Source organism: Syngnathus typhle, linkage group LG5, assembly GCF_033458585.1.
Source record: "Syngnathus typhle isolate RoL2023-S1 ecotype Sweden linkage group LG5, RoL_Styp_1.0, whole genome shotgun sequence".
Lineage (NCBI taxonomy): Eukaryota > Metazoa > Chordata > Actinopteri > Syngnathiformes > Syngnathidae > Syngnathus > Syngnathus typhle.
In genome coordinates, this window is record NC_083742.1 from 15,898,614 (window position 1) to 16,158,615 (window position 260,002).

General features: G+C 44.7%; 30 protein-coding genes and 3 long non-coding RNA genes across 68 annotated transcripts; 17 read left to right on the forward strand and 16 right to left on the reverse strand.

The window, feature by feature from the left end:
- Window positions 1-4,783: 4,783 nt before the first annotated feature.
- LOC133154193 (zinc finger and SCAN domain-containing protein 2-like) lies at window positions 4,784-7,940 on the reverse strand. 2 transcript variants are annotated; one of them, XM_061278697.1, is made up of 3 exons: window positions 7,687-7,940; window positions 5,814-6,062; window positions 4,784-5,641 (listed from the first exon to the last, which is right to left on the reverse strand). In XM_061278697.1, exons 1-3 carry the CDS (start codon window positions 7,856-7,858, stop codon window positions 5,019-5,021), a joined length of 1,044 nt encoding a protein of 347 aa, XP_061134681.1. In that variant the 5' UTR covers window positions 7,859-7,940; the 3' UTR covers window positions 4,784-5,018. The 2 variants fall into 2 exon arrangements, with proteins under 2 accessions (XP_061134681.1, XP_061134680.1); XM_061278696.1 differs by having other exon boundaries at window positions 4,784-5,644.
- Window positions 7,941-8,265: 325 nt separating this feature from the next.
- Window positions 8,266-11,018, reverse strand: LOC133154194 (gastrula zinc finger protein XlCGF8.2DB-like). Its single transcript, XM_061278699.1, has 2 exons — window positions 10,662-11,018; window positions 8,266-9,430 (listed from the first exon to the last, which is right to left on the reverse strand). The coding sequence occupies exons 1-2, from the start codon at window positions 10,780-10,782 to the stop codon at window positions 8,520-8,522; spliced, it is 1,032 nt and encodes a 343-aa protein (XP_061134683.1). The 5' UTR covers window positions 10,783-11,018; the 3' UTR covers window positions 8,266-8,519.
- A 391-nt stretch (window positions 11,019-11,409) lies between these two features.
- LOC133154191 (endothelial zinc finger protein induced by tumor necrosis factor alpha-like) lies at window positions 11,410-14,272 on the reverse strand. Of its 3 annotated transcripts, none has more exons than XM_061278694.1 (4): window positions 14,091-14,272; window positions 13,313-13,454; window positions 13,097-13,219; window positions 11,410-12,735 (listed from the first exon to the last, which is right to left on the reverse strand). In XM_061278694.1, exons 2-4 carry the CDS (start codon window positions 13,434-13,436, stop codon window positions 11,816-11,818), a joined length of 1,167 nt encoding a protein of 388 aa, XP_061134678.1. In that variant the 5' UTR covers window positions 13,437-13,454; window positions 14,091-14,272; the 3' UTR covers window positions 11,410-11,815. The 3 variants fall into 3 exon arrangements, with proteins under 3 accessions (XP_061134678.1, XP_061134677.1, XP_061134679.1); XM_061278693.1 differs by having other exon boundaries at window positions 13,945-14,272; XM_061278695.1 differs by lacking the exon at window positions 14,091-14,272 and adding an exon at window positions 13,639-13,930.
- A 3,711-nt stretch (window positions 14,273-17,983) lies between these two features.
- Window positions 17,984-30,271, forward strand: LOC133154032 (C-type mannose receptor 2-like). The gene is made up of 45 exons (XM_061278416.1): window positions 17,984-18,084; window positions 18,154-18,198; window positions 18,277-18,432; window positions 18,519-18,598; window positions 19,258-19,261; window positions 19,370-19,537; window positions 20,910-21,029; window positions 21,106-21,210; window positions 21,293-21,316; window positions 21,708-21,910; window positions 21,975-22,081; window positions 22,218-22,330; window positions 22,401-22,454; window positions 22,523-22,678; window positions 22,765-22,847; window positions 23,074-23,185; window positions 23,275-23,322; window positions 23,388-23,555; window positions 23,952-24,062; window positions 24,147-24,254; window positions 24,375-24,404; window positions 24,758-24,960; window positions 25,026-25,132; window positions 25,261-25,373; window positions 25,447-25,500; window positions 25,579-25,734; window positions 25,841-25,923; window positions 26,050-26,161; window positions 26,228-26,275; window positions 26,351-26,518; window positions 26,915-27,040; window positions 27,115-27,216; window positions 27,290-27,319; window positions 27,387-27,524; window positions 27,838-27,990; window positions 28,138-28,272; window positions 28,355-28,503; window positions 28,577-28,697; window positions 28,770-28,821; window positions 28,890-28,956; window positions 29,026-29,153; window positions 29,224-29,273; window positions 29,332-29,505; window positions 29,613-29,764; window positions 29,839-30,271. The coding sequence occupies exons 1-45, from the start codon at window positions 18,066-18,068 to the stop codon at window positions 29,944-29,946; spliced, it is 4,743 nt and encodes a 1,580-aa protein (XP_061134400.1). The 5' UTR covers window positions 17,984-18,065; the 3' UTR covers window positions 29,947-30,271.
- A 3,163-nt stretch (window positions 30,272-33,434) lies between these two features.
- On the forward strand, window positions 33,435-38,595 carry LOC133154171 (beta-1,4-mannosyl-glycoprotein 4-beta-N-acetylglucosaminyltransferase-like). Its single transcript, XM_061278673.1, has 5 exons — window positions 33,435-33,606; window positions 34,739-35,153; window positions 35,236-35,849; window positions 35,942-36,224; window positions 36,372-38,595. Exons 1-5 carry the CDS (start codon window positions 33,596-33,598, stop codon window positions 36,852-36,854), a joined length of 1,806 nt encoding a protein of 601 aa, XP_061134657.1. The 5' UTR covers window positions 33,435-33,595; the 3' UTR covers window positions 36,855-38,595.
- A 511-nt stretch (window positions 38,596-39,106) lies between these two features.
- zcchc8 (zinc finger, CCHC domain containing 8) lies at window positions 39,107-44,172 on the forward strand. Its single transcript, XM_061278828.1, has 14 exons — window positions 39,107-39,382; window positions 39,982-40,024; window positions 40,102-40,176; window positions 40,296-40,401; window positions 40,510-40,587; window positions 40,865-40,968; window positions 41,078-41,143; window positions 41,240-41,300; window positions 41,381-41,511; window positions 41,593-41,735; window positions 42,039-42,145; window positions 42,225-42,311; window positions 42,399-42,507; window positions 42,802-44,172. Exons 1-14 carry the CDS (start codon window positions 39,199-39,201, stop codon window positions 43,872-43,874), a joined length of 2,367 nt encoding a protein of 788 aa, XP_061134812.1. The 5' UTR covers window positions 39,107-39,198; the 3' UTR covers window positions 43,875-44,172.
- Window positions 44,173-44,804: 632 nt separating this feature from the next.
- On the forward strand, window positions 44,805-62,494 carry clip1a (CAP-GLY domain containing linker protein 1a). Of its 7 annotated transcripts, none has more exons than XM_061277935.1 (27): window positions 44,805-44,939; window positions 47,575-47,853; window positions 48,102-48,628; window positions 49,405-49,529; window positions 49,648-49,858; window positions 49,981-50,178; window positions 50,267-50,358; window positions 50,439-50,499; window positions 51,802-51,906; window positions 52,462-53,199; window positions 53,364-53,474; window positions 53,762-53,819; window positions 53,945-54,028; window positions 54,106-54,262; window positions 54,424-54,589; window positions 54,736-54,951; window positions 55,538-57,769; window positions 58,231-58,368; window positions 58,642-58,748; window positions 58,830-58,950; window positions 59,018-59,070; window positions 59,323-59,440; window positions 59,564-59,693; window positions 59,777-59,823; window positions 60,653-60,667; window positions 61,406-61,533; window positions 61,695-62,494. In XM_061277935.1, the coding sequence occupies exons 2-27, from the start codon at window positions 47,763-47,765 to the stop codon at window positions 61,942-61,944; spliced, it is 6,279 nt and encodes a 2,092-aa protein (XP_061133919.1). In that variant the 5' UTR covers window positions 44,805-44,939; window positions 47,575-47,762; the 3' UTR covers window positions 61,945-62,494. The 7 variants fall into 7 exon arrangements, with proteins under 7 accessions (XP_061133919.1, XP_061133920.1, XP_061133922.1 ...); XM_061277936.1 differs by having other exon boundaries at window positions 47,707-47,853; XM_061277937.1 differs by having other exon boundaries at window positions 44,816-44,939; window positions 47,671-47,853.
- Window positions 60,191-66,837, reverse strand: LOC133153800 (leucine-rich repeat-containing protein 43-like). Of its 6 annotated transcripts, none has more exons than XM_061277946.1 (13): window positions 66,574-66,837; window positions 65,925-66,137; window positions 65,739-65,849; window positions 65,363-65,502; window positions 65,138-65,208; window positions 64,970-65,029; window positions 64,746-64,882; window positions 64,533-64,677; window positions 64,127-64,266; window positions 63,284-63,352; window positions 62,863-63,057; window positions 62,721-62,799; window positions 60,191-62,643 (listed from the first exon to the last, which is right to left on the reverse strand). In XM_061277946.1, the coding sequence occupies exons 1-13, from the start codon at window positions 66,658-66,660 to the stop codon at window positions 62,513-62,515; spliced, it is 1,578 nt and encodes a 525-aa protein (XP_061133930.1). In that variant the 5' UTR covers window positions 66,661-66,837; the 3' UTR covers window positions 60,191-62,512. The 6 variants fall into 6 exon arrangements, with proteins under 6 accessions (XP_061133930.1, XP_061133929.1, XP_061133927.1 ...); XM_061277945.1 differs by having other exon boundaries at window positions 64,746-64,906; window positions 66,574-66,836; XM_061277943.1 differs by having other exon boundaries at window positions 64,970-65,208; window positions 66,574-66,836.
- Window positions 66,838-70,279: 3,442 nt separating this feature from the next.
- Window positions 70,280-79,153, reverse strand: mlxip (MLX interacting protein). 5 transcript variants are annotated; one of them, XM_061278495.1, is made up of 18 exons: window positions 78,588-79,153; window positions 77,983-78,089; window positions 77,755-77,840; window positions 77,592-77,681; window positions 77,472-77,513; window positions 76,714-76,924; window positions 76,516-76,599; window positions 76,087-76,181; window positions 75,573-75,705; window positions 75,231-75,482; window positions 75,092-75,159; window positions 74,907-75,018; window positions 74,739-74,845; window positions 74,200-74,304; window positions 74,006-74,133; window positions 73,534-73,657; window positions 72,749-72,878; window positions 70,280-72,050 (listed from the first exon to the last, which is right to left on the reverse strand). In XM_061278495.1, exons 1-18 carry the CDS (start codon window positions 78,920-78,922, stop codon window positions 71,923-71,925), a joined length of 2,337 nt encoding a protein of 778 aa, XP_061134479.1. In that variant the 5' UTR covers window positions 78,923-79,153; the 3' UTR covers window positions 70,280-71,922. The 5 variants fall into 5 exon arrangements, with proteins under 5 accessions (XP_061134479.1, XP_061134480.1, XP_061134478.1 ...); XM_061278496.1 differs by having other exon boundaries at window positions 75,573-75,681; window positions 78,588-79,152; XM_061278494.1 differs by having other exon boundaries at window positions 75,231-75,705; window positions 76,714-76,855.
- Window positions 79,154-80,623: 1,470 nt separating this feature from the next.
- Window positions 80,624-87,690, reverse strand: cfap251 (cilia and flagella associated protein 251). 3 transcript variants are annotated; one of them, XM_061278490.1, is made up of 21 exons: window positions 87,541-87,690; window positions 86,891-87,045; window positions 86,532-86,672; window positions 86,337-86,437; window positions 85,815-85,923; window positions 85,642-85,722; window positions 85,480-85,557; window positions 85,312-85,353; window positions 84,743-85,014; window positions 84,416-84,592; window positions 83,641-83,891; window positions 83,162-83,313; window positions 82,927-83,088; window positions 82,600-82,784; window positions 82,409-82,523; window positions 82,177-82,340; window positions 81,817-81,907; window positions 81,603-81,746; window positions 81,303-81,534; window positions 81,042-81,146; window positions 80,624-80,957 (listed from the first exon to the last, which is right to left on the reverse strand). In XM_061278490.1, the coding sequence occupies exons 2-21, from the start codon at window positions 87,038-87,040 to the stop codon at window positions 80,785-80,787; spliced, it is 2,925 nt and encodes a 974-aa protein (XP_061134474.1). In that variant the 5' UTR covers window positions 87,041-87,045; window positions 87,541-87,690; the 3' UTR covers window positions 80,624-80,784. The 3 variants fall into 3 exon arrangements, with proteins under 3 accessions (XP_061134474.1, XP_061134473.1, XP_061134475.1); XM_061278489.1 differs by having other exon boundaries at window positions 87,524-87,690; XM_061278491.1 differs by lacking the exon at window positions 87,541-87,690 and having other exon boundaries at window positions 86,532-86,617; window positions 86,891-87,029.
- On the forward strand, window positions 80,852-83,479 carry LOC133154088 (uncharacterized). The gene is made up of 2 exons (XR_009714426.1): window positions 80,852-80,986; window positions 81,343-83,479. It is a non-coding gene; the product is annotated as an uncharacterized LOC133154088 (long non-coding RNA).
- Window positions 87,691-88,044: 354 nt separating the features above from the next.
- Window positions 88,045-111,668, forward strand: kntc1 (kinetochore associated 1). Of its 6 annotated transcripts, XR_009714403.1 has the most exons (64): window positions 88,045-88,304; window positions 88,385-88,521; window positions 89,308-89,428; window positions 89,707-89,822; window positions 90,293-90,371; window positions 90,508-90,585; window positions 90,664-90,698; window positions 90,773-90,883; window positions 91,010-91,103; window positions 91,534-91,586; window positions 91,794-91,909; window positions 92,000-92,069; window positions 92,145-92,243; window positions 92,538-92,581; window positions 92,670-92,741; window positions 92,827-92,902; window positions 92,979-93,104; window positions 93,232-93,398; window positions 93,480-93,591; window positions 94,518-94,661; window positions 94,742-94,798; window positions 94,866-94,937; window positions 95,010-95,129; window positions 95,212-95,355; window positions 95,436-95,531; window positions 95,783-95,886; window positions 95,955-96,057; window positions 96,282-96,416; window positions 96,489-96,608; window positions 96,891-96,963; window positions 97,079-97,146; window positions 97,226-97,473; window positions 97,674-97,846; window positions 97,943-98,043; window positions 98,264-98,408; window positions 98,491-98,547; window positions 98,622-98,785; window positions 98,875-98,979; window positions 99,054-99,182; window positions 99,261-99,377; window positions 99,905-100,002; window positions 100,072-100,264; window positions 100,370-100,459; window positions 100,575-100,743; window positions 100,885-100,943; window positions 101,031-101,247; window positions 101,315-101,388; window positions 101,855-102,065; window positions 102,228-102,340; window positions 102,445-102,500; window positions 103,377-103,455; window positions 103,521-103,645; window positions 103,937-104,072; window positions 104,148-104,243; window positions 104,370-104,426; window positions 104,497-104,551; window positions 104,958-105,021; window positions 105,098-105,227; window positions 105,579-105,668; window positions 105,959-106,113; window positions 106,675-106,753; window positions 107,348-107,422; window positions 110,831-110,963; window positions 111,468-111,668. XR_009714403.1 is itself a non-coding variant. In XM_061278074.1 (62 exons), exons 2-61 carry the CDS (start codon window positions 88,393-88,395, stop codon window positions 106,742-106,744), a joined length of 6,510 nt encoding a protein of 2,169 aa, XP_061134058.1. In that variant the 5' UTR covers window positions 88,045-88,304; window positions 88,385-88,392; the 3' UTR covers window positions 106,745-106,753; window positions 107,348-107,550. The 6 variants fall into 6 exon arrangements, 3 of the variants coding, with proteins under 3 accessions (XP_061134058.1, XP_061134061.1, XP_061134059.1); XR_009714402.1 differs by having other exon boundaries at window positions 110,827-111,668; XR_009714401.1 differs by having other exon boundaries at window positions 110,831-111,668.
- On the reverse strand, window positions 107,417-108,806 carry LOC133153863 (hydroxycarboxylic acid receptor 2-like). The gene has a single exon (XM_061278079.1). It carries the CDS (start codon window positions 108,735-108,737, stop codon window positions 107,763-107,765), a length of 975 nt encoding a protein of 324 aa, XP_061134063.1. The 5' UTR covers window positions 108,738-108,806; the 3' UTR covers window positions 107,417-107,762.
- hip1rb (huntingtin interacting protein 1 related b) lies at window positions 111,526-124,774 on the forward strand. Its single transcript, XM_061278078.1, has 31 exons — window positions 111,526-111,791; window positions 116,166-116,229; window positions 116,316-116,458; window positions 116,534-116,590; window positions 116,858-116,938; window positions 117,016-117,092; window positions 117,194-117,255; window positions 117,806-117,946; window positions 118,027-118,084; window positions 118,395-118,470; window positions 118,702-118,907; window positions 119,187-119,259; window positions 119,608-119,791; window positions 119,868-119,956; window positions 120,299-120,415; window positions 120,487-120,588; window positions 120,697-120,891; window positions 121,021-121,168; window positions 121,254-121,340; window positions 121,419-121,526; window positions 121,610-121,746; window positions 121,821-121,931; window positions 122,148-122,206; window positions 122,361-122,391; window positions 122,471-122,533; window positions 122,598-122,698; window positions 122,781-122,886; window positions 122,974-123,097; window positions 123,187-123,248; window positions 123,605-123,838; window positions 124,016-124,774. The coding sequence occupies exons 1-31, from the start codon at window positions 111,711-111,713 to the stop codon at window positions 124,022-124,024; spliced, it is 3,186 nt and encodes a 1,061-aa protein (XP_061134062.1). The 5' UTR covers window positions 111,526-111,710; the 3' UTR covers window positions 124,025-124,774.
- Window positions 124,775-125,438: 664 nt separating this feature from the next.
- LOC133154076 (RILP-like protein 1) lies at window positions 125,439-128,384 on the forward strand. Its single transcript, XM_061278468.1, has 8 exons — window positions 125,439-125,906; window positions 126,073-126,226; window positions 126,515-126,633; window positions 126,836-127,102; window positions 127,198-127,329; window positions 127,420-127,553; window positions 127,730-127,843; window positions 127,926-128,384. The coding sequence occupies exons 1-8, from the start codon at window positions 125,619-125,621 to the stop codon at window positions 128,017-128,019; spliced, it is 1,302 nt and encodes a 433-aa protein (XP_061134452.1). The 5' UTR covers window positions 125,439-125,618; the 3' UTR covers window positions 128,020-128,384.
- A 149-nt stretch (window positions 128,385-128,533) lies between these two features.
- Window positions 128,534-131,982, forward strand: rilpl2 (Rab interacting lysosomal protein-like 2). The gene is made up of 5 exons (XM_061278471.1): window positions 128,534-128,887; window positions 129,104-129,543; window positions 129,881-130,032; window positions 130,184-130,300; window positions 130,826-131,982. Exons 2-5 carry the CDS (start codon window positions 129,250-129,252, stop codon window positions 130,845-130,847), a joined length of 585 nt encoding a protein of 194 aa, XP_061134455.1. The 5' UTR covers window positions 128,534-128,887; window positions 129,104-129,249; the 3' UTR covers window positions 130,848-131,982.
- kmt5ab (lysine methyltransferase 5Ab) lies at window positions 131,629-134,384 on the reverse strand. 2 transcript variants are annotated; one of them, XM_061278469.1, is made up of 8 exons: window positions 134,225-134,384; window positions 133,996-134,106; window positions 133,486-133,629; window positions 133,255-133,411; window positions 133,096-133,183; window positions 132,862-132,921; window positions 132,521-132,711; window positions 131,629-132,451 (listed from the first exon to the last, which is right to left on the reverse strand). In XM_061278469.1, the coding sequence occupies exons 1-8, from the start codon at window positions 134,232-134,234 to the stop codon at window positions 132,241-132,243; spliced, it is 972 nt and encodes a 323-aa protein (XP_061134453.1). In that variant the 5' UTR covers window positions 134,235-134,384; the 3' UTR covers window positions 131,629-132,240. The 2 variants fall into 2 exon arrangements, with proteins under 2 accessions (XP_061134453.1, XP_061134454.1); XM_061278470.1 differs by having other exon boundaries at window positions 133,486-133,633; window positions 133,996-134,099; window positions 134,225-134,383.
- A 431-nt stretch (window positions 134,385-134,815) lies between these two features.
- mtrfr (mitochondrial translation release factor in rescue) lies at window positions 134,816-135,701 on the reverse strand. The gene is made up of 2 exons (XM_061278472.1): window positions 135,299-135,701; window positions 134,816-135,199 (listed from the first exon to the last, which is right to left on the reverse strand). The coding sequence occupies exons 1-2, from the start codon at window positions 135,584-135,586 to the stop codon at window positions 134,969-134,971; spliced, it is 519 nt and encodes a 172-aa protein (XP_061134456.1). The 5' UTR covers window positions 135,587-135,701; the 3' UTR covers window positions 134,816-134,968.
- Window positions 135,702-136,828: 1,127 nt separating this feature from the next.
- LOC133154645 (membrane-associated phosphatidylinositol transfer protein 2-like) lies at window positions 136,829-162,355 on the forward strand. Of its 6 annotated transcripts, XM_061279511.1 has the most exons (25): window positions 136,830-137,426; window positions 145,319-145,530; window positions 148,360-148,574; window positions 148,716-148,837; window positions 149,411-149,644; window positions 149,764-150,090; window positions 151,121-151,216; window positions 152,343-152,447; window positions 152,530-152,582; window positions 153,255-153,499; window positions 153,704-153,893; window positions 154,039-154,158; window positions 154,220-154,437; window positions 154,504-154,679; window positions 154,764-154,934; window positions 156,172-156,336; window positions 156,708-156,962; window positions 157,235-157,383; window positions 157,458-157,574; window positions 157,635-157,751; window positions 157,816-157,964; window positions 158,461-158,610; window positions 158,688-158,868; window positions 158,956-159,084; window positions 159,309-162,355. In XM_061279511.1, the coding sequence occupies exons 2-25, from the start codon at window positions 145,453-145,455 to the stop codon at window positions 159,684-159,686; spliced, it is 4,140 nt and encodes a 1,379-aa protein (XP_061135495.1). In that variant the 5' UTR covers window positions 136,830-137,426; window positions 145,319-145,452; the 3' UTR covers window positions 159,687-162,355. The 6 variants fall into 6 exon arrangements, with proteins under 6 accessions (XP_061135492.1, XP_061135493.1, XP_061135494.1 ...); XM_061279508.1 differs by having other exon boundaries at window positions 136,829-137,426; window positions 154,220-154,679; XM_061279509.1 differs by having other exon boundaries at window positions 136,829-137,415; window positions 154,220-154,679.
- On the reverse strand, window positions 161,808-163,839 carry arl6ip4 (ADP-ribosylation factor-like 6 interacting protein 4). The gene is made up of 5 exons (XM_061279516.1): window positions 163,549-163,839; window positions 163,076-163,459; window positions 162,654-162,771; window positions 162,514-162,583; window positions 161,808-162,430 (listed from the first exon to the last, which is right to left on the reverse strand). Exons 1-5 carry the CDS (start codon window positions 163,694-163,696, stop codon window positions 162,374-162,376), a joined length of 777 nt encoding a protein of 258 aa, XP_061135500.1. The 5' UTR covers window positions 163,697-163,839; the 3' UTR covers window positions 161,808-162,373.
- Window positions 163,840-165,876: 2,037 nt separating this feature from the next.
- On the reverse strand, window positions 165,877-169,626 carry mthfd2 (methylenetetrahydrofolate dehydrogenase (NADP+ dependent) 2, methenyltetrahydrofolate cyclohydrolase). The gene is made up of 8 exons (XM_061279515.1): window positions 169,423-169,626; window positions 167,651-167,835; window positions 167,423-167,545; window positions 167,188-167,340; window positions 166,971-167,078; window positions 166,782-166,874; window positions 166,568-166,693; window positions 165,877-166,430 (listed from the first exon to the last, which is right to left on the reverse strand). The coding sequence occupies exons 1-8, from the start codon at window positions 169,500-169,502 to the stop codon at window positions 166,282-166,284; spliced, it is 1,017 nt and encodes a 338-aa protein (XP_061135499.1). The 5' UTR covers window positions 169,503-169,626; the 3' UTR covers window positions 165,877-166,281.
- A 1,010-nt stretch (window positions 169,627-170,636) lies between these two features.
- ubac1 (UBA domain containing 1) lies at window positions 170,637-175,462 on the reverse strand. The gene is made up of 10 exons (XM_061279514.1): window positions 174,973-175,462; window positions 174,360-174,480; window positions 174,215-174,288; window positions 173,972-174,079; window positions 173,588-173,690; window positions 173,401-173,509; window positions 172,885-173,212; window positions 172,723-172,809; window positions 172,345-172,483; window positions 170,637-172,172 (listed from the first exon to the last, which is right to left on the reverse strand). The coding sequence occupies exons 1-10, from the start codon at window positions 175,108-175,110 to the stop codon at window positions 172,057-172,059; spliced, it is 1,323 nt and encodes a 440-aa protein (XP_061135498.1). The 5' UTR covers window positions 175,111-175,462; the 3' UTR covers window positions 170,637-172,056.
- Window positions 175,463-176,066: 604 nt separating this feature from the next.
- On the reverse strand, window positions 176,067-214,861 carry LOC133154331 (neurogenic locus notch homolog protein 1-like). 3 transcript variants are annotated; one of them, XM_061278956.1, is made up of 34 exons: window positions 214,723-214,861; window positions 202,554-202,635; window positions 196,445-196,605; window positions 195,595-195,933; window positions 194,582-194,704; window positions 194,268-194,501; window positions 193,981-194,136; window positions 193,647-193,832; window positions 193,400-193,513; window positions 191,173-191,286; window positions 190,866-191,099; window positions 190,683-190,793; window positions 189,697-189,889; window positions 189,475-189,620; window positions 188,956-189,069; window positions 188,013-188,132; window positions 187,730-187,882; window positions 187,400-187,628; window positions 187,086-187,287; window positions 186,839-186,992; window positions 186,466-186,650; window positions 185,890-186,022; window positions 185,393-185,650; window positions 185,206-185,318; window positions 184,437-185,014; window positions 183,945-184,367; window positions 183,625-183,773; window positions 182,433-182,646; window positions 181,556-181,643; window positions 181,022-181,187; window positions 179,239-179,537; window positions 178,793-178,940; window positions 178,633-178,730; window positions 176,067-178,412 (listed from the first exon to the last, which is right to left on the reverse strand). In XM_061278956.1, exons 2-34 carry the CDS (start codon window positions 202,619-202,621, stop codon window positions 177,255-177,257), a joined length of 7,161 nt encoding a protein of 2,386 aa, XP_061134940.1. In that variant the 5' UTR covers window positions 202,622-202,635; window positions 214,723-214,861; the 3' UTR covers window positions 176,067-177,254. The 3 variants fall into 3 exon arrangements, with proteins under 3 accessions (XP_061134940.1, XP_061134939.1, XP_061134938.1); XM_061278955.1 differs by lacking the exon at window positions 214,723-214,861 and adding an exon at window positions 203,776-204,085 and having other exon boundaries at window positions 181,022-181,184; XM_061278954.1 differs by lacking the exon at window positions 214,723-214,861 and adding an exon at window positions 203,776-204,085.
- Window positions 212,942-216,952, forward strand: inpp5e (inositol polyphosphate-5-phosphatase E). Of its 2 annotated transcripts, none has more exons than XM_061278957.1 (9): window positions 212,942-213,931; window positions 214,195-214,318; window positions 214,464-214,561; window positions 214,641-214,885; window positions 215,051-215,158; window positions 215,541-215,702; window positions 215,855-215,970; window positions 216,036-216,172; window positions 216,325-216,952. In XM_061278957.1, the coding sequence occupies exons 1-9, from the start codon at window positions 213,231-213,233 to the stop codon at window positions 216,449-216,451; spliced, it is 1,818 nt and encodes a 605-aa protein (XP_061134941.1). In that variant the 5' UTR covers window positions 212,942-213,230; the 3' UTR covers window positions 216,452-216,952. The 2 variants fall into 2 exon arrangements, with proteins under 2 accessions (XP_061134941.1, XP_061134943.1); XM_061278959.1 differs by having other exon boundaries at window positions 216,041-216,172.
- Window positions 215,608-216,152, reverse strand: LOC133154337 (uncharacterized). Its single transcript, XR_009714455.1, has 3 exons — window positions 216,033-216,152; window positions 215,751-215,899; window positions 215,608-215,680 (listed from the first exon to the last, which is right to left on the reverse strand). It is a non-coding gene; the product is annotated as an uncharacterized LOC133154337 (long non-coding RNA).
- Window positions 216,953-217,212: 260 nt separating the features above from the next.
- pmpca (peptidase, mitochondrial processing subunit alpha) lies at window positions 217,213-220,896 on the reverse strand. Its single transcript, XM_061278961.1, has 13 exons — window positions 220,782-220,896; window positions 220,301-220,503; window positions 220,136-220,215; window positions 219,903-219,985; window positions 219,694-219,788; window positions 219,520-219,620; window positions 218,944-219,207; window positions 218,774-218,866; window positions 218,566-218,684; window positions 218,231-218,321; window positions 218,099-218,161; window positions 217,871-218,015; window positions 217,213-217,530 (listed from the first exon to the last, which is right to left on the reverse strand). The coding sequence occupies exons 1-13, from the start codon at window positions 220,826-220,828 to the stop codon at window positions 217,361-217,363; spliced, it is 1,554 nt and encodes a 517-aa protein (XP_061134945.1). The 5' UTR covers window positions 220,829-220,896; the 3' UTR covers window positions 217,213-217,360.
- A 2,981-nt stretch (window positions 220,897-223,877) lies between these two features.
- On the forward strand, window positions 223,878-224,519 carry LOC133154338 (uncharacterized). Its single transcript, XR_009714456.1, has 3 exons — window positions 223,878-224,021; window positions 224,094-224,247; window positions 224,372-224,519. It is a non-coding gene; the product is annotated as an uncharacterized LOC133154338 (long non-coding RNA).
- A 4,044-nt stretch (window positions 224,520-228,563) lies between these two features.
- On the forward strand, window positions 228,564-229,438 carry LOC133154336 (uncharacterized). Its single transcript, XM_061278964.1, has 2 exons — window positions 228,564-228,905; window positions 229,004-229,438. The coding sequence occupies exons 1-2, from the start codon at window positions 228,765-228,767 to the stop codon at window positions 229,436-229,438; spliced, it is 576 nt and encodes a 191-aa protein (XP_061134948.1). The 5' UTR covers window positions 228,564-228,764.
- Window positions 229,439-230,051: 613 nt separating this feature from the next.
- Window positions 230,052-234,316, reverse strand: ptgs1 (prostaglandin-endoperoxide synthase 1). Its single transcript, XM_061278960.1, has 10 exons — window positions 234,162-234,316; window positions 233,212-233,328; window positions 232,823-232,963; window positions 232,613-232,756; window positions 232,371-232,552; window positions 232,182-232,265; window positions 231,588-231,834; window positions 231,221-231,507; window positions 230,995-231,142; window positions 230,052-230,664 (listed from the first exon to the last, which is right to left on the reverse strand). The coding sequence occupies exons 1-10, from the start codon at window positions 234,241-234,243 to the stop codon at window positions 230,318-230,320; spliced, it is 1,779 nt and encodes a 592-aa protein (XP_061134944.1). The 5' UTR covers window positions 234,244-234,316; the 3' UTR covers window positions 230,052-230,317.
- Window positions 234,317-235,802: 1,486 nt separating this feature from the next.
- On the forward strand, window positions 235,803-237,838 carry lhx6b (LIM homeobox 6b; the record flags this gene model as incomplete). Its single annotated transcript, XM_061278417.1, has 7 exons — window positions 235,803-235,961; window positions 236,037-236,158; window positions 236,725-236,945; window positions 237,031-237,131; window positions 237,246-237,341; window positions 237,415-237,610; window positions 237,753-237,838. Coding segments are annotated over 7 exons (981 nt in total), but the record flags the coding sequence as incomplete, so codon positions are not given.
- Window positions 237,839-241,092: 3,254 nt separating this feature from the next.
- On the forward strand, window positions 241,093-244,604 carry krt1-c5 (keratin, type 1, gene c5). Of its 2 annotated transcripts, none has more exons than XM_061278962.1 (9): window positions 241,093-241,216; window positions 241,562-241,961; window positions 242,030-242,112; window positions 242,445-242,601; window positions 243,049-243,213; window positions 243,347-243,472; window positions 243,871-244,088; window positions 244,169-244,197; window positions 244,313-244,604. In XM_061278962.1, the coding sequence occupies exons 2-9, from the start codon at window positions 241,575-241,577 to the stop codon at window positions 244,426-244,428; spliced, it is 1,281 nt and encodes a 426-aa protein (XP_061134946.1). In that variant the 5' UTR covers window positions 241,093-241,216; window positions 241,562-241,574; the 3' UTR covers window positions 244,429-244,604. The 2 variants fall into 2 exon arrangements, with proteins under 2 accessions (XP_061134946.1, XP_061134947.1); XM_061278963.1 differs by having other exon boundaries at window positions 244,316-244,604.
- An 867-nt stretch (window positions 244,605-245,471) lies between these two features.
- On the forward strand, window positions 245,472-252,774 carry LOC133154034 (protein shortage in chiasmata 1 ortholog). Its single transcript, XM_061278418.1, is given in 25 exon segments — window positions 245,472-245,516; window positions 245,600-245,729; window positions 246,218-246,377; window positions 246,577-246,670; window positions 246,735-246,873; window positions 246,938-247,021; window positions 247,488-247,626; window positions 247,717-247,811; window positions 247,881-248,060; window positions 248,364-248,528; window positions 248,799-248,987; window positions 249,099-249,284; window positions 249,358-249,450; window positions 249,514-249,671; window positions 249,754-249,826; window positions 250,061-250,124; window positions 250,327-250,502; window positions 250,573-250,678; window positions 250,752-250,863; window positions 250,933-251,054; window positions 251,214-251,301; window positions 251,366-251,521; window positions 251,559-251,711; window positions 251,870-252,434; window positions 252,689-252,774. Coding segments are annotated over 25 exon segments (3,558 nt in total).
- A 1,992-nt stretch (window positions 252,775-254,766) lies between these two features.
- tal2 (T-cell acute lymphocytic leukemia 2) lies at window positions 254,767-256,316 on the forward strand. Its single transcript, XM_061279698.1, has 2 exons — window positions 254,767-254,837; window positions 255,591-256,316. Exon 2 carries the CDS (start codon window positions 255,620-255,622, stop codon window positions 255,968-255,970), a length of 351 nt encoding a protein of 116 aa, XP_061135682.1. The 5' UTR covers window positions 254,767-254,837; window positions 255,591-255,619; the 3' UTR covers window positions 255,971-256,316.
- Window positions 256,317-260,002: the final 3,686 nt, after the last annotated feature.

Sequence of the window (260,002 nt, forward strand, 5' to 3'; positions counted from 1 at the left end):
TTGCCTTGCGTAAGTCACTTCGGAGAAGGAGGCCGGCTTGTGTTACATAACACGACTAAAATAACAAAACATGATACGTGTCAGTCAAATGAGAAGAAACAAGTAAAGGGAAATGTACTTTCGGCAGTTTGCAAACACATTTGATTAAGGCTGCGTTAGTCGTGTGGTCGGTTAATAAGTGGAAAGGAATGTGCAGACTACATGAATTTGTTTTCTTCAAAGTATTGTGGAACAGGACGTCCAGAAAGGGAGGATATCTCAAGGCCGATGGGGAACGCGAAAAACAACTCGTCTTTGTGGTCCAGACACCTGCGCTGATGAGTGGAGTATTTGCCCAGTGCAGTTCCAGCTGCAACATTTGTATTTGTTTTAAGAAGTTTGTATCCTAATTTACTTGCATTTAAATGCTTATACACTTTATTGCTGCTGTTGCACAATTTTTGTTACAAATAAATAGTTCATTGCACTAATCTGCTTTATCTTGTTACATTTTGTCTTAGGAAAGAACTGTGTATTCATGCCTGATGCCATTGCGTTTAGTCTTTAATGTTCCACATGTAGAGGTCAAAAGTCAAAGTCAGCTTTATTGTCAATCTCTTCACATGTCAAGACGCACAAAGAAACCGAAATGACGTTTTCTCTATCCCACGGTGACGAGACATATTACACGATAGACATACAAGTAAACGACAATATAAAAACAAGAAGGCACAAACAATAAATAATAAGAATGATGAATAAATAATAAATAAACAGATGACACAATAAATAAGAGGAGCAAAATGGAGCCAGTGTGCACACAGCAGACAGTAAGCGTAGCGCAAAAGTACAGGACGCTACGCAGAAAGGGGAAGCGACTTCAGGATCCTAACAGCCTGGAGTATGAAGCTGTTGTTGAGTCTGGTGGTGTGGGAGGGCAGGCTCCTATACCTCTTCCCAGAGGGCAGAAGCTCAAACAAAGAGTGAGCGGGGCGACTCACATCACTCACAATCGTGGTCGCCACAATGGTGTTGAAGGCAGAACTGAAGTCCACAAACAGCAATCTCACATACGAGTCCCTTCTCTCCAGGAGGGTGAGTGCCGAGGGGAGGGCAGAGCAGATGGCATCCTCAGAGGACCGCTTGGCTCGGTACGCAAACTGGAAGGGGTCAATGGTGGGGGGGGAGAACGGAACGGATGTGCTCCATGACAAGCCGCTCAAAGCAAAGTATGTGGCTTGTTAAGTCAACCATAATATCGGATCGGTATCGGGTATCGACCGATACGCAAAGCCACGGCATCGGTATCGAAACTGAAAAAGTCGGATCGGTGCATCTCTAATCCTAACACAAGGCTTAGTTTCAGCATCTCAGGTCGGGTGGGCCGCCCAATTGACGAGTTGGTGTTTCTTTCCCCTCCGTTACGTGCCGCGACCGGGCCAGAGGAGCAAAACACTCTCACAAGCTGCCGGTTTGGTCTGTTGCATCACTTTCTCATGTCATTGATCAACTTGCTTGTCTCCCTTTGCTGTTGCTCATTTTAAAGGGGACATACGTCAAGGTGACCTTCATTCAAATAGTTCAATTGGATCGAGTCACTGCAGTTAAACGATTGAGAAAACTTTTGCGAGCTGCCTCTTTCTGACACACACACACACACACACGTTTTAAGCTCAGTCTGTTTTGATTCCAATATTATTGAACATGTTCAGTTTTATCCTAAACCTTCTAAAAGTTTATATTAAACTTGACCTGACCTTAACTGTTAACAAAATGCCAAATATCCAAACTATTAATAAACTACATTCAGTTATTTATTCATGTATTTATTTATTTTGCTCCACTCAACTCTGGCGGAGCTTGAAGGGAAAAAATAATGACCTCTTTCTGATGATTCACGAGATAGTTCAAGCGGACAGGCCGCCACAGGTACAGGAAATGAAACCATAGTAACTGGGGTCTTGTGTAATATGTGACGCACTTCCATTCAGCATCACCCCAGAAGCCCTCAGCCTTTCTTGCTTTGCCTTCATCGAGGCTTTCGCATTCCACATTATTATTTTTGGAAGAAGCGGAAATCGTCTCTTGGGCACTATTAGATTGTGTACCTAATGAAGTGTCCTGCTCAGATTCAAGCATTTTCATTCGCCATGTTTGAGCGTGCCAAACAAGGAATTTGACTTCGGTACACATGGGTTGGGTCACGGTGACAATGTTCCACCACAATACGTTGGCGAACAAGAATAACAGATTTGTTTCTTACTCTTAGTTTGTTAGGGACTGTCCCGCCTCTGTAAACAAACACAGTGCAGCCTAGCCTCTGCAGCATCTGAATAAAAGTGGTGTTAGAAGTCTGTTGGTGCCATAATCATAAAACAAGGAGCATTGCTGCTTTATTATGCCGGACATAAATGTGTTTAAGCTCAAATTGGATTATTTGGAAATGAGTTGAGATGATTTATTATGCGGCTTTTTTGCAAGCTCCTCTTTAAGTCAATTAATTGCAGTGTGCACAAGCAGGACCCCAACGTTTGAAATTGAAGAAAGAGTCAATGGACTCGGAAGAGCAAATCAGCTCACGCGGCTAAACGACCATCCGTCGGCCAATTTGTTCCAATCGTCAGTTTGTGGCGTACACATTTACCTCGCGTGGCAGCTTTTTTGTGGAGCTCGTGTGACAGGTCGCGGTGAACCCGGGCGGGCGAGCTGACATTTGTCACGACGACAAAGATAAGCCCGCAACTGCAAAATGAATGAACGCACAAATCTGATTTGGTTACGCGCGAGTGGCGGAATATACTACGATGCAAGTGCAGCACGTTTTCCTCGAGTGTTTACATTGGGGCAGAGGAGTTGGACCTCTGCACAAACATTGCTCGCCCTGTGCTCGTCCAAAAGCATTGCAACATGTTGGATAAGATCGAAAGTCAATATTGGAGTTTTTCTCATAAGCCGCAGAAGGGACAGAGTTAAATGAGAGCACGAAAACTCCACATGGCTTCTTCATAAGGCATCATGAAGCCATGTGGGGTTGCTGTCCTTCACCAAAAGAAATACATGTTCATTATGACTGTGTTTTATAATAGTTTAAAAGAGTTTTGTTTGATTTTTTTTCTTCCATCATTACGTTTCTTTTCTGCACTTTCTCTATTTTTGTTTTTATATTATGTGAATTTTCTGAGGTTTTCAACATTATTTTCTGATGGGTTTTTTGATCCCAATTTTTTTCATGGTATTGATTCAGTTTTGTCTAATTCTTTGTGAATCTATTTTTAAACAGTATTTCATGCATTAATGAGCAGGCATTTTATTTTCAAATGTTTCTGACTTTATGCTTTGTATCTTTTTTCTAATACGTATTAAATATATTCTAAAATTCTGATCATTTCATCCGTTTTTTACTATTATTTGTACATTGACATTTGTGTTTTAAGTCCCCATTTGATTCTATTGCATAGGCTTGGTTCAGAACGTGCAAGTGTACCTCTGTAAATAAACTTGACTTAATTGGTCTAATATTTCTACTGTTGAATATTTTTGAATAAGTTTCGACATATTTGTCATTTTGAATTTCCCCCACAATTCGTTTTTAATGTATTTTTCTGCTATCTGCATTTTTTAAATACAATACTTCATATTTGTAGAGCTATTTATTTGTGTTTTAGCATTGCTTTAGTTCTAACGTGTGTGTGTGTGTGTGTGTGTACAAAGACAGACTTACACACCAAACCAACCTGCGTACTAGTTGTAATTTTTCCAAATGTAATGTAATAACCTATATATACACTCATATTTTCATTAAAAGGTCATTCCGTTGTGGTCAACAACAATTTATGTGTAAAAAACAACAACAACAGTCAAAACAAAGTAAAACTACTCACCTTTCTATTGATGATGCGTGAAGGCAGTGAGTCAACTTTTTCTCCAACACTTCATGACCCAACAAGTGCAGAAAAAAGTTAATTGTAGTAATAATAAAATACAGCACATGTATATGGCCCTTTACTGGACACTCGGAGATGCTTAAAAGTGGATGGATACATTTATTTTATTCATGCACACAAACATGAGGTAGTGGTAAACTAGCCACAGCTGCTCTGGCAATTGGCTAGCGATGAATGCAGGTTGTCTGTACTATAGCGCCCCCTGCAGGGAAACTTTGAGTAGACTACATATACGTTCTAAAACAACTTTAAAGTTGCCGTCAGTGGGCGCAATTAATTGCCCCCTTACCAAATCTTTCAACATTTTTATTCTTTCTACGCTTGATATCGTTCTGCCCTTTTAAAGTTAAAAAATAAGTGGACGTCCTTTTTCTTCTTCGGCGGTGGTTCACCAGCGCTCGAGAAGCTGCAACGTCAGAGGGACGCCATCTTGAGACGGTATTGAGGACGGGCTCAACGGTAGGAACAGACGAAAAAAAAAAAAAACCTACAAAGTCAGACTCCAAATAATTACCTCTAACCCCACGAGACACAAATTTTATTCGTTCCTAAAATTAAATATTCCAATAGTACAATAAAACGTGAACCTAATTAATGTATATTAACATGTCACACCCCAGACATGATTTATCAAGTTTCTTCAAGTTTTTTTTTCTTCTCTATGACATCTGACTATACTACATACAAATATTATATGCTATAATACATTATCACAAAGAATCTTCTACTTCGAGTGTTTAAAATTAATTTAGTAGACAGTAGCCCCTGAAGTTAGGAGAATTGGTGAAGGAAAATAAATATTGATGTCGTCGTGGACCGCATTACCATCACATTGGCGTCAATGACATAAAACATTGAAGTGGTTCAAAAATATGTTTTAATATTTGATGGCTGTTGGAAGACAAACAAAGCAAACCATAAATAAAGCTGAACTTCTTTTGAATATTTTCATTTTTCCTATGATTTAAACAATCCTACAGGGTTAAAACTCAAATGTTTGTCCAATTGCTGGATCATAGCCTAAATGGGCAGGACGACGTTTACTCACCATTGCATCATTTTGTTCTCGAGCTCTTTTGACCTTAAACGGGACCATTAGAAGGCCTTGTGCGTTTTCATGTGCCACACCATGTTAGCCTCGACACAAAACCTCCGGCCGCAAAGCGGGCATGGAAAGTCTTTTCCTGTCGTGTGTATCCGCATGTGTGTCGCCATGGTGCCCTCTTGAGTGAAGGGCTTATCGCAAAAGGAACAACGCAAGGAGTCCTGTCTGTGCGAGTGGATGTGATGGCTTAAATTTGTCTTGCGGGAAAATCTTTTCGCACAAATGGGGCAAACCAAAGGTCCATCAACGGTGTGTGTCGCCGCATGCGCAATCAAAGCAACATTTGAACTAAACCTTTGACCGCAGACGCAGCAGCTCGCAGCGTTGTCTCCACCGTGTTCCCTCATGTGTGCCGCCAGGTGAATCTTTCGAAAGAATCTGTGACCGCAAACCGAGCAGCTTAACCGTTTCTTCCTGGTGCGGGTGCCGGCGTGCGACTGCACGCGTGCTGTCGGAGCGCCATGATCGAGCGGTAGCCGGTCGGGCGAATTGTCATCATCTTCGCACTTCACCAGGGGGGAGCTTAGCAGCAAGTTGCTGCTGCTGGAATCCTCCTCTTCCTCTTTAACGTGGGAAGGCTGGGGATGCTCCAATCGGGAGCTCCCCGCATATTCTTCTGTCAGGCACAAGAAACAAGAGTCACACTGTCCCAACCCTCAACGAGGAAGTCAGCTCAAATGTTTTTACAGTGTACAGTGAGGCACTAAAACTGCATGACACGTCTATGTGACCTAAATAATTTTGTTTTCGAAGTACTTGTTTGTCAGTTTGTCCCCTCATCTTACCTTCAGAGTCGGTACCGCTCCTTAAAAGTTCACCAATGTCGTCACTGTCGGACAACGGAGCGAACAGGCGGTCTCCTTTGGTCTCTGCCATCATACGTTGCGACTCAGTCGGCTCCTCTTCGCTTTTCATGGGGACATCTGCCTCCTGTTCTCTAACGTGGAGGGGCTGCGGATGCTCCAAACTGCTGGTGCCCCCCTGTAGCCGAGGGGAAAATTCTTGTCCTTGGTGACTGATCAGTAGCTGGATGTCTGCAGGGCACAAGCAACATAAACACAGCTGAGATCACGCGATTGTCTGTTTGGTCCGAGTAAGAGCAATCGAGCGTCTCTCCGTTCATTTTATGAACCGCTGTATCGTCACGAAGGTCGCGGATGCGCCGGAGCCTTTCCCGGAACTCTGGGCGTTAGGCGCGGTAGACCCAGAACTGGTCCGTTTGTTCTTTTTAATGACTTGTGGCAATCGTTTTTTCAAACAGTTCAAATATTTCGTCGGCGGCCGCAATTAGTCGCTGCCTTACGAAAGCTTGTAACATTCTTAATGATTTTTTTTGTTAGCTACTCGAATAGGCTTGTATTATTATTATTTTTATTTTTTTGCTTCGTCGAGAGTAAACGCACACTTGTGCCCTGTTCTTCTTCGGCGATGGATTTTTCTTCTTCGGTGGTGGACGCCACTACAGCCAGATTGCAGCAGGATTGAAGAATAAAACGTATTATTTCGATAAGACGTGTGTGTTGATACCTTCAGATTTGACGTGCAAGTTTTAAGAGCACACAAAAGTCCATCAGAACGTAAGTTCTGCTCCCCCTCAACCCAAAAGGCGCGTCCCGTGGCAGCAATCTTGCCTCAAGAGCGAAAAGAGGTGAAAAGTTGAGCGGTGGTCGTGTTTATTTTCAAAGCGAGACACACAATGCGTTGAACAACACAGCATTCATGTCGCGGAACAACCAAAAGGTCAAGGGGTATATACTGTGTGGGAAAGTCAATATTGTCTCTTACCGTCAAATCAGTTCGTCACATACACAATTATTTAACCCCACTTTGATTTGACGAGGTTTCATCACAAACAGCAAAATGTGATTTATGAAGAGATTAAAGTTATTAAAGTCCCAATGATCGTCACACACACATCTGGGTGTGGTGAAATTTGTTTTTTGAATTTGATGCCTCTGTCATTTAAACTGCTTGGACCATATACAGTGTGGTGTGTGTGCTTGATTTTTTTGCACACATTTTATGATACTTTTTTTGGCAAATGGTACCATTTACATGCAAAAAAAAATATTGTGGGATACTTGTTTGTGTCTCCGAACGTGCGCATTCAAATTAGTCTTAAATGCAAAGCTTGTACCGCAAAGTGAACATGAGAACAATTTCTCTCCGGTGTGCGTTGCTGTATGCCCAATCAAAGTCACTTTGAGGAGAAAGCCTTCGCCGCAAATCGAGCAACTGAAAGGTTTTTCTCCCATGTGCGACTTCGTGTGCACGTTCAAATTGCTCTTTTGGGAGAAGCTTCTCTCGCAAACGGAGCAACTGAAAGGTTTTTCTCCCGTGTGCAACTGCATGTGCACGTTTAAATTGCTCTTGTGGGAGAAGCTTCTCTCGCAAACGGAGCAACTGAAAGGTTTTTCCTCGGTGTGTCTCCTCATGTGCGTCACTACGGTGGCCTTATGCTATAATTTTTATCATTTAAAAAAATTGTTACACAAAGTATTGTTTTAAGGGAGCTGGAACGAAATAATGGCTTGTCAATGTGACAATGAAGGCCAACAGGTAGTTTTACTCGTAGACGAGCGTTTATGTCGATATAAAATGTTTTACGGACATTATGATTAGCCAAAGACAAATTGTTGCGTTAAAATTCCCACGTACCTGCGTCGGGTAGCACCACTACGTGTGCCTTGCGAACAGCCTCCAGTTCTCGTCGTTGTCGCTCATTCTCTTCTCTCTTTCGGCAAAGTTCTTCCTCGTACGATTTTTCGAATAGCATGAATATTTCGTCAGCGGCCGCAATTAGTCGCTCCCTCACCAAATCTTTCAACATTTTGATGCTTTTCTTTGACTGAGCTCCGTTTATTGTCGTTCCGTTTTGAGGTGAGGCACACTTCCGATAGGTTCTTCTTTGATGGTGGTTTGAACGCGGTCGATCATGAGCCGCGTGAGACGTGCGCCATCTCGTGGCGAACTTGCAGTACTTAACTCAAGAGAGCCGACGGAGAGCGCTGTTGCCGTGTTTATTGCAAATAAAATGAACAAAATAAACACAAAGTATCACTTATGGCGGTACGTATAAAGATAAATCCAAAATATTTTGCAGATTTTTCACTTTTTCTACACCCCAAAATTCAATTTTATTTTATGACTTCCACCATTTTTCTCAGGTATCATAAATGAGGACAGAGCCGTGAAACAAAATATTATTTGCCAATAATTCAAATAAATCACCAAATAGATACAACATGCAATTTATTTTTTTTACTTCCAGTTATTTATATGTGGAGCAATACACACCACATGAGAATAAATGAAAAAATAAAAAATAATAAAAAAAAGTGAATAAGAGTTGCAAAACAAAACAGCAAAATCAAAAGCATCAGCATCATATGAGATGAACAATAAACTACTGAGCAGATTTATATTTACAACAACTTTAACGGCGATTGAAAAAAGACATACAAAGTTGATTTGAAACACAACTTTCAATTTTAATTTAAAACATTCCGAGTGTCATTTAGACCCGTGTGTGATCTCATGTGTTTAATCATGTTCACCTTCCGCGTGAACCTCTGACCACAAACGGAGCAGCTAAAAGGTTTTTCTCCACTGTGCGTTCTCATGTGCAATACCATAATGGACTTCAGGTAGAATCTCTTGTCGCAAACCGAACAACTGAAGGACTTTTCCTCTTTGTGCGTACGCATGTGTATATTTAAGTTGCTTTTATAAGAAAAGGTTTTCCCGCACACCGAACAAGAGAATGACTTCTCGCCGGTGTGCGTCGTCATATGGGCAATCAAAGCTACTTTCTGAATAAAGCCTTCGCTGCAGACCGAACAACTGAAGGGCTTCTCTGCGTTGTGTGTCTGCATGTGCGCGTTTAGACTGCTCTGGTAAGAGTAACTCTTACCACACACAGAGCACGCAAACGATTTCTTCCCGGTGTGTGTGGCGACATGCGCAATCAGTGCCACCTTTCGGACAAATTTGGCGCTGCAAACAGAACAAGCAAAGTGTTTTTCACCCGTGTGCGTCCGCGTGTGACGCGTCAAACTGCACCTGTACGCATAGCTCTTGCCGCAGACCGAGCAGTTGAAGCGTCCTTTGCCCGTCCCGTTTTCAGAGAGTTTCTCGTCATCTGTATTGTCGGTATCTGCGATGTCGTCGCTACGGGACAGCGGGGAACTTCCGCAATGGTCCTCTCTCGGGCTATGGCCACGAAGCTGTGACAACTCAGGTAGGGCGTTTTCGCCATCTTCCGCCTTAACTACCACGACGGTCAGTGGGAACTCATCCTCTTCCTCTTTGACATTGATGGGCTGCGCATCGTTCTCGTCATTAACATGAGGGCGCTGCGGATCTTCTTCTTTGACTCGACAATTAACTCCATGTTGGGCATCTGTAGGACACAAGTTTTAAAAGAAACCAAAAAATGATGAATTAGAAAACATTCTGATAAGTGCAATAACAGGAAACATAAGAAGACCCCATACAAATTAAAATATTACTGTATGAAATATACAACATGGAAAGATAGAGATATATTATAACTAGGGGTGTAACGATACATCGATACACATCGATTAATCGATATAATGCTCTACGATTTATTGGTATCGATGCTAAAGGTAAACATCGATTTATATCGCCGTGTTTGACCTCGGACATTAGACGCGGCTTTATTTTGAAATCCAGTTCATTGTTGCTTGCTTCCTCTTTCCGGCGTTGTTGTGTTGTGAGCAGAGCACGCACGTGAAAGGGGAGGGGACAACTAGTCCGCGGCTCCTGGGCTGGTGCTATGGCTAGTGTCCAAAAAGACGAGGAAATTTGCTCCCCTTTAGGCTTCAAGTCATTCGTTTGGAAGCACTTTGGATTCCAAAGAAAAGATGGCTCAACGGCCAAGACACGTGCAGTTTGTAAATCCTGCCATGCGGTGATCAAATATTCAGGGAGCACAAATCTCGCCGCACATTTAAAGAAAAAACACGACATCAAAGTTCAGTGTTAAAGTAAGCAATTTGTATACTACAATACTCTTGTAATTTCCTAAATAAAGAGTTTGCAGTACCTTGTTGATTTTGCGTATGAATTGTTATAAATCAGGATATTGTTATATATTTTTTTCTAAAAAAAAAAAAATATCGATCGTAGAGCACTATATCGCGATATATCATGAATGAATCGCAGCAGGCTTTAAGATATCGGCAAATATCGTATCGTAGTTCTTTATATCGATATTATATCGTATCGTGACAAAACCCGCGATTTACACCCCTAATTATAACCTAATGATGTAAATAAATAACTTGGGGCAATGAACCACATGCTGCTTCACCAAGTGACAAGGTTTTTCACTTTTCACCTGGAGTGTGGCTTACGGCAATTTTCCGGAACAAATAAACATAGCGAAGAAACACATTTTCACTAGTTTTATTTCGAGTAACAGTAAATAAGTACCGCAACGGTTAGTTGTGAATTGCATTCCGCGCCTTTGCACTGTGCAATCTCTCTTTGAAAAGGTGTCCTCCACAGTAGTGAAAGGTTTGTTTATCTACCGGTGGAATAGGGAATTACAATACGACGCGCAAACGATGTATTGCGGTTGTAGAACGCTAGGAATGAAACATTACCATCGATGTGTAGCACAATTCGAGTCTTGGAAACAGGTTCCGGATGTCGTTGTTTCTCTTCGTTCTCCTTTCTTACTTGACAAAGTTCTTCCTTATCCGCTTCGTCCAACTCTTTCCACATTCTTTGAGCTTTTGCGTGCAAAATGGTTTGCTAGATGATACCAAAGCGCCGTTGTTCAGGAAGCTTTTTCAAATGACGTCACAGCGTTTCGCCACGCCTGTTGTTCTTAAACAGGGTTTTAATTGTTATTCTAACACTCTATTGCATTTATCTTAAATATGACTTGGAGATTGAGTGTGATAAATTAAGAAAGGTTTCTAAACGTTTGCCGCTATATAATGGCAGGAGGAGGTGGGGGGGGGGGGGCGCTGCTATTAGTCATACCGCGCAAGCGCACAACGGACTGCCATGTTGGAAATCTACGGCACGTCTTTGTGGACAGAACACGAGAAGCTAACGCGCAAATATGAAAACATACGCTGCAAATGAAACAAAGTGCTGTGTATAAACTCAAACATGAGAATAATATCATACAAATATTGGTGACGTAAAAATATGGATGATGTCCATACATACCCAAAAAATTGTATTAGTACAATTGAAGGGGGGGAAATCTTTTTTTGAAAAGGTAAAAAGCATTAAAAAAAGTGTCAGTTTAATTTATTTAATCCGCAGAATAAAATAGGATTAATAAAATGCAGTTCATTTAAAATGTTAGAGCTCCGTATTCACAAAATCTCACCACAATTTTCAGACAGTTTTTATACAATGTTTAATATGTAACATGGTGTAACACACAATACATTAACGGCAGTAAACATTTTTGTAAAACATGACCAGGGGCATTGATGACGACAGCAGAACAAATGATAAATCAGTTGTTAAGAAGCCAGATTCCAATTTGTCTGAATGAAAAACAAAAATATATATATATGTGACATTCACTCTTTGAGAACACAGTTAAGTCCATGAGTACTTAGATTGTGGAACAACACAAACGTGGGAACCGCGTAACTCCCATCAAGACGATGAATCAGCTGAGCGGTACGACGATGACGACAACGGGATTTGTTCTGCACAACAGAATAGTGTTTGTGGCTTTCAGACTCAAATTTAAATAATAAAAAGATGGGATCCGCTTTGGTTAAATCATTTAGCAGTGTCCCCACATGTGTGTGGTCAAACTGTTCTTGTGAGCGTAGCTTTTACCACAAACAGTACAACTAAAGGGTTTCTCCCCCGTGTGTGTTCTCATGTGTGTTACCAGATGTGGCTTTTGAGAGAAGGTTCGATCACACAGTGAGCAGCTAAAGGGTTTTTCTCCGGTGTGCGTTCTCATGTGCGAGTTCACATAATCCTTGGACGCAAATGTTTTCCCGCAAACGGAACAACTATAGGGTTTTTCTCCTGTGTGTATTCTCACGTGCGTTATCACGTGCGACTTATGCGAGAATGTCTTATTACAGAATGCGCAGCCAAAAGGTTTTTCTCCCGTGTGTGTTCGCATGTGTGTGCTCACATAATCTCTCGATGAGAAGGTTTTGGTACAAATTGAGCAACTGTAGGGTTTTTCTCCCGTGTGGGTCCTCATGTGCCTTATAATTTTTTCTTTAGCAACATTTTTACCACAAACTGAGCAGATAACATGTTTTTTACATGTTGGCGAAGTTTTCTTCCTGCTGCGAGTGGTTTCCTTCTCAGAGCATTTGGACATTTTGTCATCACCTTCCCAGTCTGCGTCGCTCCTTGATGGTTCTTCCATGTCATCGTCTGACACCGGCGCTAAATGGTCATCTGGTGGTGGTCCAGCATGATGCTTTCCACTTGGACTTGGATGATGGAGCTGTAACCACTTGGCTGGTTTGTCTAAATCGTCTTCGCTCGTCATAACAATGACGTTCAGTGGCAAAGCCTCCTCCTCCTTAACGCAAGGTGGCTGTGAAGCCTCCTCTCCCTCCTTAACAGATTGTGGCTCTGGATCTTCCTCCTTAATGTGAGAGGGCCGTTGACAGTCTTGCTCAAAAGTGGAGCTCTCCACCTGGTGCTGATGATGAAGTTGTTCCTGCTGGACGCCTACAGGAAACATTTAACTTGACTCATGGTATCGGTACTTGGTATCTACTAAAGAGTTGAGTAACCGTACTGGTATTGGTCTGAACAAAATCTGATGAAAAACATACTTGTTTTTTTCCACCCATTTTACTGAAATTGAATATTTCTCCCAATATCGGCTATCGGCTTCGATGACTACTAATAATTGGTATTGGCGCTGATAAAAACAAATGTATCACTCTCGAGTCAGAATGTAATATCGGCACATGCCTACGCACCTTTTTGACGCCTCTCTCAGCAGAACACGAGCGAACAGTGATCAATTTTGTTCCCTCTGAATTACACACAAGCATTTGCGCTTACTTTTCATTTTCTTACTTACTCGTACAATACAACTTGGTGACATCGGACTCCTCCTCTTCCTCCTTGATTTGCAAGGGCAGTGGATCCTCTGCTTCATGAGGGGGCATGGGTTCTTCTTGGCAACCACTCAGTTGTTGCATGTCTGGAGAACACAAGTGACATATGAGGAGTTCCAAAGAGGAAAGATCAGCCATTCCACAGTCTAGATATGCTTCCATCTTCTAGGCAATACTACCTGCTACTCTCTTATTCCCTCTCGACTTTGACGTGGTGGTGCTGTTGCAGACACTTGGTGGTGGAGGTGTGATGTGGACTGTAGCATAGGTTTGTGCTGGACACCCAGTCCAGATCACTTTCATTCCAAGGATGAGGTTTACCTGTAAATAAAAGGGGCTCGATTGACATTAGGTCATTTTTCTAGTTTCTTCATTTTGAAATGAAATGGTTTTGGGTTTGCGCTGGTCTAATCGGCTACGAGCAGGGCAAACTAATGAGAGCATCACAAAATGCTGTTGAAGAATACAACTAAGAGTGATCGTATTTCAACGGAGAATATTTCACCTATGACAACGTGATCAGAGCAAAGTCTGGGTTTGGTAGATTGGCCCTATTGATTGCAGCCAGCCACGGCCGTCTTCGTCTTTCATTTTTTTTTTTCTGGCGTCAAATCCTCGATTGGTGATTACTTTCGGGAAACCCCTTCCACCCGTTTCCCCCTTGAGCTCTCCTCGACGTATGTATTAGGCATGGCAGACGCCCTCCTTGCTTCGTCGAACAATAACAAATAAAGCGTTGTTGTGCAGCTTGACTTCCAAAATGGACGCGGGCAATGCATTCTGGGTGAACCTACTCTTAAGATATTTTTACCTGCAAATTTGGAAACAGTCGGGCTTTTGGTGGATTTTGATCTGCTGATCGCAGTCAGCCAATGTTGTCTTCGTTCGCTTTTCTACTGGGTGGCGAGTCCAATCAATCGAGCTCGCTTTACCTAGATTGAAGACTACAGAACTCACTTTGGGTCATTTGAGTGGAGGAGACTGCATTCATCTGTTGTAGTTGCCATTCGCTCTTCTTCCTTGTGCGGAAAGATTCTTTTTCTTTTTTTTTCTCTTTGACTTGTGAAGCAATTTCACCGCATCACCCTCGCTTTTTGCTTCTCGACCATTGAGACGCCAACTTCCGTATTCTTCTTCGGTGGTAGTTCAACGGCATCCCGGCACCTCCGCCATCTTGCGGTGATATCAATGAGTGCAGTGAAGGAAAAATAATGAAAAAGGAAACAATAATTCTGCAATTCGGAAACGTAATATATTTGAATGTTTAGTATAATGAGTATTTTATTGAAAGAAAATGTACTATTATTGTATCAATTCTAAATACGTCACAAACATAGACACTTTGCGAAGAATCAGTCTGCAGTAGAATGAAGAGATGATTTATGTTGCCCTTTACAGCTAAACAGAACATTTACAGTACTTCAAAAGATGAGGATAAAAAACTAATACCGTTTTTTTCCATGTATAATGCGCCCCCATGTATAATACGCACCCTATAAATGGCATGTTGATGCTAGAAAAAAGCCTGCACCCAAATTTTGACTCCTACTTAAGTCCGTAAACGTACAACTATTTCAGAAAAAAGATCATCTTTGGGAACAACCGGATGCTGCGAAACCTCTTCCCAGAGGTATGTTTTGTGCTTTTGCACTCAAGGCTTGCGAGGCACAATTGGAGACGCTTTCCCCTCATTTCTCTCAGATTCATTTGCTCATCGTTCATTTTCATTCAAAAGCACCTCGGCTAAATGTATTTTCTCACGTTCTCTGAAAATCAACACGAATTCTGAGAGGCGTGAATGGAAAAGCTTCTGTAGTCTTGTCTATCCTTGAACATAAATTGAGTGACACCTCATAGAATTCCAACTTTCACACTTGGAGTTAATTATTTTTATTTACAGTTAAACGAGTTGACAGCTTTTCGCTGTTGTTCACGTCCAGAACATTTACAAAGTTACCAAAAAATAAAGGAATCAAAGGGGATAGTGCTGTTTCCTTTTTTTTACTTTTGGTCATACGCGCACGCGCGCGCCACCCCCCACGTAGCTTGAGAGTGCTTTGAGACGACTACCTTTGAATGTGACGTGTTTGACGTAGGCGGCGTGTGGACGCGGCGTGGCTCTGGCTCGGAGTAGGGTGCATCAAACTTCCATTTTTCTCTTGACTAAAATCCACTGGCTATTTTCTCCCGACTGCATTCGTTGCGACCCTCAGTGAGAAGGGGGATTTGCTTCCAACATGTGGAAAGGAAAGTGTCAACTTATCCTGATTGCCATATATTGGACATGTGCTTCAGGTAAGCAATTTGTATCTTTAGTCCATTAAAACAACAGTAAAGAGCTGGAGAAACGATGGAATGTACTGTACTGTACTGTACTGTGAGTTAGCATGACTGCATCTGCTTATATTCTCACATTACGGTGCCTGAGATAAAAAGTAAATCATTGCAATGTCACAAATTTGGACGACAACAACTTTGATGAAGAATCCTCATTATTCGGACACTTTGATGTAGTTGCTGTGTACAACTTGGTTTGAGAGGAGCCCAATTGCTTATTGTCCCGGACCGGACCGGACCTTTCTTGTTAGCGAGATTTGCCTTTATCATCATTTTCATCATTCATGCGGGCTGCTGTAATGTCCGAACTTATGAGCAATTTGACTTTGAAATGACGAGCGAAAGCCGTTGAGTCAAGTGTCTTGGCTTTTTTTTTTTTTTACGGCGGCAAACGAGCCGCTTGTGAATTTTAAGTGCGCACTGGCTGTCAGTATGATGTATTGAAGTTGAGCATATAACTTCAAAATATTCAATCTAAAATTGAAAAGCGAATGTGTTGATATGTGGTGTCGCGTTACTGGGCGTTTCCTTCCATCTCTCTTTTCCGCGTTTTCTTTGATTTTCCTTCGCTCTGTATTTTTTTTTTTCCTCCTCAAACATGGGCGCACTTGGAATTCAGGAGCGGCTGATTTGTGACACTTAGATGAGTTGCACCGTTAGGGTTTAAGACAGAGAATGACAACAAGACACAAGAATATTAATAAATGATATATAATAATAAGAATGATAATCATGATAATAATAAAAGTAATACATTTATTATTAATAATAATGATAATAATAATAAATACGAATAATCGTTTCTGATACAATATATTATGCACATGTGTATATAGACAAGATATTTCTTGGTGCCCCTATTATAAGAATATTTTCATGATTTATATGAGCTAATTATAATGAATAATAATCAATCATTATTAGTCATTATTATTAATAGTTTCTTACAGTCCTTGATACAGTATGAGCAATCATTTCTTACAGCCCCTTTATACAATAAATATTTCTTAGCACCTCTGTTATAAAAAAAAAATCATGGTTGTTATGATCTAAATCGAGATCATAATCATTGTTATATTAATAATTATAGTGTAGTAATTATATTATTAATAATACACCTTCGTGTTTGGTCTGTTATCATCACACACAAAAAAGTCGCAACACAGTTGTGGAGTTCATAATATCGCTGTGCATCATCAAAATGTGTCGGCATCATGTTTTCAAAGATTGCAAAATTGAGTAGAACTTTTATGAGACTCTGATTTCAGTGCGTGTTCTAATTGCATTTGCCCCTCACAGTCCATGCTTATTAGGTTTGAGTGAGTGAGTCCGCAGTTTAAAAGCCCTTCTTCTCCATGAAACACTCAGTCAGGCCTGGCTTGCTTGGCTTTGTACTTTGATATAAGGAAGGACGGGCTCTTCATGAGCTAAGAAGGGGGGAGCGGTCCAACTGTTGCAACGTGTTCCATTCGATTGACTTGCGTTGTGCTTTAGCACCCTCCAGTGGTGAAATGTGTGATGACCTGATTTGAGCTTAGGTCATTGGTCATCGATCTGCCACACGTGCGTAACTGCTGGGTGGGGTAATTGCTGAGGGTGAAGGTGATGATGATGATGGCATCTTTTAAGTGGAACAACTTGCACCATTGGTGGGCTGACTACCTACTTTATGCCCCACTGTACATCTGAAGCTTAGTATCATCACTTTGGAGCAATTGTGTGCAATCCTTGGCAGGCGTAAGTGATGCTTTTATGCGAACAGTCAGCAGCTCCACTTTGCCGCATGGCGCTGGCTGGACCCAAAAATGAAGGACAGGCAAGTTTTTGGAAGGGGCGAAAGCGACAGTGGCCGTTGGCCCCTCCATCCCCCCACCCCACCCCTGACAGAATCCTCGTGCATTTGGTTGAGATACCCCCAATGAAGAGCACAGAGTAAAAATATGCATGTGCTCCATCAGTGTGCTCTGATCTGTCGGCCTGATGCCCAAATTGTGCCTTCAGCCAACAAGTGTCCTTCCGGGTGGATCGAGCGCGACTCCAGCTGCTACAAGAAGGAGATGACTCCCAACGGTTGGCTGGGGGCCCGGCACCACTGCGTCTGGCAGGGCGGCGACCTGCTCTTCATCACCTCCTCGGCCGAGGAGGACTTTGTGAAGCGCATCATGGGCAAGAACACCCCCTTCTGGCTGGGACTCTCCAACCAGGTGAGACGGAAGCAGTCGTGGACTCTGCAGCAACAACTGGAACTGTTTTTTATTTTTTCCCCCCAGAAATGCGACAACGTCTGGTGTGGCTTTGTAGCCGGAAGCCAGGAGCTGATCTGGTCTGATGGCAATGCAACGACACACACCAACTGGGCCTTAGACCAATTTAAAAGGTAAGAAGTCACATCTTCGCATGCTGTTGTCAGGGGGACACGCGTAAAGGTTCTGGAACCAATTTTTGAGAACGAGCACTCAGGGAAAAATAGGAAAATGTTCCTTTTTATAATCTACCGACAGCGCCGACGTCGCGTCTTGCGCCTACGTCAACCAAGGAGCTCGTGTTAAGCCTGGGAAGTGGAGGTCTGGCTCGTGCGCTTCCTCGTTGGCCTACATGTGCAAACGGCCGCTGAGTAAGTCTGCACGTCTGCGATCACGTTGCCGTTGAAAGGCGCAAACTGTCTTTTTTTTTTTTTTGGCAGGCTGCCCGGAGTGTTCCTCCAATACTGGTTCTGCTGTAATGAAGAGTGAGTTCCAGCACGCTTAATTGCGCTTTAACCATCTTGTCATGCTTTCCTCCTCAATGTTTTTCTTTGTGGCCTCAGCTTCCGACTGCGAGGATGGCAACTTCCTTTATGGCGATGGTTGCTATTTTTTTGACGCGACGCGCAGAACTTGGGAGGCTTCCGAGAAGTTTTGTGTCGCCCGGCGAGGCCACCTGACTAGCGTGCACTCTGAGCAAGAGGCCAGATTCGTTACTGGTGAGCACCAAGAAGAACCGCCACAGTCGTCATTTGGCTGAAGCTCTTCTTGCCCTGAAGCTCGTGTTCTCCTTCCTTTCATCAAGATCACGCAACATTGCATCCAACTTGGGTGGGAGAAAAGAAGAAGTACGGCAACTACGAGTGGACTGACGGAACAGCTTCTGTAAGTGGATTGCTGAAGGCCTTTGGAAAAGTCATGTTGCAGGCATCCGTCTTGTCTAGAGGCATGGGGCAGCCGCTTACAAAGTATTGGCGCTCTGATTTTAGAGAGGAGGCGGTTAAGATGATATATCCTGGACGGTGGCTCGGGTTTGTCTTTAGGTCTTCAGGGTTAGTTGCTTTGTGCACCTTTTGGGTTGCCAGGGCGGGCACAATGTTTTATTGCAATGTTCATACTACTTTGACTGACAGGGTTAGTTGCTTTGTGCATGTCTTTCCCAGACATTTATTTGGGTTGTCAGGGCGGGCACAATGTTTTATTGCAATGTTCATATTACTAAAGTGAACCCAACAACCAAAGTGAAACTTTAATGAGAGAAGGTACGAAAACGCTGCAAGTGAGGAAATGGGGCGGGAAGATGACCGACCACATTGAATGCAACACGCTGAAGTTCTGTCCAAAATCTCATCCGCAGGACTACGGAAAAATTGACGACTTCCTCGCTGGTGACTGTTCATATATGTCTTCCAACCAAATGCTGTACAGACGTTATTGCCTCGGCAGATACCCAGCGGTCTGCAAAACAGGTGCAAACGTCCCTCCCGAGCGCCCCTTTTGGATGCGTGATGCATTTGCTCATATTCGCTCCCCTTTTTCTGCAGCCAAGTGCGGAGGGCCTCCACAGCTGCCACCATTAGTCGGCCAGCCATTAGGTGTCCCGCACTGCCGCCGTCTTCCGCTGTCTTGCGCCGTCTTACGCCGTCTGTCTCGCAGGCTGGACTGACAAATGCGGCTGGTGGCTGGATGACGCCACCAACGACTTCTGCTACCTGATGATCCGCCAGCCCATCAAGACCTGGCAGGAGGCGAAAGCCGACTGCCAACGCCTCAACGGGAACCTGCTCAGCATCACCAACTATGATGAGCAGCGCTTTGTATATGGTAGGCGGCCATGAATTGAAATATTGGTGTTGTTCTTGTATGTTCATTTCGAACCCATTTAAAACTTGACGAGGAAAATAAAACACCACTTTAAAGTGCCATATCTTAGTCACTGAAACAAACAACCCAAAAACCCCAACAACAAAGAATGCTCGAGTAGGATGAAGCAGAGCTGTTTAGATTCCCACCCTAATCCGTTCAACCAATAATTCAACACCTAAATCAATAAAACAAAAGTAGATACACTTTCAGATTCCTTTTTGCCTGTGTGTAGTCAGTTTTGTCTTTTTTTTCCCCCCCTCATACATGTTAAGAAACCAGTTTTTTGACACTTTTTTTGGAATACTTTTATGTTTGCACGATTTTCATTTTCCAGACCATTCCACAATTTCACTCCACAGACATCCTCCATCCCCGCATTTACTTGAGCTATTTTCATGTCATAGACCAGATGAAACGCTTTTGCAATTTCACCACTCACTTTTCTTATCAGTTGAGGTTTTGCTTTCACTTCTCTTTCCAATCTCTACTACTACTTTTGTGCCAACTGCACCAAGAAATATTTAAGCCTTTCGCTCCATTTGCCCGAGTCTGTCTGGATCCTGTATTTTTCCTGCCGGCTGGTCCCACATTTATGAAAAAAAGAGATTGAATCCATTTACCCCCGCCTTCATCGTGTATTGATGGGTCACTTTCAATGTAATAAATATCTGTGTTTTTGTTTTTATCTCCGTTGCACTGTAATATTGCCCCCTTTGTATTATTTTTACTACAATCTAACATTTTATGATAACGTTCCTTCTTACGTGTCCTCATAATGCTGGTTAATTTATTCTTGTGTTTTTATGAATTGTTTACACAGCGTGTTCTTCTCCTCCTCGCAGGCCTTTTTTAATCCTTTAGTGACCCATGGGCTCTTTGCCTCTTTTTTGTAGTATTTGTTGACAGGACAGGTTTTATGGTATAATGTTTGAAAGAAAGGTAGAAATCCACGCTCCTTCCTCGTCAAGCACAGTCCAGTCCTGTTTCAACACTTGACTCTTCAATATTTGTATGTTTGTATTTCAACCGGTTGGTGTCCTTGGGTTTCCAGTAGTTAAAGAAAATAAATACAGGCAAACGGTCTCTACATAAAAGCCCACTTTTTTATGTTCTGCATATGGAAAGGTTTCTAGTCCCAAAGTGGTTTTGTCAGGAATGTGGTTTGTGTTTACCTTGGTGTTGTGTGTTTTGGCATGTTGTGGTGTTTTGATTAATGTATATATATATATTGAATTCCTTTTGAGCTGAGAAAGTCGATCACCCGGAGCTCAACGTATGACGCGTCCACCTCACTCGGCTCCTCTTGATGATGTCGTTCATTCCGGTACAGGTTACGTCAAGGGTCTGACGAATGCAGCCGCTCTGTGGTTGGGCGCCGACGTCTCCGTCGGTGCCAAAGGCAGCAAGTGGGCTGACGGATCCGCGATCGAATACGTCCACCCGACTTTAGGTTTGTCGGAGACGGTTGTCTGCTGCATTTTGGAGGAACGTAGGAGCACTGAGATCTTCTCTCCCGCCCCCCCCAGGTACCTTCAATGGTAATTGTCTTTCCTTCCTCACTGGCGACGGCACCTGGAAGTATGACTCGTGCAACAACGAGAGAGGTTACGTCTGCAAGCGAAGAGGAAATGGTGAGAGGCAACGCCCCACCGACTGTCGTCGCCTCTTGACGTCTGTCTGTGCCTTGATGTCTCTTTTCCTTTCCTCTTGCAGTAAAGGCTACGCCGGCTCCTGATTGTAAGTCGCCTTTGACTGCGTCGAAAACAATGATCCTGGAGTCACACCATGCCAACCAACAAATTGTGTGCTTTTTCATTTTTATGAAGTACTCAGCCACGTGTTGAATGTTTTTTTTTGCATCGTCTTAACTTGTACAGCGGCACTTTGTATGCGGCCGTGGTTGTTTCTCAAGCGTGAAGGTGTATTTTGCGGAATCCTTTTCAAAATGTAAACGTCTCTGATGCCATTGGGCTAAGCTAACCAAGTCAAGTCTTCCAATTTGCCTGAGAAAATGTAGATTTGGCCAACCGTGACCCGCAAATTGCCCTTTGCCCAAAATGGTGCACTGAAGGGCAAAAACAGGAGTGTGCTCTGATCTGTCCGCCTGATCCCCAAATTGTACCTTCAGCCAAGAAGTGTCTTTCCGGGTGGCTCGAGCACGACTCCAGCTGCTACAAGAAGGAGATGATTCCCAACGGTTGGCTGGGGGCCTGGCACCACTGCGTCTGGGTGGGCGGCAACCTGCTCTCCATCACCTCCTCGGCCGAGGAAGACTTTGTGAAGCGCACCATGGGCAAGGACACCCCCTTCTGGCTGGGACTCTCCAACCAGGTGAGACGGAAGCGGCAGTGGACTCTGCAGCGACAACTGGGACTGTTGTTCTTTTTCCCCCCAGAAATGCGGCAAGGTCTGGTGTCGCTTTGAAGACGGGAGCCAGAACCTGACCTGGTCCGATAACCAGACGACGACATACACCAACTGGGCCTCAAATCAAGTCGAAAGGTAAGATGTAACAACTTTGCATGCTGTTGTCAGCCGGAGGTTCTGGAGCCAATTTTGAAAACGGCCACTTGGGGAAAGGAGAAAAAAAAAAAAAAACACGGGAAAATAATTCCTTGACTTTTTTTTCTCTCGACAGTGCCGACGTTGCGTCCTGCGCCTACGTCAACCAAGGGGGAAGTGGTGAGCCCGGCAAGTGGAGGTCTGGCTCCTGTCATTCCTCGTTGGCCTACATGTGCAAACGGCCGCTGAGTAAGCCTACACGTCGGCGGTCACGTTGCCGTTGAAAGGCGCAAACGATTCTTTTTTTTTTTTTTTGCAGGCTGCCCGAAGGGACAGACGTGTTCCCCCAAAAGGGGTCCTGCTGTTGTGAAGAGTGAGTTGCAGCACACTTATTTGCACTTGACCATCTTGTCATGGTTATGTTTTTCTTTGTGGCCCCAGCCTCCGACTGCCAGGACAACAGCTTTCACTATGGCGATTATTGTTATCGTTATGAGAAGACGGACAAAAACTTTGACAATGCCGAGAAGTTCTGTCGTTCCCGGGAAGGCCACCTGGCTAGCGTCCACTCCGAGGAAGAGGCCCAATTTGTGTATGGTGAGCACCAAGAGGAACCGCCGCAGTCGTCATTTGACTGAAGCACTTCTTGCCCTGAAGCTCGTGTTCTCCTTCTTTTCCTCAAGATCACTCACGGACCTCACAATCTGTTTTCGTGGGACTCAAGAAGGAGGAGGACGACTACGAGTGGAGTGATGGAACAACTTATGTAAGTGAAATGCTTTTGAAAAAGTCATTTTTCAACAGTTGAGCTGGCAAAGTCCAAATTTGAATAGGATAAAAATAAAAGTGGACATAGGAGAAATGCTGCTCGAGGCTTCAAATTCTGGATTGTTTTGGAAGGGAAATGGGCAAAACTTGGGCGTGAGTGAGCGATTGCCGAGGAAGGGCGTTGGGAAGTCGAGCAGAGTCCAACATGCTCATGTCGTCCGCAGGACTACAACAACTGGAAAAATGACACCAAGGGGGACTGTGCATTCCTAAATTCTGTTGGGGAGTTGAGTGCCAGCTCCTGCACAACGGAGCGTCCGTTTGTCTGCAAAAGAGGTGCAAGGCGCTCCCGAGCGCTCCTTCTGCACATATCAAGCATTTGCTCATATTTGCAACCCCCCCCCCCCCCCCCCCTTCCCCTACAGACCAGCACGGAGGGCTTCCACAGCTGCCATCACTAGTCGGCCAACCGAGTAGGTGTCCCGCACTGCCGCCGTCTTACGCTGTCTTGCGCCATCTTACGCCGTCTGGCTCATAGGATGGACTGACACATGCGGCTGGTGGTTGAACGACCCAACCAACAACAACTGCTACCTGATGATCCGCCAGCCCACCAAGACCTGGCAGGATGCGCAAGCCAACTGCCAACGCCTCCACGGGAACCTGCTCAGCATCACCAACTATGAAGAGCAGCGCTTTGTACATGGTAGGCGGCCATTTGTTGGCGTCACGAATAAATGAACGGATGAATGAATGAATTAATCGAACAAATGAATGAATGGAGTCGTTCCAAAATGCACCTCATGGGCTCAATGAGCGGGTCCGTAAAGCGTATCTCTGGATGATCCACCTAAGAGCACCCCAATCCACTGACTCTTTCAAAACCGGACTTAAAACTCACCTCTTTACCTCGGAATTCCTGTTCTCATATCCTAGTTGTCGTCCAGTTGTTTTATACTTGTCCTTGCTTTGTTTTCTTGTTTTTACTTGCCATGTAGCACTTTGAGATTCCTCCGAATGGAAAGTGTGTTAGAAATATAATTTATTATTATTATTTTTTATTATTATTAGATCCTGTTCCACCTTTGCCTTGGGTCCACAGGTTATGCCATGTCTCTGCCCTCTCTGTGGTTGGGCGCCGATGTCTCCACCACGGAAGATGACGCCCAATGGGGTGACGGATCCCCGTTCACCTACATCCACTCGAGTGCCGGTCGGTCTGAAAGCATGTCTGATGCTTGTCGGCTGCACTTTGGTGGAACAGCGGAGCGCTGAGATCATCTCTCCCTCCCTCTAGGTGACGCCGAAGGTGGGAAGTGTCTTTCCTTAATCACTGACAGTGGCGACTGGAAGCACGACACGTGTGACGAGAAGAGAAGCTACGTCTGCAAGAAGAAGAAAAAAGGTAAGTTGTGATGCTCCGCTGGCCGTCATCGCGCATCGACGTCTGTCTGTGCCTTGACGTCCGTCTTTGCCCTGACGTCCGTCTATGCCCTGACGTCCGTCTTTGTCCTTCCTCTTGCAGGAGTGGCAGAACTTCCGCTGTCTTCTGACGGTAAGTAGCCTGACAAAATTGGTCACAAATTCTGTGCAATTTTCCTTATTTTATTAAGTGCGCAAATGTACTTGAATGTTTTTCGCGTTGACTTGCATGTAGCGATGTTTGTTTCACAAGCGTGCTTTAGAAAGGTGATATATTTTTTTAGGGATCATTTCAAATTGTAAACGTCTCTGATGCCATAGGGCTAACCTAACAAGTTGAGTACCGGATCTTCCAATTTGCCTGAGAACATGTGCAAGACAAGTTTTGGCCAACCGTGACTTGCAAATTTTCCTTTTCTCAAAATGGTGGACTGAGGAGCTAAAACAGGAGTTTGCTCTGATCTGTTCCCCAAATTGTGCCCTCAGCCAGCAGGTGTGATCCCGGGTGGCTCGAACACGACTCCAGCTGCTACAAGAAGGAGATGGAGCCCAACGGTTGGCTGGGGGCCTGGCACCACTGCGTCTGGCAGGGAGGCAACCTGCTCTCCATCACCACCTCGGCCGAGGAGGATTTTGTGAAGGACACCATGGGCAAGCACACCCGCTTCTGGCTGGGACTCTCCAACCAGGTGAGACGGAAACGGCAGTGGACTCTGCAGCAACAACTGGAACTGTTTTCTTTTTTCCCCCCCAGAAATGCGACGAGTTCTGGTGTCGCTTTGAAGGCGGGAGCCAGAATCTGACCTGGTCCGATGGCGAGACAACGACACACAGCAACTGGGCCTCAAATCAACTCGAAAGGTAAGACGTAACGACTTTGCATGCTGTTGTCAGGCGGAGACGCGTAAAGGTTCTGGAACCAATTTTGAGAAGGAGCACTCGAGGAAAAATAGGAAAATGTTCCTTTTTTTTTTTTAATCTACCGACAGCGCCAACGTTGCGTCCTGCGCCTACGTCAACCAAGGGGGAAGGGGTGAGCCCGGCATGTGGAGGTCTGGCTCCTGTGATTCCTCGTTGGCCTACATGTGCAAACGGCCGCTGAGTAAGCCTGCACGTCTGCGGTCACGTTGCCGTTGAAAGGCGCAAACGGTCTTTTTTTTTTTTTTTTTTTGCAGGCTGCCCGAAGGGACGGACGTGTTCCCCCAAAAGTGGTCTCGCTGTCGTGAAGAGTGAGTTGCAGCACGCTTATTTGCACTTTAACCACGTGGTCATGGTTTCCTCCTCAATGTTCTCCATTGTGGCCTCAGCTTCCACCTGCGACAATGGCAACCTACTGTATGGCGATCATTGCTACTTTTACTCGAAGCTGTACAAAGATTGGGAGGATGCCGAGAAGTTCTGTGTTGCCCAGAGTGGCCACCTGGCTAGCGTCCACTCATGGCAAGAGGCTCAATTCGTGTTTGGTGAGCGCTCAGACGAACCGCCGCAGTCGTCGGTCCCACAAAGCTGCCGTCATTTAGCTGAAGCTCTTCTTGCCCTGAAGCTCTTGTTGTCCTTCCTTTCCTCAAGATCACTCGCAAAGCGTTTGGTATTCTTGGCTGGGACTGAAGAAGAAAAGCAACAACTATGAGTATAGCGACGGAACAGCTTTTGTAAGTAAATTGCTGAAGGACTTTGGAAAAGTCATTCTGCGCAAGCTCGTTTGGGAAAGTGGAAATTTGAGCACAACAATTGCGCGTTGGGAAGCTGAGAGTCCAACACCCTCATGTCGTCCGCAGGACTACGCCAACTGGCAAGATAACACCACGGGTGACTGCGCATTCCCAAATTCTGTTGGGGAGATCGGCGGCAGCCCCTGCACAACAAAGCGGCCATTTGTCTGCAAAACAGGTGCAAAAATGTCCCTCCCGAGCGCTCCTTCATGTACTTGCTCATTCGCCCTCCTTTACCATGCAGCCAAGCGTGGAGGGCCTCGACAGCTGCCACCATTAGTCAGCCTACAGGGTAGGTGTCTCGCACTGCCGCCGTCTTCTACGCTGTCTTATGCTGTTTTGCCTTCCTGCGCCGTCTGTCTCGCAGGTTGGACTGACAAATGCGGCTGGTGGCTGGACAACCCATCGGAGGACTTCTGCTACCTGTTCAACTTTCAGCCCACCAAGACCTGGCAGGAGGCGCAAGCCGACTGCAAAGGCCGCCAAGGGAACCTGCTCAGCATCGCCGACTCGGAGGAGCAGGGCTTCGTACGCGGTAGGAGGCCATGAATTCAAATATATTGGGCATAAACAAGTGCATCAATTGTTATTGTCCAACATGAAGCAAACGAGAAATAGAAGCTAAAGTAAATCGAAAAAGGCGTCATGTCTTCGTACGCGGTCTTCATCCGCGGTAGGCTGGCCATGAATTTGCTAATTCTTTGATTAAAAACCTTTTTTTTCCTGCTGCACCTTCCTTTCCAACTCAAAACCTGATAAACCCGAGATATGGCCAGCGTTGCTTGGTTGTTTTTTTGTTTTTTGTTGTTTCACTCTTTGTTGCAGTATTGTTAGCGCTTTGTCACGGCTGTGCCGTACCCATCAAGTTGTAGTGCTGAGTAGAGTGAGTCGTTTTTGGAATCATCTTGCATGTTCTCCTTGGGATCCAAAGGTATCGCCAAGCTTCTGGGGATGAATGATGATGCCTCACTGTGGTTGGGCGCCGACGCCTCCATCAAGCGTGACGGCGACAAGTGGACTGACGGATCCCCCTTCTCTTACCTCCACTCGAGTGCAGGTCGGGCTGAAGCGGTTGTCAGCTGCATTTTGGCGGAACGGATGAGCGCTCAGATCTTGTCTCCCTCCCTCCAGGTGTCGCTGAAGGGGGGAAATGTCTTTCTTTGCTCACTGGCAGCGGCGACTGGAAGCGCGACAAGTGCGACGAGAAGAGAGGCTACGTCTGCAAGAAAAGAGGTAAGTGAGATGTGACGCCCCGCGGTGGACCGTCATCACGTGTCGACATCCACGTTCTGGTTCCCGCTTCTAGGAAAGACACATCAGCTCCCGCCACATGACGGTAAGTCGCCTTCAACGTCTCTGTAAAAAAAGACGGAAGAGAGAAGTCAACGGTTGTGCTCTCACAGGCTACAAGGAGGAACTTCACTGCCAAGACGATTGGAAATCCCTTGAATGTCCCGATGAAAGAGTCATCCGCGTACGGTCGGCTTTCCATGGACGGAAGCGTAGCGACGTCTGTCCGAGTGGCGGCAGCGGATCACGCGGTAAGAATCCTCCAGTGGCATCGTTGCTTTTGGCTCGCTGTCCTGGAGCCTTTTCTGTCACGAGGTTTTCACACGCCGTCAGCGTTGGCGGTAACTCGTTTGTAACATACTTTTTATTTTTTTTTCATATTTTTTTACCTTTTCTTTGAATGAAAATAGAAAACGAAAAAGAGCTAAGCCGGGCGCTTTTTTGATTCCCCTTTTCTAATAGTCATTAACCATTAAAATTCCCTATGTCCTGTAACAAGTTGAAGTCAGTATGTAAGTGTGCGAATAAAATGCGCGTGAAATGGTGGTGTGTTGTCACTTGCAGATGACTGCAGGGTGGAAGGGGCTCTCCGGTACTTCAGAGGATTGTGTGACAACTATCAGACTTGCCCCATTTACCCCATTTACCTTACGGATACGGACTCCTGCCCTGGTGTCTCCAAATACCTCCGCGTCGTCTACAGCTGCGAGAAGAAAGGTGGGCTTCGCATCCTGACACTTGTCGATGGATGATGTGCCAAGGAAAGATCCCCTGATAGAGCGTCGGCTCGGAACGGGTGACCAGACATGAGAATGAATGAGCGAGCGTTCCTTCCACATTGTCTTTTTTTTGGTCTTTCCTCAGTGTGTCTTAATAGTCTGGGCATCGCTGACGGGACAATCCCAGACCCTTCCTTTACAGCCTCTTCTTTTGTGATCAATGCCGAACCTCACAAAGCGCGTATGGGGGGCAGCGGTTGCTGGAAATCGTCCAGAATCCGTACGTAAAAAAAAAAAACAGCTCTCCGTCGTAGTTGCTGGTAGTTTGGTATCCTGAGCTATGGAACGCCTTCCGCCCTCAGTCGGCAGCTGGATCCAGGTGAACCTCGGTCAGAACTTGAAGGTGACAGGCATTGAGACCCAGAAGTGTGCATACCAAGGGCAAAGTTCTAGCGAATTTGTGATGCAGTTCAGTACTGACGGAGTGACTTGGTATCGCCACCCAGTACAGGTGAGCGGTCGTCGACTTGTTTCGTCGTCCAGGCTGTTGTCATTCATTGCAAACACGCGTGTTTTGTTTCCAGCCTACCTTGGGGATGTATATTCTAACCAGGCCCGTGTTCGCCCAGTACGTCCGCCTTCTGCCAATGTTTTTGGGCCTACGCTTTGACGTCTTAGGGTGCACGTCTGACGACACCCCTCGCAGTGAGTACGACGTTTGGAGTGCAGTGAAAAACTAGCAAGAAACGGGCTTTGATTTTCCCTTCTGACCCACAGACATCTTGTGCAACAGCACAGCCACCGACCTCAGCCTCGACGGTTCAATGACGTGAGTCAGACTTGGTATGACGTTTCTTGCCGAAAAGGCCTCCTCCACTCAACGAATGTCTTCCGCAGGGTCCGGTGCCCACTGGGCTGCGCCCAAGCTGACTACGCGGTCTATGGAACACGGATCTACGAACAAGTATGTTAATTACTGCAGGACCTGCCGGCGGAGTTCTTGTCCTTTGTTTGAGACGTTCTCTGAGTGCAGGACTCAAACATCTGTGCGGCTGCTATTCACTCGGCCATCATTGAGATTGGAGGAGATGTGACTTTGCTGAAGAGCCGGCCACAGAAAACCTACAAAGGCTCCACCTGTAACGGAATCGCTTCAACAGCGTGCGTGCTCCGCTTTCACTGGCGAGTCCACTCAAAGACGCCCGGCTCATTCTCACTTTACTGTCTGCAGATATGCTGACAAATTGGCTACGTCTCCGTCCTTCACTTTTGCTGACATGGGTGAGTAGAATGTCCAGAATAGAAAGCATTTCTTCACGTGACGCCATCTTGCACGCAGAGCCGAGATGCTCGGGGCCTGACTGGGAGGAGTTTGGGGACTTCTGCTACAAACATTTTGACACTAAGAAGACGTGGTATGGCGCTCGACACTCCTGCTGGGGTCTCGATGCCAATCTGGTGTCCTTTCGCTCTGAGGCTGAGTGGGATTGGCTGCAGGACCTCATGAAGCTTGGTGCGCGCGCGCTAAGCGTCGCTCGCGCTAAGCGTCGCTCGCATCTGCTCGATACCTGCCATATCTGGAAAGCGAATGAGAGCTCTGTTGCCGTTTGTCCTCTGCAGCCCCTGGAGACACGTGGACCGGACTGAATGACCAGGTCAATCGCGGCAGATTCGTGTGGTCGGACCGCCAGAAGGTGCCGACCTTCACCAACTGGGCTCCTCCGGGAAGACCTACCGGCCTGATGGAGAATTGCGTGGCCACCTTGAGCCAGGTAGGTGCAGAAAAGATTGACCCGCTCGCCGAAGACAAGTTTAGATTTAAAATCAATTTCATTTTGATTTTCAGTCTGGCAAATGGAAGAAGATGTCCTGCTTAGAATTTAACGGCTACGTGTGTAAGATGCCCACAGCGCGTTATCCGCTGGATTTGGAAAGTGCCAATGCAAGTTGCTAGTATTCATATGAATGCAATTGACCTTGCATGATCATTCTGCTTGGTTTACCATGCATTTTGATTGACTGATTGATTTAGCATGCATTATTATGATTGATTAACCATGCATGAATTATTTTTCTTAGATTTACAGTGTTATTATTCTGTTTAAGCATCTTCTTCTTAACATGTGATATTATGATTTACCATGCATTATTATTTTGTTCAGTTTACCATGCATTACTATGATTGATTAACCATGCATTAGTCTTTTTGTTAGATTTACCATGTGTTGTTATTCTGTTTAAGTTACCATGCATTCTTCTTCTTCTTCTTAACATGCGATATTGTGATTTACCATGCATTATTATGATTGATGAACCATGCAGTAGGCTTTTTGTTAGACTTACCATCCTGTTTAAGTTACCATGCATTCTTCTTCTTCTTGACTTAACATGTGATATTATGATTTACCATGCAATATTATTGTTTTGTTATATTCACCATGCATCATTATGATTGATTAACCACGTCTTTTTGTTAGATTTACCATGTTATTATTCTGTTTAAGTTACCATGCATTTATTATTATTTTGTTCAATTTACCATATTATTCTCTTAGATTTACCATTCATTTACTTGTTAAATTTACCATGCATTATTATTCCATCTCTTGTTTTACCATGTTTATTGGACCCAAAAAAATAATAAATTAATAAAGACAATTCGTGTCACCTGTTAACTCATTTAATAGTTTACTGATTTTTGGACAGGGGAATTTATACTCTGGTCAATTTGATCATAATTTATTACTCCCGAGGTACAAGTATTAGTCAGACCTCATGACGCCATTTGGGTGCATTTTGAATTGCTCTTAGTAACAATTTGAAAAAATGATTGTCAAAGTCTGCTTTATTGTCAATCTCTTCACATGTCAAGACATACAAAGAGATTGAAATTGTGTTTCCTACTGTCCCACGGTGTAGACAAGACATTAGACCCAATTGGTCCACAGACAAAGAAAACATTCAAGTAAACTATATAAAAAGTAAAAATAAGAAGGCACATACAATGAGTAAATAAGAGCAACTTGGTTGAAATGGTGCAATTGTGCATACAGCACACGGGCAGTACAATAGCGCAAAAGTACAAGTGGAGTAGTGCAAGGCAGCCATCACGGTCAATATCCTTGGTCTTGCTGACGTTCAGCGGGAGGTTGTTGTCCCTGCACCACGTGGTCAAAAGGTCGACCTTTAACCTGTATTGATTCTCGTCGTTGTATATTGCTTTGTAACAATATTTATATTGCTATGAACGTAATCAAATACATCCATTGTCCAAAGCGCTTATCCTCACGAGGGTCGTGGGTAGCCTCTCAGCATAAAAAAAAAAAAAAAAAAAAGAACGGAGACATCCTGTCAAATTTGGCGTGAATTTTAAAGGCCCAGCTGAATTTTTGCGGGATTCGAGGATTTGGTATACCTCCTCCCCCTAGAGGGCAGCAATACGCCATGATGCGTCTACACTGCTGGAAATCTGACGAAAGAAAGAAAGAAAGAAAGAAAGAAAGAAAGAAAGAAAGAAAGAAAGAGAAAGAAAGAAAGAAAGAAAGCATAGCATAGCATAGCATAGCATAGCATAGCATAGCATAGCATAGCATAGGATAATGTTGATCAATCTAGAGCAGGGGTGTCAAACTCATTTTTGCCGCGGGCCACATTGTAGTCATAGTTTCTTTATTACTGTCAACCTCAATACATTTATGAAGTCGTCATATGATAAAGGAGTGTAAGCTACAAAACAAACTGACAAATAACTCTTTTTCAAATCAGACTAATAAACTGTTCAAACGTTTTAAAAAGATGAGTTTTAAAGGTGAAGACAATTTGAAGCACATTTTGTCTTTGCGGGCCACATAAATTGATGTGGCGGGCCACATAAATTGATGTGGCGGGCCACATCTGGCCCCCGGGCCTTGAGTTTGACACTTGCGATCTAGAGTGATTAGCCGGGATTGTGGGTCCGTAGGCGAATGATGAGGCTAATCCGGGCTCGGAAGGCTCGCCACATGCAGAAGTCTGGTGGGTTGCTTTAACGTCGGCAGCCCACCGCCCGTGCCTGTCGTGACCCCACTGATCCTAGACGCACATCATTTTTCTTAGGGATTCCTGCGAGGCGTGATGTCATGGATAAGGTGAGTCAGGTGCACAGCCCATTGCCATACAAAAAAATGACTTAGGTGGGTCTGAGTGCGCTTTTCCTCAGGTTTCATCAACGTGTGCGTATGGGTCAGTCTGCCTGGGGGCAAGTGGTGGCTGGGAAGAAACTGAACTCTTTTTTTGTCTGTCTGTCTGTCACACACACACTCACCTCACCTTCATATTCCGGAATCAAAGTCACGGTGTCGCAACACAAGATAGGCCTCTACGCCATCAGCGGCTCCCCCAAAACTGGGCTTTGTAGGCGAGCCGACCCGCACTGTCACGTGTCTGCTGGTCGGACGGAACGACTTGGCCCCACCCTGGAGTAGCAGCCAACCATGGACTTGTCACATAAGTATTATTTGTCTGCTCCTTCTTGTTGACAACTCAGCCCCCTTTCTGGACCGGTTTAGTCGACCTCAAGATCATAATGAAAATAGTCAGGCTTACTGGTCGATCAGTGGATTTTCGTTTTCTCCTTTTGTTGCTTAATCCTGATCAATTGCTTCCCATTGTGACCTGCGGTAAAAATGAAAGGAAATGTCACGTTTGTTTTGAAAGTTTGCATTCTTTATTGAGTAGATTGTCAATGGAATTGCCAGTCGGTTGCATTTCACTCAATTCCAGCTTTCTCTGTATGGGTGCCAAATAAGTCACGCCCTTCTCAAATCTAGTCACTTTGCTACAAAGTAGGATGGGCTAGCCAATCTACACCAAGTGTTTACAAGCAATGCCGAAAGGAAAATGCACAGAGGAGTTGAAACAAAGATTGAATAAAAAGATACTTTTTATGATCATATTTATATGATAGATATCATGAATCAAAAGTATTCTACATATGTTTTGTGCTTTTGCACTCGAGGCTTGCAAGACTCAATTGGAGACGCTTTCCCCTCATTTCTCTCAGATTCATTTGCTCATCGTTCATTTTCATTCAAAAGCACGTCGGCTAAATGTATTTTCTCACGTTCTCTGAAAATCAACACGAATTCTCAGAGGCTTGAATGGAAAAGCTTCTGGAGTCTTGTCTATCCTTGAACATAAATTGAGTGACACTTCATAGAATTCCAACTTTCACACTTGGATTTAATTATTTATATTTACAGTTAAACGAGTTGACTGCTTTTCGCTGTTGTTCACGTCCAGAACATTTACAAAGTTACAAAAAAATAAAGGAATCAAAGGGGATAGTGCTGCTTCCTTTTTTTTTTACTTTTGGTCATATGCACACGCCCCCCTCCCCCCCCCCCCCCCCCCCCCCCCCCCCCCACGTAGCTTGAGAGTGCTTTCTGGCTCGGAGCAGGGTGCATCAAACTTCCATTTTTCTCTTGACTAAAATCCACTATTTTCAGTGACTTATCATTTCTTTTCTCCCGACTGCATTCGTTGCGACCCTCAGTGAGAGGGGGATTTTCCTCCAACCTGTGGAAAGGAAAGTGTCAACTTCTCCTGATTGCCATATATTTGACATGTGCTTCAGGTAAGCAATTTGTATCTTTAGTCCATTAAAACAACAGTAAAGAGCTGGAGAAACGATGGAATGTACTGTACTGTGAGTTAGCATGACTGCATCTGCTTATATTCTCTGATGAAGAATCCTCATTATTCGGACACTTTGATGTAGTTGCTGTGTACAACTTGGTTTGAGAGGAGCCCAATTGCTTATTGTCCCGGACCGGACCGGACCTTTCTTGTTACCGAGGTTTGCCTTTATCATCATTTTCATCATTCATGCGGGCTGCTGTAATGTCCGAACTTATGAGCAATTTGACTTTGAAATGACGAGCGAAAGCCGTTGAGTCAAGTGTCTTGGCTTTTTTTTTTTTTTTTTTTTTTACGGCGGCAAACGAGCCGCTTGTGAATTTTAAGTGCGCACTAGCTGTCTCAATGATGTATTGAAGTTGAGCATATAACTTCAAAATATTCAATCTAAAATTGAAAAGCGAATGTGTTGATATGTGGTGTCGCGTTACTGGGCGTTTCCTTCCATCTCTCTTTTCCGGGTTTTCTTTTGATTTTCCTTCGTTCTGTATTTTATTTTATTTTTTTCCTCCTCAAACATGGGCGCACTTGGAATTCAGGAGCGGCTGATTTGTGACACTTAGATGAGTTGCACCGTTAGGGTTTAAGACAGAGAATGACAACAAGACACAAGAATATTAATAAATGATATATAATAAAAAGAATGATAATAGTGATAATACTAGTTTAATAATAATACAAGTCATACATTTATTATTATTAATAATGATGATGATAATAACCGTTTTTTTCTTCCTAAAATATGGGCACACTTGGAATTCAGGAGCGGCTGATTGGACTTTGTGACACTTAGATGAGTTGCACCGTTAGGGTTTAAGACAGAGAATGTCAACAAGACACGAGAATAATAAATAATATATATAATAATAAGAATGATAATAGTGATAATACTAGTTCAATAATAATAAAAGTAGTATGTGTATTTCTTTCTTTTGTTTTCTTGTTGGACTAAAATGTTGACCCACGGTGCGGCGCTGGGTGGGTCTAGCGGGCAGGCAGGCTGGCTGGGCGCCTTTGACACTATTTTGGCCAATTTGAGTGACTGCTTGTTGTTGTTTTTCTTGGGTCAGGATGAAAATGCGGCGGCACAGGGTGTTCTTGCTGTGCACGGTGGGCCTGTGCGTCATCTCCTTCCTGCACTACTACAAGGCCCTCCACTATGTGTCCCTCCTCCGCGAGCTCTCGGCGCCGTATCCCAACATCAAGTCCATCGTGGTGCCCGGATTCTTCTGGCAGGAGAAGGGACCCGGAACAGGCATGCCGCTCAGCCCCGCTTCTCCCGAGGAGGCGCCCCCGCTGACGGTCCTCCGCCCGTCGCTCCCCAAAACCAGAGCTTCGGCCGAGGGGGACCGGGTCGCGGCCGAGGCGGAAGGGACCGGCGCGGTGGCCAGCGTGGGACTGGAGATGAGGATCGGGGAGGTGCCGGCGCCTCCTCACCCTTGGGAGAAACCGGACGAGAACCCGAGGGGGGACCTTCCGAGTCTGGTACGAGCAGCGGCAGCGAGGTTGCCGGGGAAACTGAGACGCAGCGGTATCACTTTCTTTTTTTTTTCTTTCCATCCGGCAGCAGCAGGAAAATGGCCTTCCCCTACGGCATCCCACCCACCTGAGCGGCGACCCGGCCCACCCGACGGCGTTCCTCAAAACCGGGCCGCCCTCGGACTCGTCGGAATCCATGGGCGACCTGCACACCCGCACTTACCGACTGCGAGACGACAAGACGCCGTACTTTGCCCGAACCCGAGCCGGGGCGCTCTGCTTCCGACAGGGCACTGAGGTGGTCGGACCCAAAGCGGGCGGCGCCGGCGGGGCGGCCGCCCTCCCCGGCGGGGCCGCCGGCACGGGCCATCGCAAACCTCTGCAGCTCCAGCAGCGGGCCTCGGCGCCGCCCAAGGCCAAGACCCGGGCCACGCGGGGCGGGCGGCGGCTGGTGAAGTGCGTGTGCCGGCCCGGCTGGCACGGCCCCTACTGCGGGGTGCCCACCATGGTGTACCACTCCAACCTGCCCACCAAGGAGCGTCTGACGCCCAGAGAGTTGCCCCGCCGCGTCATCAACGCCATCAACGTCAACCACGAGTTCGACCTGCTGCACGTTCGCTTTCACGAGCTGGCGCAGGCCGTCGACCTCTTCCTCGTGTGCGAGTCCAACTTCACCGCCTACGGCGAGAGAAGACCTCTCAGGTGAGTGCACCTCCTCGAGGAATTGCAAAATCAGTCGAGTTCCAGATTTGAGGTGACGACATCCAAACCTTTTGTTTGTTTTTGTGCGGCAGTTTTCTGCGTCTGCTCCTGAACGGCACCTTCGACTACGTGCGCCACAAGATCCTGTACGTGTTCCTGGACCATTTCCCCGAGGGCGGGCGACTGGACGGCTGGATCGCCGACAACTACCTGCGCACGTTCCTGACGCGCAACGGCATGTCGCGGGTGGAGGGCGGCCGGCCGGACGATGTCTTTGTCATCAACGACGCCGACGAGATCCCGGCTCGCGAGGGGCTCCTCTTCCTCAAGCTGTTTGACGGCTGGACCGAGCCCTTCGCCATCCACATGCGCAAGGTGAGCGCGGCGCTGGCCGCTTTGGCGCCGGCCGCTTTGGCGCCGGCCGCTTTGGCGCCGGCCGCTTGGCGCCGGCGGCCGCTTTGGCGCCAGCAGCCGCTTTGCAATGGGACCCGAGTCGAGCGCAATGTGGCTGTGTGTGCCCAGTTGCTGTACGGCTTCTTCTGGAAGCAGCTGGGCTCCCTGGAGGTGGTGTCGGGCTGCACCACGGGCATGCTGCACGCCGTCTACGAGGGCGACGGCATCAAGCTGCGCCGGCGCAAGTACTACACCATGGCGGCCTTCCGCAAGTATGAGAACGACACGGGCCACATCCTGGTCCAGTGGTCCCTGGGCAGCCCCTTCCACTTTGCCGGCTGGCACTGCTCCTGGTGCTTCCCCCCCGAGGGCATCCTCTTCAAGCTGGTGTCGGCCCAGAACGGCGACTTCCCGCGCTGGGGTGACTACGAGGACAAGCGCGACCTGGGCTACATCCGCCAGCTGATCCGGACCGGCGGCTGGTTCGACGGCTCCCTGCAGGATTACCCGCCCGTGGACCCCAAGGAGCACATGTACGCACCCAAGTACATGCTGGACCACTACCAGCGATACCGCTACCTCCTGGAGAACCCTTACGCCGAACGACGCTGACCCGAGCGGGACCGGTCTGGGAACCGGACCGGACTGGACGCGACCACTGGATTTACGCAAGCGCTCGTTTGCCCCTCCACTCTTTCTTGTCGTCACGTTTGGAGACTTCCTCTTCACACACACGCACACATGCATCTTCCTGCGTGTGCGTGAGCGAGATGGACTACTCGTGTGTGTGTCTGTGTGTTTGAACCAACGAGCCATCATCAGTCAAAGGAGGTTTTTGCTGTGATTTGATTGCGCCCACATGTGGATCGCAAGTGTGTGTGTGTATGGGGGAGTGTGTGTGTACTAATCCGTTGTGAGTTACCAGTGTGCGTGTGTGTGCGTGCGCTTTTGTATGTTAAAGGGAGGTTTTGCTGTGGTTTTGCCCCCCCAGCCCTTCATGAGAATTGCAGGTGTGTGTGTGTGCGTGTGTGTGTGTGTGTGTGTGTGTGCGTGTGCGTGTGTGTGTGTGTGTGCGCCAATCATAAGTGAGTGTTGAGCGTGTGTGCTCGCGGCAGGCCAAAAGAACGTTTGACTCCTCCTCGGAAACAAATCGTACGTCCCGAGAAGATGAGCGAGTGGCCACTTCCGTTTGCGTGTTTTGTTGATATCAAATAATGTACCGTTTTTTTCCTTGTATAATGGGCAAAATTTAACTAATTTATTGTCCTAAAATCTGGGGTGCGCATTATACATGGGTACAATTTTTTTTTTTTTTTTTTAAGAAAGTCATGGTACAACAAAACCAACAACAGGACTGACCGACACAGACGTGGAACAAAAAGAAGGTGACATTACCAAAGACAGGAACATAAACCAAACAGACATCATGACATCATCCGACGGTGAGCGAGGCGCAGGCAGGACTTAAATACAAAACACGTTACATTGATTGAGGTGACACAGGAAGAGAGGGGCGACGCGAACAGAAACTATGGCAACCTAGACACATAGCAAAACTGGGGACGAGACATGACAAATCTCCCTCGAAATAAAACTTGAAATCACCTTTCTTCTTGTTTGTTGTCAATCGCGCATCGCATTCAGCCATCCTGCCCAACACACTTAGTCAGTAAAATTCATAATTGACGACACATCGTTTGATGCGATGGTGCAATCCTTGATGGTGTGTTATTGTCAAATATTGTTTGTTTTTTAATCTCCATCGCGGACCGGATGTCATACGGAGGCCGCCATTACAGATGCGCAGAACGGTTGCGCAAGACACGTCAGCTATATAAAGAGCGAGAGTTCAGTTCTCCACCTATTAGTTTCAATTCACAGTTTAATTAGCAGTTTCAATCAGCAAATAACAAAATGCGTATTACAGGTAATATTTTATTTCACAACACTTTGCCTTGTTCCTTTCGTCTCTGCTGTTCACTTCAAACACGCTCCATACGACCGCAATGCTCTCGTATCAGACGCTTGCTCGATCACCTGCTTGTTTGCTGTCTGTCACAATATACCCTACACAAATCCGAAACATTTGTTGCGGCTCCGAGTCACGACGAGGGGCAAGTTTTGGTTTCCAAGGGTGTTTTTATTCCTCTTCAATGTCTCTCCCATACAGAGCCGCCTTTTTCACATGTCCGCACGCCACTTTCCTCTCTTTTCATCTGATCGCGGTGGTGCCTTTACGGGCAGTCGGAGAAATCAACGCCAACCAAAAAAGTTACATCCAGCCTAGTTAAGACCATACCAAAGACTATAAAAATGGGACCCATTGCCTCCCTGCGTGTGTGACGATCATTGGGACTTAAAAAAAAAAAAAAAATTTAAAAAAAATTAAAAGAAAATTGGGTGCGTATTATACATGGGTACAGGCTTTTTTCCAGCATCAACATGCCATTTTTAGGGTGCGTATTATACATGGGGGCGCATTATACACAGAAAAAAACGGTACATCCATTGTCCAAAGCGCTTATCCTCACGAGTGTCGTGGGTAGCCTCTCACCATAGAAAAAAAAAAAAAAAGAACGGAGACATCCTGTCAAATTTGGCGTGAATTTTAAAGGTAGAGCTGAATTTTTGCGTGATTTGAAGGTACATATATATTCGAGGATTTGGTATACCTCCTCCCCCTAGAGGGCAGCAATACGCCGTGATGAGTCTACACTGCTGGAAATCTGCAGAAAGAAAGAAAGAAAGAAAGAAAGAAAGAAAGAAAGAAAGAAAGAAAGAAAGAAAGAAAGAAAGAAAGAAAGAAAGAAAGAAAGAAAGAAAGAAAGAAAGAAAGAAACCAATACAAGCCACCGTTTAGGTCACCTGATAGGGCTGTGCCATATCTGACCAATCAACGCGAGCTATTTTTTACCAATGCTCTTCCTCTCCTTGACCCGGGTCTACAACGGAAAAAATGGCTGAAGTCTATTTTGGAGACGCGGAGTTGTTTGAACAACTGGATGACTTCACCCCGGCCCCCACACATATTCGTTTCCCGGAAGAGAACGACGCCGACACGGTAGAAGATGAAAAGACGCAGGGGCTCCGGAGTCTCCTGAACGAGCGCGACGACTCCATTGAAAAGTTAACGGAGGAGAATATCCTTGCGGTGTTCGCGCGCATAGCAATTTCCGATGCTAACTGCTAGTTAGCCGTCAGGAAAGGTTTCTTTATGCCCACCCCAACTCACTCCAACTCGGGATTTAACGCCCACCCATAACAAAAGCGATCGACAAAGAGACTACCCTCCTGTTCACAGTTGCTATGGTTGCAAGCAACAAACTTCGCCTTCGGTCGGTTCGTATTGTGAAGAGAACTTCACATAAACGCAGACGTGGTGCTGTTTACCTTGTCTTGATAAATCCTTATCATTCAAGACTTTAAAGAACAACTTGGATTAACAAATAAACAAAAAGTTTTGCTTCTTACATGTAGCAGTGGTTGTCACAAAACAGATGGTCCTAAACATGCATTAGGTAAGAATGTAATGTTAATTTGGAGTAACGCTCCAAAACTGACTTCGAATGACTATTATCACCCGACTATTGAGTACGGATTTGTATATTTACATATATATGTCGTAGTTGGCGTGCTCGATATAAGTCATGCTGCACAGTAATTACTTTAAACTAGATTGTGGGATATGTTACTTTTTCTTTTACCTTCGAAGTATTGTCATCCTTATCTTGTTCTTCACATAAATCGTTGAGGCGAAAGCTGAGGATCCTCATGCGGCCCAGGTGACAATATGACACGGCAGTGGTGGGGTTTCATTTCGAAGAGTTGTGCCTTACGTGTGTTTGCTGTTTGCCTTCAGGGGAATCACAATAGACGATGTCGACGTCGATGGCCCCATCGCGCAGATTATTTATTCCAACAATGCCCTATCCAAGTAAGTTTTAAAGCAACATAACGTTTTCAAAGTGGAGTTTGAAGATGGGGCTTCTAAAGTGGGATTTCATCCAGAAAGTCCTTTTTCCAGAAAAACTGACTAAGACTTTTCTTTCCTAGGCAGTGTCGTCAAGAAATCGAGGATAGCGTCTGTGGCGTCATACTGAAACACCATCAAGAGGAAAATCGCAATCGACGCTCAGCATCATCACACCTGAAGCCTCAGGTGTGTGTGTCTTGATATCATATATCATTTTATATATATATATATATATATATATATATATATAATTCTGCTTTCCGTCTGACTCCCAAAAACTTGTCCTCCGTGAAGCCATCGTCATTTGCCTTGGACGAAGACCCACAAAAGGTGACTTCCACCAGCGCGAGAACAACATCCGAAGCTTTTAATGTGAGTACGCACGCAGCCACTAACTTTGATTTCATGGGGCGACAAACGGACTCGACTAGTAAGCGACTTAAAACACCGCCACTCACCTCTCCCGCCTTTTTGAGCTGCAAGCAGTCATTGCCCATTTGACGAGCAATTTATTGAGAACACTGGGCAGAATTTACTTGTTTTTGTAGCACATTAGGTTTTTGAGATATTTTCTTTTCGCTATGTGGATTTTTCCATCATAGCAATGATGTATGTAATGTAAATTACATAAATGTTGTGTGTGAGACAGGTGGTGGGCAGCGTGTTGTACTTTGACAGCTTCAGTGTGGACAAATTGGGACAGCCGCTGTTTAACGACAACCCTCAGCAAACCGACGGATGGGAAGTTCCAACGTATCTTAAAGACACGGCTGAACCCAAGGCCTTTTGGAGCCTTAGAACGCTCACTCTGTTGTCGCTTGTGTCTCCTTTATGAATTGTCATTTCCTTAAGTGGCGCAAAGCTACCCGCAGGTCTTCAGCCAGGTTATTGGCACAGATGGACAAGAAATAGACGTGAAAGAAAAGAGGTGGTCTAGAAAAACCTGTTATTAAAAAAAAAAAAACTGCCATTGAGTTCACTAATTTACGAATGATTAAATTTTGATTATTTGTGTCTATGGCAGGTCGAAGTCTATGTGCTTTAACTGCGGCTCGAGTGTGCATCAAATGAGAGACTGCCCCAGGGTGAGTCAACGCATGTTCGGAAAACTTATTGCCTTTATAAAAAAGAAGCCGGTACAGTGGCCTCGCTTGTGTGTCGTCAGCCCAAAGACATGGCAGCCATCAACGAGAGAAGAAAAGAGTTCAACCAGAGCCAGGCCGGTCTCAGTAACCAGCGCTACCACGCAGACGAGGTGGAGGAGCGCTTCTCCAAATACAAGCCGGGCGTCTTGAGGCATGACATGCCCGTCGCACACGCTGGCGATTTAAGTAAAGCTCCATTTTTGTAAAATGATGTGTGTGTCGTTGTGTGCAGCGAGGAGCTTTTGTCCGCGCTGGGATTGGACGGCAACACCTTGCCGCCGCTCATCTATCGCATGAGGCAACTGGGCTACCCGCCAGGTTGGCTCAAGGAAGCCGAAATGGAGAACTCGGGTTTGACGCTCTATGATGGAAAGGGTAGGACTACTTGTTGTTTCTTCAATTCTTGTAATGGGCATTTATTAAAAAAACCTTTCCATGATATGTTCTGAAAGCAAGAATGAATTTGCATAATTTTTAATCCGAGATGTCAATATTCAAATATTTTCCCGCAATCTGAGGTAGGCTCCAGCAACCCACGTGACAATGAAAGCGGTGCAGATGAATGAGTTGGTCACGTTTGTTTATGTGGGCATTTATTTTATTTTTTATTTTTTTCTCCCTTCCCCTGAATATTTTTTTTTGTGAAAAACAATCTCTCGCTGTTGTTTTGATGTCTAGTGTCAAATGACACCTGTATGACCAGCACACAAAACATCACTTATGATGTTTCCAAACTGGTGGATTTCCCTGGATTCAATGTGCCCGCACCACATAAAGTCAAAGACGTGAGTTAACGACACAGTTACCTATGTAAAGGTCAGGGGCAAAAACAAAAAAGGTTTTGTCTTTTGTGCTTCCGTGCAGGAATTCATGCGCTACAGTTCAGTTCCCATGCAGAACAACCACTTGAAGCACAACTACGCCACTTACCTGTCCACCCACTTTGCTTCGGTAACACTAAACACTGGAAACATTGATTGTGTTTAACTTCGCCTACCTTCTATTTGTGTCATTATTGTGTAAATGACGTGTCAACAGCCAGACGGCCCGAGCAGGAAGAGGCCCCATGAGTCGGACTTGTCCCAACAACGCGGGAAGCGGCCCCGGTCCAGCCATGATAACAATTCTGACATGGATATTGAATCAGGTAAACCCAAAATCATATTCATGGTAAATTTGTGATAGCTGGTTAATGGGGTTACTGTAGGGAACACATATCTTATGTTTTTTGCAAAAATTTACAACAATCTGGTCAGCGTTTTATTGATTTATAATACCTGATCCTTCTTTCTCTTGCGTTTTCCCACATAATTATTTTTTCTTCATGGCAGAAATGGGCATCAATTATTTGCTAATTTTTGCAATATACAGCCTCTTTTACTTTCCTCCTGCAAATGGCGCAAGTTCATCGTAATAAGAGTTTGACATTCCTGCCCTGCAGATCCCGGAACCCCTTACCACACGCCCCGACACAGCAACTTGGGCTCCCCTTGCTTCAGCTCGCCACCGCCTCTTCCTCACGGCACACCGCCTGACACCCCGACGCCGCCGCCCTTGCCCAAAAGCACGCCGCCCCCAACGCCAACCAACGGCTCCCCAGCGGCGCAGGGGCCCCACTGGGTGGTGGTGGACCAGGCCACGGAGGGGACGGAGGATGAGCTCACCCTGGAGGAGCTGGAGGAACAGCAGAGGCTGATCTGGGCGGCGCTCCAAAATGCAGAAACGGCCACCAGTAGTGACCCAGAGACGCCGGCGATCGGAACCCCTGCGATGGGGTCTCCCAGCACGTCTACCCCAGTAAGAGGCAACTCGGAAATGGAAAAACTAGTAGAAGTGGGTGACTCTCAGGATGAGATTCAAATATTGCCTGGAGAAATTTGTCCTCAGAAAGGTAGCACACCTAGCGTGGCCGAAATCCAAGATGGCAGTACCCCAAGTCCTGCTGTGATCAAATTCTCAGACGATAACATCCCTCTTGGCCAATCTGTGAACAACAGCGCACAAAGTCCTTCTGCACTTAAATCCCAACAAGACCGTCCTCAAAAATCTCCAAATGAAAGTCCTGAAACTCTTTCTCCACTTAAATTACAAGAGGTTAGCCCCCACAGTCCCTGGAAATCCCATAAGGACAGTCCCCAAAGTCCTGTTCCCAGAAAATCCCAAGAGGACAGTCCCCAAAGTCCTGGTCCCAGCAAATCCCGAAAAGACAGTCCCCAAAGTCCTGTTCCCAGCAAATCCCAAAATGACAGTCCCCAAAGTCCTGGTCCAAGCAAATCCTTAGAAGACAGTCCCCAGAGCACCGATCCAGATTCCCAAGATGCAAACAGGCCCCCCAAGACCCTGACTCCCGAGGTGTCAGCCGTTCCCCACCGGAGCCGCTTCGCCGAGGGAATCGTGCCTTTCGAGGAGACCCCCGAATTCACAGAGGTGGCTGAAGCCACGGGGACGTACCTCCGCATCAGAGACTTGCTCAAGAGTTCGCCTCGCAATTTAGCCAAGAAAAAAACAGACTGAAAAAAGAGAAGACTCTTCTTGCTTGGATCATGTTTTTACTTGCGGGTTTTTTTTGTACAGCATCTCCAAGGCACAAAGGGAAATGCTGCAAAATATTTTTAATGGTTTTTATTTCATCATTAGTTTTATTTGTAAAAATGTTAATTTGTGACAAAGTGGATTGTGTCTTTTTTGGTAGCCCTATGCAACAGTTTGAAGTAAACATGTCAAACTTGCTGCACTGTCTATTCAAGCTAGAGTGTATTTATTTTTGTATTATTTTTCTAAAATGTTCATCCATTAAATTACAGGGCAGATATTAACGACCATTTTTACTCGCATTCACACCAGGAGTATAAATATAAAGTCTGCACCCTAGTTCAAAAGTAGCCCATGATAAATTGTCTCAAAGTTTACTAAAACAACTGAAAAACCGTTTCAAGAGTGGCGGTAAATAGAAACATTTTTGCGTGTATATTTAGAATAGAATCCCTTGATTGTCATTTTACAACTTTAATTGTACAACAAAATTGGAGAGCTTCTTCCTTTCCAGTGCACTAAGAATGAAGAAAATAATTCCAGAAAAACAAACATTACAAAAATTAAGAAGCATTAAGGCAGTATAAAGAATACAAGTATTAAATAAAATATATTAAAATATAAATATTTAAACTATGTTTAACAGACAAAAATAGCAATCTTTTTTGTACAAATGTGTGACACACAGCCATATACACCTATATGCATAATAATAAAATGACGAAATATAACAGATGTATTCATATATATATATTTTTTTGGTAAGAAGTTATACATAAAATGATGGATGTATAGAGCAAATCGGGTAACTACACTCGTGCGCGATCCACATTATACACTTGGTTCAAATACCCAATCCGCTGCATTGACCAAATCTGAGCACTACTACGGCAACTCTATTAGGACAAAATTCATTTTATCGGAAACCTCGCGCTTCCGCCGGTACAGTATTTGTGGCCAGAGTGAGAAGTCGAAGCAGCAGTAACCGATAAACTCTTCTCTTTCAACGGGGAAGACGTGGGTTCTATCCACGGCACGCCTAAACAAGTAAGTTCACGCACTGTCAAGTCATTTCAGTTGCCTTTTCAAGAAAAAAATGGGGCAGGGGTTAAAGCAATGCTGCTAAACGAGTGGTCGTCGGTTGAAGTTGTCCAGGTGAGTGACGACTTTACTTGAGGCGTCAGGTCGGCTAATGGCTAACGTGGCTCGGTCTTCCACTACCCGCTGTCACTCGGGCCTCGCCCGTTTGATATATGTACTAACTTACCATGGCGTATTGTCAAAAACGCTACGAGTTATACGGTGTTATCCGTGGGGTGGTTATTATTTGGTACTGGGAAAAGTTAGCCCTCCCACGGCCCCGGAGCTGCCATCGCGTAAGCGACATTGCGGATACTTTTCGCCGCCTTCGAATGACGTTCCCCTGTAGTATATCTTTCGCTGTGGTCGGTGGGAGGGTAGCTGGAGTGTTTTAAGATTTTTTAAAAATAATCTGTTAAATCATTTACGGCTAATTTTAGCCGTTAGCTCGACCAGATGTGCCACCTCAAAGATAGGCGGCGTCCGTTAGCTTCCTCGGTCAAGCTGTCAACGTCAGCGCACTACCTAACTTTCTCCCTCAGACATTTTTTTTCTCGTTTTATTGCATACGGGAAAGTACAATACATTTTTACACGAACTTCTTAATCGACACTTTTCACAGTTGCAGAGGAAGTTGGAAAATCTCCATGGTAATTAACCGGAATTTACCAAATTTACGATTGGCTCTGCAAAAATAGTGATGAAAGGGTTCCTATCACTTCTGCACTTGTGTCGTAATAGATGTTCCGATACCGTGACAGATACTTTAAGGTAAACCTGGCCCTGTAAATCCGTGCTCCCCTCACAAAAGAAAGCGTCAAATCCATTGTTGGATGTTAAAATGCTGTTACTCTCCAAGGTTCTGTGAAAAGGAGGGCCCCAAACATATAATGTGTGCACAAATTATTGTGATGGCCCTGAAGCATCAATTTGTCTGTGCTCCATGGTCTGGCTTCCCAACACCCCCTGCCACCTTCTCGCCGCAGATTAGCGTGTGGCTACAAGATTCAAGATTAACATGATTGCAGCGGGAAAGTCTCCAAGTGGATGATTTTACTCGAGTGGTCGCGCGTAATGCGACATGGCTTGGATGGGCCACATTCAAGATTCTTTCTGGGGTCCACCAGTGCTGGTTGATATATTGTGTGGCATTAAGTGCGGTGTTTTTTGGGGATTTTTTCCTGGCGGTCCCATGACCCCCGAGGCTGTTCTTTGCTAGGGGGTGTAAACTGGAACGCTCCGGTTAAACTGGGTCGATGATGATGGCCGCCTTTCATTCCGCGACTGACAAATATCTTGAGTGTGTCTATGTGGGAGGTTGGAGTTATGCGTGTGCGTGTGTGTCTGTGTTTGTGGGTGGGTGTTGTTGTTTTTTTGCCTAAGTTTCAAACGGAGTGAATTAATTAAGATGAGGTCCCTTTTTTTGTGACATTTCTGTCGTAAGCGTTTTCTAATTGGCAATAAAGGTTGGACAACATGGTACAACTTCAAGACAGATTGCTGTTGAGTTTCTGCGTGGTTGAAGCATGGTGGGAAAGTTTTGACGACTTGCCATAAAACACAAAGTTGATGAATCCACAAGGTCAGATGTTGAAGTTTTACTGAAATGAGATTTGGTAGGCATGTCTATCATAGATAAATTCTTGTCCCAACAAAGTCTCAAAGACACACCTGAAGAGACACAGGAAGTCTTCCATTTTGGTTTGAGCCAGCCATCTCAGATTTTAGCTTGCTATCTATTATGTTTTTAATGCAGACCCTGAAATTTGTTTCATTTAGCCACATAGAATTTGGTAGGTATGTCTGGCACGAATAGGCCTACAAAAAAAGTATCATCCCCGCTGAGGGATGAATAAAGTTTCATCATCATCTATCTAACACCTGTTTAGAGTTTTGCTGCCCAAATCCTTTTTAGGAAACAGCAAGTTGCTCAAAAAGTACTGAGAAAAATGTTCCATGACATTTGAGCAGGTTTATGGGGCACGTTGACAAAAGGTGACGACATTTAAAATCAAACATCGCTCCAATAGGCTTTCTGTGGTCTGCTAATCTGACAAATAGGATTATCTAACACTGCTGGTGGTATCGGATCTGCCCCCCCCCCAACCGCCGGCCATAATCCAGTTTTCATCTACCAGACAGACATTCCCATTTCATTTGGTAGAACAAAAAGCCCGAGTGGTCGCGTTTGCCAGTCGATCAAGGTCGCGGATGCCGCCAGAAGAGCTCGGCGGAGGCATGATCTGTGCCGGCGTATCATCTGGCCTTTTGGCGAGTATTTTTAGGCGTGTGACATGGCCTCTGCTGTGCTCACAGGAACAGAATGCCTCCCAAAACAAAGTGGCCTCAAATGACTCAAGGACATATTTACACTAGTGCAGGGGCGTCCAAACATTTTCATCTTCCATGCACACAGTGACCAAGGGGCGCAGAACGACATCATTATGATTAATTACAGTTTATAAAATTAGGAAATGACAATTTGTTTGAAATCTAACACCCAGTGAGTAGATTGTTACTGTAGTCTGTATATTGGTCCACTTCACAAGATTATTCTGATTTTGCCAATGTGCGAATCTTTTTTTTTTTCTTCTTCCCTCAGGGTGTTTTTTTTTCTTTTTCGCTCCAACCCCCTACTGCCTTTTCTGTTTTTGGAGTTGTATATATTATATATATATTTTTTACATCACCATCCAAGACCCTTTACCTGGTGGTTTACATGGTCTACGTTCAGACTGCGCCCGTTGACGGACTTTGGCCTTGGACGTCCACGACACCACACGAGGAAACATGAGCTCGGCCAAGGCCAGCGGTATCAAAGTGCCCAATAAGGTAGCTCGGGTACCAGGTACCGGCGCACCAAAGACCAACCCGGCCTCAGGTAAGACCGCATGCTTTGAACTAGTGACACCTGGTGGACACAAAATGAACACAATTGAAAGAGGAATAATAATCAAAGGATTGTATTGGTTTAACAATTCAGATCAGAAGTTTGCCTTTTTAGTGGCATTTGTATAAGTGGAATTTGTAAAGGCACTTTAGTATAGTGTATATATATATTATATATATTTTCTGCCACACTTCCTCAAGGTATGAGATGTATGTACTATTTGTCCTGCTTTTCAACAGGAAGTAAAACCGCCGTGGTCGGAAAATCTGCCTCCGGCGTGGACGACAACAACGATGACGGCGATAGCTTCCAGATAGGCGAGCGCGTCTGGGTGAATGGGACCAAGCCGGGCTACGTGCAGTTTTTGGGAGAGACCCAGTTCGCCCCGGGACAATGGGCGGGCATCGTGCTGGACGAGCCAATCGGAAAGAATGACGGCTCGGTGGCGGGCGTGTGCTACTTCCAGTGCGAGGCCCTGCGAGGGATCTTCACAAGACCGTCCAAGCTGTCGCGCACCGAGGGAGAGGGCGACGGCACCCAGACGGCACCACCCTCCCGCGCCGCCTCGCCCGCCCGGTCCGTAGCCAGCGTGGCCTCCCACGCGCCCGCTGTCAAGTCCGCAGCAGCCAAGAAGACCTCGTCCGCGATCCCAACGGCGCAGTCTTCCAACCTGGCTCGCACCAACAGCGAATCAGTCTCCAACCTGTCAGAGAGCGGCTCGGTCAAGAAAGGGGAACGGGAGCTCAAGATGGGTGACCGGGTGTTGGTAAACTTTGCCGCCTTTTGTTTTCTCTATAATAGCTTAAGCATGTCAGCATAGTCACTGTACAGCAGTGCTTTGAGATAAGAGTCTAATTTATTTCCGTGACCACACTTGTTAATCAAAATAATGAAGAATGCTAAGAAATGTGTTAAATTAGACATCGGTTCATTTCATAGATTAATCCGGCTCATTTAGCAATACAAAGGAAAAGGAAAATGTCACCTACCTTATTTGTCTAATGATGCAGCCAGCCAGTCTGTATGATTTAGAAAAACATTTCCGGGTTATCTGGTTGTTGCCGCCCCCCACCCCCCCCCCCCCCCCCTTCCTGAATTTTTGCTATAGAGTCAGGTACTTGGATGCCAAACACCTCCAACAGTGAGAGGGTTCACTGTAATCTGCTTTGCTCACTGAAATCCTAAATGACATAATTCCTGTAAAGCACCAGTAAGGCGTGCCAGTTTTGAGCAGATTGCGGTCAAACTGTCAGCTTTGGTGGGGGCCACGTTAGGACTCTTTGAGACCTTTGGCTACTCAAAACAGTCTACGGTTTTGAGGTTTACCACAGGCAAAACGAGATGTTGCACATTCCTGAAAAGAAAAGCGTTCAAGCGGACGTATAATGGAAAAGTCACTTTCTGATTATTACAAATATTGAGTCTGTCCATCAATTACGTATGAACACGGTAAATCTTTAGTTTGAACTTTATTTCTCAAGGTGCACGTTTTGATCTTTAAAGGTCTATAATGTCGTTTTTGGGTTTCCTTCCCTTCCTCAGGTCGGCGGTACCAAGGCAGGAGTGGTGCGCTTTATCGGCGACACGGATTTTGCGAAAGGCGAGTGGTGTGGTGTGGAGCTGGACGAGCCCTTGGGGAAGAATGACGGTGCAGTGGCGGGCACAAGGTATGAAATTTTATTAGCCATTATTATCTTTTTAATGGGAGGAATTTGATGACCTAGACAAATTCAGAGTTTCACACCATATTTTTTCAAAGGTTTCCTTTCCTGTCTGCTTCCGCAGGTACTTCCAGTGCCAGCCCAGGTACGGCCTATTTGCACCGGTGCACAAAGTCACGCGCATCGGGTTCCCCTCCACCACGCCGGCCAAGGCTACGGCTCGCAAGGCGGCCGTGGCGCCAGGCGGCCTGAAGCGCAGCCCCAGCGCCTCCTCCATCAGCACCATGAGCTCCGTGACCTCCTCGGTCAGCACCAAGGCCAGCCGCACTGGCCTGGTAAGATGCGCTGATGACTTAAGACAGATTAGCGTCGACTACAAATAAATGAGTGTGGGCCCTCAGCATCACGCGTCTTTTCATATCCGTTGCATTACGGTAGTTTGTTTTTGATCCCGCAGCTGACAGAAACGTCGTCACGGTACAACCGCAAGATCTCAGGCACCACGGCCCTGCAGGAGGCTCTAAAGGAGAAGCAGCAACACATTGAGCAGCTCATGGTGGAGCGGGACATGGAGAAGGCCGAGGTGGCCAAAGCCACCAGCCACGCCAGTGAGATGGAGCAGGAAATCTCGCTGCTCAGGGATGACCAAGAGCAGGTAACTCTGATGAAACGTGCATTTTGTGGGAAGGGCGGCATCAAATTTGACAGACAAAATGAACATTTTGTACCGTGTGGTTTGGAAGATGGAGGCTAAGATGGATCAGTTACGTGCCTTGGTGGAGGCGGCTGACAAAGACAAAGTCGAGCTGCTCAATCAACTCGAGGAGGAGCGGAGGTAGGGCCAACTCGTCAAATTTAGTCTACTGTTAACACTAATAAGTTTATAGTTAATTATTTATTTTTTCCTCCCAACAGAAAAGTGGAAGACCTTCAGTTCCGCGTTGAGGAGGCGTGCATTACGAAAGGTGACCTGGAGGTAATTTTGATTCTATTTCAATATGCACACGCATCACATTGAATGTGTTTGATGGATTTTTAAAAATGTAAAGTACATACACATTCAGACTGAGGCATGTTTAATGAGACCATTTGCATACGTTACTCACACGCACACATACATACACACATACATACATAGAGCGTACAACAATACTCGCAGGCTACTTTCCAAAATGTGTCTGCTTGTCGTGGTTTCAAAAGTCCAGATTGTCATGGGCTCCGGATAAGTCGGTGGTGGTGGTGGTGGTGGTGGTGGTGGTGGAACAGGAAGCACCACATCTGCATTCTCTCTTTATCTACAATGATGTGAGCAGAAACTAGCCACTCAAAGTATATTGATTGATGAGAGTCCTGTTTTTCCAAGTGCAGTGTTCCAGCTCTTGCTCAGGCTGTGTTGGATGGCAGGATTTCTCATCAACTTCCACTCCACTGCGGAAGGAACTCAAACTAGAGCATTAAAACCAGGGCGTCAGGGTTAGGATACGCCTTTTCCCCTTTTTATCCCCCTCCGTGTATGTGTGCTGTGCACTAACGGTTTATGAGTCACCCTCAGAATGTGCATGGGGCTTCACAACAACAAACCAAAAACCTTAAACAAAGAAAGTTTGTTGAGCGCCAGCTGGCGGCTAATGCTGGAACTTTTCTAATGCCTCCCGCTTAGTGATGTTATTGCCTCTTCTTTCCTCTTGTCTTCGTCCTTTTTTATCATTTAAAATTTCTCCCCGTGTTGGTCCAGTGCTCGGCATGGAACCACTGGAGATCCCTCCCGTCATCCCACTCCCCCCCACCCACCTATCAGCAATTCTGGTAGCGTCTCCAATCATTTGGACATTGCTGCTTGTATTTCTTTAATTTTAAAATGTGGCAATTTGACCTACAAAAATATACCAAATGCAGTTAGCTGAATTAAGGAACATCCAAAAACACTGCAGCACAACATCATACATGGGCACATCCCTCTCTTTCCACCAAGCACAGCTGCTTGGACCAGGTGTCCGTTTGCATGTCCCCATTATCCCCTCACCCCTCCCTAATTTCCCAACGTGCACATTGCATCTTTTCTGCATATTCCCAAGCTTTGTGCTCGTGGTGCAACCTAAGCGTTGTGCACTAACTGGTGGTGTCTCCTTCCTTATGCTCTAGTTATCACCCATGACTCCATCCAACTGTCCATTCTGGTCCCCTTCTTCCTCTTGTCTGTGTCGGGCTGGCATGTGATGGTGGCTCTGGTGTGTTCTCCTTCTTTCTTTTTCTACCCCCCGCCCTTGTGTACTAACAGACGCAGACCAGGCTGGAGCATGTCCACAGTAAGGAGCTTGAACAGAGTCTACACTTTGAAAAGACCAAAGCTGAGAAGCTTCAAAGAGAGTTAGAAGACACTAGGGTAATGGATGCCGTGTCGCGTTAGGATAGGGAGGGGGGGGGCGGATAATAAAAAATTAAAAAAAAAAAAACCACACACTTTAGCGAGATGATAGAGTTGATAGTGTTGCACCAGGCGGTATGTCTGGAGGTCCACCTGGAATTGGTTTGTGGTCTATTGTGGAAATACACATAAATGTGAGGGGTTTTCCCCCCCCCTCCAATTTCCTCCCTGAAAAAAAAAGTCCTCCAAGAAAGCAGGTGGATAATGTTTGTGTTGAAACAAAATCAAACATTTGCGTTACACTACTGTGCATAATAATTTGGAATGGTGCATTTGAACAAAAACTGTTACCATTGTGAGGTTTGTTTGAAAACATTCAAATTATTCCCCGACAGTTGATGACTTCAAAATGTTGCTGTGTGGGATTGATAAAAAAATCTGAGAAAAATATCATTTGCATAATCATTTAAAAAAAAAAAAATTGTAATCATCATTTTGAATGTCTTTTCACGTGCCCTGCTAGCAGGCTCAGTGTGTCAGATACTTCTGAACTCAAAATGTCTGCCTTTCAAGGTTGCCACTGTGTCGGAGAGATCCCGTATCATGGAGCTGGAGCGGGACCTCTCGCTTCGCACCCGGGAGGTCGCCGACCTGCAGCTCCGTCTGGGCTCCCGGCAGGCCTCCGACGACCCTGATGGCGGCGTCTCTCCCCTATTGGAGGAGATCACGTCCCTGAGAGACCGTCTGGCCTCACTGGAAGCCGAACGCCAGGAGGAGCTAGCCAGGTTACGGGAGAAACTGGAGTCTCACGAGAAGGCGCACGGCGAGGCGACCGCCCAGCTCCAGGCCGCCGGCGTCAAGCTGTCCGGCGACAACGAGCAGCTTCGCATGCGCCTGAGCCAGGCCGAGAAGGACAATGCCGACATGCTCGAGAAGCTGAAGCTGGAACACGAGCGAGCCCTGGAGGAAGCCGCCGCCGCCCGCAACATGCAGATTCACGAGCTGAAAGAGCGTCTGGCATCCCTCGCCGAAGACAAGGAGCGCCTAGATGAGGCCGTGCGCGCCGGGGTTGACAAAGCTGAGAATCAGCACCTGGTGGAGCTGGAGGACGTCCTCGGAAAGCTCCACGCGGCCGAGCTCAAGGTGAAGGAGCTGGAGGAGATGGGAGCGCAGCTAGCGCGCCAGGCCCAGGACGAGAGAGAAACCAAAGAGACGGTGGCACAAATGGTTCGATGTTTGTGTCTTAGCCAAAGCAACCAGAAAGCACCACTGGAAGATCTTCCCAATCAAGGAAACCAACAGGCAACTGAGGTACTAACTATGGTGGCAAGTACAAAAGCGTAACTTTTCGAAGATAATTGCTGAAATTGTGCAAAAACTGAGCGTGTGAGTTTGAAACTAATACTTGGTGTCTTGGTTGGCTTCAAGTGTGGTTTTGAAAAATGTAATCTTGTTTTATTTTCTTTGCTTAAAAGTTAGTTGGTGAACTGAGATCACTGCTGGAAGGCAAAGAGAATGAAGTCCTGTCACTACAGCAAAGCTTAGCCAGTGAAAAAGAAGCTGTGGAGCAGCAGCTTGGAGGCGTGGTAAGTGTATTTAGTTTTATTTATACATAAAAATTTGGTGACTATTTAGTCATCACAATCATACTGTGATAATTTGCCTCTATTCTGCAGTGGAACATTTTTGTTAAAAAAAAAAAACGAAAAAAAAACTATTGGGGATTAATTTTCTCCTTTAAATCCACTGAATTAGTTCTAGCAAATTGTATGACAGTCAGTATCGTACAAATATACTTATATTTTCCACAATGCCCATTGAAATGCATTTGGTGGGTCGCCAACCCCTTTTTTTTTCTTTTTCTTGCCCACAGAAGCAACAGTTGGCTATAAGCACAGAGGAGCAGACTAAATCTGCAAAAACTATGCAAGGTAAGGAATTATTCACTTTGTCTTCTCCTCAGCCTGTTGCGTAGCACCCCGCCTTGTGCCCGTTTCAATAGATCCTCAACCTAACAAAAAAAAAAACCCCACATATGTCATTCTTGGTTGGCCAGAAACCCTTGAAAGGTTCAGCAAAAAAGAAGAGCAGTGCACGACTCTTGCCACAGAATCAGAGTCTCTTAGGAGTCAGCTTAGTGGTAAGCAGCATAAACGTGCGAAACAACAACTATATTTATGCATGAAGTCACGAGCCGCCACGTTTCTCTCAACTCAGGGCTGGAGAGGAAGCTGGCGGCTGCGGACGAGAAGGTGCGGCAGCTGGGCGAGGACAAGAGCAAACTGGAGAAAGACATTTCGGACATGATGACGGCATCCGGCGACAGTTCGTTGCAGCTGAGCAAAATGAATGAAGACCTTCGGCAGAACGAAAGGTGCTGAGTGCTGTACCCTTAGGGGGAAAAAAAAATCGATAGGTAGATGTGACTAATCTTTTTGTAGTAATATATTTAATCAGATAAGTTCAACATACGAGGGCAAGATTTGTTTTTCCCCCTGCTTTTAATCCGCTCTGCCTGCCTTCTCCCTCTCTCAGGAAGCTCGAGGAGTTGCAGAGTCAGTTGGTGGAACAGAAGAACAAGGTGGCCCTCTCCAATGAGCAACGGGAGCAGGATCTGTCGCGCAAAGACCGGGAACTGTGTGAGACGCGAGACAACCATGCAGCTCAAATGAAATGTCTCCAGGAGAAGATTGCGACATTGGTTAGTAGTGATAGGGCAGATATATTAGGGGAAAGCATATTTTTTTATTAATTATTTGTTGATGGTTGGATCTCTGAAGTCAATCCTTTGACAAAATGACAAAACGTTGCATCCGTCGTCACTCGTGGTCTTTTCTCGTACCCAAGGAGATGAGTGTGCAGCAGAGTGCAAGGCAGGCCGAGGAGCTTAAGGACTCTCAGGCAAAGGCTCTCACCCAGGCCTCCGAGGTCCACGGCAAGGAGGTCCAAGGGCTGCGAGACAAACTGGACAATCTGAAGATGGAGCTCTCCTCCTCCAAGGACAGGAGCCAGGAGCTGGAAAAGATGGTGTCTGAGCTGAATACGTACAAGGAAAAGCTTCAGGTAATGAGTCGGCTATCTCTTTGTACCCAGCTATCACATAACATGATTTTCTTTCCCTCAATATTGTTAATCTTGACATTTTATTTTTTTTTATTTTTTTAAAATGAGGCCTCTACAGCAGTAGAACAAATTAAACTAAGTCAAGATGCCATTGTCTTTGCCACGAAGCTTAAAATTCAGCTAATCTGCATCCTGTTCCCACCAATCGATGTTTCTCAAAAAAGTGAAGCTGTGAAGCCCCTCACCCTCCCCTTGGACATTAACACTTATGACCCCTCTCGTCATTTCATGTAAAAAAATCCCATCATGAACTAATCGCAGTGGAGCAAAATGTGACGTTTAATCGAGTAACATTGGATTTGCCGCAAAATCCAAATCACTATTGAACGTGCGTTCGGTGTTGTGCTATGGTGTCTTTGCCGTTTTTATTTATTTTTAATTTCTGCGGCTTAACCTTTGTGTTTGCATTCATACATATTGGCTTGGTTTATTTTGGGGATCACCTTTGATTTTCTTGATGTGCATCTTTGAATATATCCTCCTCATTTTTTTTCTGCCCCCCCCCCATCAACTTGATTTTCCCCAGCATCTTTCCGCTGAGCTCGACTCCTCCAAGCATAATGTTGAACACTTGTCCGCAAAACTGGAAGAGCAGACTGTAGCTCTGGAGCGCAAGTGTCAGGATAGCGAGGAAGCTCGCGCTGACGCGTGCAAATTGGAAACTCAGCTCTCAGAGGCGCAGAGCAAGCTTTCTGCTCTCCGGGATCTTTCCGTACAGAACGAGGACCTCCGGGTTACCGTAGAGAAGCTCTCAAAGGAGAGGGAGGAATTACTCGACGGCAACAAGGGCTCAGAGGTAGAAAGAACGTCACTCAAGGACCAGTTGGAGAAACTCAAAAAAGGTCTCCTGGAGGCGCAGGATGAAAACGCCAACCTGAAGAGCACAAATCTCAAACAGCAGTCCGATCTTGAGGATCTCCGGAAACAAAACGAGGAGAAGAATGCCACGCTGCTCAAACAGAAGCAGGATGCGCGGCGGGCTGAAAGTCAAAACAAGCAGCTCCTGGAGGACTATGAAAACATCTGCAAAGAGTGCAGCAGGCTCAAGGAGGACCTCAACGAGAGCAGGTCTAAACTCGCGTGCGAGAACGACAAGCTCCTCTCGGAGTTGGATGCGGCCAAAACCGGCAAGAAGTGTCTGGACGCCAAGAACGCAGAGTTGCAGGCCAAGCTGCAGTCTCTCAACTTGGAGAAAGAAGATCTGACAATGACAAACAATCAGCTGCAGTCTCTCGTAGAAACGCTAAGCAAAGAGAAGGCCACCATGTCCTCCGAAATCAGCGCAGTTGCGTCGGACAAAAAGAACCTCGAGGCGTTGAAGGAGGAACTGCAGAATAAGCTCAACCTCGCCAAGAAGGAGCTGGACAGCTCCGTCCACGAATGCGAAGACCTGAAGGCGTCTCGCCTCAGCCTGGTCCAGATGCTGGAGGAGTCCAAGACCAGCAGCCAAGTGACGGATTCCGAAAGGCTTCATCTCCTGCAGGAGAAGGAGGACTTGCTCTCCTCACAGAGGAAAGTCTGTAAGGAGAAGGAGGAGCTGCTTAAAGATATTGAAGAGCTGAAAGAGAAGATCAAAGAGTCTGCCCAGCAACTGACTCTGTCCAACCTAAAGCTGACCGAGATGTCTGCAACTTTGGAACAAGAGAGGGAGACGTTTGGCACGCAGAATTCCGAAAGCTCAGAGGCTCTGCATGCTCTGAGGAAGGAGAAACTGACCCTCCATGCGGCGCTCGAGCAGCAGAAGACAAATTACGAGCGTCTGGCTGGTGAGAAGGCCGAAATAGAAGCAAAGCACTCCAAGGCCGCCGCTGACGTTAAGGACCTCTTGCAAGAGCGGGAGAAGCTTGTGAGTGACATCCGAGCCACAAAGGATCAATTGGACAGCTCTTCCAGAACTCAGGGCGATATCGATCAGGAGAAGTCTCGCTTAGAAGGGATGCTGGAGGAAGTCACGTGCAAAACAAATTCAGTCGTAGCCCAGTTGACGTCTTTGGAAAAAGAAAAGGCCCAGCTCGAGAGCGAACTGGGGAAACGTTCCTCCCAAATCGAACTCCTGGAAAAGGCCAATGCCGATCTGGCTCGAGGATGCGGGGAGCTCAAAATGCATCTGGAGCAATCCGCCTTAGAATTGAAAGGGCAACTCGACAAACTCTGCAAACACACGGAGGAATCGGATGCTGAAAAGAAGAAGCTCCTCGAAGAGATCCTGGAGCTAAAAAAACAGACTGAGTCGTTGTCCGAGGCCAAGCAGCATCTGGAGGAACGGCTCGAGGCGGAATCCAGTGAACGGACTCGGGCCGCTTGGCAAACGGAGGAGTTGCAGAACACCCTGTCCCGAGTTCGGCGGGACAACGATGACATGTCCGCCCAACTTCAGAACACAGACGACCAGCAGAAGTCTTTAACGGCAGAAACCGACCTGGCAAAAGCAAAACTCAAGGAACAAGAGCTAGTGACCCGCCGCTTGTCTGAAGACAAGCGAGAGCTTTTATCCAAATTGGACGAGACCGACAAACGGGTGGCGGCACTGGAAACGGAGAAGGAGGCGCTCCTCGCTGGACACAGTCGCTCTGAGCACAACGCGTCCCAGTGGCTTGTGGAAAGGTCACTGCTAATTGGCCAGCTTGAGGACTTGCAGGAGGATGTGAAGACCCTCCGAGTGGACGCGGCCGCCACGGAGAAACGCCACCAAGAGGCTGTGGCCGAAGGAGAGCGGCTCCAGTCTCAACTTAAACAGGCCATTGCTCAGCAGCTTGAGGTATTCCTCCGCTAGTTCCTCTAGTACGCCAGTGCACCTGCATGCCTGCTTGTCTGTCTTCCTGGTTTTCATTCTTCACCATACATTGCAAGCCTTCTTTCCTCCCTGTGGGCTTATAACGCAATCTTCCGTTTTGCGTTGTTTTGGCCAAATGATCGTTACAAGAGCAATCACGGGTCCTTTTATTATTGTTGCTAATTGAGCGCCAAAAAAAAAAACAGACGCTAATTTGTATAGCTTCTTGTACCAGAGCTGTCAGAATTAATCTGAGTCTACAGGTCGTATCTATTTGTACTGCACACATGTTCACTGTGTAATATTTTAATTGGTTCTACAATTGAGCACGCTCTCGATACGGCGAGACCAAAATGAGTCTCGAATCGAGCTTTCGTCGTCACTGCTGCGCCGTGGCTCGCGTTGCGTTCTAAAACCGTGTTTCCTCATGGTCCCGCTCGCCGCAGGCTTCCGAGGCTTCCGGCCAGACCGCCGAGGCCCTTGAGCAGCTGACCAAGGAGAGAGACGCTTTGCTCCAAGATAAGTGTGAAGCTCAAGTTCAGCTGGAGAGTCTTCATACTTCCAAGCGAGAAATGGAAACGCAGGTACCTATTAGGAATCCCAAAAAAGATATTATTGATCAACTGATTTTCTTTTTTTAAACATAGCAAATGTTATTGTTACATCAGTGTTAACCAATAGAGAACACAAACGCTTTTCTATTCAAAAAATAATTTGAAAGAATTCATAACATTTTCAGTTATTATAATAGCGAGAGTTGATTTGAGTGAAGCCGCCGCTGTATTTTTTTTTTCCCTCCTATTTATTTTGTAATCTGGCTCTAATATTTGATTGTCTTGCGTTGATTATCCGTTCAGATGGATGAGCTCAAACAAGAGCAATCAAAGTACCAGCAAGAACTGAGCCCCTCCAAAGAGCAACTTTATGCCAAAAGCCAAAAGCTGGAGAGTCTCTCCCGGGAAATGTGAGCACGCCCGCCCGCCACGTAAATTCCTCCGTTTTGGTATTGAACGGCGCAACATGGCTTTTTTCTGCTCATCCTTAGCGAGGAGCTCAAAGAAGCGGTGTCCGTCAAGTCACGCTCCCTGCAGTCGATCCAAAACGAGAAGGACAAGCTGGCTCAGGATGTCGAGAACAATCACCAGGACCACAGTGACTTTAGCAAGGTGTTCTTGTCAATGCTGAACAATCAAGTTGAGTCTTGAGCATGATGATTTTTGTCACCCCCCCCAGCTCAGGGACGAGCACTCAAAACTCCAAGCACAGTTGAAGGAGTTGAAGCAAAGGTTTGGCAATGACACATTTTGTCACTTATTACCTTTCTACCATCTCACAAGAATTAAAACACTTTTTTTAATGTATTTTTCTGAAAGCCTGCCAAGTTATGCCTTCAGGTACTCTACTGTTAATTTCAGCTACATTTGAAACTTGCCTTCAGTCCCGAGAATGAAATGTGCTGAAGCAAAAAGATGAGACATCATTCCTGTACTCAATGTGCACTGCTCTTTTTCTTTTTTTTTTTTTTCCTGTGTGGAAAGCGAGAGCACTTTGAAGAAGAAGATGGAGAAGGAGAATGCCGAGTTCCAAAGGTCCGCTCGTAAAAACGGTGTCTTAGCCTCCGAGAAGGATCAGCAGATGGAGGCCCTAAAGAGCGAGGTCGAGCAAAATCACAATAAACGTTCATTGTTGTCGTTTTTTTCCCCGTCTGATTTTGGCTTTAGTTTTTTTTCTCTCTCTCAATATGGGTTAATTTTTGCGCTCGTATTGCTTGTTCTTCAGCTGGCTGCCACGCGTGTGCAAAGTGCCTCAGCCCAAACCTTGCAGACCGCCATCGCTGCCTTGGAGCAGGACAAGGCTCAGCTCAAGGAGCGAGTGAAAGAGCTGGAGCAAGAGCTTGCCACCCCATCAGGTGCACTTTTGATGCCTGTCGAATTTGTGTCACTTTCTGAACGATGGTGGCGTGACCGTGCCTCTACACTCTTGGGCGTGCAGGTGATGTCGTTGTCAGCCAGCGGAGGGACACGGACACGCAGGCCGAGGTACGTTCATCAGGGAAAACTCGGAAAGGCTTTAAGAGGAAGTTGACTGTCAACTTGCTTCCTTACCCTGCCCCCTAGTGCCGTTTTTCTTCTTTCTAAAGTCTCCTGGGGGGCGGTCGTACGGAACTGAGCTGCTTGCAACATGAGTCGAGTGTTGATTGTTTCAGTATCACCTTTTAGAGGGGCTCAACCGCATTAGTCCCTCATTAGGTACACTTGCACAATACGGTGGATATTTTTTCTTACATTGATTGAAATTTTGTATATTTCTACTTACCAAATTATTTTCCAGTATCCAAATATTTTGTCTGATTTGTTCAATATTTTTTGTCGTATTTGTTTGTAGTTGTTTCATTTTAATCGAGTACAGTGGAGCCATGGTTTTCGACCACAATCCGTTCCAGAAGGCTATTTGAGAAGTGAATCGTTCGAATTCCAAATCATGTTTTCCCATTACAAATAATGGGGGGAAAAAATCCGTTCCAAGCAAAAAAGAAAAGAAAAAAACGCCTTTTTAAAGCATTTTTTTCATTTGCGCATTTTTGTCCGATTGCGCAACCGCAGCGCAGCGCCAAACGAATGAAAATAGTTAAATTTTCCCCAATATTTATCCCCCTGAAAATGTAGCATCATCTTCATCAAGGCTCATTTTGTGAGGATGGTTGGATGTCCAGAGATTGCGCAGGTGTGCCTAATGATGTGTCCGCCCAACCTCTAAAATGTCATACTGTCCCATTTTGTGTGTGCGTATTGTATTCTAATTTGAACCTGCTATTTTCTTCCTCTCCTCCGTTCACCCCAATGCTGTGCTCTGTCTGCAATGCTGCAGAACCATCAGGCAGCGGTTTGTTCATGTTTTTTTTTTGTTCTTGTCGTCAGCTTCACTCGTGCATGCGAGCATGTGTCACTTAAAGGAGACCTGTTATGCTTTTTATTGCCCACACAATTCCAAATTGTTCCTGAGTGACTGCCAAATTCCACTTGTCAATTAGTGTAGTGGTTGTGGCACATGACCAAACATAAGATCTGCTGCTAGCTAATGCTAACGTTAGCACTGCAGCTCTGCTTACCGTTTTGGCATTGTTTAGGTTGTCCATAATATGTCCCCTTTAAATATAAGTGAAGTCATCACGGGGATTCCGAGTGTGTTGGGGTGGTCATCACTCATTTGCCTTTGTTTGAGTTCACACTCACTTGACAGAAATAGTTGCTTCGAGATGGGCATGCAATCATTGAGATGTACTTTTACAATTATATCCTTTTTGTAACATTTTTCTTAGATGTGCAAGATTGCATTCCCAATGCATAAACAAATATAAGCATTTCATCTTTGGAAATTACAGTACATACAGTAATTGCAGCAATGTTGTCGCTGTTATGTAAACAATATTTTTGTGTAAGACAATTGATTTTTATACAATTGTACAAAGTAGATTTCAAGGTGTGAATTTTTAAGTGGGTACATCAAACGGAACCTTTCACCTTTAAGATCAATTCCTGCAAATGCCCATCCCGAGTCATACAGTACGTGTCTTTGGAGTAGTCATTAATTTCTTGTTGATGTTTCGGGGGGGGGGGCCAGATTGACTTCTTGAATTCGGTCATCGTTGACCTGCGGAAGAACAATTTGGACCTCAAGGACCAGTTGGAGAAACTGGCCGCCGCTGCGCTCAACGGGAACAACGCCAGTGAGTTGGACGACGACGACGGGTCAGTAAAAATGGAATCATTGACCATCTAGTATTAATCCTGTGTTTTGACAAAATAGCAGGAATCAATTATGTGACTACTGTAAGAAAAGAAATATTGTGTTGCGAAAATTCGATTGTGCTCAATTGTAAACTAAAAGTGTACCCTAATGCTTTGTGTAGGGAGGACAAGGAGAGCAGCAAGAAGAAGAAGAAGAAGAAAAAGAAGAAGCCCCCTCCTCGACTATTCTGCGACATCTGCGACTGCTTCGACCGCCATGACACGGAGGACTGCCCGGCGCAGGCGCAAACGCCCGACACTCCGCCGCACACCGCCTACCATGGCAGCAAGGGCGCCGAGCGGCCCTACTGCGACATTTGCGAGCTCTTTGGCCACTGGAGCCACGACTGCAATGACGACCGAACCTTCTAAACGCGGCCCGCCTCGGGTTTTCCGTCCATCGTTCAAAAAAAGCGACTTGAGGGCTAGAACGTGGCATCCTTGTTTGCACAGCTTGTCACACTCGTGGCAAAAAAAAAAAAAAAACCTCGGGATATAGGCCGACATTTTTGCCTCAGCTTAAAAGTGGCTATAAGCTTTACAGACATCCTAATTTGGAGGAACCGGAGGTGGCAGAAATGAAAATGGAAGCCCGGAAATGAAAGGAACAGAGCTATTTAAGGTCAGCTGCCGAAGTTAGAGTGCAATCTTGATTCATACAGAAGTTTTACCATATCCCAAACTTGTTGTGAGCAGTGTGTATATAGAGATAAAGAACTATAAATCCCCACAAATGATTCTTTGTGAAGGATACAATGGTGTGACAATTTGGGAGCCATAGTGCATTTCTTTTCTATGCCTGAAAATACTTTTTTTATTGAATTTTGGTGAGGCGCATGCAGGCAGAATACTTGAAAGCACTTCCTTGCTTCTTCTTTCTACTTTGGCTTTTCTGTACAAATAAAAGTGTGTCAAAATGAAAGTCAGAGTGCGTCTTGCCTCAGGAGTTGGCGGGCACCAGCGGCGCCACCTCGGAGGCGTGGCGCCACTTTTTCAGCTCCACGCTCAGCTCCACCGTGACCGTCTCGGGATGGCTCGGCGTGTCGGCGTTGCTCTCCTCGCGCCGCATCCCTGTGAAGCGGAAGGTGAGCGGGGCCGACTTCAGATGGTCATGCAACATGGCACCAAAGGTTTAATGTCAGAATCACCTTTGCCAGGTTTCTTGAATCCAGCACGGTTTCCTTTCTTCTTGGAATCGTCCTTGGATTTGCTGTCCACGCTCACGTTCTTCAAAGAACAACACATGAATGGCAAACTTACTCCAGTGAAAAACAACAAGCGCTAACTCGCCTCGTCCGTAACGGAAGCTTCTTCCACCGGAGGATCTTTGTGCATTGAGCCAAAGTCGCAAAGGATGTCCACTTTCTGATATCCGCCGAGAAGGCCGCGCAGGGACACGTGCGAGGATGCCACCACCGTGGTCACAGGCGGGTCCGCCACCAACTCCACCACAGATTTCTTTCGCTTGTCTTTTGTAGTCTTGGGCTGAAAAGCGTTCCGACAAGTGCCACATTTCAATACATGTGAAACGTTCCACACAGTTTGTCAACTACGTCCACATTTTTCAAACTATTTTCATATTCAGCTCATTCATTGTTAATCATCAGTTTCGTGATTCCAACATTAAGACTTTTAATGTGTTTGTTAAAAGGCAAAGTCTTTTTTTTTTTTTTTTATAAACAATAACGTCCTCTAAGATGATGAAACTCACTTTTTTCCCTTTCTTGTCAGTGGCACCTTGTCCGGAATCGTCTGTGACCTCCGCAGGCCACGACAGGATCTGGAAGTCAGATGAGAGATAAGAAGTTTTTTTTTTTAATTCGATATTTAATTATTGACACTGCACAAACAGATACCGTTTTTTTCCATGTATAATGCGCCCCCATGTATAATACGCACCCTAAAAATGGTATGTTGATGCTGGAAAAAAGCCTGTACCCATGTATAATACGCACCCAAATTTTGACTCCTATTTAAGTCCGTAAACGTAAAATTATTTCAGAAAAAAGATCATCTTTGGGAACAACCGGATGTTATTCTGCCGGTCAGTATCACTGCGCATGCGCTAGCAAACTCGATAGCGAAGAAATGTTTCGGATTTGTGTAGGGTACATTGTGACAACAAACGAGCAGGTGATCGAGCAAGCGTCTGATACGAGAGCATTGTGTTTGAAGTGAACAGCAGAGAAGAAAGCGCATCTGTAATGGCGGCCTGCGTATAATATCCGGATTAAAATGTTTTTTTTTGTACCCATGTATAATGCGCACCCCAGATTTTAGGACAATAAATTAGTTACATTTTGCTCATTATACATGGAAAAAAACTGTACTCCATTTCTGAACTTCCTACAGTAAATTGTTCAAGTCGCTGTCCTTTTTTTCTAGCTCTGTGGATGTCAATATAATGTAAAAGATGTACTTTAAATACGGTCATATAATAAAAATCATTGTAATGCACTTTAAAATATGATAGAGTGCGTTTTTTTAAACTATTACATTACTAACTTGTACAAAAGTCTTCCCGCCCCCTAGTGGCTACTTATATAGTTCTTACCTTTTCCTGCTCGATAAAAATGAAAAATCCTCGATGGAGGAACTTCTTGAAGCTGCTCAGGTCTCGCACGACAAACGTCAGCACGTGGCCATAGTCAACGCAGTCGGCCCACGGCTGAGACGACGTGTTGTATCGCGACTCTGTGACAAAGTAAATATCCCCGAATTTCACTTTCACCCTGCGAGGTAAATGGTTATTACACGTGAATAAGTTACTCGAGTGTACCGTAATTTTCGGACTATAAGTCGCACCGGAGTATAAGTCGCACCAGCCATAAAAGGCCCAAAAATGTGAAAAAAAAAACGGTATTTGTTGCAGCTGACACGTTATGGATACACGTTATTTATGTTCTAAATCTGTTGGTGACTGTCATTAGATACACTTTTTAAAAAAAAAAAATTATTACCACAGGAGGAGGAAGTTTGATCCTCGCCGCAGTCTGCCAGGTTGACCACCACAATCTCTTTTACACTCTTCTTGTTAAGCGACTGAGTTGGCTCGGCACCCTGGTCCTGACTCTGACGCTTCGCCGGACCACCAATCACAACTTCCTGCCAACAGCGCCATCTAGCGTCTGTCACTGAACGGGCGGTTTAAAGACGAGTGGAACGCGCGTTACCTGGTAGGCGGTGGTCTGGTGACTGAAGAACATGTACGAGATGACGTAGCTGTAGCTGACCACCGGGAACTCCGGAGCGTCAGGGTCGTCGTCCTGCGGGTCCGGGACCCCCTGCATCACGCCCACGCGCACGGTGGCTGACGCCCAGTCCACCAGAAGGTCTAAGGTGATCTTTTAATTATAACTAGTAAGAAATATGAAGGATGAGAAAGGTGGACGCTCACGGCTCATGTTGGCCATTCCCCTGTAGCGGTGCCGCTCCTCGGGGGCGATCCACGCCGCATCTAGGTAGGAGAGTCGGGGAAGGGCGTTCACGGCAAAGCCAGGGTACGAGGGTGCCAGCGTGAATGGGTTTCCCTCCAGCACCAGGGTCCGCAGACACGGCAGCGTACCCAGCGCCTTCAGCAGGGGGCGCTGTTCTCTGAAGTCGCACTCGCTCAGGTCCAGACACACCAGCTCAGGCCTCTCACATAACACACGCAGGGATTATAATAACAAGCCTGAGGTCACGACTCACAATGTCACCCGGAAATACACACAAAAACTACACGAGGGAGTAGAGAATAAGTGGCCTGATGGTGTTTTGATGTCAAGGAACTATGTTAGTTATTTGCAACCATTGTTTTCCTGTGAGCAGGGTGACGTCTCGATGGGATCCCAGACGATTGGCGGCCAGCCCGAGGTACTGCAGGCGAGGGGGCGGAGAGATGGCCAGGCGGCCCAGAGCGCACAGCTGGTTGGCACGCAGCTCCAACACCTCCAATGGTACGCATTGGAAATTGGCCACTTAGGTTAGTAACAAATGTGAACAAGTGTGTTGATACATTCTTTAGCAATAGTATGTGAATATAGCAGCTGAAATATAAAGGTTCCAAATTAAAATAGGGTTTCAAATTAGGTTTGGGGTTTCAGAATAGGGCTAAGATTTCGATATAGTTTCAAACAAGGGTTAGGGTTTCAAATTTAGGTCGAAATATTAAGGGGTCAGCACACCTTAAGCGTCCTGGGAAGGTTCTCGGCCGAGATTTCGCTGATGCGGTTGGCGCTGAGCACAAGTTCCTGCAAGTTGCAGAACTTCAGCAGGTAGTTGTCGACCACAGACACCTGAACAAGGCCAAGCAATAAATCAACGCTACGCATTTCTGATGCAAGAAGGCGCTACAAAAACAGCTTGCTCACGTCCTTGTCGACAATCCGCAGCTTCCTGAAGTAGCTGCACACAAAGTCGGCGTCCAGTCGCTCTGGCTCCACCACGGCCACACGCTGGAGGGCGGCGGCCTGCGGGCTCCACGGCTCGTCGTGGTGCCACGGAGAGTGCGGGCAGTTTAACAGGTCCAGCAGCGCGTCCGTGTCCTCCGTCACTGCCTCAGCCTCACTGCCGCCGTCCTTCCTCTGTTAGGAGGAAACGCACACATTTCTTTGCTCAAATGCAAAAATGACATGGACAATGATTTCCTCTCAATCATGTTCAAAATGTCAATTTATTCTTTTATTTTATTGGGGAAATGTTCATGTTGAAGCTCATTTTTATGCCCCCAAAGTATTTCAGTTGGGTATTTTGTGAGAAAACTTTTTCTGTTTGTCAAAACCCGGTTGTGGATTTAATTTGTAGTACTATATTTCATTTAAAAAATGATACCCAAGTTGGAATGGACAAAGAAAAGTTTAAAAACGAATTACAAGCATGAATAAAATGCAACTATTTCTCCAAAAGTAATAATTGTTTGAAAAAAAAATTCAAATAAAATTGTCGGGACTTTCGGTTTGTCCCAATGTTTCGAAAAAAGGCGCCGGTGGGACCGCGTCAATTCGGTGAGTACTCCCTCACCCAGCTGCCTTTACCACAGGGAAACTGGTCGAGACACAGGCGGCGAATGTGCTTGTCCAGAACGGCCGACAACGCCACCGAGCTCATGCTGTCCTCCACTAGCCGGCTCTGTCGTCCTTCCGCGCCGAACCGGCAAATTGTTTGGCTTGGCGGACGAAGGTTGCCAGGCAACGATGAGGGGGCGTGGTCATGGTCTGCGACTTTCGTCACTCAAAAGAATTGAGCGTATTTTAAAGAAATCGTTTACAAATTATTTTCAATGATGTACTTTTAAGTAACTGTTATAATTGATATATCTTCTTTTCCTTTTCCCCTCAGGGCTCGCCATCTGTTTCCATCTCACCCTATCCTGTGAAACCTCTTCTCACACCCCAACCAACTTCATTTCCTCGTTCACTCGTACTTTATTTTTTTATTTATTGATTTAAATATGATATGATACACACACACACATACATATATATATATATCATATTTAAATCAATCAATAAATAAAGTACAATAAATATTGGTGATAACATTATTATTGCAACATTTAGTCATTTTCTATCTTTGAGTACAGCCTAATGTTAACGGTTAACAGTTAACCCATCCCATAAATATTTCTGCCCACACACCGCACGTCTTCACGTAACACTCCCGTTCTGGAAATTCCCCGTCCCGTCTAGTTGTCTTATCACTTGCGCTATAAGTCAAAAGTGACAATGACGTTTAGTCCCGTTTTCTTGTCATATATAAATTTGGCCATTAGATATATAGTCGTTCTTCCTTGTCCCTAATCATGTCATAAGTGGTTGTCACTTTTACGAGATCAATTTTTAAAATCAATACGGTTCAACCGGGTCACTGCACAGGTATCACCCATTTCCTGCACCGAGCTGCAGCAGAGGAACATGACACGGTTGCCTCATTGTCCTCAATTACGAAATCTGTCGTGAAGCCAAGTTAGGTTGGTTTTTTTTTTTTTTTTTTTTTTGGAGGGGGTTAGTTAAAAAAAAAATCTTGGCATATATAAGCTTGTCAAATGATGATGTCAGGAGCGTGATGCGTGTGCTGCAAGGTGAGCTGCATCTGCCACTTGTGCTTTTGCTGCAGCTGTCTTCTTACATCGTCACGGTGACCTGCACTGGCGATGCCATCATGACGCTGCGGGGGAACCTCAGGGCAGCAGAGCTGGCCCTGTGTAATTTAGCCATGGCCGAAAGGGATTACGTAAGTCACTTTTGAAGCTCTAAAAGGTGGGAATTAGCTATAGAACTGCCACAGATATACTGAAGATGGTTACCGTTTTTAAGTTTTGGGCACTGAAGTTGTTTTGTAACATGAAAGTAACATTCCTACAAACTGTTAATGACTCACTGCTGGCCAGTGTTGGTATTAATGTATTATTTTAATCCAAAAATATATGATAACCTTTCTTTGTAACTCATTATGTTTTACTCTTTGTTGGCAGTGGTGGAGCTGGGATTTTTTTCCTTGGTAGGGGGCAAAAATATCAAAATATAATATAAAAAACAAAGAAACAAACAGACAAAGTCGAAATATATTTCAGGAAATGCTGATAAACATTCAATACATGTTTCCCGGAGGAAATTATGATATGGTCCAAGAATATTTCAGGTGGCAGTACCCTTCACCCATAGCTCCACCAGTGCTTAATGGATTACAATCCTGAATTGTGGGTCAAATCGTCAACCTTAATCCATTGAGTATAAATAACCTAGCACTGGTTAACTATTTCACCCAATTTGGGATATGGCATACACTTGACTAATTTTGTGACACTAAACTCTCGCCTCCAGGTGGAACACATTTTCAACGGGAACCCGCCGCTGAAATACAGACGGAAATCCCTAGAGCCTATCCCGGGAATAACCATCCCGGTGGGGAACAGCAGTGCCGGGGTCCGCGACGCTGTGTGCTCCATTAGCGACTACCTGGAGCGACACCTTCCGCCCATTGTCGGGAATCTGACCCAACAGCACCGAGAGCAATTGATGGGCAACGCCAGGGTCTTTCACAACCAGTTCAAGGCAGCAGTGGAGCTGACGGCGCGCCAGCAAGGACCAGGCGCCGATGGAGACGGCGTGACGGCAGAATGCCGCCGACCAATCGTCAGCTGGCACGGCTACGCGTTGAAGAAACACGGCCTCCGCATTATCTACTACACCCGAACATGGGTGGAGGCTTTCACCAGTTTACAGCCCAGCTGTGATTAGTAGGATGAAGGAACTTTCATTCATTTGGATTGACTGACTACCACCAACTAAGCTGCAGAATCTACAGCTATACTTTATTTATGTATTTATTTATTCATTCAAAACCCTATTCACAATTTGGTTTTGTGTGTATTTATTTCAAGTTCAAATAAAAGTATTTATAACATATTTTTTGGAACGTCTCTTGTTCAGGGTTGACGAGCCTGACTAGTTTCTTTCTTTTTGCACTTTGAGGCAAATTTGGTGTCGCCTGAGCAAAACACCTTCTTCCACACAAATACACAGGCGAAACGCTTTATTTTGCTGATGGGACATAAAACTGCAGTAAAAAGCCACAGGTCTCTGCCGCACTAAAAGGGGGCGGACGTGAGCCAAGGGGTGATTAATGCTGCCCTAATTGTTTCTGTAGAAGTAAACGAGGCAGCAGATGTCACAAACTAGCAGCAGATCTCTGTTGTTTGGGGTCTATAACAGTGAAGTGGACTGAAGGAGGCGTTTTGATGACGTAAGTGATGATAGACGAGACCCTGCTGTATGTCTTGGGAATACAGCTCTTGTGAAAAGTGAATTGCTCAAACATATGACGGAGCTGCTGCGATGGCATCAGAGCTTAATGAGATGCGGGCCAAAACTAAAGGAAAATAAGGATGACTTTTACAACAAAGTAACGGAGCTATTTGTGGCGAAGTATTGGCGCATGGATTTCATCTCCAAATTAAGGTAAGACCACAAACAGCGTGTGTGTTTTGCATGCGCGCAATGCTAATAAGATACGGAATAATCAGTGGCCAATTGAAGAAGCTACCATTAGGGGTTTATGTTTGTAAATCAGACTCTGAGTCAGTGTCTCATCAAGCGTGAACCTCACCGCACTTCACTGTTTGTTTCGTCACAATCTAAGGCTTGTCCTTGAATGAAGTCATGCAGGAAGTATGAGAGAGATATTGACAGAACTGACGTGCAAAAACGTGCACGCAATAATTAAGGATGGGGGTGTAGAAGCGTTGGACTTCTGTGGAAAATCAAGTTCGAGATATTTTAACAGAAGTGACGTTTTAATACGGGCCCCCAGATGCCTTTGGATTCTTGTGGAAAATTATGTCACTATTTTCATGCACAGGCCAAGGAGTTCCGTTCCCACTTTTGATGGTGTGAATGCGTGGGATTTATTCCAAGGAAAAGGTGTGCCGTGGATGAAAAAAAGGTTGGGTGTAAAAAAAAAAAAAATGACAGCATAGCAGATCACGTTTGTCGTAGGTAAAAGAAGACCATCAATTTTATAATCAAAATGTTTTTTGTTAAACTTGACAATGACGGCGATAAACATCCATCCAAACATGTCAATAATAATCCTGAAAAATTCCATCTAAAATAGAAGCAGCAGCAGGAGCAATAATAATGACAATGCAGTTTGCTAATGCATATTTTTGTAAAATGTAGAAAGCATCTTTTGTGATGAAAATGTCCGAAGAAGGCAAGACAATGAATTGTTTGTGATAAAAAAGGTTGATGATTCCATATGACAATACATGTTGGCATCAAAAACACAAAACCGCATTGTTTAGTGATCCAAAAGTTGAAGATGAAACATGACTAGATTTTCTTCTCGTGTGTTTAACAAGGTTGTTGAGGACGTAACATTGCAATGAAGGTTGTGTAATCAAGACGTTTGTTGGCGACAAGCCACAACAAAGCATTTTTGGCATCCAAAAATGTGTTCAAGTCTACATATGGCAACGTATTTTGTAGTTAAAAAGACTGTGGCAAACGAAACATAACCCTGTTTGTTTTTGTGACCAGTCATGCTAAAACAAAACACGTGTGTTTTTTTTTTTTCACAAAACATTTTGAAGACGCAGCATTGTTTTGTGATCAAACATGACAGCGCATTATGTTGTGATTAAAATGGTTGAGTACAAAACATGACAAACTGCGTCGTTTCATTACGTTTGTTGAAGAGAAAACATGACACTGCATTTACATTGTGATCATAAAAAATGATTGGAAGACAAAATGTGAGTTTTGTGTGCTCAACAGCGCTGCCCTGAGAGCCCGACAAGAACACATGGATCGATACAAAAACTGTATATACACACGCACTCACACGACGAGACAACTAATCCACACGGTAAATATAAAGTGCCATGAAAAAGTATCTTTTTAAATGTCTTAGTTTTATGGCATAGTTTCCCCACTTTATTCAGATTATCAGACTGATTGAACCTAGCATGACCTTTAAAAGGCCACGCTTGCTCGGAAACCCTCCAGTGTTGCTAAAGTGGAGCAAAGTAGTCCCGCCAAGACGTGAACGACTCATTCCTACTTGTTGCTGCCGAGTGGCCCCGGCAATTATTCGGGATAGGAGCCAAGTACATTTTGATAGAGGCGCCCGCTTTAAATCATTAATTCCTTAATAAATAGAATAGCATTTCATCTCTTTGAGTTATCTGATATTAACAAGTACTCATGAGTTTAAACGCTGAAGTGAGGAAACTGTGTCAAAGAACTGGACAAATGTTCAAATACTTTTTCACGGCACTGTTTGCACTGAACATATTTGGAGAGACAAAAAAAACAAGCTATGTGCTTTATTGCTATTTCTGTGAAGCTCCCTATGAGGGCTGTAGGTCACCAGAAAAGAGCTGAGCAAGGAAAATGTGAAGGACGGAGGAAATGGGGGGGGGCTACATTGTGGTGTCAAGCTTTACGAGAAATTCAAAGAAACTTACCCACACACTCATTTCGCTTCTGAACTGTGTTTAACATTGTTCATTATGACTCACGCCGAGGCAAACGGGCTTTCTGCCAAAAAAAATAATACAAATAAAAAATTGTGCCGGAGATGACAATGGAAAGCCCTATTTCGCAGACATGTTCGGTGTAAAAAAAGGGGCGCATCGTCAACTGTGAGGGAGGGAGCTTTGATTGGCCAGTAATCAAGCTTGCTGTGTTCACTCCCACAACGGCGCACGGGCTCATTTCTAACAACGCCGGACTACAAAAATGCCCCCCGAAAAAAAGACGCCACCCATGCGCACAGCCGTTAGAGCTCTCAGGAGTCCAAAAAGAGGAAGACGAGTTGAGCCCTCCATGATGATGATGACGACTTAGAGGAGGAAAAGGATGGACATCAGATGGCCTGTGATCGAGGCTCCACGTCGGCGTGCCTAAGTGCCTGAATGGCTTCTTCAGGCAAGCGTGATGGATCGCTGAGGATGGAGGTGCTGGTGCTCAACTGGCAAAGGCTGCTGCTGACCACTGGTGCACACAGGTTCACTTATTACATACAAGGACAAACATACTACAAATATACCACATGAATAAATATGCTATTTATGGACTTTGTATGACTTCCTGTCAATGGTTGCTTTTTTCTCCTCCCCAAATAAATTCAATACTGTGTGATAATTCTGACAGGCCTACTTCCTACTTGCAGCAATAAAACATGCTGCGAATTAAAACGATAATAAACAAAACAAATGTTGGGCTGAAGGGAAAACAATGCAAACATTTGGCCCTGAAAACAAAGTGAAAAAGTTCAAATGTCTGACACACAAAAAATACCCTAAGAAAAGATAATCACAAGTAGAAAAGAAACACAACCACTAATACAACGTGGCCTAAGAAAACAAACTTGACACTGCCAATTATTCCTGCCGACGTTGTGACTTTTAGTGTCTTAACAATCTTGGCGCAGTGCCCACAAAAGCATGTCTTCGCTCATTGTCAACCGTGGCAGCCGCTAGCGCACACTACTATTTTTATTTTCAGACTTTGACACGCCCGGGGACTTGCTTTACGTGTCCTTATATCCAAACAGCTTTGAATCAAGCATTAATTTAATTCCATAGAAATTAAAAAATGAAAACAAGGGCCTTTTTTTTCCCAAAACATCTACGCAAACACACAACGTTTCATAAATCAATGTGTGTGTGTGTGTTGAATGTTTGACTCACTGGGCCTGAGTGCGACCAGGGAGCAGTGGCGCTCGAGCCACTCCAGCGTTGTCTTGCAAAGCTCCGTTCCGCTCGCGGTCGACACCATCTTGTTGAAGGACTCGAAGAGAGGCTTGATGATGACGCTGAACTGATAAAGGCGCCAAGTCAAGGCTTGCTCCTGAATTGTGCTGAGATGCGCTCAAGCCCCGTCAAACCCACTTTGCCCGAAAGCGCTTCTTTGAAATCGTGTTTCTGTTCCTTGCAAGTTGCAGCTGTTTCATTTAGGCTTTTCGCAATTTGTAACCTGTTAAGCTAATGCTAAAGCTAATAATCGAATAGACTTCAAATCGAAATATCAAACAGCTTGAGGCAAGCATGCGTCACATCGTACTTGGTCAACCGTGCGAGCGAGTACTCTTTCTTTCCTTAAAGTGATGTTATTTGACAGTCTCTCAATACTTGACAATGAGAACAGAACATGTGCCAAGAAATATTTTCAAAAGTATTTTAATAAGCTTCTATGTATAGGCTTTGGGAGTAGTCAGACTAAAATAAATGTTTATATGGTGTAAATCATTAGGGAGGTTCCAACTATCATTTGTTTAAAGAGAGACCAAAGTGAGTCTCATGATGGCGGCAGCCAACAATTAAGACAGGTGATCATGTCGCTCATGTTCCACTGAGGATTCCTTCCTACCGCAGCAAACTTCCCCCGCACACGCAAAAAAACAATCCCGGACTGATACAACCTGACTGGTACGCTCTCAGACCGTAAATAGAGACAAGAGCTCGGAGGAGGATACAAGCCAGAACTTCCAGTCCTGCCGGGAACGCAGCTTGACGTACTCAGTGAACCTGTGCTGCATGTGGTCAAAGCGCCGCTGCGTGACCTGGGCTCCCGTGGCCGGCATCTGGTCGTGACACAGGCTGCGGTTGACAAAAACAAAACAGGATGAGCCCCGGACTTAACGAGCTGTCGTAAAAAAATATAATGTTCGCTTTAAAAGGAAAAAAAAAAAAAAAATTTGAATGCATGACGTTCCATTGAAGCGATGTAATTTAGCGCCGCCTGGTGGACGAAAGCCAGTAGATCGTCCAAGTGTGTCGGAACGATTATTGGCACAGAAATTCAAGATTAAAACAACAACAAAAAGAATAGACAGAATAATTAAACAAAAATGCAAATATTAGTCAAGTATTAATATATTGGGAAAACTTCAAGAGAGAGGAAGAGATACTATTTAAAAACAAAAACTGCAAATAGCAGGAGCATACTTAATGCAGGCTTTGAGGTTTGTGATCTCCTCCTGCAGCTTCCTGATGTCTTCTTGCATTTGCTCCCTCTCCTGCTTGAGCTTTTCAACATGTTCCACCGTCTTTTGCATTGTGACTGCAATACTGATCTGTGAACATTTCCAATGGAATGGTAACCACACGCAGTCGGAATCACAACTCCCGCTGCTCCTTACGTTGGCTTGGGAGTTGAGGGTGGGGACCAGGCCACCGAGGGTTTTGAAGCAGTGGTTGATATTTGATCGTCTCTTCTGCTCGGCGATGTGGGCTCTCCTTGGAATCTGAAACGCGCAGACGCATGTGTTACTTTCACACTGATGTTAAAAGACGTTGTCGCTCTAGCTTTACAACTTGTAGAAATGAGAAATACCCCTTTAAAAAAAAAAATCAAAGCTTTTTGAAGAGTAATGCAACGAAGAAAAAAAAAAAGTAATAATGACAACTGAGTAAAAATACCAAAAAATTATTACAACAAATACAAGACAAATGTACAAAGAATGTAAAGTTGAAAAAGAAATAATAGACGATAACTATGCTATGACACGAACACGACGTCACGTGTTTGAATATTTCGCAATGCTGGGAAATGATTGTCATGTTTAAGACTGACGCTCACGATCCACCACACTATGTGCTATGTAAAAAAAGAAATGTGCGTCAAAATCCCACCTTTGCTAACTGATAAAATGCTGACGCTCCCTTCCCATTGTTTCACCTGAGGTGTTGTGCTGCTGCTGCTGCTGCTGGTGATCAGTGACTGTGGACTTGGAACTTGATCTAAAGCACAAGGGGAACCTTGGCCTGACCTTGGCTGGCCCTTCACTAAAAAGAGGGGAGGGGGGATTATTATAAAATTTGGGGTTAGTGAGTCGCAAACTCTTACCGACAACCGAAGCGGGCTTCTGGTTTCGGTGGCTGGAGGAAAACGAGTTCTCTGAGGGGATGATGCACTGAGGAGACTTTTGGGTTTGAGGTACTACAGAGAACCCACCGGCCTGACACGTACCAAAAGACAATTAAAAGAGCGTGCACAATGATCTGTGAGTCAATTTGTTGTTGAGAACGTACCACTCCACAATGAGTGATCAGCACCCCGGGAGCTGAGGTCACGTCGGTTTTCATTGCCGGGATGACGCCTGAGAATGTGAAAGACGGCAGTGAGTTGTTGGAGAATCCCTGTTTTAAAAAGTGTACTTTGCTTCCAGACCTGTGATGAAGAGCTGCTGAGTGGCGACTGGGTTGGCTGGGGAAATCTTCTTCAAGTCTCGTTTTTTGTGCCCGTTGGCCGGCTGGAGGTGTCGGGGGCGGGCAAAGGTGTGAGGCGGCGGCGGAGGCTTCGGGGCGGCTAACAGCGGAACCAGGGAGGGCAGCCGAGGGGGAGGCGGCGGGGGATGCGTGCACGCCGCATCGGCGGTCGGCGCAGCGGAGGGCGAGATCGCGACGGTCTCGCCCAAGGTTGCTGCGGAGTCCAAGGTGCGGGGGAGAATGGGGGCCGTTGGGAGGCACTGGGACGCCAGCGGATTATGAGAGGAAACGGCGGCGTGCTCACTGAGCGCCACCTGCCCCGGATAAAGAGGCAAGTAGTTGTCCACAATGCTCTCAGCACTGGTTCCACTGGTTGCACTGGTCATGGGGGACGGGATTTGGCTGTCTGTGAGCTGCATGGACGACAATAAGTGGCTCTGGTGACAAAACACACGAGTTTAATATGTGAACAAGCTTGTAACTCAACTGCCTCAAATCCATTTGGAAATGAACCGAAATGCCATGAAAAGAATATTTGCCTGGCTCCTTTATAATCCGACATGTGTTGCATCCAGAAATAATAATAATGTTGACATTTAAAGACAAAGAGACGCTATTTACACAGTGTAATGATGCGGTTAAGCAGACTGAGCAGCTGCTCGTGCGCCATTATCCAGTTTAGTACCATGACTATGTTACGTGGATTTTTGACCACTACTTGTAAAGGACAGAAAAAAGAGGCAGGAAGGTGGGGGCGGGGAATGTCTTACACCTTCTGCTTGTAGTGGTGCGTTAAAGGCGTCACGCCCCGTGTTTACCTGCGACGGAGAGCCGCTGCCGGGCAGTGGGGTGCCTGACGGTGCGGTGGGGGAAACGGGGAGGAAGACGGGCGGACGGAAGCTGTGAAATAAGTCTGGAAACAAGAGTCTATGTTAGAAAGCGGTTAGTAAAAAAAAAAAAAAAAAAAAAAAAAAAAAATCATCCTCTACTTTGTGGGTTACTCGGTTAAGGAAACTCGTGTCTAGGGGAGTTACTGGAAGACTAGCACGTGATTCCTTAAGGTGCACAATTAGTGTGTGTTCAAGAGACGCATGTGCGGGACTCAATCTACTTTTAGTCATACAAAAGCGTCACGCCATCGCCAAGTAACAATTTTAGAAGGAGCGCTCTCCTTTGGTACTCCTTTCATGGATCGGTCGGGTGTGCAGACTTTTCCACCTGAAAAAGAGACAACGTTTGGCCGCTACCTTGTAGTGGATCGAAAGAAAAGTCCAGGTTGGGCTGCAGCTGCATGAGGCCCGGTTGGATCATGTCTGCGTTGACCGCATGAGCTGTGGAATTGCACCAGCAAAAGATTTTCCCGGGCTTGAAGTAATACAACATTGCCCCCCCCCCCACTTGTTTTAGAAAATCATTTCAAATAAAAATGACTCGCCAATCCTCACCGTTCTCCTTGGGGTTGGGCCAGGCGGTGGTCTGGTGCGAGACCAAGGTGGAAAAGAGCGTGTCAGACACCTCGGACAATAGCATCTCCATGTCAAAGAGGCTCTCCAGCTCCATGGGCACGGGGGCCTCGCTCTCTTCATCCTGACAAAAGCAAGCACGGAGCATGTCTGGAGAGACTTCCCCAAACAGCCCTAACTGCTCCTTGGGCCCCTTTAGGTGTTAGAAATATAAGCACCAAGCCGGTCAATCACACGAGCATGCAAGGGCCAGCGCAGCCAACAAGTGAGGTCGACAATGAGATGCACGCGCGCTCAGTGGAATGCTTTGACTTTTACAGTTCAGTGATTGACACTTGATGCTGTCTTCAAGTCTGCATTGAAATCCTTGTCCGCAATTGAAGCTAATTTTAACAAATCTTGAGACCTGGCTTTGAATCTCAACTGATGTAAAATGCTTACAGTATATTTAAAAAGTCTACACACTCAAATGTGATTTTTTTTGTGATACTGCTTTAAAAAAAAAAAGAAATCCCCCCTTTGAGTTGTACATGTTGTCACCATAAAGGTGGGACAATTGAACAGGGGTGTGCAGACATTTTATATCCCACTGTATATCAAACAAACCAATTTTCTAGACTGAAAACAGAACCAAACGACTTAGTTTGATTTGGGTTTTTTTTCAAAAGTATTAAAAGGTTTTGGTGCACTGACAAGCTGCATGCTTTGTATATATATATTTTTTTCCAAACTCTGCACACCTTGAGTAAACTCGACAGGTCGTCATCCTTGTGCTTCTGCAACTAAAGGGACAGTCAGAAAGATTAACAGTGCTGTAAAACGGAAAAAAAAAAAAAAAGTGACTGGAACCCAAACTCAACTCTTTTCTTGAAGTAAGTCCTCCACTTGTGATACTCTCTGATGACAATTTCTATTCTTCTCTTCCAGCATTTGCCCTCTGTGGTGATCATCTAGCAGTTACAACACACAAATGATGCTATAAAGTCACCAAATTAATCATGTGTTTTTCATTCAAACCTTCACCTCGGAAGTACGATGCGCTTCCAGGTCTATGTTTCCCTCCAGCGGAGTCACAAAATGACAAACGGGATTTTGCCTCCTCTCCACATCTGCAGGGGACAAAAAGTTGAATCGCTCAAACTTGAGAAAACCAAAGTAGAGTAATCCTTGACTTCTTACGTTGCGAGGGCAGCATTTTACGCAAGCAAATTTAGAGTTTAAAATCAAATGTGGAAAAATAAGCTGTCTTACACTGCATGTACCAGGCCCTCCAGATGGCGTTGTTGAGGCGGATCTTGTCCCTCCAGAGCAGCTTCAGACCTTTGAAGTTTTTCCATTTGGGAGACACCAGTTTACCGCTGTGGAAACAAGTGGATTTACAATTTAGTTGTCACATCCATCCATTGACTGAACCGCTTTATCCTCACCAGGGCGCAAAATTTCCAAGTCAAAATGAAAAGTACACATCAATTCTGAAAGAAACATTTAATAGACACTATGTATTTGCTTTAGTGGGACTCTGTAAAAGTATTTTTTTTTTCCTGTTTCCTGTCTATATTAGATTAAAAGCATTACAAATGTTAAATATGTGCAGCATGGTTGAACTAAAGAAAGTCGACAACAACATGCCTGCTTGGTAGTAGTCCCCTGCTCTATTAATAGTCCTGACGACAAATCCAAGCTGGTTCCGAAAGTCCGAGGGAATCCTCGTTTGTCATCCGTAAATAGCAACTGGCTGGCAAGTCACTTTTCTATAACATACTCACACAAGAACCACTCGGGTTTGCTTCCTCCTTTTTTTAGGAGGGTAAAATTATAACTGGGGGAATGGTGACCGAGTAATTAACTGGTGGTACCTGTAAGCCAGCGTCATGCACTCGAAGAGTTTGGTGAGCGAGGCGTCGATGGAGATGTGAGACGTGCTGGCCTTGCCGAAGTGGTACGTCTGACAGGTCTGTTTGTTGACCGTGTCGAAGTCGTAGCCTTTCTTCGGTGGGTGCTCGCTGTGCGGCGATGATACCATAAAGTGCCCGCTATGAATGATCTGCGATCTACGCGGGCCCCGGCTGGGGTTCGGACTGGGGCTGCGGCTCGGGCTGGTCTCTTCGGCGTCCGAGTCGTCGTCATCATCGTCGTCCCCCCGCTGTTGTTTCCTCACCCGCTGTTTGGAACTCTGCTGCCGAGAAGCCATGATTGCGAACAAATGGCTAAGCAGCTAGCGAGCTAGCCCGGCGGGGTTATTACTATACTATAACCGTCATGAGTCTTGGCCGTGGCATTACGAGTGTCCCCTCCCGGTCCGATTTTAATGTTTTAATTTAGTGGTTTTTTTTCCCCCTGCCAATTTGTGGCGTTCGAAATTCTTTGAATCTACTTTGTGTACAAGTTGAGTACAAACCAGCTGACACAAAAGTAGTGTTGGCTCGTGCGTGAACGATTCGTTCAGAAAGAACGTATATTTTCAGTGAACGAGTCACTTCCGAAAGTGATTCGTTCTTTTTTCCCGTTCATACAACTTCAACCAGTAGGTGTCGGTAATCCCCATATTGAAGCTGGTGCTACCTAGCCGTAAAACAAAACAAAGAAGAAAATGACGTGACTTCTTGTTCACGAACGAGTCGTGAATTGCATTTCCCGTTCACCAACGAACGAATCTGTGAGTGAACGAATCACTCACTGAGTGAATCACTCACTGATCATTATTATTATTATTTTAATAAACATCTATGTTATAACTTGTCTGGTGTTGTATTCCTTGTTTTGATATTCGCCAATCAAAACATAAAAATCAGACATTTGGTTAACTGCTTTATATGACAATTATGTATATGTGTTTTACGTTATATGAGTTGGTGTCCCCAAAATCAACAAATGTCGGCATAACGTTTTTTTAAAACCTTTTATTCAAACACATTCAGTATAATAACACCATCAACTACAAGCCAACAAATACAAAATTATTTGGCATAGCGGCAATGCTGTCTGTCACTCACTCGTGAATCTTCGCGAACGACCAATCAGCAGCGCTAGCGAGCGTTAGATGGAGGAGGGACTTTACGAGTCAGTAACGTAATTACCCGTTCACGAACGAGTCAGTGACGCAACTTCCCGTTCACGACCGGGTGAGAGACTCTTGCCAACAGATCAGTGTGTACAAGACAATCATTATTATATATAATAATTTGGAGGGGGGTGGGGGATGTAGTTGTATTGTTTGATGTGTATGGGTTGTTTCCACTGGATGTTGTAAAAAAAAAAAAAAAAAGCCGGATCAGTGTGTGTGTTTGGGGGGGGAACGAATCTTTTGAGTGAACTGATTCTAAACATTCAGTTCACCTAAAAGAACTGGAATGCACATCACTGAAAGGTTGCAAGATTTTTGATTGGCCTGTGTTAGTCTTACCTTTTCTTATTGGTCTAAAAAGGAGGCGGGCTCGTCTCAAGATCCAGGAAGTTTTTTGGGGCCAGAACGTTTCTGATTGGTCTGTGTCAGACCACACCCTGCCTGATAGGGGCGCGTCAGGACTAGAATTAGATAACGCAGTTTTGTTAATTATGTTGTGCCTTCTTTGTCCTTTATCGTTAAAGTGACTCACTTGGCATTTTACCAATCCTGTAGTGATGTCTAATTTTTATCTGTGCAGCTAGTGCTCATGCTTACAGTATTTATTGTGTTATCTGTTTATTTATTATTTATTCATCACTCTTACTATTGATTGTTTGAATTTTTGCCTTCTTGTTTTTATATTGTGTCGCGTACTTGTATTTCTATCGTGTTATGTGTCTCGTCACCGTGGGATAGAGAAAAACGTAATTTCGGTCTCTTTGTGTGTTGTGACGTGGAGAGATTGACAATAAAGCTGACTTTGACTTTGACTTTGAACACCTTGAATATTTTGTCTCAAATTTTGATTACACTATGGGGAGATTACAGTGTAATTTCTGGGACTACACGGAACACAGCACAATGCTTCTTTTTTGTACTTATTTGTAAATGATGAATATTAATAATTCGGAGTCACTGCATTTCCCATTCAGTTATCGAGTTTCCATTTAGTCGTCATCAAGCTGTTCTGTTCTGGTCTGTTCAAACTCTGATGCTTTATGTCCTCTCTTGAGCGTCAGCGATGACGAGGACGAAGGGAGGCCCAAGATGAGATGTGTAAATATGTCCATGGATATTTTCTCCGGGATGGCATTCTCCAGATCATATTCGTGGCTCACGTCTACAAAAAAGACACAGATGGAAATAAAAGTAAGATTATAAGTGAAAGTTTAAATATTGTAACCATTCTAGTATTTGTACTTACCTTCACTTTTAAAGAAGTCGACCTGATTTTCCTCGTCTCTGACCTCAAACAGGCCCAACAGTGTCGTAAAACACTCTGCCAACTCATCCTCTGTCATAGCTTCCCCTGTTAGATACCATCAAATTAATTCAAGTGTGGATTCATGGTGACGCAAAAAGGCAAATTCCGATATTGTGTTACTTTTGTTTTTCTGTTAGTGAGAAGGATTTCTCCTGGTTCTTGACCCAAGGCGCCAGGATCGTAACATTTTCTACTGTATACCTTGGCTCTGCAGGAGCTCCAACATCTTGTCTCTGTGCAGAACGGGTTGTCCTGCGGGGCCGCTAGGCTCGCCGAGGACCTCAAAGGCTGTGGCTAGCTCATCTGCCGAGATACCAAAGGCCGGCCGGTGGTTGACGTAGAGTTTGATCAGCTCCTCCAGGTTGATGTCCATGACGTACTCTCCTGTTTCTGTGTACTGGCCCATCTTCACCTCGTTTAGCATGTCTTCAACCTGCTCAGAATAAAACAGCCAATTTTGCAGGAATGTTGCATATGAGGAAACCAAAATGTGGATCGCACCTCCTCTTCAGTTGGGAAGTAGGCCAAAGCCCGCATGAGTGAAGGCAATTCCGTCAGGGGAATTTTGGGAGACAGCTGTCGCGTGTCCATGGACTCCAGACCTTGACTGTGAATTTGGCAGTAATAGAAAAAGTCTTCGATTTCCTACAGTATAAAAACATAAGTTACTTGTCTGTACTGGTTCCACGACTAAATGATGACATTTCAAACTCACCCTGTAGAATTCTCCATTCCGGCCTCCCTCTAAAAGAGTGTAATATGGCTCCAGGTCCTTTCCTCCCAAAGCTGCTGCTCCTTCCAGGGCACTGCGCTCACCGGAAAGAGCCAAAAGACAATTTATATTACGCATACCAAACACAATAGGTCGAGACAGGAGAGCCGGATTATAATCTGGCAGTTGTTTTCTCATATTGTAGTATCGGATGATGAATACGATGCGTGGACACATTTTTGGGGAAGCTTGTTGTGGATTTGTTTGATGATAGCGCCCAGTCGTGTGACTTCTCCAGTCCCTCCGCCGCAACTTGAGAACATTCTGAAATTTCTTCTCGTGTATGTTCCATGCAAAGATTACCTGTAGTTTATCTGCCATAGCAAGACAGTGCAGTCAGGACCACCTGCAGTAAAAAGAAACTGTCCGTTGTTGGAGTAGGCGAAGGCGGACACGCCGGTCGGATGGCAGAGCACCGCTTGGGATTTGTAGGGGTTGCCGTCCAGAGGCAAGATCTGAAGGCCAACCTGGAGGAAGCATCAGCAGACCTCCTCTTACTCAGTCCTGGCTGGTGAAAAGTGCTAAGCGGACTGACCTTGTCGTCTGTTATGTACGCCATGTAGTAAGTGCCTCTCTCGTTGTCTTTGGACGTGGGGAGAATCCTGATTTTCTTAACGGGGCTTCCGTACGTCGGCCCGAGGAGGGTCTTTCTGTTGAAGTTATTCAGAAAAGACCTACATCCTGTCTCCTTTTGAAAAAACAAAAAATGGTGGTGATGTTTATTACCTGCATGTCTTGGAGGTGCTGTTGAAAAGCTTCATCTTGTATTGGTCCGAGGCGACCACCAGAAACTCCTCGGCGCTCAGCGGCGGGTATAAGGTCATACACTTAGGCACCGCGCTCTGGTCAAGACGCTTGGAGCTCAGGATGATCAGGTGGCCTACTTCACTGCTCTCCACGTCGTACTCCACCTGTTAATCCCAATTGTTCTACATGCTTTACAGCCAGCAGCCGATTGCGGCCCATTAATCAATAAAATGAGTAGATAAATAAATGCCCATCGATTTATGTTTGATGAGTTCCAAAAATCTCATCCACCAATTGCAGACTCACCAGCAGGCGGTCCAGGCCCAGCGTGAACAGTCTAGGCTTGGCGCTGTCCCGGTGAACCCCAAACATGAGGTCTGTAATGGCTTTGTAGTGGGAGCGGTACCTGCCCAGGTAGATCCACAAAGGCGGCTGCATGCGAAATAACGTCACCGCTTTTCCGACGTCCTGATGGCGACAACTTCGATTACTACGTACGGAGGCCTTTTATTATCGGTGCCCCTGCTTCGAGGTAATTTACGGCAGTGGCAAGGTATCTGGAGTCATGCGAAAAACTCATGTGGCTGATGCTGTCCGGGGAGTAATCGAAACACTCCTTGGGATCACTTTGTAATGTGTTGGCATCCAGAAAATGAACGGCTCCGCTTGCAAAGCCCACCGCCAGGTGACGTCCTGTTCAAGAAGGAACAAATGTGTCTGTCCAAAAATAGCAAATTGTTTCTTTTGTTGTTGTTGAGGCATGGTCTCAGCTGTATATTGTTTCTATTTTATGTTAATTGTATTTATGATTTCAATTTTTCTTTTCAAAAATAGAAAATGTGTTGAGTTGTACGCTCAATTATATTTTGTTCCGATTTTATGTTTTGATTATGAATATTTATTATTTCTTGGTATGACAGAAAGTGTTGATTGATTATTTTGTGGCACAGCACTTCAGGATATTTGTCCATTTGTCTGAGGAGAAATGGAATAAAAACTCAAACAGATTTCCATAGTCACCTTGTGGGTCAATAGTGACACACTGGATGTCTTTCTCTTTCTCCAAGACCTTCCTGCAGATGGTCCGCTTTTGCTGGTAGTCCCAAAGTTTTAAGACGCCGCTGCAGTTGCCCATGACCGCGACGGGCTGTTTGGGATTGCAGGTCACGGCGTGGGCAGGGTCGCAATTCTCCTCCATCAAGACCCGCCACGTGCCGCCTTCCACATTCACGTGGACAACCCCGGAGGTTGACGAGGAAACCAAAAAATTCCTGCAAAGTACGACAAAATATGAGGCGGGAAAACATCTGCGATAGCGTAGCGTTGTGTGAGATTATATTAGAAATGAGATTACAGATGTGACGAGAAATTAGTTTTAGGATGACAATTGCGGCACATTTGATTTGATTTGAAAGGGGATGGATAAGAAAAGAAGAGGAGGGATGAGATCACATGAGAAATCAGATATAAATTGAGAGATGAAAGAGAGACATTATATGAGGGATTAAAAAAAAATGAAATGAGAGATGAGGTCCTAAAATCAAATGCATGTGAGAACAATCAGATTATGTATGAAATGGCAAAAATGTAAACAAAAAAAAAGACTAAATAACATTGCGTGAAATGATATGCGATGAATGATGTAAGACTCGCAATTACTAGATGAGATAACGTGAAATGAGAAACAGATGAGATTACACATGCCATGAGATATTCTGCATGGAACGAGATTACATATTTGTACTGTTCCAATTGGGTATTAGTTTCTTCACTGGTGACCGAAGCGGACGTTTACCTGCCCAGGAGTGGCTTGGTATCCATGGTTTCGTCTTCCAAATATTCTCTTGGAAACTCTTTCGAAAAGGAAATAGAAACAATCGGGCCAAGATTCAGATGAGTAAACCAGGTCAGGAGCAGCATGTTTTCATCGTAAAAGTTGATGTGGCCTCGCGTGTCTCCAGTCACAATGCAGCTGTCGTGAAAGAAACAAATACAACCGGAGAATGAACTCTTCGGTCTCTAGCGATGGATGACCAAATGAGAACATGCACCATGAGAACGTCAAGTAAATATTGAATGGATGCAATAAGATTTGCTATCAAATAAAACGACGAGTACATACTAGTCGATCACAACAAGCACAGTGATGGGATGCTCCTGCAGAGAGATGACCTTCACGTGGTCTCGGCTCAGCCTTTGGTTGGAATCCAGGTCCTGCATGAGTTCCCAGATCACGATGACCCCCGCCCTAGACGGGGTTAGGATTCGGAGGTCTCGCCAGTGGAACACGGATGGACTCAGAGCCCCACCGGCCAGTTTAGGGATCTCGCTGAACTCGGGCGTGGAATAGGGGAAGAGAGATGAGTTCAGTTCCAGGGTAGCCGCGTCGCCCAGCTGAACACATAAAACACGGGGAAATAAATAACAAATAAACCACAAATGTATCATTAAAGTTTTACATAAAATTAAGATACGACTGCAGTATGAAGGTTTTGTGCAGAAAAAATACACAAAATAGAAATATTACAGTAACTTATAATGAACATTTTAATTTATATGAAAAAAGAAAAATACATTTAAGAACCACTAATAGAGATAAAAAAGTAAAAATTTTTTAGTAATATTTGATAATTGGACAAATATAATGAGCATGAAATATTAAATAAAACAAATTGGCAAATAAAATATTACCTTAATAACCTTTAATGGAACATATTGCAAACTTCTTTGTGCCTGAAAAAAGCAAAACATTAATGGAACAACAATGCCGTCTCATGTTTTTTAATGACCTTTTAATTTTTTTGCCCTTTGTTTTTTAGAATTATGTGGCGGACCAGATGAAAACGTGCCACGACTCACCGTGGTGTAAAATAACACTTGGCTTTCACTGCTGCTCAGCAACTGGGTGCTATTGTTTGGGTTAAAAATGATGTAATTCTGTAAAAACAAATAAATATTAGAGGTTGTTTTTTTAAAATACAAAACATGGGGAAGGTGATGACTAACTTCAATTGGACTTACTTGATAACTGTATTCCGGGCTGAGTTCTGTGAGCCACAGCGGGTCGTGGCAGTCGTTGGTCCAATCCCAGATACACACACACTGTAGTTTAACCGCACGGTGAAATCAGTGAAGGCTAAAGGCAAATTATATACGATCCACCAGAGAGATGGAAAGCAACAGCTTTTACTCACCTGAGTTCTCTCTTTCCCGAGCGTCACCAGCTGTTTGGCGTCGGCCGAAAAGCCAAGGGCACTGACTCCCCCGTTGGGATGGCAGTCGAACAACGTGTGCACAGGAATGCTGGAACGGTCCAAACGTATCATACCCCCCCAAGAAAACAACAACAAAAAAAAACTCACGAAACTGCTAGCAGACTTGTCAAACCAAGTAATCAGATTTTTTTGACACTGGCAGAGTTAGACGGGCTGAGGGGGCAATGGCCCTCGTGAATTATGCTTGGCCCCCTCAGGGCCCAGGCCAAATAATTGACTTTTAGTTATTTTTCTATTTTGGAAGATTTTGTTTTAAATATTTCCACCCGTCCCCCATAGACAACATTAAATGACTATTCATTAGTGTGTTCAGAAGAATACTTTGGGTTTGTAAAAAAAATAAAATGTTGTTTTGTGCACACCTAAGATATCCATGCGCCCCCCACGGTCCTCCCCAAGGAAAAAGATTCTAGCTCTGCCAGTGTATGTCGAACATTTTACCCAGAGTATGAATCCCACACTATGACAGTGCTCAGGTCCGCCGTCGCGATCCAGCGTCGGTCTTTGCTGACGCACATACATGAAATGGGGGAGCAGTGCCCCTGGAAAATATCAACTTTTTAATGTGTGTTGTTGTTAAATCCTATTTGTTAAATGTATTTAATTTTTTAATTTAATTTCTATTCATATTATTACCTGGAGTATATGCTGGGAGTTGGTGGTGTGGTTGTAAATTATCCCGACGTTAGCTCCGGTATAGAGGAACACCAGCTGACTGTGGTCTTGCAAAATGTATACGGGAAGCGACGAATTAAAGCCAGAGACCCAATCAAGTGACTAAATGGGGGACAGCATGCTTGAGGATATATATTACTGGATATATTTTACTCTTCATACAGTGGTACCTTGACCAACTAATTTAGTTGTTTCTCTGTATAAGTAATGAAATTGATTTTTTTTTTTTTATCAGGCTAAAAAAAATCTTGCCCAAATGACAGATACCTTGAATATTTTCGAGTCAAGGTCCCACTGTATTCAGAGCTACGTTTACTTACCAATGCATGGTTTCTACTATGTGTGGTCTCCTGTGTGAAAAGGGTTTCTCTGGTTGCAGTGTAGACTTGAGACTCCCTGCTTCGTCTTAGTTTGTCAATGTTGCTCTGGTGACCTTTTGGGGGGCTCTCGGGATCCTGTGTTTCAGACATTTTGCCTGTCAAATAAAATGAACTAAAAGTCACTGGAGTGTGGGAATAAAAGTTTTGAGAATCACTAATTTGGACTGTTCAAAAAGTAAAAAAATAACCTAGTTAATATCGAATATGTTCCCGCAAAATATGTGGGCCATGAAAGTGATTTCGTGGATGAACATTGTTGGCCAGTTAGCCACTTTATCTTAAAATGTTTGCTTCCCCCCCAAAATTAGTAGGTTTTCCACGACATTTCTTTTACCAAAAGCTCTTTTGATAGAAAACAATTCATGCTAAAATTGCAAAATTATAAAATAGAGAAATTATATATACTAGTCAATACAGTTTTTATTTCATTACTTCACCGTCCTTACTATTCCTGAATCCCGAAAGGAAAATGTATTGAATGTTTATTAACACATCAATTGCGCCCAGTTAAATAATAATAAAGAGGTTATATGATCCCACGGAGAGTTGCCAAGCTAGAACACCATTACTTACAAAATTGTCAAAGTCACCTGGTTACTTTGCGAAAGGATGACGACACTCTTGTAATAAAGATCCAGTTATGAGTTATTAGTTGAATTGAGGGAGAAATCTTAAATTAGTCATATTTAGAAAACACCATCAAACTTTAGCAACGGTGCCAAATTAATGTTTTGGAGTTGTTGTCGTTGCCTGGCAACCTTTACCGCGAAACACACGTTGTCTGATGCCTTCAAATTAAAACCAGAATGGGCTAAAAACTCGAATCCAAATGACCAAAATCCCGTTCAACTGTCATTGTGTACAATTAATGTCAGGCCTATTTGTATTCACGTAAATTTGTGATGTAAAGGTGGAGTATTTGTTTATTGTGTTGCCAGGATACTTTATTCTGAAACTTGTAATTTGGACATCGCTGGCGCAGCACGCGTTTGCGACTTCCGCATTTGTGGGCGGGCTTTGTTTTGAGCTACGCATGCGCACAGTTTGCCAGAAAACTGTTTATAACTTTTACCCTAGTTTTGTTTTAAGGCAAAACCTTCTTTCAGACATAAGGAATAATTGGCTACCAAATGGCAGTTATTGATCACAAAAGTTTAAAAATGGGATATGGGTACAATTTGTTTAGTTTTAGAACTACATTTTCGTGTAAGACCCTGGTGGAAATTGTTCCTGAAAGACCAAATGTAGGTATTATCATAACAGCTGGAATTGCCACCACCCGCCAAAATCTAATATTGAAGGCTGGAGTTATTCGACATCACAGTTATGTTTGTCCTTTAATTTCCGAAGAAAGGTAAAATTACACATCTCACAGCCCTTAATGTGTTAAATGGAGAAACTATACTGCTATAATTGTGTGTTAACTTCCCGAAGAGGCGACGATGTGGAACGACGTGGAGCTTTTAGTCAACGAGGATTCAGGCAATGTCCGCTTTGGCAGTGTATCAGCGGAGGAGAATGGCAGTAGCTTGTACCAGTTGGACACATTGGTCAAGGTGTCCTCGAATGAGGTAAAAAAAAAAAAATGGATAGGGCAGTCCTCGATCTAATATTGGTGATAGACCCTCCTTGTCGCCTCCCCTGCACGTGAGGAGGAAATCAAAACAAAACAATAAACAATATCTCTAAAAAGTATTAAAACAAATACCGGGGTTTTTCATGTATAATGCGCCCCCATGTATAATACGCACCCTAAAAATGGCATGTCGATGCTGGAAGAAAGCCTGTAACCATGTATAATACGAACCCAAATTTTGACTCCTACTTAAGTCCGTAAATGTAAAATTATTTCAGAAAAAAGATCATCTTTGGGAACAACCGGATGTTATTCTGCCGGTCAGTATCACTGCTCATGCGCTAGCAAACTCGATAGCGGAGAAATGTTTTGGATTTGTGTAGGGTACATTGTGACAGCAAACGAGCAGGTGATCGAGCAAGCGTCTGATACGAGAGCATTGTGTTCGTATGGAGCGTGTTTGAAGTGAACAGCAGAGAAGAAAGCGCATCTGTAATGGCGGCCTCCGTATCATATCCGGATTAAAAAAATAAAAATTGTACCCATGTATAATGCGCCCCCCAGATTTTAGGACAATAAATTAGTTAAATTTTGCGCATTATACATGGAAAAAAACGGTACATATTTGTTCTTAGATCCACGCTTTCAATTGGTTTTTACTATTTGTGGCGTGGCTAGTCTCTGGTGCAGTTTTTAAAATTTTTACTATAATGCCTATGGTGAGACATTTTGCCATCTTCGTTCATTAATGAAGGCTGACAAATCTTATTTTGCCTTGCAGGTGCAGCCAGAACCTCATCTGTACTCCATCACTGGAAGCAATCGGAGCGTTCTTGTTGCCGACAAGACGGTGGTCCTCTTTGCCGAGCGCTTCCAGACCGTTCTGCTGCTTCTTCACTTTAGTATGAAATTCACATCAGTTTTTATTTCAGATCCAAAAGATAAAATTAATGGAGATTGTCATTTTCTGGGCAACAGAGGTTGGTTGGCACAAAGTGGTGTGAGGCTGTTATTCTATTGTTCTTCATTTTCTGATCCTGAGAAACAATCGTCCTTGAACACCCATACTATGACGCTGGTTGACTTCCAAGTTGTTATTATTTCAAAATACATTTTTGTCTTTTGTATTATCTTTTTTTAGAATATACTTTCTCCAATTAAACGTTTTCCTTATCTCTAGAAAGTGACGTGGATGCTGTCGCCGTGTGCCTGGAGGGAGATTTTCTGTTAGTGTGTGAAAGAAACGGCAACCTGCACTTGATCTTTGTTCCACACAAGAAAATACTCCTCACCAGAGTATGACTTTTTTCCTGTCTCCTTGTGGTTGTGTAATGTTGTGAATTCAAAGTGGACATATGATACAAAAATGACTTCAATATAGTGTGTATATTATACATTAGTTTAACTCAGTGCTTCTCAATTATTTTCTGTTACGCCCCCCCTAGCAAGAAAAAAACTATTCGCGCCCCCCCTCCCCACCGTGACTATCCTAACTTGTCTTGTAAGTCGTAAAATGTTGCACTGTCGCAAACGTCACAGAAGTAACAATGAGAGCGCCACTGCCCCCTGCTGGGAAGATGCGCAATTACACTTTATTCTAGTACTGCAAAAAAAAAGCCTGTTCCCCAGGGTCACACGCGCCCCCCCAGGTATAGCACGGCGCCCCCCAAGGGGGGCGCGCCCCACTATTTGAGAAGCACTGGTTTAACTCCAAGATTATCCTACAAACAATGACAGATTTTCTTGATACGTTGTGTTTTGGTCAGGCTTTGGTTTGCAAACCAAACAGCGGTGACAGGAAAACATATTGTGCTCTCATCACAGAGGAAAGCAAGGTATCGCAAGGTACAAAGCAAGGTTTCTAAAACTCTGGGAATGGGTTTAACATGGATCACCGCCCCAATATACTGTTTGTCAAAATGATGATGTCTTTGCCTTTTTAGGGACTTTTGCTTTGGGTTTTCTATTTTTTTGTCTACAGGCCTGTACCATGTGTTTCTGGTCATAAAGGATGGCTTCTTCCATATCATCAACCTTAATTTGGTCAGAATCAAAACAGGTAAGTGCACAACATTGTTTATAATCTCAATGGCAGTCTCATGTAAGATTTTTTATTTCGGTTTTATTTTTGTTCCAGCCATTGAAAACATGGACATGGCCACTTTAAAAGAGGTGAGTAAAGGTGTTTTTCGTGACATGTGATTGCATAATTATTTCAAAAAATACTAACTGGGGAATGGATACAGCTTCAGAGTGTCATCAAGATTGACTTCTGCTCCACCGAGATGTACCACAACAAAGGCTGCGGCAACGCAGTTGCCTTCACTTTGGCCAATAAAATCCATTTATTCATCGGGGTGAGTGTGCCACTTCTGTGACAAGTCAGTACAGTTTGCTTAACAGTAATTAATCACTACTGTGCAATAATCAATTACTATTGGGCTCAAAGCCTTTGTTCAATATGTCCCCGCTGAATTCGACAGGGAGACGGTGAGCACGCAGTTACTCACTGGATCGTCGATTCTCATGAGTCCAAGATATGTCTCGCTCACTCCATGGACAATAGTTTGATAGCAGGTGAGGAAAAGTGCAACATTGACATGAAACCAGTTTGACCAAGATGTAGAGCATCCGGTGTGCTGTAGAGTTGTTGAGGGACTCCTAATAGAATTCAACAAAGACGTTAAAGTCCCAATGATCGTCACACACACATCTGGGTGTGGTGAAATTTGTCCTCCGCATTTAACCCATCCCCGTGTGATTTTGATCCATCCCCTGGGGGAGAGGGGAGCAGTGAGCAGCAGCAGTGCCGCGCTCGGGAATCATTTGGTGATCTCACCCCCCAATTCCAACGCTTAATGCTGAGTGCCAAGCAGGAAGGCAATGGGTCCCATTTTTTATAGTCTTTGGTATGACCCGACCGGGGTTTGACCGGGGCTTACAGTCTCAGGGCAGACACTCTACCACTAGGCTACTGAGCTACAATGACAGTTTTTCCATTTTAAAGGTGTCAAGAAAATGGTGGTGGTGGAAAATGCTCTGTACATTCTTGACACGGAGGTGAGTACAATGGCATACATTTACATTTTTGGTATATGAATAGTTATCAAAAAAAGGAGGCTTCAAGAGATGTATGCAATTTCCATTTGTGGTTTACGCTTAGACTCATTTTGTGTTTTTTCCCAGAATATTATTTAAACGCAGAAGATCTGCTTAAAAAAAAAAAACCTCCATTCAGTTTTGTTGCCTTACTTTCTGTTTTCTCAGGAAGTCCTGAGCCGTTGGGATGCGCATTTCCTGGTTATGGTTCACATCTGGCCAGATGTCGCTCTTCTCGACTTTCAAATAATCACAGAATGCGGCTCGGCGGCCTTGGTGGAAGGGTAAACGTGATTTTATGGCTTCAAAAAGCTTTCGTAAACTTTTGCCCAAACGTTTGGGATTGTGTGTTGATGGTGGCCATCTTAACTCAGTGCTGTTGCTGACAGTCAAGCAAAAGGCAGTGTGAAGATGATCACCCTGGAGAAGCAAAATAAGAGCCAGGTAGCCACAGCAGTTCAATGTCGCTCACGTTGTTCAACTTGCTCAACTTGAACTAGGATTCATTTATATTTTTAGATCAACTCCCTAAGGATCCGATGTTTGCCCTCCATGGCGGTTTGCTACTGCCTCGATGTCTCCTCAGTGTCCTGCCTGGTCCAGACAAATATAAGCATGGTGATGACTGTTCGCAATTTTGAAACTTTTTTTTCTTTTTTTTTTTTTTGAGCCACTGTCAAACGTGAGACTTTATGAGACGTGTACAGCCAATATTTTTTCATGAGAACATTGTTTTGTTTTAAGTCATAAATGATGTTGGTTACGGTGTCGCTAGCTAGACAAAACTATTGGGACAGGGTTAGAATCCTACTCTGTATTTGTTAATGCTACTCGGTCTTATGGAAAAAGAGTGACCCAAAAAACGTAGCCCTCATATCCCCACTTGTCAATACGTCAAGCTTTCTGTTTCAGGACACCATTTATTTGGTGGAGGGGATTCGTACCATTTCAGAAAGGTAATGGTTTTTTTGTAAGCCGGCATGACATTGACAAGCCAATACTGTGACAACCGCCCTTTCATATTGTACGTTTGCTCCATTGTAGCTGCAGCAGTCGAGGAGAAAGTGTTTCCTCCCTCATCGTCCGCTGCCTGACAGAGACTTTGCCCGAGAACAGGTTGGGTAATTTTTCTTTTTCATTTGTGCAAAATCTGACCCCAAACTTATTTAATTATAGCTCACTTGACCTTCTCTTCCACCAGGTTGAGCAGACTTCTTCACAAACAGAGATTTGAAGAGGCTGAACAGTTTGCGGCTTTATTTGAACTGGATTTAGAGGTATGTTAAAATAACTTTTTTGGTCTTTAATGTTGGTGAAACACTGCTCTGATTGGAAATGTTGGTTTTTGTTCAGCTGGTTTACAAGGTGAAGCTGGCCTTCTTGCTGGAGCAACTGGCCTCTGCGTCGGTGGGTGACTGCGGACAGGACGAATGGTCCGAACTTGTGGAGGAGGCCAGAATTAACTTGCTGAAGATTGCTGTAAGTGCCCTTCTGCTTAGACTTAGCTAGTTAAATGACCTCAGAGCCCGGAATAAGATCATCAGAAAAAGAACTCCTCAAGTACAGATACTTGGTGACTTCCCACCATTGTTTACATGTGGTCCAGGATGAGAAGTTTGTGGTGGATTACTGCATCAAGTGTCCCTGGCCGACCTTTGACACGGCGGAGAAGATGCTGAGCCTCGCCGCCACGCATTCCTCGTCCTTGCAGATCCACGAGGCCCTGGCCAGACTAGCGACCTTCTGCAGTCTTCACGGCCCGGACAAATTCAAGTACATGCTCGCCCTTTCTTGCAAAATCTACAACGTTGAGCTACATTTGCGGGGGTTGTTGTACGTTTCTGTTAACCACAGCGGCATCGACTGGATTGAGTTCCTGAACAGCTCGGACATGTTGGGAGACGTTCTGAGCCACTTGAGAGATGGAGACCTGTGGGGCGCTCAACTTCTTTGGCTGAAATACGAGGTAATGGGAGGAAAAGGGGGGCGGGGGGTCAAATCATTTTCCAAAAATGTGTCGATTTGATTCAATTTTTTTTTAATTTTCAACAAATCTTGTAGTTGGATATTTTTTCAAAGATAGATTGTATAGATTGATTAAAGGTCATAGTAATAATGATAGTATAGCTCTTCGGTTTGACTTGGACATCCACTATTTCATTGATTTTTTTTTTTTTTTTAAATTATATTATGTATTCTATTCGCCCTCCCTGCATTCATTGCAGCCTGGTGATCCTGAAAGGGGGATCCTCACATCTGTGGTTCCTTCTCAAGGTTTCTCATTTTACCCCTGCTAGGTTTTGTTGTTGTTGAGTTTTTCCTTGGCCTTTTGGGAGCTTAAGATCAGGGAATGCTTTGAGAAGAATTGTCAATTTGTTTGTCTATGTGAAGCCCTTTGAGACTGCTTGTGATTTAGGGCTATCTAAATAAACTTGACTTGATAGTTAAGTTGTGTATTTGTTCAATACAATTTAGTGTCAAGAAATATTGGTCTATTTTAGATGAAAAAAATCTAAAGTCTATTGCAAAACAAGCGTTCTTTATTTGTTAGCAAAAAATCATTCAGTATTGAGAAATAAATTGGATATTTTTATCTGGTCTTGCTGGGCAAAAAAAAAAAAAATCAGATTTGAGGGGCAAAAGTTTATAAAAACGTTTTTTCAAGAAAAATGGTTGCATAATTTTGAAAAACTCACAATGTTGTGACAAGTCATTTATTTGATTCGTTTTGAGGGAAAAATAATCCAAGGAAAATAAAGCGGTCCGCTATCAAGAGAAAACTCATATGAATGAGTGCATGGCGAGAATGAAAGGGATATCAACAATTAACTGACAAGATGTTCCTGTCAAGGATGAGATATGATTTGTTGTGGCTTTGTTTCTTGTCTAAAGGGCCACATTGCAGGCCGCTTTGATGAGAGCAAACTTGAAGCCGTCCTTGAGGCGATTCCAGAGGATTTGCCATCCCTAGACCTGTGCCCCTGGTTCAAGAATGTTTTTCTTCCTTTTGTCCGAAGAGTGCTTCCATCAGGACAGGTGGGCAGTATATCACCTCACACAAACAATGGGACGAAAACAAACCGGCGAGCTAGACATTTTTTTTTTCTTGCCTTCAGAAAATGCTGGCCAAGTGGATTGAGCAGAGAGCACGGAATCTGGAGCTGATGGAGAAGGTAGAGGATCAGGAAATCTCACACTTGAAGTTTGAACTTGGCAAACATTTAAAAAAATTTTTTTTAGGGCGCTTGGCCACAGAACGGACTGGCCTTGGCAGAGCTCGGACTGCCACCTTTATGGCTATGGCTGAAATCTGTAAGTTATGATTGTTATCTTACATTGTTTTCACATTATCACATCACCTGCTCTTTGCTTTTGCTTTCTCAGGATGACTACTATGCTTCGGAGGAAGTGGAGAACTTAAGGACCCTGGTTTGCAACCTGCGTCAGCTGCTGGAGCTCCATACAAAATACAATTGCAGTCTTTCGCTTTCGCTCTTTGAGAAGGTTTGTGTTTGATGTGCCAATGAAGCTATTTACTGCTCACACACACATGATGTCTCCTTGTGTTACGTTGGGACTGTATCAGGGGAAGGTACGCAGTGTTGCATTCCTCATGCTGGATAAAGCGGCAGCACCGAATCTGATTGCCGCCACAGTGGAAAATCACATCCTACCTTATGCTGATGAGCACGGCATTCTTTTGGATGAGCTGCTTCTGCAGTACATTCAGGTAATCATCACACCAGCACCTGCCAGCCTGATATCAAATAACATCAACTTTATTATTATTATTATCATTTTTTTGGTCAGGATATGCTAGAAAATTGCAGCTCCCAAACCAACACGCTTTTCACGGCATGGGAAGCCAAAGCAGTGGCGGTGCTGGGATGCATGGCAGATATGGATGTAAGTTGCATTACACAAGCACATTCATTATTCACAGTGGCATTTTAAACAACAAAATATACATTGTCATTTATAAGTAGAATGAATTTGTTCCTAGTCCAATCTGTCATCATCAAGAAAGTGCACCGTCAATTCTTGGGTGTTTGTTGTATGAAATGACCAATTTTAATGGTATTTTAAAATGGAACTTTGAACACTTGTAAGCCTGCTAGCAGTAATTGATACGTCCTGTGGGGACTCTTCCCCCACAGCTGAAGGTGGATGCTGTGTTGGCGATCATGCAGAAAGCTATCTTCCCCTGGAATCCTGTGGTGGAGGACCAGATTCAGCTGTACCTGGAGATGGAAGGACCAAAGTACGTCATCAGGAACCTCCTTTGGAATGGCAATTAAAAAATCTGTCTGATTTATGACTCGAACACAGGCAGGAGCTTTTAAAAGAGAGCTACCGTCTGATGGAAATCCGCAAACTTCTGTGGCGCTACGGGATCCGCAGTTGCACCCTCTCAAGCCCAAGCTACATTATGGTAAAATGTCATTATTTACTTATTATATTTGTATTTATTTCATTATATTATATATTTATTATTTAATTTTGGGGCGATGAATAAATCAAAATCAGTGAGCTTTCGTCAAAAGTCATAGCTGTTTTATCCCTCCCACACTTTAACTTTAGGCTGCATCGAAAATATGATTGTAAAGCAAATTTTCAGGTTGACTCCCCCTTTATCTGATGGGTTCTGTTTTGCAGGCGGCGGTTCGGTACATCTTGAAGCAGGACTCTCCAACATGTCTGCAAGACACCATAGCTCTCGCAGAAGCGTACAAACTTCCAACGTCGCATATCAACTACTTGTATCTCGTCCGGCTAATTGGCCAAGGCCAGGTCAGTGTTTTCCCACATTTTTTTTATTTATTTTATTTATTTGATTTTATTTATCCCTCGCTCCCTCCACAGAGCGACGCGTGTGTCACTGCGCTGAAGAGTTTGCCCCGCGAAGAGGTCACCTGCGTGATGAAGCGTCTCACATCCTGGGCACTGCTCAAGCTGGAGGAAGAAGACCATCTGTCTGATGAAGTAAGACTCCAGAACATACAGAAACCCCTCCTAATTAGTGGCGGTTAATGAGCAAGAGCTCCAAATAGCAAAACATTTCCAAGGATAGATGCCCCCACCCTATAATGTTTAAAATACGTTAGAAGCGAGCAGGCAATGGCCAACGCTAGCAACTGCTGCGCTAACTAAAATGTTGTTGTTTTTTTAATCTGTTTATTGAATCAATGAGGGTTGACTGTAATCAGATATTGTTTCCTGTACTTGAGTTAAAAAAATTGCTTTGATCCAATATGTTTGTGTTAGCACAAGAAGGAGAAGATGGTCATTGCTCAGGTGATGGTGGAGGCACTGAAATACCAGCTTGTCATACACAAACGTAAGTACCAAATTTCTTATTTCGGAAATAACTGGCGGTGACAGTGACACACTTACATTGAAAAGAATGTACACGTTTGCATTTTTCATCACACCCGCTGTAATGTCAACTGCAGATGAGGCTCTTCAAAGCATGGAGTCCGAAAACAGCCTTCATATGTTTAACGCAATCGCTCGCCTACAGGTGAATGCCACACGGAAAGTGTTTCAAGACCATGCCCTTTTGACTGAAGTCATCACAGTGCTTTTGTTTTTTTTCCCAGGAGGATTTTGATATCTTTTTGACCCCCACCAACTACGAAGATGCCGATATCCAGAAAGAGATCCGGGAGCATCACATCGCGGCACACGAGCGCGCACGTAGCGCTCGCCCGTGCGCAGCCATCTCCATCGACGCCGACCTGCGTCGTCTGGGTCGGTCGCTGCAGTGCAGTGAGCAGGAGCTCTGGTCTGACATGGCCTTGCGAGCTTTGGGGACGGGCAATGTGCAGGAGGCACTGGACATCCTCAGGTATGATTTGGTAGAGATACTTTTTTTCTTGTCCAGCCACAGCAATTACAAATTTGGAGTTTTTATAACATAAGTCATGCATTCCAAACTGTTTCGCTTGTCTGTATTCTTTAGTTGCTAAAAAGAAAAAAAAATTTTTTATGGTGTACTTCATTCATTTTTTTTTCTAAACTCTTTTCTCGTTTTGCCTCTGCCTTCAGCGAGCTTTATGAACATCACAATAACACGGGCACCGGCAAGGTGTTGTTCACCGCCGCCAAAACGCTGTGCCACATGCTAGAATCTGACGTACCCATGGTGCTGCCTGACGACACTGACCTGCCGGCCGTTATCTACCACCTCGCCTGCCAGGCCAGCACTGTGTGCCACCCCGGTAAATAAATAAACACTTGTAATTGTGTGGATGAATTTGCAAATATTGAGTTCACAAATGCTAAAGAGAAGTGGGTTGACTATTTTGTCATGACAGACTTGCTGCTGGATTGTTTGGAGCTTTGCAAGTCAACACGGCTCGCCATGGACATCTACCACCAGTGCCAAATATCGGACAGCTACGGATTTGTCGCCAAGGTCCGCATACTATTTAAAGGCGCCTTTTTTTTTTTCAATTCTTGTTTAACCTAAAAGGGTCTAATCCTTAGAATGTCAGCCTCTCAACAGTAAATCCTCTCCAATTTCTCTCGTCTTCGATGACAGACTTATAAATATTCTTTGTGTTGAATGAATCAGAAAAGAAAAAAGAAAAAGGGATATGCATGTTGGACTAACACATTAGATTTGTTGCATGCAGGATTTTGCCACGGACGCAGACAAAGATCCATCTTCTCAATGGTGTTACCAAGATGTCTTTCACGAAGATTGCATCATTTTGGACCCTGTGTCCGTGTTACCTGTCCAGTATGAGATCACCCACTGCTTGATACCTGACTCTCAAGGTAACGTCAAGAAATGGGGCAATAAATAATTGTTGACTTTGTCTTTGAATCAGTCCCTTTTGCTTGTTTCCCATAATTGCAGACAGCAAACTGTACCCCCTGGACTGTTCTTGCCTCTCTCACTGCTCATTCAAAGACGGTGGGTCCAGTCAGCCTCCCACATGACGGCCATTTCACTTTAACTGTAAGCTTGGTTTGCTCTTTGGTGTGCAGGTTTCAATTACTTGAAGCCCCTGCTGAGTCCACTGCTCAGCATGTTGCAGATGTTACAGGAGTGCAGTCAGCTGGAGCTGGCCCTTAGGGTGCTGGTCAACTCGTACGGCAGCTGCTTACAGCACGTCACCTCCAACGTCATGGACCTCAAGATTAGTGCACAGGCAGGGGGCGCCATACACAATACACTATCAACGGTAGTTCCGACCTACCTGTCAACACGCTTTCTTGTGCCACCTTTTTTTTCCTTCAGCTTTACGACGTAGAGGAAATGCGAAAGTACAAGGTGTCCTTGAATGAGTTGCGCAAGATCACCAACTCGTCCTTGAACTCCATCGCTGTGGCTCTGCTCAACAAAGTGAGAGCACTGCAAAAGAGCAAAAATTCATCCAAAAATGTCTACTCTGAACATCTGTCTGTGATATCCTGTAGGTGTTCAACTGGAGGATGGTGGATTGCCATTTGGCCATCGGGCTGTGCACGCTCCTCTCAAAGGAAGAGGTTCTTAAAATCCTGTGGAAGGTTATCGACAACACGTGGGAAAACTACGAGAGGATTTTGGTTCGCTAAACGTGTATTTTCACACCGAGGGTTGTTGTCGTTGACCGGAAAGGAGATGACGGTTTTGCTTTCTTTCAGGCTGTAGCCAGAGTCGGGGTCGAGCTTTGCGGCTCGTACAATCTCCCTGAGGAAAAGAACAAGTTTCTCTCAGTCATCACCGATGCTGAATGGGGCATCAAGCTTGCCAAAATAGAGGTACAATAAACCTTCACTTTTTGACTTTGAGCTTTGTCTCTAATCCTTGTGAATAACAATATTCAAAAGATTTGGAACCCCCCCCCCCCCCTGAATTAGTATTAGTTGATAAAGCCACAAACTGTCATCCATAAAAACACTTTGGTTATCTCAAACTCATCACAGCTTTAAAAATTGCAAATTACAAGTCTACGAGCTATAAGGTGGATGTTCTAGTCGATCATCTACCTTGATTGAATAAATAAAATGAAATGAGAATACAGTATATCATTGAATCAAACATCATAACATTGCAATTAAAATACAAAAGAATATCCAATAACATGAATAGCATGACACCATTCTCTTTCGCAAACAGCAGATGACACTCAAAGCCTTTAATACGTATTCTGATTGAAACTTTACCGTCCATTTCATGAATCAATTATTGAATCAATTCATAATTGAGCCGTTGACCCCCCAAAAAAAGCCTAATATTTTCGACTTTTTGTGAGTAGTGATTAATCTCACGTTTTTGTCTCTTGCAGATCTCCATCCACCCTGTTTTTCACCAGCCAGCAGAGTTGATCCCTGTTCTGGTGAAGAACAAGAAGATCACTCCCGAAATCCTTCTCCAGTACTGCAGGTCTCTAAAATGTCCGCTCTGAAGTTTGTCAAACTCTGCTCTCTCACGCTCCAACTCGTCTTCCTTTAGAACGTACGGTCTGGACAGCGACAATGTCATCAATCAGTATGTTACCACCGTACTACTGTTCCATGATGAGGAAGGGGAGGGACAGGCGCAAGCCTTGTGCCATGCAGAGGCACTGGAGCGGGCCCTGGGCATCATCCCCAAGTTGCGCCAAACTCACGAGCTCATCGGCAGTCTGTCAGCTGCCATTTTTAAGGTTTGGGAATACAGTGAAGCCTTGATTATTGATTTGGGTCGGGGGATAAGTTCTAGACCAATAGGTGAAATACACGCCTTCATCACTCGACATTTTGTCCCTCAGCTCAGTCCATACAATTATGAGAAGATCGAGGTGGTGCTGAAGCTCTTATTGGCTGCTGATGAGAACGTTGCAGGCTTTTCTGCCAGTCAGGTAAAAGTAAAAAAAAAAACCACAATGGTTCTCCCCGTCTATGCTTAGCAGTGTGAAAGAAAAAAATGGTGGAAAAATCTAAACGGGAGGTGATTCCTTGTCATGTGGTCCACAGGCTTTTGGCCTCCTGCAGCACTTGAAGTCGTACAAGCGTCTGGCTCCTCCTTCAGATGTGGAGCACGCATACCTTCTGGAGAACAACAGCCTGCCACCGACCCCTCTGGATGCTGTCAGGTTGCCTTTCCATCTGCTCTTGCAGAAAACACACTACTGGAAGATCATATGTGAGTCCCCTGTGGAATAACGGCACAGGCAAAAATTGTATTTCTAAATTAGAACTAAACCCAATATTCAGTCTTAAAGAGACACTTTTTTTCCTGTAGTTAAGTAAAATGACAAAAATCAAGTTGTTTCATGTATTTAAGCTCCAGAGCTAAGTGAGGAGACCTTCCCAACTCTTCTTCTAATCAGCAAACTGATGAAGGTACTGCACTTGAGCTAGCCTCAAATTAATTTCTGTGTGAGAAATGAAATAAATAACCGCCCGTTTTTTTCCCTCTCTCCCTGACAGGTGAGCCTGGACAAATTTTACATGTTGGCAGTCAACCAGGTCTTTGATGCAAAGATGAAGCCCCTCGTCCTGGAGCAAAGCAAGAGAGCTCAGGCTGCAGGCAAGAAGAAGGAGATCCAAAAAGTGGCCATGACCCTCATGAAGTACATTCGTTGCATCAAGAACCGGGAATGGGCGGCTGCCACGGCCCTCAAGATTACCCAGGAACTGCCTCCAGGTTTGACCCGCTCATGTGATGGCCCAGTATTCCTCAGCATGTAGACCCGGTGTCTTCTCCTCTGCAGGCAATGAGAAGACACAGTCACTTCGGTTTTGCTTGGCCATTGGAAAAACGTGGCTCGCGGAGCCAGACATTGATGTAGGTATTTCTTCGTAAAAGAGGCTGTGTGACGTGGTCTTAGAATATTTTGTTTGATTTCATTTTCCATCCATCCATTTTCTATACCGCTTGTCCCCACGGGGGTTGCGGGCATGCTGGAGCCTATCCCAGGAGTCATCGGGCAGTAGGCGGGGGACACCCTGAACCGGTTGCCAGCCAATCGCAGGGCACACAGAGGCAAACAATCTGACGCACTCGCACCTAGGGGCAATTTGGAGGGCTCAATCGGCCTACCAAGCATGTTTTTGGGAAGTGGGAGTAAACCGGAGTGCCCGGAGAAAACCCACGCGGGCACGGGGGAAAAGATGCAAACGCCACACAGGGAGGGCCGGAGATGGAATCAAACCCTCACCCTCCTATCTGTGAGGCGGACGTGCTAACCAGTTCATCACCAAGCCACTCTTGTTTAACTTTGTTTATTTTTTATTATTTTGTTTTACTGCAGGATGCCATGCGGACCCGAGGGGAAGCTTTCACATCCAAGGTGCACCTGCAGCTCCGGCGTTCGGCCACAGAGAGCGCCCTGATGCCCACTCAGCTCAACACAGCCGAGTACCTCAAGCTCAGCGGCGCTCCGGACAAACTCATTACGGCCCTCTACGAGCACAGTAGCGTGGAACGACGCTTCAGAGACTCAGGAGGGCATGCGTATCCTGGTGCGTTAGCTGATTATGCAAATCACTTTCAGTAAATCCTCCAATGATGAAAATTGTTTGAATAAACAATTCCTACAATAAAAACTAAAAGTTTTGGAAAATGTAGGGTCAATAGTTGAATTTCTTTTGAGGGAAATTATTTGAATTGTGCCTGTGTTTCAGACATACATGCTGTGGTGAAGGAAATTGTCACCATCAACCAAGTGGATCTGTTGAAAATCCACAACATGCTCCTGGAAAAGTGGCTCTGCAAAACGGGTTCCGTGTTGGCAAAGGTTTGTTTCCCTTCATCTGACAAACCGTACACACTCGATGCTTTGTCATGAGATTTTCCACGCCTTTCTTTTCTGCTGTTTTTATCTTCTGCCTGGCTCAAAAGGACAACATCCACCAGGAATGCGTCCGCAACGTTGAAGATGACATAGACTTAATGAGGTAACTTTCTTTACTGCAGCTTTTCTCTTTTTAGGAAAGTCTATCATCATCATCGTCATCGTGTGTCTTACTTTGAGGGAAATACAGATTTTTCAATCCAAACGAAACATCAAACAAAGTAGTAAAAAAAAAACATTCAATCATCTAAATTTTGCATCGGCTTTGTATCACTACTAAAATTACAAATTGTCGTTACTTTAAAAGAATTACACTGTATTATTATTATTTATTTTTTTACCATTTGTTTTTTTAAAAATATTTTAACATTTTTTACTACTCTCAGCAGCCACAGTTTTGACTTTTTTAGAAAAACAACCATTTCATATAAGCTTCAATCTTTTCTTTTTAGGAAAATGTAACATTATTACCGTATTTTCCGCCCTACAAGGCGCACCTAAAAATCAAAAATTTTCTCAAAAACCAACAGTGCGCCTTATAGTCCGGTGCGCCTTATATATGGACCAAATTCCTAAATTTAAACTGGCCCAAAGCATTGTGTCATGAAATCAATCATAAGTGGCCCGCTGAAGACTATGAATCATGACTCAAAAAGACTATGGATCATTATTTTATGATTATAAAGTAATTTGTTCCGTCTGAAGTTGAAATAAAAAAGATAAAATGGAGAATGATTTGATTTGGATTAAAAATCTGACATGATGCATTAATGGTGCGCCTTATAGTCCGGTGCGCCTTATATAAGGATAAAGTTTTAAAATGGGCCATTCATTGAAGGTGCGCCTTATAGTCCGGTGCGCCTTATAGGCCGGAAAATACGGTAGTTTTCTACTCAGGAAAGATTTGAGTGACATTTAACGTGAAGCAATCAAAAGGATTCGGTTTTCTGACGGCGTCCATACGATTTGTTCCTGTCAGAGTGGTGCACATGCTGCAGTCTCAACCCACAGCCAACGCCGTGTGCCTTCTCAGCTCAATCCTGACTGCCGAGACTTGGGTGAGTCCTCCGTTGCGTCATTTGCGTTAATGCTCTCTACCGACTTATTGTTTTCCTACCTGTAGCCTCTCAGCAAATCCGGCCCCCGGCTCACCTCACGCCATCGAACCCGAGCGCTCCTTTGCCTCGTCCGTCTCGCCGACGCCGACACCCTGGAGGCCCAATTGAAGATCCCGAGGGAAGACCTGGAGTAAGTTGATTCTGTGTTTTTTATTTTTTTTTTATTTTGTGAAAGCTGGAGATATTTGTCACATCTACCCTCGACTGATTCAAGTTATTCCAATTCCAAACTGTTCACCTCATTCAGAGCATCTTCACATTTCCACAAGTCTTTGCAATCAATTCTCATTTCAATTCCGTTTGTATCAATTGCACACCATCTGACACTTGTTCCATTATGTTACTTGTTCCATTTTAGTCCATTTCGTAATTTCTCCTGAAATGTTACAAAAAAAAAAAAAAAAAAATGATGTACTTCCAGCAACTACCTGAAATGCTACATCTTTGTGTCCTGGCTGGAGGCGCTAAACATTCCCTACACGGTGCGGTCATTCCTCAGCAGCCCCAAAGAGGGCTTGATCAAAGGTCTGTGGAAGAATCACAGCCACGAGCCACAGGTACTTTCCGCTCGCTCTGAAACGGTGAAAGCCCGCTTCGGCTCGCTCCCTAAGGATAAGCTTTTGTGTTTACAGGCAGTGTGCTTGGTGGCAGACCTGTGCCTGGAGTACAAGGTTTATGACCCTCAGCTGTGGAACGGCTTTCTTCAGAAAATGCTCTGCTTCAACTTGGTCAGGACATTTACATTTGATATAGCTTCTTCTGAGGTTTTGCTACGAGTTGTTTTGTTTTTCCCCAAATGTTTATAGCTATCGTCAGGGTCCGTCAAAATAAAACGTATGCCCCTCTACCCTCAGATTAGCGACCTCCAGAAGGTGCTGGAAGCAGCGGTTGCCGTGCCAGCCTTGTGGGAGGTAGCATTTCAAAAATCAAAACAAATAACATCTGATAGACTTCATGAGTTTGGCTCTCTCTTCTTTCCAGATTTCTAGTTTCTCCAGGACCTGGAAGAGTCTGCTGCTGGCACCTTTTATCACAGGTAATTTAATATTCATAATAATTTCACGTTTGGTTCGTCGTGTTCATCACAAGGCATTTATAAGCGTATTAAAACAGATTTTCTCAAATATTCTTTAGTGCCTGTTGTCATTCTCTCGCCGTCTCAAAACGGGAGGCTCACTTTGAGGGAAAGAAAAGAAGACTTATGAGATGCAACGCTCGAAAAGTTACTGTGTAACTGACACATCAAGCGAAATTTGAATAAACATTCTATATGCTAACACCGAATTGTTATTATTTCATCTATCAAAAGTCAGCTAGCCTAACGCTAACACACAGTGCTAATGCTACCATTGATGTAACTGTAATAAATGATAGATTTACTCTCTTACTATAATGCTGTTAGAGTAATAATGTAGTGTACGGCATTCTTGTTTTGATTCCAGCTTCTTTACCCTTGAGCGTGGATCAACAAGCAACATTTCACAGGAACTTTGTTCTCCTTCTAAAGTATACTCTCCTCTTCTTTTTATTTGTACTGTATAAATGCCGTGTGGATGTGGATTTATTCATTTGTTTTGCCAAGGTGCCCGCTGTTGTTCAACATGGACTTGATTGGAATCGCCAAAGGCTTTGCCCAATTCAATCTGCTGGCCTTTGCCCTCGGAACGCTCCTGCTTATTCCTTGTGTCAGCAAAAAAGATCAGCAGGTTCAGGTGAGCAAGTAGTGGGGGTGTTGCAATCAGGGGTTCATGTCGCACATTCCAATTCTGGTCATGTGGATTAGCTGCGCGCTCCAATTTTAGTCCTGCTCACTAATAAGTATTTTTATAATTGATTAATCGGTCAAACAATTTGTTTGTTTAATAATTGCTAAATCTGATTTAAAAGAAAGCACCTGTCTCTTCAGACCCAACCTGCTGATTTTGGGTCTTACTTTTGGCTCTAGTCTCACCAACGTGTCTTCAAAGTCTCACTTGTGTCTCATCAAACCCGACCATCCGATTTTACTGTTAATTTGCCAAATCAATTCCTATTGGTGGAACATCTGCTTGCTTTTTGTGCAGGGCTTTCTTCGTGTGCACGACCCACTCGCTGTACTAGAACAAGAAGAGAAGCTCATGAACACGGGAGAATTTGCCGGAATCCCCTCACAGGTGAGTTGTAGCCTCATTATGACTTTTTATTGAATTTTTAATGGAACTTCCTGTTGCCAAGCGGTGTCTTGGGGTAAACACTCGCGTGTCAATTTATCTCTTGAGTGAGTGAAGCTGTGAAAGAGGAAACGTAAAGCTGTGAAGCATTCCGATGGCAAGAAGATTCTCAGGCGGTGAAGACACGCGATAAGAGTGTTATTGTTCCTTACCTGGTAATCGGGGCCCAGAATCAGATGACTGGCAAAACGCTTGAGAGGGGGTTTACTGTATCATGTCCTCTGACCTTTCAGATCAGGGACACCGTGCTGACGTACATGATGCAACACGACCAACACGTCCAACTCGTGAAGACCAATCACTTCACGCACATGAAGAAGTTGATGGCGACCAACGGCCAACCGGAGAAAGTGAAGGACCTGATCAATTATCTGACCGGCCACAACTGGTAATTTCAATTTCTGGTGTTTGCTCGGGGCATTGCCGTGACAACAGCTGTTATGCAGCTTGCTCAACAAGAAATTTCCTCTTTCTTGATTGAGTAATCCCCACTTGGTTAACCGCTTGCTTATGGTCAGCCGGTGTGAGAAACCACGAGAGAAACTTTGAATGGAGTCTTAAATGTCACATTCATCTGGAAATTTTTCACAAGTTCTCTCAGACCCCAAAGCAGAAGTTAGGGTTAGTCTTCTCTTTATCTTTTCATGACAGACCTGCAACTTGTAGGTCTGATTTTTAGTCATCTGTCTCTCCACAGACCCACTCTACTGCTTTTTTGGGTCATTTGGATCTGATTATTATTCTTAACCCGTCTTTTTAAACGGGACATACTGAGCCCATGTAGCTCCTCAAGACCCAACTAACCACTCCTTTGAGTCCTAATTATTACCACCTATTGCTTGTTGGTGGAATTATTGGTCCCTCTCCCAATAGGGAGAACATTTTTCCATACTCATAAAGTTGTTGAAAGTTTGACTGTTTCTAAGTGATCTGATGCACTCCTCCGCAGTCAGGAAGACGCTCACTGGCTGGCTCAAGAGTACATGAAACACAGACAACATGGAAATGCGACAAACTGAGGTCTCCAGGTAACACAATTATTGATCACTCACATAAGTCATTGAAAAAAAAACATCTTTTAACTTTGCCTCACAGCCATTTTGGTGTGGAATTAAGACGCAATGCTCTTCCCCTTCTAGGACCTTCTTACGTTGCAGAATGTTCGATGAGTTTCTGCCCGATATTTATGCTACTGTTCGTTTGTATTCCTAACTTTTTTTTCCTGTTCCAATAAATGTTCCCACTGTTAAGTATGGTGAAGGGCAGTCATGTTTTGGAGCCTCTTCCTGATATAATAAAAGAGATTATCATTATGTGTAGGGCCGCTAAAGTCAAGATGTCAGAAGAGGCAAACTCTAAAGCTGCCCGTTTAAAAAGTCAATCTTGCAAAATGCTGTATGCAAACAGTAGGGCTCAGATAAAGTCTGAATTTGCATATGATACTTAGGTTCTGAATAAAAACAAAAACAAAACCTGAGATGTTTGTGGGGTTTTTTTTTGAGTGAGATAGCGTTCCTCTTTTTTTTTTCTTAATTAAAAAATATTAGCATCTTTATTCAGAGAACTTTATTCAGAGAATTGAAAGTATTGCTTTCCCTGAAATGCACCATTATTTTTTTAAGGTGTGACCCAAAAGAGGAAGTGTGCCGCTGCCATCACTTGAGTGAATGAAATTTGATGAAACAACACAGTTGGAGGTGACATTGTGCTTTTTAATATGTTTTCCGTATTTGTGAAGTTTTTGCAGAAGCAGTCAAAGTGCCGTATAACCACTAATAGTGCCTTACTGGGCACTGTTTTTGAAATAACAAATAAGTTGTTCATAGTTCTCAGTCTTTGGTATGTTTTTATTATTAATTATCTTTAAATGTCTTTACCATCAAATCTCTGAATTCACTTTTGGGGTCTTTAATGAGATAAAAAACAATTTTTAAGAAGTTCACAAAATGTTTATATTACAGATATATGATCATGTAGATGTGCATGCAGTGAGCCATATTAAAAAAATAATAATAATACTTTTGAGAAAATGCACTGCTAAATCTGGCTGCACGACTGCGACCCAGTCTCCCTGGTCCTCTTGTCTGTGCTTTCGGTGGGCTCCCCCAGGGGCAGGTTCAGGGACCTCCTGCAAATGTTCTTGAAGGTGGGGCTGGAGAAGTAGTAGACCACCGGGTCCAGGGCGCTGTTGAGATAAGTGAGGCTGACGGTCATGTAGAAGACCACCGTGAGGTCGTCCATGGCGTCGCACACCTCCGACTCGGGTAGGGTCTTAATGGCTTCCTGGGTTTTGATCCAGATGAGAAGCTGCGTGATGTTACTAGGCAGGAAGCAGATGGCGAAGAGTATCACCACCACAGTGATGAACCATAACGCTTTCCTTATCTTGCCGTGCTGGCTTATCTGCCGTCCCCGCAGTTTGGCTACGATGCGCACCGTGCAGAAGAGAATCACCAACAGCGGCGTCCAGCAGGAGAACAGGAAGTTGAACTTGTGCCACAGCCGGTTGCCCTTGGCCTTGGTCTCCACCAGGAAGCTCTCGCAATAGTCTGAGCGATGGTTCTGCAGGGTGAGGGCGTTAGCTGTCATGCACACGGTGAGCAACCACAGGGCGGCTGCGCCGCACATGGCCTTGGAGGGGGTCAGGGAATTGACGCGGCTGTGAGGGTGCACCACTCGGATGTAGCGGTCCACGGCGATGGCCATGAGGAAGAGTGTGCTCCCGGTGCGGTTGAGCGCCAGCATGAACTGCGACACATTGCACATCGTCTGACCGAAGTGCCACTTGATGCCCGAGCTGTAGTAGCTGGCTCGGAAGGGCAGAATCATGTTGAGCAGGAAATCTGCGATAGCCAGGTTGAAGAGCAGCACTGTGCTGCTCTTCCACGGGCGCAGGTGGAAGCAGAAGATCCAGAGGGCAAAACCGTTGCTTAAGGCCCCCAGGATGAACTCCACGGACAGGAGCGTGGGAAGCGTCCGGACCAGTAACGTTGAGGTGAAGTTGCAGTGCATGTCAAGGGAGCCAATGAAAAATGCTGAGAAGCCAGAGAGCAAATGTTTGGCCCCTCTTTAAGTCACTTTGGTGTCAACCCGCACAGGAAGCCCCCCCACCCCCAACCCCACCCCCCTATTGCTTCTGCTTTTTGGTGTTATGTGATGAGTAAACCCACATGTGTGAAAATGCAATGAGAGATTGCAAGGAGAGCGCAATCTAGGACATTATCACTGATTAGGAAAAAAAATGACCCTTTTTTTTTTTAACGCTTGGATCCAGCTGATCAATGGTAGACTCTTCAAATGGCAAATTATATAGTTTTAATAACCACATTTCAAAGACAATGATGACAGTACGTGCTGTATTCATAGAATGCTGACTACAGGATATGTCAAAGTCTGCTTTATTGTCAATTTCTTCACATGTCAAGACATACAAAGAGATCGAAATTACGTTTCCTACTATCCCACGGTGACAAGACATATTACACATTCGAGTAAACGATACAAAAAGTAAAACTGAGAAGGCACATACAATGAATAACTAAGAGCAATGGATAAATAAAATAAAGAAAAATGAAGCAAATATTTCAAATGATATAGAGGCCCAGATGTCAAATATGGTGACCAGATTCTAATTACAGTTGACCATATGACCAACAACATTTACAGTATGTCAAATTCAGTGGCCCATGTCAATTGCAATTGACCTTACTCCAAATTTAGTGTCGATTACAGTGGGCCACATTTCAAATAACCCATAAATCAAATGTTTGTGTCATGTGATGATCAAGGTTATTACAGTCAAGAAGAACTAACAAAATAACTTGAAATTGAAAAACATTGTTCATTATAGCAATAATATCAACTGAAACGAATAAAAAACTAATTATGAATAGGTAATAATTCGAAAGCTTAAAAGGTTATAAAAAGCGTTCTTCATTTTCGTACATGAGCTTTTGACATTCATTTCCAATTTATTTATACTGAAGAAGGAATATCCGTTTACTTTATTACACACTACTTGGTAACCCTCCCCCCACTTTTTTACACACACACAACAAATACTAAAACGATTTATAAAAACTTATAGGAAAACTATTAAAAATTAAAGCATTTAAAGATTAAAAACTAACAAGCCTGCTCGAAAATGTCATTAAAACGAGAAAAACTCAAAATGAAATCAAAACTATAATGAAGATTCAACTGAACTATTATAACCTCTGTGACGACTTGAATGCGTAAAAAATGATCTGAGAAAATTGAAGGAAACTGAAATTGAAGTGATCTTGAGCTCATCTTGGCCCACCAAACTTCCGTTTTTGTGGGGAGCGTTTTAGCCAGCGGTCTTTATGCAATTGGTGAGAATTTGTTTCAGATTTTGCAATTCTATATTTCAGGTCTTTAAATAGAGCAACAATCACATATTACAATTACAAATAGAGGGTTCCAGTGGAAAGGCATTGACTCAATGAATCTAAACAACTGTCCTTAGTCTTTCAAAAGTTTTTAAAGTTTTAACACGGAGAATTTTATTGTTGTAAATAGTCGCAAATCTCACAATAAATGTACATTCTTAAAACAGAAATCTACCAAATGCAATTCATGGTGGCATCACGCCATCTTGTTAGCAGAAGCAACTATCCAATATTTTTAGAATCGATTATCAAGCGTTGACTGTACCTCCCCAATGTTTGTTTCCCTTCAACAATGTTTAGTTCTATATTCTAGTCATGACTGTAATTTGCCACTAGATGGCAGCATTACTCTGTTTTACGTTCTGCCCCGGGGAAAAAAAAAACGCTTTACTGCATTTTTTCCCCATTGTGACAACCTTCTTTATTCATGCACTAAATTAATTGTTTTGCAACTGCATCGCATTCAAAATAATTAAGGTTATGGACGTATTTTCTAAAACATTTGGCATCACATTTAAAGTAACTTTATTGCCTAAGGGCCAATGTTTAAACGGTCTAAAAATAACCTTTCTCCATGATTTTGCACCGGTATGTGACAAACTGCTGCAGTCATTTTGCTGGAAAAAAAAAAGTAACAAAGCCAGTTAGGACCTTTGTTGACTTAGTATGTGTCTTTGTGCACTCTGGAGACAGGGACAACCTGCATGCCATGAAGTCTGCTCCACCCCACCGCCGAGTAACGTGAAATTCAAGTCTGACATGTTCACTGCACTCAAGGCTGTCATGGGGCACTACGTTAGGTATACCTGTGCAGTCTAATCAAGAGGTAAGGAGTCATGGGGTTATATTAAACAACTGTGCATGCTTGTCTGACTCAAGCTTCAAACCCAGAACTTCCAAATTGTGCACTACACTGTGCTTTAATCACTTGGTCAAGAAGTCCTTTCTGTGGCCAACAAAATTATGCAAATGTGGCTGTCCTCATAAATTCGGTCTGGCAACAAGCAATACCTGTGCTGTGAACTGATAGTAAACTTTACTGTTGTTAATAAAGTGTTAATAATGAACTACAATTTGTTTAAATATAGTAAATTAGTGATCTCACTGTAGTTTGACATTGGTTTCCACAATGTCTTACAGTGACAGCATTGCCGGCTTGAATGACGTCATCGTCTGTAGGGCATAGATTAGGAAGAAAAAAAAAGTACTATTTGGAGCTACATACGTGGATTTGAAAATTAAATGGGTGAAATAATAAAAGATCTAACAAAAATGATAAAGTAGAACGTGGGAGGCGAATGACGTAATTGTGGATTCGTCCACCTTTTAGAGGGGGAGGATCATCCGTACCCTGAACAAGGCAGACCGGCTACGTCCGTTTCCTCCTTCTGGCCGCGTTTCATCGCCGCAGTGGCGGACTGGGAATGTTTTGGAATCGTTAAAGAAGACGGCGACGACAAAAAAAAGAACGTGCATTGCGAGGCGAGCCAGTTTGTGCGCTCTCTTATATGAGTGTTTTTAAAAAATAATTTATGGGGATTTGGGACATTTGAGTCCGCATCTGAAGTGGAGGATGAGCCTCACGACGCGGGTCAAGGCCAGGCGAACCGAGGCCAGCCTCGGAGCCGAGAGGGACCAATTCGACAAGCGGCAGGTAAGGTTGACTTTTGCTCGTTTGTTTGTTGACGCTTTTTGGAATGGTCTTTGTGCGTGCTCCGTGTGGCCCACGATAACCTTAATTGTCTTTTCCCGGTACATCCAAATGCGGTGTTCACCTCTATTTTAATTAACTCGGTCTTTTTACCGACTCAAAATTGAGGGATAATCTGCCTTTTTTCCGACTCAAAATGGAGGCCTTACCTGTGCTTCAATTAAGCCTAAATGGGGGGCTCACCCACATCTTCATTGACTGAAAGTAGAGGGTAAATTGGGCTCACAATAACCATAAACGAGGGGGGTGAACCAGTGTCTTAATTGACACAAGATTAAGCGCTCATCTTTTCTTATACTCAAATATATATATTTTTAACGTGGCTCTCATTACGCCAAAATACAAGGCTATTTTTCCTTATACGTAATCCACATTGCAGGGCTAACTTGTCTTTTAACTGCAGTAAAAGTCAATATTGATGATTAACCATTTTTTAACCGAACCAATAGTTGGGGTTGAAAATGAAGCAGAACATGAATCCATGGCATTTTTTAAGTCAAATAAATAGGATATGGAAAAGGGAAGCACACATAACTTGACACTATGGTGGTGCTGATCTAGTTAGTCCTGTTTGGCCAGCTCTCCACCTCCGCCTCCCTCCACAACATTTGTCACACTTTCTAGATCTGGAACAGCAATCATCTCCATTCTGTTCCACCAAGTTTGCTGTTGGCCGAAAGAATGACTTTGTGTATATCCCCTCCACCAAGGAGATTAGTTGACACTGTTTGTGCGAAGGGGAGGGGGTTGATTACACAAAATACTACTTATGCTTTTTAGTTAAATCTTGGTGGAACTTTGCATTGAGAAAGTCTGTTAGCTTAATGCTAAAAGTATCGCAAAAGTCCTTCTCTGCAGTGGTTGGCACTGTACTGCAACATTTTCACAAATTGGTGAATGATCGCCTCCGTCAGAACGAAAGGCCCTTTATTGTTTTGTCGTTGTGTGAAATGAAATTTTAGACATTAGAAAAACTTGAGGTATCTCATACGACACGATACACAGGTGTGTATTCTTTATCCTCTGCCAACCCCAAAAGATCTTAATCATATTGTAGCTTGCTTACTGCGCAGTTGTTTTTCTTCATTTGTACCTGCATGTATGGCTTATAGTGCCCCCTTGTGGCCAGGGCACAGACACAAGAAGGAGCACAATGTGGGGCTTGAATCGTTTATTTCAAGGGGGCAAGATTAGTTACCAGCGTGAACCGATTTAATTTGAAAATCAAGAACCTGCTGGGTAGTGTGTAGGAGGTAGCCTGACTTGTCTTGTGATCAAGTTGCTGATTCATGCAGTCGAGCTCCACTGCTGCACTGCTCGTGAAGGTGAAGCATCACATGCGCACTCTCCTCTAGAAATGTGTGTGTGGGTGCAGTGTTTGATTTCTTTTTGCTATAGTTGCCTGAGAGAGCACCCGTGAGGCCAGGCCAGGCGAGGCGATGGGGCGTGAAGGTAGTAGTTAGATAAACAAGAGTGTTTGAGTGGGAGTACAGTAGAGAAAAGCACTCTTAATGCATTTGGGCCTCCCCCTCTTAATTAAAAGGGGCAATGATGTTGATTGATGATTCGCTGTTTGTGTCTGCCATCGTGGTTTTATGTCGACACAAAATCTGAGCACACCGGTGTACGCTTTCATGACAATGTCTTGTTTCCAAAACAAGGTTGTCTCACTAAAAACACACATTAGACAGACAAATACAAAAGAGAAATGTGTCACTGTCCCATATATTTCTTTATTTGCCCCACACAGGGAAATTATTATGTAATAAAATATAGGAAAATACAGAATGTTTGATACATTAAGAATAATAAACATACTCCATGTTGGGCTAAAATAAACAGAATGATGGAAATATTAGTGTTCTTTTGTTTTAATTGGAGCTACCTTTCGGCATATAGTGCATGCGTGTGTAATTTTTTTTTTTTTTTTTTTTTTTAAAACAATACACATTAATTAACAAGAACAAAAAAGGCCAAAAGTAAGTGTGGCAAAAGTATGCTCGAGTTAGCACAGTTGCTCTCTGTCCTCCCCTTTCTAAGACAAAGGTAAGGAAACAAAAAAGTGTGGTTTTTTTTTTTTTTTTTACAGTGGTCAGTTAAAATAGGTTGAATCTGATCTGGGCGCACAAAAAAAAAAAAGAAAGACTGGGGCTTGCTGGAAAAAAATGTCAGTTATGTCAACTTTTAATGAACTTTTACTCCACTTTGATCACATCCTAATAGACAACATTCCGAGCAGTTTGCTAGCCAACGCCATTGCTCTTGTATGTTGATTCAAGATGGTAACGAGCTGCGCTATCATGCACTCGCATTTCCAACCAACGAGCAGCAGCGGTTTTAAATTTTTAATAAGCATTCCCGACTCTGAACTGAGCAACATCCAGATGGTTTGCATGCGCACTCGCCGGACAGGAGACGGACGGATGACTCTGCTCGGGTTGAGTGCATGCCGACAATAAGGCCGGCTGGCAACCCAACCTTATGGTGGTGGTGGGGATTAGTTGAGGCTTACCCTCCTCCTCAATTTGCCGACGTTCCTCTTTCACGTTTTAGACACACTATTATTACTATTACCTTTAGGAGGCAGGAACTAGTGTGGTGTTCTAAACATCTGCACGCTGGAGAGAGGCTGGCTTTGGCAAATCTGCCCGTGAGCGTCTGGGTGTGAGCTGTGGCTAACAGCAGCTCCTGCATGAGTCGTTTTACTGTCCTCCTGCGTTGATTTAAGATAAGCTCCTCAGTGACTGTAGCTCTCCTTTTCACATGAAGTTGATTTGGGGGTCGTCATGGCAACGGCGGTGAGTCAAGTGTAGTGACGTTGCTGTGCGGCAGGCACATTTGCTTGGCTTTTATCAATCATTCGCCAACACCAGTTTGCCCGTAGCTTCGCTGCTCGGCGGCCATCTGTCGAGACGGCCTCTGTGTGCCAATGCTACAAACGCACACTCACAGCAGCTCCTCCCCAATGTGCTACCCAACTATTCATCCTCTTTTCCTCCCCCAACCAACAAGCCCCTCATTGTCACACAGGCCTCCACGCCGCCCTGCCAAACTCGCCCTGTGTAAACGAGCTAGCACGACCGTTTAGTTTGCGTCACCGGCAAGTCGGGGGAGATGGGGACGGGGGGGGGTGCTCCTGTTGGATTTACTTTCTCATTGGCACAGAAGCCCATCTGTTCTTGATGCTCTTATGTTCAGTAAAGCAGTGCTTCACAAACTGAGGTCCCTGGATGTTTGCTAGCATTCATTTGGGGCACCACAAAATTAGCAGGGACAGTTTTTAGTTGGACTTTTGGGAGAGTAACAGCAAGTTAAAATGATGTCAGCAATTATTTTGATGATCAGGTGCCACGTGAAAATGCAAGATAGATTCATTGACATGTTAATATTTGCTCAAAAGGTTCACACAGTAATGGGAATGATTAAACATGTTTTTTAGGATGGAAATTTAGGGAGGGAGAAGAGAAATGGAAACCAGAGATTAAAGCCACGTGAGGATTAATGCCTTCACTGGATGAGAGTTTTATATAAGACCATGCCGATGGAGGCTGCTATGCGTACACACATACACACACAAAAGTGCTGAGTTAAGAACAGGAACAAGATATAAAATGATAGTCATTGCCAACTAATTAGCACAGCTCGTCATCTTTTTTTTTTTCTCCGTCCTTCCTTCTTCCTTGATTCTGAAAATACTTTTACCATGGCGACACTTGCAAATTAGATGGGGAGGGACGTTTGGCAATAGCTCATCTGGTGTCACTTGTGGTATCTTTATTGAATTTTGACATTTTCTAGATGGAAGCGCGTCTCTCCAATACAAGACAATTCGATCTGTAGTTTGAAACATGGGTGTGCGATATGATTTAAGGACGATTGGTTCAAATTGAATTTCCTTTAGTACATATTTTTGGTTGTTACAGCCCTAATATATATTTTTATATATATTTTTATATATAGATAGCTAACCATTAACAGTTGGAGGATTCCCATTATGGTAGTTTAGAACTTCCTGATAATCAGTAAGGCTACGTTCTAGACAACGACCAAATCAAAATACGATCCGTCTCTTCCTCCCTTCGCGTCACCATTTCCCGTTTGACACTTGTTCGTCCTGCCGGACCGGTTCCGGAAGGCACACAGTTTCCGATGACTCATTCTCCACATAATCATTTAGAGATGGTATCTCCCGGCGTGGGCATTCGATCTGTTAACTCGTCATCTATGCTGTGTATTATGCATAGCAGCATTTTTTTTCCGCAACTGTAATCACCACTCGCAAAAAATGACAAAATCTTTACTCTCTTCCCTTTTCAGCTAAGCAGCATCAGCAAAGCCATCAACTCCACCGAAACACCCGTGAAGGAGAAGCATGCACGGCGTATCCTTTTTTTTTTTTTTTCCCCTGAGGCGGGGAGTGCAGCCGATTCCCATCAACTTGCACTTCTTTAACAGGGAACCAATCAGGTATCATCCTAGGCACTCACCGGGAGAAGGGGGCCTATACCTTTTGGTCGTACGCTCTGGGCTTCCCCTTGGCCAACAGTTCCATCCTCAGCTGGAAGTTCTGCCACGTGCTGCACAAAGTCCTGCGTGACGGCCACCGCAATGTGAGGCTCTTGATATTTTTAACAAACAAAAACAAGTGAATTCATCACTCAAGTGTGTTTGGGGTTCCTTCGCAGGTGTTACAAGATTGCATGCGACATTTCAGTTCTATTGTGGAACTCGGCCAGCTTTGGGTGAGTGTTTGTCTCGTTGATTGTAGGCAAGGAAATGTTTTTTTGTTGTTCCGCCATTCATACACAAGAAAAATCCATCATGCGGCTACGGAATAATCATTAGCATTAAATGACGTCTAGACGTCTACCGTCATTAAGCCTAAGAGGTCTGTTTATTCTAGTGTGGACATTTCAGGAGCCGTGAGATGCGGTCCAGTAAAACTAATGATCAATAATAGCATCCGATAAATGTGGGATGCCTGTTATTCAAATGTTTTGCTTTTCCAGGGCAACCTGCACGATCGATACGGGCAGCTGGTTGCGCTGTACTCCAAGCTGCTCTGCACCAAAATGAAGTTTCACAACAAGGTGAAAGGGACGTCCGGTCTCGCGGGACCCATCTGGCATTACGTTGAAATTGAACACGCAGCTTTCTTGTTTCGCAGCACTCTGAAATCCCCGCCAACTTGGAGGCTACCGACGAGGTGCTGGAGCGCACGGCGGGGACGGACATCAACAACGTGTGAGTCCGTTAAACCTCGCATCCTCGACATCCTCGTTTAGTTCAGTCGATTCGCTTCATTCCTCTCTCTCGTAACGAGACTCTCAAATTGTCCCCGGCAGCTTTCAGCTCACCGTGGAGATGTTTGATTACATGGATGGAGAGTTGAAGTTGGCGGAGACAGGTAAAAAAATACTCAAACACAGCAACAGTCTCTTAGTGACCCTTTCCCAAAACCTAAAATGAAATCTCGTGCAATTCTAATGGTGGTTTCCGCCTACAGTTGATGAGGAAGGGCGTTTCTGCCGCGTGGCCTCCGTTGAACTTGTTTCCTACATCGTATCGCCCTAAATTAGCTGCATCTGATGAGGAAATGCCAGCCAATTACAGGGCATTAAGTCTCTTTCCGTTTATTCGCTTGTAATGAAAGACGCCCAGAATCTTGCCACAACTAGCAATGTTAAAAATTCCTTAATTCGGGAGAAGTGATTTGTGTTCAAGTAGAATCTGTTCATGTTAAAACCCAACAGATTTTATAGCCTCAAATAGAATCCTTTCAAATCCGACATCTTTTCGGCTTGTGTGTTGCAAGAACCAACATAATTATCAATACTCGGTCCGTGTCGGTCGACATGTTTGTAAGGTCGACGATTCAACATGTAATCCTTCAGTTGTTTTGTGTGACTTCATTAAGGTTTAAATATGCGTCTGTGTGTAAATGTGGTCCCGGTCAGTGCTGAGGCAACTCAACTCGTCCATCGCCATCTCCACGCTCACCTCGGGCCAGTGTCGTCTGTCGCCACTCATCCAGGTCATCCAGGACTGCAGTCAACTTTATCACTTCATGGTCAAGCTGCTGTTCAAGCTACACGCGTGTAAGGAAACGCAGAATGACCATTTCAATAGTCCGGGGGTTGAACGTAATCAATAAATGGATCGGTTTGGGGGATTTCAGGTCTCCCCGCTGACACTTTACAAGGACACCGGGATCGCTTCCGGGACCAGTTCCAGAGGTACGTACGTGTTGGAGCTTCGGTCGTGTCCTCGCGCCAAAGGTGGTGTCAAGTGAACGTATTGAATAAAAGAAAGTGTGCAACATAAGCCAGGCGACCACAACTACCATCCCCCTATCTCATTTGAAATTTGAGATTTATCACAGAGATAAACCAAAAAAAACCAAAAACGGAAAACTATAAACTCACATTCATCTTCGACTTAAGTTTAATGATTCACTTTTGTCCTATAAGTTTGATTGCAAATTGGCAGATATTTTTGGGGAACTCCCTGTATGATGACATGACTGTCCGCTTTTGTGGCCCGCAGCCTCAAGACCTTCTTCAACAGAGCTAGAGAGATGCTCTTCTTCAAGAGGCTCATCCAAATCCCCCGACTGCCTGATGTAAGATCTGCTCACATTTGACTCACACAAGGGACAGCTCCTATATTTCTCCCAATACCACGAGTCATCAAACTGGAAGGCCTTAAATTACCAATTGACTCATCTGGTATTTATTTGTAGCAGTGGCGAGAAATATCCAAGTACACGTACTTTACTTTTAACATTTACATGTCAAAATGTGAATACTTGTGCTAACTTGGTTATTTTCTTTCCCTCTCATCCTGTCATCAGTCACCACCCAACTTCCTGCACGCGGCCTCGCTGGCCAAGCACGTCAAGCTGGTGGTGGTCATCCCCGACGAGGACGGCGACGACGATGATGACGATGACCCCGAGCCGCTCATCGACGTCAGCGACGCCGCTAGCTCGCAAGCCGCGCCGGAGCCCGACATCTTCGATCAGGCCTTTGGACCGCCCAACGGAGGCTTCGACGACAGGTGATGTGTCGTCTGATATGCACCATGTTACATTCCAGTGGAAGAAATTATTCAAACGCAGGACGATTTTCTTTCCCCCATCATTTCCAATACCCAAGCAAATAGTCAGTTAATGTAGGTGCGCCACCCTGTGGGGACGTTGTTAATTGCACTTTAATCAATAACATTGCCAGCTTTTACAGGGATTGATGAAAAAGTTGAAAACATTAGTTGTAGTAAATAACTTTTTTTATTTTTTAGCTATTTTGTCAATATTTTGTTGTTGTCATCTTGCAACAGGGATCTCCAGATTGAGAGCCTCAAGCGGGATCTGGAGTTGTTGCGAGCCGAGCTGGAGAAGGTGAAAGCGGAGGTGAGGAGCGCTGTTGTGACTGACTTGACACTACTGCTTTGTTTGTTTGGACACCTGTTGGACGGATGCAAAATATCTCTTCCCCACGTGTGGAATGTGGCGAGCTTGTGTGGCATGCTTCCCCTGATTTATTTCAACCGGTGGTTCCCTTCTAAAGCCGTACAAGTAACAACAAATGAAAAATCACAAAAATACAACTCACCTCTACGCTGAATATATTTCTTATATTTAGTAGGAGCTCTGAGCTTGTTTGCAAATATTCTCTCCGAGCTATATGGAATGACTACTTCTGGTTATTAGTGTGGGATTGCTGATATTATCTTTTTTTATTTCCCCGCCCACCGCAAGGCCCAGCGCTACATCATGCAGCTCAAGGCGCAGATCAACAGCTTGGAGGCGGAGTTGGAGGAGCAGCGGTCTCAGAAGCAACGCGCGCTAGTGGAAAACGAGCAGCTCCGCCTGGCTCTGGAGGCGGCGCGTCGCCGCATCACCGAGCACGAGAGCCTGCAGAGCACCTTCATCGAGGCGGAACGTAAGATCAATATTACACTAATCACAAATATTTTGGCTGCTGTGTATTTAGGGAGTGCTTTTGTGTATTTGTGCAGAAAGAGCCCAGGCTACAGAACAACGCTACACGAAGCTGAAAGAGAAGCACACGGAGTTGGTGGCCAGCCATGCTGAACTACTTCGCAAGGTAGGCGCACCACAAAAAAGGCTCTGATTCGGGGGTAAGAAAAAAAAAAAGATGCATCCCTGTACTGACATTTTCCAAGAACCTGTATTAATACTTTAAACTAAAGGTGTCAACCAAAATATTGCTTACAGATGTTTAGAAAAATTAATAAAAAATCATCGGGAGTGTATGTGTACTCATCTGGCAAAGACTCTCTGTAACGTCCAATACCAAGCCAGTCTAAACTTGGCTCCTCTCTGACATTGAAAAATCTCTTGGGTGAGATAGGTCAAGCAGCATACTTGCAGGATTTTCATTGGACACAGCAATCGTAAGTCACAATTGCTTAACGTTTGCCGACAGAGTGCCGACACAGTGAAGATGCTGTCTGCCACCCAGCAAACTCAGGAGGAGGTGGCGAGGACCAGACAGCAGCTGGCCTTTGAGGTGGATCGGATACGGCAGGAAGCAGACATGAAGGTCGGCGGGCTGTCGTCGTGGAAGCGTTCGCATTCTGGTTGGTTTTTGAAACAAAATGGTTTTTGTTGTAGGTGGAGGAGCAGAAATTTGAGATGGAGAAGCTGAGGAGAGAACTGGTAGAGAAGATGGCGGAAATAACCCGCATCAAGGCCACCCTGCAGAGCAGTGAGATGGTGAGTTGACAGTTTATCTTTGACCCAAAAAAAAAAAAAAATTGTAAATGCACTTAAGTACAGAGTGTGATTACCTTAACTGCATCTGCTTTTCTTTCTGTCTTGCAGTCCTCTGCTCAAGTCAACAACACCATGGTCGCCATGCAGGCGGAGAAGGAGCGTCTGATGCGCTCGGTGAGCGAGAAGGAGGCCGAGCTTTCCGCCGTCCGCCAGACTGCGCAGCTGCAGCAATCCACCGTCCAGCAAGAGAAAGACAAGAACAGCAGGGAACTTAACGAGCTGCAGGCCAGACTGGAGGAGAAGGTGGGTCAGGATTGTTCACCGCTGGGTTTTAGATTTCAAATCAGTCCCGCAAACGGGTTCCTATATCGTGTACACTGGATTGAGTGCGCGGAAACAGATATTTGTGTTTTTCATTTGTATTGCACGCAGGCCAGACAGGAGGAGCTGCTGAAGCAGAAGCTCCTGGACGAGCAGTTCGCGTTGCTGCAGGGCACCGTCACAGAAGCCGAGAACATCATTCAAGATGCCGTGGCCAAGCTGGACGATCCCCTCCACATCCGATGCACCAGCTCCCCAGGTCACGCCGCTGAGATGGAGCATCAATCTCGCATCGTTGTTAATAATTGAATGTATTTAAACTTCCGACTGTCTTTCAAACACAGATTATTTAATCAGTCGAGCAGAGGTGGCACTGAGCTCCGTGGATAAAGTGAAAATAGGTCAAGCGGAGTACGTGAAAGACATGAAGGGTAAATAAATGTAACAATGTGGATAATAATAACAAAACTAATAATGAAACGAGGTGACATTGTGTCGTTGCGTTTCAGACGCTGGAGCGCTGCTGAGGTCGCTGACTCACTTCTCCCACGCAGCCGCCGACACCATCACCAATGGCAGCGCCACCGCACACATGGCGCCAACTGACCACGCAGACAGTAAGCAAGACACAAATACCCTCGTAATGTTACATGACTAAAATGAATTTATTGCCTAAATGACACGCACCCCCGCCCCACAGAACTGACGGAGAACTGCAGAAGCTGCGCCACTCAGATTTTGCAGTACCTGAGTGAGCTCAAGTCCAAGAGCACGCTGCAGAGGGCCGACCCAGCCTCCATTCAAGTCATCATCCACAAGATCCTACGTCTGGGCCAGGCACGCAAGCGCGACGCAATCCGCCGCGCCGTCCGATGATGAGCCCAAACTGAAATTGTCTTTCTGCTGTGTAGGAGCTGCGACCAAAAGGCATGGACATCCGCCAAGATGAGCTGGGGGATATGGTTGACAAGGAAATGGCCGCCACCTCGGCGGCCATCGAGGAGGCCGTCCGCAGGATTGATGTTAGTAGGACTAGCTGTAGAAAGAAAAAAGTAGTAGTGTTATTATTTTTTTTTTTTTTAGGTGAACTTGTCTGTGGATGTTTGTCGCTTGGTTAGGTTTGTTTGTTCGTGTGTGTTGTCTATTTAGGTATTGGCATGTGTTTATGTATTAGTCCTCCATTTTCTTTTTTTTTTTATTCTTGAATACGCAAGTGATGTGTGTCCTTGTGGTTACAGGAAGTGATGAATCAGGCTCGAAAGGACACGTCGGGAATTAAACTGGAAGTCAATGAAAGGTTTGTTCATGAGAATATCAAACAAACACCACTGCCAATTTTTCACCAGAGCTATTCGAATATTTTGATTAATTGGGCCCAACTCATACGGATTTTTTTAAGGCTGGTACTAATATTTGAAGGTCGTTATCTGAGTGTACCTTTTTTCTTTCAGGATCCTCAACAGTTGCACAGACCTCATGAAGGTACGCTGGACTTGGACAATATTGTACTCCTCTTACCTTTGTCATCCTTATTGTGTGTTTTCACTTGCGTCCTGCGTAGGCTATCCGAATGCTGGTCCTTTCTTCCACGGAACTGCAGAAGGAGATCGTGGAGAGCGGCAGGGTGAGTTGTCGCCCTAGTTCAGTCCTTCTAGCCGCTAGAATAACCCAAGTTTGTTTTTGTTCAGGGCGCTGCCTCCATCAAAGAGTTCTACGCCAGGAACTCTCGCTGGACCGAGGGGCTGATCTCTGCGGCCAAGGCGGTGGGCTGGGGGGCCACAGAGATGGTGTAAGTTCTACTTGACACCAGGTTCTCTTGATTTGCTGAGAGAACCAATTTGTGTTGGTGTTTTTCTCCTGGCCACCAACAGGGAGTCTGCTGACAAGGTGGTGCTGCACACAGGCAAATATGAAGAGTTGATTGTCTGCTCCCACGAGATTGCTGCCAGTACTGCACAACTGGTCGCTGCCTCCAAGGTAACTTCAAGGAATTTACAGCGAAAGTTTCGGGTCTGTCTATGTCTGCTGTGACAGTCTCGTTGACTTTTGCGAATGTGTTTCCAGGTGAAAGCAGATCGTCACAGCAAGAGGCTGACGGTGCTCCAGCAGGCCTCGCGCCTGGTCAACGAAATGGCCGCCAAAGTGGTGGGCTCCACCAGGACGGGACAGGACAACCTGGAGGACAAGGGTACGCGAGTGCTGTCGGGCAATTACTTTAGCGGGTGTGTGTCAAGCCTCAATCCACTTGTTTTTCTTTTGTGTGTGTCTGGTGTGCAGATCCCATGGACTTCTCTGGGTTGTCGCTCATCAAGTTGAAAAAAGAAGAAATGGAGTCGCAGGTAACGATGGACTCAGAAAACACCTTGTGGATTATGGGCCCCATAGACTCTATCATTTTCAAACGTGTAGTATCCACCAGAACAATAGGCTGTCTGAAATGTCTTTTTTTATTTGTGAAATGTTGCATCCAAAGCTGGGTTGGTGAAAAGCTTTTTTTAAAAAAAAAAAATAAAAAAGTCAATTTGTTTCTCATTCATCTTCTAATTCAACATAAAGGACAGGTCGAATTGGCAGAGGAAAAAAGAAATTTGCAGTTACACAGGAAATGATTCCAGAAGGACAAGTTGGGCGACATTCTTCTGAGAGTTGTGTAATGCTGCCCCCTGATGGATTGAATGTGTCAATGTTTTTGTAGGTGAAGGTGCTGGAGCTGGAGTCTCTGCTGGAAAACGAGCATCTGCGTCTGGGCATGCTGAGGAAGCAGCATTACTCTCTGGCCGGCGTGCCGCTGGACCAGCTCCAGCTGGCCGACGTTGATGGCAACGACGACCCCGCCTCGCTGGTATCCATGCCACCCAAGTTCAACAAGCCGGCGCTCATGAAGAAGCCCGCGCTGGCCCAGAAGCCCAATCCCCTGCTCAAGTCTCCCGTAAGTCTTTCGAAATGACCCACAAATATATGATCAATAGACAATAGTTAAATAGATTTTCTTTTTGTAAATATTCTATTCATATTCCCAATTTTTTTTAAAGCTTTTTTTTTTATAAATAGTATTTTAATCTTATTTTGTTGTTCAAAGTGACTTGATTCCTTTGTCTTATTGCAGTTCAAGTGAAAGCAGAAGCACAAAGATGTGACATCGTTGTCGTCATCACGGAACGTAAAATGCCTTATGAGGAGAAGAGGGGAGAAAAACCCGCGTATAGGTTGCTTGCTGACAATCTTGCTCTTTTTTTGATGTCATTTGCTTTCGCCAAAATGGAACAGAAGCTGCACATTGTTTTTCATTAATGCCTATATATTACAACAGCCTATTCGATTTTCAAATTTGGCAACCTAATCAACAAAGTTTATTTTTCCACTGCGTTCAGTATTTTAAGACATGGTAAAAATTCTAGATGCTGCTTTGAGAATGAGTTATCGGAACCTTTTTTTTTTTTCTTTCACACACCACCCTCGTTGTCTTCATGTTGAACAGTTTTCATTTCAGTTGTTAGCTCAGAGGCCTTGGAATGTGCTGGACTGATGTTTTACTTAATCATACTGATCATAATAATAATTCATGTAAAGCCATCCAGTTGTACAGCAATTCCCAGCAAGAATAATCTATAGAGTTCATCTCGAATGGATACATGCTGTACACGCCAATTACATGTAGTAGCTTCTAGGATGAATGTGGATGTTTATCACCTCTGGGAGTTTTTCCTACAGGGTACTTGGAAGGATTATTATTGCATCATTTTATGCTGTTCTATTCTTTTTGATATGCTCCCAAATCTAGTTGGAAATACTATATTTTAACGAAGGTGTGTGTTCTGATACCAAATGTAAATGCCCAGCAGATTAAATAAATGTTTAATTCTAATATATTGACTTGTCCCTCTATTTTTTCTGAGGGGGGGGGGGGGGGGGGGGGCATTTTACAAGTAAGCCATAAACTTTTATTTCTACAATATATATATATAAAAACATTTTTACTGTAAATGTATTTTTCTTTTCCATTTTATCACTACTGAAACGTATCCCCATACAACATATCCATAAACGTTAAGGGTTTATTGACTAATTTAAAATATATATTTTATTTTTTTAAATTTTGATTTGAAATTTTCTCAAGTGAAATTCAATGCAGTCATAATTTTGTCAGCCTCCCATATTATTTTAATACATTTGCGTATTCTGTATTTTCATACGCTAATTTAATACGTGGTCTAGGCTTTGGTCTTTCGCTTGTATTTTTAAAGTATTAACGCATCGGATTCTGACATGCGCAGTCGGGTTCTCCGGGCAGCGTGGAATGTATTGACTGTTGCATTCAGAAACTGTGGTAAAAGAAAAACCCAACATACTCGCGTTCAGGTTTTAATATAATATGGATTGTCATTGCAACGTTGTCTGAAGAAAATACATTGTTATATTATTAATATCCCGCAGTGGTCTTGTCCGATGAACGCGTATAAATTGATTCGCTCGGAATCAATAAATACTGACATGGACGAACTTTTTCGAGAGCCTTGAACGCATCGTCGAAAGTTAAAGTTGAACCTGTCAACAAACTTCACAACAAGTAGTCCTTCGTCGTTGAACCGTCCTCGCGGTCCTTCACAAAAGTCTCTTAAACGCTCGTTTCCACTGTAAAATGTGACACGACCGTTCCGTGGAGGAATTCGAAGAACCAAGATTTTTTATTTTTAATCTCAATACACGTCATGTCTGCTCTGGAGAAGACCTGGTCCGACCTGACCGTGTTGGACGTGTACGACATCGCCGCGGCCCTGGCGCAGGAGTTTGAGCGGACCATCGAGCGCTTCGGCTGTGAGGCTCTGGCTGGCGTGGTTCCTAAGGTGGTCCAAGTTTTAGAGCTCCTGGAGACGCTGGTGGGCCGCCGCGGAGACGCCGGCGGCAGCGGGCAGGAGGCGGACGAGCTGCGACGGGAGCTTTTGCGGCTGCGCCAGGAGCGCAGCGACAGGTCGGCGCAGGAGAGAAAGCACCACCAGGTAAGTGCGATGTAGAAGGAGTCGAACCCCATATATTCGCATATTCGTCTTTTCCCCTGTTAACAAAAAATATTCGCGTTCCCATTTCCTCTGTCTCCTTTTTAAGACCAAATGCAGAATTTTGACTGACTCAATGTTTTTTTTATTTTATTTCTTCTTCTTCCAGGAGTTAGTGCAGGTGGAAGACGTGTGGAAAGCCGAGGTTGAGAATCTCCTCTCGCAGATGTCTCAGCTGGAAGCGGAAAACAAAAAGCTGCTGGCTTGCCGAGCTTTCAGCCAAGCTCTCGTGGAAACCCAAGACCAGTACCTGCAAGATGAGGGTGGGTTTTACCGTGGTGGACTATATTATCAGTTAGAGACCTATACTCTGCCTTCTCTACTTGCTTACATCTCTGAGTAGAACTAGAGGGGGCCCTGTTTACTGTCCGTTCAGTCACGTGAGAATGGACAAATTTGTTTGCAGCCAAATGCGGCGGGGTCAAACTAGCACAGGTTATTTTTGAAGACACTGTTGTCATGTTGACAACCGCTATATTTATCAAATCGCACACGCAGTGCGGAGCTATATTTCCTCTTGTCCTATGGGTAAATATATTGTGTCCTCGCAGGGACGGCGGAGAAGGAAAAGCAAGTGATGACAAGGCTCAATAAGTTGGTGGAGAAGCAGAGGGATGAAATCCAAGCCAAAGACCACGAGCTGATGCTAAAAAACGATGACGTTGAGGCGGTGAGTGGACATCTGTTTTTTTTTTTTTTAAATTAGCTCTGAAGCCACATTATGAGTAGACTCACAAATCAATTTAAAAAGCAATGTCTGAATTGATGCAGGAAGTCAGTTATTTTTTATTTGAAGCCTCCAAGAATCCATGCCTGAAACAACATTGGAAGTCTGACATTTTGGTTTGCACCGCTCATTTGTTTCCATTCAGCTCCAGCTGCAGCAGCACCGTCTGGTCCGGATCAATCAGGATCTCCGTCACAAGCTCGGCACGACGGAGGCGCACGGCAAGGCGGCCATGCGGCAACGGGCAGAGCTGGAGGCTGCGGCGCAGGCCCGTCGGCTCGAGATGGACGCCCTGCGGCGCGAGTTGACCCAGCTGAGGAAGGAGCGGCAGGAGTGGGAACTGGAGAGGGAGGTGGCCAAGATGGAGGAGGAGAACCTTTTGTTTTCGTCCACGTCCAAGGCGTCCCCACAGGTGAGGATCCCGCGAAATATTTAATGTGTGCTGTTTAACACTTTGTCTTTATATATGCTAAGCCTTAAGTGCCCCTCATGTTTTGACGTGTCAAGGCAGACTCGGTATGGGTCGAGTGCGGAGGAGATACTGACTCCTTGGAGAACATTCCCAACTTCCTCAACAGCTCAACGCACAGACGCGTGAACACAAGTCAGCAGGACATAGACAAGTCTGCTTTCTTACTGGTAAGACAGACACCATTATAATCATGAAAAATAATAATCATCATAGTTTTTTGTAACATTTGTAGATATTTCATCTTGTGTCATCTGCAGGAAGAAGTGCCTGAAGAGGCGGAGGCGAAAGCTCCTCACTTCACTCTGCAGGAGCTTCGTGATGTCTTGCAAGAGCGAAACCAACTCAAGGCTCAAGTTTTCCTCCTAGAGGACGAACTGGCCTATCACAAAAGGTAATTAAAAAAAGAAATCGGGTCAAAAATCCTGCAACACACCACATTGAGTCGCATCTCAGATTAAAGGGATTGACGAGGGCTTTCCATATGTTATTATTTTATCAGTCCAACGTAATGTCGTAAGTTCATGGCCATAAAACATGTTAGTTCACTCACTTTATTCCGTCGCCCAGTGAAGACTTAGAGGAGGATGTCAGCTGTCTCCTTGGTGCTTCATCTTCATCGATGCCACCACCAAAGGTCACCAGCACCTCCTCAGATTTGCCGGAATCTGGAATACGACGCCTGTGAGTGATATACATACTTCCACAAATCTCCTCAAAAAACATGTATCTATATCGGCAGAGGTTTCTCTGTTTTCACTTCCAGGATCTTCACCGCCATCATGCCCATGGTCGCCGCCGGTTTAATCGCAGACGACCCAACGTTGTTGCCAATCAGACGCCTCGTTTCCTTTGCATGATTTTTTAAGGAGTTAGGGCTATTGGGCTTCATCCATTATTTCCGAGTAGTGTATTTGAATTTGATTTTTAAATGACCTGCCAAATGGTGGGAAAGTACCAAAAGATGTACAGTCAATTCCTTTTTAGCAGTTAATGCAATTAAGGGAAAAAAATGGAGTAAGCCAACTCTAGCTGACAGTGGCTTATTTAAAGAACAACAGCTAAGATAATATATGACAAAGGCATTGAGTATCAATGGTATAAAATGTGCTACCTGCGCTCAAGTGAAGCCAATTTGATATATATTTAGTCTAGTCAACCAAATCTTCTGTACAAAAATTTATGGTGATTTAATGTTGAAATAAAGCTTTTATTTTTCATGTTATGTATTTCACAAAGGTAAATTAAATGCTATTCAAATGCAATATTTTTCACGATTTTACATTTTCAATGATAGAAATCCCATATTAATGGTCACATTTGACATTTTCTTTTAAAGATTTTCTGTAGTTTTTAAATTAATTATGTTGCTAATTCATTGTCTTCTAAACTAACAAATATTTTCAGGAGAGGAGTTTCAGTATTGTTAAGCTACATTTGATGTCGCCATGTATGTATCCAATGTATGCAAAGCAAATACAAAGGTATGTAGATAAATGTACATTTAATGCTTGTAGCTTAGCTGACTTCATTTTCCAAGTACCTTGGCCAACACTGACTCTTCCCTTTCACGAAATTCCCACAGAAATTCTGTCGCTTTCTGCAGTTGACAAAAATGACGTTCCGGGGAGCGGCGCATGTGGTGCACTCGTCCATTTTGGCGTGTTTTGGATCTTTGGTTGCCATAGTGACGGGAGAAAAAACGTAGAAAAGCCGAACATTTAAGAGGTATTGTCTGATCCTTTAGCCAGCCCACACTCCAAAGGGGTTTACACTACAAAGCGTTGCTCGATTCATTTCTAAACTGTATTTGAATCGGTTACGAAAAGCGATTATTTAGCCACTACAAACGTTAAACTACAAAGAATATTTGTTTGCGAGTGGAGGAACGGAAGGGATTCCTCTCAACTCCGCTCGTTACTCTTTGTGCTCTCTCACCTGTAGCTAGGATACTAGCCGTCCTCTTCCCCACTCGCCATTGGCAGACGCGTGATGGGGGAAGTGCTGCTCCTCTGGAAGAAGTCACCCGCTCCGGCCATAAACATCATTGAGAAGCGACAGAGATAAAGATTGGGTTCCCCTTTCTAAGCATGGACTTTGACGAGGAGTCGTCGCCAGCATTGGCGTTTGAGAAGGACGCCTTCGAGCTGACCGTGGAGGACGTGTACGACATCTCGTACGTTGTCGGACGAGACTTGTTGAGGATCAGCCGTACGGGCGAAGAAGTGTCTGACCTCCAGTTTCGCATAGTTCGCGTGCTGGAGATGTTCGAAACGATGGTCAACAAGTACAACTTGTCCCTGGAAGAGCTGAAAATCGAGCGGGACAACCTGAAGAGCGAACTGGACCGCGTCGTCACAGAAAGCTCCACCGGACAGGGCACGGTGAGGCAGCCAGTCGTCCGTGGATATAAATGACAAGAGTACAAGTTGTATTTTTTTTTCCTCGCTGGTGTTGGCTGCCTAACTATGAGGATTACTTAGATCGGCATCCACTGTGGCCAAACTCAGAAAACTGGTGAGCCGTGAAACTGAGTGGACTGTGATGTCACTTTCAGTGCACAGCAGAGGGCGCTCACGCGCAAACTAACCGACCGAACCAACACCTAGTTCTGGATTAATGGCTTGTCAGTTTTACGAGTAAATTGCATTCCAAGCTTGATCAGGAAAAAAAGTTGTACGACAAATCATAAGCTAAGTGTTAGTGTTGTCGTCTTTGAAGCAAGCGGTGGGACCCAATCAAATGGTGGTGGATCTGAGTGACCCCAACAGGCCTCGCTTCACCATGCAGGAGCTAAAAGAGGTCCTCCAGGAGCGCAACCAGCTGAAGGCCCAGCTCATGGTGGCCCAAGAGGAGCTGCAGCTCTACAAGAGGTAAACATGACTGTCAGGACTTTTATTTGACTGTGCTGCTATAAAGGAGCCTGCTTATGCTTTTTATTGTTCACCATCACGTGTCGAAGTGTCCTCATGCAACAGTTTGGCGTGCAAGTGGCTCACGTGGGATTCGATTGTGTTTGTGCAGCGGGATTCTGCCACAGGGCCAAGCGGCCATGGTGGAAGTGGACTTGGACGGGTCGGCGCAGAACGGAGCGGCCGGGATCAACGATGCAAAAACGGAAAAGAGCACCATTGGAAAACTGTGAGTTGTCTTTAATATTTACTCGATGTGTCCGAAGTACTCACATTTTGAACTTACCAGACGTACAGATAGCTTTTAAAATCCGTTGACACATTCACACAGAGGACAAAGAAAATGGCAAACAAAATCGGCTGATTTTTGCTTCTTTTTTTTTTCTTTCTCTGTTAAACAAATATAGGATAAAGCATTGTAAAAAAATAATGTATAATAATATACAAACGAGCAAATTGATGAGTGATTGAGAGGTGATCAGAACCCACCCCTCCTTCACTCAGTCTGGATGGACTTCAGCTCACCGAGGACGACGAGGAGCAAAGCAAACGGATGCGTTGTTGTCAAGTGCAGCTTTACATGCAGCACATGACACAATGCATTGCGTGAGGCTGCACTCACTCATCCTGAGCCTAATCACATACTTGTGACCAAATGATGTTGACTCACTGGAGTTTCTTCGGTGCTGTGCACTTTTCCCCTCCGATACCCGAATGCCTTCCCGCACTAACTTGTTTTTCTCTTTCTCGCTAGGTTTTCATTTAGACGGAAGTAAGACGAGAAGACCTCAACAAATAGCCTGGTGGGACTGGATTGTTTGGAAGGTTTCTCGAACCACTTTTATATTTTTGTACTCACAGACTATTTGTAAAGTTAACACACGCTTAATTTTACATGTGTAACAAAAGATTTATTATTGCGGTGCTCTTCAAATCATTAGGTACACCTGCATCCTATACACGAGCCTTCAGAAGAGAGATACAAAAAGTTAAAACACGAGCTCTTTATGATGGCACTTAACTAACACTTTGGCAAATTGTTAGCAATACCTAAGAAAAAAAGAAAAAACTGTCAAACTGAACATTGTGTCTTTTAGACAAACACACGGCTTGGGGTTTTTTTCTGCTAGCTTTGCGCTATTGCTAACACACAATAGGTAACACATTAATAAGCAATTGATATGTATTTAAACTTTCAACATAACAGTACTCAAATCATATATTCTTTATCCACTGAAATGAGCAGACCCAATCTTTCCTATACTGCCCACTTACTGTTTATGTAATCACGGACGTCAGGTTCGTCAAAGACAAAATTTGTTTTAGTCATTGGCAACTAAATTGTCTTGGATGTTTACAAAAACAAACATCAGGTTTATTCGAGAAGACAAATTCCTCAACGTTTATGAAACCATATGTTCATTGACGACAAAACAGTCTAGTTTAGGAAAACACACATTTCAGTTAAAGATTGCATTTTTGTGTTTGATACTCCCAAAAATTCAGTTAAACCAAATGTCAAATTATAATGTTAAAAAAAAACATTTGGTCTCCAAACACGCATAGTAGGTTTATTGAAATAGTTCCAATTGAACAAAATGTGTTAATTATGCTTAACGTCTTCATCAACAAAAACTAAAGTATCTGAAGTTTACAAAAACACATCAAGCTCAAACCACACTGGCCACATCTTGTGATGCACTTCCTTTGAGTACCTAATGAATCGTCCAGTCTAGTGCTTTTCACTTGAATGATATCGTAACTGAATTTCTTACAAAATGACATTTTAATGCCCAGTAATGTTTGTGATGGTGGAAAATTTGATTCCTGCTCCGAGGAGCTACAAAGCAAATCATTCATCTCCTCATGACACTTTGAACCATTTATTCCTTAAATGCATTTCTCAGCTCATTGTGTCTTTTATTGAGCACAGCTTAGCTCATAATTTACATGAATGGAAAATATCACGACAGTAGACAATATGTAACATTTGCTCCTTTACAGCAGAGAAAAGTAAAAAGCATGATTAAAATTGTTTAAAAAAAAAAAAGAAGCATGTTAGTTTAAAATCATTTTTGTACCTCCTTTAAAAATAAAAAAGGACGAGTCATCCGTAGCATCCGTGTGGCACCGACGAGTTTCGAGACAACGGTGGTGTGTGTGTGCGTTTTAATGCTTGAGCCACGGATGAGCCGAGATGGCCTCCTGACTGCGGTCGCCGTAGTCGTACAGCAGCTCCTCGTCCGCCTCAATGTCTCTGGCCGCCAACAAGATGAGGTGAGGCGAGCCGTCAATGGCGTGCAACTTGGTTTGGCAGTTGCCGACCTTGCTGTGGTTGATCAGCCGCCCCAAGCGCTTCGTCTCGCGCGTGGCGTCCACGCTGTGTGGAGGAGAAAAGAAACATTTATTTTCTCACAATCATATGATGGGAGACTTCAAGTAGACCCACCAGTAGGTCTTAGCCTGGTACTGGAAGTAGTACATGTAGCAGCCCGTCTGGGGGTCTTGGGAGTAGCGGGCCTCTCGCAGCTTGGCCTCAGCCAGCTCCAGCAAGTCGCCGTGGTACTCCACCACAAAGTCGCCCTTCTTAAATCGCCGCTCGGCAAACACGCCACGCCCTTTGCCCTCGATCACCCTCACCTGTGGACAAAACCCAGCACCATTGGAAATATTATGCCCCCCATGGCATAACGCTATTCCGAAATGTTTGTTTTTGGTAATACGCAGAGGGGACAGTTCTTAAGTGTCACAAGGTTTGCAGGATAAGAATATAGGCACCGTGGGCGTTACCTGCATTCCTTCTTCAACACCGTTCTTAATCAAATCATCCAAATGCTTGTGCTCTTCATTCTGCAAACATTTCATGAGAATAGAATCTGTTCGGTGTCTCAGGCAATGAAAGATTGCAGCAGTGAATATGACAACTGTACATGGAAAATGTAAAAATGGCATAATGCTGACGTGAATGTGAATAGCGGCAAATGTATTCAGCAATTAAGTTGGTAGAAAAGGATCATCCCAAACCTTCAACTCTGCTTTAGTTTTCCTCTTACTCCTCCTGATAGGGAAGAAGTCTGTGACCTTTCTGTTTTGGGAAGCGTTATTCTCTGTCCTGAAGGGAAAGACAATTTTATCATCATACGTTTCCTCCTCACTCATGAGATTAATTGCTTCCCAACGCACTTTTTCCCTTTGCCCTTGCGAGGATTCCGACTTCGGGGTTTAGCTGCTGGAACTTTGCTGTTGTCTGCCAGACTCGCGTTCGTCGTCGTTTGCTTTTGCTGCGGTTGAGAGGCGACTTTGGCTTCACACAGCTCTGTCGGAGTCTTATTCGAGGTGTCTACAATGACAACAGCTTGTGTCTGGCGCTCTCTTGTCTTGCTATTTGCAATGCTAATACATAAGCTTTCTCACCTTTGTCGAGCTTAGCTGTGTGATTGACATCCGCGTCACCTCCATCTTGAATGAGCATGCCGGAGGTGTCCCTCAGAGGCAATATGGCCTTTTTTGAACTAGGTGGACTTGGGCGAACACTCTGAGGTGCTTTACTTGTGCAGTCTGGCTGAACAATGCAAGGGCCACTTTGAATTTTTTTTCAACTTGAATTTATTGCACAAGATAAAAACAAATCAAAGTAAATATACTTAAATAGTTTATATATACAGTAGTATATTGACTTTTGGGTGCCCCATCAACACAGATTCTACAGTGTGTGTGTGTGCTTGGTTATGCTTGATTACTTAATGACATTTCATTTAGTTTCAACTGGGTAAACTGATGAGAAATATGCCGGATGTCCTGCAAGAGCTGAATATTTTATTACACGTTTGTTTTTGTGTCCCATTCGATTACATCCGGGTAACCCCATATAAAGAGACTCCGTCAAAGCAGGACTACTTTGTTCAGCGTAGACATCAAACATACCTCTTTCGTAACCAGGGGCCGGTTTTCTTTCGTCTCTTCGGAGATGCCTTTGCTCACAGGAACGGTTTCCGGCTTTTCGTCCGTCCTTTGCACCTGCTTCTTCCCTGCAAACTCAAAATCCAGCAGTTTTGTTACTCCCTCAATCTGGGAAGCTGCTTGTTATTAGCCTAGCTAACTACCTAGCGAAGCCATAAGCGCACACATATAAGAGTTAGGATGTTTTGGTTACCTTTTGCCATGTCAGTTTTTCGAGTACATGTCCGACGCGGAGGTGGGTGCGTTAAATAATTCCTGTGGTTTTAGTTTTTTTTTTGTGTTGAGACGACAACGTCGACATACCCATACAAATAACTAGTGTATCTATGCGTAGAAACATGTAGGAGTTTGAAATCCTAGGGCGTTTCTAATTGGTTAACTTGATTCAAATAGGCGGGATCATGTGAGTCTATGGTCTTCTCTCATTGGCTGTATTTCGAGCTCTTGTTAAACAGCCAGTAAAAAAGCGAGAGCTTGAAGTTTTCTTTCTACGTATTACAGTTTTAGTAATAAATATTAGTTCTAAACAAGCCAATTATCAGTTAATTTAATCAATCCAACCAAAATATTAAAAAGTCGCTGCAAAACATTACAGAAATCCAGTATACATAATGTATGGACAATAATGGAACGTTACTATACATTTTTTTGGGCTATTCCACAAACACACAAAAAAACGAGGAAATTAACACTTGAAAGGCAAAACTTGTATTCTGGGAGTAATTGTTTTAATTTGATGTAGTGAAAAATAGATCTTTGGAAAACACACGACACTTGAAAGAAAGAAGTTAAATACTTTTTAATCAACATTTGATGGTGTTTCTGGTTAAAGCGATGATCAGATTAGTGAATTACATGTGGTTTACTGAGGACAGCATTCCCATTGATATGAAGGCTAAAAAGATCACCCAAATTGTTTCAGGTATTGCTGTTGATTTTAAACAGAGTCATTTCCAGATGTGCTCTGGGCTAGGAGGGCTTCTTTGAATAGTCTCTTCCTCTGCAGATTTTCATTGACTCTCCTTCGTTTGTCTTGCTTCTTGGCTTCAGCCTCTTTCTTTCTGACCAGAATGTCGCTGCGCTCTCCTTTATAGAAAACGTCCAGTTTTTGCTGCATTATTTCTCGCGCTCGCTTTCGATTGATGTCCACTGATCTGGTTTGATGACACTGCACGAGAGGATCAGGATTGTGGGAAAGTGTAAACAAATTTACATCAAGAAACTGAAAGAACACTCATGACTGATGATGAGTTTAATAACAACTAACCTTGACTACAATACCAGAGGGGATGTGTTTTAGCACCACGCAGTTGCTGGTCTTGTTGGTGGCCTGCCCGCCGGGTCCAGAGCCCCTCACAAACTGTTCCTCCAGCTCGTCTTCCTCCAAGTGGACCAGGTCCTTCTTTCCGGCGATTGCAACCCGCAAAGGTGTACCCAGGGGGGTCTTTGCCACCGAGGAGAGCCAAGGGGAGTTGTTCCTCGCTAGGCCGTTGTACATGTAGCGTACGAACATGATAAGCCTCGACATACTTCCAGGTACGTCCAAAGAAGACATTACATTTATATTAATGAGCTAAGACATGTTAATTCAAAGTCTGTTGACTCTTCTACGCTTAAAGACAGTCGTCGAGCACCGGTCTCCTTCGTGGTCAAAACAATGATTCTGTAGACTCTGTCGCCCCCTGGAGTCAAAGAATATGTTGGCAACGGGCAAAGGTGTCCAATAATGCAGTGGAAAGGTAGAAATTGAACCACCCGTATATTTGAAATTGTTAATTTTCCACACGAATCTTCCTGTCATCTCTGATAGATTAAAAATAGTCCATCGGGAAGCGCTTTGTTGGTCGCAGAAAATGAGAATATGACCTCTCTGCGTGATTTCATTTCCCCCATTGTTCAGTGTGCACAAGTAACGGAGTTTCAAAACTTTTTATCTTGAGTTTAAATACACATCAACAGAGATCTATATTACACTTCCATTTTACTTAGGGACTACTACTACAATAGAATGTTCATAAATATGCTGATTTCCAAAGAAATCAACAAGAAGTTGTATATCAATTTTAATCACAGACGTCAGTCAAAAACGTGAAAAGAAAGTACAAAAACAAAAATAGATAACACTAAAAGGAATAAAAATGTACTTAAGATAAACATTTTCGTAACGTAAAAACGAACCAAAACGATCAACTTTTAAAATCTTCAAAATCGCCTTGCCAAGATAAAGTCGTGTAATTTGCATCTGACCGGCAGGGGGCGATATTGCGCTTGCATAAAGATAGTCCTGTCAAGCTGATACAACAAGGACAGACCGGAAAACCTACAGCATTGCCCTTGACGCAGGACCGGATGAATTTACAAATGTATTTCGTTGCCCTGTCTTCCCCTCCCTTCTTTACTAACTATCCTCTTCCTTTGACCAAGTATTTTCTTCATTAAATTCATTCCATCCTCAAGACAACCATTCTGCCTCCCTTCATTCCTTCCTTGCTCCTTCTTTCCTCTATTCCTTTGCCTTTCGTTTCTTTACCAATCTTTACTCCATCATTCTCATTTCCTTCATTTGGACTTCCTTCCATCCTTTCTTTTCCCTCCATAACTTTCTTCCCCTTTTGTCAATGTCAATCCTTCCTTCAGTCTTTCATTACAGTCTTACGTCTGTTTTATCTTCCCACTACTTTTGAAACGTGTAACTTCTGTCCCACTCTGCATACTGTACCGTAGTTTCATTACCTTTTATTTTGAAAGTCTAACCGGATCTCCAGCGTCATGTCACTTGTGTGTCTTTGGCGTGTCTCGGTGTGACGTGCTGCTAAGGGACTGTGAAGTCTCGCTGCGTTTCAGACTTGCGAGTGACAACTTCACGATGGCGGTGGTGGCGGCGTCTCTTCCTCGTTCACGTCTTGGTCCTCGCCCTCTTCACCGCCAGTTGGCTTAAGCTGAGCGCCCCACACCCGGACACGTCGCAGCCCCCGTGCCGCCGACTCCCGCCAAACGGGTGGAAATAAGGGCGTTTTTTTGTGGACGTCGCCCGTGAGCTAAGTTTGGCCTTTTTTTTAGTGGCGGAGTGTTGTGTAGCCTCTCCCGTTGCCAAATGTGCGGCCCTGAGTGGCAAAAAACCTCGCTGGAGACGAGCGGGTGTACGGCGTAAACACACGCCGAGGATGTGCTGATGACGACGGCGATGTTTTGTGGTCGCGTCATCTGTGCTCCGCGTCGTCGTCAAGGAAATCGGGACTTTTTTTGGATGGGGTTGCACTCGCTACGACCTCATGGACTTCACCGGGTGGGCGGCTGCCGCTGAGTCCCGCTGACTCCGGAGAGGACCCCTCCCGCCCCGCCAGGTGAATAAACCGGACCGGGTTCCTGGTTCCCAATGCCGAGGTACATCGCAGGTATGTGATGAGAATTTTTCTCATGGCTGCTATGTTGCTAGGTAACTAAGTGCCGGGTGGGTTTACGTTGGTTCGAAACGCCCCCTTCCCTTTTTAGGTCCAATTTTAATGATGATAACTTTTGCACCTGGTTCTTTCTGCCTTGTGGCCCTCACGCTGTGTCAGCGAAGTTATCTTCAGAACGAAACCAGGAAGTGTTCATGCAGTCAATCATTCGCAGCTTTTACTGACTACCACAGCAGGTCCACGCTCCATGGGGCATTTAATTTAATATGGTGGCTCTCTATTTCTGTTGATAATTTTGATTATTAATCATTGCTGCACTCCACTGTCAACCTGACGCGTTACCCATCGATAGTGTTTAATCTCCAAATGTTGCTCATTCATCTTTTGGGGTCCAAATGATGCTATTTCATTATTGTATTTCCTCCGTTTCACCCCAAGAGACCAGCTCACAATCAGCCTATTAATTGATTTGCTATATAGACAGCAACCTAAAAACAATCAACATTAGAGGCCGAGCTACGGGGTGCTAAGGAGTCATGTCTGTATCCAAAATATAACTTGCAAGGGCGATGTGGGATGTGACCCTGACTTGTTATGTCAACAAAAAGTCAAGTCAGTTACTTACAGTTACATAAGGACAAGACGAGACTCGCATTTGCACAAATCGAGAAATGCTGCGTGTCGGGATCATCACGTTATCCCGCCGTAACGTGTCGAGGCTGGCGTGACGCTTGTGGAGGGATGTTGTGCAAAAAGATGTGATCTGGTCACGGAGATGTCATTTCACGCTGCCATTACACCAACTTCCTTCTCTATTTTCTCATGACAACTCAGGATATTTATTCAAAGTGACATCCTCGTAAATCTTTCAAATGCTTTTAATGTTGTCAATGTATTTTTTTATTGCATAACCAGTTTTTAGAGTGGGGTGTGACACTTTTGGCGCTTTGGCCCGAGGAACTGTTCATACGCACGCATGCACATACACATACAGGGCGTGGCCTACCGCCATGCAAACACAAAAATCCTTTAATTGCCAAAGTGCCACTGTTGATTCGTCATTTAATCCTTGGTTGGGTTGATCACTTTTGTTATGTGCCAGAGATCCCCCTACAGTTTATACGCCTAATTAGCTTTCAAGCCACTGTGGAATTCACAAGTATGAATTGTATGAAAATAAATACACATCATTGAAAAAAGTTGCAATATTTTGAGGATATTGGTGTAATTTAACAAAGTTATCATTTCATTCACAAAAAGTGCCATGCTTTAAAGAAGTTGCCATCATGAAAATATTTGTGTGATTCTACAAATGAAAATTTCATGATGACACCAATAACATGCATATCAAGGATAATATGGGAATATTTGTGATTTCTTTTTAATTTAAAAAAAAATAGAAATAAAAGCCTTGATTTGACGTTTTTTTTTTTTAAAACAAACTTGCATTTTAAAGAAATTTGTGAGAGTTTATGAGGAAATAAAAAAATTACTTCCAAGATAAATATCACAAATGTTGTTCAGCTGGTTCCAACTGTAGAAGACGAAGCAAGGCCCCTTTATGTTATCTTGGGTCGCGTAGTGCAATTATTTTTTTTTTTTCACCCCCCTCCGTAGCTAATAAGCCCCACAGGCAGTCGGCTCACGCCTTCTTTGCGTCACTTGTTTGACAGTCAATAGATTTTTATTGGCGCTGGCAGCACTGCGGGCGATTTAACAAGTTTTATCCTCAAATAGAGCCCACCTACTCACAAGACGCCATGCAGGCACTATTTTGGTCACCTTTTTCAGAGTGTCGTGTGCCCGAGGCGTTAAAGCAAGAAGCGATTTGTGCTAAAGGTTCAAGGTCGCTACCTGCGCGCCCTTTGGAACGTCATGTTCAACACAAATGAAAAGAAGGTGATTTGTCTTATTCAGCTTTCCTAATTGTGTAAAAAGATTTTAGCAATAGTGATAAGCAATTTGAATCAATTTGTTTTGGATTTAGAATAACATGTCAAAATGTGCAAAAAGTTAAGCACTCCAAATACTTTTGGAATGTGAATACCACGGCTGAAACGATTAGTTGAAAATTTCAATCAAAAAAAAAAAATGGTCGACACAAAATCTCTGCCTCAAAGCTTTGCTGGGATCATTTTTCCAAATTGAGTAATTTTACTTCAAATATTCATAATGCTTCAATTTCTAGGTGACTAGGGCTAAAAGGATCGATTGTTTTTAAATATCGCAAATATCCGTTTTTATCCGATTAATCAACAACATAAATACTAGAATCATTGATCAAAAAATTAATAGCTATATAAAAAGTAAAGACTCAATGATTGTCACGCACATCTGGGTCTGGTCAAATTTGTCCTCTGCATTTAACCCATGCCGAGGGGAGCAGTGAGTAGCAGCGGTGCCCCGCCCGGGAATCATTTGGTGATCTGACCCCCCAATTCCAACCCTTAATGCTGAGTGCCAAGCAGGGAGGCAATGGGTCCAATTTTTATAGTCTTTCATATGACCCGGCCGGGATCCACAACCTTCCAGTGTCAGGGCGGACGCGCTACCACTAGGCCACTGAGCTGGATAAAACAAATGCATTATGGGATATGTGTATAATTTGAAGGAAAGAAAATCTTAAGAGACTTAACACAAAATTTGGAAAAATAAAGCGGAATTTGCAGCCATAATCAATGAGCGCCATTTTCTTCTTGAGTAGACGCTCATCCTGATGCCGTTTCAAATAATGCCGGAAGTGGATCCTGCTTTAAAGGCGTTTAATCAAACCGCCACCCCCTTCCTCTGTCCTCAATGTACTGTACGTCTGTAGTGAAGGGAGGGAGGGGCTGCTGTTTCCTCTTCATATTTTTTTTTCTTTCTTTCACGTGACGGGGAGTTCAGAGGTTGTCAACGAACCTACGTCAGTCAAAGTCCAGCATCCTGTTAGATGACGGATTGCCTTGTGTAATGGGAAAGTGTCGTTTGCATAGCTAAGTTTTTTTGTGAGCACATAGCACCACCGCCGGACACCTGACTTTAGCGTGGATTAAAAATAAGACCCCACACACACACACACACACACCGACCCCACCTCGCCCTCATGCTACACAATTGTGTATCCAAGTTACTTTTGTGGAAGGTTTTCAGACAAAACCGTCGGTTCAAAGTGTAGCATGTCCGTGCGTGTTGCGGCAATAGCTGCTTTTACAGGCTTTGCAGTTTGATAAGAAAAGGTGGTTAAAAAAAAAAGGAACAGAAACGGAGAGCATGACCTCAACTAAAGGAAAGGACAAATGGCCTTTTATGGTCAGCAAGAGTGAGAGTGAGACACTGGTGGGACTCACTCACTCATTCCATTCTTCCTTCTTGCTTTATAGAGTTTTTTTTTTTCTTATTAACTACTTGGTGATAGGTCACAGGAATAAAGAATGTGCATGTGGTCAAAATCATTCACACGAGTTTAAAAAAGAAGATATAATTGTGTTCATTAATACCGATTTCAAAATGAATCAAAATTCCGGAAATATCCATTTTTTGGGAGATATTTGACGATAAGCCACCCAAGCATCTGGAGTTCGTTTTCTTTTGACGGCTGATGAATGACTCATTTCTCAAACGCAAGCTTGAACATAAATATCTCTTGATGGCGAGCTCCGTTACATTTCCGACAAGACAACCAAAATAGGACGTTTGGGCATTAATATTTGTGTAATAAAAATGAAATAAACTTCTGTGTCATCTTAAAATGTGTTTCTGTTGGCCCAAAAAAAAAATCACTTATATTTAGTATTTTGTTCCCTTCGTGTAGCCAGCTCCAAACCGACCCAAGCCTCATTTTTGACCGGAACGTTTTTGTGCTACCGCGGTAGCGAGAATCAGAATCGGGCCCTCGTTTGTGCGAGTGGGCTCCGCTTTCCTCATCCCTCTCGACTCCCTCGTCTCGCCCGCCAATGAGCAGCCGGCGAGCCCCCTCAGTGTCTCCATGGCAACCCCATCCGCCCTCCCCTTCAAGCCATGATGGAGCGGATACAGGGGCAGGGACGGAGAATGCGTTTTGGCCTCGGGCGTTAACATTTTCCCTCATAAGGTTGCCACATTATGTGATTATTCCAATAAGCTCAGCAAAAAAGCGTGCAGCCTTTACGTCGCAGTACTTGGACGCCAAATGGATAAATCAGATTGGGAGAAGCCAAAATAAAAATCAAACCACTCAATTTCACCAGTTTTCATGGAATTGGCTGGACCAGTTTATCATAACAGGACGTACAAACATCTCAAGGACCCTTGTCTGAAAGCTTTTTGACCGCTGTCGTCTCATGTGGAGGCATTGCTCTCACACAAAAGCTTTGATTGAGGTTGAAGGAAAAAGCAACAAAAAGCATTTCCTGCGGCCTGAATGAATTTACTAATGGTCTCCTCCAAATGACAGCGTAGCCACGCTATCCCTTTATCGGACCCTAACCCCCCCACACACACACACACACCGCCCCCTAGACAGTTATGTAAGCGCTCCACGGTGCGAGAGATCCTTGTTTAACCTCGGCTGATTAATCCTAGTGTCATTTGCATATAAGGTCATCTAATTTTGGACGCGGGGTGAAAGCATGGAAAACCAACGATGAGCGCCAGCTAGGCGGAAGAAGAAAACAATGCAGGGAAATTGTTGGTGTCCACTTTTTAATTAAAAGCTGCTTCCCTCCTGCGGGAAGTGTTCTCCTTATGCACCTCGAACACACCGAAGCATGGTTAGCATGTCCGTATTGTAGTTAGCATCTCTTGAGAGCAAAACTTGTCCACATATTAGCCGCCTGCAAGCCCGAGCTGTTTTTAAGTCTTACAGTAGGAGGAAGAAGATCCTGACGAGGAGGAGGAACACAATGGAGAAGATGCTCTGAGGGTGTAGGGGGTATTTTTAGCTCATCCCCTTGGTGCAACAATGACTAAAGAAGAAAGGCAGGTTGCACATCCCACTGGGTTCGTCGTCGTTTTCTTCCCGCCTCCCTTGTCCCACCTGTCCCGTGAGGCGGAGCCTCTGTAGACATACTTGTCACTTTATGGACGTCACACAAAGTGTCTTTGGTGCAAACGCCCCGAAACGTGACCATCCTATTTACGAGGGAATCTGTTGACCTAAACTGATTTGCTAATTGTCTGTTGACAAAAGTATTAAGAAGCACCTCAATCCATTTCTGTGGACCATTCAACAAACTCAGTGTTTTAAAACCTTCCTAAAAAGTTTTTTATTTTGCAATGATTTGCATCAAAAAAATCATCATTAGGATAAATATTCTAGGGGAAAGATTTTGGCAAAAAAAATTTTTAGCCAGAGAAAAACGGTTGTAATGAATAAAAGTAAAAAAAAAAAAAAAAGTATTGCAAAATTACAAGCAAACGTTTTCAAATTTGACCATTATCAGATATGTGTCAAATCTCTGCTTAGTAGCAACAATTGTACCCCCACACGGTATCATATTGAGCCCTTTGACATTTTAACCGGACGGCTGGCTAAGCGCATCATGCATCATGGCCTCAAGACGGTTCAGCAGTGTTTCAAAAAAAAAAAAAAAAAAAAAAAAAAAGGCCCCAGATGAGGCGAGCAGTTGCAGCACTGTGCTCGCGGCCATCCGTTGTGGAGTACCAACGGGATCCTCGCCTCCTGATTTTTTTTTTTTTTGCACCGCTCTTGCGTCACTGCCTCCAGGGGGGGCTATTTTTAGAACTGGACCAGCATATTCGCCCAGCAAACGTCAGGCGCTATGCTTGCGTATGCCCGGATTATTGTGACGGAGCTATTTTTACTCTCTATGTGTTGTGCGGATGTGTTTTTTTTTCTGGGTCAAGCGTGGCACTCGCACACGAGAGTGTTTCAGGTCTCGCATCTGTATCGGGCTCCAAGGGAAAGCAGGAGAAACGGATTTACAAAAAGTAGCCTGTGTATTGCTGCTGTGAAAAGAGATTATACATTAGGGCAGCGGTTGTCAAACTCAAGAATGCGAGCTGTATCTTGGAGGTCCACAAAATAATTGACAATAGTTTAATTCCCAATTTATTAATATAGCTATATATGAGGTTTGGCATACAATAATCTTTTATTTTTAAATACTCCTGCCTGTGCTGTTGACGTTTCTGTAGCTTTTTCTCACCTCTAAAAATTCATATGGGGCATATGTGTCAAAATTCTGTGAACACATTTAAACTTACTGAAACACTTTTTTTTTTTTTAAATACATTGTAAATTATTCAAACAAATCTAAAAAAAATCAAGTCTAAAATGAAGTGATGCCTTGTAACTCAGAAAATATGGAAAGAATTAAATGGAAAATAACAAATTATTATTGCCATGAATCTGTTTTGCTTCAATTCTTTCGACATTGTGCTGCTCCTTTTGGTGTACCCGCCTCGACCACCAGGGGGCTGTATAATACAGATGGACATTCTCACAGCACCTTAGTAAGCAGCACTAATCATTCTTGACAGAGGATAAAAAATATGAGTACAGTTGTATCGTCACGTATGCGTTGATGTTCAAATATTTGTTATGTTGCTTGTTATGAAGTGCGTTGATCTGACTTCACTGCCGCCGCAATGACGCATTTCTTAATAAACTCGTAAGTCTTAAGTCCCAACTGGTGACCTCTCGGGCTCTTCTTGCGGGCCCTTCCGCTAACCTACTTTTATCCCAGCTTCTCCCGAATGAGCAGTTATTTTTAGCTTATATACGTGGGGTCCTGCTCTGATTTTTTTTTTTTTTTTTTTTCCCTGCCGGTAATGTACTTCCAAAAAAAGCAAGGCACAAGTAGTCAGTTAGGTAAGCGCTCGCTTGTCTTCATGTGCCTGCGGGTGCAAGTCGTGTTGGGTGCTCACTCAGGATGTTGTTGATCTTCATTCTTATGAGATGGCAACTTTTTTCCTCCCCCTTAAATTTGAAATTGTGTTTGTGACTTTTTTTTCCCCAAATAAAGTCCACTGTAGTGTAGTCCATTAGGTAAGTATTGCATGTCTGCATGTGCCCGCAGGCTTAAGTGATGTGGGGTATCCACTCAGCCTACGTAATCGTGCCCCCCCACCTCCACCAGGTGCCGCCACCAAAGCTGGCCTTTGTTTGCCGGATAAATAACACAGTGGGACCATTAGCGCGGCACTGGCGATTAAGGGCCGGCCGGCTGGCCGGCCGCCAGGGAAACATGCTCAGGAATGAGTGGATGTTAAGCTTATGCAATGCTTGCGAGTCACTTTTTGAACGCGTAGGTCGCTCTTTTTTACCTTGTACGAGCTCCACGGCACAAAAACAGCGGCCCTTGTTAAAACTGAGTCAGTTTAACAGACACACTTTAAAAGATGTCAGATGTGGTTTGACTCCCGTTTCAGACGCAAAAAGTTTGGAACTGATTGATCTCAATCTCATGTTTTTACATCTCAAAAATCGGACACTTGAGCAGGGGTGTGCAGACTTTTTATACCTCCACTGTTGCATCCAGCCTACCTCACACCACCCACACGTTGCGGATGTCCAACCACCAACCCTCGCCTTGTGCCCAGCGCATGCTTGTTTCAAGGCGGCTATTTGTGCAATTGTTTGGGGGGGGGGGGAAGGGGGGCATCCGAGTACATTACGCAATTCTCCCCACTAAAACTCTAATCCCTCTTATTGCCAAGTGAGCCCCCCCATGTGACGGAGCCCAAGGTCCGGGGACACACACATCCACACATCCGCACACACACACTAAGCATCGACCTTGTGTATAAGTAGCCAAGTTTATCAAGGGAAGGGCTTACTCGATCAGGAGAAGCTGGATGGGGCAGCGACGCATACAAAGTGCAGCTAGCTCATTGTGAGCTGTGCTCTCTTGTCTTTTCACAACTTTCTCTGCTGGGATCTTAATTTCTCCCCCTCTCTACAGGAGCCATCCATGAGGACGTCGGCTTGGCAGATTTGAAGCGTCGCTTGTAGGAAACCTGTCTTTCTCCCCATCCCCATCCCCCCTTTCCATCGCCCCTCTACCCTGTCAGTCATCGCCCCACCCCGCCCTCCACCATGCTCATCAAGGAGTACCGCATCCCCATGCCCATGAGTGTGGAGGAGTACCGCATTGCCCAGCTCTACATGATCCAGGTGAGGGGACATGTGGTAGGTGGTCAAGGTCACCAAGGCCCGAACACTGTCGGAGGCGGGACCTAATCAATAGGCCGATCGCCCATTCTGATATTTATCAGGGGAACTGGCATTAATCCCCACGAAAAAAACATCATGCAGCTATGACATAAGTGAATAGAATGTAAAGAAATCCAATTATTTTTGCCACTTTGTTTTTGCTTCAATTCAATGGTTATTGGGCGGGCTCGCCTTCGCCTCCTAGAGGCAGTACAATTCAGACCTAGAGACGCTCGCCAGGAAGAGTTTCACAGCAGACTTAGTCAACAGCTCAAACTCTAAAGCAAAGTTATGCGACTGTTTTAATTATACAACAAATTTTTAGTTTGACAGCAAATGTCACCGGGAGTGGCAATAAACAGCTTGAGGCCTCTTTTTGGAAGAATTTTGTTAAACAAAACTCGTATCTGGGTGGGGCAGCGAGAGGAGGGATACGCATGTTTTATCGTAATGGTAAAAAAAAAAAAAATCTCTTGCATATACAATTTTGCTCATACGGGGATGGGAAATTTGCACAATATCATCTTTCATGATGTTCGAAGTTGTCCAAGCGGAAAGAAGCCCAAAATTAGGCGGAGGTGGCCACCTCGGATTTGATATCCAGCAAAAAAAAAAACTGCATTTTTTTTTCCCCTCCTCATTTGGTGCGCGCACATGCTGGAGGATTTATTTTAATCCAGCGGTGCTGCCAGCTGATCCGCTGCACACCCAGGAGAAAGGCCGACTCGTCATAACGGTCTGCATTATTCAACAGCGGCTCTACTTTCTCGACAGTCTACCCTTTTTACCTCGGAGACATTTTCACTGACAAAAACCCCGATGGAGCGTTCAGGGCTGAACAGTATTTTTTTTAATAAGCTAAAATAAACGCAAATCAATATGAAAGTGCGTTTATGCCTCAATTGGGTTTGATAACTATGGAAACACTTTGACCCGCAGTTCACTACGACAACTTCATGAAATCTAGCTGATCGGGAATGTGAGTCATCAACTATGCAAAAACGGTTCCGGGATTGCTGTACTTTTTTTCTTTTTTTTTTTTTTTCCCCCCCCCCGCTGATGTTTTGCGTACCGACGCGTCGATCATGCAAAGGAGCGGAGTCTGTAACGCCAGTGGCCTGTAATTACCTTTCCCCCTGACCCGCACCGCCTCGTTGTTGGGGGGCTGCCGTCTCCATGGCAACGGTGACATCACTAGCAGCAAAGTGCCAGTGCGGTCAGGAGGGGTTGATGGCAAAAAAGTGAGTGAGAGAAAGAGAGAGAGAAAGGGATGGAAGGAAAATTAGGGCGTGGGTTTGGTTGACGTTTGGTCGCCCAGCATTTACATTATCAAACGCCCTGAAATACTTGCTGCAATAATTTTGTGGTTTCTTTCACCTTTATAATTGGCTTATTAATGTGTATTTGTCAATTTTTAACTTATTTTGTATTAATATAGCTCAAGTGATGATGTAGTTTTTTATTGGGAATAATGGGAAAAAATAGCGATATCAAAAGTATTTATTAACTTTATTTAATTTGATTAAATAATTGGAAATCGTAAAGTACCATTTTGTTCATGCAGTACATTTATCTTTTTTTTTTTTTTTTACAAAAACGATCAATTTATTCTATTAAAACAAAACTAGTACAAGTACTAATTTTACATGTACATTACAAAAGTTTCAATTAGTTTTGTCAAGTAAAACTTATTGTGAGTAAAAATATATTACACTTCATTAAATCCATTGATCATTAGTTTATATTTTTGATCAATTTTTTAACCTCATCCCTGAAAATGTCCAATTTCTCCCTAGCGCACCAAAGTTTGCCATCTCCTGATGTAGCCTGGTTGCCACGGCAACAGCAGCTTCGTCAGAGCGTCTCTGTTCCCGTCCCTTCTTCCCGCTTTCGTCCTCTGTGACGACTCATTTTAAATTCAGCCTGGCCGCTGTTGGGTTTGGGTGAGAAATGAAATATGGTCGCCGCTGCGCCTCTGCATCTCAATCGGAAAACTCCCATCAACTAACTTGCAGAGAAGAAAACAAACAAACACGCTGTGACTCCCTGACAGCTGTACAGCTGAAGCCTTTCGCGTCGACACCGTTTTAGCGATGACATGGGCTTTACAGTGGAAGCAATTTTTTTAATTTTTTTATGACCGCAAATGACATTTACAAAAAATACTATAATTTATTTTTTAATAATTCAGAAGAAAATAGCGCCTTGTAATATAGTTCAGTGTTGGTCAAAACTCCTTAGTAAGCCGTATCAAATATTCCTTCTTTGCAGAGGATAAAGAATAGATGTCTCCAAATGTTGTTAGGTTTTGTGTCTGCTTGTGTGTAACATTGTGCTGCATTTATTGTTGCAGCAAGTAGGGAGTTAATTGCCAGACCTGATTCCTGCAGTCAATTTAGGGAAAGGAGAAGCCGTGCGATGAATCAGCCCAGTTTGCCGGAGGAGGAGGAGAACACTGAGCGTCCGGCGTAGCAGACCTCGTTACCGATGACAGGTCATTCATTAGCCGCAGGCGCCGCGCTCTACAGCAACGCAGACGCAGCCCGCCTCACACCACCCAGACACAAAATGTTCCAGTATGGGGACTGTTTTTAGGGCAACGAAACTATAGTTGGGGACAGAGGAGAGCTCCAAATGCCAGTTCCTTGCGGCGCAGTATTAAAAATGACCCAAAAATATTTGGAGCCAACATCTTCAACGACAAACCCTTTTATGGATAACTGGTGACAGAAGTCATATTTTTCCAAAATGATCTGTTTTGTGTTGACTTTTTATTTCTTGTTATGGCAGAAAAAGAGCCGCGAGGAGACCTGCGGCGAGGGCAGCGGCGTGGAAATCCTAAAGAACAAACCGTACACGGACGGACCGGGCGGCACTGGCCAATACACCCACAAGGTTTACCACATTGGCATGCACATTCCCAGCTGGTTCCGCTCCATCCTGCCCAAAGCGGCGCTGAGGGTGGAAGAGGAGTCTTGGAATGCTTACCCTTACACCCGCACGCGGTGAGCATAATTGTGATAAATCTTGCAAGAATCAAATGATATATTTTTAAGTAAAGTCGTATATTTAGAAACAATAGTAATATCATGAGAAAAGAGTTGTCCGAAGCTACATCATTAAGCACCATCGTGTGCTCCATCCAGGTACACGTGTCCCTTCGTGGAGAAGTTCTCCATCGACATCGAGACGTACTACATGAGCGACACCGGCAACCAGCCGGACGTTTTCAATATGTCGGCCGCCGACAAAAGGCAGAGGACAGTCGGTAAGGCCGCAAAGTGTTTACTTGTCAACAGACATTTTTCATGCTGCATTTTCTGCACTGACTCCGCATAGGGATGGGCGATATTGACTTCAAATCAAATCGCTCGCTTCCTGTTTTCCACATGAGTTGCTGATGAGGCCCTCATGTGGCCAACAGTTGCTACTGCAATACATTTTTAAAAATTATTTGAGAAAATATCTATTTTGTTTTGGGAGTATTGTTATTATTTTTTTAATCTTACTAAATGCATTTTTATTTTTAAAATATTTAAGGATATTTGGAAAAAATGTATGGAGTTAAAAAACTAAACAGTATTGCTATTCTTAACCATAAAGTATTTTTATAAAGATGTATCTTATGTTTATTATGATGTTCAAAATATACAGCATTTCTTTTAAATTATTTTATTAGTTTTTAAAAAAATGACCTTTTTAAGTGGCTAAAAAACGTGTGTGTGTGTGTGTGTGTATATGTATATATATATATATATATATACACATATATATACATATATATACATATATGTATATATATATGTATATATATATACTTTTTTTGTTTTTCAAACGGCAGACCCTATTGATATAGTAACGGAAGCCATCGCTCCCCACGAGTACAAGGCGGAGGAGGACCCGCGGCTGTACAAGTCGGCCAAGACCCAGCGAGGCCCCCTGCTGGACGACTGGATAGAAGAGTACAACAACAACCCGGGCAGGATGCCCATCATGTGCGCCTACAAGCTGTGCAAGGTGGAATTCCGCTACTGGGGAATGCAGTCCAAGATTGAGAGATTCATCCATGATGTTGGTTCGTATTTTTCTGAAGTTGTATATACAGTGATGTCTTGAGATTTGAGTGACCCAGGTGTGGAGTTTTTCAAGATACAAGCTTTTCAATGACAATCTTGTTGTATTCCTTTCTCCTAGGACTAAGAAAGGTAATGGTACGCGCCCACCGGCAGGCCTGGTGCTGGCAAGACGAGTGGTACGGTCTGACCATGGAAGACATCAGGCAGCTGGAGCTGGAGACCCAGCTGACCCTGGCCAAGAAGATGGCGCAGTTCTGCCAGGTGGAGGAGGCCACTGAAGCCAACGGGGAGACGCCGCCTGCTGTCAAGGAGCAGGAGGCCAAGGAGGCGGCAGAGGCGGAGGTGACGGTCAGCGGCTCGGCTACCAACACGCTGCAGCCTCGCGGCGTGCTCACCAAGCAGTGGTCCACCTCCTCCCGCTCCTCCCGCTCCTCAAAACGAGGAGGTGCGAGTCTCTTCATTCTCTCTATTGTTAGTTTTCTATATCAGTATAGTATTTATTAAAAAAAGTAATGGTTTATTCATATTTATGTTATATTAAGCATTACATTCTTTGTTTAAAATGAATATACATTTTTACTACTGTATATTTAAAATATTCCAATTGTTTTAGTGTATTTAAATATATATATGCACTATGAAATTCCAAATATATATATATAATATAATACATATATGATATAATAAATATATTATATATATGAAAGAGGCAATGAATAATATTTTAGTGTATTCCAATAAATATTACCTTAGAATATTTTAAAATGATCACGAATGACTAAGATGTAAATTTTAAATATTATATAGTAGTATATGTCGTTTTTGTAAAATGGTCAAAGTCAATCAACCTCAAATTGACATGGCTTCACTGTATTACATAACTGTATGTAACCTGTTGGATTACAACTGTGCTATTTTTAGCAACCACAGCCGCAGCTCACTGGCTGTGGGGGGGTGGGGGGTCTGCCACCTGTGCCCAGACTCGCACACATGCACTTGTGGGTCCTCGCATGCCTATTTTTAGAAGCGGCGTGACATCTCAGACCAGCTCCAACTGCAACCGCTCCACCATGATGGACCAGACCTGCCAATTTCCTCTGTTTTTCCCCAGCATGCCGCAGTCTCGCTGCCTGGGAGCTGTGCTGGGTTGTTGCGTGTTTATATAACACCCCATGTGTGGGAGTGGAAGCCGGTGGTGCAATATTTCTTTGTGCTAGGTTGGGAGAGTGTGTTAAAATAAGATGGAAAATGCAAAATCTCTCCCACTGTATTTTTAAATGGGTGTTTTGTGCACCAATACCAAGAAATTTACTCCGACACACCTGCATAAAGTACCTCGGTACCTTGTGCCAAGATGTTTAAATGTGAAAAATGCAAAATAATGAAATATGTCATTTTTTCACTGTGTTTCAAAATTGTGGATTTCTACCCCGTGGCGTTTTATTGTAAACATCCAAATGTTTGTCTCTCGCCAGTGAGCCCGTCCCGACACAGCATTTCGGAGTGGAGGATGCAGAGTATCGCGCGGGACTCGGACGACAGCTCGGACGAAGAGTTCTTCGACGCTCACGGTAAGATACAGTTTTTGTATGGGATCTTACAGAAAAGCGAGCGCCTGTCTATACATAGACGTGTATTCACCCGAGCCCTTTTCCAGGAAGCTGACTCGCATGCATCTCTCTAACCACAGATCAGTTCTTAAGCTTCCCAGATACCCAGCATGCTTTGGGCTGCAGTTGAAATAAACCTCCTCCTCCTCCTTCCTATGCACCTCCTACGTCCTTCCACCCTGCCGGATGACTTTGTCCCAGGACTCAGGCCAAGTCGCTGGTTGGAATGTCAAATGTTCATAATTCACACACTCTCTCCCATGATACATAGACCTCAGCGAGCAATAAAACCTTCCTTATTGTTTGTTGGCATCGTTTCAATGACGATGAAGGAGAACATTACAAGACCTGTTTTATTTGTCCTTAAGGGTGCAACATTAGCATGCGTGCATACATATATATATATATATAGAGAGAGAGAGAGTGAGAGAGAGAGGCAACTCAAGCAAGATGCCGTCCCCCATCAAAAGCGGTGCTTTTGGATATGCGATGATTCTGCCCAACAGCAAAAATAATTTTGGAAATGAATGAAGTAGAGGTAGATAATTGAATCAATGGCATGAAACATTAAGCAAATAAATTCTAATGAAAAGTGACTCATGTATGTAGTTTGTTTACCCGTTTCCTTTGTGTTTATCAATGACAGAAGAACGTCATGACAAACATTTTTACATGCCATAACTTAGGCAACACTGGTGATATTCAATATGAGCTCCTGCAGTGATACTAGTTGTTCTTCACAGGATAGAAAATATATGCCTATAGGCATTAGGTTATCTCTCTGGAAGCTCTTTCAAATTAAATACAACACAATATAAATCACAAAATAAATTAATAGAAATGACAACTTAAAAGAAACCACAAAGCTACACTATCATAGTCAATACTTTTTTTCCCTGACCCAAAATCGAGGAAGTGGTTGTTTTCTGAGAAGTCCAGCGTGCTTAGGTCCAAAAGAAACTCTGTCTTCTTCTTTGACAGTTCTACGAGTGGCTTCCTAAAACAGTGCCACTCTGTTACGGTGGCGTAGTAGTGCAATTGTAGTTACTAAATGCTTTTTTCTCTTTTGTATTTATGTGTGTCGCAGAGGATTTCTCAGATAGCGAGGAGGTCTTACCCAAGCAAATCACCAAGTGGAATTCCAACGACCTCATGGACAAAATCGAGGCTCCCGACATGGAAGAAACCGCTGGTAAGACGAGGAAAACGATGACGCGGCGATATGATTGGTGAGGACGGCCTGGCCGTGACAACTTTCTTTGGCGTATTTGCAGGCGACATGGCGGTGGACTACGACAGGGCGGCCGGCGGCGAAAGACTAGACGAGGTACTGTCTTGAAGGGAACATCTAATGAATTTTCATCAGCATTTTTCTTCCCCCCTATGATATTTGCATTGAAATATCAACTCGGGCACTGAGTTGTACTAATGAGGAGAGGACAAAGAGCGTCCGAGTGCAAAGGCCATAAAGGAGATGGACTAGATGCTCAAACGGTTTTCCATTCGGTCCATCCTTGAGCGTCTGTGTCCTCTTCTGTTCAGATGCGAGTCTCCTTTAGGGTCCCAGCCGATAGCGCTCCCATTCCCAGCATCACAATAACGCGGCACCAGTCCGTAAGTAGCTCACACCCAGTTTCCTGTGAGCCCACCCCTCTAGTTTCCCACGGAAACCTAAAATCCTGAGTGACCCTACCCCCCCCCAATCCGTAGTTCCTGCCCAACCCCGACCCAGCCTTACCCAAACCCTGTGCCGTTTTCTGGCAACTGTGGCGCTTTTTGCTACATCTCGTGTTATGTTATCTTAACTCTTTCAGTGCCATTGACGGTTATAGACGTCAACGTTTGGTTACCCCTAATAACCCATAAGACTTTATTGTACAAATTCCACTTGTTGCACCCCCCCCCCCCCCAACATTACAAACATAATTTCCTAATGCGATGCAGAGAACAAGCACCAGGTGTTCTCCAGTTGTACCTGATGTCCGTCTCCGCTCCGCAGGACAGCTCGTCCCAGCAGTGCCTGCAGCCCTCCAAGATCCACGTGCTCATCCTGGTCCTCCACGGCGGCAACATCCTGGACACGGGCGGCGGCGAACACAGCGGCAAGCAGGCCGACGTCAACACCATCGGCGCCGCCTTCGATTCCGTCATGCGCGTCCACTACCCGGCGGCGCTGGGCCGCCTCGCCGTCCGCCTGGTTCCGTGTCCTGCCATCTGTGCCGAAGCCTTCTCCCTGGTGTCCAAGTAAGTTAGTGTTGGGTCGTCTAACCTCATCTGTCTTTGTCCGGTTTCATCACTTACTGCTAGAAATCAGCAGTGTACAAAATGTAGCTGAGATTGAAATAAGAGGATTATTTTGAGGAGTGGAAAATGTATATAGTAAAAGAAAAAAACTGAAAAATGTATTTAAAAATTGCTGAGCATGCGCTCTTTGTCTTGCCGGGGCAGCCTGAGCCCGTACGGCTACGACGAAGGCTGTCTGTCCAGCAGCCAAGATCACATCCCGCTGGCGGCCCTCCCCCTGCTGGCCACGTCTGCGCCTCAGTACCAGGAAGCCGTGGCCACCGTCATCGTCAGAGCCAATCAGGTCTACGCCGATTTCATCAAATCTCTGGACGGCGCCGCCTTCTCCGGCCAGGTTTGGTTTTTTTTAGCCATATTTTTTTATTCTCTTTTGAAACAAACAAAATATGCTACCATAGGAATCGGTGTCAAGGAAGTGAATTGACAGCTATTATAGCTGAGAATTTTCTGTGCTCTGATGTCCTTTGCGATTTCTGTAGGTCTGCCTCGTCGGGGACTGTGTGGGAGGAATACTCGGGTTCGACGCTCTGTGCAGCAGCACCCAAACTGTCAACGAAAGCCAGAACAGCAGCCGGAGGGGCAGTCTCGTCAGCGTACAGGTGCTCAATACCTCGCAAACCTCTCAATATCCACTCACTCAATGTTTTTTTTTTTTGGCAGGACCAGGACCTCCTGTCGCCGGGCACCATTATCAACTGCGGGCAGGGGTCGGCTTCGCCCACCCTGGAAGGCAGCCGGCATTTAAGTCGCAGCAACATTGACATCACGCGAAGCATCTCGAGCGACGAGAGCAAGAAGCATCAGCTGCAGCGCAAGAGAAGTGACTCGTCCACCTACGAGCTGGACACCATCAAGCAGCACCACGCTTTCCTGTCCAGGTACCACCGTGGACAAAATCACGCTTTGCCCCTTTCAAATGAGTTGACTTTGCAATGTCCTCGCAGCTTGCACTCCAGCATCCTGCGGGGTGACGGGGCATCGCGCAGGTCCAGCAGCAGCACCATGCTCGATGGAAGCGCGTTGGGCAAGCTGGACTTTGAAGTATCTGACTTTTTCCTCTTCGGCTCGCCGTTGGGTCTGGTGCTAGCCCTGAGAAAGACGGTCATCCCTATGCTGGACGGTAAAAAAACGAGCGTTATGGTCAAGAGAACAAATAAAGTGAATGGCAAACGAACCCCCCCCCCCCCCCCCTTTGCCCTGGCAGTGGCCCAGCTCCGACCCGCATGTCAGCAGGTATACAACTTGTTTCATCCGGCTGATCCTTCCGCGTCGCGCCTGGAGCCTCTTCTGGAGAAGAAGTTCCACCTGTTGCCTCCCTTCAATGTGCCGCGTTACCAACGCTTCCCTCTAGGGGACGGGAATTCCACTCTGCTGGGTGAGTCTTACGGCCACGTGCTTACCATACACGCACACTCACACCTTTGTCACATGTGGGTGTCATCCTGCATTTCATCTCTGCCACACTACAATGAGCATTGTCTCCAAAGAAAAATGCAGCATTTTTCTTGTGTGTGTGTGTGTTTGTTGGGAAGCCAAATGTGGTCAGAGTCCTGCAAAAGGGTTCATGTGTGGACCGCTCGTCACGGCCGACAGTTTTGGTTATCGGTGTCTACATGAGAATCCTTTGGCGTGTAACTTGTGGAAAGCATTTAACACGACGCAGGTTTGTTCAAGTGTTGGACCATCTGTACCTTGGCGTCCTTTGAGTATTGGGAGCTCTGTACCGTTCATTCCATTTCTGTAGTTGAATCAAGACGCTTGCAAAAAACATGGGCTCCACTCAAGGCTTGACTCTTTCTTTTGTCTTTTGTTCTTGCTTCATATGTTTTTGTGTCTTCCTTGTCCTTCCTTCCTTCCTTCCTTCCTTCCTTCCTTCCTTCCTTCCTTCCTTCCTTCCTTCCTTCCTTCCTTCCTTCCTTCCTTCCTTCCTTCCTTCCTTCCTTCCTTCCTTCCTTCCTTCCTTCCTTCCTTCCTTCCTTCCTTCCTTCCTTCCTTCCTTCCTTCCTTCCTTCCTTCCTTCCTTCCTTCCTTCCTTCCTTCCTTCTTTCCTTCCTTCCTTCCTTCCTTCCTTCCTTCCTTCCTTCCTTCCTTCCTTCCTTCCTTCCTTCCTTCCTTCCTTCCTTCCTTCCTTCCTTCCTTCCTTCCTTCCTTCCTTCCTTCCTTCAACCCGGCATCTGTAGTGGAGACAGTCCAGAGCAACGCTCCGCTGCTTCTTGACAGCGGGCCGCCCGTGTTGCTTCGCTGTCAAGAGACCATCAGCGAGACGTGCATCCCCGTCCCCGTGCTTAACTGGCAGGAGGGCGCCCTCAAGGCTACACCCGCCACTCCCGAGTGTGTGTAGCCGCTCCTGTCACGTCACGTTCCCCCCTCAACCTTCCTCATCCTCGCTTGTCTTCCTCTTTCATCATTGCTCGATAGTGTTCATCGTGTGTTTTGTGGACGTGTTTTTGATTAAGCTTCAGAGGCCATCGGAAGTTGATCTTTGCCTTGAGCAAAATCACGGGTTGTCTTCTGAAACCATGACCCCCACCCCCCACCACACCTCTCCTTCACCATCTCACCTTTACCCTCATCCCCTGTCTAACGGGATCTCCCTTGTTTCGGCTCCATAGCGGATGTTGTTCAGTCTCATGGTGGTGTCTTCATGGACAGTTCGTACCCCTCATCCCCCATCATGGGCCCCTTCTCCCGGGGCCAGCGGCGCGCCAGTGAGGTCAGCATTGCCAGCCAGGTGTCAGGAATGGCAGACAGTTACACTGCCAGCAACATAGCCAACAGTAAGTGTTCGCCCAACGCCACCACAGTCTCATCTACACACACACACACACACACGATGTTCTTAGGCAGGTAGAAATGAAGACCCCCGCACCCTGTTAGTTCAGGCAGAGGTCCACAGAAGAGCGCCCGCTATGTTGTCTGTTTCACCGTCTTGAGTGTTAAATGCAAGTTGCATTTTCTCCCAATGCTGCAACGACCAACCAGTCTTGTTGTGGTTTCTTTTTCTGTATGTGTGTGTGAACGTCCCACCCACTTGCACTTGCACACACATTGTAACCAAAATCCCATTGAGGTTTTCTTCCAGATGGACACGCCGCAGCGCCCATGGTTTGTTTTTCACGTTTTTTTTTTTTTTTTTCCCCCCTTTCAGCTCATACAGACTCGTTTAGTCAGTCCAAAAGTTCTGGCCTTTTATCCCAGCTGGCCCTGTCATCCCAAAACAAATTCTTCTTAAAAAGCCCCCCCAAATCCCGCAAGAAACTCAAAAAAACCACAGACGAGAAAGATGGGGAGCCCATGCTGTGCGACAATCAAAGTGTAGGATCCGACACTTGCACGTCTCCTGGCCTGCACAGAGCCATGTGCGATCTGATCTCGCTGGATTCCCAGACGGAGGTGGACCAAGGTATTGCATCCGGCGGACCCGTGAGGCTCAGGAAGCTTCTCCTCAATCAGGAGCCGATCTTCTCTTCAATCAAATAACCTTCCTCTTGTCTCTGATGATTTTTCGGTGGTTTTTTTTTTGTGTTTTTTTTTAACTTCCGCAAATCTCTTCCTGTAGATCAACACCTGCTGCTGGGATTGGTGGCAATGGGCTCGCTGGGCTTTGGTCTTTGTCAAATGATTTATGGTGTGACTGCGTGTGTGTGTCCGCCACTCATTGCGTTCCCGTCCCAGTTGCAGCTCGCTGGTGGGGCACCAAGCGCATGGACTTTGCACTCTACTGCCCCGACGCGCTGACCGCTTTCCCCACTGTGGCGCTGCCGCATCTTTTCCACGCGTCCTACTGGGAGTCCACCGACGTGGTGTCGTTCCTCCTCAGACAGGTTGGAGCGCATTACGCGTCGCTCGCCGCTCTGTCCGCGCAACCCAAAGGTGATGATCCAAATGTGTGCTGAAGGTTATGAGGCACGACAACTCCAGTATCCTCGAACTGGACGGCAAAGAAGTGTCCGAGTTCAAGCCGTCCAAACCTCGCGAAAAGTGGTTGCGCAAGAGGACTCACGTCAAGATCAGGGTAGGATGTCTTTGGAAGCAAAGTAGCTTCTTCAAACGACTAATTGACATACTTTTACAGAACGTGACGGCCAACCACCGCGTCAACGATGCTGTGTTCACCGAGGACAGCCAGCAGACGGTGACCGGTCGCTTCATGTACGGCCCCCTCGACATGGTCACGCTGGCCGGCGAGAAGGTTGGAACCTTTTGTCTCAGGCGTGTGTGCCTTTTGTGTTTGTTGAATGTGTGTGCCGCCGCAGGTGGACCTTCACGTCATGACTCAGCCTCCGTCGGGAGAATGGATTTACTTCAACACCGAGGTGACCAACAGCAGCGGCCGCGTATCTTTTGTCATTCCTGACGACAAGCGTCTGGGCGTCGGCGTCTACCCTGTCAAGATGGTTGTCAGGTGAGCTATAAGTACCGCTCTTGGAAAAATACACACTAAAAAAAAAAAAAAAGTCAAAATCTTTTCAGAAAGAAAAGTAATTAGGAAGTAGCACTTTGAGATCTGGTGTCAACTGTAAAGTGCGTTATAAGTCAAATGTATTATTATTATTAATAATCCCCCCCCCCCTCCCAAAAAACTCCAGAAAGTCAAATATTTTTAAAATAAAATTTTTAAAAAGTTGTACGTACTTTCTTGAGGAAAATGTCCCGCATTTGGAAAGTATTTCTTATTCAACCCCAAATGGTCAAACATGTTTTATGAGTCTAATATTTTACTGGAAAAAGTCAATTTAAATTTTCAATGAAAAAGTGTTGTCAACAAAAGTTGCACAATTTCGTTTTTAAGGAAAATGTAATATTCTGGAGAAAAATATTTTGCCAATGTACGTACATTTTAAATATAGGTCGTTTCTTACAAAGTAAACGGTAAAACATGGATTCCATTTTTTTTTCAGGGGCGACCACACGTTTGCCGACAGCTACCTGACGGTGATCCCCCGCGGGACTGAGTTTGTGGTTTTCAGCATCGACGGCTCCTTCGCCGCCAGCGTGTCCATCATGGGCAGCGACCCCAAAGTGCGGGCGGGGGCCGTGGATGTCGTACGGTAAAATCTTTTTCGGCGAGCTCACTGTTTTTGACCCCTGTGTGAAGGTTAAGATATTGTTTTGCGTGCATGAGCAGGCACTGGCAGGATTTGGGCTACCTGATCATCTACGTGACGGGCCGACCGGATATGCAGAAGCAGAGAGTGGTCGCCTGGTTATCACAGCACAACTTCCCGCACGGCATTGTGTCCTTCTGCGACGGCCTGGTGCACGACCCGCTCAGGCACAAGGCCAACTTCCTCAAGTCGTTGACCGAGGTCTGACTGTGTGTCTTAATGTCAACATTTTGGACAGTTGGAAAAAAATCTGGGTACAAAATGTTCATTGTCTTCTCGTGGTGTCAGGCCAACATGAAGATATTTGCTGGCTACGGGTCCAGCAAGGACATCTCCGTGTACAGCTCCATCAACTTGCATCCATCGCAGATCTTCATTGTTGGTAGACCCTCCAAGAAGATGCAGCACCAGTGTCAGGTAGTATAGGCAAACTGTTTGTGTTCCAATTTGAACAAATTTTGGATTCAAGCTTTTTTTGGAAATGCATGACTTTATGAAAAGTATTTGACATTCAAACAAGGGTTAGCATTTCAAACTCGGGTTAGGGTTTCAAATTAGGGTTTCAAACAAGGGTTACGGTTTCAAACTAGGGTTAGGCTCCACTGCTCGTATGAAGAGTATCATATTTTTCGTGTCGACAGTTCATCACGGAGGGTTACGCGTCCCACCTGTCCCAGCTTGAGCACAACCGCCGCTCGCGCCCGGCCAAGTCCAGCAGCACCCGCATGGTCCTGCGCAAGGGCAGCTTCGGCCTGGGCGCCAACAGCGAGTTCTTGCGCAAACGCAACCACCTGTTGCGCACCATCTCCTCGCAGCCCGCACCCAGCTCGCCCACGGCGGGTGGCGGCGGCGGCGTCCACAGCCGTCCCGAGCGTACGCAGAGTCAGTCGGACGGTGAGCGTGGAGCCGGCCATGCCCACAGCCAGGGGGCGGCACAGCGCAGCATGAGCATCACGGCCGGCTGCTGGGGTCGCACCAGCACCACCAAAATGGAGGCCGGGGCACTCAATCCCAAATAAGTAAGTGGCTACGGTTAGGGATGCAAAAAAAAAAAAAAATGCAAGTAGTCGATGCCTCCTTGCATTTAAAAAAAAAAAAAAAAGTCTACAATTGCCTTTATAGTCAGCCTCCTGGGTTCCTTTCCAGACACAAATTTGGTTGTGTATTTTTAATTTGACCCCTTCCACACACTTGAGAAACATTTTAACTTATTAAAACACTTAATTCACACAATGACACCCAAATCCTGTGCTTTGGCACCTTTTAGTGGCAAAAACTGTTTTAGTCCTCCCCAAAACACAACAAAAAAATGCTGACATACAGATTCAAAAGATGAATACACAGATGACATTATTCATAATGATCATGAAATACATAAATATCACAAATTGTGAAATATTTTTACTTAAATTTCTTAAAAATGTGTGTGAATATCAAAGGAACTATGAGGAAAAGTAGCCGTTTGGCGCCATCCTGTCGCAATTGTAACCGTTTTTAACCGTCATTTACTTGTGTTTATGGGAGGGGGGGGGTCTGTCTTAACAAATGAAATCAGAAACGTGTCAGAATTTACACGTTAATGCCGTTTCAACTTTATTGTGCCCATCAAAAGAAATGGCTTTGAGGATTTGGTCTGTGTGAACTGTGAACATACCACAAACTCTCCACTAGCACCCAGGCTAAATTTAGCTCCCCAACTATACAAAACTCATCCAAGTGGAGACGCATCACTTCAACACCAACTCTTCTTTGGACAGTACTTCAGCGCCAAAAGAAAAGAAAGAGCCAAAAGAAAAAAACTCCACATGCGAGGAAATCCTATACCTCTTTCAAGTTTGGCGTATCAATCATGATTTATTTTTTTTTTTTTATGCCACTGGGTCCAAAATGCTGTAAAATTATGCTCCGAACTTGCAAGCACAACAAAGACTTATAGTGGAATAGATTCAGAGAAGAAAACTGGATTTGCTGTACCCTTTTTCCACCACAAAAATCCTTGTCACGTCAAGGAAATCAATTCTGACCCTTTAACTGCATGACAAACCGCTCACATTTTTACATGTTTGGGCTGCACTGAGGGAACAAAAAAAAAAATCACACTTTCTGAGATTTAAATTGTAATATTATCCGAATACGTACTATATTTTCCGGACTTGTATTTTGTTTTACCAAAAGTACTCAAATTTTTATGGAAATGATTAATAGGTTAAGACTGTTTTAAATCCAAAAAATAGTCCAAAAAATATTTTAATCTCATAAAATTAGGGCTTTTTTTCCCCACTTTTTATCTCAAACAACCTTTTCTTCTGAAAAATATTTTTTTTCTTGAACGTCTTGGATTTTATTTTTTCAAAATCACAAACGAGAAAAAAAAAATGACCGACTATTTTCTTGAAAATATCTAACTTTTCTTGAAAATATGTGCCGTGACTCCACGAATATTCTGAGGTGAACCTGCTGAAAAACTGAATGTGCCAAAGTTCTCATAGCCGAGAGGGAACCATGTCATGTGTTTGGATGCCTCCAGCCACAATGTTTGTACATTACTCTTGTGATATAGATTCTAAATAAGAGGACGCTTGTTCTGCACAAGTGCTGTCTGCTCCGCTCAGGTCTTCTTTACTCTTCACTTTTGTAATTTGCTGTTGATTTCAGTGGAGCAAAAACTTCTTTTTCATTCTTGGTGTTAGTGTGGCCTGGCACACGATTGTTATGTTTTTACTTCATCATTGTGATTATAATGACTATTGTTTTCTTGCCAATCACACTTGTGTTCTATTTATTATTATTATATTGTAACCTTTGTTAAAAGCTGTTTTGGAACTCTGGGAAGTGGCTTTGTCCCGCACGCTGTACAGGTGGTGTTGAATGTGTTTGTAAATGAGTGTACAAAATGTCATGTCCACATTTTAAAACATCATAAAAGATGTATAATAATGAGAACAATGAAATGAAAATGGGGGACGACCCAGCATGGCTGCAATGGACCAACATGCCAGGGGAAATGTGCAATATTTGTTACACCACATGCAAACACACGTCAAAGTGAGGATTAGCCCAAATTTTAGGACCTTGCCGAGACGGAATTCAGAGCGTGTATTGGGACATAGAAACAAATGACTTCTTTTGAAAACGTGACATTTCTCATAATTGTATGACTTTATTCTTGACACTGCCATCTAACACTGCTACAAAATATTTATTTTAATATCTGGAGGACTTTAGAAACATACAAATCGCCCCTGACAGTAAATGGATTTGCCCGGCCATTTTCTAAGATGAGATATTAAATAAGCCATAAAAACGGGCACTCTCAAATGAGGCAACAAAGGAGGATAGTGGAACTTGGGTTTACGCATTATTTGTTTTGTTTTTTTAATCATTTATTTTCATCTAAATGCCCATTCGCTTGATTTTCAGACAAAAACAAAGCAAAACTGTGGAACTGAGCTAATTCATTTCCTGGAACTGATGCGCTTTTATTTGAAGTATTCCGTAAGTTTGTATAAAGTGTTAAACAGATGGCGAGGCAAATTCCACAATGCAAGCTTTTTCGGAAACGATCATCAATGAAAATGGCTTTAATGTACAGTAAAAAAAAAAGACGTGTGTGTTGATGGGTAAAACGGCTTTATCCATATTCCCGTGTTTTCTAATGCAGTGTATAAACAAGAGAAATACATCAAAACGTCTTGTTTGTTTAGTTTCATCTGTTGAGTCCGAGCACTCTCTGGAAGGAATTCCCATCTCCCTTGGTGGCTTGCTTTGTGGGCAAAAAAGAAAAAATCACAATGACAAAACCATATATGTCATTTCTACAGTTATTGTCGATTTTGTTTGTCTTACCTTGTTGATGTCTTTGTGTTTCTCCTTGCTGACGATCTCTTCGATGATCTCGCCCTCACCTCGCACCAGTCTGAAAGAGTACACATAAGAGCAACCTTCTGTTATCAAAGTTCAGAGGCTAACAACAACCAACGACTCACCTAGTGCGGCCCGTTTCAGGGTCTACCACTCTGCGGATGACGCTCTGCCGGGCGTCGTATTCCTCTTTGGTCAATGGCCTCCTGGTGGCCAGCCGGGACTTCTGCTCGTCCGTCATAACTGTAAAACACGAGATTAAGCATGGCGCTCCGTGAATTCTGAATAGCAACAGAAAGGAATTATTACCGATTGAACGCGAGATTCCGTGACACTTTGCAAATTGGACGAAACATTTGATTTCATTCATTGACCTTCATTCTACCGAGCGACCAACAATTGCATTCTCTAAGACAAATTACGAACTACGACCTGAACAAGTTCATTCTCAAATTTGTGACCGGAACTTTGAACGAGTTCGTGTCGAAAATGTACTTTACCAACACTGCTTGCAACAAAATAATGGAGTTGTATTGTTGTGGGTCACCTGGCCCGAGCTCCACACCGCCATCGTCACTCTGCCAGAGCTCCAGAGAAGAAGAAGGTTTGGGTGGAGGGGTGCTTAACGGCTCTGCAAGCTGCATCAGCCTCTTCTGTATAGCGTCCACATGCTGCTTTCTACTGTTCTTCTCCTCCGCCTCCTCTTTCTTCACCTCCTTCTCCTCCACTTTCCTCGTTTTTAGTTTCTTCCTTTTCTTCTTTTCCTTTTTACGGCGCTTTTTCAGCTTGGCCTTCTTCTTCTTTGACTTCTTTGTTCTCTTTCGCTTCGTTTTTTCGTCACTGGACGACGACGAAGACGACGAGGAGGAGGAGGACGACGACGACGACGAAGAAGAGCTTCGTCTCCGTTTCTTTCTTTGTGTTTTTACACCTGAAGGTACGAACAGGTTGTTTCTTTTAGAGTTAGTTTTCCCGATAAAGTGTTTCTCCGTCATTGTTGCTCGTTAGCGTGGTACTAACCTTGACTTTTATGGGACTTTTTCTTCGATTTGCTCCGACTTCTGCTGCTGGAAGACGACGACGACGAAGCCCGAGATCTTCGTTTCTTCTTTTCTTTGTCATTTTTCTCCACTTTACTGTTTCTTTTCGGGGATCTGCTTCGGTCCATATCAGCTTAAACAGAGTCTTGATTTATAAGACAACCGAAATAACTAAGATTCAAGATGACCCAGATTGGAAGTTCACCACTGTAGTTATGTTAACGTCTCTGGTCCGTTTACAATTTGTTTCCGACGTGCACGTTGCGTCGCCTCTGACGTCACTACCGGTGTAGCCGCCATTTTCGAGGTGACGGTGCTTGAAGGACTCAAAATACATGACGTACTTTGTCGCAGTGGTCTATCCAACTTATTGCCATATTTAACCGGCCGAATTAGCGAAATTGTGAACCGTTGCTGTGCGTAGAAGGTGCAGCAACGTCTCCCACTATCACGAAATAAAGACGTTCAAGACAAGGGTGCGTTCGGTATTGCTTCCGAGCGTGCACTGTTTCACTGGAATGTTCGGAAACCACTGGGTTGTTCTAATTTACTATTCGGTAAATTACATTACACCTAAAAACGGAGTGCTGGTGCGCGCACTCGACGCTCCGACTGGAGACCCGGTGCACCAGTGCTGCATGCTTTCGGTAATGGGAGGGGAGCGGACTCTTTGTCTCTGAGCACACCAAAGTGCACAGGTGAGTGTGTTTCCGAACGGCCCCCGACACACACGCGCGCACACACACGCACAGTGGACTGTAGGATACTGATGTGCATTCCAGTTCTTTTAGGTGAACTGAATCTTTAGAATCAGTTCACTCAAAAGATTCGTTCAAACGAATCGTTACCCCTCCACTCTCACTGATCTTTTTTTTTTTTTTTTTTTTACAACATCCCGTGGATACAACCCATACACATCAATACAATACAATAATTTACTTTTATTATTATTATTTTAATAAACATTAAAACCTGTTAAAACTTGTCTGGTGTTTTATTCCTTGTATTTTTTTGGGGCATGAAAACAAAAATCTGACATTTGGTTAATTCAGTGCTTCTCAATTATTTTCTGTTACGCCCCCCCTAGCAAGAAGAAAACTATTCGCGCCCCCCCTCCCCACCGTGACTATCCTAACTTGTCTTGTAAGTCGTAAAATGTTGCACTGTCGCAAACGTGACAGAAGTAACAATGAGAGCGCCACTGCCCCCTGCTGTAGTAAACGCGCAATTACACTTTATTCTAGTACTGCCAAAAAAAAAGCCTGTTCCCCAGGGTCACACGCGCCCCCCCAGGAATAGCACCGCCCCCCCACTATTTGAGAAGCACTGGGTTAATTGCTTTATATGACAATACATATATATATGTATGTGTTTTACGTTGTGTAACGTGTTGGTGTCCCCCAAAATAAAGAGCAAATAGTCAAATACACATTCTTGACACGTACAAAAAATGCATAAAGTTATTGGGTACAACAGAAAATGGTGGTGTACCTAATGAAGTGACCGTGTTACGTCACAGATCAACCAGCCAATCAGGAGGTGGGGGTGAGGGCGGGTGTGTCACTTTTCACTTTCAGTTCAGCTTTGGCCATGATTTTTCCCTAATTAACTGGCCTGTTATTAGGTACACCTAAAAATGGCGATGTACCTAATGGAGTGTCTGAGTGATGTCGCAGATCAACCAGCCAATCAGAAAGTGGGGGTGAGGGCGGACTTGGCACTTTTCACTTAAACCAGGGGTGTCGAACTCCAGTCCTCGAGGGGCCGCGTTCCAATATGTTTTCCAAGTGACCCTCTTTAAGCGCACCTGCGTGAAAAGTTTTAGCCACTTTCACGTTCTGCAGGAGCTAAAACTTTTCACGCAGGTGCACTTAACGAGGGAACCTCACGGACACTCCATTAGGTACACCGCCATTTTCAAGTGTACCTAATAACAGGCCACTTTATGAGGGAAATATCATGGTGAAAGGTGTCAAGCTTTAGTCCTCAGGGCCGCGTTCCAATATGTTTTCCAAGTTACCCTCGTTATGAACATGAACTGGAAATGCAAATAAGTCACTCACTGATTTGTTCACTCACTACGGAAATGCAATTCACGACTCACTTTAGGAAGTGATTCGTTCACTCTCGTTCACTGAAAGATATTCGTTCTTTTGAACGAATTGTTCACTCACGAGCCGACATTACTGTAGGAGTTCCTATGTCAGTGTTGTGCAACTGTTGGAGAATGTTAAAGTTGGTTTGAAAAAGGAGTGGAGAAGCTTTATACTAAAGTACGACTGAAAACAGAAAAAAAAACAGTCTGAAGAATAGTCACAAATATTTATTTCAGTTTTGACAAAGGCATTAGTGAATCTTAAAGCTTTTGTATACTGGTGAATGCGCTCCTGATGGAGTCAGCCCTTTTTTCTGCTCAACACTGCACCACTTTGCTTTTGAGGTGAACGCCGCCACGCGCCCTTAAATACTTTAAACGCCGTTGAAGCAATAAATAAAAATCTCTTGTGATTCTTTTAACAAAATATTCCCAAAGTCAATCTGATTTCTGTCACATGTGTAAATGTAACAGTCAAGCGTGGGTGGGCATGAGGAAAGAATTAAAAAATTAGGAAAAAAAACAAGAGGTAAGCCTTAAACTATACCTCCAGTCCCAGAAAAGAGAGGGAAAGGGGTTTGTGGAATGTTTTTTGTTTTGGGGTCTCTTCCCCCTCAATTAAGATGCGGCTGCCATGCGAATCCTCTCAGGAGGATAGAGCAAGACATTCTTGGCTGCTTTGATGGTGTTCTTCATGAGCATGGCCACCGTCATGGGCCCCACACCACCTGGCACCGGCGTGATGAAGCCCGCCTTCTGTCTTACACCTGACACACACGCAAAAACATTTTTAACAACAGATACCGACAATAATGCTATCGGCTCTTTTCTAAAGCAAAAGGTTGTTTTTGAGATCGATAACATCTTCATCTTGAAAGGTTGTAGGTTTTGTTTTCAAATTTACCTTCAAAGTCCACATCTCCAACTAGCCTGCTCTTGCCGGTCACTGGGTCCTGCACCCGGTTGATGCCCACGTCAATGACAGCCGCACCCTCTTTAATCATGTCAGCGGTTATGAGGTTGGGAATTCCTGAGGTCAAACGACAACGACACCAATAAGAATCTTGGTGCCGTTTACACAACCCGGATGACACAACGAGGAGGAAGTTTTGTCACACCTGCGGCGGCGATGACAATGTCCGCGATTTGAGTGTGATGTCGGAGTTGATCCTTGGGAGTGTAACGGTGGGAGATGGTCACAGTGGCGTCACCTGGTAGCACACAGGGGCACATGGTGGTCAAACACAAGAGCACCGTGTGTCCGTGTTCCAACAGACTTGGAGATTTGCTCGACCACATCAGCTTACCTCCCGGTCTCTCGTGCCGTCCGTCCGTGTGCAGCAGCATGGCGATAGGCATGCCCACGTTCTTGGAACGGCCCGCCACCACTACGTTCTTGCCCACGGTGGGAATGCCTGAATAGCCAAAGCAAACACACCGTTCTTTAGAGGAGAGCCATCACCACACGCCACCGCCTCCCAAGTGGAGGCAAAAATGTCATCGCTAGGTGGGCGCCGCGGGTACCTGTGCGTTTGATGATCTCCATGACCCCCCAGGGCGTGGCGGGCAACATACTGGACTGATCCAAGCACATGCGGCCCACGTTGACCACGTGGAAGCCGTCCACGTCCTTGGTGGGAGCGACGGCGTTGCAGATGGTGCGTTCGTCGATGTGATCTGCGTGCCGACAAACATTGATCATTTAGGCCACATGCTACATGCAATAGAAGTCATGCGTCCGTGCTTAACGTTTACCCACCTGGCAGAGGCAGCTGCACGAGCAGGCCGTCCACGCGGTGGTCCGTGTTGAGCTTAAAGATGAGGTCCAACAGCTCTTCCTCGCTGATGTCGGAACGTTTGAGGATTGTCTCGCTGGAGATTCCTGAGGGAGACGCAGCAAATGTGATTATTATTCAGCATTTTGGAACACGGTCCAGGTCACACGCAAGAGATGAAAATCTTAAATCTGCAGCCCGTGCGTCCTCACCGACATCGGCGGCCGATCGGGTCTTGTTGAGGACGTACGAGTGGCTGGCCGGGTTGTCGCCAACCAAAATCACGCTGAGGTGAGGCCGCCGGTGTCCGGCCAACATCCAATTTTCCACGTCGCACCGTGCCTCGTCCCGGATCTGGCGTGCCAGCTTCTTTCCTGAGATGACAACCGCCTCCTGCCTGTCGAGCACACATCAAGAAAAATATTTTTTTTAATACAACTAGCATTTTTTTGGTAATGTTCAAGTTTTGAGTGTGAACAAGTGTCAACACTTTTTATATCTAGTACAGTGCTGCATACTCTGGCACACACTACCACCTGTAGCCTCTAAAATTAGTCGCCGCTCGAGCTGTCCGGGCCATGTGTTGACACACACACACACACACACACACACACACACACACACACACACTCAGTCAGTCACACTGGAGCCGCGCACTAACTCCAGAGCAATGACTTCACCGTGCCAGCGAAGCAAAGAAGGTTCCAAGGAAGAAAAATAAAAGCCTTTTCCAAAAAGACTTTGGGGTGTAATTTACTGTGTGACCACAGAGCCAGCCAAACAATTAGTAGGGCCAACTTTTACGCTTACATAACCCAAAACGCACATCAGAGGGAGGAGAATGCTCTGGCAAGGAATTGAAGAGCAATGAGGCGTCGACTGGTGATGTAACAACGCTTTTGTTATGCCAGAGCAAATTACAGTAACTTGGGGAAGAAAAGTAGCACAACTCGAGGACGCACCTACATTTGAAAATGGGACAATTTATTTGGGGTTTTTTTTTCCATCAGTGTACAAAATTAAATTAAAAATACACTTGCTTAGACTCCTAACCTGGAATAAAATATCCAATAAAATGAAGTGGAATTTAAAAACTACAAACATATGCTAGTGGGTTTCCTTCAAAATGTACATCTTTTACAATTGAAATGGAGTGTGATAAAAATAATTAGTTTGCAACTTTTCTTCCCCTGAGATGAAAATATATGGACTAAACAGTTTTAAAATTCATGTTGCTCACTTCTAAATTATACAGGATTTCCTGAAAATGTTAAATAAACCTCTTATTTTTAACAAATCTTCCAAAAAATATATGGTAAACAAAAACGCCTATTCTTTCCTCAAACTGATGTTCAAATAATGTTAAAAAACAATAATTTAAGGAAAGAAAGAAAAAAAGGATCCATAGTACAGTAATGCATTTCTTGCTGACGAGAGAATTTATTTCTATTTCAAGTACAGTATGCACTGGAGATCAAATTTTATGATGCACATGCAAGGCCTCATCACCAAACGGCTCGTCTTGTGACTTGACTTGCGCTGGACACGAGGTAAAAGTTAATTAAATTGACTAATAAATGGCAGTACGGGACATTTGACCTTTTAACATGTAGCAGTGTGGGTCTTTATTGTGCATGTGAAGGAGCTGACGTTGGAAATGTGTGCATGTGTGCGTGTAGGGCATGCCATCACCTCCCTTCCCTGCAAAACTGCAACAGGGTGCAAACGCTCGGGTGGATTTCATCAGCCACCGTGCAATAATACCGGCATAACGATAGAGGGCGCTCTCTCCAAGAGAGCAGATACATTCTGGTATATTGGCCAGTTAAAAACTCGCGTTTTCAAGGCTCGATTGGAACTAGAGTAATACTAAAGCGTAAAAAAACAACAACAGAGTAGAATCAGACATCTTCGACGAGAGAAAACGTGCAGAAGAAAAAGGAAGCCATGTTGAGCGTGGTCGTTTATATGGCGGCGGGCTCACCTCGAGGCGGACGTGTGGAGGAGACACAGCTGATGGCGAGAGTGCTGGCACAGTTTCCTGAGAGTCCTGACCGCTGCCATGGTGATGGCTAAAGTTGGTAGAGGGCAAACTGGCCGAACGACGAGGAAGGCGGAAGAAGAGCGAGGGAAGCTCCTAGGGCTGACAGAACGTCTCCGTCTGTGGCGGCAGGAAGAGCCGCAGAGGCGATTTCTATACGATCCCGCCCATTGCGTTGCGTCATCATGACGTACAGGGTGACTGGCCCCTCCCCTGCTGCTTCGGATCGGCTGATGACATAATTTCACTTTTTTGCGCTATGTGCTTGGTGGTCTTTGAAACGTATTGTAATCTCCCTTCTATGCCTTATGTGCTTTATTTGTTGTCTTTGCAACGTATGCAACGCGTGTTGGAAATGTGAAAATTGTAGCCAGAGGTGGAAAAATGTATAAAATACTGTACTTAAGTAGACTGTGAAATGCACTTCAGTCTACAATTGTACTTTTGAGTAGTCCTTATATTTTTACCAGTTTTTTTCTAAATATACAAAAATTAAATAATTCTTGAATCATCCTTATAGCACTCAAGTACATGTGGAGGGAAAATTGAGAGAAAAAATACAAACGCTCGTAGTTGTCATATTAACAAATACAGTATGTGTATTTTTTTTTATCAAAAGCAATTGCATTCATGTTGATTTGCAATACGTTTCATATTACTTTAGATGAAAATGAGACGTTTCAAGTAAAATATTTGATTAAGTCACTATTTTAAGAATAAAAAGTCACTTAAAAAGATTAAAGTCCCAATAAAGTGTGACTGAAATATATATCAGTATATTTCTGAATAAAAAAAATAAATACGTCCTTGTCTAAATGTATCATTTTATGTGCTTTTCGATCAAGGGCGCGCTATTTAATGTCCAGAAACATCTGGCATCAAAGTGTAACAAGAAAATATCTTGTGGTTGACGTCGATGTCAGTAGTAGGTGGAGATGTCTTTGGGCGTAGTTGAAGCGATCGTCACAAGATTAAGCAACCTTGAGACAAAAGAAAAAAAAAAAAAGAAAACATTTTCCGAGCACTTATCCAAATGCAAAAAAAAAAAAAAGTCACCGTAAAACTACGTTTTGGTATATTCATTAAGTAAACAAAGCTTATAGTTTTCCACGACGCATTGACGCGTAACCGCTGAAATAAAAACAAATCACCACAGGTCGTGTTTGAATTAACAAAGTGTTAATGATAGACGCGACGATTCAAACCATTTTTCTTCACATTCAAAGACGGGCTTGTTATAAATAATTTTCTTTTTCATATAAATAAGAAGAGTAACCGTCGACATTGTCCTACACACACACACAAACGCAGTCCTTACAAATGTCTTAATATTGGACTTTGTGGCGACAACTCAGGATAAATCTGAAATGAGCAATTTCACCTTTACAGGTCAACTTAATTTGTAAACTTTTGAATGAAAACATCCAACAGTTCAACGCTTGAGTACGTTTTGCATAACTTGCAGTTCACGTTTTCAAATTCAGACGCCACTGTTTTTTTCTGTCATCGGCAGGCACAGGGACTGGAGGAGGAGTCACAGAGAGGCAAAGACGTGGACGTTCTTGGAAATCCATAAGTGTTATATAACAACTTGTTGGGAATGTTGCTCTTCTGCTGGGCTTTGCTCAAGAATGAGAAACTCAAACGTAGCAGTCGTTGGACAAGCGCATTCCTAAGTTAAGAGAAGGCCAATCGTTCTTCACCGCCCTTTTTTCATAATATCCATGTTTGTCCCACGTCCTCCAAACAAAAGGGACTTTTTGTTCTTTGCAGGTTAGTCATGGCTTGCTACGGACAAGGCGGAACATACTGTGCATTTTAGGCCAGCTCGTTGGTGTGTCTTTAACCCTCCTGTCATGAAACAAAGCGTTAAATTGAAGTGAAAGAACATTTGTTAAATATGCAGGGCAGATTCAATTTTAGACTGTGTGCTCATCTCCTAAAATATACAAATGTTTAAATTAAACATTTGTCCCCTCCTCTTTCAAGACTTGGGGGAAAAATAGTAATTCCATGAATGATCCAGTCAATCAATATTTTTTGTTTCTGTATAAACACAATGTGTTGTGTCTCATGATTATTTATATTTGCCATGGAAGTAGACCAACAAAGGCAAGTGTGTTCAATTGTCAAACTGCATGTAATTGTTTTGTTTTGCACTTACAAATCAGTGAGAACAAGGTTCAAAATGTTACTGTTAATCTCAAAGACGAAATTTGATCTTTCTTTTCATTGTGGCCCTAATACTCCTTTGTGAATATAACAGGAGGGTTAAAAAAGAGAATACAAATGAATAAATAAAAAAGAAAAACACGCGCAACGATACACAATGCCGAAGGTGAGGCGTAAACGTTGGTCATGCACGTTTGTGTGTTGGTGGCAACAATGATATTGCAAAATAACTAGAAATTGCTCTAGTTAAAATGTAAAAACAAGCTCGTAAATAGAACTTTGTATCGTCGCTGTAATAATATTTTTTTTCATATACTTTACTGTTATAAATATTTACTGTAAAGGTACAACTTTAATTACACACGCAGCGGCCACATTCACACGTAGGGGTGGGGGTTCTCGCCCCTATGTGCGATTGAGGGTCTGGAAGATTCTGGATATCTGGAGCATGACGGGGCCCGTCTCGGGGTCGTTCATCCACTGGGTGCTGTTCAGCGGGTTTTCCAGCATATCCTCGAAGGCTACACGCGCAGGGAAACGGATCGGGTGAGCTCAGGTCATCACAAACGGACTTAGGGCAAGGATCAATCCCGAAATCTCACAGCAAGCGAGCATGCCTGTGTGTGTGTGTGTGTGCGTGTGTGTACATGTATGTATGTATCTATGTATGTATGTATGCATGCATGCATGTACCGAGGAGAGTCTTGGGGTTGGTTAAACCCAACTGGACCACAGGGTTCTCCAGAATAGCCTGGAAGAGCGGACTGTTGGTGTCGATGCCTTTGTCCAAGTCCTCTGCAGATGGCTTCTTGTCTCCCAGCAGCCACTCGCACTGTAACAATGTCATTTCATTCCAGTCATTAAAATAAGAAATTCTCTGAGGAGAATGTTGTGCCCTAAATGCATAACATTTAATGGAGGAAAAAATAAAAATTGAACAAAAAGTTTTTTTTCTTCAGTTTGTGAGTAAAGTGGTTGTGATTACAATACGTCATTTTATTCAAGAGATAAAAAGAAGCTTATGTTTCCATCCATGGGTAACTTGCTACAAATAAGGGCACGTGTGCCTACCGCAGCATCTTGCTGGTTGTTGTTGACTTTGAGCGCGTCGATCACCTGCTTCTCCTCAAAGCCCATCTCCATCAGGGCGAACACCGCCTGCAAAGCAGACGCCTGTGCTCAACGGCGAGCGGATCGAGTCGGCAGAGGAAATAACCACGACGGGGCACGTACTCTCGAGTCAGGTCTGAACTCCCTTTTCCTACGAATCCTTTTAAAAATCTCGGTGAGGTCGTCCGCTCGATTGCCGCCGGCGCTCTCGTCCGTGCTGGACAGGCTGCGGCGGCGCGGCGCCGACGAGCAGGGAGGCGTTTTGGAGGAACCCGCGGGCGACGAGTTTGGGTTAGCGGAGGCGCCGGCCGTCGCGGCGGCAGCAGAAGAAGCAGCAGCAGCAGCAGCAGCAGAAGAAGAAGCGACAGCATCTTGACTGGGCAGCGGAGTGTCCACGGAGGGGTCGTCGACGTGCTCGATCAGCCATTCCATGGCCTGCGTCACCGACATGCTGTGCGGAGAAGACACAGTAGGACACAGACAGTGAGTAGGGCGAGCAAAAAGCCAGAAAAAGAGGCACAGCCTGCAAAGTGGGAAAGTCTGAAAAGGAAGCGCTAGGACAGGCAATAAACAAAAAAAAGACAAGGTGAAAAGGAGGAGCAGTTGCATAGCGGCGACTCGCCCCGACGCGAGACTCACTGGTTGAGTCTGAGAGCTTTGACGGCTCTGCTCTCGGGGAAGCCCATCTCGGTGAGTTGCTGAAGGGCCGCCTCATCCACGCGGTCGTCCTCGTCCTCGTCTAGCATGTCTGCGGCCAGGCGGAGCACAGATGCGGGTTATGTGAGGAGAACTTTTTTGAAAAATTCATTGAGGTGCGAACCGCTACCGTTGGCCTTTTTGAAAAGCTCCACGGCGTCGGGGTTCAAGGCCAGAAGCTTCTGGGCCACTTCGATGAGGGACACCAGGATCTTTCGGAGCTCCGTCTGAAACTGGACAATGGCTAATAATTAAGTCAGGGAAGATGCTTTACTTTTTCTTTGGCGAGGACTTTGGCTCATATTGTGCACACACTAAAATTATTTCTCGTTTCATTTTTCACCAATTTTTTTCCAAACAATAGTTTAGTTAGGTCCTCCCAAGCAACTCCAAAGGTTTGTCATCAAATCCAATTCCGTATTGTTAAAAACTTGATGAGGACGCAGGCGAAGCGAAGAACAGAGGTCGCAGTGCAAACGCATGGCGCCATTTGACGAGAACGAGTCCAACTTACGTCTCTGATGTTGTGCTGCGTGACAATGCGGTCCGAGTGGCGAGTGCTTAGGTGGGCGGTGGCTTTCAAGATGGCGTCCTTGTCCGGGGCCTTGTTGTCTTGTTTTTTCTGATGCATTAGCATAACACTTTCCTTTAGCAATGTTGTGATAACATTATTCATCCAGTATGCTTTTTTTTTTTTTTTACTGTCACAGTGAAACTGAATTTTCATCTCTACTTCTCAAGAGTTCTCTGGTCCTACCTTTTCTTCAGCGCACACCTCCGCCATTTTGGGAGGCGCTGGCGGTGGTCTTTTCTTTATGAACAGCAGAATGTCTGAAAATAAATAAATAAAAATGACTTCCTTGTGGAATGTTTCTCATTAGACAGAATGGCTTTCTTGCTACCTTTATCTTTGAGGCTTTCATCCGCCACTGTTTTGGTGTCACTGAGCACTCGCTCTGTGGCAACGTGGATGAGTTTGTGGTGGGTCAGTGTCTTGGGGTCGTCCAAATTTCCATGCGCACACTGCGACATACAAAACACACATTTGTTACCAAACCAAAATGGGTTTCAGTTTTATTATTGTCCTTTATTAACAGCATCGTGCTGCTATAATGACATCCACCCTCACACACTTGCGCGCACAGGCACAATCAAATACACACACACCACACACACACACAATATTACTTTACAGAGTATACTGACGATTACAGACGTTTATGTCCCTAATGTTCTGAAAGCAGAATGTAAGGCTAATGAAACTGAATACGAGTATGTAGTGTATAATATTACATGTCATAAATATAGCCACATCCAAAAAGGGAAAGTGAACTGCTCGTATCGGAGACGAAGAGAGGAGAGTGAGGGAGTGAAGTCGAGCCTAAAAATAACCACAGCCAGCAAGCCAGCCCAGCCCAGCCCAGCCCGCTTGCCATTTATATGAACTTAAGTCTAAATACGAGGGCCGCCTGACACTCGCAGAGCAAACAAGCATAAAAAGGGAGGAAAGCTCACATGTTTCAAGCACTTCTCCTTGAGTTTCTCCACCGTGCTGTCTTCCGGGATGTCCTCCAGCCACTCGGCGCCGTCCACGGTGCAGATGTGAATCTTCAACACTTTACCTGCGAACATCTTCTCCTCCTGGACGAACATGGCGGCCCCGGTTTTGGGGTTTTTTTTTTCGGCTAAAACAAATATATATATTTTAGCTTAGCAGCAGTTATTTTACATGAGGCGCCCCCCTCCACCACCATCCACCGCCTCCTCCGGCTAGCTGTCTAGCAAAGCTCACAGTCGGTTGTGTCAAAGCTCGCGGCGGCTAACGGCTAAATCTTTCGGTAAAGGGACATTTTTGGGTACTCGGAGGCCGGCGAGCTTGCTCCGTGGCCCGGCCAAAACTAGTGGCTTATTTTCGCGACCCCCCTCCAGCTTTCACGTTCCAAAGCGCTAACGGCAAGCTCCGCTGACAGCCGGGGAAGCCTATTTTTACTGTCACGTTTCAACTTTGAACTGGACAGTGGTGGCGAAGGTGCATCATGGGATTTGTAGTCCAGTGAAAAAAAACCTTTCAAATGTTTTCTGAAAACGGAAAGTAAGATAAATATTTATATAATATAATTACAATAATTGTATGATTATTTAAGTCATTTCAGTCATCACGCATCAGTTATTCATCAGTTAGTCATCAGTTATTCAGTCCACTAAATGAATAACAATGTAAAACACGTTTACTCCTTACTCATTACAGACTTAAGTGCGAATCGTGTGGGTAAATGTTCATAAATGAATAATGCGAATTTGCGAAAGGTTTTTTTATGGCTTTGCTGCTCCAATGAAAGGTTGGCGCAAGGGACTGACGTAATGACATGTTTCCTCCACCAGGAGGAGATATTCGTCATAAAACACAAGCGAGTCATGGTACCAGAAGTTATGCTTAGTTAGCACACTTCTTAGTTTATATATTTATTTAATTGTTTAATATTCATAGTTTGTTTTGGGTTTTTTTTCATAACAATTAACAATGTACTGTACATATGAGCTGTAATCAGAACGTTATTACTGTATTACCAATACTTTCCATCACTTGCGCAACAGAAAATGCAGGACAATTTTAAAACCAAGAGGTGTCGTTTATTAGGCCGAGAAACATTTATTTCACACTGAATTTCTATGCCAGTCATATCTTTTTACAAAACAAAATCTCATTTCAGGGTGCATGTAAAACATATTGATGTACAGTCACCCTTTTTATTTAGCAAAACCATTTGAAAACATACACAAATTTATTTTATGCTTTAAGACATCAGATTTCTTCAACAAAATCCTGCTTACAGGGGAAATTCATGAATTATTTACAACATGGGGAACACAGCCATAGGCTCAAACTAATTGAAGGAAGGTGTGTTTTCGTTCCTTGACTCCCTCCTGCTTGACAAGACTCAGTGCCCAAACGGGCCAGTTTGACAAACGACACAGGACTTAATATAAAGCCTGGTTTAACACAGCCAATCTCCAAGATGGCCTTTAAACTGTACATATTCGTATTTCCTTTTGTTCAGTCATACGTTTACTTTGTACAAAAAAAACACACAAAAAAACACGCCCGTAACACTGGAAGTTCTCCGTGGAATACCCCTTGAATGCAATTTTCTTTAGAAACAAAGATTAGCTACACAAAAATAAAATTGAGCCAAAAGGAAACAAATAAATAGCCAGTGGAAAAAGTAAAAGAACAGAACAGAAGAGTGAACAGGATTTAACAGCAACATCAACAGGCAGGCAATGTTTTTAAATAAAGACATTAATAAATAAAAATGAAAAAAAAACCAATAGTGTATGAAAGCCATGTTTCAGTTAGTGTAAAAAAAAAGAAAAAAGAAAAAAAAGAAAAAAAAAAGGCAATTCCAAATGTCCAAATTTGACCATTGATAAACTTTTCGCACAACTTTTCTGTTCTCCAACAAGGAGTTCAACAAGGATAAAGTATAATCAAGGAATAAAATACATGGTGCAAAAAGCAAGAATGTGTTGATTTGATTTGATTTATTGATGAACTCTCTAATGGCCATGTGAAGCCAATAAACCGTAAATCCCAATATCGAAGACATTATGGATGTAATGTATTGGCTCAATAAAATGCTGGGAAAGAGTGGTATAAAAGCATATAAAATATTCTGAGTCGCCCTTTTCATCTTTTTTTTTTTCTTTCTTTTTTTTTTTTTACAAAAATATACCAGAAGACATGGTTAAATGAAGGTAAAAAGATGCAATAAAATACAGAGCGATGGGTCCCGTTTTCACTTGAACTGCTCTGCCAGGTGTCCCATCTGGGCCGGCATGTTAGTGGGTGGACTGGAGATTCCCTCTGACCAGTCCGACATGTTGGAGTGCGGCGAGGAGCTGGACCACTGGTCGGGCGAGCCCGGCGAAGGCGTCAGAAAGGGGTGGTCCGGGACCTGGACCTGATGGCTGGGTGTGTTGCCGTCCACGGGGCCCGAGTAGCTGTGCTGAGAGGGCGGTGTGAGGAACTGGGCGCCCAGTGCAGCCGGCATTATCTGGGCCTCCTGGGGCAGGATGGTGCGGATGGGCACGGGACCCTGCTGGAGCTCCGGGGGGCTCAGATCGGCGTTGATGAAGTTCTGGTTCTGGAGTTGCTGGAGGTTCTGCATCTGCTGCATGATTGGATTGAGGCGGTTGCCGGGAATGCTCGCGTAGGCCATCATTTGAGGGTGCCCGCTGTGGGGGCCAGTCATCATCCCGTGCTGCGCACCGTTCCTCATAGCGCTGAACTGCATCCTGGACATCCAGTCGCACTGGCCAGTGGATCCAGACACGGGCATGTGCGTGAGGCGTGGGGGGAGCGGGTCGAATTGCATCCGCGCCAACTCTTGTTTGCTGGGCATGACCATGTGGCCGACGCCCATGTGCGGGTCCGACATGGTTTGGAGGTGGCTCAGCGCCGCGGGCGTCATAACGGGCGGGGACGCGGCGTCCGAGCCGTAGCCGCGAGGCGACTCCAGCGAATCCACCGGGGAGAGCACGGCCGAGCTGTCCAGCAAGCTGCCGGGCGGCTTCCCATCCTGCGAGTTCTTCTTCTTCACTTTCATGTCTTTGGCGTCCTTGCAGACCTTGGCGCCAGGTTTGCGAGCCTTCTTGCCGCACCCCGGGCCCTGGCCCTGAGGCGGGGGCTGTTTCATGCCGCCCAGGTAGCCGTTGGGGGAGCAGAGCGGGGGCGACAGGGCGTTACCTAGGGCACCCGCATGCATGGGGGGACTCCGCACCAGATTGTACTCGTCCATCAGACGGACAATGTCGTGATGCATTCGCTCCTGGGCGATGTCTCGGGGAAGTCTGTCCATGTGGTCCGTTATCTCCCGGTTGGCAAAGTGGTCCAGCAGGACTTTAGCCGTCTCGTAGCTTCCCTCCCGGGCTGCTAAAAACAACGGCGTCTCCTCCTGAGGTGAACCCAACGAGAGACAGGAAGCGATGCTTAAACGGTTCTTGACGGTGCGGATCAAAGGATTCAAAGACAAATACGGTAATTGTGTATATATTTGTGTTTTTAATCTAATATTCTTTTATTTGTAGTGTCATCTAACTTTATATTCTATAGATATAGTGGATACAGATACATATTTTTATCATTTTACATAGATGTAAATGCTGTTTTGGTACCTTATTGTTCTGCATGTCCTTGTTGGCGCCACTCTTGAGGAGCACGACAGCAGCCGCCACGTTATTCACAGCGGCGGCCCAATGTAACGCTGACTTGCCTGAGAGGACAAACGCAATGTCATAATCCAAAACTTGATTCCAGTTTTGTTGTTGTTTTTACCAAAATCATCAATGGCGTTGACATCAGCGTGGCAATTGATGAGCTCGTCCACCATGCCCTCCACTGCCAGCCTGGCGGCCAAGATGAGGGGGGTGGTGCCGTCGTGCATACGGGCGTCCAAGTCGGTGGCGCGGTTTCTTATGAGGATCTGTACAAAGGGCACCGAGACGCCACAAGGTGGCGCCAAAGCAATGCCGTTTTAATATAGTAGACAGCTGTGGCTTGAAGAAAAACAAAACAGCGAATAGGAGGGTTTTCTTTCCATTCGAACGAAGGATAGTTTTCACCCAAAATAACAGCGCTACTTTTTTTTTATATATATAACTTTTGAATTTCTATGACATTGAAGTTTATACATGAAGTTTATGAGTATGATGGGGGGCCTTGGGAAAATGTCTCCCCGAGACCTCAAATGTTTGGTAATCAGTGGGACAAAAGGAACAGACCTGGAAGACTCCCTGGGCGTCGGCGGCCACGGCGGCATGCAGCGGGGTCCTGCCCATGTTGTCCTGGATGTTGGCGTCGGCGCTGGCCTCCAGTAGCCGCTTGGCGGCGTCGGAGCGGGCGTAGCGGGCGGCCAGGTGCAGCGCCGTCTCGCCGGTGCGGTCCGTCTGGTTGTGGAGGCTGGCGCCCTGGTAGATGAAGTCGTTGATGACGTTGGCCGAGGCGTCTTCCTCCTCCTCGCTGTTGCCCGTCTCCAGGCCGCCACCGCTGCAGGATGCGATCATCAGCGGTGTGAAGCCATCTGATGTGGGCGGAGGCAAAAGTGTGTTACGTTGTAGCTAGGCTACTTTCGCATGCAGAGTGGAATGGATTTTTGCTATTCGTGGTTATGATTAAGCAGCCAAATAGAGAAGGTTACTAAAATAAAAAAAAAATTAAAAAAAAGGGGGGGGGGGGAGACTAAGACTCAGCAGAGTAAGGAAGACAACAGGGCACGCTTCAAAGCAACGGCCGATCAAAACAAAGCAACAAACAAATTGAATAACGGATTCCGATGGAGGCTTCGGCGGCTCTTCAGAAGAAAAGCAAAGCTCGGGGGGGGTTACGGAAAAAAGGCGAACCTCAATATCTGACTGAGCGAGGCGGCTCGCCGCAGATACTCAGGCCGGGCTTTCCTCTTCTTCAAAAGGAATGTCGGGCCGCGGATCCCGGAGATTTGGTCGATCCCAGCCCATCGATCGGCAACGGCGGGGGCGAAAAAAGTGCACCGGCGAGTTGTTAACCCCATTACTTTGATTTGTCCTAGCTGGTGATTGGCCATGTAGAGCGACCAAGTTGAATAGGTTGACACCAAAATTTTGCCCAGAGGCGAGGACCATTTCTTTGATGAAAAATATTTGGTTGTCAACACTTAGTCCGCTGTATATTCTAACAACACAATTAAGCCCACATTGAAAGGTTATGAGAAAAAGTTCAAAAGTTGAAAGATTAAAATTACAAATAACATTGTGAAAAAATTTGATGTTACAATATTTCTAACTTTATTTTTTTTGTTAAACTTTAGAACGTACAGTTGAAAGTTATGCTTCTGTTTAAAAAAAAACATAGATCTCACGCTTGTACTAATAACTTTTTACTTTGTCACTGCAATGATTAATCTGATCAGGAATCAGCCCCCCCCCAACACCACCCCACTCTTCCTAACCCCCCAGGCACCGGCTGCTTTGAAGAAGATCCCTTGCCTGCAGCAACTCCCGCGTGCACGCCAACGCAAATCACACACTGGCAACGTGATGTGCTCTCTGCTTCACAAGACACACACAACATGCTAGCGTCAAGCTATTTTAGGATCATGTAATTACACGTATGTACTGTTCACATTGCTAAAAGTTATTTAAAAAACATTAACCTAAACGCTACACGAGTAAAACAAATAACCTGATTGGATGAGACAGAAAGGAGGAAACAATTTTTTGTTTTGGTCCTAAATGAAGGATTTTTGAAATATTCATATTTTTTTTGCAATATGTCATTAATATGAATTTTTGCACAAATTGAATTAGATTACCATCAGAGGAAAAAAAAAACTATTGATCAAGCAAGACACAGAAAACTGTAGACATATAAATAAAAATTGAGGGAAAGTAAAAAAAATATATATGATCATATTATTGTACATTATTTAGGACTATATATATGAATAAATAATGTGTGACTTTATTTATAAATATAATAAATAACGTGCGCCATGGCAAGTTCTCTTCTTGATTAGACACTTTCACCCACCTGGTCCTCGCACGTTGACATCCATGCAGTCGCTGTCAATCTCGCCCTGTGGGGGTGTGGGCGCCACGGAGGGGACGCGCAGGTCGGCTGCGTCCAGGTGCTGCTGAGTCCACTGCCGGTTGTCTTTGCGCTCGCCCGCGTCCTGGACGGCGAGCTCGTCAAACTGCTGAAGAGGAAAAAAAATAATGGAAGGACGCAAATGCAAAACTAACGTGACAATAATATTAATCAGTGATAGAAAATATTAGACAAAAAAAATACACTAATGTGTCAAAAAAAAGACAATAATACAAAATAGAAAAAAAATCACAAAACAAAAAGATTAGACAAAATACAAAAAGAGTGTGAAATATTTCTACAAAAACTTCAGATAAAAATACCGGGAAAAAAAAAAGAAAAAGTCGGTCAAACCATATTTGAAAGATTATTTTGACAAAACTATGACATAGTAAAATCACAAAGCTGTAGCAGAGTAGTTTTGTTTTCTCTGGCAACACACCATTTTATTTCATTTATTCTTGGCTGATTTCTTACCCTGAAGCGTTTGGCATCCGAAGTCTCATCTTCTCCCCAATCGTGGCCGTCGTCCATGAGTGAAATATCCGAGGTATTTTTCAGCGGCCTGTGACAACGAGAGAAGATTGCGGTGAAATTGCTCCACATTTTCAAAGTGGTGCTCCATTAATGGTAAAAACAACTGGCATTGCTCAAATTCACAGCCCGCCCCTTGCTTGTCAATTAAAGCGCAACTCAACAGAGCGTCTTATTTGCCTCACTCTTTACTCCTTCCACATTTATTGACCAATCAAAATCATACCAACTTCAAAATGTTTCGGAACTTAGACTTAGCCGTGCAAAAATCCCAAATGATTTCTTGATCAATTCACACTATTCCAGCTTCAAAATATTAACACACGTTGAAATCTGAACAACATCGCCAATTTGTACAGTAAAATTCCCTACATACATACATCCGACTTGGGAACTATTTTCCATATTCCAGTCATTCTTACCAACTCCAAATTCCACACAGTTTGAAATAAAATACCCTGATACATGAATATTTCACCTCAGGCTTCTTCCACATATTAGTGTTATTATTATTCTTAATAATAATACCAATTATGACCATTTCAAAATGACAAATGTCCACTATAAAATTCATAAGACATATTGGATACATTTGATTCTTCCTCCCACATCTTTTGAATATTTGGAACCATTCCGACTTCAAAATGTTCACCTCATTTAGGGCAAAGGAACCAATAATTAGATTCTCAAACTCTCGTACTTCCAAAGCAAAACAGCAACATGAGAAGCTTTTCTACATATTTCCCATCTCTTTCCATATTGTTGCCTGATAAAAATCATTCTTAGAAATATGAAAAAGAAGAGTCAAAAAGTAACTTACTTTAATCCCACAGAATCCTCCCCGACGGGTTCGCGTCTCTTCTTCTTGCTGGGCTCGGTGGTCTTGAAACCCTCGGGGAGCCAGAGGCGCCCGTGCTCATGCCGGCGCTTGCGGGCAGCCACCATGCCCACGCCGACTAAGGCCAGCATGGCCAGGCTGCCCACCACCAGGTAGAGCGGGTAGAGCTCCTGCGGCGGCTGCTGGTCGGCGCCGCCTGGCGGGAGAAGGCACAGCATGGTCACGGGACCGAGGACGGACCAGAAGTGTGCGCGTCGCTAACTCTTGCTTCTACTATCTAGCCTGTAATAATCACAAGTGCAAAGAATGGGGTGTGATGGAAAAAAATAAAAAGACCACTACCAGCCTCCCAACTCCCTTTTCAAGTCAGGGTACCCAGAGACAACTTTAACATTTCTTCTTTAAGAGAAAAAAAGAAAGGAGGAGGGGGGGGGGATTAATGAACTTCAAATTACTGCACGCGCTTTAAGCTGTAAAGACGGAGGATTTATTCGGATTTTCCAGATAACAAAGACTCCCAACTTCTAGCACACTCCCGATCAATTTTTTCTCCCCCCACCCCTCTACTAACGATTTTGAAATGATAAACTCCCCTCCCCAACCTAAAGCCTTAAGTCCTGGTATTACATTCAGCGAGGTGAAGGTTGCAGCAGCAGCAGCAGCAGCAGCAGCAGCCCCTCTCGCGCCCGTGCACGCACAATTATTTAAAAAAAAAAAAAAAAACGCGATGGAGAGCTGCATTGAGTTGATTTGCAGCAATTAAGCATTTTGGAGCCTGAAGCCGGTGGATTTAAGAGCAGCCAGAAAAAAAGGATTGATTGATCGCCACTGCATTTGTTCATGGCCGCATAACAAATACACAATCAAAGAGCGGCAGGGTTAAGACCTGACCGGGGTGGGCGGGTGCCAAGGATATTTCCATTTTTTTTTTTTTTTTTAATGTGGGCGCCCCCGCACGTGTCCCACTTGTGCATGAGAGCACGTGTGGAAAGACTCCAGAACGAAGCATGTTTAACTTCAGTTGCAGCGTTCCCCCCACTATATCACGGTTCGTAGATTTGAATTTTTTATAGGCAAGTCTGAATTGATAGTTACACGCCTTCAGTTGTGCCACAACATGTGTTTCCTATCTTCTGCGTAGAAACTCCATAATATATAGAAGACGTATACTCACTATAAACAGCTTCAATGGTGTAGGGAACGTCCAGTTTTCCGCTGGAGGCTAACGCCCCGAGGAAGGCGGCGGCATCGGTGGTGCTCTGGAAGCACTCGCTGGACTGCTGGATGCACTGACGGTTGTCCACTTCCAAGAGCACGATGGAGCTAGCGGGCCAAGTCAATACGTTTAATTGCTTGATCATCTTCAATATCTTGACAGAAAATGCCAATTACTTATTACCGATTAATTACTTGGGGCCTTACTAGGCTCAAGTACAGAGGATGATTACTTCTGCCACCTCAGCAGAAATCTTACCAAAAAAAAAAGATTCTCACCCTTTGATCTGCAGGTGATCCAGCTCCCTCTTTGTCCACCGAAGCCCATCTATGCTTCTCTTAACCACGTTCACCACCTTGCCGGGCACGTCGGACCAGGTGTCCACCGAGCGCTTGACGATGTACTTCTTCAGCTCCTGCTCGCTGCCGTAGTAAGGGTAGACCATGGTCTCGCCCTCGGCGTTCATCCGGAACACCACGTTGGTGTGCAGGACGCGACTGAGCTCTCGCAGGAAGCCGAAGGAGTTGTTGAGGAGCTGCTCGGGCATGATGAGGACCACCACCACCAGCTGGCCCAGGGCCAACTTCTCGGGCATGTTGTCGGCGCAATCCAAGCCGTCCCATTCGCACTCGGCGTTGTTGCAGCCCTGGTCACAGTGGCCGTCGGCGTAGTGGTCTTTGCAGTACTGGTCGTACAGCGGGCTGCGGGGCGGAATACATCAAGTTGAAGGTGTTTGACGGATTACATGGCAGCAAGTTTTTTGGACTTACTTGCACTGTCCTTCCAGATTCTGGCAGTCAAATCCATCGTAGAGGCACCCGGCGCTGTCGCACTGCGCGTCGCACTTGCCGTCGTTAAAGTAGCGCCAACACTGCAGCGAGGCCGAGCAGTTCTTCCACGGGTCGTCGAAATTGAGCGAGCAGTCGCCGTTGTCCCAGCCGCACGCGTGATTGTTGCACAGCACGTCGCACACCTGGTTGTGCTTGCGCTCCTCGCACTGCGGGATCTCGCAGGCCTCGTCGGCCGCCGACGGCGGCGGCGGCGCCAGGTCGTGGCCCGGCCCGCCCGGGGAGCTGTAGTCCAGAATGTGGCACCAGAGGCCGTTGAAGTTGGCGGGGCAGACGCAGCGGTAGTACGGTGCCTTGGCGGCGTCCTCGCACGTGCCCGAGTTGTAGCAGGGGTTGGATTTGCACGGGCTGTCGCCGGGGTACTGGCACTCGGGCCCCGTGAAAAACGGCGCGCACAGGCACTTGGGACTCTTTTGGCCCGAGATGCAGGTGCCGCCGTTGTGGCACCGGAGGCTGCCGCAAGCGTGGCCGTTGTATTCGCATGTGGAGCCAGTGAAGCCCTGTTGGGAAAGAATTGGCTATCAACAGCAAACAATGGCGGGCTGTCATCGAACCTAATCCTAACTCAGTAAGGCCTTTTCGATTAGATTCTAATATTTGTTCTATTCAATTGTTTTGATTCCTTTTATTGCATCTGCAATTCCTTGTGTAAAAAAAGCACTTGACCGTGAGATGCATTCAACACACTTACAGGCGGACATTTGCATATGAAGCCGTTTGGAGTGTTACTGGCCACGGCGCAGGTGCCCCCATTGCGACACGGTTTCCCCTTGCAACCATCGAACACGGCGTCACAGCGCAGACCTAGAGTCAAGTCAAAAAATATTCCTTTATACTGTCAAAACTTCAGCGGGATTTGCGAAAGAATAAAACCGTACCTGTGAATCCGGTACGACATTCGCAGCGGTAGTTGTTGGCTAGCTGGATGCACCTGTGCGTGCCGCGCGGGTCGCAGGGGTCGGAGAGGCACTCGTTGACGTCACCTTCGCAGCGCTCGCCCACGTACCCGGGCGGGCACAGGCAGTGGTATCCACCCACGCCGTCCACGCACCTGCCGTGGTTGAAACACTTGGGCTCTTTGGTGAGCGGGTCGGCCAGCGGCGTGCAGTCGTCCACGTTGATCTCGCAGTTGACGCCTGGTGTGAAGGAAACAGATTGGGCAATTACGATGAATTCATTGTGAATATTGTAATGTTATATTATCAAAATGGGTTGGTTGCCACAATGGTTGTAATACTTTAAAAAAAAATATATATATATGTATTTTTTTATTTAACACTCCTAACTTCACATAAATTGACCCGAAACTTAAAATCTTCCACCCAAAGTGTAATTAAATTACAGCAATGAAGATAGGTTGAGGGGTTGTTGTGACCTTGCGTTCCCCGGGGACAGGAGCATTTGTAGGTATTGATCAGGTCAATGCAGGTGCCCCCGTGCTGGCACGGTTGGGAGAAGCACTCATTGATCTCGTCGGAGCAGTTGGTCCCCGCGAAGCCTGGCGAGCACTGTGACGCCAAGATGGAGGAGGAGGAAGAGCAGGAGGAGGAGGAAGAGTTGAATCGATGGCGGACATGAAACACAAAGATTTTTGTTTACCCGACGTTTTTCTTTCCGGGCCAAGGCCTGCCGGAGGCTTTTTAATCGTGGGGAGATTAGCATTGTGGTGGATGGTGTTTGTAAATAGGCCGTGGCGTTACTCGTTAATAGTTAGAGTGATTTCATACAATCTGCATGCAGTCGTTTTAAGGATAATGAAGGCCTACATTTTTTAGGGCTGTTGTACGCTTTAGTCTACTTTGGTTTTTTTGCATCAATGTTAGCTTTACATACACAGCACAATGGAGGGCTTCATTTCACAAGTCGTGCACATGTGGGGAAAAAAAAAAAAAAAAACACTCCTGGTATATGATGGCTGAAATAAAAATGTCTTGAACTTCACATTGTTTACCTTGCAAGTGTATCCTCCAAGAAAGCCCACACAAGTGGCTCCATTTTGACAGGGGTTGGGAGTGCATTCATCCACTTGTTCCTCACAGTAGCTGCCAGTGTAGCCCACCTGGCAGTGGCAGCGGTGGACGTTTCCTGCGTCCAGACACCGGCCCGAGTTACGGCACAGGTTGCCGACATCCACCCCTTGGAAAATAGGAAATCACACACATTTGGTTTCATTTAAAACAGAGCCAGATCTGGCTTACCAGAAAATTTGAATTTCTACACCACTAAAGCAACATTTGTGAAATAGAACAAAGAAATTGACTCAGTTCCATAATGTAACACTATTTAGATACAACCTACTAAAAATGTTCCTTTTTTTTTTTTACCTCTTTGTTTGGCTGCCACCTCGCAGGAGACGCTAGGTATGTCGCAGTAGACGCCCGCCCAGCCAGTCTGGCACTCGCAACTGTAGGCCGTACCCCTTTGCCAGCAGTTACCTCCGTTCTTGCAAGGTGACGAGCTGCACCAGCTCACCAAATTCTTAAAAAAAATAAATCACTTAATTCAATTCATTCTCGTGTTGATCAAGAGCTAAATCAACCATTATTTCAAGGCTATTTATGTATTTCCTACCTGACAATTGAGTCCCGTGTATCCATGTGGACACACGCACTTGTAGGTGCCGTAGCTGTCCTGACACGTGCCGCCGTGCAGGCAGGGTCTGGAGTCGCACTCGTTGATGTCGTGCTGACAGTAGCTGCCGGTGAAGCCGGACGGGCACAGGCACGTGAAGGTGTTGATGCCGTCCACGCACGTGCCGCCGTTGAAACAGGAGCTGCGGGGAAAAGCGCACAGTTGGAAAACAAACCACAATCCGATTTTATTTGTCGTTCCAACTTCCACCAAAGAGGGCAGCAGTGGACAAAAGAAATCTCATCCCGGCATGCCTTTCTGTGCAGTCAGGCGTGTTGTTTTCACAGTGGATGCCGCTGAAGCCGGGCGGGCAGGTGCAGGTGTAGCTGTTGACGCAGTCGGTGCAGTTGGCACCGTTCTCGCACGGGTGGCTCTCGCACTCGTTGATGTCTTCATCGCACGCCGGGCCCCGAAAGCCCGGCTGGCACGTGCACAGGAAGCCGTTGGCTCGGTCCTGACACACACCCCCGTTGCCGCATGGGTCTGACGGACGGAGATGGAGGGAACACGGACTTCATTTAGAAACGCTTACATACAGCTGGGCGATATTTTATTTTTCTCATTGTAAAGACTCAAAGTCTTACTCGGCTTGCAGTCGTCAATGTCAGTTTCACAGTTGCGTCCGGTGAAGCCGGGCTTGCAGCCGCAGCGGTAACTTCCCAGCGTGTTCTGGCAGATGGCTCCGTTGAGGCAGGGATTCTTCACGCACTCCTTAATGTCCACCTCGCACGTTTGCCCTGACAAAAAAGGAGAAACGTGAAAAATACGCTTCACGGGAAACGATGAGGTCACGAAAGCTTCTCCACCAAAATAGTTGAGATTTTTCCACGCTATCTTCAGGGACGGACGGCTGACACCAGGGTTTACCTTGCCATCCTTCGGGGCAGACGCAGGAGAAGCTTTGATAGTCTTCCGACTCCTGACACACTCCGGCGTGTTTGCAAGGTTTGCCACTGCAGGGGGCCATTACGCTTTCGCAGTTTTCTCCTGTAACACAAAAAAACAAAGAATTGAAAACGGTAGAACACCTGATTTGCATTGGATAAACAAAATAGACATCAAAAATTAAGGACTGACCAAAATGAAGCCTTTTTTTTTTCTCCATGTTCTTCTGGCCTTTGTAAATGGCATTTTACTACATTGCCATGTCATTTTCAATTTAACTGTTCAGCTCTAAGATAAAAATCATCCAAGAACAAAATCGAGTCCAGGGAATTTGGTGAGTGTCCACAAACTTTGGGAAGCCGCAGTTTTAAAAAAAGTTTTGACATAAAGCTATGGCTAACTTGTACTGCGTGACATCGTTAAGAAGTCATGAACTCGGCAGATAACCCGTCAAAAGAGGACCTTTCAATCAGTGCTATCGCAGATTTTTTCTCCAGGTTCCGTCACTTTAAGCGACCCAGTGGAGACGTTTCCCTATCTGTTTCCACAAGGCACGTCTCCGACAGGAAGCCAGGCTCAGCTTCCGCCCATTGTCGGGACATTTGCTGCTGCTGGGAGACGGGAAAGCAGGCAAACAGGAAATGTGCGCAGCGCCCTGTTCCCACCCCAGAAAACCAAGACTTTTGGCTTCTGTGTGGATTTTTCCAAAAAGATGACTCAAATTGAAAGAAGATATGACATGAAAAATATTTTGCAGCGATGCTTGTATCTCGGGAGGCCGGAGGGACTGGAAAGGAAAGTCTTGCTCCTAGAAAGCTTGTTGAATTTGTGGGATATTTTCCCTTCCTATCGGCTAATAAGTCAAGGAGGACAAGCGGTGGGAAACTGTGGAGGAATGCCAATGCGGCCGATAATATTTTCATACCCGTGTAAGGGAGAACACAGTTGCACTTGTAGCCGGCCACGTCGTCGATGCACGTCCCCTGGTTGAGGCAGGGGTTGGAGGCACATTCGTTGATGTTGGTTTGACAGTTTGGTCCTGCCGTTGCAAAACACAAAGCCTTTTTTTTGGCATAACTTAACAAACAAAAACCCAAAGAGAATTACACGTTGTACATTTAAAACAAACCAAAATAATGTCTAACACATAACGGGACATGCCACAGACGGGCTAACGAATATCAACCTGTTGACGCAGCGGATATTGGAACACAAACGGTGCGGCAGCACATGTAGATAGACAATGCAAAAATACAGTATGTATTCTTTTTTTTCTCTGTGAAAAACAACTATTCTACTAACTAACGATTCAATACCTGCTGATTCACCTTTTGGCAGAATCCCAATATTGAAATAAAACACTTTCAAATATATTTGTGAGGGACCTGCCGAGAGAAATTGCTGCTAAATCTGCTAAACTGTCACACAACGGAAGCCCACTGACCAGTGAAGCCCACGTGGCAAGTGCACACGTAGCCGCTGGTCATGTCCTTGCACGTGCCGCCGTTCATGCACGGGTTGGACTCGCATTCGTTGTTGTTGATGTCGCAGTTTGGGCCGCTCCAGCCGGAGTCGCACAGGCATTTGTAGCTGAAATCAAAAGCGACATTGCTTTAGAGAAAAGTCTCCTAGATGAAAATACAGATGGCGTCCTCGCGGGCCTCACCCGTTGACCTTGTCCTCGCAGTGGCCGTGGACACAGGGGTTGCTGAGACACTCGTTGACCTGCGAGAAGCAAGTGGCGTCGTGGTAGCCCTCGGGACACACGCAGGTGAAGCGGTTGATGCCGTCGATACACGTGCCGCCGTTGTGGCACGGGTTGATGGCGCACTCGTCTATATTGATGTTACACATGGCGCCTGGCAGAGGGAAAGGAGAGCCTGATTTCTATTTCCAAAGGCAATTACAGCATATCGTTTGTGGTCAATATATTCCGGATAGGAAAAAAAAAAGAGTTGGATTTTTGCTTTATTTCAGTTTGATTTATTGCAGGGGGAAGAAAACAATTGAAATCTGCTATTTTATTTTTGTGGAGAAAAAAACCCCAGTCGCGGTTATTTGACGACCATCTAGTTTGCAGTTTCGGCTCCTTTTGTCGGCGACTTGAAGCGTCGCCGCCATTCACGACACAAAAGAAGACCATTTGGCTTCAATTCCAGGACGGGCTTTCCGAGCTTTTAAAAGCTCAACTTTCAGGAATCTTTCACTGAATCTTTTCTTTTGCTCAAATCCCCAGTGACGCTGCGCACACAACGGTGTGTGTGTTTGTGTGCGGCGTCTTTGTGCGGGTGGGCAGCTTGCGTGTCCCAACAGCAGCAAGCTGGCGACACGGGGTGGAGCGGGAAATCGACACCGCCGCAGCCTCGGAGGAGCGTGCTGGCTCGCCCGCCAACTGTCGGCCTCCTCCCGCCACCGTTCGACCCCCCCGTCCCAAACTGCACCAGGTATTGCCAACTGGTCACCTGAGACTCAAGCCCATCTTAAATCAGCCCTTTGGTCCGGTCTCAAGTCATAGAAGCTTCTGACAAAATCCATCCATTCATCTTCTATGCTGTCTCTGTTGTCAAAATCAGAACCCGGAATCTTCCAACTGTGAGGCAGACGTGCTTTGCTAAATATAACACGTCTCCTTTAGATGCACAAGCTTCTCACCAGTGTATCCGGGCTTGCAGGCACACTCATAACCGTTGATCTTGTCGATGCAGGTCCCGTAGTCACATGGGTTGCTCTTGCAGTCATCAATGTTGACTTCACAGTTGATTCCTGCCAGGAAGAAAACACAAAACACATCCAGTCACCCTAAAGAAAAGAGAAGAACTCCATAGTCCTTCCTACCGGTGGTCCCAGTGGGGCAGTTGCAGATGTAGGCGTTTTCCCCGTCCTGGCAGACGCCACCGTTCCTGCACGGCTGGCTGAGACACTCGTTGATGTTGGTCTCGCACAGCCGTCCCGTGTAGCCCGGGTGACAAAGACAGCTGAAAGAGGCCAGGCCGTCCACGCAGGAGCCGTAGTGACACGGGTCTGAGAGGCACTCGTACACATCCGTCTCGCAATGCCGCCCGGTGTAACCTGACCAGAAGGATGGAAGGATCTCAATGGGTGGATGGGGGTGCATGGGTGGATAGTTAGATAGATAGAATACCCTCTGTGCACTCGCAGGTGTACATGTTGGGCCCGTCTGTGCACTTGGCACCATTTTTGCACGGTGTGCTGGCACACTCATCGATGTCGATCTGGCAAAGATGCCCAGTGAAACCTGGAGGAAAAAAAAGAAACAAGAGGGTGTGAAGGAATGTGAGTGTGGAAAGCAGTGGGTGAGCAAAGCGTGGTCAGCGGGCTGCGCGTGGCTCTTTCTGTTCTTTAATATGGCCCGCTGAGCATTTATATCACAGGTGTCAAACTCAAGGCCCGGGGGCCAGATACGGCCCGCCACAGCCTTTTATGTGGCCCGCGAAGACAAATTGTGCATCAAATTTGTGTGTCATTGCTAGGATTGCAAATTGTCTTCACTTTTAATCCTATATATATATTTATTTTAAAATATTTGACCAGTTTTTACTTGTCTGATTTGAAAACGAGTTATTTGTCAGTTTGTTTTGTATATAATATGCGGTGCTCATATTTGGGTTGACAGTCATAATGGCCCTCCGAAAGAAGCTATGACTACAATTCGGCCCGCGAACAAAATGAGTTTGACACCCCTGATTCATATGATCAAATTTCTATACATATTCTACATTTTAACTATCGCTTGACCCTTTTAAAAATGATGTGGCCAATGAACCCAAAGGATGTTTTGTCACCCAAAAAAAAAAAAAACTACTCGCCCCCAAATCTGAAACCTGCATGTTGCTCATCATCACTTAACACTATGAAATCCCCCCCCCCAGTGAAGATATGGGAAAAAGAGGGGCCGAGTGAAAGTTGCCCCTGTCTAAGGAGGCCGATGGACAAAAGGTGGCCTGTCTTCCCCGCCCCCCCAAGAAACGTTTCTATCACAATAACCCAAGGCTCCTCCTTAGACACTCCCTCGAAAAAGAACTCGCTTGACCCTTAACCTTGCGCTATTCAAGTTCCTCGTGATTCAAACTTCACCAGCAGGCGCTCCCATTCTTTGCTCTAGATGTTTCCTTTCCATTTCTTTTTGTCCCTCACATGATGGAACAATCACAAAGATCAGTAGGAGTTTTAATAAGAACAAATAGCATGCAGGGAAAGCATTAAGAAAAGTAAACTGGTTTAAATAGAAAAAGTATTTTCTATGTGCCCCCCACTAGTCTAAAATCTGTATTCTGATTAATATTGTCAAATAAGAAGTGAGAAGAGACAAAAAAAAAAAAAATCTTCACAAATGCAATCATTGACTACCAAAACAATGCAGAGGGACTTTTTTTTAGTCAACTGCATAAATTGGAGGAACGACACGATTCAATGGCCCTCAGCGGGGTTTCCATGGCTATGGCGTGTACAGAAATAAAAAGAGGGGACCCCCGTCTCGGGCCGGAGGGGGAATTTACATTTCAAGCACGGCAGTTGAGAACCCCGTGCCCCCCCTTTCTTACGCCTCCGTTCTTGCTTGTGCAATAACGGTCCGTGCATCCTCCCGCCAAAACACTTTCCCTGCCACCACTTCCTCACGTAACCTTGGCACTAAGCCTCGGTGTGTTGGCGCTTTATCACGTCTAACGCTTTCTTTCCCTCTTTTTTTCCTCAACTGGAGAAATGCTGCTTCTCCCCCACCCGGGCTCCCTCTGATCCTTGCCGAAAATTAAAGAATAAAGTAATTGTATCATTTCCACCTCAATGAACGTGTTTGACCAGTTTGAAGAAGCTTCTAATCCCCATTTTTTTTCTCTTTTGGTTTCTATTTCAGATTGAGTAGCTCCATTCCTTAACATTCTAATGTCCCGTATTGATACTTTTGAGCAAGCATTCTCAAAATGGGGCAATCAATTCTGTGCATACCAACAAAACAACTATAATAATCAAGAAATTACTCCTGCCTACTTGGCACTCAATCAAGCCAGCCAGCTAACTTAATGGATAAAAGGAGAGGGGAAAAAAAAAAAAAGGGAAACAGTTGAAACTTCTCCAAGTCTTTCCCCCCATAGATTTTCCTGCTTCTCCTCCTGCGTTCAAGCTAGTAGGGCCGACGTAAGCCCGCCTCAGGGCTCGGGATTAGTGCACGTCCGCAGAGCAGTTTGTGTCGACTACGCCGGTGTGTTTGTCTTTCGGAGGGAGGGGAGGGGGAAGAGAGCGAGCGAAAGAGATCGACCCCTGCACCCCCTGGCCTGCCGCACACCCTCGCTCGCCCTATTTGCTTCGCAACCCCCTCCCCGGTCGGAACCGCTTCACCTCGGCACCCTCACCTGTGGGGCACTGGCAGAGGAAGGCGTTGATCTTGTCGATACACTTGCCGCCGTTCATGCAGGAGCTGTGATCGCACTCGTCCGTATCGATCTCGCAGAACTCCCCCTCGTAGCCTGGCCAATTAGCAAGGGGGGGGGGGGGGGGGGGGGGAGTTAGTTACACAGTAAGAGAGAGACAAGAGAGGCTGGCACATTTGGAAAAGCTTGCTTCACTACACCATGCCAGGCCGATGCTTATCTTATTAACCTGGCATGCAGATACAGTGGAAGGCTCCGATCTGGTCCAGGCAGGTGGCCTCGTTCATGCACGGATTGGACATGCACTCGTTGACGTCCAGCTCGCAGCGCGGCCCCACGTAACCCCGCTGGCACTTGCACTGGAACGAGCCTTTGGTGTTGATGCACTTGCCGGCGTGCTCGCACGGGTTGGGACCTGGCCAAAGTAGCACTTTTTACACTCGGTAGCTCGGAGAGCAGTCACACACTGCGAATTTTTTTCAGTGTAGATTCGGAGTCATCTGGATCATATTATCTATCGCAAGTTGCACTTCAGTGTGAGAGTTTTTGTCCCTATTTTTTACCTAGTGAGCACTCGTCGACGTCTTGATCACAGGATGCCCCCAGGTAGCCCGGAGGGCAGGTGCACAGGTGATTCCCGCTGACGGGGTTGGTGTCGCAGTTGGAGCCTTTCTGACAAGGGTTGCTGATGCAGGCATCATCCAGCTGGCACAGCAGACCTGCGGCCAAACACATACGCTTGGAAAAATCTATCTGAAGCATTTAGGAAAAAAAAGGGTGGCAGATTTAACCCCAAGTATATTTATTTACTTAAAACCAAAGTAATGTGTCCCCGCCTCCTCGGACAAACCTGTGCGGCCGTGGGGACACTCGCAGACGAAGGAGGCCACGCGGTCGTGGCAGGTGGAGCCGTGGGAGCAGGCGGCGCTGGCGCAGTCGTCGATGTTCTCGCCGCAGTCGTCGCCCGCCCAGCCGTTGACGCACACGCACTGGAAGCCGCCGTAGGTGTTGTGGCACGTGCCGCCGTTTTGGCAGGCGTTGGGCATCAGCTGGCACTCGTCCACGTCCTCCGTGCACAGTTGACCTGTCCCGAGGGACAAATGATATAAATATTCATTCATTTCATTCGGAAAAGAAACTATGTTGTGACTTGGCTTCACTAACCTGTGAACTCAGGCTGACACCGGCAGTTGTAAGAGTTGACGCTGTCGACGCAGGTGCCGCCGTTCTGGCACTCGTGACCGGGGCAGTCGTCTATGTTCTGGTTGCAGTTCTTCCCCGTGAAGCCTGACAACAGCCCAAAGTGATTTTTTATTTTCCCACTGTTTCAACTAGCCTGAACACCTCCGGCTGCTGTCAGTTATTCAGTTAAATGTGGCCAACTGTTTCTTTCCTCCATCTGTATGATTGAGGTCTGTGGCATCTTTGCCGTGCATCCACATTCAGGGTACAGAAACATTTTGAGAATGGAGTTTGAACTTGAAAGTTAAATACCACAGAATTGTACTTAACTGGATTAAAAAAAAAAAAAAGTCGAAGCCACTGTAACATTATGTGCAATTTAAGCTGGCGCGGAGGCACCGCACGCCATCGTATGCTATGTCCAAAGGATGTTGTCCCTTTGACCATTTCCTTTCCGATAAGCCCAGATGCTTTCCTGCCTTCGCCCTGTTCACACACTCAACCGCAGCAAAACACACACGTGCAAGCCAGCAGCTGGAAATGACATCACCTACCGCCGAGCCGCTCTCAACAAGTAGTTGCTCAAATTGAAAAACCAAGGCAAAAATGGCCACTAAGAACAGGAAATATAAATTGAGGGTATTTTTTCCAGCATCCCCCCAATTTAAAGAGAATGTCAACCCAAACATTTTTAGAATGTTGTATATGCCCCACCAATCTCAGGGGGGCGACCATTTTGCCACTTGCTATTGACTGAAAATGACATCACACTTGCCAGATTAGCAAAATGGCCACCGCTTGAGATGGATAAAAATAGGTGTGTTTAATTCATATTCCATAAACTAAACATTAATCAGAACACTGGGTTTAGACTAGTTGAGTTGCACGGAGCATATATTACAAAGAAAATTTAGGGGTGTACTTCTTCTTTAATGATGGGCTTTTTCCTCCCTCTACCTTTCCAACTCGGAGTGGTACACAAGTGATGTTCGTACCTGGCACACAGGTGCATTCATAGCTGGTGTCTCCCTTCTGGACGCAGGTGCCTCCATTTTGGCACGGCGACGGGCTACAGGGCAGGTAGCGGCTCTCGCAGCGCTGGCCGGAGTACTCGGCCGGGCAGCGGCAGTGATAGCCGCCGACCACGTTGACGCAAGAGCCGCCGTTCTTGCACGGCGGCGGGCTGGCATCGCACTCGTTGACGTCCTGCTTGCAGGTCTTGCCCGAGAAGAAGGGCGTGCAGGCGCAGACGTACTGCGACTCGATAGCCGAGCAGCGCCCGTCGTTTGCGCACGGGTTGGACGCGCAGGGGTCGGGGTATTGGCACTGGTTACCTGGGAATACAAAGGTTTGTGAAAAAATGTAATATGGTAGTATAAGGGCCTGACTGATATAGATTGGAGTAAAATTCCCATAACCAATTCATCTGTTAAATAAAAAACTAGGGGACCACAAAAATGTAATTACAGGCAGAACATATGAACAATATTCATTCATTCATGAACATATTCAACAATATTAAAACCTAGTATTTGGATCAAATATTTTTGGTAATATTGAATATTACATTAATTTTTTAATATTTCTGTATATTTAGAAAAATATCTTTTGGTTTTGTCGAATATTTTTACAAATTTTGTCCATATTTTTCCCTTTCAAATATTGTTTATTGTGCGTCTACTGTTTTGACTTGTATCACTTTCATCAACAAGACATTTCTATCTTAGATGTAAGATCATTATATCCGTTCACTTTCAAAGCGCTTAAGACAAATAACGCCTATATAAAAAAATATATATAAATAACGGCTCTGTTTCTAATCCAGACAAGTATATTTCTTGTTACCTGACCATCCGGGCGGACAGCGGCACTTGTACGCCTGCAGGCCGTCCAGCTGACAGGTCCCCCCGTTGCGGCACGGCGTGCCAACGCAGGCGTTCAAGCAAGTTTCGCTGGTGCACGGGACGCGAAGCTGGCACCTGTTTCCGGCGTATCCATCTCGACACCTGAGGAAAGTAATCCCATTTCATCAAATGTGTGTGTGTTTTGTTTTTGTGTTGAAATCGTTAAATCGTCAACAGTTTCAATGTGGATGCGAGAAGCCTTTAAAAGTGTCAAATCAAATAGTATAGGTTTGATGCACTACACAAAAGTGTCGATTGTACATAAAAAATATTACTATATTGTGACTTTATTGTGATGAGACAAAGTAAGCTGTGTGTGGCACCTGTTCATGTGAATGTGTCTTTGCCTGAGGAGAAAGAGGCAGACACTCGTTGGAAAAATAAACAAATAAATAAATTAATATTTTTTTCACCCAGTAAATTAGTGCCTTTGCGATTTAAAAATTCTACTACACTCCGATGTCAATTTGAATTGTTCAGTCAATGGGAATTCCATAAGCAACCCAAGGGAAAACAATAGGGTCAACCCTCTGCGGTCATAAATCCGATTATAGGGTAATAGCCTTTACTCGATAGGGCCCGTGTCTCTTAAAAAAGGTGCTTTTACAACAGGCCAACGCGTCTATGAGAAGCGGGCCTTTAAATGGGAGCTCCTTGTTTCCGTCGCGGCTCTCCGTGAACAATGTATTGTTCGGCAGTAAAAAGGGGGACAAAACTCGTGTGATGTTTCTCACAGCGTCGTAAATACGCCTGGCTGCTAAGTTCCCACATAGCGGGAGAAAAGCATACTTTTGGAACGACAATGAGGGGAGCCGAGGGGCGTTCCGAGAGGATGCGCAACAATGCGGCTAACAACAACAAGCATACCTACACAGCCTTGCAGCAGCCTTGCAGAACAAAAAGGAGAAACGGCCGACACAACTGATACCTCACAGCGCTTCAAAGCAATCTCGAGTAAGAGAATTTTCATTTTGAAAACCTTTGGATTTTTTGAGCCATCTTGTTGCCAAGTCCCCAATTTATTTTTTTCAATTTAAAACAAGAAAATATGAGCAAAAAGCGGAATAACAGATTCAGAAAGAATCCAATTGGCCTTCCCACGACCAAAATCACATCAAATACCGAACCACAGTCCGACAGTCCTGAACAGGATGCCAGTACCGGATCCCAAAACATTCCCAGGGGGTCCCATATGTGCGTGGGGGCCGAGCGGCCGACCCATCTTTTCGGCACAGACGAGTGTTTAGACAGCGGCCCTCTCGGGGGGATTACCCAGCATTGGGATTGTGGCAAGAATAAGAAAACATCACATGCTAGGCTGCCCGCTGCATAAACATCGGACTGAGCGACCAGTGGCGTGCCAAGCGAGGTTGGTCCAAACACAAGCCTCTTCTGCAACCGGTGTGCGCTCCAACAAGAACCAGGCAGTGGACAGCCTTGAAATGGAGGCGCTCGGGTTCCTCTTTAGGAGCCAGCGGTTGGGAGGCGCCGCACGAGCCCGCTGGAAAGAGGCAGCGAAAAGCAGGTGCGCATGTTAATGAGGGAGCCGGACGGCAGCTGCTGCCCCGGCACATTCAGAACCTCCCCGTATTCCCACCACTCTTTCTGCCTGGGTCACCCACCACCATCCCACCACTTGTCATAACTGAGGAAAAAAAAAGAATTGTTAAAAGAGAGCTTTTTAGAGATGTTCAATACCACTTTTTTTTTTCAGACCGATGCCAGTATGAGGACTCAATTCTCGAATAGTCACGATACCGAGTACCACCAGAACTGTTGAGACATAAAAGTCCCCCATCCCCCAAATAATGACATATTAAAAAAAAACAAAAGACCTGTACATCCCAATATTTCAATTTCCCTTAAAAGTGAATGAAATTAATTCTTCTACTTTCTAATCACAAAACGGTCACAAGACCTCAAGGATAAACAAATAGCGTCGTCGCACGTGGACACGTTTTCCAAACACACCGCTGGTCCCAAGTCAACGGCAGCGCGCACTCCATGAAGAATGCTAACAGTTTGCTCTTTAAATTGGAGAGGGCTCGTCAAATACACGCTCGGCACAAAGTCGCTTTTTAAAAGGCTCCGAGTCAGTGAGGGTACGAATGTAATAGGATAAAATATATACCTTATAAGTAAGATAGAGTTCAGCATTACTTCAGTGCATGTGGATCAGACATGTTGGCCTGGACTTGGAGAAACTTTAGTTGGAGAAACTGCAGTGATATTTTGTTAACAACATGAAGGGGGGGGGGGAAAAACTGTTTTGTGACTACAGTTAGAAAATAAATACCTCTGGTCCTGTTTTACTCTGCATTAAGCCAATTTCTTTTTCTCCTTGAGGATTTTTTTTTTGTTCAATTTGTGTTATCTTTTGTATGTAAAAGCTTAAAGAAAAAGTTTTGAAATCAATAAGTGGAGCAGCAGGGTGAGACAAAAGAAAGTCAACGGCTCTTTTATGGAGTCAAAACAAACAGTGAGAGGCAGCTGCTTCAACAAGAAGAATCTCAGCGGCAGGTAAGACTCCAGCGCATCAAAGGTAAATAAGGACCACGTGAAAAGGAGGAGCACAAATCAGAAGCTGAGCAAATATCAGGTGTTGGGCGAGCTATCGAATAACCGTGCCGAGATGATCACGTCTAAGGCCGATACTGTTATTGTTCTTTGCTCTTCAATGGTCGCCGCCGTAGTCCTTGGCAACGGGTCAGCTGCACTTACAGGGTCCCGTGCAGCCGCTCCGGCTCTGTAGCAGATGTTGGGTTGACATTTGACCCAACGCTAAAAGGGGTTTCCCCGATCAGACTGGGCCCAATCTGCCATCTGGGTGCACGGAATATACAGGCGGGCATGGCACAGTAGTCGTAAAGGACAGCGGTGGGCACCCAGCTGGATGAGCCTGACGCCGTACCCCCTTTTTTAACACTCTTAGTTGGATGGCATTTATTCAATTCGATTATTAAGCCATGCGGATCCCTGTGGGAGATATTATTGACAGCAGGTTCTGGACTGACATGATTTAGGATATTTTAGGATAATCCCCCTTTGGGACACTTGATCAAATTTAATGCAGTTCCGAAACTAAACAAAACAAGGAAGCATAAACAAAGAGACGGAGACAAATATAGTCGCCGTGGTCTGCCATAAATGACAAGGAAAGCTCGACGAGTTCCTCTTCACCTCCTTTCATCCATCCTTCTCCTCTCTCTAATTGTATAAGAGGTTGACCTGGCTGGCCCAAATCTGGAGGCTTCCAACATAGAGACACTCTTTATTTGGGAGCGTTACAGAGGCAGGGAAACATGTCTCGTGGGTCACGGCACGAGTAATGACGACAACGGAGGAGGCTGGGAACCACTTGCGGTAGTCTGGAGGTGGAATAGCAACTCTCCAGGATAATCACATTGGCCTGTACATCAAGAGTGCCAAAGTGGTTTTCATCAAGGACCACATCAAAGTTACGGGGTTAGCCTCAGGGGGCTTGGTGACAATTGTGAAACCACGGAAATGAATAATCGTTAAGGGTGTGATGGCAGACTAAAATCATGGCATATTATGATGGCTAACTACTTTTGAGCAGATTGCTAGTTTGGACGTCCTCTAGCCAGGAACTAAAGACCAAATAAACCGTGACACACCCAACCACTTTGTGTTCGAAGCAAAACCTCAAGTCGTCACGTCCTCCGTCCCTCTAAACCCCAGACAGGTGTCCGGACGAGGACATCGGGGCGATTTATCGTGGCAACCGGGAAACTTATATCATTAATCCCCCCACGCCGAGGCTCCAGTCGGCCCAATCAACTCACTCTACATCGAAAATCTCGCCAAAGGGAAACAGACATGGCGGCAGCCATGTAAAGAAAAAACTGTTGTGTGATCACATGATGAGATATGACACCTTTTCTTCCCTCGAGTCACTCTGAGGCCATTTCCTGACTCTCAATGGAGGTGTGTGTGCCAATATGGGGGTCGGGGGGTTATAGACAGACTCATCTGACCACAGCAAACAGAGGTGCCATTGAAGAGTCGGCAGAACTGGAAAGACAAGGGCTCACTTTCATTGAAGTGGTGCTACATTGAAGCATTCACTGCACATAGCAGCACGGAATTAACGGCCGTGCTTGTTATCGGAGAACATCCCCCCGACATGTGGAGGCAAACGTGACAAGCCCCTTCTAACTTTTTTACAGTGTTGTAATACGCCCAAAACAAAAAGAGCAATTCAAAAGACATCATGCATCACACATTAAAAAAATATTCAAGTTGCCACTGTAGCAAGCAAAGGAAGTGTGTTCTAGCTTGACTTTGTTATAGGAATGGTGTCAAAAAGGGCAGTTATAAGATGACTTGGAAAGAAATACATCAATCCCACAGTTGAGGAAACAACAAAATATTCATTTGTTCCTGAAAACTGTCACTGGCATTATTATTGGATCTAACTGTAATCTAGAAGCAACATTGTTTCATGCAAGACTGATGTAACAACTAACCTCAACTCTAAAAATACAGCTTTCCTGACAGTTATCCCACATACATACTAATTTATAGCAACTTGATTAGCATCAAGTAGGATCAGAGAATGAATCGCTGACATCAGCATCTGTGAGTTGTAACCGTCACAGCTCAAACTCAAAATCTTTAAAAAAAAAAAAATGGCTGGTTGGAATCTGAATCAACTTGACAGTAAACCAAAAAGGCCTTCAGCTAACTTCTTTTGCAGATAAACGTCAGTCACTGCCAGCGCAGATACGAGAAGGTATTTACGGTCTGGAATGTCAAGTAGGTATGCCTGCCGAGTGAAGCGTCCAACTGCGTTCACTTGACCTTGGCGTGACGCCTCGGTTCAAAATGCAAGCATCTTTTGGGCTACGGGGCAAAATAGCTGCTATCCAGTCTGATGTTTCCAAAACAGCCAAATGAAAACCTGATTACATTCTGTCGTAAACACACTTGCACATGCAAAAATCCCTTTTGAAAAGGCAAACCTGGAGTGAAAGCCTCATGCTCTATCTTCATGTTTAATTGGAGAAGTCTGAGAAGGAGGACATTGCAGAGGCACAATGATGGCTTTGTGGCCCCCAAAGAGAAGATGGGGAAGGCAGAGAGGGGCGGGCGGTCGGGCGGGCGGTCGGTTGGACGATGGGTGGTAGAGTAGCCAGGAGACTAAAAGGAGTGAATAACACAACCGGACCAAATTAAGCTGTGGCAGGCAGCCATCTTTGGCTGCCTGGTTTTGGGGTTTAAAATGACTGTAACGTAACCGTGCTAATTTTCATTAGCCTACCAGAAGTTAGCATTAAAGGGCAGGTCAAAACTTTTCTTTGCAATGCTATGTTCTATGCGAACTCACTAGTCTTAACTCCTTTCTCTGATTAATATTGTGCTTGTGGGATATGACTTAAGCAGCAAATTGCACCGATTTTAATCCGTCTCAGGTGGCGGCCATTTTGCCACTTGCTGTCGACTGACAATGAAATACTGGACGAGCACAATAATAATCAGAATACCGTTTAGAGTTGCGGGGAAAATGACAAAACAAGCCAGGTTCACAAGTGAATAAATGACAAAGGCATGGGAAAAATTTGCATTTTTTGGAATGGGCCCTGCATATGAAGGCACTTCACTGCAGACAGCGTGCATAACTTTGGAGAACCCTATGCCATCTGTCCAGTGGGAGTAAGTGAGACTGAGGGCCACTTTGGGACAAAATCCAGAGAGAGAGCGAGAGCGAGCGAGAGAAAGAGGTAGAGGAGGGAAAAGGGGTTATAGAGGTCTGTGTTGAGAAAGACAAGGTCTGACGGTCTGGCCTCTCTGGGAAGCCTCACCCAGATTAGTCACACAGAATTAATCGCTCCCGAGAACAATGGCCGCCGGGCTTCTGGAGACCCCAGCTGTCGCTTGTTGAAAGAAAAACAAAAATAAGATTTAGGGCCGCCGTAGTTAGGCCGCAGAGGGGGCTGGCTCGCACGCGGACCCGCTGCAGACCGCCGATGACTCAAATCAGACACGCGCCCCGCTCTGTTTTGTACAAGTTGAAGTTTTGTACTCACTTGCACTGTCCGTTGCCGTCCGGAGTGGAATCACATCTCCCCTGGTTCAAACATGACTCGGTGGGCATGAAGCATCTCAGGCCTACCGAGGGAAAGTTTAAGATCACAATAATACATCGGCACATGTTGTGAAAGGACAATTTGGGTAAACTACAAAAATGTCAAGTGTGGGTACGATTGACTGTCACGGTGGTTTGGTGGGAGAGCTCTCTACAGCCTGAGCTTCTCAAAATGGAGGACACAGATTCATTTGCAACAAGTGTGTTGTCCAAGTTATAATTGTTTAAAACAAACAAACTAATCGATCATCAACTTTGGGCCAATGGAAAGCTGATAGAGCTGTACCTCATGACAGAAATATGACATCACTGCATGAATACATTGAGTTATTTCTTAAGAAAAGAAAAGCGGTATAACTTCAAGAATACTTTTCCCCCAGAACAAAAAAAGGCATTTTTTAAGAAAATATCTTATTTAGAAGTCTTGTTGTTTCAGAATAAAAGTTGTACTATAACAAGAAAAAGGTTTCGTTTACGAGTTGACATTTGACTTTCTTAACTTGTCAAGCTTTGATAGCATAACTTTATGATTTTTTCTATGCTGACAAAATATTCTTTGTTCTTTTAAAGATTACTTTTTATTTCTTAAAAAGATGTCTGCAAAAATACACTGTAGAGAACATTTTGGAACAAAACCAATACCAATTAAGAAACTTAAACAGCAGTTTTTGATCTTGTGATGATTACTTTTTTCTTGAAAAAAATGATTTAAATCCCATGACATTACAACTTAAATGTATTGTTGTCTTGTTATTTTTCCCCTCAAAAAGAGGCAACAATTCTTATGGCATTGAGGGTTTACAAGATTGGCACCAGAATTATGAGGTGGGTCCTTGTAAAAATGTCCAAAACTTTTGAGAAGCCTTGCTCCAGGCACCTGTCCGTCCCTTCGATAGCCACATCAACAATTGGACAGAATGGAGAACTCAACGCAAACGTTATTCAAACGAGCATAAAAATCCCCAAAAGAAACTTATTGCATTACTTTGAGTGAGTTCATATGGAGGAAGAGAATGAATCATAAATTCGATTTGAACCAACTGTGACTTGAGTCATGACAACTCCGGTGTGTGTTCACAAACGCAACAGGTTGACTTAGAAAAAGTGGTTCACTCAAGAATGCGACATACAGGCGATAATTTTTAAACTTTAGGGTAACTCACCACGTGCTAGTCCAATCAGCCACAACACTAAAGTTACTTTCGCCAAGAAAATCGGCATTCCTTCAGGTTTACAAAGTGCTCACGCATAAAGTCCGCATGGGTTGTTCATAGATCCGAACGTCTTCTTGTCTGGGGCTGATGAGAAGGGAGGGAAAAAAGTTGCAGTAGTTCCGCGGTAAGAAAAAAAAATTGCACGCCCTTGCCAACGGAAGATGTTGTCGCCACACTTCTCCGGCTGGAAATGACCCCGAGTCGCTCGCTCCACATCTGGGGAGGCGAAGCGGGGAGGAGGGCCATCGGCCGGCGCGGTCCCACGGTGCCCCCAGCTCCTTCTCCCACCCCCTCCCTCCCTCCTCCAAACAAACACACAGTTGATTAAGCGATAGATATCGCGGAGAGAGGAGGAAAAAAGTTTGTGTTGTGATCTCACTCCACACTTTTTGTTCCTTTTGCTGCGCAGTGTTCCAGCAATTAGTGGGGAGAGCAAAAGCTTCAAGAATGCTCAGATTCAATTAATGAATAAAGCAACATTCTTTTTTTTGTATGCTAATTATTTAGCATGTTTTCAAAATGGCAGCGCGAGTTAAAATCTCCCTAATTAAAAAAATAAATAAATACTACATCAGTTCATTCAAAGTTTATTTGAAAAGCTATTTTAGGATATTTTTATGCACGTAGAAAGGGGAAAAAAGTTCCGGAGAACAGTAGACTGATTGTCCCTGAATGCATCAGCGCTTGGACAAAATGGCTTCTGGCAATTAGAGAAAATAAATATTAGGATTTATTTGACAACAAAATATTGGGATTTATTTGACAATTTAATCGTAATAAACTGAACACCAATCATATTCAGTTTTGGAGAAAAATATATTCCTTGAATTTCAGTTCAGAATAGTGAATAGCTTATTTAAGAAAAAAAAAAAAAAAACTTTCATAGTGGAAAAGAAATACCAACACAAAATAAACAACCAAACTACCATCATCACCAGCAACAACATAGCGGCATCAACTGATAAGTCTGAGAAATTCTCTATTATCAGTTTACATCTTCTTCCACGCTGATAAACAAACGCTGATGTCGTGAGGTCAGTTTTTTGAGCTAAGTCAGCACAAAATGTCTGCAGATTCCAATCAAGTGCTGTGTGAAACCAATTTGAAATGCCTCCCAAAGGTTTCTATTTGTTGTCGTCGGAAGAGTTACGTTTCGGATTCACTTGCGATATAGATTTCTTCGCTTAAAAATGTATTTCCAAATCTAAGAATCATTTACTTCCTTTTTTTATAATCTTCTATTTGACCAAATGTCTGTTTTCTTGCCACCACTGTAGCAACCACCCAACTTTTCCTGAGCAGTTATGAAGAACTGTTAAACTGCCTCTTGCATCACTGTCAACTACCTCCTGTTTTGTTGTATAAACCACAATGACACACGACTAGCTTGCAGGTAAAACTGCTGCACGAGTCCAAAAAAGCAAAGAGACGTTAAGAGCGCCTCAGGAAAGGCAAACTCCAGTAAATGTGACGTGCCCAACCTGTAAACTGATTCCACGGCCAGTAAAAAGCACAATTTGATCCGCTCATATCAGTATTGTCATGGAAATGTATTATATTAACTAAGCCCATAATCTGCTTTTGATTTGATCCCAATCGGTCAATTAATTTGTGTATTCTAATGCGTAACCTCATTCTGTGTTTTAAATTGGTTCCCAAGGGTTTCAATGACAAGAATGGAGGTTTGGTGAATACTCTAAATTTTAGCGTTTCTTTTTTTGAACGGGTTTGACATACTGCCAAAATTGCTAGTTGTTGCTTATTGTGCTCATTGCCAAATGTAAGCCAGACCCAAAAGGTGTTTACGCTTTGGCATTGTGAGGTGGCGGGTAAACAGGATTTGTCTTGATTTCCTCCTCATTGTATGAACCCAGGGGGCCCTCAGGGGGGCTGTGCCCACAACTGGCGCAGCGCAGATGGGGCAAAGCTGTTCTACTTGATCAGCTTTACAAGCACGGACAGCTGCACGGGGTCTCGTTTGGGTCAAAAGCACCAAAGCACATGTTCAAGCTAATACAGTAGCTGTCATTATTTGATAAGCAACGCATGACTGGGTATCGGTCCAGATTAAAGACTCGATTGACTTGATCCAGCTGGGTTTAATGTTACGCTGTCTATCTTTAACAACTGTTTTGACACGGATGAGCAAAACCTCTTTTCTTAAACTGAGGTTTCGTTTCGGTAATGAAGTTTAAGACGTGCGAGGTGGTGCTAGACTGCGAGCGTCGTGTTGGCTTGTTTGAGCCTCGACGACTTCTGGATCCTTTTCTCTCGCTCTCTCCAATCACAGCTTGAGGCAAAGAATGTGAAAAGTACTTAAAAAAAAAAATCACTTTGCATACAAATCTTCTCATGAGTGAGTTTTTTTTGTGTGGTTGTGTGTGTGTGGTCGCAAACAGCTGCAGCAGGTGTGTATGTGCGACATGTCCAGACATGTATGTAAAAACAGATACACACATAAAGACATTTCACATCTAAAGCGGTGTACACACATTGAACACTCCAAGACAAATGGCTTCCGCAGAGAGTAGCTTCTAATTATACAACCTTGTTTACTACTTAAGAGATTCGCAGGCTTGTAATGAACCGTGAGGCCCGAGGAAAAAGTTGACCCTCGCGGCCTCGCATCCCTTGTGGTACGGCTATTATTAGCGGAACAACATCCGCAAGGAATCAGACATAAGTCAAGCTGTATGAATTCTAAACAGTCCCCCTCCTGATTTTCTATTTCGAAATAACGCGGGAGTTTCCCCCCAGCTATTGGGTGGGAAAAATTTGCAGATAATTGAACACCCACCCAAAAAAGGTTGATCATTTTAGACAGGGCTATGGCCTGTATAAACAAAACTCCTCCTCTCACCTCAACAAGATGGTGCCAAAGTTGAGCAAGACTTTGGCCTCAGAATAAAAACAAGTCTGCGCACTACTGCTTTAAAGACAATCAAATACTGGAAGAATGACAAACGCTAGCATCCGCCAGATATTACATCTTTTTTTTTTAAACTTAGAAGACATGACAGATGTCAGAATGTTTGTGAACATGGTGTCCATGGCACACATGCAGAAAAAAAAATACCTGAGGGAAGGAAAATAGACCATTGTATTGCAGTGCTATTATTTCCTGAGTGGTTCACACAGAGATGAATGCATCCGGCTCAGTCTGTATTGTTCTTATCGAGGAGGAGGAGGAGGCTCCAGTGACTTTTTTTCTTGAATTGAACATTCTACTGCTACCCAATGTGAGGAAACACGGGCGAAGGTCTTTGGCTCCTGCTTTCCGGCGCTTGAGGCAAAAGAGGCGGCTGCTGCCGGGAAGAAGGTGCGACGGGCCAAGCACCTTGTGGAGAAATGTGAGAAAATGTCAACGAGCAGTCCAAGCGCATTGATGGGTCGTGCAGATAAAGTACCACACCCCAAATGAAGACAAACGACAGCTCATGCATTGACCTTACGGGCCACAGTTTTGTAAGTGACGAAGAAGTTGAGGAAAAACTCCGGGGCGAGGTCATTTTTATAAAAGGAACTCAAATCAGACTCAAGCGGAGTGAAAATGGACCCCGAGGTCGTGACATCATGCGAGCAGCAAAAGAAGGGAAAGAATGAATCTGTTTAAATGGCATGAGAAATAGCACCTCCGACTCATGGCACCGCATTTGGCTGTGTGGGAGTCGGTCAAAAATCAAGCACATAAGCGGAAAGCCACTGTCAACAAAGATCAGACACACTGAGAAAAAGCCAAAATGGAAGACAGGAGGGAGAGTTACATTGTCGGTGCAAAAGCTTTATCCTCATCAAATTTTTCTTGAATTATTAATGCAATAAATGCTGGGTGGGCCGGTTTAAAAGATTTGACCTAAATAGCAAAAAAGCAAACAACTGCGACAAAACAAAACCTCGAACGTGTAGCTTCTACTCAAGCTGAGCGGTAAACAAAAGGAGGAAGTGGCTCAGCGCGTCCGGCAGAGCTTCCTGTTTGTGATTACGCGTCCAAAAACATGCTTAGCTCTCTGGGACCTCCTGCCACTCTTGCCTGCTAGTCCAAATGGGAGCAGCATTGGCCCGCTGCGACTTGTCGCCCGAGGTCGGGGCGCCACCATCGCGGGAAGCAGCTGCTTCAGACATAAAAGTAGTGCTGTGTCGTCTTAATGATGTTTAATAAGTGGCCTGTGCTCAATTAGCTTAATGGGTACAGGAAATAATCAGAATGGTACATATCTGATTTTTGGGGTAGTATTTGTTTATTGATATGTTTTGTAATTCTTTTTATTCAATGTGTTCATTTATTCAAATATTTCTGTAATTATGCAGCTAATATTTTCACATTTATTTTGTGTCTAATATTTTTTTCCTAATATTTTTATTGTTAAACTTCATGCTAATATTCGTACCCCAGTCGCGGGAATAAAATATCTCCATATTTGAGCCTGTTTTGTGAGGTCATCTAACTTGTACAAAGACTAAAGACTAGTCTGTTCCCAGATGCAAAACACACATAAATATCATTCCCTTGTCTCCTTTCCCACTGTGGAGCAAAACCATTTTGGGAAAAACTGTGACCACTTTGATGCTCTTTAGTTTATTATTCTAACTTTGGATGCCTCTAGACTGTAAATGAAAGTTCCATGAATGTGTGTGAGCTTGTTTGTGTGAATAATCTCATAATTAGGAGAGGAAAGGAAGGGTCCTCTTCGGTGCCGCTGTGTATAAAGTCTGCATGAGAACCCGTGACATGGCATGGCACACAAAGGGGCAGGAAAGCAGGAGTTTTCTGTCCAAGACAATGCGGCACCTGTGACCGACCGTTCATGAGGGCGTGAAGGGAAGCAAAAGGAAGTTCACACACCTTAATGGGACCTGATGATTTCTAAACACATTGGGAGGCAGATTCAATGTCATTTAACTACAGCAATACCTCCCACCAACATTTTCCATTAGGCAATTTTATTTGACATGATTGAATGTTTATCGAGCTAACAACTAGCACAGGAAACTAGCATAGCGGTCTAAATTTTGTTTCCAGAAAATATGCTTCGTAGAAGCTTTAGAGTTCTATCAAGTTAGCGGGAACAAGAACAAACAAGACCAAAACACAAATCTCAGAACAAACTAACAAAGAGTAGGCAATTGTGAAGTACCTTGCTAGATAGCACCATGACAAAAAACAGTCTAAGTCTTTTGGTTCACAACATTTTTAAAACTGGCTTGAGCCAACAGGAATGGGAACAAAAACAGAACCAAAAACCCCTGCATCAAATCGGTCATCGGCTTCAGGCTAGTTAGGTAGCTACTATAAGTTAGCATCTGATGCTAACGTAGCTGACTATGGGCAAATTTGATAGTCCTGTGCTCACCATTCCTGCACCTGTTGTTAAAAGCAAACATCGATTTAAGACTCACCTTTCAATACAATTCACAGGCTGCTTAAATATCACAATCCCACAAAGATATGCGCAGACGTGCAGACACACACGCACACCACATTTATGGGAACAAAAATACAAGCTGGGTGGCATCATAAAGCCCAAAGAAAATCTATTGGGAAAATAAGTTAATTGTAGGGTTTCAACAGATTACCTCATTTGACATCAACAAAACTTTAGGTTCTCACCATTGGCTTGGGGAGGGGCTGTACTCATGTTGACCTTTCAAAGTAAAGCTCCAGTTTTTACTGAGCTGGGCTGGGTTAAGCAAAGCAACGCCGAAACCCGTCCCTCCTCCATGTTTTAAACACATTTGCTTCATTTTTTTTTTTTTTGCATTCAATGTAGACCTGCTGTAACTTGCTATCAAGCTAAACCTTTACCTGCTCAGATTAACAAAGCAGCCCTATAACCATTGATACGGGTTTGATTTTCAAACTTGTTTGTTTACGGTGTGCAGTTCAATCTGCATACATCGGTAGGTTCACACCCCTTATCAGACCCTCCATCGGTTTCCCACATGATGTGTGTACGTACAAGCGCATGACATTCCCACTGACTGAGAAAATGCTGACTGTGCAAAGGTGTGTTTGCTGGGCCTAGCAAATGTTGGTCGTTGTAATTCGGTAGCTGCCGTCAGGCATCTGTGAGACGGACAGTTTCCCCAACCGCCACACTCCTTTGGGTTATCATACCTATGGATGACCCCCTTTAGGTGGATGGGGGGCCCGCCCTGTTGACCCCCCCCCCCCTTTGCACGCCACTGGTGTGAGTACTTTTGCCATGGCTGATGCAGACCCCTTTTTTCCATCCAAGCAAATTCCTCAAGAGCCTGGGAAAGAAGCTGTGACATCAGTAAACATGTTTCCGTGTGAATGTCCACGCAAACCTCACACACTCTGGAACTTTTCCCCTGCTGCGTTTACAGTTAGTGCATAAGCGGCAACAAAGCAGCACTTTTGCATCTTGCTCACATGTGTTTTCAGTGCTTAAGAGAATATCCGAAAGACCCGGGAAAAAAAAAAAGTAGACGGACAATAAGGTCTATTTTTAGCCGTAATGAGGCCACTGGTGACCTTCGCTGGAATGTCACAAAAGGGACAGAGTGTTCCACCAAAATTCATCGCTCACCAGTCTACCTTTGAACTTGAAATGTTTCTGTACTGTCATGTTTTTAAGCAAACCTGTAAGTTGAAAAAAAAAAAAATATATATATATATATATATATTTTTTTTTTAATTCATTGTTTTTTTTTCTTAGTATTCTGATCAAATTTTATTTTTGACAATTTCTCCCGTAGGAATGCGAAGTTTCTGATTTATATTTCTGGTTCTGTTTTAGAAGTAAGTTTTACTAGTTTCTGTCGTCATGGAGATCCCCCATGGTACAGGGTCAGTCCAGGTTTATTTTTTTCCATACTTGGGAGCTTAAGTTGACATTGGGTCTGGCTGGGTGTTGTGGGGGGGATGGGGTGAGAAGAGCACAGTTCCCATGCCCTGGTCCCCCCCTCACCACACACACACACACCCCCCTTGGGACTTTTTAACGGCAGATGTGACGTCTGGGGCTTCCCGTCCCGTCCGGTGTCGTCGTCTGGCTGCCATCCGTACTGTCTACAGAGAGAGAAGCACGTCCATCCCGTCACACTGAAATTATGCACCGCGATAACTCTGCACTGATTTGCCTGCAGTTGTAAGTGACGAGCCAATCAGAGTTGATGCCGTCACAATCCCAAATTCGAATGATCGGGTCATAGTGGAGAATGAATAAAACTTAATAACTAAGCCATTCGTGTTTTAACTTCTATTTGATAGATTTCGGTACAAATTTGCTAAAAATTGAAACCCTGACCTTGGCTTGAAACCCTAATTTAAAACCCTGACTAGGTCTTAAAATTCTCTCATTTTAAACCCTGCCTAGGATTGCAAACCCAACCTGGGTTTGAAAGTCTTAACTTTTAAATACGAGTAAAAAAAAGATGTTTTCACTGGACTGGGTTTGTGTTTTGGGCGGAAAAATGATGGAGACTATCAGAGCCATGATAAAAGAGGTTGGAAATAAGGCCAAGCTTAAGGCGCCCGTCGAGCAGATAGGGCGGAAAAGAAAGTAAGGCTCCCGCAGATCCAGCCTCAGTCGGGAGGCCTTTATCTGGCTAATGCATTGTCTTACTTGGAAAAACCTCAGGCTCGGAAGGGAAGATCCGGATTGGATCCTCCCTCCTGCCAGTAGATTAGGACTGAGTGAGCGGTCTCCCATCAGCCAAGTTGCTCTTTGATGGCCGCCAGCGGCTGTCGACACCCCGGAGGACGTGACCGTGAACAAGGCCACCGATCCGGGTCTGACGAGAGGCTCTTTCCGATCTCCCTAAAGATTTGTAAATAAACAGCGGTGGCTCGCTCTGTCTGGAAATGGTTGCGGGGGTGCTCGAGTACTCGCACTAGTCTGGACTGAAGTAGAAGCAACCTAGAGATATTTGAGTAAAAAAAAGATGGTAACCCCAATCCTGTCTCAAAGCTTTCATTTGAAATGTAACTCCTCTTGAAAATGTATCTCAGTCTGGAAATCCTACTTTCAGACCATAACCCCATCTTGAAACTCTAATTTAAAACCCTAACCCTGTTTTCAAATCATAATTTGAACCGCAAGCATAATTTGAAACCCCGTCCCTTGTCTGAAACCATAACCCTGGCCAGAAACCCAATTGGAAATTTAACTTTAGTGTCAAATTGTACTTCAAAATACCAAAATGTCCAGACTGTCTTCACTGTCCTTTCCAGTCATGAGAAGATATTTCGAAAAGATCCCTTTGAGGTTAAAAGGCCAGTCAAAGAGTTCTCAAATTAAACTAGTGCCATCAATTTTAATCTGCGTGTGCCACTTGAGAGCCATCATCTTCACCGCCCCCCCCCCCCCCGCCTCCCAGAAAAGTATCTTTTGTGTGCTTCTCCCTCATTAATTAAGCATATGTCTTCTATTTGAGATTGAGCAGGAGTGCACACAAAAGCACAATTTGCACCCAATCTGAAAGTGTAATGAGAGCGCATGGAAGGAAGAAAAAAAAAAAAAGACGAAATGACAAAGACGAGTCAAGACAAAGGCGAACGGAGGGATGAACAAGGAGGCCTCCCTCTGAATGCAGATGATTGTGTAACGAGGGATTAAGTGCTGGATTAGGGGTCCTTATGAAGATGTTTCTGATCCTCATTAAGGACCTCGTCTCATATCGGGGCATCGATTTCCCCCCAGCATCCGCATCCTCTGGAGGAGGAAAGATAAAGAAAAAGCGAGAAGGAGAAGATGTGTTTCTAATAATACGCTCTTCCGAGACTAACATGACTTTTGTATTCCGAACATTTATTTTTGCTTCGTCTCATAATAGCAACTGAACTAAGTAACTTCACTTATTACATGCTTGAAAAGTCACATTCTTCTATTAGAAAACAGTGTTTGGGTTTCGATCTAGGTTTTCAAGACAGGTTTGGCTTGTCAAGTTAGGGTGTGCGATCATAGTTAGGGTTTAAAGACAAAGTCAACGTTATAAACTTAATTTCTTGTCTAACCCTCCCCAGGAAAGCTGTTGTAAACCAATTATGAAAATGTAGGGAGTTACATGTAATTCTGCCACCGACCATGCGAGGGCAGTGCGACGCCTCGTTGATCACGTTGCCATCTTCCTCTTGGCAACGAAGTAGTTGTTGTCAAACGTTGCTAAGGAAGTCGCTCGGCTACTTGTTACGTGTACTTTACACACACGGGGTGATTATACGATAGTTAACGGGGCAATACCTGTCTGGTTTCCTATGTTAATGACGGATTAACGATAGCAAGAATGTATTTCTTGCTGTTGAACAGGTGAATAGTTTGGTTTTTCGGCGTATGCCGAGTTAGTTTAGCGAGGACCGTGTTAGCCTAGCCGCACTGCTAACCGGCCACAGATAGTTTCGAGAGAATGAAACAGGCTGACATTTTAAAAATCAGACAGGGATGACGGAGAACGGAGACAGTGTAAGGCCGGGCAACCGCAGCCCGGCGCCGGTCGCCAGTGACGGTCGAACGCCCAAGGCCCCCTCGGCGGACCGCAAAATGTGCAAGGAGTTCAACAACGTCCTCAAACTGCAGCAGGCTGCGCGGAACGCGGCGGGAGATAGCCCGTACCAGCCTCGGCCGCCCTCGCTGCCCAGCAAGTGGAAAGGCAAGATGCCGGAGGAGAGCGTCCGCGCCCGGAGGCTGCGATCTAGCCAGGAGAGCCTGAGCGACCCAGTGGGCTCGTCCACGGATTCGCTCAAGGAAGTAGCTTCCCCTACAAGCGAGGCCATCGTAACATCTCCCGGGTTGTTTCGCGAAAGAGGCAGCAGTCTATCCGATTGCGAGCGCAGCTCGACCACCGTGCCGCGGAGCGACCCATCGGAGCTTCGGCTGCGGTCCTCCAGGGTGCGCCTGTCGCCGGTGCAGCCCACCTCGGCGCCGCTGCCCGCCCTGGGGCACAACTTCGTTTCGGCCGCTCTGAGGGCCGCTAATAAGATTGACAAGGACTGCTCGGATTACGCCTCCAGGAGGAGTGCCCAGAGGCTGCTGCACAGGAACCTGAGCGAGGGCGACGCCGGTTCGGATAGCCTGTCTGTCAACTCCATGAGGTCCACCGGCAGCGTGTTGAGCCCCATTAAACCCCAGGAAGTCAGAAACAGGTACGACGCCTGGACCAATGCTGGTAGGCACAATTAAGTTGATGGTTGAAGTTACGTTAAGTAGGGCTGGAGAGAACTGGTCATTCTCATTTTGTTGGGTTAGGCAGCTGCACACGGTTGGTGGGAACTATACCAACATATCGCCTAGCTTTGTTTTCAGGGTCAAGTACCCGACCCCATCATTCAAATTGCCTGTCCTTGCGTTAGAACATTACGAGTCCAAACAAAGAACAAAGAAATGAAGACAATGCGGTGTCATTTAGGAGCTTTCTGGAAGGAGGCGGGCTTGGCAGCGGTGCCCTGCTGGGGGTGGAGGAGCTTCAGCGCTACTTCCCTGATCGGAGGCTCGGAGTCTACGTGGTCACATGGAACATGCAGGGAGAGAAGGTATGGCGCAGATTTTTGACAACGATACCACTGTTGCGAGCATCACAGAATTTCAGCGTGGGTGTGCGTTTGGTTGTGTGTCTGCCTCTTGTCAACGAATGTGTCTGTGTGCGGTGTGCCTTTCTATGTGTTTGTTGCACCCCAGGGCCTTCCTTCCAACCTTGACGACCTCCTCCTTCCAACCGACTCAGAATATGCACAAGACTTTTACATTATCGGAGTGCAGGAAGGATGTCCTGACAGGTACTCGGCTCCCTACTATTAAGTCGCTCTGTGCATTACACAAATTTGTGTATGCGTGTGTGTGTGTGTGTGTGTGTAGGCGGGAGTGGGAGACACGCCTCCAGGAATCTCTGGGTCCACACTACGTCATGCTGTACGCGGCGTCTCACGGCGTTCTGTACCTCAGCGCCTTCATCCGCAGAGACCTGATCTGGTTCTGCTCCGAGGTGGAACACGCTACCGTCACCACCAGGATCATCTCGCAGATCAAGACCAAAGGGGCCGTGGCTGTGGCTTTCACCTTCTTTGGCACGTCCTTCCTCTTCATCACGTCACACTTCACCTGTAAGTATCAAATGAAGATTTTGTCTCGTGGTATTCTCACGCATTGTAAAAAACAAAACAAAATAACACGCATCTCACCTAAAGCCAGCTGGGATAGACTCCAGTGAGCATAAGCGGTATAGAAAATGGATGGATTGTGCTGACATGTCACAAAATGTCTTCCAGCTGGAGATGCCAAGGTGTATGAGAGGATTTTGGACTACAACAAGATCGTGGAGGCATTGGCGCTTCCCAAGGGACTCCCCGATACCAACCCTTACAGATCAACGTCATGTAAGGAAGGGGTTCTTTCTTAATTTGGGTGTCCGAAAAAAATGCAATTTAATAATGCTGTCATTGGAAATAAAGTGGCCTCTTAAAAGTCCTGATATGATTGTAATCACTAAACTGACTTCTTTGCAATTAATGCTACATGCATGACGTCAGCATGATCTTTTAAAGACTTGGTCCAGCTTTCAAAATTAATCATAATTTTTCCATTTTGAATAAAGCAATTTTCCATTTACATCAATTGGTCGTGAATATGCATGGTCAACTTTTGGCCACTAGGGGGTGCTGCAACACAACACTTTGAAGGAAAAGGCCCAGGGTAATTTAAAGACGTCTTTTTTTTTTTTTTCTAACCTCAGTGTTTTGCTCCTTGTGTATCACGTAGCTGACGTCACCACGAGGTTCGACCAGGTCTTCTGGTTCGGAGACTTCAACTTCCGTCTGGGTCACGAGCGGGCCAGCGTAGAGAGTATTATCAAGAGAACGTCTGGGGACGACATGGACGCCCTGATGGAGCACGACCAGCTATCCAAGGAGATGAAAGACGGTAGATTTTCATTGAATTCTTAAGGTAGTTAGCTAGGTATGCAGTTACCGAAATAGGCAGGTTGATGGAGAAGTAGGTAGGAAGACAGACCCATGCAGACTCTTTTAAGATTTGTTGCCACTAGATGATATTGAATGCAGATGTGTTTTCAGGTTCAATCTTCAAAGGCTTCCAGGAGGCCAACATCCACTTCCCACCTACGTACAAGTTCGACATTGGCAGCGACGTGTACGACAGCAGCGCCAAACAGAGGACGCCGTCGTACACCGTAAGAAGCACCACTGCTGTCAACGCTAACAATAGAAAAAACAATAAGTATGTGTTCCTCACCAGGACAGGATCTTGTTCCGGACCAGGTACGCAGACGACATCCACGTGCTGAAATACGCCAGCTGCTCCAGCATAAAGACCTCGGACCACCGGCCCGTCATCGGCATCTACCACGTCAAACTAAAGGCGGGCCGAGACACGTGAGTACCATGATGACTCAGATTAGCGTAGAAGTAATTAGATGGATGGAAAGAGGCACCCAATTGTGGCAACAAGTAGGTATGCACAATTCACAACTGAACCTATCCCATTACCAACTCCAGATTTGGTAACCTACTTGTGTGTTGTGCAGTATTCCGTTGGGAGCGGGCCAGTTTGACCGCAGCCTGTATTTGGAGGGCATCAAGAGGAGGATCAGCAGGGAGCTGAAGATGAGGGAGACCATGAAGAACCAAAGCAGCGTGTGTGTCATTTCGTGAAACACCCTCAAAACCACAGACTGGACCTCAGCGCCACCTACTGGTCAGAACGAGGAGCACTCGAGGGCAGGAACCTCGACATGCCCGTAACTCAAAGTCAGTATTAATGGAATGCCTTGGGACATTTGTGGAACAACTAGCACATTACTAAAATCGGTTTTAGATGCTACTGCAAAGAACAGATTTCTTTTGTTTGTTTACCCCCATGAGCAGCTGCTATATTCGCTTTCATCTTTTTATTCCAAGGATTTTTTGTGTGTGGTCCTAACCAGATGCCTTACACCAGGGGTTCTCAAAATGATATGATAAATGATGCCAAGTGCATACCTTTGTGGAGTTAGCCTAAAACCCAGACCCTTGCCTGTATAATATTACTTGTATTACCACAACTTGTCCACGTAGTGAAACACTTAGTCGTTTCTATGAAAGAAGTGCCTGGACGAATCTCCTCAGGATTTTTTTTTTCTACAGAAGCACCACAATAAACGTTTTTTTTTTTTTTTTAAATAATGGGGAAAGGCTTGCTTTTATTTAACAGTTGCCGTCCACGTTTCAGCACGTTTTCCACCATGCCAGTTCAGTACTTATGTAGATTATGCACAATGCCAGGGGGTGCTTTAGACTCGTTAGAAAACTGCGGAGCCCCAATTTAGATTCTCCTGCTTTAAAAAAAAAAAAAAAAGTTTAAAAACAAGAGCTTTACAAGAATCTATTCTGATTTTACCGTTGCCGTGCGGTCATTTTTTCTTTTCTTTTTTTAAAATATTCTTTGACCAACCTCCACATGAAGCACAGAGAAAGAATAAATACCATCTTGTATTACAGATTACTTACTTGCTGGAGGTATTAGTCCGCACCCGGAGAGTTCAGCGCGAGTGTCCATTTTGTTTATTTACACAATTTTTGGTTTTATCGGAAGAGGCGGTAAGTGCGTGGCAGACGTCCGTCTTTGCTGGACAGGGCAGCCTGGATGTGCTCGTAGGAAGGCAGCTCCATCAAGTCCCCCAGAGCCGCCACGGCCGGCTTGCTGCGGAGCATCTTGGCCGTCACCCGTTTGATGTCGTCCGCCTTCACCTCGCCTGCGATGCCAGCAAAAATGTTTGGTTATTTCTAAGATATTTTTGTAAAATGTATTTCCTTTTTAGGGATGCATCTAGGGTGTTTTTCATACAAGTTATATACATATCTATTTCTTTATTTTGTATTTTAGGAGACTAAAAAGTTTAGATTTCTTGTTGAGAATTCTTTTAAATTTGTTTTGTTTTTTCTTATATTTTAAAATATCTATTGTGTGTGCATGTGTAAATGCTTCTCTAAATATATTGGTTTATTTTTTATTATTTCTGCATTTTTTTTCATTTGCGTGGAACGTGACCGTTTTTTTTTTCTTGTAAGGACTTGTTTGACATTTGTACTCACTTATGAGGGCGCAGAGCTCATGGGGCAGCTTCCTTTTGCCTGTGGAGAGCACCTGGCGGCCGACGTCCTCGAAGATGACAGGCCTGGCCTCCAGGTTCATCATTAGCATGGACTTGAGTTGCGTCTTGGCCCGTTCCAACTCCATCTGCAACCAACCCCCCAAATACAACAACGTTAATTAATTAAAAAACAACAACAATGACAACACACGAGTCCAAGCACACCAACCTCTCCTGCCATTGCTGTCATCTGAATGAACTCCCGTGTTATAATCTCCACCATTTCGCGAACCTGCGAGCGCAAGTCGAAGTGAGGAGTATGAACAGAACGGGTTCCATTTGTGACATTGTCGGTAATGACCTGTCGGGGGTCTGCGCTTGCGTGGATGCACAGCAGGCCGCTGTCCTCGTAGCTGTGGTGGTATGACGTGGCATTGTACATCCAGTGATGCCTTCGAGAAACGCATGACACCCACAACACAAAATTCAAATAAAGTTAATACCAACATAGACTTAAGATGGACTTCTCCCATGCGAGGACATCACAGTTCATTTATGGTGGTCACACAAGACAGTGATTATGAAGCAACAAATGAAAACAACAATTTTACAAACTACAAGCAAACAAATTTATACACGCGCACACGACACAAAAATTATAAAATTCATGTCTAAATGAATGAAAGTTTATGTTACCTGTTGAGGACATTGAGGTAGAGGCGCGTGAACATGCCTTTGCCGGGTCCGCCTGCCGAGAACGAGCCGCCACCGCCCATCATCATGTTGAGCACCGCCAACGGGATGAAGTCATCCTCCTGGACAGAGACACACCCAGATGAACTAACCCACACACAAACCTCTGCAATCCCAAGCTACAAATACAACAAAAAAAATAATTTGACACCAGGAAGGAGCAGGTCTCCAGTCCGATCATGATGTGCGTGAGTTCTGGTATCGGCGTCGGTCCAAGGCTCACGTCCGACATGTCCTTTTCAATCTGAAACATTCAGTCATTAAATTCCCACGCTTATCCCTTAAACCATGGCCCATCTGAGAAAGCCCAGCGGGAGTCACCTTGACAATGCCCCCAGTGTACTGCGCCACAGAGCGGTCGACAAGGTCCGGCACGGCGTCGCCCCACACGGGCCGGACATCAAGCAGGTAGCGGCGGGCGCATTCCAACAGCCGCTCATGCTCCACACCCACGCCGGCCAGGACCATGCGCTCGGGCCGGTAGTAGCCCGAAAGGTAGCCGTGCAGCACTGCCTTGTCGATTTTGTCCACGTTGTCTGGCGGGCAGAAGCGGGGAAGTCCCACCGTGTTGCCTCGGTATGCCGCCTACGACCACACGCACGTGTTTCAGAACAATGCACAATGTTACACTTGGGAGCAATGACAGCATTCACAAATCAGCTTGTTGCGTGGAGTGTTTTTTTCATACTTATTTCAGACTTTAAATGCTGGAATGATACTTTGAATCATAAAATAACAACAAGAAAACGGAAAAAAATAACTATACAAAGACTGGATAAACAAAAATATGAACTGAAAATATAGACACTAAAAAAAACGCAAAAACCTCAATGACATGCATTCTAGAAGGAGCTGCACAGACTTGACAGTTCCGTTATGAACGAACGGTGGACTGACGGTGTGAATCATCTCGGTGAGTAAGGGCTCAGGGTCCGGCCGCATGTTCAGGTCCTCGAGCTCAAAGCGAATTGCCATCCTGGTCATCTCCATCTCTTCGTCTGGACGCAAACAACGCGCGGTCGGAAATGGTTCCTTTCAATTGCCTGAGATCTTTCGAGGCGGTGGACTCACCCAGCAGGCGGGGCTGCAGGACGGCGTCGGCCAGGAGGCTCACTACTGTGTCCAAACCCTTCACCTCGGCAGACACCGCATACATGGTGGTATCCCTGTCACACAACATCAACATTAGTAGCACCGGCAAACAGATTTATAAAGAGAAAAAATAAAAAAAAATCAGACATCAAAAAATAAAGTCATTGGTGAAGTATTGGTGACGATACCTGGATGTTTGGCAGTCGCAAATCCCTCCGTGTTTCTCCAGCGTGAGCAGAATCTCATCTTTGCTGCCATACTGAGCTGTGGACTACAAAGACCGCACTTAGTAAACTTTCGATGTGTGTGAGAAAAGTGTGATAGTGCCACAAAATTTGAACAGAAACAATTAAATGACCGCCGTTACAACACATTGGGTTTTCAATGTTATGTTTGTATTCATCAACAAAAAAGTACTTACAGAAAAAGCAAGCTTTTCCAAGAAGTGAGCTATTCCACTAGGGTACTTTGCTTCATGTCTGGATCCAGAGTTGACTAATACTAAAAATAACAGAAAATATTGTTTGCCATGTTGAAATGAGTACAACTGGAAACAGGTGGTTCGCCATTGAGAGTGGCGACTTACTTCCAACGGTGCAGAATTGTCCAAATTTGTTCTGCGAGGCAACCTTGAGGCCATTTTCTAACGTAGTGATCCTAGTTTCATATTTTTCCTGGCCGTCCACGGACGCAAAGACGGGCTTGGGAATGCCGGGAAGTGGCGTACATAGCGAGAGGTTTGGGTAGCTACCACCGCTGCTGTATTTCCTGTACGCCGCTATGCCAAACCTGTAAGATACAAAATGAGGACTCCAATGGCATGACATAGCAGGAACGCGTTGTCATTCCACTGTCAAATTTCACTCATTTCGCCAAAGAGAAAGTGACAGCCGTCAATTAGCACCAAGCTAACTCATTAAGCACACGCCGCACGACCCTGGAAGTTACAAGCACGCAAATCAGACGACAACATAATTGTTAGATAAATTGTGCTGCGTCACGGGTCTATCTGTAATGCGACGACGTTCATTTGGTGTTTCTGCTTGTTATCAACAATCGTTCGTTACCGTTGAACATTACTCCAGGTTCGACAACGGGACATGTGAGCCGCCATCTTGACTTTACCGGTAAAACGGAACTGAACGCTGACCCGAAAAAGGTTCAGTAAAACACTTCCGGTATGACACCGTTCCAAAAATTAAATTAGATATCTTTTCATAAACATTCACACATTTTATACTGTCCAATAACAATAGTAAATTAATTAATTAATTATTAATAATAATAACCTCTGGTTTTAGTAGAATCTTTCTTTTTTAAACACGTTTCCACTTGATTGGCGGGTGGGCAGTCCAGTGAGACAGCTATTTGTATAATAAAAGCAATTAAAAACTCAATTTTACTTGGTATGTCCATTTTCATTCAAACCCAAACTAAACAATTGATTATAGCTTAAAGCAAGCAGCTCCACATTACAGCATCAATTCTGACCCCATTAACATAACAAACGGCCTTGTGGTTCTGACTAACTTCAGCACTTTACCTCAGTCACATTATTAATCAGAAACAAAATTGACAGCGTTAAAGTTGCTGTTACCATGCAGGTTGTTTCATTAGGAATACGTGTACCAATAAGCTCTAATACAAAATCAGCATTAAAAAAGTACAATTCAAAAGCTGATAATGCATGTTTACTGTTACTGTTTGCAGTGCTTCCTAATATTGTAGATGAATATGGTATGGGCGCTGCCGCAGCTCCTTTGGCTTCGCTGAGATTCTTTGATGTTGTTCTCAGCCCGAGCGAGCGTGTGACATTCTACCTTTGTCTGCTTTTAATTAAAATCAGCGCTGGGCCAGCATTGATTATAAATGGCTGCATTTGTACTTTCAATTTCCATACTATTATGCTGAGCACGCTAGCGGCCATTTCCATTTGCAAGGCAGTGGGAGACAAGTGTGACAAGGGAAACACACTTTTTTTTCCACATTTGACATCTTCAGCCGGCTATAAAATTGATAAAGCTCATGAAGACACAAACAGATGCAAGTCCAATTGAATCAATTAAGTGTGTGTCCCTTGTGCTAGGTGCCAATGTAAGGGCCATTTACCCTCATCAAGCCTCCATCATTAACCCACATTTAACAGGGAAGCTGTGCAAAGTGCACTTCAACCAATGAGTGTCAGTATGGATCGCAATCTGCGCATTGATTGACAAGCTAAAAGCTTGCTAAACTGGGTCGGTAGCTAAATAAGTGGTGAAATAATTTGGTAGGTAAGGTGGTTAAGTAGGTTAGTAGAAAGGTAGTGTGGTGTCAAGAAATGTACATATTATAGATGTACGTATTCTTTAGCCATTCTCTAATGAAATTAAAAGCTGTAGCTGATTATTGTAAACTTCTCTGCTAGAATTTTGCCAGACACAACCTAGTTGGACTAAACTTTTATGTATAATAAAATTGACAGCTTATATTAATACAGATCAATTTATTATTTGTGTGTTAAAAAATACATTGGATTTTATTTGCTAAATTGTACCTATTTTTTAACTTTCATTTTGGATTCCACATCTTTTTTCGGCATGTCGAGGTGCATAAAAGAGCTTACAAAGGAGAGGTTCTTTTTTGTGTGCTTCAGCATTACAGCTGTTTGCTTTGAACGAACACTTGTACGAGTGTGTATGTGTGTATGCGTGTGTGTGCACGCGCACATGTGTGTGTGTGTGTGTGTGGCAGCTGTTTATCGGCGCCCTCTCAATGAGCGAGTGCATCAAGAGGACACAGGGTTTGCACACCGAAGGTCTACACAGCAGCTCTGCAAAGACCACACATGCAAAGACTTGTTCGGTACTTGGTGAGTATTCAACTATTACCGTTGTGTACTGCATGTATTATTGATACCAGGCAATGGGGGATGCTGCAGTCAATCCACTTAGTTAATTGTTTACACGGAGGATTTCCAATTAGCAAGTAGAGATGTTATTGAGATGCTAAGTGTAAATGACGCATTGTGACCTTGGTGAGTCATGCAAATGGACACCCACGCAACACGAAAAGCTAGCAGCCTCGAGAAGAGATGACTCAAGACCAACAATGCCGTCTTGTCTTGAGAGTCAACCACTGTTGTGAGGGCCCAAAATTTTGTGCTGTCTTGCGAGCCTTATATCTATTTACTCACTCGGCCAGCACTCTTTACATGCTAGTATGTCTGTCTGTCCATCCATCCATCCATCCATCCATCCATCCATCCATCCTTCCATCCTTCCATCCTTCCTTCCATCCTTCCTTCCTTCCTTCCTTCCTTCCTTCCTTCCTTCCTTCCTTCCTTCCTTCCTTCCTTGCCTTCATCCATTCACCCATCTCTACCAGGCTCACACCTCCACCCTAACCCAGTCATCTTCAAATGCAGGCCCTCCGAGCTAGATCAAAACTGTGCCTTCTTCAGTGTCATGCTAATGGAGCATTACATAAGGCAAAAATGTGCTCGTCGGCCATGCACGCCATCCCTTACATGGACGAGGTGAGATCGCCATGAAAGCCGATATAGGATCAGACGCCAGCCAAAGAGAAGATGTTGATGTTGCCGGTACAAAGCTCGGCAACCTCGTTTCATGTCATTCCCATTGAGGGCGCCGTGCACAATGCACTCGATAAAGTGGCTGGCCCCATTCACCCACCAAAAGGGACGAATCGGGAAAGCGAGGAGGGGGCTCGAGGAGCAGAAAAATAACATGAATGTGGTCGTAATTTAGTTAATATTGAGGAATCTCATCACCCCATCATGCAAGCAAACCTATTGGAGATCTCGTTCACAGACACCTTTAATATGATAAGATTTGCTGGGTGTTGATTTTGGACTTCATGACAGTACCTGCTTGTCAACGAGGGACACAATGGCTGAAACTGTGTGGCGGTTTCTTGACGGTGGACTTCTTCAGTAGGATGCGCGTCTGCCCTCCACAGATGATTCCCGGCCTCTGCTTAGTCGTCCTGTCCAGTCTGATAGTCTCGTCCCGGCCGGGTGAGTGCATACTGTTTTTATTTTTATAGGCTCAGCTTGAAGCATGTCTTAATCGGTCGGAGAAGTATCTTAATCTTTTTTTGCGATTTTACCAAATATACCTTTTGCACGAACGTGACAAGATGGTGTTTGGTCAGGTTTGGAGGAGGTGTTCTTTGGTCCAAGGGATCAGACGGTCAAAGAAGGAGAGGAAGCCTCCTTCCGCTGCGTGTCTGGCGAAAGCTCGTCACCCGCCGCCATCCTGTGGATCAAAGATGGCAGCGTTCTCACCACAGGGAGGCAAAGCCAGGTGCTGCACTTGAAAGCAGAAAGTTGATAAGTTAGCTGGAAACTCATTGTGCTTCTTCTCCATCTGGCTCAGGGAGAATACGGAGGCGGGCGTCAGAGGAAGACGTCAGGAACGCTTCGTCTGGTCAACGTGAGCGCTGAAGACGGTGGCGTGTACGTGTGCCAGACCGTCAACCCTTCGCTCAACATCAGCCGGAGGAGCAAGCCAGCCAAGCTCACCGTGCTCGGTACTCAAACTACTTTCACATTTTGCGTCTTCCTGCTTTGTAATGTCAAACCCTAACCCTGACTTGGAACCTTGATTTGAAATCCTGAGTTGAAACTATATCATTTGGTCATTTCCTTGTCTAGCCGCCCCTTTGGTGACCTTGCGGCCCTCCGCCTTAACCGTAGCCTTGGGGGGCCGAGCGTCCCTGCATTGCGAGGCGTCGGGCGAGCCCCCGCCATCCATCAGCTGGCTGAAGAGAGGCCACTCCAAGCAGACGGGGGCCAAGATGACCGTGGGGTGAGTCGCTGTTGTTTTCATCGCTAGGCAGCGTTCAAATAAAGATTTGAACGGGGTTTTTCTCCCAGAGCGAGGAAAGCCACGCTCCGCATCGAGTCTGCTCGCAGCTACGACGAAGGCACGTACGTGTGTGATGCCTCCAACGCGCTCGGTCGCAGTCAAGCCACGGTCACGCTTGCCGTCGCGGGTACGAGCTCGTATTCTGCCTAGCAACGAAACATATCCAAGCGAGTTTTAGTTCTAGATTTCATTTGAACATCTTCGAACCGTGCCAGGATTTGAAACCTTATCTCTTTCAGGCTCCTCATCCTGGTCTTCAAGCGTGTCTCCACAACTGCGGTCCACGAGTTTCCCTCCGAGCGAGTCTTTGGTGACTCAGGTGCAACCTCCCGTGCTGCCGCCGCCCTCGTACCCCAACTTCCAGCAGCCCGAACCCCAAACGGACGCTCGGCCCACCACGCAAATTGTCACTCGCACTCCTCACATCAGAGCAACCAAATCTTCTCCAGTCCAGCTCGAAAACTCCCTGCAAAGGCCTTCCAACCGGACCCTCGGTCCTACTCCGAAACCTGCTGAGGTCAGGGGGCTCGATGATTCCGTTGGACAAAATGGGAGCCGCCGGGATCAAGCGGGGGCGGCGGACGAGGAGCAGAGGAACACGTCGCAATCGGCTGTGACCGGCAACCACCCTCCGTAGGTGCACACAATGTTGGGAATTAGTTTTCACTTGTGCATCATCTGCTTACCTTCTTATTTGCCTTCTCAGCTCCAGGGTGACTCCGCAGTCGCCTTCGTGGTTTCCCGTCCTGGAGAAACACGACGTGCCCATTGTGGTGGGTGTGGGCGTGTCACTGGCCTTCATCTTTGTCACCGTGGCCTTCTACTCTGTGGTGCAGAAGAATGAGCCGGTGCCCACTGGACGTGCAGGTTGGTTAAGTAAAGTCAAAAATTCCAGTTCTAGTACCTTTTTTTGTGCCAGGAAAAAGTATGCTTACCAGGTTCACGTAGGAGAGTGTCGTCAAGCCAACTGTGGCTACTTGTACTTTGAAAATAATAATAAAATCTAAATAAATAAATAAATAAATGATACATTCTAAAAATAATAAATGAACAAATCAAAAACCTGTATTTAAATGCACAAGGGTAGTAGGGGTTCCCATGAAACATAATTGTAGTGTGTCCTCCAACAAATAAGAAAAGAAGGTCATATTTGAAGGTCTTCGATGTGTGGACATGATGGACGGCGTATCACCGTAGCTGGATCTAAATGATCCTACAAGAATGTCAAAAGAAGACCACATTTGAAGGCATTCCATGTGTGGTCATGAAGGAAAATATTGAAAAGTAATAGCGAAAACAGAAAACCATATTAAAAGGACTTAACCGCCTGGTTATGAAGGAGAGAAGCGCTTCCAAAATATCCTACCCAGTTGTCAACGGAAGGATGCATTCGAAGGCATTTAACTGGTGACCAAGACGAACACCTCTGGCATGTTCTTGAGAAATATGTTAGAAAAGAAGGCTGCATTTTAAAAACGTGCCGTATTGGTGTCGAGTATAGGTACAGAACGAGAAAAACCTGAACGCATCAAGGCAACACGCCTTGCAAGTTCCTCATTGTCAGCATTTGCATTCAGGGCTGGCTGGCCATTGACAGCCAACATGGTGGCGTTGCGGTCTCAAGTAATGACGCTAAACCTTCTGGCGTTGTGCAGCTGCTTCGCCTTCCTGCATGTTCACAGTGAGCTAATGGAGCCCCGGATCATCTGCGAAAGTTGCCTAATTGCAGCCCGGGAGATCGAGAAAAGGTTGCAAGCTGTCGCGCCTCGAAAGCGGCGGGCGGTTCTGATTGAACTGATGGTTGACAACGAGGTGTGCAACATTCTGCCTCCCAGCGAGGGTTTCCTCAAAGACAACCTGGCCGCCGCCTGCGTGCAACTCTTCGATTCCTACTCCGAGGACTTCTACTTAACGTTGATGAGTCGCCCACCCAACTTGTTGGAAAGTATCTTTTGCTACCAGAAGTCTTCGGCATGTGAAAGTGTGGAAGAAGAGGACGAGGATGAAGAAGGAGAGTCTAATAACATGGAAGATGCTCCCATTGCTCAGCCTTCCCAGACTGCACCAAAAGATGAGTTTTGAGACAGTGTCATCAGTTGACAAATGTGCACATAGAAAAAAAAAGAAAAAGATGAGCAAGAAAGAAGGAAGACTGAATTTGAAGGTTTTGGTTGGGTGGCTGGGATAGTAGAAGTTGATACTTGATAAAAAAAAAAAAAAAAAAAAAAAAACAGCAACAAAAGAAGACCATGTTTGAAGGCATTCTGGGAGTGAAGGCCTTCCAAAGATGACCATGAAGAATGATGGTGGTGTGTCTTTCAAGGTCTTTAAAGGTTGGCCGAGGTGGAATTCGAAGGCCTGCTATGAAGGACAGAAGCGGTTGAGTATCCTGAAAAACAAAACATCAAAAGAAGGCTGCATTTGAAGGCGTTCCAATAGTGGCTATAAATGAATAAAATCAGCGCCGTGTAAGGGTTAACATCAGCAAGCAGCAATTAAGGAACCAGAAAAACCTGACAAATCTGTCGTCGACATTAGCCGTCGCTTCTCTGCCTTGGCACTCCGAGCTGCTCCTTGTCAGCCTTCATGCTCGCTTTGCGCTCCTGCGCCGTGACGATGCTCCTTCTGGCGCTGTGTAGCTGCTTGGTCTTTCTGAGCGTTGACGCCGAAGACATCAACCCCGAGACCTACTGCCACACTTGCCTCCTGGTGGCCAAAGAATTCAACAAAGCACTGCAAGCGCCCTCGGCCCGAAGACGGAGGTTCGAAATCGACGACCTCATCATCGACGTTGACGTGTGCAACAGATTGCAAATCAGCAAGAATTTCACCAAAGCGCAGCTGAGGGCCGCTTGCGAGAAACTCTTCGATAGCCACTACGATGACATCTACGCCGCTTTCGTGTATTTCAAGAGGAGCAGAGTGGATCTCCTCCTTTGCTACGACAAGTCCGACGCGTGCGTGGGGGTGAGAGAACCGGAAAAGGACAAACGAGCGGATGATTTGCGGAGCGTCGGAGCCAAGCTTAAAAAAAAGCAAGGACAGCCTGTGCGAAAGCCCTTCGATCGAAAAGCTACGTTCAAGAAAGACGAGTTGTGAAAACGGGAGAATCTTTGTTGGATCATGTGTACATTAAAATGTGTTGTCGCAACTTATTTGATGGGAGTATTCATTCTTTTCCATTGTGGATATGAAGGATAGTAGCACTGCATCCTTAATGTACAAAAAGGTCTTGTGTCGTTAACTCTGCCAAATTTTAATGATGAAAAAATAAAATTGGCAACTAATATGTAATTATGAGGCTTAAGAATTGTAAAGAAAAGATGCTGTGGCCGTGTCAACTGATTTCATTGCTCAACTCTCACAAAAAAAAAAAAGTTGTTTTGAAAATAGATCTGTTTAATCCCTTGGGTGGCTGGAAAAAATCCCACCATTGGCTGCAACGACGATGCGCTCTAAAGCGACCATGCCAGCACATAAACCAGTTCCACAGGCTCACAAAAAACAATAAGGTGCTTTAAACAGGTCACACCAGCTGCCAAGTCTGAATTTCCTTTTCTGATGTTTTCCGCAGTCATTAATGACTAGGTATGGAGGGCCTTTAAATACATCCTTCTTTTATTCTTTACGAGAGAACAAACCACTCATTTCTACATATGGAAGGCCTTCAAATGTGGCTTTTCATTGTGATTTATTTAAATAAATATAAAACACCACTGTTTTAAATGTTCACTCTTGGAAAGTCTTTATTTTGTTTCTTTTTTATGGCAATGATAAACCCAAAGGCCTTCAAATGCGGCCTTTAAATCTAGTTTACCCGATGACCCACAGCTAATATTCTTCCCAGTCACACATACTAAAAGGCCTTCAGGTGCGACCTTCTTTTCTCCACTACTATGCCCCCATATACAAGAAGGCAGCATGTGAAGGCTTACCTGTAGCATTAGGGGTCCCTTCAAATGCAGGCTCCCCCGGGCAATTCATACCGTACCTGTTCTCTTCAACAGCCCAGAGGAACCTGGGAGTCCCCATGCGTCACGCGGAGCGACACCCTGCGGGACAACCGTATGAGAACCGGTGTGTAGAAAAATATTGACTGCGTGGAAAAATATTGAAACGTGACCTCACATTGGGCATGGCGAGAGCAGGGCCTTTGAAGACGACGAGTGCTTGGTGGTGATGGAACACAACGCCAACTCGTCAGACACCAGAGCTAGACCTCCAGGCCTCAGTCTGGTCACGGTCCAGATGGAGCCCACGTGCGAGGCCGCCCGCTCGGTCACTGTGGAGACCTACCCCGAGCCTGTCGTGGACACCCAGGTATTACAGTTATAAACAAAGAACTGTAACATACTCATTAAAAAATATGTCCGCTCTATTGTTCCTTCCTTACGATGAACTTTGCTCCCCTGTCGTAGATTGACCACGGTGAGGAGGAGGAGACCGACGGCGAGGAGAAAGCAAGCAGTCCCCACAGTGCTCCCAGTTTGCAGTTGACTGAAGAGGAGTGGCCCAGCATGGCGGCGGACAACCAGAGCCTGTGCCAGGACACCCTGCCTCCCCCGTCATCCTTCCCCACCCCTTCCCCACCCGATACGGGCCTGCGATCCTCACTCACCCTGCGGGGGGCTGAGGCTCTGGCGGCCCCCCTTCACCACAGCCTCAGCGTGTCGCATGGGGGCGCCCCCTTGATGATCTCGCACCACGTCTCGGTGGGACACGCCACAGTGTCGGTGGACGTTCATTTTTACCCAACGGCTGCCACCATGGTGGGGGCAGGCGCAAGCGCCGCCACTTCTACGTTGGATAACAAGCAGGAGAACGATAAGGGCAGACTCCATCAGAGCAAATGATTTCATTATACAGTATAGGCAGGACACTTAAAGCAGCAGTTCTCAAACTTTTTGGGTTCTTCATTTAATCCCCAAAACTTGGGTCAAATGAATAAGACACAAAACAACCCGATTTTTCTTGTTGTTAGCAATTAGTTAAATGTCTGGTACCCATTTATGTATTTTTTGAGTGGCATGACAAATTACACAAACCAAAGACATTGGTGTGTGTGTGTGTGTGTGTGTGTTTCTCTTTTAAGTGTCGACCGGGTTGGAAAACCATAAGAAAAAAATTAAAGCGGTCATTAAATGGCCAATCAGATTACTATGATATTTTAAAAAATGGATGGAAAGAGCTTTTTATAGCATTACGAAAGAACGCTGAAAATTGGATTTTTTTTCGTCAATGTATGTGTTACCATATGCTGATTTATAATTTCTGATGTATATTACTTTGGCATCACTGTTTGTTTCATTTCAGTGTCACATACAGAGCTGACTGACTGTTAATTTTTTTTTTAAAAGACCAAAGGGGGAGGCTACAACTGTGCTAGTGTAAAATGTGACGTACACGATTAATTTTGGTCGGTGAGTGTATATTCGGAGCTTTGATGGAAAAACGTGAAATGCAATATTGCTCTGCTTTGAATTTATTCCAGGACATATTGTATTTGGACAAAACAAAAAATAAAGATTAAACATCAGACTTGAGTTCTTCAAAAAAAATGTGTTGCTCTATTTAAGATTGACATGCTTCATAGAAAATTGCTAGTAGTTGCTAGAGTGGAAAATGTTTTTTTTTTGTCAATATAATTTTGTCAATAAAAAAAAAATTGTAGGGAAGAGCAACTAACTGAATTTTACTGAATTTTACTAAATTTGATCTCCTACTTAGATGAGTTAAAGCTCCTTATCTTTCTTGATCTTGGTCTCCTCCTGATGGAGGGGAACTCGGAAGCTAACGTAGGGACACCACTTGGTGTTGAGACACACCAATTTCTCCAGCGTGGACGCTTTGACTAACTCGAAGCCGACCTTCCCTCCGAAGGTGCTCGGCTTCCAATACTCGGGTGAGCACAAGGGGTTGCCCAGCAAGCCCTTCAAGGAGAAAGGGGCGCCCATCTCGACCATGCTCTCCCCAAAAATGGAGCCAGGACGCGGCTTCTCCAGGAGAATACCCGGGTAGAATTCCAGTGCGTCGATGTGGCCGTAGTACTCCAACAAAGCCACCGCCATGTCCTCATCATCTACAGTTAGCAAAACGTATCGTCATTTCTTTTTTTAGCTTGGCTTAAGACAAGAAATAGCTTGGATGAAGCTTCTACTTATTGTGCAGTGAGTGAGATCCTCATTATCTATGCATATTTGGCAACAAACAAACTATTCATAGCATAAAGAATATGACTCAAACCTACGTGTAAAAATAAATATCCGTAAATATCTGGTTGTTGACGGTTAGCTTTGCTTAAAATATACAAACAGCTAACTTTGTCCGTATTGTAAACGACAAAAATATCTGCGAATTGACAGCTTAGCAGAGATGCTAACAACAGCTGGCATTTTCCTCTTCTGCGTACCTGTAAATTCTCTGAATGAGGTGTAAGGCCTCAAATTGAACTTCTTCCTGTATTCATTGAAGGGCTGCATACGCGTCTCTCTGGATTCTCGGATAACCATTTCGGACACTCCGAGCACCGCTTCGTGAGAGTTTCGACCTCCGCATACCTGAAAGAAGAATTACCACGTGATGTTATGAAAGTTGGCCAGCACCAGGTAAGCTTTCATCACTTGATCTTCTCCTACCTGTCCCGCCGGTTGCCGCGAAAAGGCCTCCACAAGCTTCTCCACGCCGTAATGCAAAAGCAGCGAGGTGTTGAAGGAGAAACGCGAGTGCGGAATGTCATCGCCGTCCACATGGAAGCTGTCCGGCATCAGCGGGTGCCAGTGGTACAGGTGGCAGAACTCCAGGGCGATACGGTTGCTGTATTGGAAGCGCTGGCCGAAGAGCAACGAGGGATCGAACTTGAATTTGAACAGGTAGCCGCTCAGGTGTTGCACGTACTCTTCTGTGATAATCTTGATGATCTCACCTGCAGAGATGAGGAGAAAAAATGGATTACGCCCCCCCCCCCCAAAAAAAACTATCTAGTTCCAGTAAGTACCACGTTACCGATGACAATGAGCCTGGCGGTCTGGAAGAGCTGCTCGTCATCCCAGCTGGGATGCTCTGACTTGAGGACATCACACACTCGGTTGTGCTCCCTCAACCACAAGGTGGCGTACAAGGTCAGGCCCGGCAGCATTCCAAACAGCTCGTGACCGACGGCCAGTCTCTGCTCGGGGGGGAAGCCAGTCGGGTACACCATGTGAACGGGGGCCTCGGACACGCTTGGAGGGTACATCTCACCGTTCACTAGCTGGGGACACACAAAAGAAAAGAAAATAACTTTTGTGGGACCAACATATGAACCTACCGTAGAACTTGCCGTTTAGGGATGATCACCTTAATCGCGGCAACCTGTGGCAGCTAGTCATAGCTTTGCATAAAAAAAGCCCAAAAACTGTGAAACAAGCACGTATTTTCAATCATAATATCAAATATGACATTGTTTGCGGTTCCCAAAACTCAACTATAGGTCCCTTTTAATTGTGTTGCCATTTATAAAAAGCAAAAAGCTATGCTCACATGAGCTGCACCGGTCAGGTGTTGATGCTAAGCCAACTGCTAATAGCAAATTTTGGCAAATAAACATTTTCTTTTTACCTGATATTTCAGCTTTCCGTCTTTATGAAGACGGAGTTGCAACTGCCGCGCGAGCGTGTTGCCGTAGATGTTGCTTGCATCCACCTGCAAGCAAACAAATCAAATTGTGACTTTGCCGAGTTGACGCTAAAGTGACTTCTTGAATTTAATCTTGTTGTCTTTGGTTCAAAGTTTGCTCTGACAACTCACCCCATGCCCCAGACCTTTGGTGAAGCCTCCCCGTACATTCCGGTCCGTGCGGAAGAACTGGTGGGTGAAATGCTGAGCCATGAAAGCAAACATCAAGTTGGTTCCCGCCGGATCCGCCCGAAATATCTGCCGTCTGAAAAAACGCTCAGCCAACGCTTTTGGATCGGGCAGATCGGGCTTGCCTGTGGCCGATGAAAAAAGATCTCAATGTTTTGGGTAATCCGAAGAATTGCAAGTCTTACCCTTGGTTCCCATGGGTAGAGGACAGTCGTCTGGGATCGGAGGCAGGATGCGGGTGTAATAGGAAGTGTTTTGATAGGACTCCCAGCTGAGGTAGCCATACTTGGTGTTGTAAGTCGGGGGGCTGGGAATCAGCTCACTGCGCACTTTGGGAGGACAAGGCACACCATAGACACAAAAACACCAACAAGTCCGGCTGCGTTGTGCCTCACCAGTCAGCATGAATCTCATGAAGGTGTCCCGAAGGAACGAGTTGTTCACCAAGTCCCAGAGCCACTGGAAATGTGTCAGGAGGTAGTGGGTCAACTCTGGGCTAGGTTTGAGCATCAACCCCAACCAGGTCCGGAACTCCGCTGGACGGCAAGAGGAAAACAAACACAAAATCGTTTTTTTCCTTCCAAGTAAATGTTGCGTCAATCGATTTCGGTTCGTCGTTTCTGTCAGCTCTTGGCCTACTGAGCCTTCTTCTTCTGGGTGAACCAATCAGCTCCTGTATTTCAAAAAGCTGCTCTTTAGTGTTTTAGCATCTTGTCTGCCTTTATGTTTTAGCCAGCTGTCTCATTCTTGAGTTATTCTGCGATAATATTTCAATTGGACTCACGATGGGTACAGTTTTCCCCGTAGAAGCCCGTCCGGGTGCAGTCGCACTCATAGCTCTCCGTGCCAAATCGTACACAAACTCCTGAGTTGTGACAAGGGTAGTAGCAACAAGGATTGACTGCAAAAAAATAAAAATAAAATTAAGTACAGAAACAAAGTAATCATGTTTCATTATTTCCCCCGACTGGCTATCATATCGTGCTAAACTAATGGATGCGGCTTAATGTAAGCGCAGGAAGTCTGCAACTTTCTGATCATGTCTCCAACCAACTTCCAGTTTTGACTTTTTGAAGTTTCTGACAGATAATGACACGCTGCGGCTGTATGTCTTCCTTTCGGCGTTGAACAACCAGCTAAAGATAAACACATGAGCGCCTGCTTGCAAGGAGAAGGCGTGCTAATGAACGCACACAAGTGATTGGTCCATTGAGACATAGCATAAATAAAGTTAATCATGTTCTTTTCCTTCAAATTTGCTTGAACATAGTTCATTTGTTTTTGCTTTCCCAATTTAGTTCATTTAATTTGGACTGAAGGCTTATAGAGTAGTTACAGCAGAAATACTAGAATTAAGAAGTATTACAATAAGTAAAATACTACTAGTACTTGTAAAAATAATTGCACTGTAATTAAATGAACAAAATTCAAATTGAAAAGGGGAAATAAATTATTTGCAAAATGATTTTTTTTTTATATTTACATTATACAGGAAATAGAGTTCTCTCATAAAACATCCTAAACTCAATTCAAATATTTTTAGAGCTTTTTTTAAAAAACAACACACTAATAAAACAAAATGCTGTACGTAAATAAAATTCATTTAAAAACGTAAACAATGAAACTTAAAACAATCAAGTTAAAAACAATAAAACAAACACTAAACTACAGATATAAATAAGAAAATAATAATTATAAGCATTATTAAATAATTTCATTTTGTTCAAGTCTTACCAGCACCGTTTGAGCACTCCAGAAGCACCAAGATAATCAACAGCCATATGGACAGCTTGCTTGACTCTAAATAGGTTGACATTTTTGTTTTGCAGGAAAGATGTTAAACCAGGATTGATGCTTTATTGTTGGAATGGGAGGGAGGGAGACAACACTACTTCCTAAAAGAATCCTAACCCCGCCCCCTCCTACTTCTTAACTTTCCTATTTCCTTATTATGCTTTCCTTCACTTTGTGGTTTGTTCCATCACCACGTCTCCTTCTCCTCCATCCTACAAAGTAGTCTGAAGCTTGTCTCATCAGTTTAATTGAAATATTGATATATTTTACCCGCTCCACTTATTTTTTTAAAGGGAGAACCTCTCACCTCTTTGGCTGCCTCCCCTGTTGACGTAGCAGAAGTTGTGCGTGAATGCAGCTTTAATGACACACCATAAAAAAAAAAAAGGGTGACAATCAAGCTCTTTTCATACGGCACAATTGTCTGCCGTCAATGGCCCAATCTGCATTTGCATCCTCTTCCCTTTTGCACATTTAAGTGTGCGTTCATTGATGAAATGCGCTATTAACATGTACCCCCCCCGACCCCCCACCCGCCTTGATTGGCACATGAAATTGACACTCTCCTTTCAATCCATCACTAATTGCACACGTATTTTTCTCTTTTAATCGATCATATTTTTGCGTCTAATTGCGTCAAATTGTCCTCTGCAGGGTTTAAATTTACCGGTGACAGTTTTTTTTTTTTACAGTTTTAGGAGGAGGTGGAAATATAATGTGCAAAGTGAGCTGCGCAGTCGGTGCATTATTACTTGGAAGTGGGCCGCTTCTGAGAGACAAAACATGGTGAGTTCCTTTGCTTTTTGTATATGCATAATAATTCAAAGCCATGACAGAATTCATCTTTAGAGCAATAGAGAATCCTTGTGAAGTTTTGTGTCAAGGTTAAATGTGAAGCCTACAAAAATTTTGTTCATTGAAGAACATGCTTAAATGTATTTAGCAAAAGCCAAAAGTTGTTTTTTGGTGGTTATATTTTCTATCTGGTGCTACGGTGCCCTTTTAAAATCCCTTCATTGTATTGATATAACTATTGATATTATTTAGACAAGAACCATTTTTAATGATTTATTTTGTAGTAGAATATTCATTAAGTAATTTATACTATATAGATATGTCATGTTTCTAAACAATTTTAAAATCAATTTTAGACATAATGTACATGCACTTTATAAATTATTAGTATATCGTTGTTTAAACTGTAATTGATTGTGATTTTATACCTATAAATAATGTTTATAAAATACATTTAGCAATATATGGTATGTTTTTACTATAACCTTTATTTTTATACATTGTGAAGATTATTGATGTATACATTTTATCAACTACAAATTTAAGCAAATATTGTACATTTCATATCAATCTATCAATCTATAACAACTTGAATTTATTGAATAAATCTTTTAGATAGATCAAGTAAAATACTTGATTTTTCATTTTTACATGTTCTCATATACGGTATAATGGCAAAATACATTATAAGTATAATATATATAAAAATCAATTTTACATTCATGTTTTTAAGATAAAATACATTTAAAGTATAGATAAAATGAACTGTTCACCTCCAAAACACGGACACCTCCGCTGCAGTCCAAGCTGGAGGTGAAACAGGAGGCTGGAGTGCGCAGTCCTCCGCGGGTCGCCTGTCGCTGCTCTCCTCCGGCGAAGCCCGAGCAGCGGCCGCAGCTATGCGCCAGCTGCGGCGCGGACATCCACGACCGATACCTGCTTAAGGTACAAACACGCCATCTTTTATTCTTTTTGCCCGTGGTTGTACATCAAATCAACATTTGTGTGTTTGTGTTGAAGGTGAACGAACATCACTGGCATTTGGGCTGCTTGGAGTGCTCCGTCTGCAGGACTTCATTGCGCCAGCAAAGCAGCTGCTACATTAAGAACAAACAAGTTTACTGCAAGCTCGACTACTTCAGGTAGGACAAAAGGAAACGACAAGATGCAATTTGTGTGCAAAATGTGTGTGAAAGTGATATGCTGAGGAATTCAGTGGATACAAGTGTAGAATGTGTCATGGAAGAATCATCAATTGTAAAAGTTACAGAGAGTTTTTGACATAGGTGTCTTTTTTGATTCATTTGTAAGCCATTTATTTTTAAGCGAATCTTTTACGATAAGTTTGAAACGAAAACAACCTGCTACATTAAAAATACAAACAACCATATATAAAACCGTACAAACATAATAAAAAAATGAATGCTGAGAAATAAACTGCTATCTACAGAGAGTAGGGAGGGACACGGAGAGCCAAATTCAATTTGCGTGCGAGTGTTTGGGTGTGAGTTGTGACCTACAGCAGCTCCTGGCGAGTGTTCTCATTTCTGGATTTGTGCGAGTCTTAAAATGCATAGGCGACTGTGCCGCTGCTTGTCACAAAGCAATCAACCAAGCCACGGGTTGTAATTATAAAAACTCTTCAATTGGGGCATTTCTAGCTCAAGGCACCACAGTGTTCATTTAACAATCTTGCCATGTTGTGTAGCAGGTTTGGAACCCAGTGCACCCAGTGTGGCCGTCAGGTGTACCCCAGTGACTGGGTACGGCGTGCGCGGGGCAGCGTTTACCACCTGGCATGTTTCGCCTGCTTCTCCTGCAAACGCCAGTTGTCCACAGGCGAGGAATTTGGCCTGGTGGAGGGCAGGGTGCTCTGTCGCGCCCACTATGATGCCGTACTGGACAACCTACGCAGGGCCGCACAAAACGGTACGGTAATCCACACGTTCTAAGCGTATAGCGGCTAGCATGAGAAGCTAACGTAGCAGTCAACACACTTGTGCTCTTCCTGAAGGAAGCGGTCTGACCCTGGAGGGGGCTCTGCCCTCCGACCAGGACGGCCAACCCAAACCTACTAAGAGGGCGCGGACGTCTTTCACGGCAGAGCAGCTGCAGGTAGGTGGCGCTATAAACTTGACCACAGTAGACCTTAAACTTGACCTTAGAACGTAAACTTCACAAATAAACTCTCATAGATCATTATCTTGGCCATTGGTCTTTTTGGTGCAGGTGATGCAGAGCCAGTTTGCCCAGGACAACAACCCTGATGCTGTGACACTGCAGAAACTGGCGGAAATTACGGGACTGAGTCGACGGGTCATACAGGTACGAATTGTTTGATACCTACAGAAAAAAAAAAAAACTAACTCAAATGAAATGGACTTTTGATTGGTTGCAGGTTTGGTTCCAGAATTGCCGTGCTCGCCACAAAAAGCTACCTCCTCCTCCTGCTGCTAGTGGATTCCCTTTTCAGAGTTTCTCACTAGCCAAAGTGTCTTCCTCCTCCTCCATCTCTCAGGATGAAGACCACAGCCAGTTTTCCTCTTTCACCAGTTTGGACAGACAACTACTGGGCCGGCACGGATACCCAGACAGTAAGACATTTGATTCAACAACCTTTACCTACCCATTGGGTTAACATCCTGTACCAACTAATCTACTTAGCTACCTGACTCCTCTATCTATCCACATCAAGCAACTAAATCATCAACCATTTGTGTCATCTTCTACCTGTAGGCCATCCCTTCACGGCATTTGCAGCTAGACCAGGACACTTGAGCCATGCTGGTCTTGCTCTACCACAAATGCCTGCCAGTCGCTGACATTCTGCTTCTACTTGTCATGATAACGTACGGTCAAAGGTTTGAAGAGCAAGTGCCACCGATGCCCACACAACGCCCGCGAGAGGTGAAGGTATCAAAAGGGGCAATACAGAATAAGAATAGCGTAGTCCCCGGTGTCAAGAACTGAAAACACTTCATTAGAAACTCTGGGATGACTTAAAAGCAGATTGTAAAATGTCAAGAATGCCCGGCGCATAAAAAAGCAGTTATTTGTGAATATTTTCTAAGAAAAAAAAATTGTTTAGAGAAAGATATTGAACCGACCGTGCAGTTTTTCCGTTTTGTATTGTTGATGAGCGCATCAGCGTCGTTTTGTTCTTGTGATAAAACGGAGTCAAAGTAGCACTCGGCGTTAACTCAACAGCTGCTTGTACATGAATCGATATTGAATAAAGACGAGGTTGTCTTTAAAAGTATGGCGTTGACGTAAAAAGTGACTTTCTTAAACATTCCCATTACCACCAGCAATTGTGGGTGATCGATACGTGCGTCTAATGGCCATTGATCTGACAATTTGTTGGCGCTCTCAACGTAAAGGATCTTCACTTGTCTCAGCGACTGATAGCTAATAAGACGATGATGCCGTGGAAATTTATATATAAATACTTATGATTGGTTCAATTATGTTACGGATAAAGTACAATATTATTACATTGACAAGTTACAAATGTCAGTGGTGTTGCTAGCTCATCTTTTTTTTGTAATTCCAGCAAAATAATCAGACTGACGTCATTGTTTGAAACTTTGTGCTGTAATGAGTCGTAATTAGCGCCACGCTAACATCAACACAAAAGGCGTCCATTTTGTCTGATCCACTCCAGGCAATTTTGGACCACCTGCCAGCACTACACTGCACAAAACAAATCAGCGTCAAAGCATGCAACGTGGAAATCCAGCGTTTGGGGTGCTTTTGATGGTTCCTCAGGATCTTCCCTGCAAGTTCGCCACCATGCGCAACCCAGCGCTGATGAATACAGTCCTGATTGCACACTAATCACATTTATTATACAACAAATACTGAGATGGGCTCATGTGCTGCTGAGTTTTTTTTATCTTAAGTATCTCTAGTGGATCTGTTTTATTTTTTGGTTTAAGGTGATCACTATCATAATTACTTGACAAATCCAGTTGTTCCGTTCTTTAGATCATATGTGTCTGGACATAGAAGCGCCTTGAAAAACAAATATTTTATTCTATTCTAGTCGTCAATTGGCTGATGCCTTTTCTTGAGATAAGCTGAAGAGACAATACAAAAATAATTTAACATTTGGTGTATCATAATTAAACACTGCAAACAAAATCCATCTGGTGTGATCGTCTCTACCACCAGGGGGCAGTATAATTCAATTATGTAGACACATGAAGAATAATTCTGCTTCTACTATTGTTAAGTGTAAGGTGCTGCGATGTTTTATGTTTTTTTTTTCTTAGTCAGTTTAACTGCAGAGAGGGGCAGGCAGCCAATAGGGGTAAGGCATTTAATTTTTTAGCGCAGAAATATAGACACAAGACTTAATTTGGTGTTGGGTTATTGAGTTGCTCTGACTAATGCAAGTTAATAATAGCACAAATGTGTGCGAATGCGATTGAGTAAATAATGGAAGTTACTGTAGGTGAGTCACTGAATCAGGTCAGTCAGTCACGGTCATACGATCTTCCCTGGAGACTCAAAACGGGTATCACACACTTTTTTTTTTTATTAACCTATACTGTACTCTCACGCCAAGTTTAAAATATATTGTACATGCACTTTTATTTTATATATATATACACTATATTGTAGCATTTGAAAAGAGATAAAAACACAAGAGCTAAAGACAGACAATATTAAGTTACATTAAAGTTGATGTCATTGCAACAAGCAACTTAGATTTAAATTGGATGATTCTATTAAAAACATATACTATATAAAATAAAAATTACTCAATATAAATGATTTATTATGCACTATTGCGTGAAACATTTTTACAACATTTTTAATTTCAAATATAAATAAAAGAATACATTTAATTAAAAAGGTAATGTTAACATTTTTATGTGGTTAGTTGAATATGGCAGTGTTAAATAGTATGAACTAACCATTGATACCATAACATTATATCATACTAAAGTTCATGTAATTGCATGAAATAATGAAATACAACAAGCCAATTGTTGGATTTTGTTTCCCGTTATTGATAAAGCCAGTATGGTCAATTTTTGGGCTAGGTAAATCCTGTCTGCTTTGTGGTGACGGATGGATATCTTACAGGAAATGAAAGTCAATATGGCCTGAACAGCAAAGAGTCAACATGGCTGCGTGTGAGCGTTTTGTGCACGCAAAACCTGCTTTGCACTTCAGGCCGGGAACGCCCTTTCATTTCTCAGGGGTCTTTGCTTTCTCCTCATTCTTTGGCACCTTTGTTCCAAGCGCCAGGGCCCGCTTCTCACATCCCCGTCGTGCAAACCCGTTGTTGAGTACAAATATGCGACCAGTGTACTTTACTCGAGTATCGATACTTTTACCTTTACTCTCTACGTTTTGACAACTGACATCTGTACTTTCTATCATATTTATCAGAAGTTGGAAATTTGTAGTAAAACTACAAAATATTTGAAAAAATATACATTTTACTGACTGTTAGAATAATGCAAACGCTAAAAAAGTTTGAAGACAAACAGTGCCTTGACAAATTCAGACATTCAATGTAAAATAGTACTCACAGTCATATATTCTTTATCATCTGTGCACAGATGCCCATCCGTCATAGTGTCCCCGGTGGCCAACCCAGGCAGCAGCACAATGTCCATGGAAGTGAAGAAGAAAGTGTTACAAAATTGGGTTAATTTTTTTAAAATTCTACATCATTATGTCATCACTGTATGTCTTCATAAAGTACAATATCATAGAGTGATTTTTTTTCGGATTTAAAAAAAAATACACTCCAAATGTTTTTCTTGCTTATTTGGTGAGGCTAGAACGGATTAATGGCATTCCCATTCATTTCTACAGAGAAAGAGGATTTGTATCTGAACTTTTCCTTTAAGTACTTGTGTCACTGGGGGTCAGTTTTTGGAGCGCACGTGTGTATCGTCTTCCATCGCCAAATGCTTGATACGAATGTCAATCCGGTTATTCAATTCACATTTATATCACCTAACAATCAACTATTCTTCCAAGTTGCATTTTGAAAGGCAACTTTTTCCACCTCCGGGGTGTCACGTTGCCTCCTCGTCCTCGTCCTGCCTCCTCCTCTTGCTCATAGTCTCCACCCTAAGGGACTGAGAGGCGATCCTGTGCAGCCAGACTCACCTGCACAGCCCCGTTTCCCACGGCCAGGACGCTTCGCCCAGGAGATCCCAAGCTTCACCAATTGCGTAAGTCTAACAAATGAACAACAATAGAATTACAAGAAATGAGTGTTCCGAGCCAGGGTGAGGTTTTAAAATAAGGCATCAAGTCAGGGTTATGAGTTTGAATTTGGCTTTCTAGCCTGGGTTGGCGTTTCAAAGTAGGGTTTCTGGGCTGCGGGTTTCTGTTACAGTTTCAAATATGGCTCTGAGTGTATGTTGGCAAAATTAGGTCTCAAAGCAAGTGTTAGGAGTTTATGTTGCCTGGGATTGATTTCAAATATGGGGTTTCAAGCCAGGCTTAAATTTCAAAATTGCGTTTGAAGGCAAATGAGACTAAAGGCACAGTTTAACACTGGCCCGTTTGTGTAGAATTCACAGGAGGATGGCGTCAACGCTGTCTGTGCGCAGCTACTCGGTGCGCCAGCCTTCATTCTCTAGCGTGTCGGTGAGGGATGGCGCCAGGAGCGGCGCCCGCTCCAAACCGGCCATGTCCATGGCCGGCGCCCTGTCGCGCTCCGTGTCGGTGGGCAACGGGCTCCACCTGCTGGGCGCCGGCCTGTCCCTGAACGGGCTGGGAGCGGGGGCCAGCGAGAAGGAGACCATGCGGGGGCTGAACGACCGTCTGGCCAACTACCTGGACAAGGTGCGCTCCCTGGAGAGGTCCAACGCCGAGCTGGAGATGAAAATCAAACAACTGATGGTGGAGAGGCAGCCCAAAGGACACGACGTGGACAACATGATGGCTCAGGCGCACGCCATCGGGCAAGAGGTCAGGATCTTGGAATCTGCTTGTGCAAAAACAAGACAAGGCGACTCAGCAATGTGTGGCTCCCTCAGGTGCGGAAGAGGACGCTGGAGAACGCCCGCCTCATGCTGGAGATCGACAACGCCAAGCTGGCGGCCGATGACTTCAGGGTCAAGTGAGAGGCACACAAACTGTATTCATTTTCGCACGTGAGCGCCAGACTGCCAAGCCAGGTGGATTCATGACTTTTTCCGCCACTGTGCGAAATGACAGCGGCAGAATGCGTCCATTTGAAACATTCCATTCCATGTCCACCATCATGTGAAGACTTCACCTCCTATGAGACATTGCAACAATATATTTCAAAATACTAAAAAGGATCGGTTACTGTATCAACATTGGTATCGGTATCAGCAGTGGTATCGGGGTTTTGGTATCGCTGTACTTGCCATATCACTCCAATTGGCCAAGTGTCGTCACACTATTGTGATTATTCCGTCCATCCAGGTGGGAGGCGGAGGTGGCCTTGTGTCAGTCGGTCGAGCGCGACTGCCAGGCCCTGAGGCGAGCCAAGTCCGATCACGATCAGATTATCTCCATGCTGAGAGGGGACCTGGACAGCCTCAAGGAGGAGCTCTACTTCCTCAAGAAGAACCACGACGAGGTTAGGTTTCCAAATCGATGGCATTTCCAGGAGTTACAGAACTCACTGTGGTCACGGAACAAATTAAACTTGTATCTCGTATCGAAGCGCATATGTCATCATTACCGTCCACAAACATCCATAAAGTACTTTAGAAGGGTTTTTCAAGCTACAGTTTGCCAGGAGGATGTCCATTAAGTATGTACAAAGGCGGGCAGCTGTGGTTGTAAAAGGCTCCCACCGTGTTTGCTTTTGCTATCGGTGGCACGGCTGAATCAAACCTGCAGTGTTTGGACAGTGACGAAAACCTTCCAAAACATCAAGTGTGTACAGCCACACCTTCAAGGCAGGAAAGTAGACACACAATGCAAGAAGAAGAACCTGGAGGCCAATTAGCCTACAGCATGGAAGGCCGGTATACTTATGGAATAGTCAAAATTGAGTTTTTTGGGGGTTGTTTTTTTTCAGGAGAAGAGCTCCCTCAAGGTCCGCCTGGGCAATGAGCAGGTGAACGTGGAAGTGGACGCCGCTCAGGGCCCCGATTTGGGTGCCATCATGGCCGAGCTGAGGGTCCAGTATGAGGGCATCGCACGCAAGAGCAAGGAGGAGGCCGAGACCTGGTACCTCAAGAAGGTCGGTCAGGTTTATGCAAATCCTCTACAGCGTGTATATGTTTTTAAGTGATGATTTTATGTGTGTGGAATATACTCCCTATGTTCAGTGCAATGCGACACGTGTGTGTGTGTGTGTGTGTGTGTGCGTGTAGCTGGACGCTGTGCAGTCGGAGGTAAAGGAGAGCAACGAGGCGCTCCGATGTGCCCAAAGCGACCTGGGCGAGAGGAGACGTTTCCTGCAGGCGCTCGAGGTAGAACTGGACAGTCTTCGCAAGCAGGTAACCGGCAGTAAATAAATAATAAAAATATGTTAAAAAGCAAACCTGACAGCTTTTTCCGAGCTCTCCCCAAACATTTTTTGTGTCGCATCGAGAAATGTTCTCAGCTGGTGACGTTCGTTGCGGCTACAATCAATCACTGTGATAATTTTGACGCTGGGGTGATACACACACCGTGGAAACAATTTGAGTAGACTCATACTGGCCATGATTCATGTTTGCTCAGCACACACAAAGGGAGCGTATTCATCACATTGATGATATTGTGTTGATAGCCATGTCTGTTTGACGAGAAGTCACTGATGAACCAACATGACCAACATTTACCCATGAGTAGCAAGGGTTCACTCACTACCTTGTAACACGGACAATTAGTACCTGGATTGTGCGTTTCCCAGGCAGGCATGCTGGAGGGCAACTTGATGGAGACGGGCCACAAGTACTCGGTGGAGATGGACCGCCTGCAGGTGGCGCTGGTGCAGCTGGAGGATGAGCTGTCTCAGCTGCGCCTGGATATGCAGCGCCACAAGACCGACTACGAGCAGCTTCTGCGCATCAAGCAGAACCTGGAGATGGAGATCGCCACCTACAGGAAGCTGCTGGAAGGAGAGGAGATGTAAGGACGCTTTTAAATGTAGTCGTGCGAGGGAGGTGAAGAAACAAAAACTGGTTCTGACTGAGCTTCTTCTCTTGCAGGGTGAAAGAAAAACCTCCAACTCCTAAAAGTAAGTCCTGAATTACTAGAAATGTTTTTTAAATTACACAATAAATTGTTAAGTACAACTATACATACTATGTATATTGTTTTTATCGTATTTTGTCCCCCCACCCTCCCCTTAGAAGACCCTGACGTGCGCACCAGGAAGATTGTCAAGGTGGTCACTCAGACGATGGTCAACGGCAAAGTGGTGGATGAGTCCAGCGAGGTGGAGCAGATTGAGGAACATAAAAAATGAGCAACTGTGGAGCCCGACACAGCCCTAAAAAGCGCCTGCTGGTCCATGGATGAAGCTTCAAGAAAACCTTATTGATGGCAATGTAACTTTGCCAAAAAGGATGCGCCTTGTCCTGACATATTAGGAAAACTGCAATTACATACAAATAGAATCATCATGGAATGACAATTAAAAACAAGCAGTGATGAATGGGGCGTCTTTTTTTTAGGGGGGGGGGGGGGGATTCCTGGCAGATTAGAGTTTACCATTTTGGAAAAATTTTACATTTTATAACAATTTTACATTGTCTTTAGACAGCTACAAAAAATGACCACATCTTATGTGTAGGCTTTGTTTTTCTTATTTCATAGTTCATAATTTCTTATCTACTAATACCGCCACCTGGTGGACAAGATTATATTCTGTTCTGTTTAACAAATAATATGGTGCTGGTTATATTTTAATTTAACTGTTACAAACGTACCGTATTTATCTTAGTAACGCTTTGTCACAAGCTAACCAGCTTTTAAAGGCGTATTTTTGTGCTCTCCACTCCATGGTTCCTCGGATAGTGTAACATAATTTAAGTATTTACAACAATACACCGTAGCGCTGTGTTATGAAATAGAAGCTTTCCACTCCACGGTTCCACGGGTAGTGTAACATAATTTAAGTATTTACAACAATACACTTTAGCGCCGTGTTCGGAAAAAGTTAATACGTATTGCAAAAACGTAGCAAACGGGGGACTTTTAGCACAGCCGTAAATTGTCTCACCTCGTGACGAGCTTTGACGGCCATCGATTTCGGGATATCTGTTGCTACTTGGAGGAAAAAAACAGAAGGTAACTTAACATAAAAAAAAAAAAGTTAAGTTGCGTCTAGACATTATTGTAGTCCATAAGAACAGAGTACTTTTCATATTCGAATAAAAAATATTTGACAATCGTGTCGTTTTGTATACTTGTTAGCTGTAGCTTAGCTAGCATTAGCCTAATTGAATTGAAAATATCCCCCCAATACGTTTAAGATGATTTGGTTATATTTACAGGTGGAAGACAACTATGTTCCCTTGTGCCAGCTTTCTAGCTCTGGATTATGTCTTTGAGGTTGGTTTAAGTCTACAATAAAGCTGAACAAACACCTAAAAAAATGACATGATAAAACAAATGTCTATAAATCCTACTTCCAGAACAGAAACAGTTTGACGGTGATGATGGACTTGTTAGCACTCCCCACGCCTTACATATCTTACAAGGATGACCATTACCCTCACAATGGCGCCTTGGTGGAGGATACCTACAGGAAACCGTGGGTCAAAGGTACACATCTGAAAGACTATTTTCTAATCAATGACTAAGATTATACTAAATTACTAAAATTATACTGTGATGATTGTTTAGGGAAGGTCATTTCCACCTTTTCACCCAGCACTTCTGTCCTGGATGACCTCAGAGAAACAACACAACACATTAACTCAACAGAAAAGTTACGTAGCCCTTCAAACGGTGGTTTTGAATCTTTTCACTAGTGGCTCATAGCAGATTTTGTTTACAATACAACCCTACGTCTGCAGTTCTTAGAATGACAGCAGCTTTGTTCTGCTCCAGATTTCATGACCCTGGGAGTGTCAAGGGCAAGCTGGAGAAAGTAGCGAGCTGTCTGGCTGACTCAGCAAAGCTTGCCCATCTGTGTGAGGACACCTTCGCCAGGTTGACTACGCAGCTGGATTTTGGAACTAAAGACAACGGTAAATAAATTTGTACGGCAAGGAAAATTTGCCACTGGAATCATTGTTGGATTTTGGCAGATCTGCTCCTACCAGAAGACATGGTGGCTGCCAATTTCCTGCCTAGTTTGAAACTTTTGCCAACCCTGAAGAGCAAAGTGTCCCGGCTGAAGACCCTGTTGGTGGCCGACCCGCTAATAAGCATGAGCGGAGACTCCGTCATTGAGGAAACAATATTCAGGTGCACAAGGGTAGTACAGATACTTGACTTAGAAAGCCACCAAGTGCCAACTGGAATGTACCAACATACAAAATTGAAAAAGAATTTAACAGCCACGGTGTGGTATTTATACTTCATTACTTCCCACCACTATCTAGCACATACATGTCATAAATACGCTTTTGAATGCAAGTGTAAAGTGCTGATTCCAAACTTATAGACACTGCGTGCCTTACGAGAGGTCCAGTGATGAAGCGCACTTAGAAGATTTCATCACCGAGGTGTTTACAAAAGAGTCACTGACACCAAACGAGGTAATTTAACTCACATTACAGTTGTTTTGTTCTCTTGACTGACTGCTCATTCTTATTCTGGTAGCCTTTGTTATTACCCGAGCTTCTGGACAATCACATGATGACCGTCAACTACCCCAGAAGTTTCTCCAGTGTTTGTCATTGTTTGAATGTGGTCGCTGAAGAGCCTGAGCAACTCCCCGACCTGGAAGCACTTTTTAAAGGTAACAAAGGGGTCGGTGACCTTAACATACAAATGACAAAAGTTTTGTTGTGTTTGTCCTCCAGATAAATCAGCATCAGTGGACATTTGCCATTTTCCTTCAGTGGAATCAACTGGCAAAGAAGACTGGATGAAGGATACCCCTCCAGGTTGGTATTAGAAACTCAGGTTTTGGTACTACTGAAGCACCGGTGTTCATACGTCATGTTCCGGTTCTGGTACTATAACTCTCTAGTGGGCCTGTCCAGGTATTATAATAACTTGGGTCGGGTTGTAGAATCTGGTTCTGAGACTATAAAAAGGGCTGGTAGTGGTTCTGTAATATAACTGGACTTGGTACTGGTACGATAACTGGTCCGATACTACAATGACTTTGGTATATAACAAGGCCTTATACCGGTACTATTGACTTGGGCTTGCAAATTTCCCTATTGTGAGACAAATAAATATATCAGGATCTGGAACTGGTTTTACCACAGTATTTCGGTGCTGGTATTGGACATACCTAGAAAGTCTGTTTGCGGTACTTGTTTTCAAACTGACCAAGTAAAATTAATGCAAAGGTCCGCACTTAAAGAGGTCGAGATTTTTCCGCTGTATTTTGTTTTTCTTTAGAGTGGGTAACGCTTCCGACCGAGATGGAGCTGGAGCTGGAGGTGACTCTGACGCCACCAACTGCTGACACCAGTCATTGCCATCCCTGTCTGAGCTCACGTGACCTTCAGAGGGAAGAATTGTCTCCAGTGGGCATATCGTGAGTGATGACGGGACAATCTGTAGACTTTGTACATATGTACTGTCAATGTAGTGTTTTTTTCTGGATTTTATTTTTATGACACTTTAGATCTTTGGTGCCAGCAGAATCTCAGAAACAGTTGAGGGCGGTGCTTTGGAAGGCCGAAAAGCATCCAAACTATGTACTGAGCTTGCTTTTTGCAGGTAGAATCAAGATTTTCCCGGGGTAACATCTGAGTTACATTACATGATACAATTCGTATCTTTTGACAGAACCTGAAGTAGAAGAAGCAGCCGTTGACTTTGAGCCTCTGAACGAAGCCTTGAAGTCAACCTCCCTAGAGAGTTTGGCTATAGAAATGGAGATGGGAGAATTCTTTGGTGATATGCGGGAGTCCCCGGAGAGGCTGACCACTGACGTTCCTTCTCGCGAGGACTTCAACAACGTGTTAGGTTAGTGTGAGCTCACTTTCGATTTTCTTCAGCACGTGTTGCATAAAATCTTCACATAACAGAACTTTAGTCAAGCTCAGACGTCATGGACTTCCAAATCCTCGCTAACTACAATTTCTCCTGTTGTCTCTCAAGACTGCTTCCAAAGTATTTCACCTGAACCGGAAGAGTCTAAAACTGCTCTCATCTTGGTCCCAAACTACACAAGTTCTGCTGAGTTTGCTCAAAAAAGGCTCGCTCGTGACACAAACGAAGTCAAATCAAGCTCCGACCACAGAAGCGCTAACAAGTCATGTGTCCAAGTGTCATCCGTACCTCCTCCTTCTAAGCTGGACGCCAACTTCAGAAGCCAGAAAACGGACAAGAGAGGCGTCGTCACAGCAGCCGGACTTCATCCGGTGCAGCACACCGACCCGGTGACCGCCTTCATGATGCTGAGATCGCAGCAGGCGTCCACTCCCACTGCAGGTGACGTGTTGCGAGAATCTGCTATTGTTTAAAAAAAAAAAAAATTCAGCTTTTTTACATTGATATAAAGTCTGTAAAAAATTGAAATTATGCTGACATACGGAAATCAATCACCTATGGGTGATAATGTACATTTGCGAATGGGACCTATATATGCCTGTATATAAACATAGCTGTATGAAATATATCTGTTCCCAACGGCCTGCAGATCGGAGCGTTGGTTCCAGGGATTTACTGGGTTTCGAATTTGTGATCTTGTGTGTTGTTCAGCACCAGAGGAAGAAGAAGAAAGGCTCTCTGTGGTGCGGCTTACTCCTCGGCAGACACGCAAAGCAGACAGGAAGCGCCCCACCAATTCTCTATTTGCAGTTGTAGCGTCAGGACACGCCACTAGAGGGCAGATGACCGCTGCTGCTCAGGATGCGCCCCAAAGTAGTGTGATTCAAGTCCAAGCCACCGGTAGGTGGTGAACCCGCTTTTACTTGCCATACAGAGACAAGACATGATGTGTCAGGATAGAGATGAACTTTTTCCAGAAGAACTCAAGATGTGTTTTAATGTCACCCTCAGGCAGCCAGCGTCAGGCCTACCGAGAACTGCAGTCTCTGGCCGGGCCCCGTCTGTCCTCAGCCACAGAGCTGGGCCTCAATCTCCCGACCTGGAGGGACTTTGAGGGCCTGGCCTCGGACCAAACGCGCTACGTGCTCAAACAAAGAGAATTGGCGACGCGCAGGGCAACCCCAGCGGCGAGAGGAGGTAGGACTCAGGGGAAGGATGATGTTGAGAGAACCGTTCAAAAGCGGCGCTGTTGACGTGGTGTTGCCTGCAGATGAGGAGCCGCTGTTCCACCAGGTGCTTGTTATCCACACGCTGGTTAGAGCTAAGGAGCTGCTGTTGAAGTGTCACCTGAGCGCTGCCGTGGGTTCGTAACAACATTGCTGTGTACTTTGATTCTCGCCTGGACCAATAAACTTTTCCGCTTTAGATTACCTGAGCAAGGCAGAGGAGACTTGTACGGACACGGGTCTGATTCGGCTGCTGAGGAGGCTGCACATCATTTCACACCTCGGGGGCAGGAACCACGAATCCGACGTCAAACTGCTGGAGCTGCAGAAGCTGGTGGCGGAGCGGCTGCATGACAAAGTCAGTCAGTATTTGGGAAGAAAGATAAAACAGTTTGAAACCCTCACAGCTACAATAAGATGATACTTTTGCTTTGCTGCAGATTCTTATCATCGTGTCACATAACTGTGACCAAAGAATGTCCACAATCGTGCAAAGCTTGAAACAACTGACCGGTAAGTTTTAACATGTTATTGACAACTTTGCACACTAGGTGGCGGCACTAGACTCTTAATTGAGCTTTCAGCCAATGGAACATTTGAACAGTTTCTTATGTTGAGATGGTGAATTTTGCATTTCGGTCAGCTGTTAACCGCATCATAGTAAAATAAAGAGAACTCTTGACTCAGTACTACTATATAAGCATGAAATACCGTGACAGTGTTTAGCTACTATTTGTATCTCTGCAGCTGTATGTACAGTTCACCCCGATAACGACAGCAGAACACTGAACGGTGCTAGAGTTGTTAAAAGGTGGGTAAGAACATCATCGCTCATGCACTTAAAAAGTTTAGAATTGTGGGCGAGGCTGGCAACATTATTTCATTCATTATATATTTTTTATTCTTAATCGGCCGATTAATCGGTTAATAATTTGAATCGGTCTCGAACTAAAAAAAACTCCATAGCTGTTAGGCCCTACTTCTAAGTTGAGTCCTTTACCTGGTCCGTATAGTGTTCTGGGCAGCAGGTGTGTACTGGTGTATGAGCAGCATCTGGGTCCGGACTTCCCGTGGGACATTTTTTCTCTGGTGGTGGAGTACGACAGCCCGGGCCCCTCTCCGTGGGCGACCGTCTGCAAGGAAAGGAGAGTGAAGCACCTCACCTTCGACACAGTCCTCCCCAGCGGAGGTAAGCATGCGACTCGCTCGGCCCGTTCTAGTTGATCCGGGAGGTGATTTTGTTCTGACTATTCTCACAGATGAGCAGGAGAGCGAGGAGAGCTTCGAGGACAAGGTGGCGTACGTGTTGTTGGTGACGGAATCGCTCCTCGATCGGCCTCTCCTGCCGCAGATGCTGAAGTCTACGTAAGTGTCGCTTATGGTATATACTGAAATTAGAAAATTTGGTCACCTCGAATTGTTTTTGCTGGTATGGCAGATTCAACATAAAGCTACTCGAGAGAAGCCACTGTCCATCCCTGCAGATGCTGGGCGGGACCAATTACTACTCCATCATCACGGTGGACGAGAGCACCGCCATCGTCATTCAGGTAGACCGACACGCCACCTATTGAACTCCTGTATTATTGTAACCATATTTTGCATATGTGTGTGTGTAGGAGCAGGAGGAGCTGTGTGAGGAGCGAGCCTGTGAGGCGATTGTGATGAGGCTCACCGCTCTGTCGTTGCAGTACAACTACTGTTGGATCATACTCCACGACCCGGACAGCAAAGGAGGAGGGTCAGTTTCCACTCAGGTTGCTCAACATTTGATCTGATCAGTTCTCTTGAGGAGTAGAAACTGGCAGCTAGAGGTGGATAATGCCACTTTAACATTCTCGACTCGTGTTGCCATCTCGCTGCAACATGTGTGCGTTCAAGTTAACGTGCGTCGGTGCAGGTTCTCCAGCGAAGCCTTCAGCAACTTGGTGATGATCTACTCGTCAGTAGTGCTTTTCGGCATGAAGTTGGAGGACCTGGATGTCAAGGTACCGAGCCATTTTGTGTGGATTCTTCTGCGATATAAGAATGGAATGTTCCTACCTACGATAGGTGCTGATTGCATCAGAGGTAGCGGAAGTGGCAGGGTGGGTCAAACAGATCTGTTTCCTCAGCCTGATGTCCAGCGCTCGCAATCCTGTCGACTATCTTGAGCGAGACTGGCTGGCTGGCACGCCTTCACAGGTGAGCTCCACGTGACCTCTTCCTATTTGTCACCCCATTTACCCCCCCCCCCCATGTTCACCAGGAGGAGCTTATCCTGTTGCACTTTCCCTGCATCAACCCGCTGGTGGCTCAGCTCATGCTCAGAAGGGCGCCCTCGTTGCCATGGCTACTGGCCGCCTCTCTGACGCAGCTGGTGGAGATGTTGCCAGAGGTGCCACACAAGGTCCTGAAGGTATGCTCACAGGACACTTCAATAGGTACACAGCACCATCCAGAATATAAGGGCTATGTCAGAATAATTTCAATTTTGAAATAAATGGAGATGCGTATGGGCTCCTCTTCTTTCTTTTTTTTTTAGTTTATAGTGATACCTTTTTTTTTTTTTGTCAGCTGTTTAGCAACATCACTTCCCTGTATGAAGCTCAGCCAGCCCGGTCAGGTCCAATCCATTCACTTCCTCCTACTGCTCAATCTCTTCCTCCACCACCTGAGATGTCCATTCCCGCTCCAGAACTATTTCCTAGCACCAATCCCAGCTTCCTCTTGGCCCCAGATGACACAGAGAACAGCTTGTACTCGCAGGGAGAACCTACTTTTTTTACTCACGACCCAAAATGGCCTGCCGGAAGACCGGAGCTTAGTGGCTTGTCAGGAGCTGATCTCTGGAAGGGCAAAACCAGCCAGAAAGCGGTGCTAACAGGTAGCATGGGCCAAAGCAGCGTGGCGGGAATGATGATAGAGAGGGGAAGCGGCGAGTGGTCGCAACAAGGCCCGAGTTTCTTGGACACCACCTTCAGCCTCCTCAGCCCACCTTCAAAGGGCCCATTGAGGAGAGGTGGTCCGACTGGTACAGGTTCACACACGGGAGGGAGATCGTCAGTGATGTATGGGTCGAGATGCTGGATGGGACAAGAGAGGAAGAGAAATGAAGATGCGGCAGACTTGCCTCGAATAGGTGAGATATGGTCGTAGGTGGACAGTAGAGGACTCGGAAAATGGTGAGTAGACAGGTAAGTAGTTGGTTGATTGATGGTTATATTCAAAGGAAGGTAAATGGTTATGAAAACAGATTGGTTAATGGGTAAGGTTGGTAAGATTTTGAATCGATAGGTGGGTTGGTAGAAAGGTACGAAAATGTGGTTGGGTAATCTTAAATATAATAAATATTAATATAACAAATAATCCTGTTTATGTTTGTGCGTTCTTTAGCGCTGACACCTCTGAAAAAAAGCCGGCTGAGCTACGAGAAGGTGCCCGGACGAACAGACGGACAGACCAGACTGAAACTCTTTTAAATGAACTGTTCATTTCCGCTTCGGCGTTCACTGTGATGTTTCGCACGTTCACAATTGTTTGGTTTGCTAAAGTATATTAATGACAGTTGCTGTATTTAAAAACGGTGCTGTATTTATATCATACTGTTTTCCTGTGCTGTATTTGTGCATTTAAACAATAAAACGCTGAGTGTGTCAAAAAAAACATTCAAGTGTGGAGTGCAGCAATCCCCTTATCACCACCTAAGCATGTGGAGAGAGAACGCTTATCTTTACCAGCCAGCGCAGTCAAGCAGCTCCCAGAGGAATGATCCGCCCCATCACAATCCCACCCCCCCCCCACCTCCACAAGTCCTCCAGACAAAGACCACCCCTGGGGACTTGGACTGGGAGAGTCCGGACAGGCTCATCCCACACTGACTGGCCGGCATCAATAACCAACTAACGAGCCTGTGACGCAGGCAAGGGGGGGGAAAAAAAAGACAGAGACAATGTTGTTGAATGGCACAGGAGGAGGGGGGGGGCGGTGAGGGGGGCGTGTCCAAAGAGCTGCGTTAAATGCTCGGATGGGTAAACAGCGGACGTAATGGCGTGCTGATTGTACGGTGGGAAAGGGGCCGCCTGTGTAAAGGTCGCCTCGTTATCAGCGATCGCAGCCGCAGTTAAAGTGTCCGCCAGCATCCATCAACCTGTGTCGCACGTACAGGTGATGGACGGCGTTGGAGGGAAATAAAGGGTTCGATCCAAATCGGAACAAGGTCGTAAACGTGTTACCAAGTGTGATGCGCTTAGTGCTAAGCTTCACTTGATGAAGGTGAAAACTTTTCCAATGAGGAAGAAATGACCACATAAAATGTTGGTTCTGTTGTTCTTTGCAGAGGATAAAGAATATGAACGTAAATTCTGTAAAGTTATTCGTGTCTTTAGGTACTATTCTACTTATTATAAAATGTCCAACAAACCGCTTTACTGGTAAAGGGCAGCAATACAATACAATAGAAGACGCTCCAATATTTGGCATGAGGAGGGTCAGCGCGATGGCGTCGGGCCTGCAGGTGCAGCCTCTTGGCCGCGAGGGCGTCGCCCATGAATGGCTGATTCAGAAAAAAAACGGGCCCGAGGGGGCTAATCCCGGCCCCTTAATCAGATTATGCTAATTCCTACTCCACACAGAGAGTCTCACGGAAGGCTGTGTCTTTCAAACAACACTTGAAGGGTGTAAAAAAAAAAAAAAAAAATATTGGTTAAATCTGGGCTGTTTTTTTAGTAAGCGTGGACAAGCGTTTCCTGGCTAATTTATGTGTGGGGGCCTGGACAGGATTACCACAGTGGCACACAAAACACATATTGTTCACCTGTCAATCTGGATGTGCTACTTTTACCTTCTGTGGGTCGATCGGGTTGAATTCAAACGAGGCTGGCGGCCATTTTAACGGCGTAATGGTGTTTTGCGACGGTGGGTTGTCCCGACGTGTCGACTGCAGTAGGAGAAGAAAGAAAAGATGTCTCAGTTACAGGAAAGTCAATTTTTCACACCGAGGGGAAAAAATAAATAAATAAATAAACGAATCTGAGAATTCTGTGTTTTGTTAAAAATGATTGCAAGCACATCACCGCAAACACACCTCTTGCAATGCCGCGACAGGATTGCGTAATGCAAGCGCAACCTGTCACAAATTAATCCAATAGTGTCATCCTGATGAATGTCCTCAAATTGCGTCGCTATTAAATAATAATAATCGTCATGAAAATATCAATTATCGGGGGAGGCGAGGAGGTGAGTGAGAATGCTCGCTTGAGAGTGTTCACACAGCGATAAGTGATGATGATGAGGAAGGTGCCTCATTGTGGTCATAATAGATGGGCGGTGTGATGGTGTTAATAGGGGGGCGTTGACCACCCCCCCTTGCCCCGCCCCCCCCCCATCTCCCCTCCCGTCACACAATGACCACGTCATTCAGAAGCCCGCTATAAAATGTCAGACGCAATCATGCGGCAGTGTTGTTTTCTGGATGAGTGTCGAAAGCTGGCTCTTCCCTCCGCTCGTCTGCTCATGACCCGTAAAGGACAACTTTGACGACAAGGTAAGGATCACTTTGACTTGTTGATAAAATACGATCGTCGTTGATGACACTTAATGAAACAAATTAGGATTAGAAGAAACTAAAATGCAATCGTTCAAACATGCCTCAAATATAAATAAAGAAATATAAATGAATACAACCGTTTTGCTGATCACGTTCAATATTGTGTCAAAAATGTCGCTTTCAATATTTGAAAATCAATATTAATTTGCACTAACATTCTACAATTTTTGACCCCAGAAAAATCTGGCCTTCCATTTTTTTTTCCTTTTCTACTGAATTTCGGAACTTTTTCTGATTATTTAAATTTCAGTTGTAAACCAATGTTTTCCAAAACAAACTTGGCTCATGCGCCACATGCTGCTTCACCAGCTATTCCAAGTGCACGCTCTATATGTGCAGTGCTTAAACGTACGAGACTATCAAATTTGAGCCAGAATATTTCTAATTGCTTAGAGCTGCCAAACGACGGCAGTAAAGCACTACTTTTCCTTTGGACAGTGCTATGGATTTACAAAATAAAACCCCTCTCCTCACTTCAACAGTTCCTTGGCACCAAGAACCCACAAAACGACACCAAATTAATCCTACCAAAACTATGCCAGTGTCATAACGTGCTTTCATACAAATTTGGGTTCAAATGTTTTTGTCATTTGATCATTGTTAAAAAAAAAAGGGTGATTTTAATTGGAAAACGTTTTATATTCAAATCTGAGGAAGTCACTGAGACAACACTTGCTTGTTTTCGCACAGGAACCAGAGATCCGATCACTTCCTCCGTCATGACCAGAAAGGTGTTCACCAACACGCGCGAGCGCTGGCGCCAGCACAATGTCAACAGCGCCTTCTCCGAGTTGCGCAAGCTTATCCCCACGCACCCGCCCGAGAAGAAGCTGAGCAAGAACGAGATCCTGCGGCTGGCAATGCGCTACATCGACTTCCTAACGCGCCTGCTCGAGAGTCAGGGCGGCGGTGGTGGCGGGCGAGTCGAGCACGCCCCTGCCGCCCTCCTCACGCTGCTGCGCGGCAACATGGAGCAGCTGCGCTCGCCTTCGCGTCCTTGGACGCTGGCCAGTGACACCGAAGCGCCCTCCTCGCCAGGGTCCAGTTGTGGCAGCTCGGAGCCCTGGTAGGATCACTGCCGCAAACGGACTTGCAGACCCACTGGGTCTGACATTCTACCTTTGTGAGGACTGCACATGAGCAGCGTTGTGTTTGTATTGTGCATGGATGTATGACTTGTTAGGTACAGTATTTGTCTACAAAAAGGGGGGCGACTTGTCTACAAAAAGACATTTATCGCCGCGAACCCCTCAAAAAAAGCACTTTTATATCTTTTTTTCACCTCGACTGACGAGATTGCACTGTTGTTTTTTCTTGAAGATGTGAGGACTCGTTTTTGTACAGTTTGCAACTCATCTCGCCAAAGATTGATGTATTTTTGTTTGTCGTGACGCTAATTCACATAATTAGCCTCCGATAGCTCTTTGTGGAATTTATTTCTGTTGTGAAAGAAATATTATTTATTTGAACTATTTATTGAATAAACTTTTTGTTGATGAGGAATTTCTGCCCAACATTCCTTAAATCAGTGCCTTCGGCTCACGTTTGCAAGCATTAGCGTTTTTATTTTTGTATGGGAAGGAGGCGGGGTTGGCTTGGACTGTGGAGGGGGGCTGATTTGTATTTTGGGGGTCTCAAATTAAGCCATGATTTACTGTATATTATCAAAAAAAAATACACCTACTTCTAAAAATGATATTACGACTAAAAATGATCAAATAAAATAATTAATGACAGCCAGGACATGAATGCTACAGCTGGAGCTAAGCTAAAGTTAGGAGTATCCACCGCCTGCTATTGTTTGCGCTTAACTAGGCCAGTAAGTCCAGCACAATGTGACGGGCACAAAGCTGACCATTGACCACAGGCCTGAATGGAGGCAGCTTAACTTGTGACCCCAAAAGTCACCCAAGAGTCAAGCGCTGTCCAGTTCAGCAAACGTGCAGAAGGACGGCCCTCTTTAAAGCCTCAGTGGCCCCGGACTATCGAGTATTTAACCCTCGTGCGACCCTGCAGGATACATGGGGCATTACTGTATTGCTCAAGTCCTATATTTCCGATAAAAATGGGTGCTTGAAAATAAAATGGCCGACTTCCTGTCCAGCAAATTTTGTGCCGATAAATTAAACAGGTGATTTTTGTTGTTGTTGCAAATTTCCATGGGTCGCTAAGGTTTGTAACAAGAATATTTAAAGTTATGCAAACATCATTATTCAGTATTACCTTTAACGTGTCCTATATATATTTATAAACAATCTAAAAATTTAATTTGGAATTTCCCGTAGTATTAAGATGTTATTTTAGTTTTGAATGGAATTTTACTCATGATTAATTCATTCAAAAGGAATAAAAGAATACTACGATGACGGTAAGAAATCATAAAATAGTATAAATGTAAAGTTATTGTGTGATTATATACGACAAGAATCACCAGCTTTTGGAATGAATGACTCAAAGCGACTCTCATGCAAGTCTTGTATTGGATCTCCCGGGTGCAGTCGTAAACAGTGGCGGTGGTCCTTTGAGGCCCTCTAAAAAGGCAGCCGACGACGACTGAGCCCAAGAGTAAACAGTTAGCGCTATTAAAGCAGCCCTAATGGCGTGTTAAAGGGCGCAGAGGGCAGCTGGACACACCGGCCGTCTTGTGAAATCTGACAGCTGACTCCTTTGTGGCGTGGCCGAAACAACGCGCAAATCATGTAAAAGGCCTCGGCCGCCTCGTGCGCGTTTAGACGTGTTTGCCTCTTCATGGTGAAATGAGCTAATGGCGTACAATGCTAAGCTAGGTAGCAGGCAAGATGACACATTTGCATATCACAACAAGCACGTTTTGCTAGCGCAGTTAATCACGTAGCCATTTGTTGGAACTTAAAGGACTAAATTGGTCTTACTGCTTGTGTATCGGATTTTTCAACATAGGCGTTGTCCCATTCGTCAATTTATCGTCTTTAAATTGCGAGCCAAAACATTTAGTCACACACAATAACTGCACAAGTAGTTTAGCAGATACGTAAAGAATACAAATAATAATTAAAAAAAAAAAAAAAAGAGGATGGCCGCTCCTAACTGAAGTTTAGCCTGGGTTGTTAGTGAAAATCATGGAGAGCATTCACCAATTTATTTTCAAATAATATTGAAAATTTTCAGGGATCATAGTTTGCGATATATTTACATTTTTAACGATGATGGACAATTTCTACAAGCGGCGTCAGTTTCTCTGTTCACTTTTTAACATCGTAAGCTTTTGAAACATTACGCCAATGCTTGTCATTTACAGCGTGCACGCATTAGGGAAACGGCAAAAGTGAAAATAACCAAAACGTGTCTGGGTCGCCGCCACCGAGCGCCTGATTGACTATTCTCTCCCAAGCGTGCGTGCGGGTAATCGTCTATTGAGAGCGCTATTCCTTATCAGCGTCGCGCACGCCGCCTGAATCCGTTATCACAATGGGCCAGATCAGTGCGGGCAGCCCCCTCGCTCTCTCGGCAGAGAAAAGAATTTCTGGAGTTTTTGGGCGCCGGCCGATAGGCCCCTGAGCTCTTTATCCGCTCAAAGCCAATTCACACTCACTGAGTTTAAATGTCCCAGCTCACCCCTAGCCCCCCCTTGCTCCCGATGCCCTCCTTCTTCCTCCTCTGGCCCGCGAGTCGGGCGGCTGGGTGGGATGCAGGTGCAGGATTGCTGAGGGTGTGTGTGTGTGTGGGGGGGGGGGGGGGGGATGCTGGCTCGGGTAGGAGTGGTGGTCCATTGTTAGGCTGGACAAGACCCTCTTTCCTCTGGAGCACCCCGTGATGGCAGAGGCGGCTGACAATAACAGGTCCTAATCTGATTATGCAAATGTCTACTTCAAAAAGCAAGACGCTGTAACCCCTCGGTCCGGCGGCCAGGGGAGGAATGTCAAGGAAAATCTCAAAGTGCATTTAAAAATTGAGATTCTGTATATAGAATAGTAACAGGCCAAAGCAGGAAAATAACTATTTTGGCACCATCGGCCAAGGAACTATGTTGAAGTGAATATAAACACTTCATTCAGGGAAAAAGCAAACATTGATTGCTTTGCCGCCTTCTTGGCGCATCACGGTGCATAGTTCCTCTGTTCCAGTGAAGTGAGGAACTTCATTTGGACAAAGGGAATGTTTTGGCACAGGAGTAATACAATTACATTTAATGTTTAAGAACATTTCGTTTTAAACATTTGATTTTATTGCCTACCATGACAAGTGCAGTGTTCAAACTGTGTTACACTGGTTTGTTCTAGAAAGTTTGACAATTACCAGAAAAGCCAATTTAGAATTTTACTCAAGTCTTTCTGGCTATTTTCAGCAAGACTCATTCCCTATTCCCCGCAAAACAGGGTGGGATTACGATATTCAAATGTGTATTGTTTTTCCACACGCTCCTGAATGGAGCGCTAAAAACCAAATCTACAATGTTAATGAGGGGGAGGACAGAGGAAGCTTTAAGAAGCCTTGAGGTGACATTTTCCAGTAAAAACTAAAGTGGTTGCCGAAAGCCGGACCACCGCCGCCTCAAGCTCGGAGCGGCCCCTCCCTCACTCATTCACCCCGAGCGGACCCCTGTGACCTCTGCGGCGCTCTCAAATCAGCTGCCCACGTCATGAGAACATCGAAACTAAAGCTGAGCAATTCATTCATCTTTGTTGTCGCATAACACCAAAGGATTTTATATAGAATAAATCTGAAAAAGACTGGAAAAAAAAAATTCATTTTAACTTTCAATATTGGGGGGGGGGGGGGGTGCTTGTCACCTTTTTTTGCATCCTGGTGAAAACAACAGTTTCACAGATGCATACTTTTGGCTGACGGGTGTATTTTAACAGGAAGCGGGAAAATGAAAAAAAAAAATGGAATCTTGGTGTGGTTACAGCCCAACAACATTTAATGCACACGAGTGTTTGATCAGTTGCAGGAGTTGCAGTGATTTATGCTTGCCTTTGACACATACGCAATTCTGGATGCCGCTCGCCAACCTTTTAACTAATAATTAACTCAATTAAGATAACTGCACTTTTGAGTCACAAATGTCAGGGGTGAAGAATTTTTCTAGCCTTGCTGGAGATCTTATGTTTATTACTTACGAA

Bases quoted from the DNA above. Each gene is read 5' to 3' on its own strand.
- ptgs1 (XM_061278960.1), bottom strand. From the start codon at position 234,243: ATGTCAACCTATTTAGAGTCAAGCAAGCTGTCCATATGGCTGTTGATT. The intron at 233,329-234,161 runs GTAAGACTTGAA...ATTTTTTTGCAG, and splicing joins GGAGTGCTCAAACGGTGCTG to TCAATCCTTGTTGCTACTAC. The intron at 232,266-232,370 runs GTGAGTTGTCAG...GTTTGCTTGCAG, and splicing joins CCAAAGGTCTGGGGCATGGG to GTGGATGCAAGCAACATCTA.
- kntc1 (XM_061278074.1), top strand. From the start codon at position 88,393: ATGTGGAACGACGTGGAGCTTTTAGTCAACGAGGATTCAGGCAATGTC. The intron at 90,699-90,772 runs GTGAGTAAAGGT...GAATGGATACAG, and splicing joins ACATGGCCACTTTAAAAGAG to CTTCAGAGTGTCATCAAGAT. The intron at 105,022-105,097 runs GTATACTCTCCT...TGTTTTGCCAAG, and splicing joins AACTTTGTTCTCCTTCTAAA to GTGCCCGCTGTTGTTCAACA.
- LOC133153800 (XM_061277942.1), bottom strand. From the start codon at position 66,660: ATGAGCTCGGTGGCGTTGTCGGCCGTTCTGGACAAGCACATTCGCCGC. The intron at 65,209-65,362 runs GTTGCAAATAAC...GTTATGTGAGAG, and splicing joins CTGCTCACAGGAAAACAATG to GCCTGAGCTGGTGTGTCTGG. The intron at 62,644-62,720 runs GTGATTCTGACA...TCCGCTTCACAG, and splicing joins ATTCAAGAAACCTGGCAAAG to GGATGCGGCGCGAGGAGAGC.
- inpp5e (XM_061278957.1), top strand. From the start codon at position 213,231: ATGACGGAGAACGGAGACAGTGTAAGGCCGGGCAACCGCAGCCCGGCG. The intron at 214,562-214,640 runs GTACTCGGCTCC...GTGTGTGTGTAG, and splicing joins CAGGAAGGATGTCCTGACAG to GCGGGAGTGGGAGACACGCC. The intron at 216,173-216,324 runs GTGAGTACCATG...TGTGTTGTGCAG, and splicing joins CTAAAGGCGGGCCGAGACAC to TATTCCGTTGGGAGCGGGCC.
- arl6ip4 (XM_061279516.1), bottom strand. From the start codon at position 163,696: ATGGACCGAAGCAGATCCCCGAAAAGAAACAGTAAAGTGGAGAAAAAT. The intron at 163,460-163,548 runs GTTAGTACCACG...TCGTACCTTCAG, and splicing joins AAAGTCCCATAAAAGTCAAG to GTGTAAAAACACAAAGAAAG. The intron at 162,431-162,513 runs GTAAGACAAACA...TTGCCCACAAAG, and splicing joins AACACAAAGACATCAACAAG to CAAGCCACCAAGGGAGATGG.
- LOC133154032 (XM_061278416.1), top strand. The intron at 22,679-22,764 runs GTGAGCACCAAG...CTTTTCCTCAAG, and splicing joins AGAGGCCCAATTTGTGTATG to ATCACTCACGGACCTCACAA. The intron at 26,162-26,227 runs GTGCAAAAATGT...TTTACCATGCAG, and splicing joins GCCATTTGTCTGCAAAACAG to CCAAGCGTGGAGGGCCTCGA.
- zcchc8 (XM_061278828.1), top strand. From the start codon at position 39,199: ATGGCTGAAGTCTATTTTGGAGACGCGGAGTTGTTTGAACAACTGGAT. The intron at 40,588-40,864 runs GTGAGTACGCAC...TGTGTGAGACAG, and splicing joins CAACATCCGAAGCTTTTAAT to GTGGTGGGCAGCGTGTTGTA. The intron at 42,312-42,398 runs GTAACACTAAAC...ACGTGTCAACAG, and splicing joins TGTCCACCCACTTTGCTTCG to CCAGACGGCCCGAGCAGGAA.
- LOC133154194 (XM_061278699.1), bottom strand. From the start codon at position 10,782: ATGTGGAAAGAGTTGGACGAAGCGGATAAGGAAGAACTTTGTCAAGTA. The intron at 9,431-10,661 runs GTAATGTTTCAT...TGTGTCCTACAG, and splicing joins AATTGTGCTACACATCGATG to ATGCCCAACATGGAGTTAAT.
- tal2 (XM_061279698.1), top strand. From the start codon at position 255,620: ATGACCAGAAAGGTGTTCACCAACACGCGCGAGCGCTGGCGCCAGCAC.
- LOC133154331 (XM_061278954.1), bottom strand. From the start codon at position 203,833: ATGCCGATTTTCTTGGCGAAAGTAACTTTAGTGTTGTGGCTGATTGGA. The intron at 194,502-194,581 runs GTTAGTGAAGCC...CCCTCGGGACAG, and splicing joins GTGTCAGCCTGAGTTCACAG to GTCAACTGTGCACGGAGGAC. The intron at 185,015-185,205 runs GTAAGTGTGTTG...CTTTCCCAACAG, and splicing joins TCATATGCAAATGTCCGCCT to GGCTTCACTGGCTCCACATG.
- rilpl2 (XM_061278471.1), top strand. From the start codon at position 129,250: ATGGACTTTGACGAGGAGTCGTCGCCAGCATTGGCGTTTGAGAAGGAC. The intron at 129,544-129,880 runs GTGAGGCAGCCA...TCGTCTTTGAAG, and splicing joins GCTCCACCGGACAGGGCACG to CAAGCGGTGGGACCCAATCA. The intron at 130,033-130,183 runs GTAAACATGACT...GTGTTTGTGCAG, and splicing joins GAGCTGCAGCTCTACAAGAG to CGGGATTCTGCCACAGGGCC.
- LOC133153863 (XM_061278079.1), bottom strand. From the start codon at position 108,737: ATGCACTGCAACTTCACCTCAACGTTACTGGTCCGGACGCTTCCCACG.
- hip1rb (XM_061278078.1), top strand. From the start codon at position 111,711: ATGAGCCTCACGACGCGGGTCAAGGCCAGGCGAACCGAGGCCAGCCTC. The intron at 116,230-116,315 runs GTATCCTTTTTT...GGAACCAATCAG, and splicing joins GAAGGAGAAGCATGCACGGC to GTATCATCCTAGGCACTCAC. The intron at 120,416-120,486 runs GTCGGCGGGCTG...TTTTTGTTGTAG, and splicing joins GGCAGGAAGCAGACATGAAG to GTGGAGGAGCAGAAATTTGA.
- krt1-c5 (XM_061278962.1), top strand. From the start codon at position 241,575: ATGGCGTCAACGCTGTCTGTGCGCAGCTACTCGGTGCGCCAGCCTTCA. The intron at 243,473-243,870 runs GTAACCGGCAGT...TGCGTTTCCCAG, and splicing joins TGGACAGTCTTCGCAAGCAG to GCAGGCATGCTGGAGGGCAA. The intron at 244,198-244,312 runs GTAAGTCCTGAA...CCCTCCCCTTAG, and splicing joins AAAACCTCCAACTCCTAAAA to AAGACCCTGACGTGCGCACC.
- kmt5ab (XM_061278469.1), bottom strand. The intron at 133,412-133,485 runs GTGAGAAAGCTT...TTGTCATTGTAG, and splicing joins CACAGCTAAGCTCGACAAAG to ACACCTCGAATAAGACTCCG. The intron at 132,922-133,095 runs GTTTGGGATGAT...AAATGTTTGCAG, and splicing joins AAACTAAAGCAGAGTTGAAG to AATGAAGAGCACAAGCATTT.
- LOC133154191 (XM_061278694.1), bottom strand. From the start codon at position 13,436: ATGAAAGTGATCTGGACTGGGTGTCCAGCACAAACCTATGCTACAGTC. The intron at 13,220-13,312 runs GTAGTATTGCCT...TGTGTTCTCCAG, and splicing joins AGGGAATAAGAGAGTAGCAG to ACATGCAACAACTGAGTGGT. The intron at 12,736-13,096 runs GTAAGTAAGAAA...TGTTTCCTGTAG, and splicing joins CACCAAGTTGTATTGTACGA to GCGTCCAGCAGGAACAACTT.
- mtrfr (XM_061278472.1), bottom strand. From the start codon at position 135,586: ATGTCTTCTTTGGACGTACCTGGAAGTATGTCGAGGCTTATCATGTTC. The intron at 135,200-135,298 runs GTTAGTTGTTAT...CCTCTCGTGCAG, and splicing joins CCTCTGGTATTGTAGTCAAG to TGTCATCAAACCAGATCAGT.
- cfap251 (XM_061278490.1), bottom strand. From the start codon at position 87,040: ATGTCTGAAACACAGGATCCCGAGAGCCCCCCAAAAGGTCACCAGAGC. The intron at 85,723-85,814 runs GTGAGTAAAAGC...GTTAAACTACAG, and splicing joins TCGGGAAAGAGAGAACTCAG to TGTGTGTGTATCTGGGATTG. The intron at 80,958-81,041 runs GTAAGTACAAAT...TCTTTTTTGTAG, and splicing joins CGACTTCTTTAAAAGTGAAG to ACGTGAGCCACGAATATGAT.
- LOC133154645 (XM_061279508.1), top strand. From the start codon at position 145,453: ATGCTCATCAAGGAGTACCGCATCCCCATGCCCATGAGTGTGGAGGAG. The intron at 148,575-148,715 runs GTGAGCATAATT...TGCTCCATCCAG, and splicing joins TACCCTTACACCCGCACGCG to GTACACGTGTCCCTTCGTGG. The intron at 148,838-149,410 runs GTAAGGCCGCAA...TTCAAACGGCAG, and splicing joins CAAAAGGCAGAGGACAGTCG to ACCCTATTGATATAGTAACG.
- LOC133154193 (XM_061278696.1), bottom strand. From the start codon at position 7,858: ATGTTGAAAGATTTGGTGAGGGAGCGACTAATTGCGGCCGCTGACGAA. The intron at 6,063-7,686 runs GTACGTGGGAAT...TGTGCCCTGCAG, and splicing joins AGTGGTGCTACCCGACGCAG to ACATCCAGCTACTGATCAGT. The intron at 5,645-5,813 runs GTAAGATGAGGG...TGTGCCTGACAG, and splicing joins GAGCGGTACCGACTCTGAAG to AAGAATATGCGGGGAGCTCC.
- LOC133154336 (XM_061278964.1), top strand. From the start codon at position 228,765: ATGGAACACAACGCCAACTCGTCAGACACCAGAGCTAGACCTCCAGGC. The intron at 228,906-229,003 runs GTATTACAGTTA...CCCCTGTCGTAG, and splicing joins AGCCTGTCGTGGACACCCAG to ATTGACCACGGTGAGGAGGA.
- mlxip (XM_061278492.1), bottom strand. From the start codon at position 78,922: ATGGCTTCTCGGCAGCAGAGTTCCAAACAGCGGGTGAGGAAACAACAG. The intron at 76,600-76,713 runs GTGAGGATTGGC...GCAATTCCACAG, and splicing joins GCCCAACCCCAAGGAGAACG to CTCATGCGGTCAACGCAGAC. The intron at 76,182-76,515 runs GTAGCGGCCAAA...TCTTGTTTCCAG, and splicing joins TTCTTTCGATCCACTACAAG to ACTTATTTCACAGCTTCCGT.
- LOC133154076 (XM_061278468.1), top strand. From the start codon at position 125,619: ATGTCTGCTCTGGAGAAGACCTGGTCCGACCTGACCGTGTTGGACGTG. The intron at 126,227-126,514 runs GTGGGTTTTACC...GTGTCCTCGCAG, and splicing joins CCAGTACCTGCAAGATGAGG to GGACGGCGGAGAAGGAAAAG. The intron at 127,103-127,197 runs GTGAGGATCCCG...TGACGTGTCAAG, and splicing joins CGTCCAAGGCGTCCCCACAG to GCAGACTCGGTATGGGTCGA.
- LOC133154171 (XM_061278673.1), top strand. The intron at 35,850-35,941 runs GTGAGTGCACCT...TTTGTGCGGCAG, and splicing joins GGCGAGAGAAGACCTCTCAG to TTTTCTGCGTCTGCTCCTGA. The intron at 36,225-36,371 runs GTGAGCGCGGCG...GTGTGTGCCCAG, and splicing joins TCGCCATCCACATGCGCAAG to TTGCTGTACGGCTTCTTCTG.
- clip1a (XM_061277935.1), top strand. From the start codon at position 47,763: ATGAGCTCGGCCAAGGCCAGCGGTATCAAAGTGCCCAATAAGGTAGCT. The intron at 58,951-59,017 runs GTGTTCTTGTCA...CACCCCCCCCAG, and splicing joins ACCACAGTGACTTTAGCAAG to CTCAGGGACGAGCACTCAAA. The intron at 59,071-59,322 runs GTTTGGCAATGA...CTGTGTGGAAAG, and splicing joins TTGAAGGAGTTGAAGCAAAG to CGAGAGCACTTTGAAGAAGA.
- pmpca (XM_061278961.1), bottom strand. From the start codon at position 220,828: ATGGCGGCTCACATGTCCCGTTGTCGAACCTGGAGTAATGTTCAACG. The intron at 218,685-218,773 runs GTGTCAAATTAT...GTCTCTGTCCAG, and splicing joins TGGAGACCTGCTCCTTCCTG to GAGGATGACTTCATCCCGTT. The intron at 218,016-218,098 runs GTTGGTGTGCTT...GGTTGGTTGCAG, and splicing joins TGACAGCAATGGCAGGAGAG to ATGGAGTTGGAACGGGCCAA.
- mthfd2 (XM_061279515.1), bottom strand. From the start codon at position 169,502: ATGGCAGCGGTCAGGACTCTCAGGAAACTGTGCCAGCACTCTCGCCAT. The intron at 167,546-167,650 runs GTGAGGACGCAC...CGTCTCCCTCAG, and splicing joins CCGATCGGCCGCCGATGTCG to GAATCTCCAGCGAGACAATC. The intron at 166,431-166,567 runs GTAAATTTGAAA...CGTGTGTGTCAG, and splicing joins TGGAGATGTGGACTTTGAAG to GTGTAAGACAGAAGGCGGGC.
- ubac1 (XM_061279514.1), bottom strand. From the start codon at position 175,110: ATGTTCGTCCAGGAGGAGAAGATGTTCGCAGGTAAAGTGTTGAAGATT. The intron at 174,481-174,972 runs GTGAGCTTTCCT...TGTATGTCGCAG, and splicing joins AGGAGAAGTGCTTGAAACAT to TGTGCGCATGGAAATTTGGA. The intron at 174,289-174,359 runs GTAGCAAGAAAG...ATTTATTTTCAG, and splicing joins TGAAAGCCTCAAAGATAAAG to ACATTCTGCTGTTCATAAAG.